Here is a 268036-nt window from a genome sequence, read left to right as displayed (position 1 = left end):
GCAGACTCCTATGGATGAATCACCTCCTGATTCATGGACTTGGGGCAAAATCCTATTGAGCACAGTATCCTGGACCGGAATTAGTGGTCTGTAGCGTAAGAACAATGTTCAGGAAGTGTGTAAGGGGTGTGCCACATACATCAGGCACTGGCATAGGTTAGCTCAAGAAAGGCATTAATCGTCTCTGCTGAAGGGCAGCGCCTCTTAAACGTAGCCTGAGCCTCCGAGAAAAGGTGTGGCCCTTTTAGAAGATGTGGTGGCTGCATTAATATTTCGTTGCATATACCAAATAATAATAATAATTCACTAGCAGGTATGTTAACTGAAGTTTGTTAAGCTCCGTAGACTAAATCTTTCCCTTATTAATCTAAATTAACTGCTCTGTGTGTACTAATCTCGATTAGGGGAGGGTAGGATTTTGGATTTCCCTCAGACTGCATTCAGTTGTAGCACAAGACCTGATGCATTCAGACACAGTATTTTCATGTCCTGTGGGCTGATGCTCAAAACTCTGGCACTAAAGCGAACTGCGCCCACTCCATACTTCAGGAACAGTGCAAAAACAGAGCCCTCCAATGTTCAGAGCTAACGGCATTTCAAATTATATGTATGCTGTGTGTCTCAGGGACGTCACCAGAGTTGATGGTCACTCTGGGGTGAAACTCCAAAGGAGCTGCGCTATTGTTATGCTATAATTCCCACCACTGACACAAGTCTTGAGTTGGAAGTGCCAAAATTGCTCCTTGAAGGTGCGATGACTACTCCGAAGAAGTTGGAGAGCTATAAATTTACAGGTGGCAAATCTAATATGGGAGCCCAGGAAGTGAGGCCAAAATGGCGATGGTAGCGGGACCTAGTCCAAGTGAGGCACCGAATGGTGCATGTACTAGTGGTGTGAGCCCTGAATGGTCAGCGGTGCTATCGGCTGAACTGTTGGCTGTACTAGAGGGTCTGCAGGAGGAAGTTTGCTCTGTCCGAGCTGATATTTGGAGTACTGTTGCCGAGATTAAAAAAAGACCTCACTTACCATAGTAAAAGGCAAAATGAAGTGGAATCCTGCATGGAGGTAGTAGAAGGAGTGGTGGACAATACTCAGCAAAAGCTAAGCACAATGGAGAAAACGGAGCTTGAACTGTGGGAGAAACTCAAAGACCTTGAGAACTGTTCTCATGGATGCAATTTAAGGATCCACAGAATCCAGGAGGAAGATGCTTTTAAGGATGCTAAATGCATAGGGCAGGAAATGTGCCTGGATTTGCTGCGAAGGCCTACAGGCAGGAGAAGCAGACACCCCTCTCCCCCCCCCCCCCCCCGATTCTCACTGAGTGACCACATGGAAGATCGGGTCATTCCCTTGAAAATAAGCCCCGGGACATTGTACTATGCCTTAATAGCTTTGCCGTCGAAGAAGAAATTTATCAATTTGCAGGGAAGCAGAAGGATTATCACTGGAACAGTGTATCTGTTGAGCTCTTTCAAGATTTATCTCTAGTGACGCTTCAGAGAAGAAGGGAACTGTAAGGGATAACCCGCTAGCTGTGTGTCTCAGGACATCATTATAGGTGGCTTTATCCATTTGCCCTGGCTTTTACAGTTGGAGGGACTACTACGCGAGTTAAGGAATCAGCAAAAGCTTGGGCGGCTTTGGTAGCTTTACAGGCTGAATATCTCCCTGAAGAAGCAAGAGCTTTGACCTTAGCTACAAGTTCCACTCAGTCTATTTCCAGATGGCAACGGGTTTGACCAGACAGGCCCCTGCTCCACACCACAAGAACCAGTGATGCAAGACAAGTGAAGTGATGACCTAATTTGGACATTCATGCCCAGATGATCAGTTCCCCATGCTGTTCTGAACAGCGCCATAAAAATACTGCCAGAACAGCGTGGGAAATGAACTCCGTAATGATCAACGCTAATAACATGCAAATGTAGGTGCGTTATTAGTATTGATCATAGGGGGAAAGTGCAGGAGGATTGTGTGTGGGCATGCACTCAAGGCACAATCCTCCTGCAGAAGAGGTTTGACAGGCCCGGGATAAAGCCCAGACCTCTCACATCTAAAGCAGTGGTGGTCTCCAGACCCCTCCCCCCTCAAACACAAGGGCCTGGAGGTCAAGTGGATCCCCAGGCCCCTCACCCCAAACACATAACCCCCCTCCCATGAACATACTTAAAAACCTGGTGGTTCAGTGGGACCCTTACCAGGATCCCCAACCCACGGGTTAGCCTGGTGGGCTAAATGTGGGCTAGGCTAGTGGTGTAGTGGAGACCCCACCCCCAAACCCCCTTCATACCTTAAAGCAGGAGAAGGGAATAGCACTCCCTCCCTCCTCCTGTGGGTACCTCAAAATGGCGGCACCCTGCCCTGCCTGGCACCCTCCTCTCCAGTGCCCTGCAACTTCCAGGATGCACCGGGAAGGGTGGGGTGCTACCATTTTGAGGAGGCACCTGCAGGAGGAGGAAGGGAGTGGTATGGGGGGGTGGGATCTTGGCTAGACCACCAGGCTAGCCCATGGGTGGGGGGTCTGGTAAGGGTCCCACTGGACCTTCTGGTTTTTATGTATGTTCGATGGGTGAGGTATTCTTTTTGGGGGGTGAGGGGTCTGGGGGTGTACAAAACCTCCAGGGCCTTGTGTTTGGGGGGTAGGGGGCCTTGGATGTCCTACAAATACAGGCTAAAAAGGGTCTTCCTACTCCTCTCCAGTGCCTTAGCAAACCCCAACGCCAGCTCCGAGCTGGTGTAGGGTTTGCCGTAGGAGCAGCAACCTTGTTTGGTGTGCTGCCTGCTAAGCATTGGGGAGGAATACTGATGACCCTGTTTAGCATGCATTTACATGCTCATTGTGTTCAGAGCCAGCGAGATCATTATTTCATGTGCTCACCAGCTTCAGCAATAGCAAATACTGGCACTAGTGCAGCATTAATGGCCTCTAGAGCCCACATTTTCTTCTGAGCATTGGGGCCTCAGTGTTTTTCTCTTTCCTCTGGGGACTGGAGGCATTGGGTGGCTCTTCAAGTTGAAGAGACGTTCTGGGATGTTCCTAAATTTTATGCTCATATGTATAGAATTGCGCCTAACCATAGGTGACTACAACTAGGCTGCTCATAGTTAGGCGCAGTTATATGCTAAGCACAATTCTATAAAGGACACATACCCCTTATAGAATTGCACTAAGTGCGTTAAATTTTCAGCACTGATTTTTAGGCACTAATTAATTGGCCCTAAGTAAATAACTCTTTTATGACAATCGGGGTTCTGTCTGCAATACAGTACCGAAACAGTACTGGTTACCCTTCTGTCAAATTTCAAAAGAGAAATATCCACTGGGAACAATTTGACATGTCCAGCGCATTCGACAAGGTGGATCATGAGCTTTTAATCTACCTGCTAGACACATTTGGTATAAGTGGGAATGTGCTAAACTGGATCCAGGGTTTCCTATCCTCCCGTACCTACCAAGACGAAGCTAATTCTGTCATTTCTGCACCTTGGAAAGCCTTTCGTGGGGTACTTCAAGGCTTACCCCTTTCTCCAACCCTTTTCAATGTTATGCTGATTCCACTAGCAAAAGTATTATCTAGGCACGGCCTTAACCCATTCATTTATGTGGATGATGTGACCATCTATATCCCTTTCAAGTCAACACTAGCTGAAATCTCCGATAAAATAGATGCCAGTTTTTCCATCATGGACTCCTGGGCAAAGGCGTTTCTGTTTAAACTTAATCGAGACAAAATACAATGTCTAATCCTTTCGTCCCAGTACAATAAAGTAGTTCAAAGTTCACTCACCATTAAGGACTACAAACTTCTGATCTCAAAAAGCCTGAGAATCCTTGGCGTTGTGTTGGATAACCACTTACACCTGGACACACAAGTGCAAATCATCACAAAAAGAATGTTCCATGCAATGTGCAGGCTAAAGCGTATCAGGCATTTCATACCTAGGGAACTTTTCCGTACCCTTGTGCACTGGTTGGTCCTTTAGCGGCATCTATGCTGGTTGCTGGGGCTATATTCTGAAACAGCTTCAGACAGCTCAAATCACGGCTGCAAGGCTAGTACTGGGGAAATCACGCTTTGTTCCTGCTCATCCACTGCGCTTTCAACTGCACTGGCTCCCAGTAAAAGACCGTATTACATTTAAAATCTGCTCCCTTACACACAAGATACTATATGGAGAAGCCCCTGAATACGTGCTCAGTCTCATCGATCTGCCACCTAGAAATGCCCTCAGATCTGCAAGGACCTACCTCAATCTACATTACCCCACCTGCAGGAATGTCAAATACAAGACCCTTTATGCTTCGTCCTTCCCTTACATCAGTCCAAAATCCTGGAATGGTCTGCCAAAACAACTTAAAGAGATCATCAACCACCAACTGTTCAAGAAGACCTTAAAAACATTCTTATTCTTATTCTGTTTAACCTCACTCATTTGTAGACGCTTCACCCCTGACATTTTCCCCATGTCATCCCATGTTCCTTCCCCTCCTGTCACATTCCAAATTTGTGCCATCTATGTATTGTATTGTATCCTTTTGATTTAATGTAAGCCACATTGCGCCTGCTCCTGTGGGAAAATAGGTACAAATGCACCAAAAAATAAATAAAAATAGACACTCTTTTCAATAACATGAACACTGGAAAGAATTATCTTTATATTTAAATAGGAGACAATGAGTAAAGACAGTACAAAACGCAGCTGTGAACACTGTGTAAAGTAGAGACTTGCATGGGAATGGGGTTTACGGGAATCCCGCGGGATGGAAGCAGTTCTGTGGGGCTCCCATGGGGATGGAAGCCATTCCTGCAGGGTTCCCATGTAAGTGTACGCTGCACTTGTGCCAGCCTCTTACGGAGTACCAACATAGGCGCCCGGTATAAGAGGCTTGGGGAGGCTAAGCCTCCCCAACCAAAGCAGACGCGACAAGCCTCACCAACGATAGCTGGGGTACTGGAGCATCATGCATGCAGCACAGGAAAGAAGAAGCTGCTGCAGCCCACAGGACCTGTTACCACCATCTTCGGGTTTCTGCAGCTGACCCTGGGACTCCCGTCCTGTTGTTCTCTTTAGCGCCACGGACGTCTTCTTCACTCTAGCAATTATAGCAGGCCTGCCTCGGGGACTCAGCCTTCCTCCTGCTCTGATGCATCGCGCGTCAGCTGACGCAACTTCCGGCTTCTGCGAGGGTTGGATGCGTCATCACAGAAAGAAGGTCGAGTCAGTTCTCTTCCCAAGGCAGACCTGCTATGATCATTGCAGATCACAGTAGAAATACATCAAGGCAAGTATCAAACTGCTTTTTTGGGGAGCGGAGGGGAGGGAAAGAGTGAAACTAAGAGGAAGAGACTGGAAAGGGCAGAAGAAAAGGAGCGAGACTAATACAGGGAGAAACTGAAAGGGGGAGGAGGGAAGGAGCAGGACTAAAGAGCGCTCGCTGACAACCTTTGGGAGAGATCCCGCCCAGAGCTGATTAAGGTGCTGCTCTGATTGTCCTGGGTAGGGAAGGAGGACAGACAGGAGGAGGAAAATATGAAGGTGCTGCTTTGATGAGTGGGGAAGGAATAGGCAAAGAGGCTGAACTGGGAGAGGAGGAGAAGAAACAGGGAAAGATGTTGGATGGAATGGAAGAGAGAGGAACAGCTACTAGCCCTAGAGTAGGGGAGAGGTAGAGACAGGAAGAGGTGCTGAATTCAGGAGGAGAAGGGGAGGGGAGAGAGAAAGATATAGAGAGTGAGAATAGAGAGACAACTGGGGGGAAGGGAAACAATGCTGGATGAAAAAGATGGGGGGGGGGGGAAATACTGGATTATGAAGGGATGGTGGGAATTGAGAGGGAGCGATACTGGCCCCAGAGTAGGGCATGCAGGAGATTAGGGTCACAGAGACAGAGGGACAATTGTAGTCATGGGGGGCGGGGAGGGGGAATAGGGACACGGGGCAAATTTCTGATTATAGGGAGAAGGATAGAGGCATGGGGGACTCTTTCTAGGTCTTCCTTACTGTTTTGTTATATTAGTTTTTTGAAATGTGTATTCTGATCTTTTGGGTTTGTTTCTGTATTTATAGTATTGCTGTATGCAGAGTCTGACTTCATGAGGTTTCCAGTTCAGGTTTTGTTGCCTTCATATCGCTATTACTGATCTGTGGTCCCTTGTTTCATATTGTTGACTGTGTTTTGCATATGCTATTCTGCTAGCATGTATTATCAATGTAGAGATCTTGTTGCAGTCCTGTTTGTTCTGTTTTCTTATTGGGTAGTGTATTGGTGTATTAGGGTCTGCCCAGTGTAATATTTACAGTGCTGACTTATCATGCATGACATTGCTGCTCTGAGTCCTCGGAATTAGTGCTGCTATGGTACAGTAAGGTTCTGAGTGTGTTTTTGCACACGTGAGGGATTGTGTGTTGGCCTTACTGAGATTACATCAACACTTTAATTTAATTTTAGTTTGTCATAACATCAGACATAGTTTTAGAATATTCTGGAGGATCTGATGTTGAATTGCTCCATAGATGTGTACATGGTTTACTGTTGGTAAGTACTTGAAATGTTACAAACCTTTTGAAACTGGCACTTACCCTTCACAGCTACCTATGCAAGATCCTTTTCTACCATGCGACGGACATGTATGAAAACTGGTTGAGATCCACAATGGTTTGGTAAGGTTATGAGTGTGTTTTTGCACAAGTTTGTGTATAGTGTTTTGCAGTGGAGAGATTGTGTGTTGGCCTTACTGAGGTGCTACCAAAACATCAGAAAGGGTGTAGAGCCTAAATCATGACACACTACCTCTTGAAGGATCTACATATAGTCATTAATAAAAAGAGCGCATTGTGAACACTATCTACCCTAAAAGGGTGTTTTGTGGCTCTACATGAGAATTGTGAAATTATGATCCCTTGTTTCATATTGTTGACGGTCTGCATTTTTCATATGGGTGGTATATTGGTGTATTAGGTTCTGCCCAGTGTAATATTTATGGTACAGTAAGGTTCTGAGTGTTTTTGCACAAAGTTGTGCATAATGTTTTGCAGTTGAGCGATCGTGGTTAGTATATGCTTTGAGCAACCACTTTATTCTTTGACATATCTAATATCTAAATTTAATAAAAGGTATTGTGACTATTTTATTTTTACTTATTTTTGTTCTGTGTGTTGTCAGACAATCATGGATGTAAGCTCCGCCCCTGGCCCCACTCCACCCCATAACCACACCCCCTTTAGCCTCCCCAAACAGTTGGGCCACCGACCGCCTATGAGTACCAAGTTTTTTGAGTGCTGTCTCCTCCTCCTCCTCCTCCTCCTCCTCCTTGCTTTAACAGCACAGATGTGGAAAGTCTCCATTAAGGAGGTGGTAGAGACACAAATGGTGACGGAATTCAAAAAGGCATGGGATGAACACAGAGGATCTCTAATTAGAAAATGGAAGTTATACAAATCCTAAACTTAAATGGCTGCATGCACGTGGATGTGTCGAGTGACGCTTAGATGGTGACTCTGGCTGTGATGAACTAGGACCGATACCGGGCAGCATAGGCGTAGACTGGGGGGGGGCGAGGGGGGGCAGTGCCCCCCCAAATGACGCGAGGCGCTGCCGCGCCATTAGTTAAAAAAAAAAAAAAAAAACACATGCAGGCACGCGCTCCTCTCCGTCCGATTGGCTTCCCTGCCCTCTCTATCTGCGTCCCGCCTTCCTCTGACGTCATTTCCTTTCGGGCGGGACGCAGACAGAGAGGGCAGGGAAGCCAAGCGGACGGAGAGGAGCGTGTCCATCTACCCCTCTCTCTTCCTCCCTCCCTCCGGCGCAGGCAGCAGTCTTCCAGCGTTCCTGGCAGCGGTAGCGTTGTACACGCTGCCTTTGGCTCTGCCCCGAAGCCTTCTCTTCAAGTTCCTGTTCCCGCATAGGTGGGAACAGGAACTTGAAGAGAAGGCTTCCGGGGCAGACCGAAGGCAGCGTGTATACGGTGTATATCGCTACAGCTGCCAGGAACCCTGGAAAAGACTGCTGCCTGCGCCGGAGGGAGGGAGGGAGGAAGAGAGGGGGTAAACGGAGTCACCATCTTGGACCTCGCGTGGGGGGGGGGAGGGGTGGGGAGCAGAGGGAAGATGGATAATACTGGGAGGGGTGGGGAGCAGAGGGAAGGAGCAAGAGATGGATGGGACTGGGAGGGTGGGAAGCAGTGGGAAGGAGCAGGAGATGGATGGGACTGGGAGGGTGGGAAGCAGTGGGAAGGAGCAGGAGATGGATGGGACTGGGAGGGTGGGAAGGAGCAGGAGATGGATGGGACTGGGAGGGTGGGAAGCAGTGGGAAGGAGCAGGAGATGGATGGGACTGGGAGGGGTGGGAAGGAGCAAGAGATGGATGGGACTGGGAGGGGTGGGTGGGGAGCAGAGGGAAGGACCAGGAATTGGATTGGACTGGGAAAGGAGGTGAGCAGAGGGAAGGAGCAGGAGATGGATGGGACTGGGAGGGGTGGGGAGCAGCGGGAAGGAGCAAGAGATGGTTGGGACTGGGAGGGGTGGGGAGCAGAGGGAAGGAGCAAGAGATGGATGGGACTGCGAGGGGTGGGGAGCAGAGGGATGGACCAGGAGATGGATGGGATTTGGAGAGGTCAGGCATAGCAGAGGGAAGGAGCAAGAGATGGATGGGGCGGAGGGATGGTGAGCAGAGGGAAGGAACAGAAGATGGATGGGACTGGGAGGGGTGGGGAGCAGAGGGAAGGAGCAAGAGATGGATGGGACTGGGAGGGTGGGGAGCAGAGGGAAGCCTACTGGAAAGAAGACACTGCATAAAACAGAAGACACTGGGATCAAAGCGAATAGAAAAACTACATGATCAGACAACAAAGGTAAATAAAAGTTTATTTTATTCATAATTTATTAATTGAAATGTCAGCTTTTTGAAATGTGCATCTGTGATATTTTGCCTGTAAATTTCATTTCCTTCCTCCATATTAGCATATTCATTTGCATATGTATATATGCAAATGATATGCTAATATGCTCCGCCCATTTTTGCCCCCCCAAATGAAACAGTCAAACTACGCCTATGCCGGGCAGACTTGTATGGTCTGGTTTAGGATGGGCTGGAAAGGGCTTAGACAGCAACTTTAGTGGTTGGAACATGAGGACAGTGCTGGACAGACTTTTACAGTCTGTTTCCCACAAATGAGAAGACAAATAGGCTGGACTGGGCTTCAATGACAACTCCAGCAGTTGGAACATAAGGATAGGGCCAGGCAAACTTCTATGGTCTATGTCCCAGAAATGCCAAAGAAAGACCATAACCAAGTACATAATATCACATTCATTGTTGATTTAATTATGAATTGATAATGACTGTGACTATTGGGCAGACTGGACCATTCAGGTTTTTATCTGCTGTCACTTACTATGTTAATATTAATCCTCTCTGCTCCCAGGCTGATGAGGCACAAGCATCAGATGTCACCTGACTTACTGGTGCATGCATGTAGTGACCTCCCAGTACACAGTGCCAGTGAATCAGAGACAAGTCTTACAAGTGCGCATCAGAGTGTTCCAAGTTACAATTTATTTATTTATTTGTTTGTTTGTTTGTTGCATTTGTATCCCACATTTTCCCACCTATTTGTAGGCTCAATGTGGCTTACATAGTACCGGAGAGGTGTTTGCAGACTCCGGTGTAAACAAATACAAAGTGATATTGTGGCTAGATAAAGTTCATGTGGCATAGCCACATTATGGAATCGTACAACGGAAGAGTTTTGTTATGTCCATTGCGTACTTTAGTTTTGTTGTGTTGCAGAGATCAGGCATTTACTGTATGTTGGATTGGTAGGGTATGCCTGTTTAAACAGTTTAGTTTTTTCTGGGAGTTTAGGTGGTCGTACATAGTTTTCACGGCTTTTGGTAATGCGTTCCACATTTGTGTGCTTATGTAGGAGAAACTGGATGCATAAGTTGATTTGTATTTGAGTCCTTTGCAGCTTGGGTAGTGCAGATTTAGGTACGTTTGTGTTGATTTGGATATGTTTCTAGTTGGTAGGTCGATCAAGTCTGTCAAAGGGTGTATCTCGGGGCTTCACCATAGATAATTTTGTGAACCAGAGTGCAGATTTTTAAAGCTATGCGTTCCTTGATTGGGAGCCAGTGTAGTTTTTCGCTGAGGGGTTTTGCACTTTCAAATCGCGTTTTTCCGAAGATAAGCCTAGCTGTCGTGTTTTGAGCAGTCTGAAGTTTCTTTAATGTTTGTTCTTTGCATCCCGCATAAATTCCATTGCAGTAGTCTACCTAGCTTAGTACCATTGATTGTATCAGGTTGCGAAATGTTTCTCTTGGGAAGAATTGTTTCACGCATTTGAGTTTCCACATTGATTGGAACATTTTCTTTGTTGTGGAGGTCACTTGGCTCTCAAGTGTTAGGTTGCGGTCCAATGTAACGCCGAGGATTTTCAGGCTGTCTGAGATAGGGAGTGTGTAATCTGGGGTGTTGATAATTGTGGGGTTGTCCGCGCTGTGTTGGGATGAGAGGATAAGACAGTGAGTTTTTTCTTTGTTGAGTTTTAGTTGAAATGCATTTGCCCAAGAGTCCATGATGTTCAAGCTGATCTTGATTTTGTTGGTGATTTCTGTCAGTTTAGATTTGTACGGAATGTATATTGTGACATTGTCTACATAGATGAAGGAGTTCAGGCCTTGATTGGATAAGGACTTGTCTAGTGGGGTCATCATTAGGTTGAAGAAGATCGGTGATAGCGGTGATCCTTGTGGTACTCCGCAGTCTGATTTCCACAGTGATGATATGTTTGAGTTTGATTTTACTTGATATGTTCTTCTGGTTAGGAAACCCTTGAGCCAGCTTAGTATGTTTCCACCAATCCCGAACTTATCTAGTAATCTTATAAATATATTGTGGTTTACCATGTCGAATGCACTGGACATGTCGAATTGGAGGAGGAGGATGTTTTTGCCTGCTGCTATTTCCTGCTTGAATTTGGCTAGGAGAGTGAGTAGTGCTGTTTCTGTGCTGTGGAGGGGGTGAAAACCTGACTGTGATTCGTGTAATATTAATATTATATAAACAAATTCGAATTTGTTTATATAATCTGTAAGTTGTTTGGCTACCATATTTTCCATCAGTTTGGCTGACAACGGGATGGATGCTACTGGACGGTAGTTAGTGATTTCGTTTGTTTTTTTCTTGGTGTCTTTTGGTATTGGGGTGAGTAGGATATTGCCATTTTCCGTAGGGAAGAGACCTTGCTGTAGCATGTAATTTAGGTGGGATGTGAGGTCTACTATGTAGCGGTCAGGGGCGGATTTCATTAGGTAGTTGGGGCAGGTATCTAGTTTACAGTGAATGTTGGAAAACCTGCTGATCGCCTGTGCAACTGTATTGATAGTGAGGAGGGCAAAATTTAGCAAAGTTCGGTCAGCTGAGTATTCTCCAGTGGTTGGGTCCAACTTATTTAAGAAGTTTTCAATGTCAGTGTTGTCCTGAGGTAGCGTGTTGCGTAGGTTTACAATTTTTTAATTGAAATATTTGGCAAGTTTATCTGCAGATGGGATGTCTGTATTCGATGTAGTAACCAGGTTGGTGTCTAGGAGTTTGTTCACGAGTTGGTATAATTTTTTCCTGTACTTGTAATCTGTCCCTATTTTAGTTTTATAGTATGATCTTTTGGTCTGTCTTATAGTGTATTTGTACTTTCTTTGTGATTGTTTCCATGTGTTGAGTGTGTGTTCATCTTTTGTTTTTTTTCCATGCTCGTTTGAGTTTTCTGGATTGTGTTTTTAGCTTTTTCAGTTCATCGTTGAACCATGGTATCAAGTTATGCTTACGTGAATATCTTGTTCTTAAGGGTGCTATTTCATCTAGTATGCATTTGCATCTTTTATCCCATTCCATGAGGTAGTATATGGAGTCTGTTTGTGCTGTCCATTCATTGTTATATATCTGTTGCCAGAATGTTTTTGTGTCTACTTGACCTCTTGTTCTGTAGGATGTGTGTTCTTGTATTTGGTGTAATCCCTTCTTACGCCAGTGTAGGGATAAGTTTAGTATGTGCTGATCAGTCCAGGGTGTTTCTGTCCATTTAATATCTATTATTATAAGTTTTGGTCTGTTGAAAGTTTGTGTGAGATGAGATCAAGTGTGTGCCCTTTGACATGGGTTGCTTGCATTTGTGGCCATTTTAGATCCCATGATTTGAATAATTCCTTACATTCTCGTGCCTTGATTGAGTTTGGGTCTTCTAAGTGAAGGTTGATGTCTCCTATTACTAGTACATTGGAGTAGGTTACACTTGTGTTTGAAAAGAAGTCCATGAAGTTAGTCTGGCCTTCGTTCCAATTACCAGGAGGTCTGTAGAACAGGACACAATTCAAATGATCGCGAAGGGTTTTGTTGTAGATTCTGATTGAGGCCATTTCAAGTTGAGGTGTCATGGACTCAGCAGTGGTTTCGGTGGTAAAGTGGGATCGATAGATTAATGCTATTCCTCCGCCTCTCTTTTCCTTTCTGGTCCAGTGTGTGATTTTGTATCCTGGGGGACACAGGTCTAGGATTATGGTGTCCTTTTGGTCATGGATCCAGGTTTCATTGAAGAAGAGTAGGTCAAGGTCTTCTGCCATGATCCAGTCTGTTAGTATTGCTGTTTTGTTTACTGTGGATCTGGCGTTGATGTAGCCTACTTGGATTGTTTGGAATGGGTCTTCTACGTTTGGTGTTGTGTGGACTTTTATTAGTTGTCATTTCTTTGTTAAGGTGAGTTTGTTTGGACCCTTCTTTGCATTCTGTGGTGGTTGTCCACATGTTGGCGGTCTTCCTTTGTTTAAGTTGTTGTCAGTTTGTTGAGGTGTGGTGTATCTGATCAATCGTTGATGATTGTATAGTATGCGTATGGTGTTACTTTGTGCAATAGGGGTGGTTAGTGTTAGGTGGATCAGTGTTAAGGAGTAGATTATTAGGAGTAGTTTGAAGGTATTCATTTTGGTTTCTATTCACTGTGGGCTACTAATAAAATCGTGTCCTGATGACTGGATACTTGATGATACTTTGTTCTTTGGAGTGGGGTCTGGTGTTCTGGTCTTGTGTGCTATTTCAGCTTGCCTTTCAAGCTGTGGAGGTCAGTGCTGCATCAGGTTTCAGTGATAGGTTAATTAACAGAAGAGATGGGGGAGATGGGGGTGAAGAGTGGTTCTGATTTCGGGTCCTCCTTTAATTGGTCTCTTAGCAACTAATTGCTTCCCTCCCTCCTTGCCCAGAGAATCTTCAGGGCTCCTATTTCTGGTTTGGCTGGATGCAGAGTGGAGGGGGGAACTTCAGAGCACGTTCAAGGTAATTAGCAGGGGGGTGTCACACATGCAACACAGAGAGCTCAAGTGGAAGAGTTCTACTTCAGAGCACCTTCAGGTAATTAGCAGGGAGGTGTCATACATGCAACACAAGGAACTGTTGGAAGATTCCTTCTCACTCTGATATCCTGCTTCAGTTTCTGATCAATTCTGCGACAGTCACTTTAAGCTATTTTAATTTCTTAATCTTTCTTATGCTTGCTTAAAAGGTTAAACTGTTCACAGATTTGCCAATATAAAGACAGTTTCTCCTTCTGAACTACTCTGGCTGTCTTTGGTTACTAACAAGTTGACCCAGGGAGTGGGGTCGCTCTTGATCAGGGAAAGGTATTTGAAAGACAATAGGAAGGTACTTGACTCAATTGCTTTTTGGAATGTGGTATTCCAGGAGTGCTAGCATTTGAACACTGGTTTTAAACTTCCACAAAATCCTCTGCTTTTTCACAAACCGCTCTTCTAATAAATGTATTTAATCAGTTCCAAACATTGCTTTTCTTAGCTAAAAACCTTGACTGTGTGCAGACCAGTTAGCATCCCGACTGATATAAGCAGAGTTAATTGATTCACTTTTCCTTTCTGGTTTGATTAACCCAACACAAATCAGCCTCTTCACAGCTTAACTTTTCTGGTTTAATCAAATGTAGTGAGAAGGCTCTTTTAAAGGCACGCTTCTCCTGCTGAAAATGTCTTCATCTCCTTCAGTAACTATTTAGTTTTTACTTTGGTTTTTTTACTGTCAGGCCTCTTGAGACTTTTTAACTGTGGAGTCTCAATAACATGAAGTATTAACTTGGTACACCAGCAGACACCTGAAGTCTCTTCATTCTCTGAAGTTTCCTTTATTGAATAAACACAGATAATTTACTCACAGTTCCGTTTCTGCTAGTAGACGTGGGCTGCTCCCAGCGCGGCAACTGGCATGTGTGGTGTGGTACAGCGCTGACTGGCCACGGGTTGCTCAGGTCCTCCATGTCGCACCTCGAAGTTGCTGCCAAAAGTTGCTCCTCTCGCCTGCCCTCCCCCAGCTCCACAGCTGTGTGCGTCGCTCTCTGCTTTCCTCTTCTCTTTGCAGCCTTGGGCGGGTGGCTGGCTGGCCAGTGCTCCTCTTGGTGTGCAGTGGAGGCCGGGGGCGTCACTGCCTGGCCAATAATGTCAGAGGTGCAGGCGGGTGCTGGCCGGAGCTCCTTTCAGTGTGCAGCTGAGGTTGGAGGTGTTGCTGCCTGGCCGGCGATGCCAGAAGTGCGGACGGGCACTGAGGCTCGGGCTGGGGCAGTGCTGCAGCCCCAAGGCAGGGGGAAGCCGCGGTCGGCTCTCAGCGACGGCCTAACCCAGACAGGTCTGTTCCTTCCTTGCCTGCAGCACTGCAGAGAGAGACTGAGAGAACCGACCGGAATTTTTTTTTATGTACCATTAAGTTCTTGCAGGGATGGGTGGGGACAGGTTAAATTCTTGTGGGGACAGGTGGGAACGGGTATAATTCTTGCAGGGATGGGACGAGTGGCGATGGGTGTGGGGACGGGTAAGATATCTGTCCCTGTGCAACTCTCTAGTGTAAAGCTGCTTAACACATGCCTCTGTGCTACTAAATTAGGGGCTGATACTCAAAACTATTGCCAATGTTAACGTTCGGTTAACGCTAGGTAGTGGCATTCATAGTCTGTTTGCCACCTGGGGTGGGTTGCCGCAGCACCCTCTGGCTCGTCACGTGAAGCGTATCACCCCACCCCCAGCGCATCACCCCCTCCCCCCTGAAGTGCATCACCCCACACAAAGCGCATCAACAGACCTTTCCTCCCAGCAAGGGGGTATGCAGAGCAGGTGCACTGCTGTCTGCTCCTCCTGACCCCTGCCCTGGAACAGGAAGTAACATTAGAGGGGGCAGGGGACCAGCAGAGCCGACAGCTGCATGCCTGCTCCATACATCCACATGGTGCCTGCACCCGGGGCGAACCGCCCCCACCACCCCACCCTTGGTACGCTACTGACGCTGGGTTTGTGCACACATTATACAGCGCCGAATGCTCACCAGTGTTAATGTGCACAAGAAAGATGGCCAAAATTGTATTGTATTGGATGTTAATGAGGTCAGTATGTATTATATCTTTTCCCAATGTTCAGAAGGAAATGATAGCTCTAACACTGAAAATCTTTAATGCCATGTCAGGGGCAACATAAAACATTTTCAGGAGAAAATTGCTTGTCAGTTTCTCACATTAAACTGGGAGATTTGTCTTCTTTTTCAAGTGGAAGGAAGCCCATGCAACTGTAAGCACTGATAGTGAGAAACAAAGATATGTACGAGTCCGAGCAAAACCTAATGTGAAAGCACACATCGGCACCTGGTTTTCTGCACTTAAATATGAGCCTTTCAAAACATTAAAGTGCAATCAATTTTTTAAAGGCTCATATTTAAAATCACAGAAGAACAGTGTTTGATGTGTGCTTGCACTTCCGGATTTTGTCTGGACATACGCACAAGCGCAACACTTGCCGCAAAACCCTTGTGCGCATTACCAGGCATGTTCCTCTCCTTGCTTTCGGTTTGTTAGCGCAAATTACTGCTCATATTATTTGCATATAATTTCCTTTGAGCATCATGTAGCATACACTGTTGTTATGCTATGGGGTTTTGCATTGTGGGCTTTAGTGCCTGGCTTTGAGCATCGGCCGCTAAGAAGTCTACAATAGGCTTTGATCGATATCATTAGTCTGCCATTTAAAGCTGTATTGGTGTCCCACATAAATATGAAAGTACACAATCCTTGTCCATTCAATAGATTTCCAATTGCTTAAAAAATTTAATTGCTGACACTTATCTGTAACAAAACTTGAAGCAACTCAATGCTGGCACCAGTCCAATGTTCTTTTGGCACTGAAACCCTCTAATAGGAAAGTTGGGCAGGAAAAGGCCTGATGCAGCAAGCGTACAGCAGTTTGGCCTGAAACCAGTTTGATCATTCGTACACTTCCTTTTCGTAGCTTTGCAGTTTCTTCCTGCTGTTTTCTGTTTCCATCTCATTAAGAGCCTGCCTCTATAGGACTTCATTCACAATCAGCCATGGAGTTTCCCCTATTTTAACATCTCAGCTCAGCCATGACAGCAACAACACCCAGTCAGGGAACACAAACAATGGCTCCCTCAAGGACCCAGCTAATGCAAACCCCAAGTCTAAGGAGAGATCAGCCACAAAAATGTGAAGGAACGCTCTATCCCTACAACCGTAGTGCACACAAATGGAAGAGTAAGGTGGTTAGGCTCTTCCAAAGGACACAAGGGAAACATAGTGGTACTTTTACTTGATGATTTATTAGAAATACACCAAAAGAGTCGACACAGCGCCTGCCTGAGGAATCTGAATATATGGTATACACTGTGTATTGTTCATCTGATCCTTTACACTGTGAAATAGGGAATGTTGCTAGGCAATAATCTACCAAATGAAACAGCGTCTTTGGTTCTAAATAAAATTGTGAAAAATAACATCGGACTATGCCTTAAGGAAGAGCCTGTCCACCCTACTCTTCGATTTGTGTGAACCCCAAGTCTAGCCATAAAGGGGCTAATTTTACAAAATATATTTCTCACATGTAAAGCATAGAAGTATGCTTGCCAAGATCATACATTTATTTAATCATTTCTCTTTATTAGCAACAATCAACTATCCTGCAATAATGATACAAATTCAAATATAACCAATAACAGTATTGTCTAATCCATAGCAAACTCTGCTGTTCAATCCATATTGTCTAAATAAGCATAAAATATTTTTGATGTAGTTTCCTCCCAAATCTTCTCACCCCTTCATCCTATCACCCCTTGCCTCCCACAATGTACCATACAATAATCCTGAGAGCAGTGGGGTTCCTTACATGATACCCGGGGTTAATATAATTAACTTACTAGTCCTCTACCCTTGGACCACATGGCTATATCGAACTATTGTCTCAGTAATTCAGTATCCAACTGTGTGCTTTGTATAGGTTCCCATATTTTCACTTCCTTCATCACAGTTGATTTCACCCCACTTCATATTGCTCCAGCACCATTGTAGCCTATAAGAGATTGTGTCACTATGTTGTATTTGGGGATTCTCACATTTCTCAGTCTTTAAGAGAATTACTGTCAGGCTTATTTTCGAAAGAGAAGGGCGTCCATCTTTCGCCACAAATCGCAAGATGGGCGTCCTTCTCACAGGGTCGCCCAAATCGGCATAATCGAAAGCCGATTTTGGGCATCCTCAACTGCTTTCCGTCGCGGGGACGACCAAAGTTCACAGGGGCGTGTCGGAGGCGTAGCGAAGGAGGGTTGGGGCGTGCCTAACACATGGGCGTCCTTGACTGATAATGGAAAAAAGAAGGGCGTCCCTGACGAACACTTGGACAACTTTACCTGGTCCTTTTTTTCCTAAGACAAAGCCACAAAAATATGCCCTAAATGACCAAATGACCACCGGAGGGAATCGGGGATGACCTCCCCTTACTCCCCCAGTGGTCACTAACCCTCTCCCATCCTCAAAAAAAACTTTTTAAAAATATTTTTTCCAGCCTCAAATATCATACCCAGCTCCATGACAGCAGTGTGCTGGTCCCTGGAGCAGTTTTAGTGGGTGCAGTGCACTTCAGGCAGGTGGACCCAGGCCCATCCCCCCCCCCCCCACCTGTTACACTTGTGGTGGTAAATGTGAGCCCTTCAAAACCCACCAGAAACCCACTGTACCCACATCTAGGTGCCCCCCTTCACCCATAAGGGCTATGGTAGTGGTGTATAGTTGTGGGGAGGGTTTTGGGGGGCTCAGCACACAAGGTAAGGGAGCTATGCACCTGGGAGCAAATTCTGACGTGCACTGCAGTGCCCCCTAGGGTGCCCGGTTGGTGTCTTAGCATGTGAGGGGGACCAGTGCACTATGAATGCTAGCTCCTCCCACAACCAAATGGCGTGGATTTGGTCATTTCTGAGATGGGCGTCCTCGGTTTCTTTATTGCCGAAAATCGGGGACGACCATCTCTAAGGTTGACCTAAATTTCGCGATTTGGGCGTCCCTGACCATATTATCGAAATGAAAGATGGACGCCCATCTTGTTTCGATAATACAGGTTTCCCCGCCCCTTTGCCGGGACATCCTGCAAAGACGTCCTCAGGAAAACTTAGGCACCCCTTTCGATTATGACCCTCTGTGCGTGTCAGTAGAAACACATAATAAAGCCATTTAACAAGGTTGTGCCAAAACTGAGGAATCAGCAATTTAAAAAATTGGAGAAGAAAAGGCATAACTTAAATGTAAAATTCTATAAACAAACTGCGACACTCCTTTCCTCCTACAAGGCTAAAAAAGATGACCCAATATGGCCATGTCCTCTCTACACTTTAAACAGTAACTATCTGTGACAATGCTCATTTTATGTGCCCTACTAAGAGATATATTTGCTCTAAATATAAACTGACATTACTCCTGAAGTTCTGCATTAGTGAATTTTACTGGTGGAGCAATCGGCATCTCATGCAGCAATTCCATTTTTATTTTCATTCCTAATTCTGTTGACCATCCATCGGTCTATTTACGCAAAAACAGTGATGGTAACTGTGAACATAAAATCTAATGGAACACAGATATTTTTGATCCCCGCTGTCCTGCCACTAAGAAGATCTCAACTTGTTCTACTTTCTCCAGATTCTATAAATGGTGCTAAACATTGGGTGCCGATAAAATTCAGTGCTCCATACTATTCTATAAAGGTTTCTTTGCGATGATCACTCTTTGAGTGCCAAATTCAGCAGTCAGCTTTGGGTACAAGGAGTTATGCCAGCTGAAATCTGGTGTAAATCCTGGTGTGCGAATTGGGAGGAGATTCCCATTATTCTGTAGCACTGCACACATCTTTTGTGAACGCCCCTGACCCATCCATGCCCCTCCATTGAGCGCACCCCCTTTTGAGTTAGGCTTGATCCAATTTAGGCGGCCATTGTTACAGAAACACACAGCACTCTGTTAGTCACAGCCATATGATGATCGTACATCTTTTGTGAACGCCCCTGACCCATCCATGCCTCTCCATTGACCACACCCAAAACCGGCTTCGGGCAAGAAGGAGCAGAAATTACACTATTGTTCTTCCAGTTCCAGTTAAAAGATGGGGTTTTTTTAAGAAAAGACACTTTTTTTTTTTTTTTTTTTTTTGCAAGTGGGAAAAGAAAGCTGTCATTAAGTCAGCTGTTGTACAGCTCCGGAGCCCGGAGGAATCTACTGGCTTCTGTCTCTCAGATTGCAAAGCTAGGCACTGTGCTTGCAGCTGTCTCGCATCTCTGCGTTAACTTTGGAGCACATTTGGCCCCCCCCAAAAAAAGTAAAAATAAAAGAAGATTGTGATCACTCGTTCCCCGCCTAAACCGCCGAGCAACAGCGATCCGGCAGCAGGGGAGGGTCAGCGCCAGCAGCGGGCAGGCAGGACCGGGGATCTTTCCTGCCTGCCCCGAAGAATTTGCTACACAACCTATTTCCTTACTTCCCTCTTAGTTCCGGGTTCTTAGCCTCCCCCCCCCCTCCAGTTCCAGGTTCTTAGCCTCCCTCCCTCCTGATACGTTCTTCAAGCTCAGCTGAGAGTGACGTCAGCCTGGCTACGGAGCCTAGCTCAGCAGCACCGAAGGAGCCACGGACACAGGCAGCTACTTTAGAACGTTGGTGGTGAGAATTATTATATAGGATGATCTGCCAAAGTCTGTCTCCTGATCCTCTTCTTTTTTATGTCTCTATACCTGCTGTGCATTCTTTTCAGTATCTAGAGGTTATCATTGACTCTGAGCTCTCCTTCTCTGATCAAATTTCTCAGGTTCTCAAACAGGGTTCTCTTTCACTATGTCATCGCTTCTCTGTCCGTAATTTTCTTGACTTCCAATCTCTACACACTTTTAATTAATGCCTTTCTTATCTCACAGATGGACTCAGGGATGACACACGGCAATCTGCTGCCTGAGGCAGCAATGAGATGGAGCCCCTGGCACCCCTCCTGAGTCCAACATCCTTCCCTTCACACACACACACACACTCTCTCTCTCTCTCTCTCTCTCCCAACTCCCTCCCCCACCTTGATCACAGTCTGGCATCTTCCCCCTTCCTTCCTCATCCCCCTTCCCTGAGTTTTCCATTTTTTGATTTTCATAAGGCAGTGGCAATAATTCCCATATGCTGCCCTGCCGCCGGCACCGGCTTCTTCTCTATACTGCAGCCCGCCTCTGAGGAAACAGTTACATCAGACAGGCCGCAGTAGAGAGAAAAAGCCTGTGCTTGCAGCAGGGCAGCATATGGGAATCACTGCCAATGAAGATGACTTTTGGAAATAAAAAAAATAAGGTAAACTGAAGGAAGGGGGTTGAGGAAAGAAGGGGGGAGAAGCCAGACTGCGGCCAGTGTGGGGGTGGAAAGAAGCGATGCAGCTCCATAAAGAGTGCCGCCTGTGGCCCCTGCCTCGGCCTAATGGTAGAACCGCCACTGGATGGACTACTGTAATTCTATTTATTCCGACATTTCTCAATCTCAGGTTTGTGAACTCCAAATCTTACAGTATTCTTGAGCTCATTTTCTGTGTAGAGCTAAAAAGTTTGATCATGTGTCTCCTTTGTTGATCCGTCTTCACATTTCAAGATTTTCTGTCTCGCTCACAAGGCTCTTCACTTCGGGTCTCCTCCTTACCTCTCTTCTTCATTCCCCACACCTACTCTCGTGCTCTTCGCTCCCTTGATTCCAACCATCTTGTTTTGCCCTCTCCCTGGAATGCTTGTCATGAATCCACTAGGAATGCTGCCTTTTATTTCTACAGTGCTGCGTACGCCTAGTAGCGCTATAGAAATGATAAGTAGTAATATTAAGTAGTTTATTTTGTTGCCCGAAAACTCTAGAAGAGTCCCCCCCCCCCCATTTGTTCCAAAATTGCCTTTATTAAGGGTCCCTTTTACCAAACCACACTAGGAATTCCAACAAAGGCCATTCAAAGTGAATAAGGGAAGGGAAATGGGACTTGATATACCGCCTTTCTGAGGTTTTTACAACTACATTCAAAGCGGTTTACATATATTCAGGTACTTATTTTGTACCAGGGGCAATGGAGGGTTAAGTGACTTGCCCAGAGTCACAAGGAGCTGCAGTGGGAATTGAATTCAGTTCCCCTGGATCAAAGTCCACTGCATTAACCACTAGGCTACTCCTCCACTCGCTTTGTCAGCATTGCTGTGTCAGGAATCGCTAGCACGGTTTAATAAAAGGGGCCCTAAATTTAAAATTTTGCTGAAAACCCTTTTTTTCAACTTGCTTTTGACATATTATTAGAGCGTTAAGGCTCTGGAGTCTGAGAAAAATCCCTTTCTTATTATTATGGTTGTTTTATTAACCTTTTTTATTATATTTTCTATCCTATTTTATGATGGCATTCCTTTCCTTTATTTGTTTGATTGTTTATTTTATGTATTTGTAAACCGCTTTGATCCTCTTTCTGGAAATCATGGTATATTAAGAGTTTTAATAAACATAAAAATGCACAAATGTAAATTTACGGAACACATGTAAATTTATATGTTTCCCATCCCACCCCCAATACTTATAAAATAGAGAAACCCCCCACAACCCCTGGTATGTAATCAGGGTATCCCTGGTGGTTAGTGGGGGCAGAAATGATCTCCAGTTAATCCCACTCCAGTGGTACCTGTTTGCAAAATGGTGACCACTGTGAGAGAGAAGGGCGACAACAATGATAAAGGGGATGGGACGACTTCCCTATGCGGAAAGGCTAAAGCAGCTAGGGCTGTTCAGCTTGGAGAAAAGACAACTGAGGGGAGATATGATAGAGGTCTATAAAATAATGAGTGGAGTGGAAAGGGTAGACGTGAAGTGTCTGTTTACTCTTTCCAAAAATACTAGGACTAGGGGGCATTCGATGAAGTTACAAAATAGTAAATTTAAAACGAATCGGAAAAACTGTTTCTTCACTCAATGTGTAGTTAAACTCTGGAATTTGTTGCCAGAGAATATGGTAAAGGCGATTAGCTTAGCGGGGTTTTAAAAAGGTTTGGACGGCTTCCTAAAGGAAAAGTCCATAGACCATTATTAACATGGACTTGGGGAAACTCCACTGCTTATTTCTGGGATAAGCAGCATAACATTTTTTGTACTTTTTGGGACCTTGCCAGGTATTTGTGACCTGGATTGGCCACTGTTGGAAACAGGATGCTGGGCTTGATGGACCTTTGATCTGTCCCAGTATGGCAATACTTATGTACTTATGTAATGTGGTACTACTAATCGGGATTAGGCTGCCAACTGTGTGTGTGTGTGAGGGGGGGAGGTTTATTTAGCATCCTGATCCCTAGTAGGACTACCATAATACTGCCATAGAGAGCTTGCAACCACATTTTGCAGGTGGGCATTGAGGCATAAGTGAATGTGAATCACTCCTGCCCTCCAATACCCAACAGGGATACCCCAGTAGGTACCTAGGATGTCTGGGATCATCTGTTTTATGAGCAAACAGAAATTGAGTGTTTGGCTAGGCCCATTGGTGCACAATTTTACTTTATAAAAGGATTGGGGGTGGAGATGGTCTGGGGCGCTATTTGGGGGGGGGGGGGGCTATTTATTTTTCTGTATCACCAGCATCTTTAAAACCACCCCTGGGAGCATTGGCTCATACATTAGCAGGTCAATGCTCCCAGAGGAAAGGTAACGCTTCCTGACATAGTGCTAATTTTCAATAATTTACACGACATATAAAGTTTACCAGAATCTGCATTATTCATTTAGCATAATATTGAACTGCTTTGCATATATTTGCATGAGTCAGAGCTTATTGTTATTTACAATGCATTAGGGTCAGCATTCTTGGTGGAAATGGTCATGCATAAAGTTAGGCATGGTTCCTGGGCGTAAACACTATTCTAAAGGCCGCGCCTAACTTTAAGCACGGCTTTTAGCATAGCACTTTTTTTGGCATCATATATGGAATTCACCACCAACTGGCTACGTGTTGTTGTGATAACACAATAAACAGACTCCTTAGATTATAAAACCTCTGAGTGGGGACAAAGTCACTGTACCTCATTTGCAACTCATTGGAATTTTCTTTTAAAGAATGGAGTTCCTTTCATTTTTTAGCTTATATTTTATATTATACTTTTATGTACACTGCCCAGAAATTCATCTCATTGGGCATTAGATCAAAGACTAAATACACTTGGAAACTTGGAAAAGTGATTCAATTAAATCCAGATTTCTCATCAGCTCAGGGAATGGAAAACCTGAACCACAAAAGTCAAACTCAGGTCTTCCACATTCAGACCGTCCCAGAAAGGGTTTCTTCAGTGATGAGAGAAAAAGACAAATTGTCCAATAATTTAGCTGTAGTTTGTAACAGCAGAGTCATTCAATAACTAAGAGGGTTATCCGTCTTTTCCTGATTTTAACAGAGTGATGATCTTACCCCTGCTTCTACCACTTCCATTCTGAGAGACAGTTTTGAAGAATTTGCTGAGTTAATTATATCTTATCATCCAAATGTTTTTGAACAAATTCAGGGTTCTTTGATCCAGCAGCTGTTTTAGTTCTTGTGATAGCAAGTGCCTTGTTTATCCTCCACAGTTTATGGGGGGGAAAAAGTCTGCTTCCAGAGGGCTCTTTTGCAGATTATGATAAATTTCCCTGGCGACTCCATTCGCTTCTTTTCTTTTGATATATTGAATATAATTGCAAGTTTGTGATGACTCCGTGGCAGTCATTTTTTATTTTTACTGTTAAGAATCCCCCCCTATACCAAAGAAACAACCAGGATTTGCAAGTTGGTTGGATAACATCTTACTTCATACTTCCTACTGTCTTATTTCAGCACTTGAAATGGTCAGAGTCCAGGGATTCAAACAATGTTTCTCCTCTATTCAGGTCACTACTTTTGAAGTATTTCTATCGCATATTTTCAGATTTGAATGTCCAGGAAGGGATATGTACTTTTTAAACAACCTTTGAAAATAATATTGTACTGAATTGTGGTATGTGTCAAGACCGCTCCCAGTCACCAGAGTATGGTGACTCGTGCCGCATAGAACTCGCTTCTGGGTGATGACGCAGCACCTGGGAGCAGGAGATAGCTGCGGTAGGCAGTAAGGGAGGCCTGGGAACCAGCCACTTACCAAAGCATGGCGACTCGCATTGCAGGATTCATGTCCGGGTGGTGACAGTGCCCGGAAATAGGAGATAGTGATGGCAGGTGGCATGGGAAGCACAGCAACAACAGCAGGGGGTTGATGTCAGCTGGGCGGAGCAAAAATGTCAGATGCATGTGCCATTTATCTGCAGGCCTCTTCCTCTCCTCGGGGCTTCAGCTAGGAGTCTCACTGCCTGAGTGCTGTGGTGTCTCTGCTCTGATCTTCCTTGCTGCATGTTGTGACCTGGACTGGACCTTGACCTTCTTCTACTTGCTGCCTGCCTTGACCCGGACTGGACCTTGACCTTCATCTGCTTGCTGCCTGCCTTGACCCAGACCAGACCTTGACCTTTGCCTGTTTGCTACCTGCCTTGACCCTGACAGGACCTTGACCTTTGCTTGCTTGCTGCCTGCTTTGACCCAGACCAGACCGTGTCCTTTGCCTACAGGCCACTCACCTCGACCTGGACTGAGCCTCTCCACTTCTTGCCTCAGTCTGCTGCGAAGTCCTACTCCTTGCCTTAACCCTTATTTTCTTCTGCCTTCCCTTAAGTCCTGCCCAAACCCTACCGCTGAACCCTCAGTGAACCGTGACTGGTACAGGTGAAGCCTTCAGTAGGTTGGACGGCCATTGCTCCCCAGTGGAGCAGCACAAGGGCTCACACCTTGCATGTTGAGGAGAAGTGACACTGTGTTTGTTGATGTAACTTTGAGATGCAGGATTTGGTGTTTGATATCAACATAACTGGCCAGTTTGTTCACTGGAAGTTCCAACGAGGAACTGGTCTAATTAACTCTGCACTCTGAGTTAAAGAAGCCAGGTCAGTGTTTTTCAGCCAGTGTCCTGTGACACATTGGTGTGCCGCAGCTGCTTCCCAGATGTGCTGCAGGAGTTCGGGCAGCTTAATTTGTGCCAGAATGGAGTAAGTTTTCTTTTCTCTAGTAGTCGGTGGCAGGGAGCCGCAATTCATACAGCCTGCTTGCGCCAACCCCGGAGCCTTCTCTCTGATGTAACTTCCTGCTTCCACCTAGGCGGGAAGCACCAGAGAGAAGATGCTGGGGTTGGCGCAAGCAGGCTGTATGCATTGCTGCCGCTGACCACTAGAGACAAGAAAACTTGTTAAGATATGTCTGGGGGGGGGGGAGGGAAGTCAAGAGAGACAAGGGGAGATGCCTGGTCACCAACTGGAGAGAAGACAGGAAGGAGAGATGCTGGATGTGGGCATGGGGGAAAGAGAAGGTAAATGCTGGACTCTTTGTGAGGGTGGGAGGAAGGGGAAGAGAAGGTAATGCTGGATTATTTGTGAGGGTGGAGGGGGATGAGAAGGTAAATGCTGGACTCTTTGTGAGGGGGGAGAGAAGGTAAAATGCTGGACTCTTTGTGAAGGGGAGAAGAGAAGGTAAAATGCTGAACTATGTGTGGGGGTGTGTGTGGGGTGGGAAGAAGGTCAAATGTTGGACCATATGTGGGTGTGTTGGGGGGGGGGGGGTTAGAAGGAAAATTGCTGGACTATGTGTGGGGGTGTGCCTTGACAATTTTAGCACTGTGTAATTGTGCCATGAGATGAAAAAGGTTCAAAATCTTTGAGCTAGGTGTTGTTCGTTGTTAAGGAAATGGTTTCCAACAATCTGCTTTCTTGGGTTTCCTGCTTAGTGGTGAGTGAGAAAACATAAGCCTGGTTTTGATATGTTCCCCACCTACCAAACATAAATGATCCTTGCTGTTGAGAGTCATGAAACAGGGGAATATCAGAGACTGATATTATTCCAGGAATTGCTCGGCCAACTTAGTGCAGGAATGTAACCCCAGTTGTATAAAGACAGTTAAATTCCCCTACATAGACAGCTGGGTGGGGAAATTTATTTTTATTTATTTGGATTTAGCTCACAACTTTTTCAGTAGTAGCTCAAGGTACATTCAGGTTCATGAGGTATTTCCCTGACCCTGGAGGGCTTACAATCTAAAGGGGTCTGTGATACTATGAGAGAGGGTTGAGGGTGGGCCTTCACAATAACTTCGGGACGAGGTTGTAAACATGAAAATAAGTGCTTTATTAATGTAAAACTGAGGCCTGTTACTTCATAGGCCTAGGAACAAAAGTAAAATCTCTTATCTTCAGAGGGGTAAAAAGTCCTAACATGGGTCTGTGACTAACAGGGCCCAAAACAGTCTGTGGCCTGTTTCTGCCACACCCCAAACACAGTAACATAGTAACATACATAGTAACATAGTAGATGACGGCAGAAAAAGACCTGCACGGTCCATCCAGTCTGCCCAACAAGACAACTCATGTGTGCTACTTTTGTGTATATAAGTCTGCCCAGCACTAGCCCTGCCTCCCAACCACCGGCTCTGGCACTTACCGTATAAGTCTGCCCAGCGCTATCCCTGCCTCCCAACCTCCAGTCCCGCCTCCCACCACTGGCTCTGGCACAGACCGTATAAGTCTGCCCCGCACTATCCCCGCCTCCCAACCTCCAGCCCCGCCTCCCACTACCGGCTCTGCTATCCAATCTCGGTTAAGCTCCTGAGGATCCTTTCCTTCTGAACAGGATTCCTTTATGTTTATCCCACGCATGTTTGAATTCCGTTACCGTTTTCCTCTCCACCACCTCCCGCGGGAGGGCATTCCAAGCATCCACCACTCTCTCCGTGAAGAAATACTTCCTGACATTTTTCTTGAGTCTGCCCCCCTTCAATCTAATTTCATGTCCTCTCATTCTACCGCCTTCATATCTCCGGAAAAGGTTCGTTTGCGGATTAATACCTTTCAAATATTTGAACGTCTGTATCATATCACCCCTGTTTCTCCTTTCCTCCAGGGTATACATGTTCAGGTCAGCAAGTCTCTCCTCATACGTCTTGTTACGCAAATCCCATACCATTCTCGTAGCTTTTCTTTGCACCGCTTCGATTCTTTTTACATCCTTAGCAAGATACGGCCTCCAAAACTGAACACAATACTCTAGATGGGGCCTCACCAACGACTTATACAGAGGCATCAACACCCCCTTTCTTCTGCTGGTCACACCTCTCTCTATACAGCCCAACAACCTTCTAGATACAGCCACCGCCTTGTCACACTGTTTCGTCACCTTCAAATCCTCAGATACTATCACCCCAAGGTCCCTCTCCCCGTCTGAACCTATCAGACTCTCGCCACCTAACACAGTTGTTTCTCTCCTTCTGTCTTGGATTTCCATGTCTGGCTCCAGCCAGACCTCAGAACAAGGCCCACAAGTCATCAAATAAAAGATCGACTTACCACAGCCAGGTCATATTCAGTAACAGCGTAGGCTGGGACTTCAGTTCTTCCTTTTCTGGACCTCCTTAACCCCACTCTGGCCTTGTCTTTTATAGTTCCTGATTTTAACTCCACCCCTCTCCTCTCATCTCATCTCTTTTCCTCCTTGGGTGGGGCTAAGGGTTTTAAGGTGGCTCACAGTAACTGAGGGATCCTTCTTAAATGTGAGGGACAGTGTTCTGTATACCCCCTCACATACCCTCTCCCTCAGCTCAACCCTATCCAGTTGAGCACCTGCCATATCAGGGTCTACCTACCTAGACAAAAAGTCAGTGTTAGTATGTTCTCGACCCACCCAAAATGCCACCCGATAGCTAAAGGGCTGGAGGCTGAGGAACCAACTCATGAAACATGCATTTGAATCTTTATGTCAAGCCATCACTGAAGGGGTTGATGGTCAGTTCAGTGACCAGCAGGAAGTGTCGCCCCCAATAAATAATGTTGAAATGTTTCCAGGGTCCACTTGACAGATAGAGCTTCCTTCTCAATTACTGTATTATTTTTCTCTCTCGAAAACAGCTTCTGGCTAATGAATGCCACTGGGTAGTCTTCCGCATCCACTTCCTGGGCCATAACAGCCCCAAGTCTAACCTCTGATGCATCAGTCTCCACATTGAAAAGCCAGTTAAAGTTTGGGCTGACCAGCACTTGTACTGTAGATAAACATGGTTTAATGGGATGGGATAGAATCAGCATAGATTCAGCCAAGGGAAGTCTCACCAATTTGCTTAATTTCTTTGAAGGCATAAATAAATATTCAATAAAGGTGAGCCAGTTGATGTAGTGTATCTAGATTTTCAGAAAGCTTTTGACAAAGATCCTCATGAGAGACTCCTGAGACAATTAAAAAGTCATGGAATAGGAGGCAATGTTCTGTTGTGGATTTGGATAGGGTTAAATGACCATTTTTCTCAATAGTGGAGGATAAACAGTGGAGTGCCACAGGGATCTGTTCTGGGACCAGTTTTATTTAACATATTTATAAATGATCTGGAAATCGGAATGGCAAGTGAGGCGATTAAATTTGTAGATGACACAAAACTATTCAAAATTGTTAAAACACATACAGACTGTGAAAAATTGCTGGATGACCTTAGAAAACTGGAACACTGGGCATCCAAATGGCAGATGAAATTTAATGTGGACAAATACAAAGTGATGCACATTGGGAAGAATAATCCGAATCATAGTTTCCTGATGCTAGGTCCACCTTGAGAGTTGGCACCCAACAAAAGATCTAGGTGTCATTATAGACAATATACTGAAATCTGCCCCGGGGAGGACTGACCATTCGGGCAACTGGGCAGTGCCTGAGGGCCCAGAGGCTCTGCCGGGATGCCTGGCATGCAACTGGTGATCTAGTGTCCTCAGGAGAGGGGACGACACACATGTTCTTTCCTGCCCAGCCCACTGGGCTTCCACTATTTCCCCCGCCCAGCACCACTGTATTTTAAAAATGGCGGTTGAGACTCCCTGTGAAAGTCTCGCGAGACTGTCGAGACCCACGAGACTACTGCGGGAAGTATTGGCTGCCATTTTAAAAACATGGCGATGTCGATAGGTGAGGGAATAATGGCAGCACAGCAGGCATGAAAGAACATGCCCCCCGCAGAGGGCACCAGACTACCAGATCCCTCAGGTAGGACTGGGACAGTAGGGGTGTTGGCTGCAGTGGCAGGGGCAGAAGGGGGGTGTTGGGCAGTGGCTGGGTGGGGGGCCCAGAGTGCCCTCAGTCCACCCCTGTTCTGCCCAGTGTGCAGTGGCAGCCAAAAAAGCAAACAGGATACTAGGAATTATTAGGAAAGGGATTGTAAATAAGACCAATATTATTATAATGCCTCTTGAGTATTATGTTCAATTCAGGTCACTGTGTCTCTAAAAAGATATACCAGAATTAGAAAAGGTTAAAAGAAGCAGGGCTGCCGAGGGGGTGCGGGCAGGACCGGTCTTAGCAAGTGCAGGGCCCTGTGCAGACCAATTTGGTGGGGCCCCATCCTAGCCCCGCCCCACCTAGCTCCACCCCTCCCTAGCTCCACCCCATTGACAATTAATACCTTTAATTAAATTTAGATATTAGATATGTATCATATGTCAAAGAATGAAGTGGTTGCTCAAAGCATATACTAACCACAATCGCTCAACTGCAAAACACTATGCACAAATTTGTGCAAAAACACACTCAGAACCTTACTGTACCATAAATATTACACTGGGCAGACCCTAATACACCAATATACCGCCCATATGGAAAATGCAGACCGTCAACAATATGAAACAAGGGATCATATCACAATTCTCATATAGAGCCACAAAACACCTTTTTAGGGTGGATAGTGTTCACAATGAGCTCCTTTTATTAACGACCATATATAGATCCTTCAAGAGGTAGTGTGTCATGATTTAGGCTCTACACCCTTTCTGATGTTTTGGTGCCACCTCAGTAAGGCCAACACACAATCTCTCCACTGCAAAACACTATACACAAACTTGTGCAAAAACACACTCATAACCTTACCAAATCATAACAGCATTAATTCCAAGGACAGGACGAGCTACAACCTTATGCGTGGAAAGGCAGCACTATAATTACACCGGGGTCTAAAACACCAGTACACAACTTAGTGAAAAAAAAAAAAAAAAAAAAAAAGGCTGCAAATACTACACGCTAGCAGAATACTGCACCTTGATCACACATGAAAAACACATGACACAACAGATATGAAGGCAAATTTCTGAACTGGAAAGTTACCTCAAGAAGTCAGACTCAGCATGCAGCAATACTAGAAAAATTGAAACTTACATGCAAAATATCACACATGCACATTTCCAAAAGCTGACATATTCCAATTAATAAATTCTGAATTAAAAAATGTTTTCTACCTTTGTTGTCTGATCATTTAGTTTTTCTATTCGCTTTGGTCCCAGTGTCTTCTGTTTTATGCAGTGTCTTCTTTCTATTTGATATTTTTTCACTCACCATGTCCACCATCCTCCTGTGTCCTTATGTTCTCTCCCACTGCCCTTCCCTCTCCTCATCCATGTCCAGCAATTTCCTCTCTCCCCTCCATCCATCCATCCATGTCCTGATGTCCAGCAATTTCCTCTCTCCCCTCCCCTCAAGCGATCTGTTCTCTCCCCCCGCCCTCCTCTCCATGTCCAGCGATCTGTTCCCTCCCTCTCCCTCCCCCTGCCCTCCCATCCCATCCATGGCCAGCGATTCTCCATGCCCTCCCTCAGCTCCCCTCTCCCTCCCCCTGCCATCCCATCCATGGCCAGCGATTCTCCCTGCCTTCCCTCAGCTCCCCTCTCCCTCCCCCTGCCCTCCCATCCCATCCATGGCCAGCAATTCTCCCTGCCCTCCCTCAGCTCCTCAACAGCCCTCCGAGTCCGCTCCGTCCCCCCCCCCCCCGCGCACACGAGTGTGTTGAACCTGTCCTTTTTCTTTCAGTAGCAGCGAGTGACGTGAAGGCACTGCAAGCTCGCCAGCTTCAAGTTCTCCCTTCCCTGTCTCACACAGTGTCCGTCCCGACTTCGCAGAAACAGGAAATACGTCATCGTAAAGGCAGGACGGACACTGTGTGAAGAGGAAAGGGAGAACTTGAAGCAGTGTCTTCACGTCGCTCGCAGCTACTGAAAGAAAAAGGACAGGTTCAACACTCTTGCGTGGGGGGGGGACGGAACGGAGGGGGGAACGGAATGAAGGAGGAGGGAGGAATGAAGTGGAGGAGAGCTGCTGGTCGGGCCGAGGGCGGGAAGGAGGCGTGCCGCACGGGGCCCCTTAGAGCGCGAGGCCCTGGGCGGTCGCACCGCCCGCACCGTTCTAAGACCGGCCCTGGGGGGGGGGGGCAAAATTCCCCGGGCCCGGTGTCTCTCTCTCCTGCTCCTGCTGGGACCTGAGTGATCGCGTCCCAACAGAAGCAGGAGAGAGAAAGCTCTGGTGCCATTGCTTAAAGGCTGGTGAGGACCTGCAGGATGAACTACAGTGGTGCTGTTCTGCCCAGCTGAGCTGCTGCTTTTCCTCTAGGACACGCATGCTCGGTTTTGAAACCGAGCATGCCCTAAGAGCAAAAGCAGCCGCAGGGGCAGGCAAGCGGCAGAAGAGCAGTGCTGGAGGAAGATGTCTTCTGCTGGCGGAGCCTCGGGATCTCCACCAGCCAACAAGGTATTTCAATTGCAGCAGAGATCTTGGGGGAGTGGCAGCGATCGGGGGGGGGCAGTGGAGATGATTGTGTAGGGGGGGTTGCGATCCGGGGGGGCGGCAGCTGCAATCCGGGGGGGGGGGGGGGGTAGCGGCAGTGGCCCTGCCCTGGGCCCGGTTCAGTCTCTCGGCAACCCTGCAAAGAAGAATGACCAAAATGATAAAGGGGATGGAACTCTTCTCATACGAGGAAAGGCTAAAGAGGTTAGGGCTCTTCAGCTTGGAAAAGAGACAGCTGAGGGGAGATATGATTGAGGTCTACAAAATCCTGAGTGGTGTAGAACAAATAGAAGTGAATCAATTATTTTACTCTTTCAAAAAGTACAAAGACTAGGGGACACTCAATGAAGTTACATGCAAATATGTTTTCACTCAATAAATAGTTACACTCTTTTGCCAGAAGATGTAGTAACAGTGTTTAATGTATCCAGGTTTAAAAAAGGTTTGGACACGTTCCTGGGGAAAAATCCATAGTCTGCTAGTGAAACAGACATGGGGAAGCCACTGCTTGCCCTGGGATTGGTAGCATGGGTTGTTGCTACTATTTGGGGTTCTGCCAGGTTCTTGTGATTTCTGGATTGGCCACGATTGGAAATGGTACTGGGCTAGATGGACCATTGGTGTGTCCCAGTATTTTATTTATTTATTATTATGACATTTGCATCCCAAATTATTCCAAACAGAGTTCAGGTTCAATGTGTCTTACAATCCAGTTATAAGCAGGTACTATCTCTGTCCCTAGAGGTCTTACAATCCTTTTTTTTTTTTTTTTTACCTGAGACTATGGAGGGTTAAGTGAGTTGCCTAGGATCACAAGGGGCTACAGTGTGAATTGAACCCAGGAGGCTGAGATCAAAGTCCACTACACTATTAGGCCACTCCTCCATTTAGTATGGCTATTCTTGTGTTCTTATGAACCAGTCTTGTGGCTTCTGTTCTGCAGAATAACTGTGCCATGTAAACAGATGCCCTGCTAGGCCAATCCAGTCCAGACGATATTTTTTTTCTCATGCTGCAGGTTATTTCAGGAGATTTCAACTCATGGACATCATTTTTCCATATCATAGCATTTAGAAGATTAAAACTACATCTGTTTCATTCATATGCTTTAAAAGCTCCACTAGCAATACTTCCATGTAAATTAAGAACCAAATAGGTATGTTCTATGTGCATTAGTATTTTCACTGAATTCTAAGAATCCTGGAACCACTTAAATGTTAACGTGTTCCATCAGCTAGCCAAGTTTTTGTTTTCTCAGGCAAACAAAAGGCTGTTTATATGTCTGTAAAAATATAATTAGTTTAGTTTGGTTCTTCATACGTAGCCTATATATGTTTTTTTTAGTTCAAATTTCCTTACTGGTTTTTCCAAATAATACAAGCTATAAAACAATAAAAAAATAATGTTGAAATTAAACATTCATGTGGGTAAACATTGATGTTTGCCCACACTAGCTACCAGTACCTTACGGGGCTAAATTTAAAACTGATTTTCAAGGTCTTCAGACAAAATGGGCCAGAGTACTTAAAGGATAAGTTAGCCCTTTACACACCTTTGAGACCTCTAAGGTCCTCTCAAGGATCATCACTATCTGTACCCTCATCAAAAATAAAATTATACAATGTGATATCCACCAGCAAGTCTTCTCAGGAGTAGCCCCCATGCTCTGGAAATTACTCCCAGAGGGGCTACATCAAACTCAAAACTACCTGTGCTTCAGGAAGCAGGTGAAAGCCTGGCTCTTCTCCCAAGCCTTTAATACATAGGATGACTGACTATACACTCATTCTGCTCCTGGACTAGCTTGCTACATATACTGTTACTTAGACCAATTCCTTATATCTTGTTTAATTGTACAAAGAATTTACCTTGAGTTTAGCCACTGATCTATTTATCCCAACTGACTCTGTACCACCCATCTTGTCAACAAACCAAGAAGTGGGAAATGAGGGAGGGCTAGGCAAACCACAGGTTAAACAAGTCTTTTTGTGTTCAGTTACCACTTGGTTCCACCCATCTTGTCCCCAGCTATATATCTGCACTTGGCCCCTCGGCAACATGATAAGCTGTATTGTAGAAAAGAATTAGCATCATATCTCTGTTAGTTGAATACTCTCATGTTTATTAGGTGTATTATGTTAACATTGTATTATATCTCTGGTATTTATATTTTAGTGCTATTAAATTTATACGTTTTTGATACTGGTTCATGGTAATCCTAAAAGGCTTCAATTTGCTGTTTTCTAGTTTACCTCTTTAGTCATTTTACTATTGCTATGCTGTTAACAACATTGTAAGTTTTATGTTAAACTGTACCGCTGTACACTGCCTTGGGTGAAACTCTTTATAAAGGTGGTTAATAAATCCCAATCAATAAATACATGTACTGTATGGACCAAATTCTATAAATAGTGCTGAAAAAACATGTGCTAAGTGCTATTCTATAAACAGCTCTGAAAGTTAGGCGCCGTTTACAGAATACGCTTAATGCCAGGATCGGCACCTAACTTTAGATGCAAGGATTTATACCAAGTAAACCCTGGTGTAAATCCTCGCATCTAAATTAGGTCCAGATCCCCCTTGTTCTATAAGAGTGTACATAAATTCTAGGAATGGCTGTGCCCCCTTTTTGTGGGACTAAAAATGCACACATAAATTTCAATTAAGGCTAATTAGTGCTGATAAGTAATTAGCACCCAATTATTGGCGCTAATTGGCTCATTCAATTAAATTGCACACACACAGTTGGGTGCATGCCCAAATTTGTGCACACATTTTAAGCACCGTTTATAGAGTTTGGGGGTATATGCATAGATTGGTCATTTGAAAACTGTCCTCTCTCTCTGTAATTAAGAATCTGCATGGTACTTTAGCCACATTCAGCTCAATTTAGAAGAGGAATTCCCGGCAGCATGATTAGGTCAGCAGAACAAAATAGCTTAGGTAGATTCCATTTTCAGATCTGCACACAAGAGTGGCTATGCATAAAGTACCCATACAAAAAGCAAGGGGCAAAGTTCAAAGCAAAGGAATTTGGTGTCCTGCATGGGCTCAGGTGGTTCTCACAGTCTGCAAGAGAGGTGATTCAGTGGAGAAAAAGCTGCAACAGCTGAGCCATAAGTCCTTCAAAGAGGGTAGAGGGCATGTGAGGCAGTTTCTTGGCACCCAAAGTCAGATGCCCCTCTCCAGATTTTTGTCACTCTATGACCACTCCTGCATGGCATGGGTAGAATGGATGACATAGAAGGGGGGGGGGGATAGGTTTGGGGGATGGGACATACAGTAGCCTGAACGTACTCTGTTGGTCTATGTATGGTAATAGCTGTTGCTGTGGCCACTGAATCCAAAGATACCTGCAAGCATTCTGGGGCGTCAGCGGGAATAGCTGTGTGCAAGTTGCTGCCCCAGCACTGCAGGGTGCTCGTAAGTAGGGGGATGGTCAGATCAGATGTGGATGTCCTTGTGACTCAAGTCTGGCTGCTTTCTCTCTCCCTGATGTCACTGGGATGGACTTGTTGATGTTGGCAGGGATTTGGACTTTATTACTCATCTTTTCAAATATGAGCTCAAAGCAAGTTACAAAATCAAACACAGCTCATAGGTCCCTGCCCCAGAGGACTTACATTCTAAGTCTATGCCAAAGGAGCCTGAAGTGACTTGCCCAACGTCACAAGAAGCACCAGTGGAAGAAACTTAGGGGATATTTAGCCCACGGTGGCCAGAATTTTATTAAATAACTGGCTACTGTGGTGGGGGTGGGGTTATACTTGTATTTTCACTGGCTGGTGCTGAAATATCCAGGTATAGGTTGGCTAGTGCTCCTTATCTAGATTCAAGTGATATTCAGACTAATACCCAGACAGGTAACCAAATAAAGGCAGGGCAGCCTTTTTTCTGTCCTAACTTTATCTGGGCTGTTACTTGGTTAGTGGACTGAGTATCACCACTAACCCGATAACTCCAAGCTCTGCCCCCAGACTACCCTGGCAGAGTGGTCTGATCAGATGGTATTTGACATACTGCCCATTGCTGAAACATCTGAGCAGTTTACAAGATTAATACAATATAAAGATAAAAGAACATTATGTTTGGCTTGCTTTTAGCCTGCCTTTTCATTATTAGATATGTGCACTTATTTCATAAAAGTACAAACAACTATTGTGTTCAACCGCCACTTGAAACTGAACATGGCCAAGACTGAGCTTATTGTCTTCCCTCCCAAACCCACTTCTCCTCGCCCTCCCTCTGTTGATAACACCCTCATCGTCCCCGTCTCATCTGCCCGCAACCTCGGGGTCATCTTTGACTCCTCCCTCTTCTCTGCGCATATCCAGCAGATAGCCAAGACCTGTCGCTTCTTCCTCTATAACATCAGCAAAATTCACCCCTTCCTGTCTGAGCACACCACCCAAACTCTCATCCATTCTTTCATTACCTCTCGCCTTGACTACTGCAACCTACTCCTCACTGGTCTCCCACTTTGCCATCTATCCCCCCTTCAGTCCGTTCAAAACTCTGCTGCACGACTTATCTTCCGCCTGAACCGGTACACTCATATCACCCCTCTCCTCAAGTCACTTCACTGGCTTCCGATCAGGTACTGCATACAGTTTAAGCTTCTCCTTTTAACCTACAAATGCACTCGATCTACAGCCCCTCCCTTCCTCTCTACCCTCATCTCCCCTTACATTCCTACCCGTAACCTCCGTTGTCAAGACAAATCCCTCCTGTCAGTACCCTTCTCCACCACTGCCAACTCCAGACTCCGCCCTTTCTGCCTCGCCTCACCCCATGCCTGGAATAAACTCCCTGAGCCCATACGCCAGGCCCCCTCCCTGCCCATCTTCAAAGCCTTGCTCAAAGCCCACCTCTTCAATGTCGCCTTCGGCACCTAACCACCATTCTATTCAGGAAATCTGGACTTGGCATTTCGCCCATTAGATTGTAAGCTCCTTGGAGCAGGGACTGTCCTTTTTTGTTAATCTGTACAGCACTGCGTAACCCTAGTAGCGCTCTAGAAATGTTAAGTAGTAGTAGTAGTAGTAGTGTTCATGAGAGACACATGACTATAATGCCCCAATACTGGACCACTTCACCACCCCACGTCAGTCTATGTGCACAATGGAGCAGATTATGTACATGGTGCCTAAATTTAGGCCCCCCCCCCCAAAAAAAAAAAAATGAGTGCTGAATGCTACTCTGTAAACAGTGCTCCGAGTTGAGGGGCCATTTCTAGAATAGTGCATAGTGCAAGATCTGCATCCAATGTTTGGCACAAGGATTTACATCAACTGAAACCTGGTGTAAATTAGGCGCAGATCCCTCAAATTCTATAATACTGTGTTAGTCTTTAGTGAATTCCCCTGACCCGCCCATACCCTCTTATGTTTCAACAGTTTTTATTGATGATTCAACATATTAAACATAGCCATTAAATTGGACGTTTAACAGATTAAGTAACACATCATATTTATATGTATACATCCATAACTACTGTCATCAATGTTTTTCTCATTTTCTCTCTCCCTCCCCTCCCACCATTTCCACTGTAACCAAAATGTTGACGTTTTTATTGTTAAATGAGGAGTAAAATAAAATGTTAAATTCAACTGATACCTCGTGTTGTGTAGTAATTCTGGTTGCTCTATCTAACTTTCCGTTCCTCACCTCCTCTCTCACTGACTGTTTTAACGTCCAACACTTTTATGTTTAAACTGTTTTATTGACGATATGCATAATACAATTCAGCTTGGAGTATTCATACAACATGGATCAGTATACAAATCGACATTCCAATAAAAAAAACATGTTCAACCTCGTCAATCACTTTTTTCCATTTTCTCCCCCCCCCCGCCCCCCTCCCCTTCTTACAACTGTTTATATTTCAGCGATGTATTATAATTATGTTTCAACGGTTTTATTGATGATGAAATAACATGGTGTAACAAATACCATAAAATATAAAACTGCAACGGTATGATAGATCTTCACATATAAGTAGTAAACAGACCATCATCAACTTTTTATGTACTTCCCCCCCCCCCTCCCCACTCTTCCATCCTCCCTCCCCCCTTGTTTCTGTGTAAGCCAATCAATACTGGGGATAGTGGGTTTAAACGTACATACCTTGTATACTGCCAAGGCATTTCACAATAGACTGAGTAGCAAACTTCGCCCCCGTGGAACGTCCAACACTTTTATTACTGACAGTTCATAGCATATACAGTTGTTGTCATAGTACATTAGCATATATTCGCGTGAGGTACTTTCACCAAACATACAATAAAACAGCTATCATCATTCTTTCAGCTTTTACCCCCTTCCCCCCTCATTCCGTATCCCTTTCTCCCCTCCCCTCCCCTTCCTATCTGCCCATACCCTCTTTTAGTTGTGCATGACAAGATTTACATATGCAGCTTTATAGACTAGCGTTTAGTAAGATGTGTGCATAAATCTAAATTGTTGTCAATTAATGCCAGTAATAGATTGTTAGCACCCAATTATTGGGGCTAATTGGCTTATTATTCAATTAAATTGCATGCCCAAATTTGTGTGCACAATTTTGAGTGCCATATATGGAATCTGGGGGAATATCTCTCCCCTGCCATATGACATCTCTGTATTCAGCAATATCATAAGAACATAAGAGTAGCCGTAGTGGGTCAGACCAATGATCCATCTAGCCCAGTATCCTGTTTTCCAAACAGTGGCCAAGCCAGGTCACAAGTACCTGGCAGAAACCCAAATCGTGGCAACACTCCATACTACAAATCCCAGGATAAGCAGTTGCTTCCCATGTCTGTCTCAATAGCAGACTATGGACTTTTCCTCCAGGAATTTGTCCAAACCGATACGCTAACCGCTGTTACCACATCTCCTGGCAAAGAGTTCCAGAGCTCAACTATTCGTTGAGTGAACAAAATATTGCCTCCTATTTGTTTTACAAGTATTTCCATGTAACTTCCTCAAGTGTCCCCCTAGTCTTCGCACTTTTGGAACGAATAAAAAATCGATTTACTTCTACTCATTCTACACTACTCAGTATTTTGTAGACCTCAATCACATCTCCCCTCATCCATTTCTTTTCCAAGCTGAAGAACCCTAACCTCTTTAGCCTTTCCTCAAACGAGAGGAGTTCCATCCCCTTTATCATTTTAGTCGCTCTTCTCTGAACCTTTTCTAATTCCGCTATATCTTTTTTGCGATATGGCGACCAGAACTGAATGCAATATTCAAGGTGCAGACGCACCATGGAGCGATACAAAGGCATTATAGTGTTTTCAGTCTTATTCACCATCCCCTTCCTAATATCATCTGGATAGTGCCACTGAAAATACAGATAGACCTGGTCAGCAGAGCGTATATAAGTAGGCGCCATTCTTTTCCAGCTAAGTCCCACTGAATATCAACACCTTAGACTGGGGACAGAGAAACTATGTAACTTGCCTTGAACTACCACTGCAAAGGCCTGAAGTACTGCAAAGTGGAGATTGAATTCTGGCTCTCCTGGCTCACAGCTAACCACTAGGCTACTTATCCATGCAAGGCTGCTTCTAATTCCATGCAGACATCAGAGGGGTGTCTGGATTTCTTTGAAAATGTCTTTGAAAATTCATACAAAGTCCATAGGTGATAAGTGCCTGCATGTTGTATACCTGCATGGGTTGCTATGAAATTTGTCCTTTGCTTTGCTGTTCTAGATGTCGTCACACTAATGCTTTTATGGCCCCTAAAAATGTGCTATTGTTCATCAACTGGAACCTACTAAACCAGCATTTCTTCTCAAGGCGGGGCAGTAAACCAGGTCATTATTATGGGAAAATCCAGTTCCAGCACAAGTGCTTTATTGTATTCTGGAGAGCAGAGGAAAGGATTAGGGAAGAGAGCAGGATCAATGCAAGCGTGGCCTGCTGAGATTTGTGTTGGAGCCAGACTGAAAGAATGAGAAAACACCTTTATCGCTAATTTTAATTTAAACAAATAATTCCCCTTTGGGCAATTAGAGACTCCACTGCCAGCATTCCAGGCATATTTATACTTCACCTTTGAAAACTGTCAATGGTACCAAAATACTTACAGACTTTACACCTGCTTCTAATGCATGTCAAATCTTTTAAAGCTGTAATTGTTTTATTAATATTGTGCAGCTTGTAAAAACTTCTTTGAAAAAGCGACATAGAAAAAGGTTAAAGTGCTTGGTGATGCAGAAATGGTGTCTTGTTGCTTTGGGTGGGGCAGATTAAATGTAGCCAACTTGAGTTGAAGAGCTAAAGTGTCTGGGAGCAGGTGAGCTGGGGGGGTGGGATCAGAGGAGAGGAGGGGAGGGGAGGGGAGGGAGCAAGAGAGAGAGAGAGCGAGCATGGTGGGATGGTGGGGAAGGTCAATTTAGAGCCTATGACTTCAGTATCTGTTTGCAGAACAGATTTCTGCTCTGGAAAGGACACAGCCAATCCTGAATCTTAAATCTAACTTAACTTGTCAACTGTGTTGACTTTCCCTATAATTGTTACTTCTGCTGCCAGCCCCTGGTCAGTAGCTTCATGGCTGCCTTTCTCCCCTTCCTCCAGCACTGTAGATTGCAGAAGCTTGTGCAGGTTGGTGACATGGCAGAAAACTAGCACTGTCCTGTGCTTTAAAATCCCTTGCAATGCCTGGCAAGGGATTTTAAATGGCACAGAAATGTACAGACCAGTGCTGAATGCCGAAAGGGTAGGGGACGGCCTGGTGTGTGGAGATGTTGCTTTAGTTTACTCTCCTCCATACCTTACTTGCCCTTTTGCCACTCTGCCACAGTGTAGCTTAAAATCACTTAGGGGCACTTTTACTAAGGTGCACCTAAAAGCGGCCTGCGCTGATGTAAGTGCGTGTTTTGGACACGAGCTGGTCCATTTCCTCAGCGTGCCTGGAAAAAAGGTGCTTTTTTATGTGCCAGAAAATGGACGTGTGGCAAAATTAAAACCAGCGCGTGTCCATTTTTGACCTGAGACCTTGCTGCCACCCTTTGACTTAGCAGTAAGGTCTCACACGCTAACCAGGCAGTAAGCGTTCAATGTGTATCAACTGCCGATTACCGCCGGATAGGTGCCAGGTGGTAGAAAATGTAAAATATTTTCTACCATGTGTTTTGAGCGCATGCCAAAAATGGAATTATCGCCTGGGACATGCGGTAGCCAGGTGGTAGTGCCAATTTGACATGCGTTGGACGCATGTAGGCGCCTATGCGCCTTTGTGAAAAGGCCCCTATGTAATTTTTTACTTTTTAAAAATACTTATGTATGTATGCATGTATCATGTTTGAATTCCATTACCATTTTCATCTCCACCACCTCCCGCAGGAGGACATTCCACATATCCACTACCCTCTCCGTTAAAAAACACTTCCTGACATTAGTCCTGAGTCTTCCCTCCTTCAATCTCAATTCATTTCCTCTAATTCTACCGCTTTCCCGTCTCCGAAAAAGCTTCATTTGCGGATTAATACCTTTCAAATATTTCCTGTGGGAGGTGGTGGAGATGAAAACAGTAATTTATTTAATTACATTTGTACCCTGTGCTTTCCCACTCATAGCAGGTTCAATGTGGCTTACATACAGGTACTTATTTGTACCTGGGGCAATGGAGGGTTAAGTGACTTGCCCAGAGTCACAAGGAGCTGCCTATGCCTGCAGTGGGAATTGAACCCAATTCCCCAGGACCAAAGTCCACCACTCTAACCACTAGGTGGGATAAACACAAAGGAAGCCAGTTTAGAAGGAATGGTTCCATGGAACCTTAGCAGAGATTGGGTGGTGACACCGGTAATTGGGGAAACAAAACGGAAGCTGGGCAGACTTCTACGGTCTATGCCCTGATCGTGACTGAATAGATAGGGATGGGCTGGAGTGTAAATTTTAAGGGGCTTCGATGTTAGCTTCAGAACTTAGTACAAGAACAGTACTGGGCAGACTTCTACGGTCTGTGACTTGAGAAAGGCAAGGACAAATCAAACTTGGCTATACATATAAAGTAACACATACCATGTAAATTGAGTTTATCTTGTTGGGCAGACTGGATGGACCGTACAGGTCTTTATCTGCCGTCATTTACTATGTTACTATGTTAATTATTACCTGACTTGGTTATTACTCTATTTACCATTAACTTTCTCTTTACTTCATGTTCAATTTCTCATTCATAATAGATTTTCTAAATGTTAAACATTCATAGCTATCCCAGTATGTTTATGATATGGTATTGTAAAATTGGATTCTTACAACAAATTACTTTCTTATGTATTATTCTTTGTTATGTATCCTATACAGTGTATTGTAAGCCACATTGAACTCCAACTTGCTTGGGATAATATGGGATATAAATTTCACAAATAAATAAATAAATTTATTGGGATTTATTATACATGTTGGGTGACCACATGGTGCCACATTGAAGTAAACAAGCTGAGCTAGGCTTGGTTTTACATTGCTGCATGCATGAAGAATGATTTATCTGACCACAGATCAGCAGCAGAGGAGGGTGCTGGTCAAGTTGCCATTGGCGTTTCAAGTGATGGGGAGTAGAGGTGTTGGAGCAGGTCAATGAACAAACGTGTGCCCAGGATGGATCTTTGGCTCAGCTGAGTAAGTCCGTGTTGCCAGCAAAGCCTGTGGTGTTTACTTTGGAGTCAATATGCAGGGTCTACCTAAAGTTGAAAGGGGCAATCTGCAAGCAAGCTTTGGGGCTCCCTCCCTAGCATCTGCCCAAGCCCCCCCCCCCCCCTTGTCTAGCACTGTCCCTGTCAATATGGGACGCCTTGGTGGGTTTAGTGGAATTTGTTTTCTAACAACATTTCAACCCTAGTGACTCAGAATCAACTTCTTCCTGGAAAACTTGCTGATATTGAATGCAAACTTTGGAATAATCTGAACTTTCAAACAAGACACATTGAACTCAAACTTGAAGTCTGAGATTATGAAGTTTAAGGAAAGGCACTGTGTTCTAATTAAAGAAAATTTGATGTTACAAAGGAAAACTGAGAATTTAGAAAATCAGCAGAGATTGAGAACTTGAAGTTTTATTAATTTTCCTAAATTGCCAGCTATTGTTCCCCTTATTACTTTTAAAAGATATCGTGCTGTGATTATGAAAATACCACAGAGTGTTCCCTGATATTTATAGACAAACCCAAAGGAGGTGCCAATCCTTCTTGAAATTATGTTCACATGTTTTGTAGCTAGGGGGTGAATTTTAGCTTAATGTTCCTTGTCAATGTGTGGTAAAGCTACAGTCTATAAAATATATATTTTCTTTGAAGCTTCACATTTAACGACATTTGTGGACTCTAAGCTGGTTTCTATTCCCCCTCCTCCACCACTTGTGTTAACAACATCTACTCCATGAAGAATGAATTGGCTTTTGTTTTTCCTTTTTGGCTTTATCTCTTTGATGGGCCGATGATCAGAAGCAAATGCGGGCGCTAGAGACCAATAGTGCTGTACTAGCACCCGTGTTTGTTTCTGCCAGATGATCAGAGCTAACGATTGCATGCAACAACATGCTCGTCAGCTCTGAATGCAATGAGCATGCAAATGCATGCTGAACAGGGCATTACCTATTCCTCCCCAATGCTCAGCAGGCAGCATGCCAAACATTGGCGCTACTCCCACAGCAAACCCTACGCCAACTCAGAGCTGGCATTAGGGTTTGCAAAGCATTGGGGAGGAATAGGGAGCCCTGTCCAGCATGCATTTTTATGCTAGCAGTCTCCCCTTCCCACCCAATAGGACCAGAACTTGAGCCCCCCCTGCAGGAGCCCCGATCCCCCACCCCAAGCCAGCAACATGGGGGCTGGAGGTCAAGTGGGTCTCCAGTCCCCCCCCCCCCCCCATCCCTTCCATTGAAGAATACTGCGTGGATCCAGCGTCTCTCCCCAGTTGCCTCCTCTCTCTCGCTTTCCAACCCTCCCCCCTTGCAGGTCTGGCAGTTCTCCCTACTTCTCTCTCCTTCCTCACCTCCTGACCTGTGGTCCTACAAACTTGCTGTCTTCACCAACAGTAATAAAGCAAGGCTTCCTTCAGGCCAACCCTAGGGGCCTTCCATCTGTTGCAATCTCCAGTTGCTGCATGGCCAGGATGTAGCAGAAAGAAAGTTCCAGGACTGGTCAGAGGTAGACTAGTTTTATTGCTGCTGGTAAAGACAAGTTTGTAGGACCATGTAAGTGTGCAGATTGAGGGAGGGAGGTTGGGACAGCTGCCAGACCAGCAGGATGGGAGGGTGGAGAGAGAGAGAGAGAGAGAGAGAGAGAGAGAGAGAGAGAGAGAGAGAGAGAGAGAGTCTGACCAAAACAAGCTCCAAAATGAGGCTTTCAAGAATAAATGTAGATGTATTATTTATTAAAGCACTAACTGTAGAAGACTCAGTGTCTGTTGCAGTACCCAAGGGCTTATTACAGTACCCAAGGACTCGATATGGAGCCATGTTTTGATGTAAACACGTCTGCTTTAGGAGGTGATATGATCTTCTAAAGTGTAACAGAGCAACTCCAGTGTCTCGTTTATCCTTGAGTGCCTCATTTTGGATCTTATTGAAAGGCAGTTTGTCCATCCCCACTGCTCAGTGATGCCAGTGAGTGGTCACACTTTGGGTTTAGGCTAGCCAGATTCTGGAAGAAACTGCACTTGGCCAGAGACTGTTGCTACAAAGACTGGGCTGAGTTGGGAAGGGGATGGGGAAAGAGAGGACTTCTGGATAGTTTGAAAATTAAAGTTCATGGCTCCAGAGGTGCATGAGAAGTGCTGAGCCAGAAAAAAATGATGACACGAATAATAACAACATTTAGAACACAGGAAGATTAGCTGAAATATTGACATTAAACGATAAGATGGCAATGTCTGATAAGCCAACCTAAGCTGAAAGTCACAGAAAAGCCACACACAAGTAACTCCTCCATATAGTCTATTTGCAAGTGATTCATCATTAAGGAGACACTTTAACAGGATCCTGGCCAAATTCCAAAGCTGTTCTTACAACTTGGCCTATTTAAGCCATTTATGTGAAAATGCTCTCAAGCTAACTATGGGCAGAAGCGCTACCTTCCCTTCTTGGGTGCATATCTCCTTCGTTAAAAACAATGCTGGGCCACTTGGAAGACAGTTGGTGTGAGCAGACTGCTGGTCATCGTTAAGCCTAACCAATGCATATGTCCCTATGAAAGCAAAAGCAGCGTTGTCTCTTATTAACTTCCTGCAAGCGTGCATACTTGGCTACATGTAGATTAGTAAGTTGTGCAATAATTAAAGTTTTATCCACAGATATGGATTCTTTGATTACTGCCCCCTACCCCCGGGTAAAAACGTGCACGTTGTTTGAGCTCTGTGGTAACTTTTGCTTTCATGATTGCCAGAAAACCACAAGTGAAAACAACCCACAGGATTTGCAAGACCTTTGTGTCATTTATTTATCCAAGATTGTATAATATGCAATACTAGCATTTAAGAAGAGCTTCATTACTTTCTAGTTCTTCTTAAATGAACTAGAGGAATTATGGCCCTCATTTTACAAGCCCTATTCACATTTAATACGTGCAACAACCAACACTTAAATGTTTATCTTGCATAAATGTCTAAGTCCCCATTTTACAAAGCCTGGGATATGCACATATTAAACCCAAGTGTGTGGAAATGGCAAGGGGGCGTGGTGGGCCAGGCCGTGCCCTTGTCCCATCCTTCAGGCAGGACAAGGACCAGATTCTATTTATGGCACCTGAAAAATCAGCACCAAAAAAATTACCACTTAGGCGTAATCTATAAACCATGCCTAGATTTAGGTGTGGTTTATAGAATATGCCTAAGCGGATTTATAGAATACACCTAGCGGTCATGCCAGCACCTAACTGTAGGTGCATCTATTTATGCCAAGGAAATTCTATAAACTTGCATATTCAAATGACTGACCAGAGTGCAAGTTTGCACGTGCAATCTATAGAATAAGGTCAGTTGCAAACGTAATTTAATTAAATAATAAAAGCCAATTATTGGCTATAATTGGACATAATCGGTTCTAATTGGCAACAATTAGCAATTACACATGTAACTGCCTTTAGTCACTATTCAATAAGTTGCATGCTCAAATCCCAAAGCATGTAACTTCAAGTGGGTGTGGACCTGGGAGGGCATTGATGGGTCAGAGTGTATCAGGCAATTATGTGCACATACTATATAATTTGAGCGCCTACCTACAGATAGGTGAAAGCGTTGATGCTGCCATTGAGCTGGCGTAAGTGCTCATACCTAAACTTAGACTTATGCTAGTATTCTATAACGGCAGTTGCACGCAAAACTGACATTATAGAAATCACGCTTAGCTCACATCATCCCGGTGCTTACATTTTGGTGATCTATTGAGAAGTTTCAAGTTTATTATGACTTTCTATCCCACCTCCCGGGTACTCCATCAAGGTGGCTTAAATTCTAATGAAAGAGGGGAGGAATCTTATGTAACATGAGACAGATAGCAAAGGGACAGGAATAGAGGTACAATATAGATAGGAAAGAGGGGATGGGTAAACACAAAAGGGGAGCACTAGTGTTTTCCAGAGTCCATGTAATTGTCAACATGAGTGTGAATGTCTGTCAGCAGAAGGCATCAGAGAAAAGGATAAGAATATCTTCAGATCAGTTTTGAATTGGACAAGAGACGTTTGCATACGGAGGTGTTGAGGTAGTAAATTCCATAACTGGGGACCTCGTACAGAGAACATTGAGTCTCTAGTGTGTATATCTTTATAGGTGGGCACTGTCAAACAGTTCTGATGGAGACATCTAAGGGTTTGGGACAGATGATAAGGTATTATATAATGAGAAAGATGTGCTGGTTCCCCTGTGGTTAATATTTTGAAAACTAAGAGAAGTTTGTAGGTTAATCTGTGAGTGAGAGGCAACCAGTGGGCTCCTTTTAAATGTGGTGTAATGTGTTTGAATTTGCCGACCTTGTTAATAAGACAAGAGGGCTCTATTCTGGACCAGCTGTAGTCGTCAAAGGTGTTTAACTTTGATGTAAAGAATTTACATTTAGAAGTTGCCTATGCAGAACCACGTCAAAAGCCTTGCTGAAATCTAAGTACATGACATTATCTCTTTTCCCCGATCAAACTCTCTAGTCAGCCAATTCCAGAAATTGATCACATTTGTCCAAACAGACCTATTTCTAGTAAAACCTTGTTGTCTCAGATCCTGTAATACACTGGGTTCCAGAAACCATACTATGCTCTCTCTTAACAGTGATTCCATTAATTCATTCACCACAGAGTATATCTTTAAAATGTTTTTGATTATTTAAGTTACATGTGACCTTGATGCCAAAAAAATGTTTTATCCATTCAAGAAAGGCCCATTTGTCAATGAAATTAGTGTGAACGGATAAAGGAAAAGTTGATTGCATGGACATCTAACAGGTAAAATATCTATTATATTTCAGGAAGTGAATTCCTTGAAAAGGCTTATTCATTAAGGAGTTATTACTGTAATGAGAGTTCATGGCATTTCTTCCGTACAATTAGTCTGAAATAATGTTTACTTTTTGACCCGCTTTTATATTACAGAGGCTGACTGTTGTGTGCTAACCATATAGAATTCTTTGGCATGGTTCATTGGACCCTGCCTTATACCACTGGACTGAGTATCAGCAGCAGATGTTTACTTGAGGCGGGGGTAGTGGAATCTGATTTTGTAGTTACCTGAATGTTACTGAAGCAAAGAGGGTGAAACCAATTGATGCACCAACCACCAATGAAAGAAGATAATTTTCATTCAGGATTTCTCAAGGGTACAGTTTGAAGCAGCGTCCTCCATGACACTTCTCACAACAAATGTCAGCTCTTGGGAAAATTGCCAGCTAGCATTCATTTTGCATAAACACCACACCTTTATATCAAACAAGACAGAAGCCTGCTGGACAATTATGGCACACCATATTCAAGGTGGTGTCCATTTTTTAATTTGGCAGCTTTCTAGAACAGCAGTGACTGTTTATAAGTCCATTTTAATGTAATTGAAATAGAAAAGAATCACAATCCTGTAAATATGGCAAACTGCCAAACTAGACAAGCCCAGCACATGCTTAAACAGGCTTCTAGAATTATTTTCTTATTTCACCTCTCCCCAGGTCTTGAATACCAGTCATATAAAAGTCACCTCTTAATCTAGCTCACAGATTTCCTGAGGGAAAGACCTCTGATTTGAGGGAAGTAATGGTTTGAAAATGTCGAATTATCATGAAGTCTTTTTGGAAGAGTCCAAAGGTTGAGCAAATTCCATCATTCTCTGACACCCCCTCTCTCTCCCATCCCTGGAATTTGTATTGTTGGAACATCTGAGGGAGAATAACTGCTCCAGACAGTAACATGAGTTCATACAAGCTGTTAGAGGGCACTCTAGGTGGACATTACCACCACCAACTGCTTAAGGCCTGGATGCAACTGTGAAAAATTCCCATCAATATGCTATATGATTGCTATGCTATATGATTCCGCTAAAGTTCAAAACAGATTCTAAGCGGATTACGAACAATAAGTCCTTCGGGAGAATTTATAATTGCATATCTAGTACATTGAAACTAAAAAACAAAAACAGGGTATTTATCTTTCAAACATTTCAGATTGCTTTAAAATGTGAGTGTATTTTTTTTTGACTCTGGAAAGATGCCAGTTTGGAAGCAGGGTAATAGTTATGATGCTCTCATGGTTAAATCATGCTCATTAATGCCAGCTCTTCAAGTTAAGTGGGTGTGTGAAGGGTTGGGTAAAAGGAGATGTGATAAAGATAATGTTTGCAAACTTAGATAGGTGGAATGTTTCAATCTACAAAAATTTAAACTGATGTACCAATGAAGTCCAAGACCTGTGAGACATTGATTGCTATAAAGTTCTCATCTCCACAATGGAAACATGATGCACACAACAGGGCTTAAAGGAAAAGGTTAGAAGTTGAGTAGTGCTGGTTTATTACACCTGTGGTCCAGGCTAGCAAAAAAATATTATGCTTGTTCTCCACAAGATATACAATAATATATCATTTCAAGAAGATTTTCAATATTAGATTGTAAGCTCTTTGAGCAGGGACTGTCTTTCTTCTATGTTTGTGCAGCGCTGCGTATGCCTTGTAGCGCTATAGAAATGCTAAATAGTAGTAGTAGCAATAAAAGGAATTGAAATATATGGCTTATATTTATACCAACTTATTTTCCTTCTTTGTGTTGTCTAGAGCTGATAGGAGTAATGCATTTGTCCCATAACTGCTGCACAATAAGCATTTGCAGAGGAAAGGGAAAGAGGCAAAAATAGAAAGAACCCCCCCCCCCCCCCCTCAATAAATCCATTTAACCTGTATAATACTATTGGGACATCTTTAAAGGGTAAATGATCATGATAGATATTATAACCCACCTTTGTGTGGGTTACATTTATAGGAGAAATGGAACCTGCACTCTGAGTCTGTCAGTGTCCCCCAGAACAAATGAGGTGAGCTGAGTGATTTTTGGGAAAGAAGAAGTGAACGCTCAAAGGGAAATGAGGTAAGAAGGGTATGAATATTAAAGGGAGAGTTGAGGAAGGAGATAAACATTTGAATGTGGGAGTGGAAGGCCTGAATGCAGGTGGCAGGGCCTGGCTGGCCTTAGCAATTGTGGTGCCCTGTGTGGACCAGTTTGGTGCCTCTCCTCAGCCCAGGACTTAAGGTAATCAAATGGTGCTACCCCTCTGAGAGGCATGAAACCAAAGAGCTAGGGGGAGTGAGAGGGAGATGTATGGGCTGGCCATTGGTACAGTGGGAGGATTATAGAGAGTTGCACATGTACAGAAATCCAACCTGTCCCTATGGGAAATGTAACCCGTCCCTGCCTGTCCCCACAGGAGGTAATCTCCTCTATCCCAGACCCGGCCTACCCAGCCCCTGCCACACCACAGCCACATTGCTCCCCCCCTAGAAAACGGCATACAAAAGAGATGTGGAGAAGATGTGATTCTATGTGCCCCAATGAAAGGAGAGTTTAATTTTACTTCCAATCTTTATAACACCAGGCTTCCCAAGGCAGATTACAGCAGTTAAGATGAACCCATCAGGAAATAGGATATCCTGACTGAAATTTGGTCATGCATTACTGTATTGTATAGAACAGTGCACAAAAATGAACACAAAACACAGCCTTTATCAGTGCTGTTTGTATCACCAATAATTTTTGAAGCTGTTTTAGTGATATTCAGTTTTTATTTCATGATATTTATATCTACATATGGGAAGCTTTCAAATAAATTAAAAAGCTGTCAAATAAACAAATAATAATAATTTGTCCGCCACTTTTTTAAGGCACTGACTACCAACTGGAACAGCTTGACATTTTACAGATGGACCATGCCTAGGCAGTCCCTTAATTCTAAAAATCTTTTGCTATTATTTTTGGTGAACCAGTGTGGCGGCAATTTCTGCCTACTGGCTTCAACCCATTGGGCTAGATAGCTTCGTACCATCTCCTGTTCTCAATCTAACTTCCTTGCCCCATTTTTTCTTCTCCTCCCTGCACTCACGCTCTGCATCCACCTCCCCTCCAGCCCTGGGTGCCCTCCCCACACATACCTGAAGTCACCCTAGGGGTTTAGTGGCTTGCTTCAGTGCAGGAAAGATCTCCACTCTTTCCTGCCCACTGCCGCTGATACGTCTCGCTGCCACCACTTGTTTAAAATTACTGCTGAGACTCCAAGCGGTGGCCTTGCAAGACTTCGCAAGAATCCCACGGGACCCAGATCCATCTCCATAGGATCCCCATGGACCCCGGTCCATCCCCGTGGGATCCCCATGGACCTGAAAGGGATCCCTGTTCCCGCTCCCATGCAGCTCTCTAGAATAGAGTATCAGTGCTGAGGAGCACAATTATCAAGGGGGACAGGGAGGGAGAAAGGAGGAGATGGAGATGGAAGGGAAAAGAAGCTTTAACTTTTGCAAAGCTGACTCAGTTAAGTGTGGGGCGCCTAGGAGCACAGGACCAGTTGTGACTGCCCCCCCCCCCCCCCCCCCCCGGTGGTCTCTGCTTAAGGCTGACCCTGGCTAGAAGAGAAGAAAGGCAGAGATAAATGCAGACTTATTGCCTTGACAGCCCCATCCCCCCTCTCATCTTTTATAAGTCTTCTGGAGAAGCACATAAATAAGGTAATTTTATAACAAGTCACCTAGATTGGGAGGCCAAGTAGGTGCCCATTTTGAAGCTATTTTAATAAAGGTACATATGCCTTTATGTGTCTTTATAAAATAGCCTCAGAAGTCCAGCACATCTGTGGGTAAAGTGAAGCTCCACACTTTTATACCACGACTCAGGTACACAGTACATATTTTGTAACCTACATACGTAATTAGTGATGTCACTCATGCTCTGCCAAAACTACACTCCTGAAGATGCCTGTATACAGGTCATACACAAGTATGAATTTCTTATTGTCATGCATAGTTGGACACGTAACTCGTGGGGTTATGTGCAAAAAATTATAAAATTACTCCTAACATGTCTGGGGATCATCAGTATACTGTAAGCATTTAGGAAGGAATTCTATAAACAACTCTGAAGAAATTCAGAGCTAAGCACTATTCTGTAAAGGACATGTGCCTTATACAGAATAGCATTTAGCCCAAATCCTGCACCTAACATTTGGGTACCAGACATAAACCTGCTAAAACCTGGTGTAAATGCTGGCACCCAAGTTAGGTGAGGTAAAAATCCTAATCAATGTCAATTGCTAGCACCCAATTATTAGTAGTTAAGAGCTTGTTACTTTGTGCATGCCCAAATTTCAGTGTACAACTTTGGACACCATAGATAGAATCCAGAGGTTAATCTTTTAGGTGACCTTTTACTAAACTGTGCTAGAATCTGGGTTTAACACGCAGTAACTTGTGATTTTACCACAGGCTAAGCCCAGATTTAATACAAACTTAATTTTTGGTTGTTGCAGTTTATGTGCTAATGTTATTAGCGTACAGTATCTGTCTATAGTTAACAGGAGAAAATAATAACATAAGAATAACCATACTGGGTCAGATCAGTCATCCATCTAGTCCAGTATTCTGCTTCCAGCCGCGACTAATGCAGGTCACAAATACCTGGCAGAAACCCAAATAGCAGCAAGATTCCATACTACCAATCCCAGGGACAAGCAGTGGATTCCTCATGTCTGTCTCAATAGCTAAGAGTTGAAGTGGGGTGAATCTGGGTCCAGGGCTGCCAAGAGGGAATGCAAAATATCCCCAGGCCTGGCCTCCAAGGAGGGCCTGGCTCCAGCATCTGTCTCTCTCCCACTCCTGACAGGACCTGGGTGATCACATCCTGACAGGGGCAGGAGAGAGAAAACTGTGGCACCAGGCCCCCTAAGAGGCTGGGGAGGAGCAGACACAGGGCTTCAGGAACTCTGGTTCGGCTGGCAGGGGTCCCTAAGCCCTGCCAGCAGACGCTTCCCTTCCTCCAGCACTGTTCTCTGCCGCATTGCCTGCCCTGGTGCTGCTTTTTCCTTCACGTCGCACACGACATGAAGGGAAAAGTAGCCACAGGACAGGCAATGCAGCGGAGAGCATCACTGGAGGAAGGCTTCTACTCGTGGGGCTTGGGGACCTCCGCCAGCCAAGGTATTTGGAGTTGCAGCAGGGGGCAGGAAGGTGGGGTAAAATGTGCCCCCCCCCCCCCAAAGTTATGTGGTCTGGCTACACGGCAGTCCTGGGGAGGGGAGGCCCTGCAGCAGCGGCCTGGCTCAGTCTCTCGGCAGCCCTGCTTGGGTCCCTTGGTTCACAGTCTACTGCACTAACCACAAGGCTACTCCTCTGACCTTTTGGCGTCTTATTTAGAAGCCACTAAGAGCTCCCAGATTAACTTTACTTTATCCAGTTAGTGCACGCTAATCATAATGAGTTAGCTGGATAGATGGGAATGCTCACTCTCCGCCCATGACATGCCCCCACTGAAAAATATTTATTAAAATTGGTAACATGCGAGTTAGCAAGTTCGAACAGGCAAAAAACACAAGACACTTTAAGGAATTTCTACAGTAGCCTCCACTTTAGTGCATGTCCTACTATTGTTCATCAGACCAATGCAGCAAGATGCCACGACATTATTTCCATAGTTTTCTGCTAAGCAGGATGACATACTGTGTCCAAGTAATGGAACCAAACACTTAGGAAGGAATAGCTCACAGGCCAGATGAAATGGGGTCTTCCTGACAACAGTGGCACAGCCCCAATGGTCCAGTAGCAGGATTACTAGCTGGTCAATCTGCGACAGTTTTCAGGATTGTGAGTAGAATGCTGGTGTGATTGCAGGTCAGATGGGGCATGAAGGCCTGGAAAGGGAGTTATAGGTTACACAGCCCTGCTCTAGTAGTAGAGCTTACACTTCCATTCAGGGCCAATAGAAAATTATTAGACACCCTAGCCTTGTTTTCTTCATCCCAAGCCAGTATAGCCCCCCCCTGTCACTATATTACCAGTCCCAGCATTCCCCTTTTGTGTTCCTGCCCTAGCTGTCCTTTTCCCACCCCTGAGCTAGCATATCTCATCACCCTACTCCCCCTGTTGTGCCTGCTCTTATACCACTCTACCTCTTTTCTTTCTCCCTCCCTCAATCCAGCAGCACCTCCTTTTTGTGCTCCATCCCAGTCCAGCATTTTCATTCCCTCCCTTCCTTCCTTGTGTTGTTTTTTTTTTTTTTGCTGCTTCAAGTCCCAGAAGGCAGTAGGGGTGGCAGCAGTAGTGGTGGTGGGGTGTGTATATGTAGTAGTGGTAGTGGTGGTGGTGGTGGTGGGGGGGGGGGGGGGGGGGGGGGGTTGATGTAGAATCTGGGGACTAGGCCCTTTTTGCCCCAACTGCCTCACATTTGGGAATAAGAGCTAAGCCTTCCTAAGCCCCTTAGATAGAACACAGATGACGTTGAGGAAAGTCACTAAAGAGGTTTCTGGCTGACACTTACAAAATAGTTGAATGTTCAACAATTTAAAGATTGCTCCACAAACATGATCTGTATGAGTTTGCAAGAAGGAAGACACTGCTGAAGAAAAGCCATTATGATGTGCTGTATAGTGGAGGAGTAGTCTAGGGACTAGGGAAATTACCTGCATTTAATGTGTGCAGTTCTGCATATCTAACAGTGCTACAGAAATTATAAACAGTAGTACTGGTATACCATTTTCAAACTTTTAGTGGACAGTGCATGCATGTGTAAGAAGATTTGCAGTCAATCTAACCCAGCATGCAGAGTCTTTGAGTCCATGTGCCCCTTGGACAATAAAAGGGGACATAAAGAAGATTGAACATCTACAAAAGATGTGGTCAAGTAGAACAGAAGCACTCTATGAATATCCAGCTTATGGGGTCTGTGACTATCCCAACCCTAAGGATCTCTAAAAGGCAAGGAAAGAAACTATACAGTTCAAATGAAAAGGAGAAATCACTTTTGGCAGAAAGGGGAGAACAGTATGCAGCAAAACAGCATCAGAAGAGAAGGACAAAAAAGGTCCCTGCAAGAGAGTGCCTGTGGCTCAAAAATTTCTTCTAGTGGAAGGGACAGACACAAAGAAAACTGCTTTGAGAGAGAGAGAGAGAGAGAGAGAGAGAGAGAGAGAGAGAAGGGTTCAAAGAGGGGCCCAGTAAGAGCCATCAACACCAAACTGAGATCCCAATGGGGTACCACCACCCAAAGTGAGGGTTGAATCAACATAACTACCCATAAAAAATGTATAACATCTGGATGGGTCGTAATAGAGACCCCCACCAACTTTGCCTCTGAGAAAGATAGGTGCTGCCCATCTTGACTTTGAGTGAATTAAGCACTAGGCTTTGATCTAGACAATGTTGTAAGAATTTGAGTGGAAATCTTCCTGCCAGGGGCACTCCACAGCCAGAGCATCAGATCTTAAACACACTCCAGAGCTTGACTAAGGCCAGAGATGTGGAGGATTTCCTCACCTTCAGGAGTGGAGCAACGACTGAGGGGGAAAAAATCCTTTTTTTTCTCAGAGGCCAGCTTTCAAGGTCCAACCCACAAGGGACAGCTCTTCCATGAGAGCTCGCTCTTGGAAAAGAAGATCTGAACTTCTTGGCAAGAGAACTGGAGAGCTGACAAACTGAACAAGTTGGCATATCAAAAGTGGCGAGGACAATCTGGCACAATCAGAATGACCAGAAACAGGTGCCTCACAATTCTGGGTATCACCCAATCTATCAGCAATCACAAGGGAAAGATGTACAGGAGCTGGTGCTCAGGCTACAGCTGTACCAGAGCGTCCAGTTCCACTGTCCCAGAATCTTTCCTCCAGCTGAAGAACTGAGGGCATTTGGAATTCTCGCCAGTCACCATTAGGTGAAAAACCAGGACTCCCTAGCTCTCAACACTAGACCAAAGGCCACCAGATTGAGCTCCCACTCCAGCTGGTCCAGCATCTGGCACATAGGAAAGTCTGACTGGACATTGTCCACCTCCACTAAATGGGCTACCAAGAATGCTAGCAAGTGCAACTCTACCCAGGGAAACAGCTTGCCTAACTCCAGGGAGACTGCTTCACTCCTAGTAGCTCTCTGTTTGTTGACCTGTGGCACAGCCATGGTAGTGTCAGACAACACACACACATACTGCTTGACTCTAAAACACAGGGAGGAAGTAAAGCAAGGCAAGAAAATAATTCTCACCTCCAGACAACTTATAGACCATTTGGCCTCCTGGATCAACTAGTGCCCTGGAGCCACCTTATCCAAATAGTGGGATACCCAGGCTCTAAGTCTCACATCTGTGATCACCACAATTAAATCCAGCAGATTCAAAGGAATTCTCCTTAAGTGGTGGTGTGGGACCAACCACCACTCTAGCTTATTGTGGATTGACATTGGCCAGGGGAGCTGAACCTCAAACTGGTGAGACTATGAGGACCAAAGGGAAAGCAGAGTATGCTGAAGAGGCCACATGTGGGACCTTGCAACAGCAATGTGGAAGTACATTTTTGAAAGACTGAGAGAGGCCAGAAACTCCCCAGGACATACCACCAAATTCACTGATTGTAGATTCTCTGTATATAAATGCGGGGTCCTCAAGAAGTGACGACTTCCTTTTGAGATCCAGAATTGACTGAAAATTCCCCCCTTTACTGGGGATGACAAAACTAATTGAATAACAGACCCATCTGCACTGCTGTTGCAGCACTGGTTTGACAGCTTCCAGAGCAGGTAGATGATAAAAGGTCTCCTTACTGTCAGTTACTTGTGCCCTGCCCCTCAAGAGAAAACCAGAAAAATGTCTTAAACGGACTCCACAAGTGCATAGCCCAGCTGAACCACCTCCAGGAGCTATTGATTGCAGGTATTGAGCATTTACTACCAGTGAAATGGGCAGTGCAGATCTACTGTGGAGGGGACCTACTGAATCTCATTGAGGGCCCTTGGCTCCATTGCCAGGGTTGATGGAGGGGAAGGAGTCTAAAATACCTGGCCTTCTTGCACCCTGAAAAGGCTGGCCTTTCTGCAAACTCAATGAGGCATGAAAGGAACTCTTCTTACTGGAATGGGGATGACCCCAATCTGTAGGCCAAATCTCCCCATGGACACCCTAGAGGACCTTGCCCTATCCTCTGGGATCACCAAGGCCTGGCTTCCTCCAGGTCCTTGATCCAGATCCTTGCCAAACAGCAGACACCCATGGATTTGGAGTTTGCTAAGGCATGACATAGCAGCAGTAACTGAGCAATTTGTAAGCCACAACCATCTACAAACTACCATGCTCACGGCCAGAAAGCGTGAACAGATGTGAATGAGGTCATACAATATGGCTGCCACAAATGCTATCCCCCTGACTGTAAAAGGGCCCCATCCGGCAACAGGGTAAACTGTTGGACCCAACATAGAACCGCCTAGACCAAAGGTTCTCAACCCACCACCTCACCAGGTGATCCCAAGCAAAGGGATAAAGCTTGTTCATCAATTTTGCTTACTAGAGAACCAGGTCCAGGGTCTCCTACTCAACCAGCACCAACCTCAATAGAGCCTTGTAGAGGGGAAAGGCTTTTGGAGGGAACCCTGGATGGGCCAGCAGCTCTTGCTGTCTCCAGGTACTGTGTTCATTCTGTCTGAAGATTAAAGGTCTCAGAGATGGTTCCCCACTGGCCTTGCCCCTGGAGCTCTGAGAGTTCCTGCTAAGACACGCAGAAAGGCTGAAAACTGGACCCCTAAAGGAACCAACAAGCCCTTTTGGTGGTCTTTCTGTGACTACAAGTCAAGCAGAGGTGGACACCCCTCAACCAATACCCCCTTCCCCATGCTGGGGGGGGGGGGGGGACCCATTCACCTCAGACTGTATGTGTGCAAAATACTCAAAGCTGAGAACAAAATGGCCATTGTTTCACCATTCAGCTGCAGTGGGAACAGACACTTCCTCAAATGTGTGCTCTTTCCCCCAAGGAGAGTCCACGGCACTCCCTATAGTTTCATTGTGCAACACACTGCCATCTCCATCACACGTGAAGCAAAAGGAACCAGTCACCATGATTGAGTGCTGGACCCACAAACTCCATACTACCAACTGATTGGCATGACACAAGCTTCAATCAGAGCCACAGCAGCAGATATGCAGACCTCCCCTAGCTTCCAAAATGGCAGAATCAGCTATCCTTGGGCTAAAAGCAGGCCTATAACCTGTCTAAGGAGCCAATACAGAAAGCTTCCTGCATGGTTACAACAGGTTTAGCTCAGTTTTACCATGGGACAACAATGCAGAAAGGGTTTCAGTGATGGATTAACTTGCACAAAAACCCTTACTGCAATTGCACTTAAATGCAATGCTTTTTGCTATCCTGCGGCATGCAAAACAAGTAGTGCTGGAAAATCTACACCAGGGTCTGGGGCAGCATAGAAGGGTTGGTTAAGAGGAGTGGGTATCTACCAGCACCCTCTCTCCTCCCCCAACCTGACCACCCTGCCCTAGATGCCTGAATCAGCCCCCCTGGTGGTCTAATGGCCACCCCCCTGACATGACCAGACTTCCCTTGCGGCCTCTGCTGAACAATCTTAGGTAGTCTAGTGACCCAACCCCTCCCTACCCCCTTGACCCAAACCCCTTTGCTTAAAAAAAAAATCCCTGATTTCTAGTGGTACCCTCCCACCCCACTGTACTTTAGAGAAGAGACAAGAATGATGCCCACTCACTCCTGCTTCCAGTGCCACCATCTTGAAAATGGTGGTAGTATGCACCATGCAGAGCCAGCTGCCATATAAGGAAAAGTTATGTGGGAGGGAGGTGGGCCACTAGACTACAAGTATGTTCAGGTGTGAGAGATGGGGATGAGCGTATTTTTTTTAAATGTCACCCTTCCTGTCAGTGCCTGCACCAATCACTGCTCAGGCACTTGCAGGGAAAGGTAACATTTATCAATGAGCTGTGCATTTCTGCTGGAATTTTAACACAGCAGTAATTTGCTTATTAATTATAGCATGCCACACTGTTTTGTGTTATTTTGTGGTACAGTTGTGACTCTACCACGAGGCTTACTGAAACTTGCTCAAAGTCTGACCCAATGCGGAGAAAAAACCCCCAAAAGAGAATCTGCTGCACCAGTTCACCTGCTGGAGGCCGAGAAATACAGAAATGTTACTGGCTGCACCACCTATTATAGTGATGCTGTCATCAAAGTCTTCCCATCTCTGCCTCCAACTGCTAGTCAGGGAACATCATGCATAGGTCTGGACTGTTCTAGCAGGTTGATAAAAACATGGAACTTTTTTGCTCTCTAGGCTAAGCTATCATATTCATATTATATCTATATCTGTCTCTATATAAAGAAGCATTATGTTGGGGCAATGCTTTGCATCAACAGGTACATTGAAGCTTGTGAAAATTAAAGGAAAGTTGGATGGTGCTAGTACAGGCAGATTCCGGAAGAAATCCTGTTCTACTCTGTGATGGACCTTAGACCGGGTAGATTCTCTTCACATAGCTAAAGCAATGGAAGAGTGCTTTAGCAAGAAGAAAATGAATGATCTTGAGTGGCCCTGTCAAAGCCCAGATCTGAATCTAACAGAAGATCTGTGGCAAGGCTTGAAGACTACAGTCTAGATGGTCCCCAGCAAACTCGAAAGCTTGAGCTATTCTCCCACGAAGAAAAGATTAAAAAAACAAAACAAAACCCTGCATCATCCCATTACAAAAGTTTGGTAAATAACTCATAGCTGTTGTTACTGCAGAGGGGTTTCCACCAAGTTATGAGTGAAGGGGTATGAAGACCTATGCAACCAAGTTTCTGATTTTGAATATTTCTAAAATTGTTAATGTTCAAACTGCATTGTGAAACAAACTCCTTCTTTAATGCATTTCAACTGTATTTTTTTTACACAGCAGAATGTGAAAAATTTATAAGGATAGGAAGAATTTTTACAATGCGCTGTATGTCAGCACATCCCTATTTACCCAGGTAAAAATTTTTTTTTTAATTTTTAAACATTTGCCAACTACTTTGAATTTCAACAAGAAATGTTTGGTAATTATTTAGTTGTCATACTTACATATTACTAATAAACAACATTTAATTATCTTAAACTACATTGATGTTACTGACATTTTTGCATTACTATCTAGCAATATTTGTACATTAAAAATGCTTGAGCTAAAATACCAATGTGTCCAAATTTCGGTCACTGTGAATGCTCAGTGTCCACCCCCAGCTTTAACACAGACCTTTAGTCATTTAGGGAAGTTCTTAACAGCCTTGTCGATCAGTCCCTGTGGCAAAGTGTCCCAGTCAGATCACCTGCAGCACTTTCTTGAGTTCAGTGATTGCTTGAGGCTTTGGGTGGAGCTTGTGACAGGCCTCCAACACTGCTCCCCAAACAAAAGTCTACATCACTGTGGTGTCATTAACAATAGGCAACTACCCCATTTTTTGTTCAAATAAGTTTTATAGTGCAAACATTTTTGAATACACAAAAACTGATGGGTGGTCACGCCAAAATGTATGCAACTTCACTGGGTTTACTCAGCACATACTGTAAATAATAGCAACAAAGTTATAAAATTTCAAGTTGAAATTCTGAGCGGTTGCTGAGAAAACAGCAAAAAAACCTCTAGGTGGTTTATGTCTATATATCTGTTTCTCTATATACATATCTAAAAATAAAAATATTTCAGAAATCATGTCAGTGTCCAATGAATGTGAATAAATAATATATGCAGACAAACCAATCTCTCTTTTTGTTTTTTTTTCGAGATTCATGGCACTGGCCAATAGATTCACCTTACAGAATCCTGTTTGCTCACACACAGTTAAGCTCCTTGCAGCTATCTCCAAAGTTGCTAAGTTCTAGGTGATCATATAATTCTATTTTTTTATTTTTGTTACATTTGTACCCCGCGCTTTTTCCCCACTGATGGCAGGCTCAATGCGGCAGGCAATGGAGGGTTAAGTGACTTGCCCAGAGTCACAAGGAGCTGCCTGTGCCGGGAATCAAACTCAGTTCCTCAGTTCCCCAGGACCAAAGTCCACCACCCTAACCACTAGGCCACTCCTCACTCCTCCTCATATAATTCTACCTAATGGAAGAGCCAGTCCTTTCTGTCATTTATCACATGGTGGTTGTGGTGTATGCATATTGAATTCTGAATTCCCAAAGTACTTGAGCAGTCTGGATTTTTAGCAGAGAGATTAATAACCAGTACTGCACAGGTTCTTCCACTGGGGCTGGTGCACAGGTTAAAACCGCTAGGATATTTGTTACACTTTCATCTTGTTTTGACACGGGGGGGGGGGGGGGGGGGGGGGGCGGGATTGGGAGGGTCTATGGGTCTAAATCCAAAATCTTTTCAGCATAAGTGCTCAGGAAAGTTTCAGAAAAGGCCTTGCTAAATACAACTGTGATAACTAAGATATCCCATAAATGTTCAGTATAGACTCTACATAATAAGAATGTATTGCCAGGCATAAGACACAGGAAGAAAAGTTTTCTGAATAACAGAAGTTTAGCATCAGCAAATGATCAAATGGTGATCTATCAAAGAGTACATATACCAGGACTTCTCTTGCCTGCCAGATTTCAATATTTGCTTTCTGCAGCTCAATCACTGAATCAGCCAGAAATGTACACAGAATTTGTATACACATTTACAGCACAAGAACAGAGAACCAGTAAAGGGGATGAAGTCAATTTTTAAGATCAGATTCCATGGTGCAGTAGTAGGATTTGTACAACTGGGTCTTGTTATCTCCGCCCTTGGCTTTCAGGAACATGACTCATAAGTAAAATATTTCTACAGTGTGAACTGAAAAACAGACATGAAATTCTGAAAATCAGAGAATCGACAGTAGGATTATGAGGATGAAAAACTGATTGAAAATTGCTCCCAAAATATTTTTTGTTTTTTTGTAGCTAAATGGATATTTACCTGCATGAAAATAAAATGTTTCAAAATTACTTTGAACATGCACAGCATGCAGGGTAAAAGATTTCTGAGGTATTGGTGGCATGCACATTTTAAAGGTAGTGCATGGGCTCAAGATTACCAGCATATTGGGATGGCAATTTTCTAAAGGTCATTTGTACACATAAAAGTTTTGCCTGCTTTTGTTCTTGTCCTGTCATTGGCATTGCATATAAGGTCTAATGCAGCCTCTACTCACCCAGGAAGCCAGCTGAATCAGTGTTCTATTACTTTGTCCGCTCACCCCAGACTAGAGCAAAATGAAGAAAGAGGCCACACACCAGAGGTACTGGAACCAGTGGGATTGGCGCGCTGAAGGAACACCACAAAGCATGCTTCTCCTTCAGGCATGTCTGAACTGTACAGGGTTTTATGATTTTTTACTATTCATTCCAACTGGGATTTCTGTTATGGCCTCTGAACAGTGGTTAAGAGTTTTGGGTTTCATGGTCATGTATTGAAGTTTTGCTTAGATGGGATACAGATTTGCATTTTTTAAATTATGACGCTGTGATTTCATGTGTGTTTCTCTTTCAGTATCAAAGATACTATTCTTGCAATTAGGGGTATACAGAAATATCAGCCTGCAGCTAAATATGTGACCATTAGAATGGAGCACTGTAGAATATATGTACCAGTACGGGAGCAGGGAATAGTTCTGATGCTCGCCTGGTGAAAGCGAATGCTACATACCTGTAGAAGGTATTCTCCGAGGACAGCAGGCTGATTGTTCTCACTGATGGGTTGACGTCCTCGGCAGCCCCCTCCATCGGAAAGTTACTAGCAAAGGCCTTGCTAGTCCTCGCGCGCCCATGCGCACTGCGCATGCGCGGCCGTCTTCCCGCCCGAAACCGGCTCGAGCCGGCCAGTCCAGTATGTAGCAAGACAATACACTTCAAGGGAAGACTCAACTCCAAAGGGGAGGCGGGCGGGTTTGTGAGAACAATCAGCCTGCTGTCCTCGGAGAATACCTTCTACAGGTATGTAGCATTCGCTTTCTCCGAGGACAAGCAGGCTGCTTGTTCTCACTGATGGGGTATCCCTAGCCCCCAGGCTCACTCAAAACAACAACCATGGTCAATTGGGCCTCGCAACGGCGAGGACATTAATGAGATTGACCTAAAAAATGTACCAACTAACTGAGAGTGCAGCCTGGAACAGAACAAACAGGGCCCTCGGGGGGTGGAGTTGGATCCTAAAGCCCAAACAGGTTCTGAAGAACTGACTGCCCGAACCGACTGTTGCGTCGGGTATCCTGCTGCAGGCAGTAATGAGATGTGAATGTGTGGACAGATGACCACGTCGCAGCTTTGCAAATTTCTTCAATGGAGGCTGACTTCAAGTGGGCTACCGACGCAGCCATGGCTCTGACATTATGAGCCGTGACATGACCCTCAAGAGCCAGCCCCGCCTGGGCGTAAGTGAAGGAAATGCAATCTGCTAGCCAATTGGATATGGTGCGTTTCCCTACAGCCACTCCCCTCCTATTGGGGTCAAAAGAAATAAACAATTGGGCGGACTGTCTGGTGGGCTGTGTCCGCTCCAGGTAGAAGGCCAATGCTCTCTTGCAGTCCAATGTGTGCAGCTGACGTTCAGCAGGGCAGGAATGAGGACGGGGAAAAAAATGTTGGCAAGACAATTGACTGGTTCAGATGGAACTCCGACACAACCTTTGGCAGGAACTTAGGGTGAGTGCGGAGGACTACTCTGTTATGATGAAATTTGGTGTACGGGGCCTGGGCTACCAGGGCCTGAAGCTCACTGACTCTACGAGCTGAAGTAACTGCCACCAAGAAAATGACCTTCCAGGTCAAGTACTTCAGATGGCAGGAATTCAGTGGCTCAAAAGGAGGTTTCATCAGCTGGGTGAGAACGACATTGAGATCCCATGACACTGTAGGAGGCTTGACAGGGGGCTTTGACAAAAGCAAACCTCTCATGAAGCGAACAACTAAAGGCTGTCCTGAGATCGGCTTACCTTCCACACGGTAATGGTATGCACTGATTGCACTAAGGTGAACCCTTACAGAGTTGGTCTTGAGACCAGACTCAGACAAGTGCAGAAGGTATTCAAGCAGGGTCTGTGTAGGACAAGAGCGAGGATCTAGGGCCTTGCTGTCACACCAGACGGCAAACCTCCTCCAATGGAAGAAGTAACTCCTCTTAGTGGAGTCTTTCCTGGAAGCAAGCAAGATGCGGGAGACACCCTCTGACAGACCCAAAGAGGCAAAGTCTACGCCCTCAACATCCAGGCCGTAAGAGCCAGAGACTGGAGGTTGGGATGCAGAAGCGCCCCCTCGTCCTGTGTGATGAGGGTCGGAAAACACTCCAATCTCCACGGTTCTTCGGAGGATAACTCCAGAAGAAGGGGGAACCAGATCTGACGCGGCCAAAAAGGAGCAATCAGAATCATGGTGCCTCGGTCTTGCTTGAGTTTCAACAAAGTCCTCCCCACCAGAGGGATGGGAGGATAAGCATACAGCAGGCCCTCCCCCCAATCCAGGAGGAAGGCATCCGATGCCAGTCTGCCGGGGGCCTGAAGCCTGGAACAGAACTGAGGGACTTTGTGGTTCACTCGAGATGCGAAGAGCTCCACCAAGGGGGTGCCCCACGCTTGGAAGATCTGGCGCACCACTCTGGAGTTGAGCGACCACTCGTGAGGTTGCATAATCCGGCTCAGTCTGTCGGCCAGACTGTTGTTTACGCCTGCCAGATATGTGGCTAGGAGCACCATGCCGAGACGGCGAGCCCAGAGCCACATGCTGACGGCTTCCTGACACAGGGGGCGAGATCCGGTGCCCCCCTGCTTGTTGACATAGTACATGGCAACCTGGTTGTCTGTCTGAATTTGGATAATTTGGTGGGACAGCCGATCTCTGAAAGCCTTCAGAGCGTTCCAGATCGCTCGCAACTCCAGAAGATTGATCTGTAGATCGCGTTCTTGGAGGGACCAACTTCCTTGGGTGTGAAGCCCATCGACATGAGCTCCCCATCCCAGGAGAGACGCATCCATGGTCAGCACTTTTTGTGGCTGAGGAATTTGGAAGGGACGTCCCAGAGTCAAATTGGAGCAAATCGTCCACCAATACAGGGATTTGAGAAAACTCGTGGACAGGTGGATCACGTCCTCTAGACCCCCAGCGGCCTGATACCACTGGGAGGCTAGGGTCCATTGAGCAGATCTCATGTGAAGGCGGGCCATGGGAGTCACATGAACTGTGGAGGCCATGTGGCCCAGCAATCTCAACATCTGCTGAGCTGTGATCTGCTGGGACGCACGCACCCACGAGACGAGGGACAACAAGTTGTTGGCTCTCGCCTCTGGGAGATAGGCGCGAGCCGTCCGAGAATCCAGCAGGGCTCCTATGAATTTGAGTTTCTGCACTGGGAGAAGATGGGACTTTGGGTAATTTATCACAAACCCCAGTAGCTCCAGGAGGCGAATAGTCATCTGCATGGACTGCAGGGCTCCTGCCTCGGATGTGTTCTTCCCCAGCAATCGTCGAGATATGGGAACACGTGCACCCCCAGCCTGCGAAGTGCCGCTGCTACCACAGCTAGGCACTTTGTGAACACCCTGGGCGCAGAGGGCGAGCCCAAAGGGTAGCACACAGTACTGGAAGTGGCGTGTGCCCAACTGAAATCGCAGATACTGTCTGTGAGCTGGCAGTATCGGGATGTGTGTGTAGGCATCCTTCAAGTCCAGAGAGCATAGCCAATCGTTTTGCTGAATCATGGAGAGAAGGGTGCCCATGGAAAGCATCCTGAACTTTTCTTTTACGAGATATTTGTTCAGGGCCCTTAGGTCTAGGATGGGACGCATCCCCCCTGTTTTCTTTTCCACAAGGAAGTACCTGGAATAGAATCCCAGCCCTTCTTGCCCGGATGGCACGGGCTCGACCGCATTGGCGCTGAGAAGGGCGGAGAGTTCCTCTGCAAGTACCTGCTTGTGCTGGAAGCTGTAAGACTGAGCTCCCGGTGGACAATTTGGAGGTTTTGAGGCCAAATTGAGGGTGTATCCTTGCCGGACTATTTGGAGAACCCACTGATCGGAGGTTATTAGAGGCCACCTTTGGTGAAAAGCTTTCAACCTCCCCCCGACTGGTAGGTCGCCCGGCACTGACACTTGGATGTCGGCTATGTTCTGCTGGAGCCAGTCAAAAGCTCGCCCCTTGCTTTTGCTGGGCAGCCGCGGGGCCTTGCTGAGGCGCACGCTGCTGACGAGAGCGAGCGCGCTGGGGCTTAGCCTGGGCCGCAGGCTGTCGGGAAGGAGGATTGTACCTACGCTTACCAGAAGCATAGGGACCAGTCTTCCTTCCCCCGAAAAATCTTCTACCTGTAGAGGTAGAGGCTGAAGGCTGCCGGCGGGAGAACTTGTCGAATGCGGTGTCCCGCTGGTGGAGAGACTCTACCACCTGCTCGACTTTTTCTCCAAAAATGTTGTCCGCACGGCAAGGCGAGTCCGCAATCCGCTGCTGGAGTCTATTCTCCAGGTCGGCAGCACGCAGCCATGAGAGCCTGCGCATCACCACACCTTGAGCAGCGGCCCTGGACGCAACATCAAAAGTGTCAAACTCCTCTGGCCAGGAATTTTCTGCACGCCTTCAGCTGCCTGACCACCTCCTGAAAAGGCTTGGCTTGCTCAGGGGAAGAGCATCAACCAGCCCGCCAACTGCCGCAACATTGTTCCGCATGGTATGCTCGTGTAGAGCTGGTAAGACTGGATCTTGGCCACGAGCATAGAAGAATGGTAGGCCTTCCTCCCAAAGGAGTCTAAGGTTCTAGGTCTTTGCCGGGGGCGCCGAAGCATGCTCCCTAGAACTCTTAGCCTTCTTTAGGGCCAGATCCACAACTCCAGAGTCGTGAGGCAACTGAGTGCGCATCAGCTCTGGGTCCCCATGGATCCGGTACTGGGACTCAATCTTCTTGGGAATGTGGGGATTACTTAGTGGCTTGGTCCAGTTCGCAAGCAATGTCTTTTTCAGGACATGGTGCAAGGGAACAGTGGATGCTTCCTTAGGTGGAGAAGGATAGTCCAGGAGCTCAAACATTTCAGCCCTGGGCTCGTCCTCCACAACCACCGGGAAGGGGATGGCCGTAGACATCTCCCGGACAAAGGAAGCAAAAGACAGACTCTCGGGAGGAGAAAGCTGTCTCTCAGGAGAGGGAGTGGGATCAGAAGGAAGACCCTCAGACTCCTCGTCAGAGAAATATCTGGGGTCCTCCTCTTCCTCCCACGAGGCCTCACCCTCGGTGTCAGACACAAGTTCACGAACCTGTGTCTGCAACCTCGCCCTGCTCGACTCGGTGGAACCCCGTCCACGGTGGGGGCGTCGAGAGGTAGACTCCCTCGCCCGCATCGGCGAAGCTCCCTCCGCCGACGCAGTCGGGGAGCCTTCCTGGGAGGTGGCCGCGGTCGGCACCGCAAGCGGTACCGACGTCGGGGACCTCAACCTGGGCGATGGGCCAGCCGGCGCCACTCTCGACGGTACCGGAGGCGCAAGCACCGCCGGTACCGGAGGGGTAGGGCGCAACAGCTCTCCCAGAATCTCTGGGAGAACGGCCCGGAGGCTCTCATTTAGAGCGGCTGCAGAGAAAGGCTGAGAGGCCGATGCAGGCGTCGACGTCAGAACCTGTTCCGGGCTGTCCAGAGTGGAGCGCATCGACACCTCCTGAACAGAGGGTGAGCGGTCCTCTCGGTGCCGATGCCTGCTGGGTGCCGAATCCCTCGGCGACCCAGAGCTCTCGGTGCCGACATGGGGAGGAGACCGGTGTCGATGCTTCTTCGATTTCTTCCGAAGCATGTCACCGGAGCTCCCCGGCACCGACGAGGAGGACGTAGAATCCATCCGTCGCTTCCTCGGGGCCGAGACCGAAGAGGGTCGATCCCGGGGGGGCTGTACCGCAGGAGCCCTCAGGGTACGAGGAGACCCACCCGAAGGCTCACCGCCACCAGCAGGGGAATGGACAGCCCTCACCTGCACTCTTGACGATGCACCTCCGTCCGACGACATCAGCAGACGAAGTCTCGGTACCACCGACGTCGATGCAGTCGCCCGATGCCTCGGCGCCGATGCAGAGGTCCGATGCCTCGATGCAGTCGATGGAGCGGCAGCCAAGGAAGATGGTCCGGACGCTGACGACGTCGATGCACTCGATGCCTCCGGTTGCCGATGCCGACGAAGAGCCCGAGAACAAACGTTCCACTGGGCTAATCTCGCTACCTGAGTCCGCCTTTGTAACAGGGAACACAGACTGCAGTTCTGAGGGCGGTGCTGGGCCCCTAGACACTGAAGACACGCAGAGTGCCTATCAGTGAGCGAGATTACCCGGGCGCACTGGGTGCACTTCTTGAAGCCGCTGGAAGGCTTCGATGTCATGGGCGGAAAAATCACGCCGGCGAAATCAAAAGCCGAAATGGCGAAAATTGAAGCACCAAAATTTAGAGGGAGAAAAATCTCGACCGAGGCCAAAAGAGGCCTACCCCGACAACGAAAGAAAACTTATGGGGCAAAACTGAGAAATACGGGAAGGGCAGAAAACCCGAAAGGGTCTTCCGGAACACTACCGGAGCTCTTCCCGAACTTTTTCCAAGGAAAAACAGCAAAAAAACACGTCGAAAAGGACGCGCGAGGTCGACTCTCTGGGGCACAACGGCGTAACACGACCGTACCGAGCGCGGACGAAAGAAGACTGGCCGGCTCGAGCCGGTTTCGGGCGGGAAGACGGCCGCGCATGCGCAGTGCGCATGGGCGCGCGAGGACTAGCAAAGGCCTTTGCTAGTAAACTTTCCGATGGAGGGGGCTGCCGAGGACGTCAACCCATCAGTGAGAACAAGCAGCCTGCTTGTCCTCGGAGAAATGATGCTAGATAATGCTAGCTCTAAGATGAGTGGGTTTGTGGAAGTTTGGGTAAGTGAGGGTATGATAGTGTGTGGGGGCAACTAGGATTCTGGGCTTGTAATAAAGCCCCTCAAGAGAACAAATCACCTGAGATTAGTCAAATTAAAAGTGAGTGTGTGTGTGTGTGTGGGGGGGGGGGGGGGGGGGGGGACAAACCAAAGCAATGCCTGGCTTATCTTTGAAAGTTTTAAAACAGCCCAACAATGGGGGCAAAGCCCCTTCACTATCAGGGAAGTTATTTTGGTGATTTTAACAGCCCATGCTCCAGTTTTTGCTGTGGTTTGTGGTCTGCTGGGAATCAAAGCCCAGACACATCTGCTCAGCAGAAAACCTGTTCAGGCAGTGGATAGAGAGTAATCTATGGGCTGCAAGAAGAGCACAAAAGTATAGCAGAGGCTTGATATCTTCCCCCACCTTGGGGCCAAAGTTTCTGCAGAAGACTGTCTTAAGGCAAACACAGGACATCTAAAGCCTTCTGAAAGCAGGAGGTACACTTAGGATCTGGGAGGGCAGCAGGTCAACAGAAAAGGCTCTGTATTGCTCTCCCAGTGAGGGTTAGAGGCTCTAAGTGCCCTAGGCTAGGCACGATGACATTGCTACTGACCTGATTTCATTTTCATCCCTAGAGGACATTTGGGAGACTGATGAAAAAAAAATGAAGCGGCAAGTCCCCTTTGCAGCTTTTTCCCAGAGGAGGGCAATAAGTCTTCAATTCTTTAGTGCTCTATGAAAAGAAGTTGTCTTCTTTCATTACACAAATAACAGTGTCTCTGTGGATGGAGGAGCCTACACCTGAAGAGTTGTCAGAGGGTGACCCTATCTTGGACAGTTTCTGCAAGCCATCTAAATATTTTCTGCTCCACAAAACCCTCAGGAAGTTGATCCTCAGAATGAGGGACTCCAGAAATAGTTATGAAAGGATCTTAATTATGGGGAAGCTTTATTCCCCACCTCAGCAGGATTTGGACATTTTGTTCAGATTTTCTCAAGTTGATGCACTAGCTATGGCAGTCACTAGGTAATTAGTGCACTATAGGCCTCTCAGGCCTGGAAAGTTGAGGTTCTTCTCAAGCAGGTCTTCTGTTCTTCAGCACTGGGAATGCAGGTGGTAGTATGTAGTGACTATGTCACTCGTGCCATGCTGAAGTGGATTCAGTAGTTGCCCAAAAATCCAGAATGAGTGAGGCTGGTGTCTGAAGCTGCTTTGATTGTGGACATGCTCTGTAATCTGGTTTGCATTAGTTTGTACTCTGTAGTCTCAGCAGCAAGGGTGTGCAGTTTATTTGCAACTGGTCTTTGCATCTAAGGCATTTGAGTAAACTCCCTTTTAGGGGCAAACTGCTCTTTGGGTTGGACCTGGACAAGCTAGTCAAGGATCTGGGTGATGCTAGACCTCAGTGGCTGACTGAGAATTATCCCTGTTCCTCCTCCAAAGGCTCCTTGGGTACAGCCTGTTTAAAGGATTGGGGAAAGTTTCAGCAGGCAAGAGGACTCTTATGGTACCTTCCTAACAAAAAGGAGGTGGACACAAGAGTCAGCCCTTCCTCCTCTTTGAAAGTCAAGAGAACCCAACGAGTTGCAGCAGCCCTGAGTGTCCCAATTGGGAGGTTGCCTCTGTCTGTTTTAACCAGAGTGGTTATGCCTTAGATTTAAAGGAATCCATTTCTGATGCCTTTAAGGTGTCCCCCCTGTGGGGCAACAGAAAGGAGGGTGCCAGTTGGCAAGACCTTGTGCAGGCCGATACAAATGTGGGTCACTGAACCAATACCATCAGGGAAGCATGACTGATCAAGGTTGCTACTATATTATTATTATTTGTTACATTTGTATCCCACATTTTCCATTTGCAGACTCAATGTGGCTTACATAGTACCTTAAAGGCATTCGCCAAGTCTGGTAGGGGACAAGTACAAAAGATGCTATGGTGGATCAGGTACGTGGGGTTAAAGGTAAGGAGGGTTTGATAATGTCCAATACAATCTTTGGTTGTGAAGTGTTGCAGAGTTGAGGCATTTAAGTTGGGTCAGTCGGGTATGCCTTTCCGAATAGATGAGTCTAATGATTTTCTGAATTTTAGGTGATCGTAGATTGTTTTCACAGCTTGTGGCAGTGCGTTCCACAGTCATGTGCTTATGTAAGAGTTGGACACATGGGTTGTCTTGTATTTAAGTCCTTTGCAATTTGGGTACTGGAGATTCAGGTAAGTCCGTGACAAACTGGTACTATTTCTGGTTGGGAGATTAATCAGGTCAATCATGTAACCTGGGACTTCACCGTAGATAATCTTATGGACCAGTGTGCAGGTTTTGAAAGTGATGCGTTCTCTGATTGGAAGCCAGTGCAGTTTTTCACAGAGTGGTGTGGCGCTTTGGAATCATGTTTTACCAAATATCAACCTGGCTGCTGTGTTTTGGGCTGTCTGGAGTTTCTTTGTGAGTTCTTTACATCCCGCATAGATTCCATTGCAGTAATCAACGTGGCTTATTACCATTGATTGAATTAAATTATGGAAAATTTCCCTCAGGAAGAAAGGTTTTACACGCTTGAGTTTCCACATTGAATGAAACATTTTCTTTACTTTGTGGCTCCCAAGAAAGGATGTAAATGTTTCTCTTCATATCTCTTGCCTTCATATGGAGACTCTGTAGTCTGTTATAGTGGCAGTCAGACCAAGGGAGTTTCCAATGTCCCTGAATTTGTCTGAAGTGTTACTTTCACGTTCCTATTTAGGATTCTCACAGGAGGTTCCTTTGATTCAACATTCTCCGTCAAAAGTTTTTAAGCTCAGAGTGCTTCCATTTGGATTCACAGTGGTCCCCAGGACCTTTTCCAAAGTAATGGCTGCAGTTCCTTTGGAAGGAAGGCATCTGGGTCCATCTGTATTTGGCTGACTAGCTGATTCAGAAAGCTCCAAAGGAAGAGAAAAGCAAACACATCTTGGTGAGCAGGGTGCTAAGAGAATTATGGTTATTTGATTCCACTTGAGGTTCAAGAGTCTTCAGATCATACAAATACAGAAGAAGACCCTACCTCTAATATAGGAAGAAAGCATCCAAGACTAGTTTGCCATGTGTCCCTATCCTGAAGCAATTCTGAAGAATGAGAAAGAGATCCATCATAGTATGCCCTATACTTAAAAGATCATTTGAGTCACTCTTACGTCCAGGGGCCAATCATATGGTTGTAGTACATTTGACTGCTTTTGTCTGCCAGGGCATTTTCCTTGCTTGCCAAATAATTGGCCCAGTCATCCTATGAGAGACAGCTCAGTTTCACATTTTGACAATTTCCCAACACAGGAGGTAGGATCCGATTCCTTTCTCCTTGATGTAATACACCATAACCCGATTGTTTATTTGGACTAGAATTGTGTTGACCAACTGATCTCTAAAGCCTTTCGAGTGTTCCAAACTGTCCTCAACTCCAAGCAATATACGATGGAATTTTTTCCTGGGGAAACCATAACCCATAGATGTTAAGTCCATCTACATGGGATCCTCATCCCAGTTTGTATGCGAAAGTGAAAGCCGCTTCCATGCGGACGAAAGGGCTCATAAAGCTGCATTCTCGCTAGTGCAACTAACGGCGATTTTTTTCTACTACACACACTGGGGCACTGAACCCTCTGATGACTGGGCCAGATAACTATTTGGGGAGGGAGGGGGGGGGTAAATCTTGAGTCTCCCCTTGGGTCTGGGAGTGGGTGGAAAATCACAAGGAGGCTGCCATGTGTCGGGCTCCTGCCTGCACATTGGGACCTTCACCACCTGGGTGGGGGTGAAGGGGCAGAGGGAGGGGGTCAGGCTGTGTGCGAGGGGGGGGGGGGGTCAGGCTTTGAGTGGTGAGGGGGTCTGATTGGTGGGGTGATGTATACCACAGATGTGCAGTATTTGGCACTGCCACATTTGTAGTGTAAAATCATCACTTAGATGTGGCAGTGCTAAACCTAACACATCTAGGTGCCTATGTAGTTGGCATCTGTATCTTCACTGTTTGCTTCTGTGAAGTGGGTGTTCCTGCTAGATACGCCACTGCATAGATATCCATGTAGGCATTTTATAAAAGGATCTCCTTCAGCAGATCACTTTCTAAAATACTTGCCTGACTGTTGATGTCTTGGTGACCTGGATGTCTCTAAGCAGGCTTGAACTTACTTTCTAGAATACTGTTCCATGTGTACTGATGAGGCCAGGTGGATGTCAGCTGAATAATGTCTATTTCTCACACTAGAGATACCAGTGTGGTGATCCTTTCCTGTGGTAGAAAGGCCTTTGCTTGAGTTGTGGCCAACAGAGTTATTATGAATTCCAGTTGAGGTGATGGGCTCAATCCAGTGTTAAAAAAAGTAACTATATGTTAAACATTCAGGTCTTGTGCACACTTCTCTGCATTGAAGGTTAATAGCTAATATCTTAATTAACTCAGGATTTAAACAGCAGTGTGGTACCATGAGAACACATATGCACACCTTAACTATATGTAGAAGTTTGGTTGTTAAGCGGTATACAGAATAATGTGTGCACAATCTAGCCTTAATCAGTGTGTACAGATAAGACCCTCTCATTATTATTGATCTATTTGGAAGGAGAAATGATGATGTGACAGAAGTTAATTGCCTAAGGTTCTAAATAAGCCACATCCTCCATGTTATAAATACCAACATAAAAAATTAGCATACAAAATTTAAACTGTAGTTGTTCTGCATCCAAGTTCACATATGGTTGGGAGGAGGGAATAGTACTGGACAGACTTGTACGGTCTGTGCCAGAGCCGGTGGTTGGGAGGAGGGGCTGGTGGTTGGGAGGCGGGGATAGTGCTGGGCAGACTTATATGGTCTGTGCCCTGAAGAGCACAGGTACTAATCAAAGTAGGGTATACACAAAAAGCAGCAAATATGAGTTATCTTGTTGGGCAGACTGGATGGACCGTGCAGGTCTTTTTCTGCCGTCATCTACTATGTATGTTACTATGTTTCTATATTAATGTCTACTATAGGACAATCTCTCTTAAGCATATGTTATGATTTGGCTTACTGTGTCTTGTAAGATATATATCTTATTTGCCAAAGTTTATTCTGCTCACCGTTCATGCACTTACAAAATGTTAGTCAATAAAAAAAACAAAAGAAAACAAAATCTTGTGTCGCGCCTAAGGGATTAGGTGAAGTTTACTGTACTTCCAAGTTGTCTGAAGATTTAGCTTACCTTACGCCCAGTTATTTATTAACCAACCAGATCTTACTTAGAATATATTTTATTCTGATTCAAATGTAAAAGAATACTTCTGTACAATTCACAAATGACATGTATAAAATAATATAAAACCCCAAACTGCAAACATTTAATAAAGACACCTTCTATAAATCAAAATTTTTAGAATTATATGTATAATTTGAAGTTATCTATTCTTATACATAAAGGCATAAAAAAGGAACAGTAAAGTCCTCTGAAATGCCCCAAAGAACAAGAATTATCACTGTAATATTTTGCCCTGTGCTCTGCAATCTCTTACTTGATGATATTACATGGACATAATTTACAGTATGTAAACAGGGGTAATTTTATAAAACATTTTCCACATGCTTTACATAACAAATGGCTGTTATAAAATTGTGTGGATGTATACATACGTAGAAGCGTGTGTGTCCTTTTATGTGGACTATGCATACATGTTCCTGGGAGCATAATATTGGCAGACTTGTGAGCTGCATGTATACTTGCAAAGAGTACACACAGAAAGCTGTACCTGCCTCAGAGCAGAGCAGGTACAACTGTGTAAAAACATTTGTGCTCTGTTGCAGGTTATTCTAGAAGCCTATTGTATATAGGCACAAATATACCTAAATTGCTTTTCCAAAATAAATGCACTTTAAAAAAGCGAAGATACTTACCTGTAGCAGGTATTCTCCAAGGACAGCAGGCTGATTGTTCTCACATGTGGGTCGACATCCGCATCGGCCCAGGAATCGGATTTTGCCAACAAAATAAAACAAAGTTTTGCTAGAGTCATCTAGTGCGTGAATCGCACACACCACGCATGCACAGACGACTTCCAGTCCATCACGTGAGCATGCTTCCTTAGTTTAATCAAAAAGCATAGAAGCAACAAACAACAAGAACAACCCCTAAAGGGAGGAGGGCAGGTTTGTGAGAACAATCAGCCTGCTGTCCTCGGAGAATACCTGCTACAGGTAAGTATCTTCGCTTTCTCCGAAGACAAGCAGGCTGCTTGTTCTCACATGTGGGGTATCCCTAGTACCCAGGCTCACTCAAAACAATGAACACTGATCAACTGGGCCTCGATTGACTTGAAACCATAAATAACAGAGTGCAGCCTGGAACAGAACAAAAATGGGTCTAGGGGGGTGGAGTTGGATTGTAAACCCTGAACAGATTCTGCAGCACTGACTGCCCAAACTGACTGTCACATCAGGTATCCTGCTGAAGGCAGTAGTGAGATGTGAATGTGTGGACTGTTGAATACATTGCAGCCTTGCAAATCTCCTCAATGGAGACTAAGTGAGCCAGACGCAGCCATGGCTCTAACATTATGAGCCGTGACATGGCCCTCTAAAGACAGCCCAGCTTGGGCATAAGTGAAGGAAATGCAATCTGATGGCCAATTGGAGATTGTGCGTTTTCCGATGGCGACTCCCCTCCTGTTGGGATCGAAATAAACAAATAACTGGGCGGACTGTCTGAAGGGCTTCATCTGCTCCACATAAAAGGCCAATGCTCTCTTGCAGTCCAAGGTATGCAACCTGCTTTCGCCAGGGCAGGTATGCGGACGGGGAAAGAATGTTGGCAAGACAAATGACTGGTTCAGATGGAACTCCGACACCACCTTCGGCAGGAACTTGGAGTGTGTGCGGAGGACTACTCTGTTGTGATGAAACCTGATATAAGGTGCATGCACTACCAAGGGCTGAAACTCACTGACCCTACGAGCTGAAGTAACAGCCACCAAGAACATGACCTTCCAGGTCAAGTACTTCAGATGGCAAGAATTCAGTGGCTTAAAAGGAGCTTTCATCAGCTGGGTGAGAATGACGTTGACATCCCATGACACTGGTGGAGGTTTGACCGGGGGCTTTGACAAAAGCAAACCTCTCATGAAGCGAACTAAAGGCTGTCCAGAGAGATAGGCTTACCCTCTACAAGGCGATAAGCAACAATCGCACTAAGGTGAACACTTAAGGATTTGGTCTTGAGATCAGACTCTGACAAGTGTAGAAGGTATTCAAGCAGGGTCTGTGTAGGACAAGAAAGAGGATCTAGGGCCTTGCTGTCACACCAGAGCAAACCTCCTCCATTTGAACGAGTAACACCTCTTCCATTTGAAAGAGTAACAACTCTTCATGGAATCTTTCCTGGAAGCAAACAAAACACGGGAGACACCCTCTGAAAGACCCAAGGAGGCAAATTCTAAGCTCTCAACATCCAGGCCGTGAGAGCCAGAGACTGGAGGTTGGGATGCAGAAGCGACCCCTCGTTCTGGGTGATGAGGGTTGGAAAACACTCCTGTCTCCACGGTTTCTCGGAAGACAACTCCAGACGAAGAGGGAACCAAATCTGACACGGCCAGAAGGGCACAATCAGAATCATGGTTCCGCAGTCCTGCTCGAGTTTCAGCAAAGTCTTCCCTACTAGAGGTATGGGAGGATACGCATACAGAAGGCCTGTTCCTCAATGTAGGAGAAAGGCATCTGACACTTGTCTGTCGTGGGCCTGAAGCCTGGAACAGAACTGAGGGACCTTGTGATTGATCTGAGTGGGAAAAAGATTCACCGAGGGGGTGCCCTGTGCTCAGAAAATCTTGGGAATTACTCCCATGTTCAGTGACCACTCGTGAGGTTGCATTATGCTGCTCAGCCTGTCAGCCAGACTGTTGTTTATGCCTGCTAGGTAAGTGGCTTGCAGAAACATTCTGTGATGGCGCACCCAAAGCCATACCTGGACGGCCTCCTGACACAGAGGGTGATATCTGGTGCCCCCCTGCTTGTTGGTGTAATACATGGCAACTTGATTGTCTGTCTGAATCAATATGATCTGGTTGGACAGCTGGTCTCTGAAAGCCTTTAGAGCGTTCCAGATCACTCGCAATTCCAGGAGATTGATCTGAAGACCTGTTTCCTGAAAGGACCAGGCTCCTTGAGTGTGAAGCTCATCTACATGAGCTCCAAACCCCAGGAGGGATGCATCCGTCGTCAGCACTTTTTGTGGCTGAGGAATTTGGAATGGACACCCCAAGGTCAGATTGGATCGAATCGCCCACCACTGCGGAGAATTCAGGAAGTCGGTGGACAGGATTACATCCTCTAGACTCCCCGCAGCTTGATACCACTGGGAAGCTAGGGTCCACTGAGCCGATCTCATGTGTCGACGTGCCATGGGAATCACACAAACTGTGGAGGCCATGTGCCCCAGAAGACTCTGCCGAGCCGTGATCTGTTCAGACGCTCGAACTGTGGACACCAGGGACAGGAGGTTGTCTGCCCTTGTCTCGGGAAGATAAGCTCGAACTGTCTTCGTGTTCAACAGGGCTCCAATGAATTCCAACTTTTGCACTGGAGTGAGATGGGACCTGGGGTACGAACCCCAGTAGTTGTAGCACCTGAATAGTCATTCGTATGGACTGCTGAGCGCCTGCCTTCGAGGTGCTCTTCACCAGCCAATCGTTGAGATAAGGGAACACATGCACTTCCAATCTGCGTAGCGACGCTGCGACTACCGCCAAGCACTTTGTGAATACTCTGGGTGCAGACACCAGACCAAAGGGCAGCACACAGTACTGAAAGTGCTGAGCTACCAGCCGAAATCGAAGATACTTCCTGTGAGCTGGAAGGATCACGATATGTGTGTAAGCATCCAGTCCAGAGAGCATAGCCAATCTTTCTCTTGAATCATGGGAAGAAGGGTGCCCAGGGAAACCATCCTGAACGTTTCTCGAACTAGAAATTTGTTCAGGCCCCTTAGGTCTAGGATGGGACGCATCCCCCCTGTTTTCTTCTGCACAAGGAAGTACCTGGAATAGAATCCCAGCCCTTCTTCCCCTGGTGGAACGGCTTCAACCGCACCTGCCTTTAGAAGGGTGGGGAGTTCTCTGCAAGTACCTGCTTGTGCTGGGAACTGCAAGACTGAACTCCCGGTGGACAATTTGGAGGTTTGGATTCCAGATTGAGAGTGTATCCTAACCAGACTATTTGAAGAACCCACCTGTCGGAGGTTTTACGATGACACCGCTGGTGAAAAAATATCAACCTCCCTCCAACCGGTAAGTCGTCCGGTACGGACACTTTTATTGAGGCTATACTTAACTGGAGCCATTCAAAAGCCCGTCCCTTGCTTTTGCTGGGGAGCAGTATGGGCCTTAGTCGCACACTGTTGACGAGAACGAGTGCGCTGGGGTTGAGCCTGGGCAGGCTGCCGAGAAACAAGAGTGTACCTACGCCTAGAATAGGAATAGGGAGCACTTCTCCTCCCGCCAAAAAACCTCCTAAATGAGGAGGCAGCAGCAGAAGACGTCCGGTGGGAGAGAGAATCCATAGCATCATTATGATTCTTGATCTGATCAACTAGATCTTCTACTTTTTCACCAAAAAGGTTATCCCCCAGGCAAGGAACATCCGCCATCCGCTGTTGGACAGAATGATCCATGTCAGAGACAAGCAGCCATGAGAATCTGCGCATCACTATACCTTGAGCAGCAACTCTGGATGCCACGTCAAAAGTGTCAAATGTACCCCTGGCCAGGAACTTTCGACACACCTTCTGCTGCCTGACCACCTGGCGAAAAGGCTCAGCCAGCTCCATAGGGAGTGTAACAACCAAGCTTGACAGTTGCCGTATCGAGTCCCGCAAGTTCACGCTCGTGAAGAGCCGGTAAGACTGCATCTTGGTGGCGAGAATAGCGGCCTGGTACGTATTCCTCCCAAAAGAGTCAAGAGTTCTAGCCTCTCTGCCTGGGGGCGCCGAAGCATAGTCTCTAGTACTCCTGGCTCTCTTGAGGGTGGAGTCCACCACCATGAAATTGTGGGGTAACTGAGACCTCATCAACCCAGGTTCACTGTGGATCCGATACTGGGATTCAGCTTTTTTCGGGACCACGGGGCCAGACAAAGGGGCTGACCTGTTTCGCATAAGGACTTCCTTCAGTACCTTATGCAAAGGAACTATCACAGCCTCTTTAGGTGGAGAAGAATAATCCAGGACCTCGAGCATCTCAGTCCTGGGCTCATCCTCAACTTCCACAGGGAAGGGAATAGCCGTAGCCATTTCCCGGATAAAAGAGGAAAAGGACAGACTCTCCGGTTGAGATAGTCTCCTTTCTGACGGAGGGGAAGGATCAGAGGGAATTCCAAAGGACTCATCAGAAGAGAAGTACCTGGGATCCTCTTCTGACTCCCATGAACGCTCCTGCTCAGTATCGGATAGAACCTGAGTTAAGGTGCTTCGACACTGAACCTGCCTCGATGCCGAGGAACGATGTTCTCTATGGTGATGTTGAGAGGCCGATGCTCGGTCCGACTGCGACGAAGCTCCCTCCACTAACATCGAAGGGGAGTCGACTTGGGTGGCAGCCGACGTGGATGCCGCAAGTGGCATCGCGGTCGGGGACCTCACCGCAGGCGAAGGGCCAGACACCGCTGCAGCAGCAGGTACAGAAAACACAAGCACCCCTGACACCGAAGCTGACTGTCGTAGCAGTCCCTCCAGAAGTTCTGGAAACGAGGCCCGAATGCGCTCGTTGAGAGCCGCCATCGGAGAAGGCTGCGGGGTCTGTGGAATAGGCGGTGTCAGAATCTGTGGAGGCTCGGGAGCAGGCACTGGGCTGCTAGGAGACCGGCGCATCAGCACCTCCTGTATCGAGGGGGAGCGATCCTCTCGGCGTTGACACTTCTCGGGTGCCGACTCTCTTGACGCCCCGGAGCTCCCGGTACCATGTGTCAAAGGAGAACGATGGCGGTGCTTCTTCGCCTTCATCAACGCCCGTCATCGAGACTCCTCGGTACCGATGAGGGCGTGGAATCCTCACGTCTCCTCGGGGCCGGGTCCGATGAAGGTCGGTCCCAGGGGGGCCTGCATAACAGGAGGCCTCGAGGCAGGTGGAGAACCACTCGACGTCTCACTGCTCCCTAGTGCAAGTTGGTCTCTCAGCAGCCATTATCTTTCTTCCCGACGTCGATGCTCCTGTCTATGTCAACGATCTCGGTACCAATGTCGATGTCGAAGGACTGAACTGAGCCCCCAAAAGTTTTTCTCATTGGGCTTCTCAAGACGCTTGAGTCCGTTTCTTCATACGAAGACACAGAGTACAAGCGGCTGGGCTATGGTCGGGACCAAGGCATTGGATACACCAGGCGTGAGTATCGGTACCTGAAATAGTCCGGTTGCACCACGTACAACGCTTGAAGCTGCTGGGTGTCTTCGATGACGTTGAAGGGAAAACGGCTTTGGCGAAATCAAATGACTTGATTGTGCCTTGAAAAGAAAAAAGGGCACAAAAGAAAGGAAAGAACCCGGCCGTGCAGCTTGAAAGTCGTAAGCATCGAAACAGAAAGAAAACTTATAAAAAAGGTGCTAAAAACTAGAAAAATACGGGAGAAGTTTAAAAAAATTTTTTTTTTTTTAAGAATGAGGTGAAAAATAAAAATAAAAGTAAACGAACTCGTCGTCAAGACTCTTTCTCACGGGCCAAAAGCGAAGAGAAGTGTAAAAACGCTGTCTCTCCGCCGTGGACAAGAAAAAACTGAGGAAGCACGCTCATGCGACGGGCGGGAAGTCGTCTGCGCACGCGCAGTGCGTGCAATCTGCACACTAGAAAACTAGCAAAACTTTGTTTTATTTTGCTGGCAAAATGCTGATTCCTGGGCCGACGCAGATGTCGACCCACGTGAGAACAAGCAGCCTGCTTGTCCTCTGAGAACTTTTAATAGGTACCTCTTATAACATTACTCCTCCTCGTTGTCTGTCCTATAATTTAAACAGTTAAAATATATACTCCACATTGTAATATATATGACTAAATTGCTCTAAATATTAGCTATTCTTTTTCTTGGCTCTGCTACTTCATTTTTTGCCTTCTCCTTTGCCCTAATGTATCTCCTTTCATTTATGACACCTCCTTTCAGAATAAAAGATCAGCACCTTTTATTATGGCCATACCCTCTGGTTAAATAATGCTCCTCCTTTGAGTCACCTCTTCAGTTGTTCAAGGAACATGCATAGGATTCTCAAAGGGTTGAAAATGCCAGCTATGTGTGTATTTTCCCTCCCCAACTCCAGGGTTCTACTGTGGGTAATATTACCCTGAGTATATAGTGGTGTCATACATAAAACTCCATAGGCAGAAACCTGTGGGGGTTCTGGCCTCCATTGGTATCTACCAATCGCTGTCCAGTGGGGATAGTTATCGGTGACGTCAAGGAACCCATACAAGTTTCTCCTCATAGAGTTTATGAATGACACTGTCCATATTGATTTCGGTTTCTCTGAGGCCCCGATGCTCAGAAGCAAATGCGGGCGCTAGAGGCCATTAGCGCTGGCAGAATGCTCAGAGGCTCTAGTGTGGGAAACAATGAACGTGCTAAAGATTAGCATAAATAGAATGCTAATGTAGTCAAATGGATGTTAATGAAGTAATTTCCTATTCCCTCCCAATGCTCAGACAACAGTGCACAAAACAAAACTGCCCTTACCACTGAAAAAATGATGCCAGCTCTGAGCAGGGTATTTGAAAAGAGGATTTCTCATGATTCTTTCTTTAAAATCTGCTGTTTTTTTTCTTTAATTCTGAAGCAAAAGGAAGCCCGTGCAAGCCCCTAAGCACCAGTAGTGAGAAACAAATGAGCACGAGTCTGAAAGTGAAAGCACACATTAGCACCTGTTTCCTGTGTTTAAATATAAGCCTTCCAAGAAAAAAGAAATTAAAAACTAAAAAGCTTATATTTAAAGGCACAGAAAACAGACGTCAATTTGTACCTCACATTTGGGTTTGCCTGACACATGAAAACAGGAGCTGGGTTTATCGCGAAACTCTTCTGTACATGCGCCAAGCACATCCCCCCTGTTTGCTTTTGCTTTAACAGCATGCATATAATTTGCATACCAATTCCTTTGTGCATTGGTGAACTAATTTAATTTTCTGTGCTGGGCCGGTGGTGTATTTTCTATGCTGTTGGCTTACTGTGGGAGTTCTACGCATCGGGCCACGAGAGTCAGACTACTTCACAGTAGCTTTTCAACAGTTTTAAAACCTTTCCCCCGACACTGTGTACTGGTGAAACATGACGAGCATGGGTTTTAGATATACTTTACGTTTTTAGAAATTTATTGTTTGCAGTTAAATTACCATTTCCCTGGGTTTTACTATGTATTTTTTTTTTAAATACTAGCCCAAATCTTGCAAAAATTGCATCTAGGTTAAAGGTAAGAACATTACTCTTGCTCAGGATTAAGTGTAACTATACATGCGCACAACATACAGGTAAACTGTAAATCTGCTCAAGTCCTACCCAAATTCTGCCCTGAGCATGCCTAATGTATACATATGTGCTGACTTGCATCGCACGTAGCTTTAGGTATGATGTGATAACTGCTTATTTAAGCAGGTAAAACAGCATTTTACATGTGAAAATTGGTAATTTTAAAAGGTCAAGTAGAAGCCTACTTAGATGCTATTTTATGACATACAAGCGCCTACGTGCCTTTATAAAATAGTACTATAAATGGTAGAAATCATGTCTATCTTGCAGGTGCAGACATTTACACCTGCTCGAGAGCAGGTGCAAATATCTATGCCTGGGTAATTCAAGCATGCAGGTGCAAATATCTATGCCTGGGTAATTCAAGCATGCATGTAAATTAGCCTATTTATGAGTGTATTTGTGAATGCTGTCCATGCCCTATCCAAAATCTGCCCTGTAAACACCTAATGGCAATATATGTAGCATCATTTCAACGCATGTACTTCTAAGCCAGTTGGAATTTTATAAGAGGTCACATATGTGTGTAAACAACTTTATAAAAGTACCTCCATATGCTTCAAATTGATCATGGTAGTGATGCTTATCTTAAATATTCAAATTTTCCTAGGCTTCAAATCTAGAAAAGTAGATTATCATAGCCAAGACCCTAGAAATGCAAAAGAGCTCATTACTATCAAGACTAGTGCATTCAGATAAGGTCCCATTAACTTGAAATTCCAGCAGCTTGTCTTATTAATAAAAATAATGGCGTGGATTTCTACTACATTTTTCAACCAAGCTGCTTAAAAATGTACCACTTCAGAAACATCTAGGAGTACACAGTATGCCAGCAAATTGCAGGAACCCAGTCTGCACAAATGTAATGACCAATATACACATTTTTCTATTGGACAAACATTATGACACTGGTTACTAGCTTTGCACTCACCTGATAAACAGAATAAACTCTCTTTCAAAATAGTCCAATAAAAAGGTATCACCTACAACTTGCCTGCTGACCTTTAATATTATGCAATTAAGTGGTCTATACCCACATTACTTTATTATAAAAGGGAAAGAAAACTAGAACTATGTTCGTTTTTATTAGTACCCAGGTGTATTTGCATAAAATAAAATACCAAGATATAAAATAATTAACAAACGGAACATAGACTACCAAAAGCAGAGGGATATGGAATTACATATTTTCCTGACTTCCAACCAAACCACCCCCCCTTATACTGCTCCACCAGTTAGTACCCCTATAGCTACTGCCATTTCGAAAGCTAACCTCCTATCAGAACAAAAAGTATTCCTATAAGAAGGCAGCTAAGCAGCAGTTTCAATGTCTCTGGAATTCACATCTGGTTCAGACCAAAATGTGACTGAGGGGTTAACGGTTAAGCTCCAGTCTTGGCAGTTTATAACACATTCCTGAGTATGGCTGTTTCACTCACTTCCTCTGCCAGTGCCCTCTAACATTCACAGATGCACAAACCAAAGGTTCCGTTTCTTTTATGTCCTTCCATGTTTTACTTATTTCTGTACCACCTGGGCTTGCCTTTGCTGTATTTTTATGTCCCATTTTTGCCATCTTTTAGCCCTTTTGCCTTTATTTTGCTTCTTTTTCTTGGTGACCACACCTTCAGTTGCAACAGGCTGAGTTGGCAGAGCACTGCTTGTTGTTTCCCTGGATACAGACTTGCTGTGACTGGGCCCACGTCTCTGAGTTCCAGTCACGCCCACCTAAAAAAAAAAAAAAAAAAAGCATTTGGAGAAAGAGAGAAAAAAAGGAAGCAAACAACTTAAAAACATTTTGAGGCTGTTTAAAGAAATAATTATATATATGGGAGACAATTCTATAACAACGCATGTGGTAGGAGCCTATTTTATAAAAGAAAGTAGCTGCCTATGTTCCTTTATAGACTACTAGTGTAAATGAGTATTAACGCGCACTACTGCTTATGCCAGCCACGGATCTGGTGCGCATCAGTACCTAAGTGCCACAGGGATGCGGGTAGCTTACAGTATTCTGTACGTTATAAGTATCCTAAGTGGAAGGCCTGTCTATGTTCCTCCTATGCTCGGTCCTAGTAAAGCAGGTACTTGCAGAATAGTGCTTAGGTGTCATGGTGGAATGTGTGTGAATGTGCGAACATATGCTAGTATTCTGAACATTCATGAAGATAGGACCAGATTCTTCTATAGGTGCCGTAAAAAAAATACACCTAGGCATTTTCTATAAACTATGACCAGAAGGCGCAGTTTATAGGATATGCCTAGTGTCCATCCATGCGACTAAATTTAGTCACAGGTGTATTTACGCCAAGTAAAACTTTGTGTAAATGTGGGCAACTAACTTAAGCGTGGAGTGGGTGTATTGTATATCAGCACGCGTAGATTTTAGAAATGCCCATGACCCACCTATTCCATGCAACTATATAGTCCCCTTCAAAAAATCACGACTTTATTACAGCTTCTAATAGACTGCATGCATCCAGCTCTTAACTGGCTTAAAGTAAAATTGGAGAACGGGGAGGAAAAAGCCTCAAAAAGGAAGCTCCTACTTGATGTGGCTATAAGCCTTATATATCAAGGAGCATACAATCTCATCTTAGGCAAAAAACCTCCTTCCGCCCTTAACTGTTCATTTTAACTCAATGTTTTCCTAATGTTTTTCAATTTTTATTGGTATATAGCTTTTAATGGCTAAAGTTATCTGTACTCGTTGCTCAACTGCTCAGTGTTATCAATGCGCCACGGCCTGTGCGCCCATGGCCACACCCCTTTTCAGTTCTGCATCTTAATTTGCATGCAGAACTTTACAGAATACGCTTAGCAAATTCTGCACATAAATTCTAATTAATGCCAATTAGTGTCAATAATTGCCTATGAAGTGGCAATTATCAATGCTGACTGGCTTGTTAAGATAATTAAGTTGTGTGCGCAACTCCGGTCACACTATATACAATCTGAGGGATAATACATGAGTAAATATTAGAAACCCAGTATATAGATTTGCTGTTAAAGTAAAAGAAAGCAAATTGCTAGTAACAAAACAAATCCTGCTAGGTAACAGAGTCAAACTTTTATTTATTTATTTTTAAGAGAGCCACTTGGATAAATCCCTACATGGCTACAGAAAACGTCTGAATCAAGCTGTATAGATTTATAACACAGGAACAAATGAGAGGGAAAAAAACCCTTGATTTATGTCATGGCTACTTTTAACATAATGAGAAACAAACAGCATTAAAGAGAAAAAAGCATGGGACAGCAGGAGGACCAAAAAATCACAAGCAAGAAAAGTGTTGCACACTCCCATCTCCAGTGTACCACAGGACATGAACACAATTAAAGTGCACAATGAGTGGGCATGCCAGGAAGCTTCCCCTCCTACTACCTCTGCAGTTTCTGTCAGGCTGGCTCCCTGTATTAAGATTAACAGAATGCTTTAAAGCAGCAGTACTATCACAAATGCACACTTTTTCAAATCATTATTCAGTCAGCAGTCTGAAGGAGAAGTAACTAACTTTACATCTAAGCAATTCTGGAAGCAGCTGCTAACATCAGAAACTTGTGCTCTAATGAGGAATAAATACAGTACAAAACAATCAAAGGGCAGAATTTATCTGGCGAGACTGCCCTGGTGAAAAACTGTCGTTTCCCCCCCCCCCCCCCTCGAGTGTTTAGATATATGTACAGGCTTCCACAATATAGATTTAAAAGGCAAGGCTAGATTAGGGCAGGGTTTGCGAACCCAGTCCTTGGGACGAGCCCCAGCCAGCCAGGTTTTTAGCATATTCACAGTACATATGCATAAGATTGCATGTACAACGTTTATCATACACAAACGTAATTTATCTCAAGCATATTCATTATGGATATCCTGAAAGCCTGACTATCTAAGTGTGCCCCAAGGACTGAGTTGAGAACCAACAGATTAGGGGAAGGAAACAATGTATACAGATTTGATTTTCTAAACTACACATGTTTTAGCCCCAATCAGATATCAGCACAAATAACAGAGAAAAGGATATGTAGCAATTTTGTATGCATGTTCCTGCAGCTTTAAAAATTAACTACAAAGTACAGTGGTACTAAAGTGTAACACATCAGGCTCCTGAAAATTGCCTGTAAATACATGGAGGACTGTAGGTGGTACTGCTCCGGCTTTAAGGAGCATTTGCATTGGTCTGCACAAATGTAGTAATCTATGTTACAAACTTAAACTCTCAGCTTTAGGTCTGGAAATTTTTTTTCTGGTTTCCAGACTGAAACATCACTTACTTGGTGCCACTCATATGATCATGGGGGGGTTTTCTGACAAATACGTCTGCAATTATCCCGGTTTTTCCACTACCAATCTAGCTCTAGTCTACTGTGTGGCAACTTCTGCAGCCTACTTAGTCATGGAGCTCGTTTTTTTTTTTTTTTTGTCAGCAAAGCAAAATGGATTCCCTCTCAGTAAGCATAAATTAAAATGCATAAAAACTGAACATATTCTAAAGGAGAAAGCTATAGTTCTACAAATCAGAGGAAGCCAGATACACACTCATCTTTCAGAGTGAACCACTGAAAGGAATACACGAGACACCCACACATTCATGAGTGACTCATCTAACCATATTTTTTGTACTGCATGGCACACTGAAATGTACCGTATTTTCTACAGCAAACCAAAGTCTGCACTGCAGTGAAAGTCTTCTTTCAGTATTAATATAGTGTACTAGGAAATGGCAGTGGAACAGTCTCCCTCTGTCTAACACACTCTAGATTACAAAGAGTCACTATCAGAGACATACAATGCCACAGGCTCTCTCTGAATCTGAAATACCCAATCACAAACATTCTTTTTCTGTATGGAACATACAATCAGTCACACACACATTCTCCCTCTCTCTGGGGCTGATACAGTAAGCCTCACTATCTGTTAGCGAAGTGGTTTATGCTTAATTTGCCTGCACTAATGTTACTCCTGATGCACGAAGAAAAACTAGTGCTATAAAATCATCTTCAAACCACTAATGGGTAGTGCAGTAGAAATCGTTTATTCGCCCGAGTTGAGGCAGTAACATACAATAAAAAAAAATCAATCAATTAAAAACATGAAGAGGAATGCAATAAGTTACAGGAAAGGGATCTACACATGCACCTCAAAGTAAAGATAGAACCATACATACAGAATACAGACAAGCCTCAGAAATCGTCGCCAACTGCCTCAAACTCAAACATCTCAAATACAGAATCAGCAACTGTCAAATGCCAGCTGAAATAAATTTTCAATGCAGACCAAAATGAAGTGAAGGAGGTGTCAAGTCTGAGATTCTGAGGTAAGTATTCCAACGTGCCTGGGCTAAAAAACGGATCTTGTAGATTCCCATTTTGCCTTAGAAGGGTGGGGGAATAACTAATTATTATAAGTCAAAGAACACAGTGTACGTTGTGGAGTATAAGGAATGATCAGATTTGCTAGATAGTCAGGCTTTTTGTTGTAAAGAATTTTGTGTGTTAAAATCAGAATTTTACATTTAATTCTAGAATCTATTGGAATCCATATCTTTTATATTGTTTGTTTTAAGTTGTAGGTGTTTTGATTAATTACTTTATCTAATGGCCTTTTATGTATTTATTTATTTACAGTTATTTGTTTAGCCCCCGATGAAGCCCTTGTAGGGGGAAACATGGCCATGTTGGGTGATTAAAGGAAAGCGTTTGCTTTTTTAATGACTTGGAAATAAATATCATTTAACTTTTTATGTGGTCTGCTCTTTTTTTTCTGTTGTTCTGGATCTAGCAGATTGTTTGCCTGTTTGTTGGGACCTTCTATACTATCTGGCTACAGTTTTCTTATCATTAACGTTAATAACTTAGGGTGTAAACCACTTTGATATGATTCACTAAAGGTGGTATATAATACATGCCTAATAAACAAATTTGGCCCATCAGGAAAGCTTCTGGAGCTGGGAGGGGATTCAAAGGGTAAACTTGGCCCAACAGGGAGGTTTATAGTTATAGGAGTTTGGTGTTAATCACTGTGGTTGTTGGAAGTATATAGGGGGGGGAGAAAGGAAGTAGAGTTTGCGCTACCTGTCAAATGCAGGTCTTGCACAAGACCTTACACATTGACACTACATGCAGACTTGTGTGCGTATGTGTCCGGTGTATTTTCCCATGTTAGTGCACCTTTTTTTGGTCACTGCATTGGGGAGCAAAGCTTTGGCATTAGGAAGTTGTGCTTTAAGTGCACAGTTCTAACACAAGTTTATTGCATTGACCCATCTGATAGATAAATCTATCTATCTTTACTTCACACACACATACATTCTTCTTCCCATACAGTCTCTATTTCCATTTTAGTTCATACTACAATATTTTAGCTTGTAAGAAATGGGGTGGGGTGAATGGTCTAGCGGTTTCAGCAGCAGGCTAAAAACCAGGAAATTCAAGGTTGAAATCCCACTTCTCCCACCAACTACCTTGTGTCCTTTCGCAAGTCACTTAAACCTCTATAATTTCAGGTTATCAGCTTAGATTGTAAGCACTCAAGAGAAAGAACTCACCCACTGCTTTTGAATTGTAACTCAATTTAAGCATGGATATGGAAAGGTGAATAATTAAATCCAAAATCCAAGGTTTCCAAGTGTACTACTAAAGAATAAAACATGGTTAATTCATGTACAGAAGTAGACTTACCTTTTTTCTTCCTATGAAGTCGTGAGGCTTAGGTGGAAAGGTACAAGGGATCCTACCATGGTTAATGTGATAAGGTAACAGAAGGTTGGGATCCAAGGGCACCCATGGAACTGAGAGGGTGGAAGGCACTTGAGGCAGATTGCAGTGAGCTTGATGCAAGTTATATACAGCTCTGGTTACTTTTCCAAGACAGCTCTTGTAGATAGAAACAGAAGAGTCTCCTGCTACATGATTCAACAAGTAAGAGCCCTCCTGCAAACTAGGAGAAAGAAACTATCAATTAAAACTAAACACTGACAGCCAGAATCAAGCAATCCCCAAGGCATTATTTCCTAAATTAAAAGACACATGACCTAGGTATTTAACAAATATAAGTCTATAGTGGTGTTCACTGGTACAGAACAAATAGAATAAAAGAGGTTTAAAAATAAAAGACAAAGTGCTGGACAGATAAAATGTAATCTGATGAAACTGATTATCAAATGGGACAATATTCAAAAGAACATGTTCACTGACAAGGGACAATAAAGGTAACATGTTTTATAAATATATGGGCCCTATTTTTGAATACTCTCACCATGCGTATGCAAAGTCTACTTCTCAATGGCCTACAGATTTAAGCCTTCTTGAAAAGATATGCTTCTCTCAATTTTCTTTTTACTTTTCCTACAATAGAGAGGGATATTTGGTTTGCAATACTGCACACTCCGAGACATTAATGCAGTTATGCATGGGACAAGGGATGGCTATTGGTAAAATGAGTGTTGCAATTCCTTATAAAGGGGGGGGGGGGGGGGGGGGGATGGATCTTTTTGAAAAGGGACAAAAATGTTTGAACTGAGTGTTTATTGCTTTTCATTCCTTATTATAATCACATTATTCTGCAATTTCTATATCTGTAAGGTCTATTTCCAGAATATCTGCCTCAAGCTACCTGCCAAGTTCTTCATTTACGTGTATGAAGTGCAGCTACTCATACTTATTAAACCAGACCTACCTACAAAGGAATATCCCTAACCCCATCCTCATGCGATTCAACACCCAACTATGGAATACATTACCAGAAAGGCTTCACTTAATGCAAGACTATCTCTACTACAGGAAGCAGGAAAAATCCTGGCTAGTCTCTCAAGCCTTAAATAGCAGAAGCAACTTACTAGCTAGTTACACACACAGGGGGAGATTCTATATATGGTGCCTAAATAATAGGCCCAGACTACAAAGGCATGAAGAAACTATACCAACTCGTAAACAAACTACTAGATACCACCTTAGTCACCACAACCTACACAGACATCCCATCAGCAGACAAACTTGCTAAATATTTAAATGAAAAAATTGTAAACCTACGCAACACACTTCCTCTTGACAATACCGATATCGAAAACGTCATCAACGGTCTGGACCCAACCCCTGGTGAATACCCAGCAGACCGAATGTGATCAAACTTCGTTCCCTCACCACCGAAACAGTGACCCATGCGATTCATAAGCTCTCCGACACTCACTGCAAACTGGACACTTGCCCCCGACCGCTTCATAGCAGACCTCACATCCCACCTAAACTACTTACTCCAACAAGGTCTCTTCCCTAAGGAAAATGGCAACATCCTATTCACCCTAATTCCCAAAGACACCAAGAAAAAGACAAGCGAACTCACCAACTACCGCCCAGTAGCATCTATCCCACTAGCAGTCAAACTAATGGAAAGTATAGTAACCAAACAACTCAGTGATTATATAAACAAATTCTCAATCTTACACAAATCACAATCAGGATTTCGCCCCCTCCATAGTACGGAAACAGTACTCATCACACTCCTGGCCAAATTCAAGCAGGAAATAGCAACAGGCATACTTCTCCTTCAATTCGACATGTCTAGTGCATTCGACATGGTAAACCATAATATACTATTAAGACTCCTAGATTACTTCAGTATTGGTGGAAACATACATAAGTAACATAACACAGTAGATGACGGCAGAAAAAGACCTGCACATTTCATCCAGTCTGCCCAACAAGATAAACTCATATGTGCTACTTTTTGTGTATACCCTACTTTGATTTGTACCTGTCCTCTTCAGGGCACAGACCGTATAAGTCTGCCCAGCACTATCCCCACCTCCCAACCACCAGCCCCGCCTCCCACCACCATAAGCATAAGTACATACTGGGAAAAGACCAAGGGTCCATCAAGCCCAGCATCCTGTCTCCGACAGTGGCCAATCCAGGCTTCAAGAACCGGGCACCCCCCCCCCCCCCAAAAAAAAAAAAAAAAAAAGAATAATGTTCAATGGACCTTTTCCTCAGGAATCTGTCCAAACCCCCTTTAAATTCCGTAAGGCCAGCTGCTGTCACTACATTCTCCGGCAATGAGATCCAGAGTCTAACTACACGCTGAGTAAAGAAAAGCTTTCTCCTATTTGTTTTAAATCTACCATATTCTAGCTTCATCTTGTGTCCCCTGGTTTTGTTGTTGTTTGAAAGTGTAAACAAACGCTTCACATCTGTCCGCTCTACTCCGCTGGATCAAAGGTTTCCTAACCACTAGAACATACCAAGTGAAATCAAACTCAAACATATCTTCACCATGGAAAGCCGACTGCGGAGTACCTCAAGGATCATCACTATCACCAATCCTCTTCAACCTAATGATGACACCACTAGCCAAGTCCTTATACAACCAAGGCCTCAACCCATTCATCTATGCAGACGACGTCACAATATACATAACTTATAAACATGACCTAACAGAAATCACTAATGAAATCAAGCTTAGCCTAAACACCATGAACTCATGGGCAAATGTATTTCAACTAAAACTCAACACAGAAAAAACACACTGTCTCATCCTCTCATCCCAATACAACACGTACAAACCCACAAACATAAGCACCCCAGACTACACCCTCCCTATCTCAGACAGCCTGAAAATCCTCGGCGTTACTATCAACCGTAAACTTACACTTGAGATCCAAGTTAACTCTACAACTAAGAAAATGTTCCACTCAATGTGGAAACTCAAACGCGTGAAACCATTCTTCCAGAGGGAAACATTTCGCAGCTTGATACAATCAATGGTACTAAGCCATACAGACTACTGCAATGGAATTTACACAGGATGCAAAGAACAACTCATAAATAAACTTCAGACCGCACAAAACACAGCAGCTAGGCTCATATTTGTAAAAACACGATTCGAAAGCGCCAAACCCCTCTGAGAGAAACTACACTGGCTGCCAATCAAAGAACGCATTGCTTTCAAAATCTGCACCCTGGTCCATAAAATCATCTACGGTATCGCCCCGGGATACATGACAGACCTCATAGACCTACCAACAAGAAACACAATCGGATCAACACGAACATACCTAAATCTCCATTACCCAAGCTGCAAAGGACTCAAATACAAATCAACAGATGCATCCAGCTTCTCCTACATAAGCACACAACTGTGGAACGCACTACCAAAAGCCATGAAAACAATGCACGACCACCTAAACTTCCGGAAATCACTAAAAACCAATCTGTTCAAGAAGGCATACCCTATCGACCCAACATAAGTGCCTAAACCTTGCAACACAACGAAAACAAAGCTTGTAACAGACTCTGCATAACTCTTCCTCTTCACAATTCCCCATTATGTTTATAACACATGAACCTTATTTGACCACAACTCCTCTTTGTATTTGTTTCTCTACCGGAGTTGACGAATGCCTCTATGGTACAATGTAAGCCACATTGAGCCTGCAAATAGGTGGGAAAATGTGGGATACAAATGTAACAAATAAATAAATCTAAGTGTATTCTATAATAGGCGCCTAGATTTAGTCACTGATTATAGAATAAGCTTGGGTTTACTTATTTATTTATTAGGATTTATCTACCGCCTTTTTGAAGGAATTCACTCAAGGTGGTGTACAGTAAGAATAGATCAAACATGAGCAAAAGGCAATTACAGCAGTAAAAATATTCAGATAACAATACAAAGTACGGCATAGTATACTACTTACAATGTCAACACAATACATAATAGAACATTTTAATTGATAGTGAAGGGTAAAGCAAAGATGGAATGTATAGATACATAAGACAGTAAGATGAGTTAGAAAGTAAGGTGACTGATTTAAAGAAAGTTGTACATGAGGTCAGAGAGATGGTTAAATATTATCTCAGCTAGGGTAGGTGTGGATAAACATGTTCTAATACAGTATGTGCAGCCTGAGTCACTCCTTGTGTGTGTGAGTGAGTCTAACAAGTTAGTTACTTCTTCCATTAAAGGCCTGGTTGAAGAGCCAAGCTTTCACCTGCTTCTTGAAGTAGAGATAGTCCAGTGGTAAGCGGAGCCTTTTAGGCAGTGCATTCCAGAGTGCCACTGCTCCTCCTCTTTTACCTCCTCCAGATAAGGACAGAATTTTATAACCCAAAGGGCATAAATTGTTGATTATGGGATCAGAAGTAGACCATTTTAGAGTAATGTACTGAAACAACCACGATGTTAATATGATAATGTAATGTGCAACTTTAACTTAAGTAGTGGAAATATTGTACTACTACAGAAAAAGTAAATAGAAGAAAATAAGAACAGGAAGAAAACAGTGACTGAACAAAAGCCGTTTTTAAACATTCACATACAATTTCTTTTCCTATCCCTTATTTAAAAGAAAATAAGAGAGAATATAACCAGGTGTTTTCCAATAACGCTTAAGTAATGCCGAGGGTATGAATTATTAAAGTGCCCCCAAAAACCTAGCAGAAGAGCATTTGACTAGATAATAATATATATATATGAAGTAGGACAAAGGGCTTCAATTTATGCGAAGCTCACAGCAGCTGCTGTTTCTATGAAGCAAGAGTATAAATGTCTGTAAGGCAAAATTAAACCTAACCTATTCACCTTTGGCGAAGGTGATCCCAGGCATACTCGTTCCAACATTCAGGCTGACACTCACTTTAACCCTGCTGTTTGTATTATGCTTTTATCTACTCTCTACCTTGAAGTTTTATACATTTTTACATTTACATTAGAGAAGCAAAACATGAACACACACCAATGATCTAATTCATCCTCTCGTCTTATAGATCAATTTCTACCGCTTATGAAATCTCCAGTCATTTACTAAATATTTAATCAAAAGAGCCATAGACAAAATGTAGTCTTACCTGGTAAATATTCTTTCCTTGAGTTCTACCAGAACTGTCCAGATGCATGGGTCTTACCCGTGTACCAGCAGATGGAGGCAGAGACCCACTAGTTCACTTACATTGTCCTATAAAGGCCCTGTAAAGCCTCAGCTGTCCTTTAGCCAAGCCTACAGCCAACAATCTACTCCTTCCTTAAGCAGAGGGCTTGAAAATTGAAGCTTACTGCCTACAGCTTACCTGAACCAAAGGTTATATCACTTAAGAGAAGTTATGAGAGAAGAGGACATATTTCCCTGGTAAATGACATTATTTTGCTCTGTGCTTGGTAACTTAAATACTGGGTTTAAAAAAAGGCACTGTAGGATATTGATCAACACAGAATTAAAAAAAAAAAAAAAAGCAGCAGCAAACTTTGGGGTCCTTTTACTAAGACGCAGTAGGCTCTATGCGCGTGCAGCATGCACCCAAATGAGACTACCACAAGGCCAGCGCGCCCTCCTGGTGGTAATTTCAGATTTGGTGTGTGCTCATAACGCATGGATGATTTATTTCCTCCTATGTGCCGGTTCCTGAGGTAATCGTCACTTAGGGCGCGCCGACCAGAAACCGCACATATAGCACGTGAGCCTTTACCGCTACATCAATGGGTGCAGTTAAAGGCTCAAACCGGTTTTGGGCGCATGCTGGTTTAATTTTTACCGCAGGCTCTTTTCCAGTCTCATTAAAAAAAGCCATTTTTTGTAGATGCGGTAAAAACTGGCACATCGTGCGCCCAATACACATGCCTACACTACCGCAGTCCACTTTTTAACGTGGCTTAGTAAAAGGGCTGCTTTATTAGCTAGTCTCCATACCATTTCCCCCATAGTTTTAAAACTTGAATTTTCTGCCACATCATTAACAGACAGACTCTAGAAGGAACAGCAGGGCCTAATTCAGTCTTAGAAAAAATTAAAATAAAAGAGAGAAGCAAGCATTATTAACTAGTTTCCATAGTGTAAAACCTTTCCCCCTATAGTTTTAAACTCTTGAGGTAGAAACTTAACAGCCAAGAATATTAGAAAGGATAGTAGCAACACTCAAACTGTCCTAAAAGAAAGTTATTTTCTGTTCTTTGCCTGCTGGAGAGGTAGCACTGCTACTGACCTGAATAAGTGTAAATTAAGGTATGACGAAGTAGAACATTTACAAAGGTTACTATGGACAATCTGATTACTGGGCTAGCTTCAAAGGGTTTGTTTGGAGCAGTCTCCTTAGAACTCAAACTATATAGAAAGGAAAAGTCCCACTGAACTTTATGAGAAGTTCTGAGAGAAGAAGACATTTCTCTGGTAAGTGACATTATTTAGATCTGTTCTTGGTAACTTAAAGATCGAGTTTAAAAGAGGAATTGCAGGATACTGATAAACACAGTTAGAATTTTAATAAAAATAAATAAATAAATAGCAGCAGCAAACTTTAATAGCAAGTCCCCATACCCTTTCCCCATAGTTTAAAAACTTGAATTTTCTGCTGCAGCATTAAAAGATAGACTCTAGAAGGAACAGCAGGGCTTAGTTCAGTCCTTACTCCCACCTACCTTCCCCAGTTCCCACCCACCCCTAGCTCAACTTCATTTATAGTCAATTATTCTAATCAAGACAACAAGAGGAGAGTTTTTATTAGAGTTTTAATTATATTTAATTAGTTTCTGAGAAGCAAATACTAAATAAATTACATATTACACCATATAACCTTAAGGCTCTTTACATTCATCTGCTATCCCTAGTACCTTAAGAAGTTTTAATTAACCAACTCTATAATACTAAGATGCAGACAGAAGTCCAGCAGCAAGAGGGGTGCTATTCAGTCTTTTGCACTGAGTGTCATATGCATGATTACCTCCCAGTTGGTGAGAAGTTGTGTGCTCGAGGCAAAGAGCTCTTAGCTCTCAGAGAACATGTCCATTCTCTTCAGACTAGAGTAGCAGACTTGGTGGAGCTGAGTGAGATAGAGAGGTACATGGAAAAGGCCTACAGGGACGATGTAGAGAAGTCCCAGCTCCAATCTGGCAGCCCCTGTGCTGCCTTGGAGGAGGGAGGTCTTCTAAAAGGACAGCATCACCCTAGTGCAGCTGGAAGTAATCTTGTAGCCAGGACCAGGCCACCAAGGGATGCAATATCCTCTCGCACCAAGGATGTGTCTCTAGGAGTTTCTGGCCAGGAGGGAAGGGTTTGGACTGCTGTTGTAGTTCGTGATACAATTATTAGGCATGTAGATAGCTGGGTGGCTGATGGACGTGAGGATCGCCTGGTCATCTGCATGCCTGATGCGAAGGTGGCAGACCTCACACGTCACCTAAATAGGATTTTAGATAGAGCTGGGGAGGAGCCGGCTATCTTGGTACATGTGGGTACCAATGACTTAGGAAAACATTGGGGGGGGGGGGGGGGGGGTTCTGGAAGACAAATTTAGACTCCTAGGTAGAAAGCTCAAATCCAGAACCTTTAGGGTAGCATTTTCTGAAGTGCTCCCTGTTCCTTGAACAGGGCCCAAGAGACAGGCAGAGCTCCAGAGGTTCAATGTGTGGATGAAGCAATGGTGCAGGAAGGAGGGTTTTAGATTTGTAAGGAACTGGGCAACATTCTGGGGAAGGGGGAACCTATTCCGGAATGATGGGCTCCACCTTAACCAGGCCAGGCTGCTGGCATCAGCATTTAAAAAGGAGATAGAGCCGCTTTTAAACTAGAACCTGGGGGAAAGCCGGAACAAGTTATCTTTCAAAGATATCACCAAAACAGGGAAGATAGGGTATCCCAACAGCGAGGTTGCAATAGAGACCATAGTAGACCTGGTGTCTTTAAATAAAAAGCAGACAAAAGATTGAAAATTAACACTGTCAACTGCTGAGCAAGATTTAATAGGAACAAACATAGTTTGAAATGTCTATATGTGAATGCCAGAAGGCTAAGAAATAAGATGGCAGAATTAGGATGTATTGCACTAAATGAAAAATTAGATATAACAGGCATTTCTGAGACCCGATGGAAGGAGGATAACCAGTGGGACACTGTCATACCAGGATACAAATTATATCTTAGTGATAGGATGGATCGAATTGGTGGAGGGGTAGCATTTTATGTTAAGGAGGGCCTTGAATCAAATAGACTGAAAATTCTGCAGAAAACTAAACACATTTGGAACCCCTATAAAATGAAATTCCATGTGTAAAGGGGAAAAGAATAGTGATAGGAGTGTACTACCGTCCACCTGGCATGGATGAACAGACAGATGTAGAAATGTTATCAGAAATTAGGGATACTAACAAACTGAAGAACACAATAATAATGGGTGATTTCAATTAAATGATATTGACTTGGTAAATATAACATCAGGGTGTGCAAGGGAAGTAAAATTCCTTGACGAAATCAAGGACTGCTTTATAGAGCAGCTGGTACAGGAGCCAACAAGAGGAGGAAAACTTCTAGACCTAGTTCTTAGTGGAGTGCATGATCTGGTGCAGGAGGTAATGGTGATGGGGCAGCTTGATAACAGTGATCATAATATGGTCAGATTTGATTTCAGCTTTGGAATAAATACACAAAGGAAATCCAATACATTGGCATTTAACTTTCAAACAGGAGACTATGAAGGGGATAATCGAACGGGGGCACCCATCTCTAAGGACGACCCCGTAAAGGGGTGGGGCAACCTGTATTATTGAAACAAGATGGACGACCATCTTTCATTTCGATAATACGGTCAGGGACGCCCAAATCACGTAATTTACGTTGACCTTAGAGATGGTCGTCCCCAGTTTTTGGAGATAATGGAAACCGAGGACGCCCATCTCAGAAACGACCAAATCCAAGCCATTTGGTCTTGGGAGGAGCATTCGTAGTGCACTGGTCCCACTAACTGAATGGAAAAAGCCCTTCCCTTACCGATCTGGAAAGGAACGGGCATGCATGAATGAAATTGCATGAAAATGAGCTGCTTGCCGTTAGCTCATTTGCACACCATTTCCTTCCTAAGGAGGGGAAGCGATGGCAGTTGAGGATGTCCAAAATGCCTCCAACACCCTCTTTATTTATTTATTTGGATTTTGGATCACAAGTAGCAGCAGTGGGATTTGAACCGGCCACCTCTAGATTGCAAGACCAGTGCTCTAACCACTAGGCCACTCCTCCACTCCCTTGAAATTTGGCCATCCCTGGGGGGGGGGCAGTTGAGGACGTCCAAAATGTTTGAAAGGACGACGTCCACACCTTCATTATGCCTCCACTGACACACACATACCTTCCCCCCCCCCAGGGACCTGCATACTGCCCCCCCACCACAGGGATGGCCAAATTTCAAGGGAGTGGAGTGGCATGGAGGAGTGGCCTAGTGGTTAGAGCACTGGTCTTGCAATCCAGAGGTGGCCGGTTCAAATCCCACTGCTGCTACTCGTGATCCAAAATCCAAATAAATAAATAAATAAATAAATAAAGAGGGTGTCAGAGGCATAGCAAAGGCATGGATTTCCTTCTCACAAGAACATCCACATTTTGGATGTTCTCAACTGCCATCACAGGGAAGGACATCCTCAACTGCCATCGCAGGGACGGAGGCATAGCGAAGGCCATACTCTTTAGACAAAATTTTTTGAAGTTGTTTTTTTTTCGGGGTGGGAGGTGGTTAGTGACCACTGGGGAAGTCAGGGGAGGTCACCCCCGATTCCCTCCGGTGGTCATCTGGTCAGTTCGGGCACCTTTTTGATGCTTGGTCGTGAAAAAAAATGGACCAAGTAAAGTCGGCCAAATGCTCGTGAGGGACGCCCTTCTTTTTCCATTATCGGCCAAGGATGCCCATCTGTTAACCACACCCCTGGTCCTGCCTTCGGTACACTGCCGACACACCCCCTTGAACTTTGGTCATCCCCGCGACGGAAAGCAGTTGAGGACGCCCAAAATCGGCTTTCGATTATGCTGATTTGGGCAACCTTAGGAGAAGGACGCCCAACTCCCAAATTTGTATCGGAAGATGGGCACCCTTCTCCTTCAAAAATAAGCAGGTATGATAACATGAGAAGAACGGTGAAAGAAAAAACTTAGAGTAGCTGCAAAGGTAAATAATTTACATCAAGCGTGGATGCTGTTCAAAAATACCATCCTGGAAGTCCGGGCCAAATATATTCCGTGTATTAAAAAAGGAGGAATGAAGACCAAATGACAGCTGGCATGGTTAAAAAAATGAGGTGAAGGAAGCTATTAGAACTAAAAGAAAATCCTTCAAAAAATGAAGAAGGATCTGACTGAAAATAAGAAGAAACATCATAACGAATGGCAAGTAAAATGCAAAGCACTGATAAAGAGATGGGAGTAACTAGTGGAGGCGTAGCCTAGTGGTTAGTGCAGCAGATTTTGATCCTGGGGAACTAGGTATGAATTGCCCCAGGTACAAATCAGTACCTATATACATTATGTAAACCGCTTTGAATGTAGTTGCAAAAACCTCAGAAAGGTGGTTTATCAAGTCCCATTCCGTTTCTCAAAGAGGGGCTTTGAAAAAAGGATTGCGTTAGAGGCAAAAACACACAGTAAACAATTTTTTAGGCATATTAAAAGCAAGAAGCAGGCAAAAGAATTAGTTGGACCGCTAGATGACCAAGGGGTAAAAAGGGGCACTCAGTGAAGACAAAGCCATAGCAGAAAAATTAAACTAATTCTTTGCTTCAGTCTTCACTGAGGAAGATTTAGGAGAGATACCGGTGCCAGAAAACATACTCAAAGCTGACGAGTCAGAGAAACTGAATGAAACTGTACCTACCATACATGTACCTCATTCTACCACAATATCACTTTGTATTCATTCATACCATGCATTTGTTCAGACCGTAATTGGCTAATGCCATTAACGGTTATAAGTAAGCCACATTGAGCCTACAAAAGGTGGGAAAATGTGGGATATAAATGTAACAAATAAATAAATAAATCTCTATAAACCTGGAAGATGTAATGGCGCAATTTAAGAAACTGAAGAGTAGCAAATCATCTGGACCAGATGGTATTCATCCCAGAGTACTGATAGAATTTAAAAAAATGAACTTGCAGAACTATTATTAGTAATATGTAATTTATCTTTAAAATCAAGCATGGTATCAAAAGATTGGAGGGTGGCTAATGTAACGCCTATTTTAAAAAAGGTTCCTGAGGTGATCCGGGAAATTATAGACTGGTGAGCCAGACGTTGGTGCTGGGCAAAATGGTAGTGACTATTATAAAGAACAAAATTACAGAGCTTATTCAAAAGCATGGATTAATGAGACATGGAGGGGCATAATCGAAAGGGGCGCCCAAGTTTTTCTGAGGACATCCTCGCAGGACGTCCCGGCGAAGGGGCGGGGAACCTGTATTATCGAAACAAGATGGGCGTCCATCTTTCGCTTCGATAATACGGTCAGGGACGACCAAATCTTGATATCTGCCCAGTTCGTACCACAAGACTGGTCCCAAAACGGGGGTGCTAAAGCAAAAGATGGCTCAGGGTGCCACAAACCACTGAGTGAACCCTGTGCTTCCCCTTCAAAAATGTTGCTAAGCTAGCCAAATTAATGCTGCTGTGCAAGACTCTGTAGACAGCGCAACGTCTGCCACACTTAGCCAATGTAGTCATTCCCATGATGGAGTACTGTCAGGAGCTGAAGCTGCACCCTAGTGTGCATATTCTCCTGCATCTGCGATGCTTGGCAAATAGAATTTCTTTACCCAGAGGCCTGGTAGACTTCTTTCAATCTGCAGCTGATTCTTTTCTGGAAGAAGGAGGAGACATAAGGGAGGGAGAAAGGGAAGCAGACTCAGTGGAAGTCATTCCCAGGCCACTGGACTGCTGCACACTAGTCCACAAGTCCCCTAACTCAACTGGAGCCAAAATGGCTACAAAAAGCTACACACACTGTCCCAGGAGCCTTAAAATTTCCAGCAGCACAGCTCATGCCCTGAATCTGCTGGAAACAGAGAATAATGAAGAGCTGAGACTGCATGGGGTTCTATAAAGAGTAATGTCAGCAAACTAGCTGTTCTCTCTCTGCATCTGCTGGTAGAGGACAAAACCCACATCTTCAGGACTGGTCTGATAAGAGGGAAAGGAAATTATAATTAAAGATTCGTGAGCAGTAATAACTGAGCAATAAAACAGAGGTAGCAGATTTAAAAGTAACAGAAACCAATGGTGAGAATCCACTTAAACTTTAATCACTATAATCTATTTTGGTTTCTACTAGCCAGATTCAATAAATAAGAATTGATATAAAGTAGTAAAATAAATACATCATGATTCCAATTATCTGGACTATCCTCAGCAAGGGGGTGGTCCAAATAATCATAAATCTGGATGATAGGACACATATAGAGCACACAATAGAGCATTATATATTGTGTGCTGGGGAAATGGAGAAAGGGAGGTGATGCGCTACAACTGTTCTCACTCTGGCCCACCCATATGTGCAGTATTCCACTGAGTGCTGGTCTAGATATTTGGAGATCTGGTTAATCGGCGTTGTACTGTAAATGCATAATACTCACCCCATCACTTTCTTTAGGATATGCCGAAGGATATTCAATGCACTGACAGGCCTGTTTTGAAAATTAAGAATATGAAAGCACATTGCAGCTGTGATCTATATTTAAGAAAATTCTAAAGAAAATTTATATTTTCTAGTAGTCCATGTTATGACTGGAATGACAGAGTGCAGGTAACATAACTTGGAGGTGGAAGGGTAACCAATACCAGAAAAGGACATTACCAATGATCATGCTAATAACCAGTGCAATAGGTTTAAACAAATTAGCATGGTCTCTATGGTCTGACTGGGGCTGTACTTAATGACAATGTTCATATGAAAATCTTAAACAAAATAATTTCAATAATCTTAAACATAAAATAATTTCAATGCCACCACAGTTGCTACAAAGCAAATTAGAAACTATGTGGAGTGGCATTTTAGAAAGGATATCCAACTCAGAATATGGGTTCAAGTCTTTATGTCACATATGGAGATCCATTTCTCATGTATTCTAGAACATACTGCCTGTTCTAAAAATACATGAGAAATGGACATCCATGTGCTGGAGATATCAAGCATGGACATCAATTTTACAAAGTGAAATGTCCAAATTGTGAACAGGGTAAAACAAGGGACATAGATGTCTTTGTGGCAGTATAGGCCATGTTATAAAATGGCCACACAGACCTCCATGCAGAGCAGAAGGGTAGCTGAATGGTTACAGTAGTGGACTGAGAACCAGGGAACACAGGTTCAAATCCTACTTCAGCTCTTTGTGATTTTATTTATTTAAATTGTGAGCCCTCCAGGGACAGAAAAATACCTACTGTACCTGAAGAACAATTTGAAAATACACACACACAAACTGAAGTGGGATTTGAACCTGGTTCCTCCATTTCTGAGTCCATTGTGCTAGTCACTAGGCTACTCTTCAGTTCTGCATGAAGATCTATTAAGAATGTCCATTGCTCCTGAAGCTGTCAGAGCATGGTATCCCTTGCCAGTTTCACATCTGAAGGAGGGAAGGGGACAGCAACCACTGGGGGATTAGGGAAGTGACCTCCCTTAATCCCTCTAGTGGACAGCTGCTCAATCAGAGCACCTTTCTGTAATCTGGATATACTAGATCTAAATAACATATGTCCATCTTCTTAAATACAGACATCCCTTCCCCTTCTGAGATCAGAGCTCGACACCCATTTTTTGGCCTCTCCCTAGTCCCACCCAAAACATGCCCAGCCCATGCACCCTTCCCATATAGGCATACTGCAGTTTTAGATATCCATAGCCCAGCTTTATAAAATTGGAACTTGGACGTTCATGCAATACAGACATCTAAAATTCTGTTTTCAGACATCTAAAACTATAACAGAGCTTCTAAAACAACCACCATAGTGGCTGCAATATTCTATTAAACATTTCATAAAGTAACCACTTCTTTTGCCTTGACCTGCTCCATTTTGTTTTGGCCCAAAATCTAATAAAAAAAATGTATTACGTTAGTTCCATAAAAATGGGTATCAAGTTACATTTTTGGGTGTTTGTCGACCTTCATTTCTAATCAATCCATGAGTCTGTGGTGTTGTATACAGCAAGCCAGATAAGAAGGATACAGTCAGGCATGACCAAAGGAAAAAGGAACAAGGAGACCTGGTTCCAAGTAGAAATCCTTAATCTATATCCAAAAACTCAGTTTCAAGGTCTCTTCAAATAGATTATGCTTGTATACGGCATGAGCAAGATATAACACAATGTTAGCATAAAGCTATGGTACTTACCTGTAGCAGGTGACAGCAGGCTTTATATTCTCACAAGTTGGTGACGCCGACCCATATGCCTGGTCTGGGACTTATAGCAATTATAAATAGAGCTTTGTGAAGTGCGAGACACGCTCCAATGTGCATGCATGCCTTTCCACCCGCCACATGAACACAGTCTCATCAGTTTAATACTATAGCAAAAATAAAATAAAAACAACAAAGGAGATGAGGGATTGTGAGACTATAAAGCCTGCTGTCCTCTGAGAACACCTGCTAGAGGAAGCACCTTAGCTTTCTCTGAGGACAAGCAGACTTATCTATTCTCACAAGTGGGGAATCCCTTGCATCCAGGCTCACCAAAACCAACAAACATTTGTTAACTGGGCCTCGCAATGGCGAGGACAGAATAAAACAGGCCTAGGAGGGTGGAGTTGGATTCTAGACCCCAGAATCTGCAACAATGTCTGCCTGACTGAACTGACTGTCGTGTCAGGTATCCTGCTCAAGGCAGTAGTGTGATGTGAATGTGCAGACTGAAGACCATGTCGCAGCCTTGCAAATTTCTTCAATGGAGGCTGACCTCAAGTGGGTTACCGATGCAGCCATTGCTCTGACATTATGAGTCATGACCTCCAAGACCAGCCCAGCCTGGGCATATGTGAAGGAAATGCAATCTGCTAGCCAACTAGAAATGGTGCATTTCTCGATGGCAACCCCCATCCTGTTGGGATCAAAAGAAACAAAAAGTTGGGCGGACTGTCTATTGGGGCTGGTTCACACCATGTAGTAGGCCAATGCTCTCTTGCAATCCAAGGTGTGCAAGTTGCTTTCTCCAGGATGGGCATGAGGCCGGGGAAAGAATGTTGGCAAGACAGTCAACTGGTTCTGATGGAATTCTGACACCACCTTCAGCAGAAACTTAGGGTAAGTGCAAAGGACTACTCTGTTGTGATGCAACTTAGTATAAGGTGCATCCACCACTAAGGCCTGAAACTCACTGACTCTATGAGCTGAAGTAATAGCCACCAAGAAAACGACCTTCCAGGTCAAGTACTTTAGATGGCAGGAATTCGGGGGCTCAAAAGGAGCTTTCATCAGCTGGGTGAGAACGAGATCCCATGACACGGGTGGATGTTTGTCAGGGGGCTTTGACAAAAGCAAACCTCTCATGAAGCAAACAACTAGAGGCTGTTCAGAGACAGGCTTACCTTCTACATGCTGATGATAAGCACTAATTGCACTAAGGTGAACCCTTACGGAGTTGGTCTTGAGACCAGACTCTGATAGGTGTAGAAAGTATTCAAGCAGGGTTTGTGTAGGGCAGGCAAGGGGATCTAGGGACTTGCTCTCACACCAGACGGCAAATCTCCTCAATTTGAAAGAAAGCGAATGCTACATACCTGTAGAAGGTATTCTCCGAGGACAGCAGGCTGATTGTTCTCACTGATGGGTGACGTCCTCGGCAGCCCCCTCCATCAGAAAGTTTACTAGCAAAGGCCTTTGCTAGTCCTCGCGCGCCCATGCGCACCGCGCATGCGCGGCCGTCTTCCCGCCCGAAACCGGCTCGAGCCGGCCAGTCCAGTATGTAGCAAGACAATACACTTCAAGGGAAGACTCAACTCCAAAGGGGAGGCGGGCGGGTTTGTGAGAACAATCAGCCTGCTGTCCTCGGAGAATACCTTCTACAGGTATGTAGCATTCGCTTTCTCCGAGGACAAGCAGGCTGCTTGTTCTCACTGATGGGGTATCCCTAGCCCCCAGGCTCACTCAAAACAACAACCATGGTCAATTGGGCCTCGCAACGGCGAGGACATAACTGAGATTGACCTAAAAAATTTACCAACTAACTGAGAGTGTAGCCTGGAACAGAACAAACAAGGCCCTCGGGGGGTGGAGTTGGATCCTAAAGCCCAAACAGGTTCTGAAGAACTGACTGCCCGAACCGACTGTCGCGTCGGGTATCCTGCTGCAGGCAGTAATGAGATGTGAATGTGTGGACAGATGACCACGTCGCAGCTTTGCAAATTTCTTCAATGGAGGCTGACTTCAAGTGGGCTACCGACGCAGCCATGGCTCTAACATTATGAGCCGTGACATGACCCTCAAGAGCCAGCCCCGCCTGGGCGTAAGTGAAGGAAATGCAATCTGCTAGCCAATTGGATATGGTGCGTTTCCCTACAGCCACTCCCCTTCTATTGGGATCAAAAGAAACAAACAATTGGGCGGACTGTCTGTGGGGCTGTGTCCGCTCCAGGTAGAAGGCCAATGCTCTCTTGCAGTCCAATGTGTGCAGCTGACGTTCAGCAGGGCAGGAATGAGGACGGGGAAAGAATGTTGGCAAGACAATTGACTGGTTCAGATGGAACTCCGACACAACCTTTGGCAAGAACTTAGGGTGAGTGCGGAGGACTACTCTGTTATGATGAAATTTGGTGTAAGGGGCCTGGGCTACCAGGGCCTGAAGCTCACTGACTCTACGAGCTGAAGTAACTGCCACCAAGAAAATGACCTTCCAGGTCAAGTACTTCAGATGGCAGGAGTTCAGTGGCTCAAAAGGAGGTTTCATCAGCTGGGTGAGAACGACATTGAGATCCCATGACACTGTAGGAGGCTTGACAGGGGGCTTTGACAAAAGCAAGCCTCTCATGAAGCGAACAACTAAAGGCTGTCCTGAGATCGGCTTACCTTCCACATGGTAATGGTAAGCACTGATTGCACTAAGGTGAACCCTTACAGAGTTGGTCTTGAGACCAGACTCAGACAAGTGCAGAAGGTATTCAAGCAGGGTCTGTGTAGGACAAGAGCGAGGATCTAGGGCCTTGCTGTCACACCAGACGGCAAACCTCCTCCAATGGAAGAAGTAACTTCTCTTAGTGGAATCTTTCCTGGAAGCAAGCAAGATGCGGGAGACACCCTCGGACAGACCCAAAGAGGCAAAGTCTACGCCCTCAACATCCAGGCCGTAAGAGCCAGAGACTGGAGGCTGGGATGCAGAAGTGCCCCTTCGTCCTGTGTGATGAGGGTCGGAAAACACTCCAATCTCCACGGTTCTTCGGAGGACAACTCCAGAAGAAGAGGGAACCAGATCTGACGCGGCCAAAAAGGAGCAATCAGAATCATGGTGCCTCGGTCTTGCTTGAGTTTCAACAAAGTCTTCCCCACCAGAGGTATGGGAGGATAAGCATACAGCAGGCCCTCCCCCCAATCCAGGAGGAAGGCATCCGATGCCAGTCTGCCGTGGGCCTGAAGCCTGGAACAGAACTGAGGGACTTTGTGGTTCACTCGAGATGCGAAGAGATCTACCAAGGGGGTGCCCCACACCTGGAAGATCTGTCGTACCACACGGGAATTGAGCGACCACTCGTGAGGTTGCATAATCCTGCTCAACCTGTCGGCCAGACTGTTGTTTACGCCTGCCAGATATGTGGCTTGGAGCCCCATGCCGTGACGGCGAGCCCAGAGCCACATGCTGACGGCTTCCTGACACAGGGGGCGAGATCCGGTGCCCCCCTGCTTGTTGACATAGTACATGGCAACCTGGTTGTCTGTCTGAATTTGGATAATTTGGTGGGACAGCCGATCTCTGAAAGCCTTCAGAGCGTTCCAGATCGCTCGTAACTCCAGGAGATTGATCTGCAGATTGCGTTCCTGGAGGGACCAGCTTCCTTGGGTGTGAAGCCCATCGACATGAGCTCCCCATCCCAGGAGGGACGCATCCGTGGTCAGCACCTTTTGTGGCTGAGGAATTTGGAAGGGACGTCCCAGAGTCAAATTGGAGCAAATCGTCCACCAATATAGGGATTTGAGAAAACTCGTGGACAGGTGGATCACGTCCTCTAGACCCCCAGCGGCCTGATACCACTGGGAGGCTAGGGTCCATTGAGCAGATCTCATGTGAAGACGGGCCATGGGCGTCACATGAACTGTGGAGGCCATGTGGCCCAGCAATCTCAACATCTGCCGAGCTGTGATCTGCTGGGACGCTCGCACCCGCGAGACGAGGGACAACAAGTTGGTGGCTCTCGTCTCTGGGAGATAGGCGCGAGCCGTCTGAGAATCCAGCAGAGCTCCTATGAATTCGAGTCTCTGCACTGGGAGAAGATGGGACTTTGGATAATTTATCACAAACCCCAGTAGCTCCAGGAGGCGAATAGTCATCTGCATGGACTGCAGGGCTCCTGCCTCGGATGTGTTCTTCACCAGCCAATCGTCAAGATATGGGAACACGTGCACCCCCAGCCTGCGAAGTGCCGCTGCTACTACAGCCAAGCACTTTGTGAACACCCTGGGCGCAGAGGCGAGCCCAAAGGGTAGCACACAGTACTGGAAGTGGCGTGTGCCCAGCTGAAATCGCAGATACTGTCTGTGAGCTGGCAGTATCGGGATGTGAGTGTAGGCATCCTTCAAGTCCAGAGAGCATAGCCAATCGTTTTGCTGAATCATGGGGAGGAGGGTGCCCAGGGAAAGCATCCTGAACTTTTCTTTTACGAGATATTTGTTCAGGGCCCTTAGGTCTAGGATGGGACGCATCCCCCCTGTTTTCTTTTCCACAAGGAAGTACCTGGAATAGAATCCCAGCCCGGATGGAACAGGCTCGACCGCATTGGCGCTGAGAAGGGCGGAGAGTTCCTCTGCAAGTACCTGCTTGTGCTGGAAGCTGTAAGACTGAGCTCCCGGGGGACAATTTGGAGGTTTTGAGGCCAAATTGAGGGTGTATCCTTGCCGGACTATTTGCAGAACCCACTGATCGGAGGTTATGAGAGGCCACCTTTGGTGAAAAGCTATCAACCTCCCCCCGACCGGCAGGTCGCCCGGCACTGACACTTGGATGTCGGCTATGCCCTGCTGGAGCCAGTCAAAAGCTCGCCCCTTGCTTTTGCTGGGGAGCCGCGGGGCCTTGCTGAGGCGCACGCTGCTGAGAGCGCGCGCGCTGGGGCTTAGCCTGGGCCGCAGGCTGTCGGGAAGGAGGATTGTACCTACGCTTACCAGAAGCATAGGGACCAGTCTTCCTTCCCCCGAAAAATCTTCTACCTGTAGAGGTAGATGCTGAAGGCTGCCGGCGGGAGAACTTGTCGAATGCGGTGTCCCGCTGGTGGAGAGACTCTACCACCTGCTCGACTTTTTCCCCAAAAATGTTGTCCGCACGGCAAGGCGAGTCCGCAATCCGCTGCTGGATTCTATTCTCCAGGTCGGCGGCACGCAGCCATGAGAGCCTGCGCATCACCACACCTTGAGCAGCGGCCCTGGACGCAACATCAAAAGTGTCATAAACTCCTCTGGCCAGGAATTTTCTGCACGCCTTCAGCTGCCTGACCACCTCCTGAAAAGGCTTGGCTTGCTCAGGGGGAAGAGCATCAACCAAGCCCGCCAACTGCCGCACATTGTTCCGCATGTGTATGCTCGTGTAGAGCTGGTAGGACTGGATCTTGGCCACGAGCATAGAAGAATGGTAGGCCTTCCTCCCAAAGGAGTCTAAGGTTCTAGGGTCTTTGCCCGGGGGCGCCGAAGCATGCTCCCTAGAACTCTTAGCCTTCTTTAGGGCCAAATCCACAACTCCAGAGTCATGAGGCAACTGAGTGCGCATCAGCTCTGGGTCCCCATGGATCCGGTACTGGGACTCGATCTTCTTGGGAATGTGGGGATTACTTAATGGCTTGGTCCAGTTCGCAAGCAATGTCTTTTTCAGGACATGGTGCAAGGGAACAGTGGACGCTTCCTTAGGTGGAGAAGGATAGTCCAGGAGCTCAAACATTTCAGCCCTGGGCTCGTCCTCCACAACCACCGGGAAGGCGATGGCCGTAGACATCTCCCGGACAAAGGAAGCGAAAGACAGACTCTCAGGAGGAGAAAGCTGCCTTTCAGGAGAGGGAGTGGGATCAGAAGGAAGACCCCCAGACTCCTCGTCAGAGAAATATCTGGGGTCTTCTTCGTCCTCCCACGAGGCCTCACCCTCGGTGTCAGACACAAGTTCACGGACCTGTGTCTGCAACCTCGCCCGGCTCGACTCCGTGGAGCCACGTCCACGATGGGGGCGTCGAGAGGTAGACTCCCTCGCCCGTATCGGCGAAGCTCCCTCCGCCGACGTAGTCGGGGAGCCTTCCTGGGAGGTGGCCGCGGTCGGCACTGCACGCGGTACCGACGTCGGGGACCTCAACCTGGGCGATGGACCAGCCGGCGCCACGCTCGACGGTACCGGAGGCGCAAGCACCGCCGGTACCGGAGGGGTAGGGCGCAACAGCTCTCACAGAATCTCTGGGAGAACGGCCCGGAGGCTCTCGTTCAGAGTGGCTGCAGAAAAAAGCTGAGAGGTCGATGCAGGCGTCGACGTCAGAACCTGTTCCGGGCGAGGAGGCTGTTCCGGGCTGTCCAGAGTGGAGCGCATCGACACCTCCTGAACAGAGGGTGAGCGGTCCTCTCGGTGCCGATGCCTGCTGGGTGCCGACTCCCTCGGCGACCCAGAGCTCTCGGTGCCGACACGGGGAGGAGACCGGTGTCGATGCTTCTTCGACTTCTTCCGAAGCATGTCACCGGAGCTCCCCGGCACCGACGAGGAGGACGTAGAATCCATCCGTCGCTTCCTCGGGGCCGAGACCGAAGAGGGTCGATCCCGGGGGGGCTGTACCGCAGGAGCCCTCAGGGTAGGAGGAGACCCACCCGAAGGCTCACCACCACCAGCAGGGGAATGGACAGCCCTCACCTGCACTCCTGACGATGCACCTCCGTCCGACGACATCAGCAGACGAAGTCTCGGTACCACCGACGTCGATGCAGTCGCCCGATGCCTCGGCGCCGATGCAGAGGTCCTATGCCTCGATGCAGTCGATGGAGCGGCAGCCAAGGAAGATGGTCCGGACGCTGACGACGTCGATGCACTCGATGCCTCCGGTGCCGATGCCGACGAAGAGCCCGAGAACAAAACGTTCCACTGGGCTAATCTCGCTACCTGAGTCCGCCTTTGTAACAGGGAACACAGACTGCAGTTCTGAGGGCGGTGCTGGGCCCCTAGACACTGAAGACACGCAGAGTGCCTATCAGTGAGCGAGATTACCCAGGCGCACTGGGTGCACTTCTTGAAGCCGCTGGAAGGCTTCGATGTCATGGGCGGAAAAATCACGCCGGCGAAATCAAAGGCCGAAATGGCGAAAATTGAAGCACCAAAATTTAAAGGGAGAAAAATCTCGACCGAGGCCAAACTAGGCCTACCCCGACAACGAAAGAAAACTTACGGGGCAAAAGCTGTGAAAATTACGGGAAGGGCAGAAAACCCGAAAGGGTCTTCCGGAACACTTCCGGAGCGCTTCCCGAACTTTTTCAACGAAAAACAAGGAAAAAACACGTCGAAAAGGACGCGCGAGGTCGACTCTCTGGGGCACGAACGGCGTAACACGACCGTACCGAGCTCGGACGAAAGAAGACTGGCCGGCTCGAGCCGGTTTCGGGCGGGAAGACGGCCGCGCATGCGCGGTGCGCATGGGCGCGCGAGGACTAGCAAAGGCCTTTGCTAGTAAACTTTCCGATGGAGGGGGCTGCCGAGGACGTCACCCATCAGTGAGAACAAGCAGCCTGCTTGTCCTCGGAGAATAACACCTCTTAGTGGAGTCTTTCCTGGAAGCCAGCAAGACCTGGGAGACACCCTCCGAAAGACCCAAGGAAGCGAATTCTAGGTTCTCGATATCCAAGCTGTGAGAGCCAGAGACTGGAGGTTGGGATGTAGAAGTGACCCCTCGTTTTGCATGATGAGGGTCTGAAAACACGCCAATCTCCACGGCTCTTCAGAGGATAACTCCAGAAGAAGAGGGAAACAAATCTGCCATGGTCAGTATAGCACGATCAGAATCATGGTTCTGCGGTCAACAAAGTTTTCCCTACTAGAGGTATGGGAGGATACACATACAGAAGACCTGTCTTCCAATTGAGAAAGGCATCCAATGCTAATCTGTCATGGGCCTGAAGCCTGGAACAGAACTGAGGGACCTTGTGGTTGATATGTGTGGCAAAAAGACCCAACGAGGGGGTGCCCCATGCTCGGAAGATCTTGCAGAATATGCCCATATTGAGAGACCACTCGTGTAGTTACATCATCCTGCTCAGTCTATCAGCAAGATAAGTGGCTCGAAGGAACATGCCATGTTGGCCAGCCCAGTGCCACATCCGGACGGCCTCCTGACACAAAGGACGTGATCTGGTGCCCTCCGCTTGTTGGTGTAATACATTGCAACCTGATTGTCTGTTTGAATGAGTACAATTTGATGATACAGCCGATCTCTGAAAGTATTTAGAGCGTTCCAGATCTTCCGGAGCTCCAGGAGATTGATCTGAAGATTCGTTCCTGGGGGGACCAAACACCTTGGGTGTGAAGCCCATCTACATGAGCCCCCCATTCCAGGAGAGATGCATATGTCAGCACTTTTTGTGGCTGCAGAATTTGGAATCGAAGTCCCACAGTCAAACTGGATCAAATTGTCTACCCTGAAGAGAGCATATAAGCTCTGGAGACACTTTAATGACATCATCCAGGCTCCCCGTGGCTTGATATCACTGAGAAGCCAGGATCCATTGAGCTGATCTCATGTGAAGACGTGTCATGGGTGTAATGTACACTGTGGAAGCCATGTGGTCCAACAATCTCAACATCTGCCGAGCTGTGACTTGCTGAGAGGCTTGAATCTTGGAAGCAAGTGTGACAAGTGTCTGCTCTTGTTCCAGAAGGTAGATTTGAACCTTCTGTGTATCAAGCAGGACTCCTATGCATTCCAATCACTGGGCAGGGTGAAGAATTGGGATAGTTTAAAACGAACCCTAGTAGCTCGAGCACCCGAATAGTCCTTCGCATGGACTCCTGAACTCCATCTGAAGAGGTGATCTTCATCAGCCAATCGTCGAGATACGGGAACACATGGACTCCAAGTCTGTGTAGCGATGCTGCAACTACCACCAGACATTTGGTGATGACCCTGGGGAGCTGACACAAGGTCAAAAGGAAACACGCGGTACTGAAAGTCATGTGTTCCCAGCCAAAACCGAAGATACTTCCAGTGGGCTGGAAGTATTGGGATGTGAGCAGGGCCAGTGCTAAGGTCTCTGGCGCTCCACTGCCAACTATAAGTCAGCACCCTCCTCCCGGCAAACTAAAATGGCGCCCACGCCCACCAATCCAGCATCTCCTTTCTTTCTTCTCCCTCCTCCCAACCCCCCCCCTCCCCTTGCTGCATCAGCCAATCGTTCAACTGTCTTGCAGCTCTGACAATTTTGCTGCAAGTTGTGAAGCCCCAGCTCCCAGCCAAGCGAACTGCATTTCTTTTTCATGAGCTAGTTTACAGAAGTGATCTGGTACTTACAGGCTTAGGGAAAAAGGAAGAGCTGAGCGCTAAGAGATGCAAATCCAGCTGCCACTTCATTGGCACCACAAATGTTTCTCTTGGTGTCCGACCAGTGGTTGTGGGCGAGTCATTGCTCTGTTGCTGGCGGACTAGTAGCACTCACTGTTGTGAAGCAGGTTGTTAATGAGGTGCTCTTGCGATATTCACCTCACGTGCTCCTACGATAGCAGCAGCTGCGGACTGGAGCACCCATGGACTGTCTCTCACCTCTCCTCCTCTTGAGACTGCGCCGGGTTTACTTTCTGACTGGCTCAGCGGTACGCGCCTCAACTTCTCGAGTCTGGCTCACCTCTTCTTGGGCCGCCACCAATACAGCTGCTGCAAAAGTGATGAGTAGCATGTCTGCAGCCGCTGGACACTCTCCAGCACTTCTCTACCTTCTCCCATTTACTTTCACTCCCAAAAAGAATCCAGGGTTCTAGCTTTTCTACCTGCGGGCGCCAAGGCATAGTCCCTGGAACTCCTGGCTCTTTTGAGAGTGGATTCCACCAACACAGAATTGAGGGGCAACTGAGGCTTATCAAAACCAGGTGCGCTGTGGATCCGAAACTGGATATCGATCTTCTTGGACATGACCGAGACCAACAGAAGAAACTCCCAGTTCCTAATGAGGACTTCCTGGAGTACCTGGTGGAGAGGGACAGTCACAGCCTCCCTAAGCGGAGACATGTAGTCCAGGACCTCGAGCATTTTGGTCCTGGGCTTGTCCTCCACTTCCAAAGGAAAGGGAATAGCATCAGCCATTTCCTTAACAAAAGATGGGAATGAAAGGAGAAAGTCTCCTCCAGAGAGCCTTTCAGATGAAGGTGAGGGTTCAGAGGGAATTCCATAGGATTCAGAGGAAATGTACCTTGGACCCTCCTCTGAATCCCATGAACACTCCTCTTCGGTGTCAGACAACACCTCCTTATGGGAGTGTCGAGACCGAATCTGCCTCGATGTGGAGGAGCCATATCCTTGAGAACGGCGTCAAGAAATCAATTCCCCCCTTAGAGCAGATTTAAGTAGATGGAAAAATGGGCTGCTTTCATGGTGGGGCAGAATAGCAGTTATTAAGATGAACCTACTTCCTAGGTTGCTATTCCTCTTCCAGACGCTGCCATTGGAAATTCCCTCGGGTACCCTGAACAGATTACAATCTGATATGTCAAATTTTGCTTGGGGAGAGAAAAGGGCGAGGCTATCTAAGCGAATTATGTGGAGCGGAGTGGAGGAAGGGGGGAGGGGGATGCCCAACATTACATGGTACTATCAAGCAGCACAATTAAAACAAGTGGCGGAATGGAGCAAGGGGGACGGGGCACCAATAGTGAGGTTAGAGCAACAATTGGAGCCTAGGTGTAATTTAGAACGGGGACTGTGGGGATCGGGAAAGATGTGCGCCTCCCGGGGGGGAACGGACAACCCATTTATAGGGCACCTGTTACATACATGGGATGTGCTGAAACGCAAATTTAAAAAAGGAGTTAAAACCTCAACACTGGCTCACATTATTCATGAGGTCGAGTTCCCAGCTGGAGAAGCGGGGGGTACGTTTCATGAATGGTATAGAAAAGGCCTGCGGAGATTCCGAGACTTAATGTCAGATGGTACACTAAGGTCATTTGAGACATTAAGAAGGAAGTTTGACCTGCGGGAGTCTGATAACTATGCATATTTGCAAGTCAAACATTATATGAGCAAACAGGGGTGGTTGCGTGCAGACCCGAGGGAACGGGAACCCCTAGAAAACATCTGGGTTACACTGGAGGAGGGGAGGAGAGGCATTTCAAGGTTATATAATTATATGAGAGGTAGCACACTGACTAAATTACCTTATATGAAGGCTTGGGAGGGCGATTTGCATTGTGAACTGAATGTGAAGGAATGGGAAAGGATATGCATGGAGGTAAAAAAGGCATCTGTGTGTGTATTGATAAAGGAAAATGCCTTCAAAGTTTTAAGCAGATGGTACTATACGCCAGATAGGCTAAAACGAATGTATGCTGGTGCTTCAGACAGGTGCTGGCGAAGTGATAATGACATCGGGAGTTTTATACATGTGTGGTGGTCTTGCCCTCCAGTACGTTCCTTTTGGGAAGAAATAACTTTGTACCTGACCTCTATTTTGGACACACAATTTCCTGCAGAACCTAAGTGGTGCTTACTGGGGTGGGGAAATAAAAGGGGCAAGAAATGGCAGAAGCGGCTAAAAAGACTAAGCTTATCAGCTGCGAAACTGGAAATAGCAGCCCATTGGAAGCAGAGAGTGGGCCCTACGGTTCTAGAGTGGAAAACGAGGCTCCGAACTATAATGGGGCTTGAGCAGCTGACGGACAGACGGAGGGGTAGATTTGACCCTGCAGCGGAAGAGTGGGCACACTTGGAACGTTTATGGACTACTGCAACCACAGTACAGAGTATTCAGCCATGAAGGGAGGGGGGGGGGGGGGGAGAAAAGTCATTATGTTTTCAATTGGTTGTATTGCAGTTCTCTTTATTATTATTTGTGGCACAGCGGTTAGCTGATTATGTGTATGTATTTAGGAACAATGTGACTAAATAAAACTACTTTTCAAATTAAAAAAAAAGAAAAAAAGAAATCAATTCCCGCCTCAACTCTGGTGAAGCTTCCTCCACCGATGTCGAGAGAGTGCTGGCTTGGGTGGCAATCAGCACCAGAGCCACATGCAGGATTGGTGTTGGAGGCCTCACCACAGGCTGAGGGCCAAGCGGGGCCGCAAATGTAGGCAGGGTAGGTGCAAGCACCCCCAATACTGATGCACATCATTGCCTTAGGCCATCCAGGAGCTCAGGGAGCAAGGTCCGGATGTGCTCATTAAGGGCCGACAGGGAAATGCTGGGGTGCTGGCTCGGGTGCAGGTTGTAGAACCGCTGGGTTTGATGCGGGAGCAGTCATAAGTACATAAGTAATGCCATACTAGGAAAAGACCAAAGGTCCATTGAGTCCAGCATCCTGTCCCCGACAGCGGCCAATCCAGGTAAAGCTGGCAAGCTACCCAAACGTACAAACATTTCATACAAGTTATTCCTGAAATTGTGGATTTTTCCCAACTCCATTTAGTAGCGGTCTATGGACTTGTCCTTTAGGAACCGTCCAACCCCCTTTTAAACTCTGCCAAGCTAACCGCCTTCACCACGTTCTCCGGCAACGAATTCCAGAGTTTAATTATGCGTTGGGTGAAGCTCCCAGCACCATGTGTCGAGAGCGACCAATGATGTTGCTTGGACTTCGCCCGAAGCGTGTCACAGAGGCTCCTCAGTGCTGACGAGGATGTTGTCAAATCCACATGTTGCCTCGGGATCGGGTCCGACAATGGACAGTCCCGGGTGCCCTGCACAGCAGACGGCCTTGAGGCAGGTGGAGACCCACTCGATGCTTCACTGCTCCCAGTTTCTAAAGGGTCTAGCAGCAGCCATGCTTACTAACACTCCCAAGTGACACTTGACATCAAGGAACTGGACTTGGCTCTCTCATTGACCCTTTCTGGAAATCTGGGTCCTCTTCTTCATGCGAAGACAGAGAACACATTTAGTGGGGCTATGCTCGGGCCCAAGAAACAAAGAATAGCTGTCCTTTCCACAGATTGTTCGATTTCACTGGGTACAGCGCTTAAAGCCACTGGGAACTTTTGTGGACATGGAAGGAAAAACTTCCTCGACTAAATTAAACGAAGTGATGGTGCCTGAACAAGGGCCATTGCAAAAAATGAAGGGAAAATTCCCGGCTGAAGTCAAAGCTTAAAAAACGGCCAAATCTTAAAACCAGGCAAAATAAACTAAAAATATAATGGAACAAAGAAATGGGAACACAAATTTGGATGAAAAGAAAATTGCCGAAAGGCAAGAAAAAAAAAGCTCTTTTGGGCCAATCGATGTGAGGAGACAGTAAAAAAAGGCCCTCTCCTCACCGCAGTAGAAAAAAAGAACTGAGGAGACTGTGTTCTCGTGGCAGGCATTCCACAAGGCTCTACTTATACTTACTGTAAGTCCCGGATGAGGTGACGAAGGTCAGCGTCACCCACTTGTGAGAATAGATAAGCCTGCTGTTCTCAGAGAATACTAATGATACACCTAATAAGTAGATAAGGCAAATTTAATAATCTAAAGCTAGATCTTCAATCACCATATAATCTATATTTCTGAGATCCAGTAAAAGAATTTTACATATAAAGATTCAACAATCTTCCAAAATCATGTGTGAATTCTGTCTTATATCTTATTCAAAACTAATTCTCCCAAAACCTCAGTGATGTTAATCACTGCAACTTCAACTGCAGTGATATAGTTAACATCAAAATCTTCATTGGTTCTTACACATTAAACATTCTATATATTTTATATTTTTTTGAAAACTTTTTTTCACTTATCTCATCTTATTTTATTGTTTTGTCGGACCCAGGGGAAAGTTGTCCGACATGCACGTTTCGCCCACACCTGGGCTGTCTCAAGGACCTTCCCCTGCAAGCACACAAGACCATATGTTAATTCCCCAGACTTCGATTCAAAATCGCCATCAGGAAGGGAAAACTTTAAAAAGAAATCTTTTAAACTTTAGAGAAAAAATATCATCTAAACTCACCCGGTCTTTTCATTAGCGTCAGCTCAGCAAAAGAAATTTAGTAGCCAAGATGGCGCCAGCGTTTTTTCATTCACATTAAATAACAGCCGATTGATGACTCATCAAACCCCGCCCCCAGGGCGTTCCACCAGCAGCAAGGGATCTCCTAAAAATGCTGCCGGTGGTAAGGTGGAACAGCTTAAACTAGATTAGAGTAGTCCATTCAATCTCTAAATTTAAACCTTTCGGTGCCACTGTTTGCAAAGAGAAAATATGGTATTGCTCTCTGAAGTTCAATGAAAAAACGTTGGCGCCATCTTGGCTACTAAATTTCTTTTGCTGAGCTGACGCTAATGAAAAGACCGGGTGAGTTTAGATGATATTTTTTCTCTAAAGTTTAAAAGATTTCTTTTTACAGTTTTCCCTTCCTGATGGCGATTTTGAATCGAAGTCTGTGGAATTAACATATGGTCTTGTGTGCTTGCAGGGGAAGGTCCTTGAGATAGCCCAGGTGTGGGCGAAACGTGCATGTCGGACAACTTTCCCCTGGGTCCGACAAAACAATAAAATAAGATGAGATAAGTGAAAAAAAGTTTTCAAAAAAATATAAAATATATAGAATGTTTAATGTGTAAGAACCAATGAAGATTTTGATGTTAACTATATCACTGCAGTTGAAGTTGCAGTGATTAACATCACTGAGGTTTTGGGAGAATTAGTTTTGAATAAGATATAAGATATAAGACAGAATTCACACATGATTTTGGAAGATTGTTGAATCTTTACACCTAATAAGTATGCATTAGAACATTCAACTAACAGATATAATGCTAAAGAGTTTCCACAATACGGCTTATCATATAGTTTAGAGAACAAGATGCGTGGTACAGGGTCAGTTGGGATAATTTGGTGGTTAGCTAAACTCAAGCCAAGTTTGTTGTATAGTTAAGCAAGAGATAAAGAACTGTCATTCCAGGCTGGTTAAAATAGTGCTGAATATCAGGTAGAGGATTTCTACTCGGAGTAAGGTGTCCTTGTTCCTTTTTTTTTTTTTTTGGACATCCCTGCTCTATACTCCTTACCTACTATTCCGTAGGAACTTGTTCTTCCTTTTTTGTTTGTATACAGTAAGCCTACATACAGTATCAATTCAAATCATCTTTAGGTACTAGTTACCTCTCTGTGCAAGTTTCTACCTAGGATTGTATAAATAGGAAGTGGAGTTCTTGAGGGTGCCTGACTCATTTCTCCACAACTGTGCTCCCGCCCAATCAGAACCTGTCTCAGTCCTACTCACTAGGAAATGATCTGAGGCTGAGGTGCAATGGACCTTCACTTGAAGTCATCAAGGATGAAGACCTCACTTTCTACAAATCCTCCATAGCAACAACAGTTTCCATTAAAGGGGCAGAGACCATTTTACTCCAAAATCCCATATGCATATACCCTGAATTAAGCCAACTGATTTCGCTGCTGTAGGATAAATGACATTTCCACTTCCAATCCCTGCCAGTTTGTCAAACAAAAGTCAGGTTCAGGACACAAACTTGTCTATTGCAAAGCAGTGCTGCCACTGAGCTAACCAAGTAAAAGAGTTAATATAAATAATACAAAAAGAAGCCTGAATTACTACAAGAGTATCAGGATAATTCTATAAACGAGCACCACTTAGGTGCCTATTCTATAAAGGAATGCAGGCGTCTACCTACCTTTATAGAATTCTAGCATAACCAGGTATATATATGCCTAACAGGTGCAAGCACTTATGCCAGCCATAAAACTGGTTTGTTAGCACAGATACACGTGTAACAGAGTATTCTATAAGTTATGTGCATAAGTTTGAGTCCCACCCTCCTTGCAAATATACACTATATAAATAAAGAGGGTTATTTGCAGAATAGCGTTTGTGCAGAATTTTGGCATTTACTCATGAATGTGCACATATGTCATTATTTTAAACATTTTGTGCATTATAGGCACCTAAACACTAGTGCCTAAGTTATAGAATTGCCCTCCATATGTGAAAAAGCATCCTTAGTGTCATCAGCAGATGAATCCAGATATTTGTGGGACGTAGCAAATCAGTCCTTCAGAAAGATGGTAACTGGAACTCCTGCTGCAGTGTCAAAACTGCCACAGAGGCATCCGACCAAGTGGCTCTAGCCCAACACCGAAAAGGAAAGAAGGCAAGGAAATCATGTCGCCACCGCTCTAAGTGCTCCAGGCAGAACAGATGGGCTTCCACTCCAGATGGGCTTCCACTCAGGAAGATGCAGTAGCCTGTGGAGAATGCGCCCAGAATCTGAGCAAAAGAGGACTAGCTGCCAAAACATAAGAGGATGCGGCAGCCTCCGTTGGCTGATAAAGTGTGGCCCTAGGAGAACGAAGCACCGTACCGAGGCCCCGAGAAAAACAGGAGCAAAAGAACAGATGGACAGAACCAAGTAGCACCTCCAAAGAGTGCATAGCACCCAACAGGCAAGTGGCAAGAACCACGGTCGAAGGAGAAGAAAGGCTAAAACTACGCCAAGAAGAAAGACAGTACCCATACACTGTCACCACCCAAGGATGAACCAAAGGAACAAGGCCAGACCAGGTGCCAGATACGGAAAACCTACTTACAAGGACACCTGTATTCTCGAGAAAACTAGATCACCTGGGAGAGAGAGAGACCTAGGCACCCGGTGACGAGTGTGAGCTGGACTCGACAGAATCTTTTTTTTTTTTAAATCTGTTGTCCGGGAAATGTGGAGGCTAGAGTTACCCAAAGCCACTAACAATGCCTCTAAGGGCCCAGCTCACAACAGTCTGCTCTCAAAAGGGAGCTCAACCAGCTGTGCTGGAAGCTGCATCAGCCACCTAGCAGTATAACCACAGTAAAGGATGAGCTGTGACTACCAAAGACATTTGCCTCGCTGTCTCTCAAATACAGCCCTACAAGCAATCCATTAACTATGTCGTTCCCGGCTGCCCACTGGCAAGACCTAAGAAGGCTGACAGTCAGACCTCTGGAAGGAATCCAGAATTGTGAGTCCCATGAAAGGCCTGCCCAGCCACACATGAACTGCAGAGAACTGGCTGGAGAGAGAGACCTACGAACACCAGAGGAAGGCCGAGCCGAGTCCACCAGAAGAAAGGTTGTAAGGGACTAAGAGACATGGAGACGAAGTGTGGAAAAGCCACCTAAGAGAGATGGAGACAAAGTGGGGACAAGCCACCTTCAAAGAGGTCTGAAATAGAATCAGACCTTCGGAAAAACGTTGGAGAGAACTCACTGTATCCAGCCAAACCCATTCTCAGCCCCCGGGTCATGGAGAAAAACCAAGCACCCCAGGAAAGGGTGAGAATTCCTGTGAATAGCAAAGGAAGGAATGGCTGGCTCAAGCTGCAACCGGAAATCACTCTCTGCTACTCCAAAATCAGGGTAGGAAACAACTGTCATCTATTGAAGCTGAAGAGTAATCAAACAACTGAAGAAGAGAAGCCATTGTGGCTGAAGTGTTCCAACACCCGAGGTAGAAAGTCACAAATCAGCGAAGCGACACAGAATAGGAGAACCAGACTCTATCCCTGCCAAGCAAAGTGCTGATAGCCTGAAAATCACGGCCATCCCACTCCAAAAAAGGCCAACCCCAGGAAGGGAGTCCCTTGCCTGAATCACAGGGGAAAGGAAACAGACTCCAGACCCCAACCATAGCTGGGAAGTGGGGTTACTGTGTGTAAACACAGAAGCATGGTCAGGAAGCCTACACTGCTGTAAAGCAGAACCTAAGTCTGCATGAGATGCCCATAAAACAACAGCAAAGGAATAGGAGAAGAGCAGAATAGAGTAATAGCAAAGCACTGTCTACTCTTTGGAGACTGAGGTGTTTCACTGACATAAGCCCAAGGAGTGACACAAAGTGGAGGAAACTTGTCAAGTGGTAGGAAAAAAATGCAAAGGGAGACCCGCATGGACTGTGCCACCTGAAACAAAGACGGATAGAAAAAACGGAACCCAATCTGAAAGCATGGTCTCTGGCAAGATCTGATACCTGAAGTCCCCTAGTTCTGGAAGCAAGGACTCTAGAACTACCCTATACCTGGTTACCTCTAAAAAGCTACACTGTATGATGTTCTGGTGCAGACCGGCTAGAATATAATGTAACTACTACACAAATCTGCTGGGACAGGGACACCCCAAGTGCAGAGACCTTAGGAGGGGTGAAAACAGACCTCGAAAATTGAGGGGACCCCACAAGACACAGTAGAGCTAGGATGAACCACCATAGGAGTAGCGGGAACCAAGCCACACTGGTTAAACATGGCCTCCAGAGACACAGCTGCTTGAGGAACATGGTGCTAACTGTTCTTCAGAATAAGCCCACCACTTCTGACAAGGCCAGACATCACACCACCCCAGGCAAAGCCCAACGTTGCTCTCCGCAGCCAGCAGCAAGTGCAGTGCGACGGCACATTTTTAAAAATGAAAGCCAAACCGTGAGGACCGAGATTGCTATAGAAATTAAAGCTACACTCACTCAGAACTGAACTCTGGAAATGAGTGATCCGCTCTGCTGCTCACCATGGTGTTCAAAGAAGGACTTACATCCCCTCCAAGCATAGCCCACAAGAACTGGGGAAGTGCACTATCCCGTGAAGCAAAAGTTTTTTATTTTATCTTTTTTGGTTAGGAGGAAGGAGAAAGGAGGAAGGGCTTGGGAGGGGAAGGGTGGGTGAGGGACCTGGGTGACCAGGAGGGGCATAATCGAACGGGGACGATCATCTCTTAAGGACGCCCATCTCTGAGGACGTCCCCGCGAATGGGGCGAGGCATCCCGTATTATCAAAACAAGATGGGTGCCCAACTTTCGTTTTGATAATACGGTCGGGGACGCCCAAATCTCAACATTTAGGTCGACCTTAGAGATGGTCGACTTTGGAGATGGGCGACCTTGGTTTTCGCCGATAATGGAAACCGAGGACGCCCATCTCAAAAACGACCAAATCCAAGGCATTTCGTCGTGGGAGGAGCCAGAATTCGTAGTGCACTGGTCCCCCTCACATGCCAGGACACCAACCGGGCACCCTAGGAGGCACTGCAGTGGACTTCACAAATTGCTCCCAGGTGCATAGCTCCCTTACCTTCGGTGCTGAGCCCCCCCCCCCCCCACAACTGTACACCACTACCATAGCCCTTAGGGATGAAGGGGGGCACCTACATGTGGGTACAGTGGGTTTCGGGTGGGTTTTGAAGGGCTCACATTTACCACCACAAGTGTAACAGGTAGGGGGGATGGGCCTGGGTCCACCTGCCTGAAGTGCACTGCACCCACTAAAACTGCTCCAGGGAACTGTGATGGAGCTGGGTATGACATTTGAGGCTGGCATACAGGCTGGCAAAAAATGTATTTTAATTCATTTTTTTTGGGTGGGAGGGGGTTGGTGACCACTGAGGGAGTAAGGGAAGGTCATCCCCGATTCCCTCCGGTGGCCATCTGGTCAGTTCGGGCACCTTTTCAAGGCTTGGTCGTGAAAAAAAAGGGACCAAGTAAAGTCAGCCAAATGCTTGTCAGGGACACCCTTCTTTTTTCCATTATCGGCCGAGGACGCCCATCTCTTAACCACGCTCCCGTCCCGCCTTCGCTATGCTGCTGACACGCCCCCGTGAACTTTGGTCATCCCCGCGACAAAAAGCAGTTGAGGACGCCCAAAATCGGCTTTCGATTATGTCGATTTGGGCGACCCTGAGAGGATGCCCATTTCCTGATTTGTGTCGAAAGATGGGCGTCCTTCTCTTTCAATTATGCCCCTGCAGGTGTACCCCCCTAAAGCCGGCACCGCTCAGCCAGGATACCCCAAGCTACTCCAAAACTAGGAAACCCAGAACAGGAGCTGCCTGCAGATGCTCGAGAAATCCTTTCATCCGCCTGCTGGAGATAGAGAACACTGACTAACCAAGGAGCATTCCATCCTATAAGGCACTTCAGTTCAGTGCTCTCTCTCTCCATCTGCTGGTAGATGGACACAACCCACAAGCATCTGGATTCATCTGCTGTTGACGCTAAGGAAAGACTTTCTTCAGCACACCACTTTAATTAATAAGGATGTCAAGAGTTACAGTAGTAGCGAAAAAAGCAATCCTGCAGGAGTGGCTGGGGAACAAACCACCATCACTGCAATATTGGCGAACTCAAATGCTTATACTTTTACGTACAGAACATCTGGCAATGCGGAACCAGCCACGGATAAGAAGACAACAATTTGAATGCAGATGGGCACCCTTTTGGGAAACCTTGACCCCAATGGTCCGGAGCCAGATATTGAACCTATAATCCCCGTTGCTGCTGCTGCTGCTGCTCCTGTAACCTCTGCTTGTTATTGGATATATAAGGGAAAAAGGGGGGGGGGGCTTTGGGGAGGGAAGGGGGGGTAGGGAACAGGGAGGGGAGGGGGAGTAGTTTAGGGGGGGAAATACTAATATCAATAAAAATACAAAATGTGAAGATATGCCAATTGCTGTTATGGAACTTGCTTATGTAATGTGAAATGTTACAGCTGATTATGTTCACTTAATAAAAATGATTGAAACATAAGGATGTCAATTTAGCCTTTTATAAAATGAGGGTAGTTTAGCGTTTGGGACTATTGTTGTCAGAGACTGACTTTAGACAACATTCCAGGCTATTGTCAGTCCCTGCTTGAACTACTGTAATATCATCTACAAAGGGCTTCCTGCATCCTCACTAAAGCTTTTACAGTTCATGTAGAATGCAGAAGTCACAGTGTTGTTCAGGAAGTCAAGGGCTGAGCCTGGAAACAGTTTCCATGGCTACCAACAGAATATAGAAGACTGTATACGTGTAATTCTTGGTTTTTGAGAATGTGCATACTTCTTTCTCTGAGTATTTGGGCACTATGCTATAACCATACGCATACGATTGTTCAAGTTTGACTGTGTTTACAAACTGCTGTGCTGTCAATGGTGATGGGAAGAAATCAAGCTGCAAGGACTAGGGCTTTTTCCCTCTATGCCCGTGTCATGGAATGCATTGACATATGAAATTATCTGCATGGACAGATTTCGGGAATTTCAGAAACATTTGACAATGTATCTGCTTACTAAAGCATTTTCTAGTTAGGACCAATAGGCATGCAATTTTCTTCTGGGGTTATTTTTTGATGTAGTGTGATATAGGCCTGTATATGATTGTTTTTGCTTCTTAACTTGAACCTTGGTGAGTAGGTGGGTAATACAGTTATGTATATTATAAAGTTATAAATACATACATAATATGGAAAGTTTACTTACTTAAAATTTCCAAACTTCTCTTTTAGCCCTTCAGCTGATACCTCTTCTAACATAAAAAGCTGTGAAGTAAAGGCATCGATATGACCTGGAAAATATGACAAACTGCGCTTACTAGCCAAAGAGATGCAAAAATTGGTGGGAAAGGAGTTTAAGGCAACACATCCAGAAATAATTTGCAGGCAATTCAATCAAGGTTAAAACAATTATTATTATTAGCATTTGTTTAGTGCTACCAGACGCACGCAGTGCTGAACACCTGATACAAAGATACAGTCCCTGCTCAAAAGAGCTTACAATCTAAATAATACAGACAAAACAGTTACGGGTGAGGGTCATCTTTGACTCTTCTCTCTCCTTCTCTGATCATATCCAGCAGATCGCCAAGACCTGTCGTTTCTTTCTTTACAACATCCGTAAAATCCGCTCCTTTCTTTCCGAGCTCTCTACCAAAACCCTCATCCACACCCTTGTCGCCTCTCGTTTTGACTACTGCAATCTGCTTCTTGCTGGCCTCCCACTTAGTCACCTCTCCCCTCTCCAATCGGTTCAAAACTCTGCTGCCCGTCTCATCTTCCACCAGGGTCGCTTTACTCATACTACCCTTCTCCTCAAGTCACTTCACTGGCTCCCTATCCGTTTTCGTATCCTGTTCAAACTTCTTCTACTAACCTATAAATGTACTCACTCTGCTGCTCCCCAGTATCTCTCCACACTCGTCCTTCCCTACACCCCTTCCCGTGCACTCCGCTCCATGGATAAATCCTCCTTATCTGTTCCCTTCTCCACTACTGCCAACTCCAGACTTCGCGCCTTCTGTCTCGCTGCACCCTACGCCTAGAATAAACTTCCTGAGCCCCTACGTCTTGTCCCATCCTTGGCCACCTTTAAATCTAGACTGAAAGCCCACCTCTTTAACATTGCTTTTGACTTGTAACCACTCACCTCCACCTACCCTCCTCTCCTCCTTCCTGTACACATTAATTGATTTGATTACTTTATTTTTTTGTCTATTAGATTGTAAGCTCTCTGAGCAGGGACTGCCTTTCTTCTATGTTTGTGCAGCGCTGCGTACGCCTTGTAGCGCTATAGAAATGCTAAATAGTAGTAGTAGTAGAAGTAATGGGTGAGAAAGGAGGAAGGGACAAGAGGAAGGCAATTGTGGCTAGGAGCTAAAAGCAGCAGTGAAAAGGTGGGTTTTCAGCATAGATTTAAAAACATGTAGAGATGCAGCTAGACGTATAGGTCCAGGAAGTCTATTCCAGGCATAAGGTGTCGCAAGAGAAAAGGAGCGAATCATTTTTTGTTTAGCTTTTCAGTATGTTAATGGTAGTAAAATATGAAACTTTTACATGCTCCTACTTGTCATTCTCACCAAAACTAATATATGTGAATTATAGCACTACTGCACTAACCCTTATTGGACCTTCATGTGGGTATCATGTTAAGATATAAAGAGCCTTAGAAAAGGCAAATTTGAGGCCAAAATAAAAGAATCATTAACTAAAAATATTGGGAAAGAAAAAAAATACATTTTAGACAAAAGTGTTTTGGATGTCAGATTAAAACAAAAATTAACACAATCAAGAATCAAGCAAGGTGGTATGTTGAGGTACTGAAGATGCTGCTTTTTCCAGATTTAAATAAAACAAATACAGATTCAACTAATTTGCAATTGCACCAGAGAAACCTTTGAGGAGGAAGAATCGGAATAAAAAAGGTACCCAGAAACTCAATAAAGGTGAAAAGATCTTGGAAGCAGTGTGTCAGGAGGTTGTTCAACACTTCTGAACTGGTTTAAAAGTAACCTCATCTTAACACAGGGCTTAAAATATCCAAGTCTCCAAATTGACATGTGACTGAAAAATCAGACCAGGCGCCAAGGGCTCAGAGCACATGGGCAGCAGTGTAACAGCACTGGGGTCACACAAAGGCATCAGAATGAGGGAGGGGGGTACTACACTAAATTGTTGCTGCCAGCTGCCACTAGTATCAGCCTCCGTCTCCTACCTGACCAGCACCTCTAATTCCATTGCAGAATGGTGGGAACATTTTCATTATTTAACTCTCTTGGAATGGATTAAGAAATACTTGAGGGGTAATAAAGTAATGGAGGAGTGGCCTAGTGGTTAGGGTGGTGGACTCTGGTCATGGGGAACTGAGTTCGATTCCCACTTCAGGCACAGGCAGCTAGCTCCTTGTGACTCTGGGCAAGTCACTTAACCCTCCATTGCCCCTGGTACAAATAAGTACCTGTATATGTAAGCCGCATTGAGCCTGCCATGAGTGAGAAAGCACGGGGTACAAATGTAACAAAAAAAAAAAAAAAACCCTCAAGTGGAATCATCACATGTACTAATTACTTTTTACTTGCCAAGAGGAATGAGAGTGGGTACAGATGAGGATCAACTAGTGTATCCAGATAATTTTTCTCAATTCCTAGAACTGTCACAGGATACGACTGTGAACTGTGCTATGTTACAGTCTGAGGTTCAAAAGTGATCTATATTGAAATGATTCTTTGCTAAGAAAAAAGGGTTATGGCCACGCATGCTTCATTCTTAAAAAAATAATTCCCTGTAAGTGTCTGGTCATGGGTCAAAATACCTGCTATTTTACTGGATCCTTCTCAATTAGATATTTTTATTTCTGAGAAGTCTTTGTCAAACGATAAAATGCCTTGAATTTGTGTTTTCTTTTTTTGTATATGGGAATTCAATATTGCATAATAAATGACGGCAGAGAAAGATCCGCATGGTCCAATCCTTCCTGCTTATCAAAGTTCACTTGCAATGCTAATGCCTGCTGATACATATAGTTACGTTCCTCCCCATTGCAAACTATATACCATGGAAGTAATTACTGATTGTTGATATTCTCTACTGGGATTCAGTCTTGGAAAACAACTTATGATGTAAAATAGCCTAATCTTATCCACACGTACTCAAGACAGTCAAACTGAGTATTAAGATTTATAAATAAGTGCTCAAGAAGGGGATGTGAAACTGATACTGCCTTCACAAACCTTGTGACTGTTCTAGAGGAGTAAGAGGAGCTAACAAAAGGGGAAAGATGTGCTATATGTGACTGCTTGCATGCTTTTCCAATAAGATTTGCTGAAGATTCCCCTGGGGGTTGTACTGTAGACACGGTTCCAATTAAACAGTTAGTGGTTTTATCACAGAATACACCTCTTCAAGTTCTTTCTTTTGATCCGACTCAATATCATGATACCTTTGATATTCGAGTACATTTACACAGATTTTTCCGTAAACTACGTTTACGGGTACATTTTGATGATCAGGATTCTGAGCAGGTAAAAACTCATTTAGATGGTCAAAAATCTTTTTTTAGAGCATTATTGGCTTCCTTCAACTTGGTTACCTCAGGGTCCTATCGACCCGGCGATAGCCACTTACCAGCAGTGGGTCCTTAGGGACCTACAGCAGGTTGAAAAAGATTTAGGCAGACAGTATAGTAATCTTACAGGTGTACAATGGGCGGCGTTGACCGATCTTAGGAATGATGATTCTATCATCATCCTAAGAGCGGATAAAGGTGGTGGGGTAGTAGTTCAGGATGTTCATAAATATAATGCCGAAGCATATCGTCAGCTGATGGACAAGAATTTTTACCAGCAAATAGTAGGTGATCCTACTCAGGAGTTTCAACAACAGGTTTATAAGATGCTAAAACAAGCTTCTGATGAGGGGGTCATCACCATTCAAGAGTTCCGGTATTTGTTTAAGGAACACCCCAAAATTCCGATCATATACTTTACCCCGAAAATTCACAAAAATCTACAGAACCCTCCAGGACGTCCCATAGTCTCCAGTATTGATTCTCTGTTTGAACCTCTATCCCAGTTCCTAGACTTTCATCTACGCCCGTGTCTCTATAATATTAAGTCTTATGTTAGAGACTCTTTTTCCAGTCGCAGTTTTTCCATCAGATCAAGGGGGTGGCGATGGGGGCTACGGTAGTTCCTACCATTGCATGTCTTTATATGGATCACTTTGAAAAACAATTTGTATATACATCAGAATATTCTCATGGAGTCATACGATGGTATAGATACATCGATGACATTTTGTTAATTTGGGATGACAACAACAAATCTCTGTATAATTTCATGCAATATTTGAATTCTGTGAGTGAACATATAGAGTTTGAGTATCATATTGGACATCAGGAAATAAATTTTTTAGACGTCAATATTTCTTGGTCAGGCAATAAATTCAATACTAAATTATATCGTAAAAATACTGATCGTAACACCATTCTTCACTACCGTAGCCACCATCCCACCCCGTTGAGAAATAGTATACTTAGTAGTCAATTGCTTAGAGCACGAAGACTTTGTAGTTCTAGAGATGACTATTGCAAACAAGCAGAAAACATGATTGATAGATTTCAATCTAGATGTTATCCTAGAAAGATATTAAAAAAAGCGGCAAAGCGTGCCTTTAATTTTCATACTGAATGGCAGAAAAGTGAAAATGTTCAAAGTTCAGATCAGGTTTTAACCTGTGTTTTACCTTATACTAAGATGGCTCATAAGATAATTCAGATTCTTCAACGCCATTGGACAATTTTGTCTATTCATGAAGTATTTAAATTTACCCCCAGGTTTGCATTTACTTGTGGGAGGAATTTGGGAGAATATTTAAATAAAAATAATAAAAAAATTGATCATGAAGCAATAGAAACAGGACATTTTAAATGTAATCATTGTATTTACTGCCAATATGCTTTGGAAGTTCAGGAGGTCACTATTCCCATACTGGGAAGAAATATAGGTTAAGATCTCGCACTGATTGTAATTCGACTGGTTGTATATATGGGATTGTATGCCCTTGTAAGCTGTGGTGCATAGGTACGACTACTCAGAAGATTAAATGCAGAATCGCTCAACACTTAAGTTGTATTAGAACAGAGCGCAAGGAAGCTCCGCTTGTGCCTCATTGGATGACTGCTCAACATTCGCTTAAAGATTTAAAGTTTGTTGTCCTAAATCATGTTAAATTAGAAAGAGGAGGTAATCTCTCTTCTAGTTTATTGAAAAAAGAGCAGCGCCTGATTCATCAGTGGAATACGGTAATTCCTGGTGGACTTAACCGTGAAATTGATTGGCTAAACATTTGATATAACCACTGGGAATCTTGACTGCTGGTACGCATGTGCGGGTGTTTTTTCGCTTTCCATGCTGCTAGCGGAGGTGTGTTCCTAGCTACTATCAGAAGCCGGTAAGAGCGATTGATAAATTTAAAGTTTTGAAGTTTTAATAATGTGTGTAAAAAGTAGGTAGGATTGAATATTATGCACATTATATTTGTAGGATGAATGAACAACCCTTGAAGACGCCATAGCTGGCGAAACACAATTGTGTCGGGTTCTATGTTTCATTCTACAGTCTGGAAAAGTTTCATGCTAAAGAAAATTTAATGGACATTTCTACTGGACCTATAACAAGTTTTGACAAAGTGAGAAGTGCCTTGGTGTCCCAGTATAAAGAAAAATAATTCTTATGATAACTGGTGGAAAATCAGTATTGATGGACAAGATTTATACTATTCAAGACTAATATGGTACAATCGATAAAATATGAGACAGAGCACGTCAAGATAATGATAAAAGAAGGTCCAGTTTATGTACGATGATCCAATATATGTAATAATATAAGATGTTTTAAAGATTTATTGTATTGTATTAAATTGATATGAATGAATGAAAGATTGAGTGTGCATATGATCCATTTTATTGGACTTGTTATAAAAAAGTTTTTTGACATAATAAAGTTTGTATTAGATTTGATAAAAAAACGGTTGTCTTGAATACTAATATATATGCACAATACAACCAATTAAAGATTTAAACCTATAATATAATTTTGTTATATATATATATATATATATATATATATATATATATATATAGAATGAGAGGATTAATTACAGTTCTGTGTTGAATAAAATCTCACTGCATTCATTTTTATGCTTAATATATAAAATGCATTTTATTATTAATGCAATACAAACAGAAACAAGGAGTATCAACTCGTGATTACAGGCTCTTAAAAGTTTCAAATGTATTCAAGTTATATATAGCATATGGTAACACTAACACAGAGGAAAAGGGTAGCTACACAGCGACACACATAAACCAACAGCTGCAAGAGTCACACAAGCAGGAGAAGAAACATAGCCTAACTAGGGTGTGGTATGTGGTAAACCTTGTCCTCAATACTGGGAAAAGAAAGCAGGCAAGATGTTTTACCTCACCATACTTATTGGTATCTGTATTATTTATTAGGATTTACCTCCTTTTTTGAAGAAACTCACTCAAGGTGGTGTACAGTAAGAATAAATCAAACATGAGCAATAGACTAATCTGTAAAGATGAGAATGAGCATGAGGTCTCATCCCTTCCCTAAGCTCCAGTGGGGGAGGGATAGCCAGGGTTGAAGGGTGAAACAGAGACCCGGGGATGAAATAAGCAAGATGCTTAAGGGTTCTGTTCCAGAATGGTAGTGCCTTTCTTAACCTCTGGGCCATTTCCTTTAAGGGCTTTGACGGTTAAACATTGAAATTTTAATTTGGCCCTATATTATACTGGTAGCCAGTGAAGCCTTTGCAAAAAATAGTGTGATGTGGTCATGTTGCTTACAAACGTTTATTAGTCTTGCTGCAGCATTATGAATCAATTGGAGCTGGTGCTGACTCTTTGTAGTCAGACTAGTATAGAGTGCATCACAGTAATCCAGTCTTGATGTTATCATGGTATGCACAACTGAGATAAGGCTTGCCTTCTCAATGTAAGGAGACAGGCAGTGTAGTTGTCGCATGTGATAGAAGCTGCTCTAGAAGGTTGCTTGGATTTGGGGATCAGAGTAAGTGCTGAATCAAGCTGTATTCTAAGGTTCCTGACTTGAGATTTGAGGGGAACTTCATATTTCCCAAAAGAGATTTTGATGTCAGGTATGTGCCCCACTTGTGTTAGGGACCTAGAGAAACTTGATTTTACTTGGGTTCAGACAAAGTTTGTTATTTTTAGCCCATTCTTGAATTGATGTTAGACAGGTAGTCAGTTTATTCAGGGCTGTGGGTAAGTCAGGTTCAGTGGGTATGGGTAGTTGCATGTCATCTGAATAGATGTAGAATTGCATGTCCACTGACCAAATTAGCTTGGCTAGTGGTTTGAGGTAGATATTGAACAGAATAGGTGGCAATATCAGATCAGTGCCCATGGTAGTGATGACGTCCTGCCGAACACTATGGATTGTTGCCTGTCTGATAGATAGGATCTGAACCAGGCAAGTACTGTTCCACTGATATCTGTTTCTGCCTGTCATGTAGCATAATATCGTGGTCCACAGTGTTAAAAGCTGCTGAGAAATTTAGCAATACTAACACCGAGGCAAATCCCGTTTTGGTTTCTGTGAAGATCATCTAGTAGGGATACAAGGACTGTTTCTGTTCCATAAGCTGATCTGAATCCAGACTGACATGGATCTAGCCAGTTTCTCTCTTCCAGCCAAATCACTGAGTTGATCACACACTGTTTTTGGTGTAAGTTTTCCCAAAAATGGGATGTTGGATACTGGCTGGTAACTTTCAAGTTTGTCCTGGCCAAGGTTGTTGTTCTTTAGCAAAGGACACACCACTGCCCTTTTTAATACTGTTGGTAGTTGCTCATTAAAAAGAGAAGCGTTCACAATTTTTCTGGTGCCTTCTATGAGGCTCCTGCTTGCCTGCTGAACTATCTTTGGTGAGTAGGTGTCAAGGGAACCGGTAGCTGGTCAAAGGTCTCTTAGGATTTTGTCAAGGCCCTCCTCGGTTATTGGGTTAAAAGAGCCCCATATGTCTGTGTCAGGAGGGGGCAAGTTTGTGTGCTCTTGGTTAGCTGATAGAAGACTCAGTGGGACTGCCTGTAAATCCTGGCAGAGACTTTTAATTTTGTTGGAAAGGTACGCAACAAAATCACTGCAGGTATTAGCAGGGCCAGAACGGGAACAGCCTGCAAAGATGTTGGTGCCGAATTTGAAGTGGGGTCCTGGCTTTGGGGAGGTTGGTGCATCTGCACCATTACAAAAGAGAGAGAGAGAGAGATCCCTTCCAGAGCAACCCTTCTTGGGTACCGGCAACGCCGATCCCCCGGAGGTCCTACTTCTTCACCTTCACTCAATGCTCAGCATCTGAGTCCTTCAGTGCTGATGAGGACGAAGCAGAATCCACGTGCACCCTTGGTGCCGAGTCTGAGGAAGCTCAGTTTGAGCGGCCGCTACCTGTACTCAAAGTTGAGGCAGGGGGAGATCTCCTCGGTGCCAATGCATCACCAGTGTCCAGTGCAGCTCTGGAAGCCATAGGAACTGATCTCTCGATGCTGATGCATCAGACTTCCATGTGATGAAAAGTTTCTCACACACACAGCCTCTCTACTTTTCTGGGTTCTCTTCTGCATACGAGCACAGAAAACAGGAGGAGTCATGGTCATGCCCTAGACATTGTAGGCTCATGTCATGTGGGTCAGTCACAGACATGGTCCTCTCTTACAGTCTGTGCATCACTGAAACCTACTGGCACGCTTCTGGGACATAACAGAAAAAATAGCCACAGCAAAATCAAACTGCTCAATGATGGAAAGACTGAAAAAACAACAACCCTCTCCTCTTTTTTTTTTTTCTTGTAAAGATCTTGGTTGATAGCTCAGGCTAAAAATGGCCGCAAGCTGAGGAAAAGGGAAAGGAAAAAAAAAAACAGCCAAAAACCTAAGAGAAAAATGGAAGAGGAACAAAATTAAAAGAACCCCTGTGTTACTCAACAATGGGGCAGGAAGGCAAAAAACTGAAAATGAAGTTTTACTCAATGCTGTGATGAAAGACGCATCATCTCAGCTCCACAGAGAAAGTGAAACTGCGGGTCCTGCGCAACTAGGCAGCGGGAAGGCATTTGAGCATGCGTGGTGCAAGCCAATCAAACACTTCTTGAATGCTAGGAACGCTGGGTAGCGTCCGCATCAGGGCACCGTTGGGGGATGTTACCCACTTGTGAGATCCTATGACCTGCTTGTCCTCGGAGAAAACATGATTTACATGGAAAAAATTGCTTTATAAAATTACATGTAGGCATTGCCAGGTGTGTAGTTTAGGTGCAGGGAGGTAGAGCTGTGATGTACACATATCTCTCTATATAAAACGCACCTCCAACGTTCAAATGAAGCCTCACTTACCCAACGTTCCAAAAGTGAAGGGGGTGAGATCGCTTTGTGTCTGCCCCGCCCACGCGTCAAACTTGACGTCGAGGGCGGAGCACTGACACTGAATGAATGGCATCTCCAAGGGAGATGGCGGAACGGTTGCCACGTGACGAAACGCATCACAAAACCAACCAACCAACCAAAACCAAATGCATCGGAATAAGGGAGGAGACTGACCGCAAACAAACACATTCAGAGCTGCAGGGTGATGTCAGAAGAAGGCGGAACACAGCGAAGGGAAGGCTAGACGTCGGGAGCGCCGCCTCCTTCCCTGACGCTGCGCTGCCGGAACCGCCACGGAGGTAAACTTAAAAAGAAAAAAAAAACAAAAACAGATGTTGGGGGGAGAGAAGAGGGTGGGCAGTAAAGTTGAACAATGGGAGCGGGAGGGCAGGGGAGAAACGACAGCATGGATGCGAAGGGGGGGGCATGGATGCGAAGGGGGGGGGGGGGAAGAGGCCGGGCCAGGCTGGGACATGGGAGAGAGAGGAGCATGGATGCGAGGGGGGGGACATGGAAGGGAGAGAGGGGAATTGCTGGAAAGGGATGAATGGAGGGGGCAGGGGACATAGGAGCATGGATGGGCATGGATTGGGAGGGCAGGGCTCAGGGAGAGAGGGGAATTGCTGGAAAGGGATGGAGGGGGCAGGGGACAGAGGAGCATGGATGGGCATGGATTGGGAGGGCAGAGCTCAGGGAGAGAGGGGAATTGCTGGATAGGGATGAATGGAGGGGACAGATGGGCATGGATGGATATGGATTGCAGGGCAGGGCTCAGGGAGAGAGGGGAATTGCTGGATAGGGATGAATGGAGGGGGCAGGTGACAGAGTAGCATGGATGGGCATGGATTGGGAGGGCAGGGCTCAGGGAGAGAGGGGAATTGCTGGAAAAGGATGAATGGAGGGGGCAGGGGACAGATGGGCATGGATTGGGAGGGCAGGGCTCACACTCTCTCTCTCATATACAATGTCTTTCTGACTCACACTGTCTCACACTGTATCACATTCACTCTCTATGTGCCACACAGTCACTCACACACTCGCTTGGTCTCATACACTCACTCTCACAGAGAATCTGTGTCTCACACACACTCTCTCTCTTGCACACACACACACTCTCTCTCACACTGTGTCTCACATACACACACTCTCATTCTCACACACACACACTCTCTCACAAACACACTCACACCCAGACTCACTCTCTCTCTCACACTCACACTTTCACTCTGTCTCTCACACAGTCACTCTCACATACACTCTCCCAAACATACACACTCCGAGGAAAACCTTGCTAGCGCCCGTTTCATTTGTGTCAGAAACGGGCCTTTTTTTACTAGTATTTTATAAAATATGAAAAGAGTACACATACACACACATTTATATTTTCTTCTGACAGGATATTGCTTTATGTACGAAATTAGGACAAAGACCACTGAACACTAATAGTTCTGTACTATCTAAAGCAGAGAAGGTTATGTTTTCTTCAGGAACTGGGTGTATCATTTCCATATTACTGATTACTCCAGTTTTCCTAAGATTGGAATGTGTAAACTTCATCTGACCCTAAACTAAAATATTAATTTTTATTTGTGCCATCTTTCCCACCCTCCCTACCCTTTGTCCCACTGCTATTCAAGAACACCCCCACTGCTCTTCCATCTCATGGAATGAAAGAGGGTACTGATACTTGTCTTGGTCAACAGTTGTTTGTAATAATTAAACCTGTGGCGACCACTGTCTTGTAAAGGAAATGATCTGGATCATACATGGGTAGGCCAAATACATGTAGCTAGTGGGAAAATATTTTCCATCAAGTTGAGTATGTAGGCTGCTTAAAGTAGAAAAACGTGCTTGTTTTACAGTCTAAGTTTGAATACAAGTAGAAAAAATATATATATATATAAAAAATTAAACAGAATTTCTAACTATGATTACCTAACTACACTTTCAAAAAAACAACAAAAAAACAACCCAACAACAAAATTATGCAAAGCATATTTTCTGCATAACTCTGACAAAACTTGACCAATTTCAATAAAGTTTGGGATATATCATCCTGAATAAACTTGCAATAAGCCTACACTCACTCAGACCACCTCATCTAAACGATGTCACTTCACTACCGGGTTCTTCAACTGTTGCAATGTTTTCTTCAATGCGAACTGATCGGGCTCTGCTGCTTCCTTACTGGCGATCAATCAAGCCCGTTTCTCACAATTTCTTCAAAACATATTCTACACGCTTAACCTCTTCCACCTCTTTCTGGAAACTCTTGCAACAGTCTATGAGAACCATTATTTAGGATAATATATCCCAAATGCGAATTTTGACAGTTATATGCAGAAAACAAGTATTGTATAGTTTTTTTTTTTTTTAACACAGTCCCCCCTGATATTCTAAGTTATTTAACCAGCCACACACGGCCGCCAACCGTTTAAGTAGTATACCTGCATCTAACCATGGATACTCAGCACTTAACCGGCTATGGTTAGTGGTTAAAATAGGCCACATAAATAGCAGCCCTATCTCTAACTGCTAAAAAATTAACCGGTTAGCACTGAACATTGGCTTAATTAGCTAACGTTTAAGCAGTTTAACCCCCCCCCCCCCCGGATATTCAATACTAGTTGCCAGAAATGGCCTGGCATTGAATATCCGGGTTTAACCCATTAGTGCCCAATTTGTTCCCATATGGCTTATTATGGGAACATTGGGCACTAATGGGTTAATGCTGGTGGCAGACAGCAAAAGCGCGGCCCACTACCAGCTGAATATTGGGCCCAGTGTATATTTGAATTCTTTACTGATTAGGAATTTTATGCTATGGGTAATAGACTGAGATCTAAATTTCAAATGCCACCAAGTCAGAATTTCAAAGTCTAGCTTTCACTTGCTATACTGCTTATCTTCATACAAAACTCAGCGGCTTACAATACAAAAATCGGTAATAAAATAGTAAAAGAGTTCCATAAAATCAACAAGAAAGGACATTCACACAAACAAAAGATCCCAATAAAGCAAAACTGGTACCCCAGACCAGTCAATTACCATCCCCTAGAAGAGGGCAATCCCAAAGGCATCCACAAAAAAGTGGGCCTTTAACATTCTCTTAAACCACTTTAATGACCCCTCTTCCTGCAACGGTTTCTGAAACGCGTTCCATAGAGAAGGTGCTTGATAAAAAAGAGTCTGCCCTTGTACTTGCCCAACATGCCCTACAGATCTTAATGATCTTCCTGGTATATAAGGGACTATAAAGGTTAGTTAAAGCAGAGAGGTTCTTTTCATAGAATGCTTGTGTGTCAAAATCATCAATTTAAAGAGTATCCTATAATGGAATGGTAAAGTATGTAAAAAGGGGGGGGGGGGGGTTATATCAAACCTATGTACCCTCCCTAATAACCAACTCACCACATAGAAGACACTTCCTGGTAGCCATTATTTCCACTCGATGCATTAGTGAATTTCAAACATTAATGTACTATCTCCCATGCACATGTGTTCATCACAGCTAAGTTTTCTATACACAAATCCTAAATTTGTACTGAAGGTTGTAGAATTGCAAGATATGCAAGTATGTTAAAAAGTACATGCATATCTGCATAAACATAGATGCTTTTTGGAACTATCTTGGAGCCAGTACCTACTTTTTGGTGGGATAATTTCATAAAGGCACATAGATGTATATGTTGCCTTTTTAAAATAGCAACATAAAATATTTCCACAGTTAACCAGAAGTGGAATGGATGACCTTAACCTAGCCAGGAGGGGAGGGAGGAGATTCTCAAATCTGTGATATTATGAAGAGGGTGGATTTATAAGGATTTATAAACACCAGTAAAAAAACTCTGTCGCCATCTTAACTGGGTTAACAGATGCTTCTCCAGATAGCTTGCGGTTAAATTAATGGTATGTTTTAGGTTTTGAAGGGGGCGAAGTAGGATTTCTAGTTTATAGGGTTATAACTGCTCACCTATTTTTTCCCTGTTTGTAAGTGAAACATGAGTCATGTTGGATTTATAGTCATGAACCGACATTGAATCTCACACTCACTTAAGATGAGTATTACTATCAAACTAAAATAATTGAGTATTTGAGAGATGAACCTATCTATATATGAAACTTTACTAATGTATTAAATAGTGTATTAAAAAGAAAATAAAAAAAAAATCTCTTCCACTGATTGAGGTGGGTGTTGTAAATCTTGCACTGTAAAACGTTTCACACGAGCAAGTTACACCACTGAGATCAGTAGATTTATTATTGTATGAAACTGTGGAATAGTAAGGACTATCAATTTTTGTATGCCTTTATAAAACAGGCACAAAACAAGAGCTTATGTGCCTTCCCTGCTTAGCAGCTTCCTTACAAAATTATATTCACTATTGGTTTGCCTAAGTATTTCAAAAATATGCTCTGCAAAATGTTTTGTAAATGTAAAGGAGATAGAGTAGCTTTTAAACTAGAAACTGGGGGAAGGCCAACAGTCGCTCAAAAATGCATGGTTCAGAATAAGGTATCTTTCAAAGATGTCACCAAAACAGGGAAGATAGGGTATCCCGATAGTGAGGTTGCAAAATAGACCATAGTAGATCAGGTGTCCTTAAATAAAAAGAAAAAAATCAGACAAAAAAGATTGCAAATTAATACTGTCAAGTACTGAGCATGATGTAAATAGGAACAACAAACAGTTTGAAATGTCTATATGCGAATTCCAGAAGCCTAAGAAATAAGATGGACGAGTTAGAATATATTGACTAAATGAAAAATTAGGTACAATAGGCATCTGTGAGACCTAGTGGAAAGAGGATAACCAGTGGGACACTGTCATACCAGGGTACAAATTATATCGCAGCGATAGGGTGGATCGAATTGGTGGAGGGGTAGCAATGTATGTTAAGGAGGGCCTTGAATCAAATAGATTGAAAATTCAGCAGGAAAACACATCTTGGAATCCCTATGAATTGAAATTCCATGTGTAAAGGGTAAAAGGATGGTGATAGGAGTGTACTACCGTCCGCCTGGCCAGGATGAACAGACAGATGTAGAAATGCTATCAGAAATTAGGGAGGCTAACAAACCCTCCCCATGGCACACACACCTTGCTGTGCTCCCCCTTCCCCATGACACACTAAACTTCCTTTGCCCCTCTTCCCACCCTTCCCATGGCAAACTAACCTTGCTGTTGCCCTCTTCCAACCCTCCTCATGGCACATTCACCTTCTTGTGCACCTCCTTCCATCCTCCCCATGGCACATTCAGCTGGCATCAGGTCACTCTCCCCCTCCCCACAGAGATTACACAGGAGGAGGAGGAACTGGAAGTGAACCTCTGCACATCAAGTCACTTTCTCCTCCTCTGCTGGCTTAGACCGGATTGTGTATATGAACTGCATGGTTCATATACATAGTCAGGTCTAAGCCAGCAGAGGAAGAGGAAGTGAACTGATGTGCAGGGGGTTCACTACCACTTCTTCCTGCCATATAATCTCTGTGGAGGATGGGAGAGACCCCTGATGCTGGCACTTCGCAGAATTCTGCACAAGAAGTGAAGACATGTTATATGGGATGGGGAATTCACCCACAAATTCTGTGCAGTTGCGTAGAATTCTCCCAGGAGTAAATATAACATAAGAATATAAGGTAAATAGAGGAGGCCTACAGGGATGCTGCAGAGAAGTTCGACCTCCAGTCTGGCAGCCCCTGTGCTGCCTTGGAGGAGGGAGATCTTCTAAAGGGAGATCATCACCCCGGTGAAACTGGAAGTAATCCTGTAGCCAGGACCAGCCCACCAGGGGATAAAATATCCTCTCGCACCGAGGATGTATCTCCAGAAACTTCTGCCCATGAGAGAACAGTTAGGATGGCTGTTGTAGTTGGTGATTCAATTATTAGGCATGTAGATAGCTGGGTGGCTGGTGGACGTGAGGATCACCTGGTGCAAAGGTGGCAGACCTCACGCGTCACTTAGATAGGATTTTAGATAGTGCTAGGGAAAAGCTGGCCATCTTAGTACATGTGGTCATCAATGTCATAGGAAAATGTGGGCGAGAGGTTCTGAAAGCCAAATTTAGGCTCTTAGGTAGAAAGCTCAAATCCAGAACCTTGAGGGTAGCATTTTCTGAAGTGCTTCCCCATTTCACGTGCAGGGCCCAAGAGCAAGGCAGAGCTCCGGAGTCTCAATGTGTGGATGAGGCGATGGTGCAGAGAGGAGGGTTTTAGATTTGTTAGGAACTGGGCAACATTCTGGGGAAGGGGGAGCCTATTCTGGAATGATGGGCTCCACCCTAGACAGGGTGGGATCAGGCTGCTGGAATCAGCATTTAAATAGGAGATAGAGCAGCTTTTAACCTAGAGACTGGTGGAAGGCCAACAGTCATTCAAAAGCACATGGTTCGGAACAAGGTATCTTTCAAAAATATCACCAAAACAGGGAAGATAGGGTATCCCAATAGTTGAGACCTGGTGGAAGGAGGATAACCAGTGGGACAATGTCATACCAGGATACAAATTATATCGTACTGATATGGTGGAAGAGTAGCATTATATGTTAAAGAGGGCCTTGAATTAAATAGATTGAAAATTCTGCAGAATACAAAACACAGTGGAGTGCCTCAGGGATCGGTGCTGGGGCCGATTCTGTTCAATATATTTGTGAGTGACATTGCCGAAGGGTTAGAAGGTAAAGTTTGCCTTTCTGCGGACGATACTAAGATTTGTAACAGAGTGGACACCCGGGAGGGAGTGAAAAACATGAAAAAGGAACTGCGGAAGCTAGAAGAATGGTCTAAGGTTTAGCAATTAAAATTCAATGCAAATAAATGCAAAGTGATGCACTTAGGGAATAGAAATCCACGGGAGACGTACATGTTAGGCAGTGAGAGTCTGATATGTATGGATGGGGAGAGGGATCTTGGGGTGATAGTATCTGAGGATCTGAAGGCGACGAAACAGTGCGACAAGGCGATGGCCGTAGCTAGAAGGTTGCTAGGCTGTGAGGCTCTGCCTGGAGTATTGTGTTCAGTTTTGGAGGAAGTATCTTGCTAAGGATGTAAAAAGAATTGAAGCGGTGCAAAGAAAAGCTACAAGAATGGTATGGGATTTGCATTACAAGACGTATGAGGAGAGACTTGCTGATCTGAACATGTATACACTGGAGGAAAGGAGAAACAGGGGTGATGTAATACAGACGTTCAAATATTTGAAAGGCATTAATCCGCAAATGAACCTTTTCCGGAGATGGGAAGGCGGTAGAACTAGAGGACATGAAATGAGATTGAAGGGGGGCAGACTCAAGAAAAATGTCAAGAAGCATTTTTTCACGGAGAGAGTGGTGGATACTTGTAATGACCTCCCGCGGGAGGTGGTGGAGATGAAAACGGTAACGGAGTACGGAATTCAAAAATGCGTGGGATAAACATAAAGGAATCCTGTTCAGAAGGAATGGATCCTCAGAAACTTAGCGGAGATTGGGTGGCAGAGCCGGTGGGGGGAGGTAGGGCTGGTGGTTGGAAGGCAGGGCTAGTGCTGGGCAGACTTCTACGGTCTGTGCCCTGAAAATAGCAGGCACAAATCAAGGTCAGGTAACAAAAAAAAGTAACATATATGAGTTTATCTTGTTGGGAAGACTGGATGGACTGTGCAGGTCTTTCTCTGCCGTCATCTACTATGTTACTATCTTGGAATCCCTATGGATTGAAATTCCATGTGTAAAGAGGAAAAGGATAGTGATAGGAATTTACTACTGTCCGCCTGGTCAGGATGAAGAGACACACGTAAAAATGTTATCAGAAATTAAGGAGGCTAACAAACTGGGGAACACAATAAAACGGGTGATTTCAATTACCCCAATACTGACTGGGTAAACGTAACATCATGGCATGATAGGGAGGTAAAATTCCTTGATGAAATCAAGGACTGCTTTATGGAGCCAAGGGGAGAAGAAAAAATTCTAGACTTAGTCCTTAGTGAGCACATGATCTGGTGCAAGAGGTAATGGTGCTGGGGCCGCTTGATAACAGTGATCAAAATATGATCAGATTTGATATCGGCTCTGGAGTATGTACACACATGTTAGAATTTAACTTTCAAAAAGGAGATTATGATAAAATGAGAAGAACGGTGATAAAAAAAAGCTTAGAGGAGCAGCTATGAAGGTCAAAAAATTTACATCAGGTGTGGATGCTGTTCAAAAATACCATCCTGGAAGTCCAGGCCAGTTATATTTCATGTTTTAAAAAAAAGGAGGAAAGAGAGGCCAAACGACAGCCGGCATGGTTAAAAAGTGAGGTGAAGAAAGCTATTAGAGCTAAAAGAAAATCCTTCAGAAAATGGAAGAAGGACCCGACTGAAGATAATAAGAAACAGCATAAGGAATGGCAAGTCAAATGCAAAGCTCTGATAATGAAGGCAAAGAGGGACATTGAAAAAAAAAAAAAAAAAGACTGTGTTGGAGGCAAAAACAAATAGTAAAAACATTTTTAGGTACATTAAAATCAAGAAGCTGGCAAAAGAATAAGTTGGACCGCTAGATGACCGAGGGGAAAAAAGGGGAGATCAGGGAAAACAAAGTCATAGCGGAGAGATTAAATGAATTCTTTGCTTCAGGCTTCACCAAGGAAGATTTGGGAGAGACACTGGTGCCAGAAATGATATTCGAAGCTCTTGAGTCAGAGAAACTGAATGAAATCTCTATAAACCTGGAAGATGTAATGGTGCAATTTAACAAACTGAAGAGTAGCAAATCGCTTGAACTGGATGCTATTCATCCCAGAGTACTGATAGAATTGAAAAATGAACTTGCAGAACTATTGTTAGTAATATATAATTTATCTTTAAAATCAAGTATGGTACCGGAAGATTGGAGGGTGGTCAATGTAACGCCGATTTTTTAAAAAGGTTCCTGAGGTGATCCGGGAAATTATAGAACAGTGAGCCCGAAGACGGTGCCAGGCAAAATGGTACATAAATACAAAAGTAATGCCACACTGGGAAAAGACCAAGGGTCCATCGAGCCCAGCATCCTGTCCACGACAGCGGCCAATCCAGGCCAAGGGCACCTGGTAAGCTTCCCAAACGTACAAACATTCTATACATGTTATTTCTGGAATTGTGGATTTTTCCCAAGTCCATTTAGTAGTGGTTTATGGACTTGTCCTTTAGGAAACCGTGTAAACTCCTTTTTAAACTCTGCTAAGCTAACCGCCTTCACCACGTTCTCCGGCAATGAATTCCAGAGTTTAATTATGCGTTGGGTGAAGAAATATTTTCTCCGATTTGTTTTAAATTTACTACACTGTAGTTTCATCGCATGCCCCCTAGTCCTAGTATTTTTGGAAAGCGTGGACACTTCACATCCACATCCACTCATTATTTTATATACCTCTATCATGTCTCCCCCCTCAGCTGTCTCTTCTCCAAGCTGAAAAGCCCTAGCCTCCTTAGTCTTTCTTCACAGGGAAGTCGTCCCATCCCCGCTATCATTTTAGTCGCCCTTCGCTGCACCTTTTCCAATTCTACTATATCTATTATAAGGAACAAAATTACAGAGCACATTCAAAAGCATGGATTAATGAGACAAAGCCAATATGGATTTAGTGAAGGGAAATCTTGCTTCACCAATCAACTACATTTCTTTGAAGGGGCGAACAAACGTGGATAAAAGGTGAGCCGGTCGATATTGTGCATCTGGATTTTCAAAAGGCATTTGACAAAGTACCTCATCAAAAACTCCAGAGGAAATTGGAGAGTCATTGGATAGGAGGTAGTGTTCTATTGTGGATTAAAAACTGGTTAAAAGATAAAACTTGCCAATCTGAATCTTATTGACAATAGTCATATACTGACCATGTTCCCCATTATCCTTCTTGCTACCCCATATCCATCCCTTTCCATCTTTTTACGCTTACTTCCTAATGCTCTTTTCCTTCTGAACCCAATTCCTCTTATGTTTTACTTACTTTCCGCTAACCCCATTAGTTATGTGTTTACCACAAACTGTATATTCTTATTACGACTTTGTATTACTTATATTGTTGCTATGTAAGCCGCTTTGAGCCCACCACGTGTGGGAAAGCGCGGGGTACAAATGTAATAAATAGAAAACAGAGAGTAGGGTTAAATGGTCAGTATTCTCAATGGAGAAGGATAAATAGTGGGGTTCCCCAGTAATATATGCTACGACCACTACTTTTTAAACATATTTATAAATGATCTAGAGATGGGAGTAACTAGTGAGGTAATTACATTTGCTGACGACACAAAGTTATTCAAAGTTGTCAAATTGCAAGAGGATTGTAAAAAATTACAAGTGGACCTTATGAGACTGGGAATCCAAATGGCAGATGACATTTAACGTAAGCAAGTGCAAAGTGATGCATGTGATAAAGAGGAACCCGAACTATAGTTACGTAACGCAAGGTTTCATATTAGAACTCACTGACCAGGAAAGGGATCTAGTAGTCATCATTGATGATACGTTGAAACCCTCTGCTCAGTGAGCGTTGGTGGCTAAGAAAGCAATCAGAATAATAAGTATTATTAAGAAAGGCATGGAAAACAAAAATGAGGATGTTATAATGCCTTTGTAGTGCTCAAAGGTGCAATCGCATCTCAAATAGTGTGTGCAATTTTGGTCAATGCATCTCAAAAAAGATATAGTGGAATTAGAAAAAGGTACAGAGAAGGGCTACGAAAATGATAAAGGGAATGGGATGACTTCCCTATGAGGAAAGGCTAAAGCGGCTAGGGCTCTTCAGCTTGGAAAAAAGACAGCTGAGGGGAGATATGATAGAGGTCTATAAAATAATGAGTGGAGTGGAACAGGTAGACCTGAATCACTTGTTTACTCTTTCCAAAAACACTAAGACTAGGGGGCACACAATGAAGCTATGAAGTAGTAAATTTAAAAGAAATCAGAGAAAATATTTCTTCACTCAACGTTTGATTAAACTCTGGAATTCTTTGTCAGAGGATGAAGCAAAAGCAGTTAGCTTAGCGGGGTTTAAAAAAAAGGTTTGCATAGCTTCCTAAAAGAAAAGTCCATAAGCCATTATTAAGGTGGACTTGGAAATTATCCACTGCTTATTTGTAGGATGAGCAGCATAAAATGTATTGCACTGTTTTGGGATCTTTCCAAGTACTTGTAACCTGAATTGGCCACTGTTGGAAACAGGATTCTGGGCTTGATAGACCTTTGGTCTGTCCTAGTATGGCAACACTTCTGTTCTTACAAGAATAGCCATACAGGGTCAGACCAATGGTTCATCTAGACCAGTATCCTCCTTCCAACAGTGGCCAATTCAGGTCACAAGGACCTGACAGAATCCCAAATTGCATCAAGATTCATGCTACTGATCCCAGGGACAAGCAGTGGCTTTTCTCATATCTATCTCAATAGCAGACTATGGATTCTTCCTCCACGAACGTGTTAAAAACTTTTTAAAACCCAGATACACTAACCACTGATACCACATCCTCTGGCAACAAGTTCCAGAGATTAACTATTCATTCAGTGAAAAAGTATTTCCTCCTGTTCATTTTAAAAGTAGTACCATATGACTTCCGGTTATGCAGTGAGCGAAGCGGCAGCAGCTGTTTGAAGCTCCGGGAACCCCCGCTCTAAATCTGACAATAAAAAGTCACATCGCGTTCAGAAACGCCCTCCTTCGCGAACTTAAGTTCTTGGCTGCATGGACAAGTTCGTCCATAAATCCCCCACCGAAATGGCGCAGAAAACCGGTACGAAATCCAGGGGGAAGGTCGGAAGCGGAGAAAACAAAATGGCGGACGGCCCCGCGGTCGCGGCGCCGGCATTCACAGAGATGCAGTTGGAACAACTAACATCAGCAGTGGTTCGCGCGATGGACCCGCGCTGGGATGCACTGTCAAAGCGCCTGGAATCCATCCAAACTGGGCTTGACGGACTGGAGACCAGAACGGGAGACCTGGAGGTGAGAGTCGCGGCTTTGGAGGATGATACACGTGCGCAGGGCCCCGATATCGCCCAACTACAGCAGCAGCTAGAGGAACAAGCCGCTAAGCTGGAGGACCTAGAAAACAGGTCCAGAAGAAACAATATAAGAATGGTGGGGATTCCAGAGCGGATACAAGATAGAAACTTGTCGGACTGGCTGGAGAATTGGCTTTCAAAAGAATTAGCTTTGACTGATTCTACAGGACATTTGGTTGTCGAGAGGGCACATAGAGTAGGGCGCCGAATGGAAAATGCTCAGCGTCCCAGAGTAGTAGTGGCAAAGCTCATGAACTTCAGACATAAAATCGAAATACTGCAGGGATACCGCCAGAAAAGAGAGTCTTTAAGCTTTGAGGGGCAGAAGATAATGATTTTTCAAGACTTCTCACAGAAAGTACAAGAACAGAGGCGGGCATTCCATCCACTATGTGCGGAATTGGCACAAAAGAATGTAAAATTTGCGTTGATGTATCCCGCACACTTGAAAATACGATACCAGGACACATGGAAACACTTTCAAAGCGTGGCAGAGGCTAAGACCTTTACAATTGACCACAAACTAGGCAAACAGCCATGAGCGTCAGAAATGGAGGGCGGAGGAATAAGACACAGTGCCTTTTATTGACAAAAGTGACTGGTAAAACTTGGTTTGTTTGAGTGAAAGCGGGGACTCCCTCTGCAAAATCCGGAACTCTAGACCCGTGAGTAGATTGCGGAATAGGGGTAAAAGAAAGGAGACCGTAGGAAGGGGTAGGGATGGGGGAAAAGGGGGGGAACTCGTCCAAGCATTGGTATTATAAAGAGGGGACCTGGTTGTGGGCTATAAGGAATAATTGTAAAAAAGGGGCAATAACAAGCGAAAGACTGAGGGGGCAGGGTGCGAGTAAGAAAAAAGTAAAGATCATGATATTACCAAGTCTATCCAGAAAGATAAAAACACTGGGCAGGGTAAGGAGCAAAATAAAAAGAAACTGCAGAGTGGGTGACAACCCATTGTTAGTCATACACACGGCATTATGATGGTCAGATTGGTGTCTTGGAACGTTGGGGGTATTAGTTCCCCCATAAAAAGATCTAAAATATTGACTGAATTAAAACGACACAAAGCAGACATAGTGTGTTTACAGGAAACCCGTCTCACAGAGATAGAACATGCTAAGCTAAAGAGATCCTGGGTGGGGGAGAGTTTTGCAGCGACCCCACAGGGTAGGAGAGGAGGAGTGGCAGTATTGTTCCGGAAGGGGCTAATTTATAAAGCTCAACTATTGGCTAAAGGAGTGCAAGGAAATTACATAATATTGCAAGTATGGTTGCAAGGAGTGGAATTTATCTTGGTGGGAATTTATGGGCCAACGACACATGACCCACAGTTTTATAACACAATCATAGGTCATTGTATGGGAAGCCACCAGAAGAAAACAGTTATAATGGGCGACCTTAATATGGTGGCGGACCCTGAGATAGACTGCACAAACCCCACATCTCAGCATTATGCGGGGAATAGAACACAGGAGTTTCGGACCCTCTCACAGGCTCTCAGCTTGATAGATGTCTGGAGAACATTACATCCTGGGGAAAAAGATTTTACACATAGGTCTAGAGCACATGGCACACTGGCCCGACTAGATTACATATTAGTAGAACGTACAATGTTCCCACAGGTAAAAGCCGCAACTATTGGCCCTGAGGTGATTTCTGATCATGCGTTAATATGGATAGATTTGGAGGTATTGAACAACGAGAGGGGAGGGAGGGGATGGCGTTTCCCAACACACCTGGCCATGGACCCTCATTTTCAAGAGCATTTAAAAGAAAAATGGGAGAATTATGCAGAGAATAATAAAGAGCATGCACGTGACCAGCCCGCGTTGTTTTGGTCCGCCTCGAAGGCGGTACTAAGGGGGGAGATTATTGCCTATTGTAGTCGTAAGCGGAAGATAAGGGCACAAGCCATATTGAATTTGGAAGAGCAAATGAAAAAAGCTAAACAAAAGCATATCCAACACCCAACCAGAGTAACACTAGAGAATTTGAAAGCTGCGCAAGTGGCACTTAATTCACTACTACATGAGAGAGAGAACAGATCAATGTTGTATTACAAATACAAACTACAGAGATATGGGAACCGGTCAAGGAAACTTTTAGCGCGGCTAATTAAAAACTGGGGGGGGCCTAGGTCAGTTGCAGCACTTAAGGACCCGCAAGGGAAAATAATTTCAGATCAGAAAGGCATCGGGAAAATGTTCACCGATTACTTTGCTAATCTATACTCGGTAGAGCAGGGGCCGGTAAATAGGCACCTCTCTGAGTACCTTAAGAAAGCAGGTCTGGCTCAGATATCCCAGGAAGGGCAAGAAGGGCTAAACAGTCCAATAACATTGTTAGAGGTACAGAAGGTGGTTAAATCCTTAAAACGGTACTCAGCGCCAGGACCAGACGGATATTCTGGGGAATACTATAAAATATTGCCCCCAGATGCATTAGCATCCCTGCTGGAATATCTTGAGGAGATAGTGGGAGCTGGGGAATTTCCTTTGCATACAAATGCGGCGCTTATTACAATGATCCCCAAACCTGGAAAGCCGGCAGATGAGGTGGGCTCTTATAGGCCAATTTCACTGCTAAATTTAGACGTGAAGTTGTTAGCTAAGATTCTGGCAGAGAGACTGGCCCAGTGGTTACCTACACTTATAGGCCCAGAACAGGTGGGGTTCGTACGGAGGCGACAGACAACACATAATGTTAGGAAGCTATTACTCGCAATAGCCTCATGTCATAACAAGGGAGAGCCTGCAATGGTGATAAGTTTGGACGCGGAGAAGGCATTTGACCTTGTAAGGTGGGACTTCCTATTTGCAACATTAGAGAATATGGGCATACAGGGCTGGTTTGTGCAGGCAGTTAAGGCACTATATCGCAACCCAAAGGCTAAGGTGATAGTGAATGGGATCAGTGAAGAGGAGTTTGTAATTGAGAGGGGGACAAGGCAGGGTTGCCCGTTGTCGCCCTTGCTCTTTATACTGGCGCTGGAACCATTGTTGAGAGTGGTGAAAGCTACAAAGCAAATTGAGGGTGTAAAGATGGCAACACATGAGGTGAAGATATTAGCATACGCAGATGATCTGATGGTAACTTTAACAAATCCAGATCAATCGTTAGAAGTACTGCTGGAGAGTATAGATCAATATGGTCAGATATCAGGGTTCAAACTAAACAAAACCAAGTCCTACGTTCTTACATTGGGCCCAGAGACGCCATCAGTCGCGGGTGGGACTATGTCACTGCAGAGAGCGACAGAAACAATTAAATACTTAGGAGTACATATTCCCTCAGACCTCACAAAACTATATGAACAAAACATACGTCGAATAGTCAAAGATACTGAGTTAAGTTTAGCAACATGGGCCTCTTTGCCGCTTTCCCTGAGGGGAAGAATAGCACTATACAACATGGTGATCGTTCCTAGATGGCTGTATGTGCTGCAGACAATACCAGTATATTTAAAAAGATCAGATGAGAAAAAATTAAATACACTGACACAGCGATTCCTATGGCGGGGAAAGAGGGCGCGCTTACCAATAGAAACGTTGCAGATCCCGGTGGAATATGGGGGGTTGGGACTGCTTAGCATAAGATATTTCAACGTGGCTTGCGGGTTAAGACACATAAATGATTGGTTCAGATCCACCCAAGAATACTCTAATACAGACCTAGAGTTACAATTAACACCAGGGGTGCATTTTAGTAATTATTTACACGGGACCGGAGTCAGTATTCCAGCTGTATTGGGGGAAACTGGTATCATGCAGACGGCCAGAGCAGCGTGGAAATGGGTCTGTCGTATGCACCGGTTCGACCCAAAAGTAACACCATTCCTCCCTATATGTGATAATGTGGCGTTTGTCCCAGGGCAGTTGTACTCAGTCTTTCGCAGGTGGGAGAAAAGGGGAATAAAGTATGTATTACAAGTGGTTACAGAGGAGGGACGCATTAAACCCTTCTCAGTTTTGAAAGAGGAATTTACATTGTCAGATACAGAGTTTTTTCATTATGCTCAACTAAAACATTATGTGGCATCATTGCGTTGGGAGCACCTGGCAGAAGATGTTCAGGAGGAGCTCTCAGCAGCCCTTTCACTGGGATCACAACAGAAAGTGCCTTTGTCCTTTTACCATAGACACATCAGAGACACAATGCCAGAACCAAACTATAAAAAATTGGAGACGGATTGGCAACAGGACTTAAAAGTTAATATAACATCAGAAATAATTAAGACATTTGTTTTGTCCATTTCCAGGCGCTCGGTCTGGGTGGGACATTGGGAACAACAATATAAGTTTGCTTTTCGTCTTTATATACCACCTCGACGAGCTTTTTACATGGGACTCTCGCCATGGGGAGAATGCCCTAAGTGCAGATCAGAAGGTGCAACACTGGGCCACATGTTTTGGTCCTGCCAAGGAATAAAAAAATTTTGGAAAGTATTGACACAGAACATATCCACTTTATGGCAGCAACAGTGGGAGTGTGAGCCATTGTTATTATTTGGTCAATTTAAAATCAGACACCCGATTCCAAAAGGATATAAAAGCTTCATCAATAAAGCGGTGGTGGTCGCCAGACAAGTCATACTGAAAGAATGGCTGACGCACAAAATTCCCACAGTGCAGCAGTGGCGCATGCAGATGATACATCTGATGCGTATGGAAAAAATAGGAGTAAAAGACATGAATTCGACTGCGGGCGAAGAATTACAACAGATATGGTCCCCCTTCTGGAATACTTTGACAGCACCAGCCAGGAGCTACCTCCTGAACATATAGACTCTAAAGCTACGGACGAGAGGGAGGGAGGGAGGGTTAGGGAGGTAGGTAGGAGATGGGGAGGGTTGGTACTAGGGGGGATGAGGAGTAAAGGGGTAGGTAACAAGGAAGGGGGGAGGGGGGGGGAAAGAAAAGTGTATTGGTAAAGGAATAGATAAGTTAAGATATGGGATAAAGTTGTATTATCGTTATAAGAATAAAATGCAGAATGGTGGCAAAGGGAGGGGGGGATGGGGAGAAAAAGATAAAAGACGAGAATATCTATAATTGGTTTACTTAGTGAGATAATTGTTAGACTGATGTTTTATTGATTATCTGTAAAATACTGACAATTGTCAAATTGAAGTTGATATGTTCTAATAAAAACAGAATTAAACATCAAAAAAAAAAAAAAAAAAAAAAAAAAGTAGTACCATATAACTTCCTCGAGTGTCCCTTAATCTTTGTACTTTATAAAAGAGTAAAAAAAAAAAAAAAAAATCAATTTACCTGTCCTACACCACTAGGTATTTTGTAGACCTTTATCATATCCCCCTCAGCCATCTCTTCCAAGCTGAGGAGTCCTAACCTCTTTAGCCTTTCCTCATATGAGAGGGGTTCCATCCACAATTTTTTGTCACCCTTCATTGTATCTTTTCTAATTCTGCTATATTTTTTAAGCTATACCAACCAGAATTGCATACAGTATTCAAGGTGTGGTTGCACCATGGAGCAATACAGAGGCATTATAATATTCTTTGTCTTATTTTCTGCACCTTTCCTAATAATTCCTAGCATGCTGTTTGCTTTTTTGGCCACCTCCGTACACTAGGCAGAAGATTTCAGCAAATTGTCCACGACACCTAGATCTTTTTCTTGGGTGCTAACTCCTAGGGTGGAACTTGGCATCAAATAACTATGATTTGGATTATTCTTCCCAAAGTGTAGCACTTGTCCATATTAAATCTCATCTACCATTTGGATACCCAGTCTTTCAACTTCCTGCAATTTTTCACAATCTGCATGCGTTTTCAACTTTGAATAGTTATGTTTCGTCTGTAAATATAATCACCTATACAAAACCACACTATTTCCTCCAAAGCATCTACTCTTGACTTACATTTTTCACTTTCTGTTGATCTCTCTTCTCAAACTGATTAAAAACAGTGGACCAGTGCTATTTGTTACCCCACAAAACAGTGCTTCCCAAAACAGTCCTGGGCATCCCACAAACAGTCACATTGTCAAGATATTTGCAATGAATACCTATGAGAATAGTCTGCATTGTACAGGACGCTCAGCATATGCAAACTCGTCTCATGCATACTCATTGTGGATAGCCTGGAAACCTGATTGGCTATGGGGTCCCCAGGACAGGTTTGGGAAGAACTGCAATAAGAACTAGGTGGAATGAAGTCAAGGGAAATTTACCTAAGCTGTTTGATTCAATATACAAAATCAGCAAGAACTGTGAAAAAAAAAACAATAATATTGTTCTGGATAAAAAGAAGCAGTTACAGCAGACCCTTCTTTTTTTTTTTTTAGACCTTTACATTGCACTTTCTTTAGAAATATCCTTGTTCTTGTGGAACAAACAAACCGAGTGTGATAGGTGGAAGCAAAAGGAAACCAAAAGAAGAAAAATTGTCAATGAAATAAAGGTGATACATAATAACAAAGAAAGGGCTACTAGTATTATCCACTAACCCCATCAACCAACATATAAACTCACCAATATAAAACCAGCTGTTAGAATGCAACAAGCTCTCTGTCCAGAGGCGACATATTTCACTTTCAGTAAGAGCCTCTACTCCATAACAAGCCTGATACTCCACCTTTGGTAACACATAGATAGGATAGTGCTGTTAAAAGAGGAGAAAAAAAGGGTTTTGAGCAGGCTTTGAAAGGGGTAATTTTATGAAAACATTTTACTGCATATAAAGCCAGTTTTACATGCTGAATATTGTGCAGGTGTATACACATAAGTTTAAGTACTTCAGTCACAAGACTGTGTGTGTAACATAGTAACGTGTCAATTGATAGCAGATAAACACCAGCATTGACCATCTAATCCAGGGTTGTCCAACTTCAGTCCTCGAGGACAGCAATCCAGTTGGATTTTCAGGATTTCCCAAATGAATATCCTTGAGATTTATTTGCATGCACTGCCTCCAGTGTATGCAAAATAGATCTCATGCATATTCATTGGGGGAAACCCTGAAAACCTGACCTGGTGAAGGCCGAAGATTGGACACCCCTGATCTAATCTGTTCAGTGAAGTGGTTGTACATAACTGCTACTCCATGCAGACTAACCTCTCCTTCCACTAACTTTTCTTACTCTCTTACCTATCTATATATTCCATCTTTGCTTTACCCTTCACTATCAATTAAAATATTCTATTACGTATTGTGTTGACATTGTAAGTAGTATATTATGCCATATTTTGTATTATTTGAATATTTTTACTGCTGTAATTGCCTATTGCTCATGTTTGATCTATTCTTACTGTACACTGCCTTGAGTGAATTCCTTCAAAAAGGTGGTAAATAAATCCAAATAAATACCTTTGTTTATGGTTATAACTAATGGTCTGTGCCGGTTACCGCCCCCCCCCCCCCCTCTCCATGTTTTTGTTTAGAAGTTTAAGTCTCACACTGTGCAGGTTGCCCCTCTTTGAAGGAAAGTCTATAATCTAGGTGCTAACAATTAAGTGCATGTATATGTTTAGAATACCAGCCCTTATATGTGTAAATGCTAATGTGCTGCCTAAGTTCTATTCTGTAAATATCCACTAAACTTACATAAAGTATATTTGCAAGGGCGGCATACGCAGGGAAATAGCATAGGTGGGACATACATGTGTTAAGTGGGAGCCAAGCCATGACTAATTTATAGAATACTGGCTTTACGGCTGGCATAAGAGACTGTGCCTAAATGTCAGGCACACTGATACCTAGGTACACTAGTATTCTATAAAAGGGGCATTGAGGCCCCTGTTATATAATTTCCCCCTTCATGCCTTTTTTTAAAATGTGAAAGTCATTTAAGTTTTGATTCCATCTTCTTCCTATATAGGGATCCTCTATTCTATGCCTTTTTTGAATCCCATCACTGTTTTTGTTCCTAGTATCTCTACAGGGAAAGCATTTCAGTGCTTTCCCTTTCTATGATGCTGCTTTTAAACTTACCTCGATGCATTTCATTACAAGTCCTCTAGTTCCATAGCTTCCCTATATTGGAAAAGATTTGTTTTCTCAATGGTATATTTTAGAAATTTAAACTTCTGTATCTTATCTCCCTAGAGCATACTATGGGCAGAGTTGCAAAGTACTTACATATATAAAATATGCGAGTACATGCATAGAATATATACACAGATTTTCATCTTCTTTGAAGCAGCTGTAAATCTGCATGTTACTGGAGCTGCTTTTTGGATAGCTATTTTATAAAGGCACATATAAGAGCACATAGGCGCCAAAAATAGATAATGTTTTGGACTTTCAACATAGGTGCCCTGCTATAAAATTATCTCAAACTTTTATACATTAAGCAGGAAGAGTATCAGACCTGAATATTTCCTTCTCAATAGCTCTTTTTAGCACTCGTCCTTCCCTACACCCCTTCCCATGCACTCCTCTCCATGGATAAATCCTTCTTAGCTGTTCTCTTCTCCACTACTACCAACTCCAGACTTCGCGCCTTCTGTCTCGCTGCACCCTACGCCTGGAATAAACTTCCTGAGCCCGTACGTCTTGCCCCATCCTTGGCCACCTTTAAATCTAGACTGAAAGCCCACCTCTTTAACATTGCTTTTGACTCGTAACCACTTGTCACCACTCGCCTCCACCTACCCTCCTCTCTTCCTTCCCGTTCACATTAATTGATTTGATTTGCTTACTTTATTTATTTTTTGTCTATTAGATTGTAAGCTCTTTGAGCAGGGACTGTCTTTCTTCTATGTTTGTGCAGCGCTGCGTACGCCTTGTAGCGCTATAGAAATGCTAAATAGTAGTAGTAAGTTTAAAAAAAAATAAAATAAAAAACTAAACTAAAGGGCCTCATGTAAAAAGACTGGAAGCAGTGCAAAGAAAAGCTACAAAAATGGTATGGGATTTGCATTGCAAACCATACAAGGAGAGACTTGCTGACCCGAACATGTATACCTTAGAGGAAAGGAGAAACAGGGGTGACATGATACAGACGTTCAAATATTTGAAAGGTATTAATCTGCAAACGAACCTTTTCCAGAGACGGGAAGGTGGTAGAACTAGAGGACATGAATTGAGGTTGAAGGGGGGGCAGACTCAGGACTAATGTCAGGAAGTATTTTTTCAAGGAGAGGGTGGTGGATATGTGGAATGCTCTTCCACGGGAGATGGTGGAGATGAAAACGGTAATGGAATTCAAACATGCGTGGGATAAACACAAAGGAATCCTGTTTAGAAGGAATGGTTCCGTGGAATCTTAGCGGAAATTGGGTGGCGATGCTGGTAATTGGGAAACAAAATGTGAGCTGGGCAGACTTCTACGGTCTATGCCCTGATTGTGACTGTATAAACAGGGATGGGTTGGCGTGTAAATTTTAAGGGGTTTCGACGTTAGCTTCAGAACTTAGTAAAAGAACAGTGCTGGGCAGACTTCTACAGTCTGTGCCCTGAGAAAGGCAAAGACAAATCAAACTCGGGCATACATATAATGTATCACATACCATGTAAATGAGTTTACCTTGTTGGGCAGACTGGATGGACCGTACAGGTATTTATCTGCCGTTGTTTACTATGTTCTTTTCTAACAAACCTACAGGGAGGGTCATTTTCAAAGCGTTTTCAATGGGTAAGGTGAAAATTTGTTCTTACTTGATAATTTCCTTTCCTTGAGTCCTGCTAGACTAGTCCAAACTAGTGGCTTGTGCCCCCCCCCCCCCCCCCCCCCAACCAGCAGATGCAACCACAGAACAGAGTTTGTGACATCACTAAAACTGTAAGGATTGTACAGTCCTGAAACTCTCCAGTGTGCGGTTACCAAAGCTGATGAGACTATCTTGGGTAACCACAAACGCAATAACCATAATATACACAAAAATAATCCCCCTAGGATCAGGAATATACTCCAAGTACTGACCAAAAGGGGACTAACAAACTTGCAAGAGTTCTGTTCCCCAGCTAGGAAAATTAGGAATAAAGTGGTATCCTGTTCCAAACAACTGTAGCTTTGCTTGCAAACAACTGGTAATGGGAGAGACTTGTACTGGTCCAGACATTATTTTACACTAGTCTAAAAATGTTCTTCCAGTTATTCACAGTTAATTGGCTATGTATTACTAGTATATGTCAAATTCTAACTCGTTCTCCCTCCATCGCTTTAGAAACCTACTTTAATATTCGAGTCATTATTTATAACAGGTTTAAAGTTAAAGCAGGAACCCAAAACACACAATATGACAAATTCAATTATTGTAATCAACTAAATCATACACACATCAATCAAATAACATCTGACTCAAAGACACCCTACTCAAAAACAAAACATAACTCTTTCTCAACAAGAAAACATCTCATAAATGTTAAATGCAACACTCATATTTCACTCTTATTTACACCAGTCCCAACTGGATATGTTAATACCAGATCTATAATAAACAAAACACAGATAATCAGAGAATGGCTAGAAGAAAAATAATTAGACCTCCTATTGATTACTGAAACCTGGTTACAAGTGCAAGACGATCCAATATTGAATGACCTATGTCCCCCAAGTTACAAAATTCTTCACCAAGCTAGAAAAGGGAAAAAAAGGAGGAGGCATTGCCATAATATATAAATCCTTTTTCAAAGTAGAACTGATATCTCATATTAACTCCCCTACTCTCGAAACAATTGCTTGCAAAATCATCAGTGACACTCTATCTGATCCTATCTGCATCATCCTTTTTTACCGCCCACCAGGGAGGTGGCAATCAACAGAAAACATCTTCACTGAATTTGTATATAACATATGCACTAAATTTGATAATGTCCTACTACACAGTAACATAGTAGATGACGGCAGAAAAAGACCTGCACGGTCCATCCAGTCTGCCCAACAAGATAACTCATATTTGCTGCTTTTTGTGTATACCCTACTTTGATTTGTACCTGTGCTCTTCAGGGCACAGACCGTATAAGTCTGCCCAGCACTATCCCCGCCTCCCAACCACCTGCCCCTCCTCCCAACCACCGGCTCTGGCACAGACCGTATAAGTCTGCCCAGCACTATCCTCACCTCCCAACCATCAGCCCTGCCTCCCAACCACCGGCTCTGGTACAGATCGTATAAGTCTGTCCAGCACTATCCCCGCCTCCCAACCACCAGTCCCGCTGCCCACCACCGGCTCTGGCACAGACCGTACAAGTCTGTCCAGCACTATCCCTACCTCCCAACCACCAGCCCCGCCTCCCGATCCTGACTAAGCTCCTGAGGATCCATTCCTTCGGCACAGGATTCCTTTATGCTTATCCTACGCATGTTTGAATTCCGTTACCGTTTTCATTTCCACCACCTCCCACGGGAGGGCATTCCAAGCATCCACTAATCTCTCCGTGAAAAAATACTTCCTGATATTTTTCTTGAGTCTGCCCCCCTTCAATCTCATTTCATGTCCTCTCGTTCTACCACCTTCCCATCTCCGGAAAAGGTTCGTTTGTGGATTAATACCTTTCAAATATTTGAACGTCTGTATCATATCACCCCTGTTTCTCCTTTCCTCCAGAGTATACATGTTTAGTTCAGCAAGTCTCTCCTCATACGTCTTGTAACGCAAATCCCATACCATTCTCGTAGCTTTTCTTTGCACCGCTTCAATTCTTTTTACATCCTTAACAAGATACGGCCTCCAAAACTGAACACAATACTCCAGGTGGGGCCTCACCAACAACTTATACAGGGGCATCAACACCCCCTTTCTTCTGCTGGTCACACCTCTCTCTATACAGCCTAACAACCTTCTAGCTATGGCCACCGCCTTGTCACACTGTTTCGTCGCCTTCAAATCCTCAGATACTATCACCCCAAGATCCCTTTCTCCGCCCGTACCTATCAGACTCTCCCCGCCTAACACATACGTCTCCCGTGGATTTCTATTCCCTAAGTGCATCACTTTGCATTTCTTCGCATTGAATTTTAATTGCCAAACCTTAGACCATTCTTCTAGCTTCCTCAGATCTTTTTTCATGTTTTCCACTCCCTCCGTGGTGTCCACTCTGTTACAGGGGACATCAATTTACACCTAGATAATCAGAATGACAATAATACAAAAAATGTACTTGAGTTTTTAAACTACTGGCAACTCACAAAACCATTCAGCCATACCTCTCACAATAAAGGTCACTTACTTGACATACTAGCCTATAAATTTGCAAACAACAACAACTTTCATCTAAGTAACCATACTTGGACTCAAACTCCCTGGTCAGATCACAGTAAACTTGAGTTTTCCCTCTATTGGAGGGTAAATGCAAAAATCAATGAAAAATAAAAGTACTATGATTCCTCACAAAACTAGAGGCAAAATAAATACCACAACATTCTGGTCAAACACCTTGAATAATCCTGCTCTTCCTCCAGCAAACAATAACAACTTCATGATTAAATGGGATGACCTATGCAAAAATGTATTAAATAACATAGCTCCCGTCAAATCTACATCCAAAACAACCCAGAAAATGTCACCTTGGCTTAACCAATCTATCCTTCTTTTGAAAAGAAAATGTAGAAAACCGGAAAGAAAATGAGCTAAAGACAAAAACAAATTAACTAGGAAAATTGCCATCAAAACATATAAAAATGAGATAAAAATTGCAAAAGCTCAATACTATAGCAAAATAATCGTTGGTAATTTCCTTAATACTAGTAAACTTTTCAATCTGATAAAAAGCCTATTATCCACAAAAGAAATAACCACAACCACAGAGTCTCCACCAACAGCACAGCAACTGGTTACATTTTTTCGAACAAAAAATAGTTAAAATCATAGAAGGAGTCCTCAAATTAAAAGTCAACCATCAAGATATTTACGAAAAACAGTCAGACACACATACAGGAATTGCCACCAACAGAATCTGGTCTTCCTTCCAACTACCAACCCCTGACACAGTAAAACATTACCTCCTAAAATATTCAAACTCACAATGCATACTAGATCCTTGTCCTAGTTACCTTATGAAGGAAGCTCCAAATATATTCATCAATCTGCTTCAGCAGCATATCTCCTTCCTACTATTCCATAACACTTTCCCTGATACGTTCTATTATCCTAACATCAACAGCAAAAAAACAATTCAATCACCATAACTGATGTAACAAACTACAGACCAGTAGCCTCCATTCCTTTGATGATAAAGGTGATGGAAGGAATAGTAGCAGAACAAACTATGGATAGCCTTTCACATTTCTCCCTACTACACAAATCACAATCAGGTTTCAGACCGAGACTGTCCTTACTTACCCTAGTATCAAATCTCAGAAAAGAAATTAGCATAGGGTCAAAGATCTTAATAATGCAGTTCGATATGTCTAGCACATTCGATGTGGTAGATCATATTATCTTACTAAACATACTAGACAACTTTGGTATATGTGGCACAGTCCACAAATGGTTTCAAGGATTCCTGAAATCAAGATCTTACAAAAGTGAAAATGAAAGGAATCTTATTCTCTCCTTGTCACCGGACTGTGGCATCCCTCAGGGTTCTCCATTATCGCCTATTCTGTTTACTGAAATGATGTCACCAATAGGCAACAGACTAGAAACAGCAGGATTCAAAACATTCATATATGCTGACGATGTTACCATACACACAGGGCTTTTTTTGAGGGGGTATTTGGGGGTACTGAGTACCGGCACCTTTTCCATTGTCTGCTAAAATTGACCCATGGAATCCAAGTTTTAATGATAGAGCTCAGGTTCTACACACCAATTCTGTCTGGTCATTGATTGTGTGACTGGTTGCAGGGGGCCTGGCTATTATGGGGTGGGTCCTTCAGTGATCACCCCACTCTTGAAGGGTGGCCTAGCATTTGAGTACCAGCACCTTTTTTGCTAGAAAAAATTCACTGCATATACATAACCTTCAAAAAGAACATTAAAGACATCTTACAAAAGGCAAAACTTGGCTTAAAGTTGATGGACACCTGGGCCTCAGAATCCAAAATAATGCTAAATAAAGAAAAAACTAAACTCATGGTCATTACCAACCTATTTGACTAAAACGACTACAACAATTTCACAATTGACAACACCTCATTCCCCACTGACAATAATCTGAAAATTCTAGGTATAATTATAGACAAACATTTAACATTTGATAATCAAGTTTCCTCAGTAATCACAAAATCTTGCAGGCCTCTTTGGAAACTAAAAAGGATCAGACCCTATTTCTCATCCCATTTTGATTATTGTATTGCCATAAATGCTGGCTGTAAGGAGTACAAGTTGAAAAAACTCCAAACAGCTCAAAACACTGCAGCCAGGTTCATATATAAAATCTCTCATTTTGAAAGTGCCCATCCCCTTTATTAATCAAATTACACTGGCTTCCCATCAAAGTGAGAATCACCTTCAAATTATGTACCTTTATCTTTCAAATACTAAATGGCAGAGCTCCAGACTATATGGTATCATTAATAAATTTACCTCAAAGAAACAGTAAATATGAGGCAAGAAACTCTCTCAGACTACACCTCCCAAATTGCAAAAAAGTGATCTGCAAAACAGTCCACTCTGCAGACTTCACTTACCTAGGAACCAAATGGTGGCACTCCTTACCACCCAAAATAAGAAATATACAGGAATATAATAGATTCCGCAAAATCCTCAAATCATTCCTATTCAAACAACCACCATATCTGAAACAATTAATTATTTACTTGAATTGGTTATTACTCTATTTACCATTAGCTTTCTCTTTGCTTCATATACAATTTCTCATTCATAATAGAATATTAAACATCCATAGCTATCCCAGTATGTTTATGATATTGTATTGTAAAATTGGATTCTTACAACAAATTACTTTCTTATGCATTATTCTCTCTTATGTATGCTATACTGTTTATTGTAAACCACACTGAACTCAAAATGAAAATCTTTGCTTCAGTTCTTCAAAAGTGAGTAGAGATCCATCTTCTTTGAGGAAATGTTCCAAGGTGCTTAAACCTAGATCTTTCCAACGTCTAAATGCTACATTGTCAAAACCCAGCAAGAATTGTACATTTCCCATCTGTGAGAGTAATAAACTATTATTAGGGTCTTGTCCCCATAGCAGGAGCAACTCTCGCCACACCTTCCACAAAGGTTTGAGCAACAGACTGGATCGAGCCCTCGAGGGAAGCAACACAATCTTAGCATGCAATAAGACTATAGGGCACAAAGGTTGAAAATATTCCCATTCCATATGAATATCCATATATTTACTCGGAGTGGCCAGTCATGCAAGTGTCTCATCAAACATGCTTGATTGTATAATTTTATATTGGGATCCCCAAACCCCCTTGCCTCCATTCACCCAACAAGAAATTCCAACGGAGCTTGGTATTTTTACCAGTCCAAAAAAATGTAGGAACCAGTTTCTATAAGAGTTTTATGTCCTGCCGAAGAAGCTTTATAGTCTGCATCACGTAAAGCCAGTGGGGAAATATGACCATACGATATAATTGGATTCTTCCTGTTAGCGAGAGTGGCAAGTGTTGCCATAAAGCTAATTTTGTTTAGTCTCCTGTATCAGTTTATCCATATTCAATTGGTATATTTGAGCTGTGCCCATTTAAGTGGAAATTTCCCTCCCCAAGGATTCCTCAATTTATCCGAACTCGCCAGGACTTCTGACTTATCCAGATTAAGTTTAAAGCCTGCAAAACCTCCGCACTCTTGAAAACTAAGAGAATGGAAAGGGATCGATGGGGCTCCTGGAGATAGACAATAAGTCATCCGCAAATGCTGCAATCTTAAAGTGGCTCTCTCCCATTTGCAATCCTAGTATTTTTGGATCGTCTTGTATTTCTCGAATCAGCGGATCCAAAGTGAGTACAAATAAAAGTGGTGATAATGGGCATCCCTGTCTCGTACCTCTCTCAACCTCAAATGACTCAGAGATAATATTATTAGCCCTGCCTCGAGCTTGTGGATGGTTGTAAAAAAAAAAAAAAAAAAAGAAAGCCTGAACTGCCTGTGCAAACCTACCCTCTATCCCATATCTTCTTAAGACCCGATATGGAGGAATCCCCACACCACCCTGTCAAATGACTTTTCTGCGTCAAAACTAATGAGAAGTGAGGGGGTTCCACCTACTTTTGCTCTTCTATCGCCATCAAGATTCTTCATAAATTTTTCAAATTACTCCGACCTCTAATGAATCCCACCTGAGACTCTGCGAGCAAATTTGGTAGCACTGAAGCCAGACATGCAGCCAGCACTTAAGCAAACAACTTCGCTTCAAAATTGAGAAGGGAATTGGGCCTGTAAGATCCCAGCTGGTCTGGACTCCACCCAGGTTTCAACAAAACTATTATCTATGGCAGTGTACCATGATCTATGTGGGCATTAAAGGCCTTTGCTAAAACTGGCGCTATGTGCTCCCGGAGCAGTTTGTAAAATTCTCCTCTAAACCTATCAGGGCCTGGTACTTTATTTAATGAACTCTGGGTTATTGCCCAATCCACCTCCTCCACCTGGATTTTTTTCATTGCGTCTAAGTGGGAAGTAGAGATTTGTGGTAGGTCCAAACTGGATAAATAAATATCACTATTCATATGAGATGTCCCGTCATCTGAGTATAATTCGGTGAAAAAGATTACTAATACCCTCATCTGATGTACACATCTCTCCCTTAGAGACTCTAAGGGCTAAAATCTTTGTGGGTCCCCTAGAACGCCTCACCAGTCGTGCTAGCATCTTCCCTCTTTTATTTGCATGCTTATATAAACAATATTTATAGTATTCCAGAGACTTTTTTTGTGGCTTGGTGGATAAAGAAGTTTAAGGCCTGTTTGGCTTCTATCAGTAATTCCTTATTTTGGGTGATGGGATATTTTGCATATATTTCATGAAAATGAGTGACGTTGGTCTCTAGCTTTAACAACTCCCTATTATGAACTTTTTTTTGAAAGCTAGAATAGCTAGAATATGTTTGTGCAGCGCTGCGTATGCCTTGTAGCGCTATAGAAATGCTAAATAGTAGTAGTTGCTAAATAGTAGTAGTAGTAGGATAATATCTCACCACGTAAAAACGCTTACCTCAGCTTAATAGAAAGACTCCATGCTGTCTCTGACTCATGCTGTAATGCTGTGCAAGAGACACTATCCCCCCGTTTACTAAGCGACATGGCAATGCCCACATATCCCATTCAAAGCGAATGGGCTGTGTCAGCATTACCGCACCGACAGCTGCTAGCGCGGCTTAGTAAACAGGAGGTAATGAGAGCTGTTTGATATTGCTGTTTTATTCTGTTACTGAAATAACCTCATGTTTGACACTGGGATTTGCTGAATCTTTGTTCTCCTGATGCATCCTGAGGGTGAAATGTGGCGACATCTTACAAGGACTCTTATCTGTGGTAATACTGTCTCAGAGACACACATAAAACAATGCAACAGTTACATGAAAATATGTTTGCCTATACTCAATGTTTATTAAAATTATTCAGTAAAAGCATGAAGCCATCAGTTTCCCACAACTCTAAAGTAGTACCAGGAAATAAAATCTTACTTTTCGAAAACCTTTTTTGCAACTTCGTGGCTTTGTTTCTGCTTTGTGCACAGAACTGCGGATCAGCAACAGCATATCATCTAAGCTGAATAACTTGTACACAAGATTTCCCTCTTCAGGTGCTGTGTACTCTGATTCATCCTCATTAAGAAACTGAAGTTCACTTGAAAGAAAACCTGAAAATAAAAGATAATGAAAAATTGTTTTGTTTAAGAAATCTGTAGTGAGAGCTCCCCTCCCTCACACCAGGAGGGGAGAAGAACTGGAACTCAGTTAAGTTATAGAAAAAAATAAATTAAAAACTGAGTTTAGCATGTAACATGTAGGGGGGGGAGGGGGAGAAAATGAAAAAACATTGATGTTTATGGGAACGTTGGTGGACTGTTGTTCTTGCTTTATGACACTTTGTATGTCTATTCATAATGGATTGTACTGTCATTATTGTCAATAAAATAGATTTAAACATAAAAAAATAAAACATCTCTCTTTAACAGTTAAAAAAAAACAAAAAAAAACCCCTGAGTTTAGCAATCCCCTTAAACTACTCGGGATGAAATCAATTGCTAAAGTTGCCTCTGCCTAGTATTGGCCCTGTGTAGTAAAAGCATCATTGTCAAAAGTCATCCTTTAGGGTATAAAGAATAATTTCTAGAACTACAATACATAATTGCTTTTATTTATTTATTCATTTCTTCAACTTAACACCTTATGAGACTGGAAGACTGGGCATCCAAATGGCAGATGAAATTTAATAAGAGCAAGTACAAAGGAAGGGAAGATGAACCCAAACTATAACTACATGATGGAAGGCTCCATATTGAGTCACCATGTAGGAAAATAATTTAGGTGTTCTCACTTATACATTGAAATCCTTTGTTCAGTGTGCAGTGGTAGCCAACAAAGCAAACTGTATGCCAAAAATAATTAGGAATGGAATGGAGAATAAAATAGACAATATTATGACTTTGTATTGGCCCATGGTGTGACTCCACCTCGAATACTGTCTGTAGTTCTGGTCACATCTCAAAAAAGATATAGGGGAATTGGAAAAAGTAAAGAGAAGGGTGACCAAAATGATAAAAAGGATGGAATGACTCCTCTATGAGGAAAGCCAAAGAGGCTAGGGTTCTTCACTTTGAAGAAGAGACAAGTAAGAGGAGATATGATAGAAATCTATTTAAAAAAAAAAAAAAGAGAGTGGAATGGAACAGGTAGACATTAACTGCTTGTTGACACTTTCCGAAAGAACAATGATTAGGGGACATGCAATGAAGTTATTAAAAGTACATTTAGAAAAATCAGAGAAAATATGTCCTTATGCAACACGTAATTAAGCTCTGGAAGTCACTGCAGGGAATGTGGTACAATCAGTTACTATAGCAGGTTTCAAAAAAGATTTGGACAAATTCCTAAAAGAAAAGCACATAAGCCATTATTAAAATGCTTATTCCTCGGAATATTAGCAAACAATCTATTTTACTCTTTTCAGGATTGCCAGGTACTTGTGACATGGATTGGTCAGTGTTGGAAACAGGATACTGGGAGAGGGGTCGAAATATATGGCCAGAAAAAGGGGGTGGGGAAGGTGTTCACGGCTGTGCAGTCAGGCAGGCGAACCAGGTCTCCTGCTACAGTCTACTACTACTATTACTATTTAACATTTCTAAAGCGCTACCAGGGTTGCGCAGCGCTGTACAATTAACAAAGAAGGACAGTCCCTGCTCAAAGGAGCTTACAATCTAAAGGACAAAAAGTGCAGTCAATCAAGATTGAGGCAGTCTAGATTTCCTGGATAGAGGTACAATGGTTAGCTGCCGAAAGAGACATTGAAGAGGTGGGCTTTGAGCAAGGATTTGAAGATGGGTAGGGAGGGGGCTTGGCATATGGGCTCAGGGAGTTTATTCCAAGCATAGGGTGAGGCGAGGCAGAAAGAGCGGAGTCTGGAGTTGGCAGTGGTGACGGGTACTGAGAGGAGGGATTTGTCCTGTGAGCGGAGATTACGGGTAGGAGCGTAAGGGGAGATGAGGGTAGAGAGGTAGTGAGAGGCTACAGATTGAGTGCATTTGTAGGTTAGTAGGAGAAGCTTGAACTGTATGCAGTACCCGATCGGAAGTCAGTGAAGTGACTTGAGGAGAGGGGTGATATGAGCATATCGGTCTAGGTGGAAGATAAGACGTGCAGCAGAGTTCTGAACGGAATGAAGGGGAGATAGATGGTTAAGTGGGAGGCCAGTGAGTAGGTTGCAGTAGTCAAGGCGAGAGGTAATGAGAGAGTGGATGAGAGTTCGGGTGCTGTGCTCAGAGAGGAAACGCCGAATTTTGCTGATGTTATAGAGAAAGATGCGACAGGTCTTGGCTGTCTGCTGGATATGGGCAGAGAAGGAGAGGGAGGAGTCGAAGATGACTCCGAGGTTGCAGGCAGATGAGACGGGGAGGATGAGGGTGTTATCGACTGAAATAGAGACAGTGGAGGGAGAGAAGTGGGTTTGGGTGGAAAGACAATGAGCTTGGTCTTGGCCATGTTCAGTTTCAGGTGGCGGTTGGACATCCAGGCAGCAATGTCGGATAAGCAGGCCAATACTTTGGCCTGGTTTTCTGCAGTGATGTCTGGTGTGCAGAGATAAAGCTGGGAGTCGTCAGCATAAAGATGATATTGGAAACATGAGATGAGATCAGCGAGCCCAGGGAAGAGGTGTAGATTGAAAAAAGAAGGGGTCCAAGGACAGATCCCTGAAGAACTCCAACAGAGAGTGGGATGGGGGTGGAGGAAGATCCATGAGAATGTACTCTGAAGGTACGGTGGGAGAGATAAGAGGAGAACCAGGAGAGGACAGAGCCCTGGAACCCAAATGAGGATAGTGTAGCAAGAAGTAAATTATGATTGACAGGGTCAAAAGTGGCGGATAGGTCGAGGAGGATGAGGATGGAGTAGTGACCTTTGGATTTGGCAAGGAACAGGTCACTACAGACTTTAGTGAGTGCCGTTTCTGTCGAGTGTAGAGGGCGAAAACCGGATTGAAGCGGATCGAGGATGGCATGAGAGGAGAGAAAATCAAGGCAGCGGTTGTGAACGGCGCATTCAAGTATCTTGGAGAGGAAGGGTAGGAGGGAGATGAGGCGGTAGTTGGAAGGGCAGGTAGGGTCTAGTGATGGTTTTTTGAGGAGTGGTGTGACTACAGCATGCTTGAAGGAGTCAGGGACAGTTGCAGTGGAGAGAGAGAGAGGTTGAGGATATGACAGATGGGGGGGGGGGGGGTGACAGTAGGAGAGATGGTGTTTAGTAAGTTAGTGGGGATAGGATCAGAGGAACAGGTGGTGCATTTCGAGGAGGAAAGAAGGTGGGCGGTTTCCTCCTCGGTGACATCAGGAAAAGAGGAGGAGGAGGCCTGGGTTGGTTGGTTGAGGGAGTGGGTTAAAGGGTGAAGAGGAAGAGGTGGCTTGGTAGTGAATTTGAGGTTGATCTTCTGCACCTTGTCGCGGAAGTAGTCAGCCAGTGATTGAGGAGAGAGGGGGGGGGGGGGGGGGGGAGCAGAGGGCACTTTCAGGAAGGAGTTAAGGGTGGCGAAGAGACGAGGGTTGGAGCCGAGAGAATTAGTCAATTGGGTGTAATAGTCCTGTTTGGCAAGGAAAAGGGAGGACTGGAAGGAGGATAGCATGAATTTGTAATGAATGAAGTCGCTATGGGTGCGAGATTTCCTCCAGAGGTGTTCAGCAGATCGGGCGCAGGAGCAAAGGTATAGGTGATAGGTTGATTCCCTTAAGTCTAAAATACAGACTATGGAAAGTTTAGACGTAGCCTCAATTAAGGAAAAAATGTTTTTGCAAGACGTTTAGAATATTTGGAGATTCAATCTAAAAGACATAATTTGAGACTCTAATATCCCAGTCTCCATTATTACATGCGATGGCATGTTTAAGAAATATATGGTGGAAGTTTTAAAAATGTCCTCTGATGTTTTACCACCTATCACCAGGGCTCAGTATATTCCAAACTCTGGGATTCCCAAAGGTTTGGCCACTCAACCCAGAGGTGAAGGGGATTTGAACTTAAACTCCAAAGAAGATTTGAGAAAAGCTGTTATTACTCAAAAGGACTACACTGGTGGTGACTTTTGCCTTTGAACCTGACCGTAATTCTGTATTCAAGCTTTACTTTCGATATATGTTTATGGTTTCAAAAATAAGGGTGTTTCCTGATTTGGCAAGAGGAACACAGGCAAGGTGTAAAGCCTTTTTGGCCCTGCAACCCAGGGTATAGGCCCTTGGTGACAGTTATGCATTACGTTTTCTTTGTAATTGTATAATATTGATTGAGGGTAAACAGTTTCAATTTTTTGAGCCCAGACAACTAGAAGAATTCTTGAATGCCAGAGAAGAAGTGTATGTTAAAATGTAGTTCTTGTGTTCACTGTCATTAGGTGGCTGATGTAAACAGGTGAAAGGGACGTATCTGCTATAAGTAATTATTATTTTTTTTAAATTTCTTTTATTTTGGATACTTCTTATTGTGGACAAAAAAAATAGAATTTATCCTTGAATTATTATTACGTTCCTGTATTTTTCTGTTTCTATTATATCTCGATATTGTGATACTATTTGGATATTGTATATTATTTTGAAAAACTATAAATAAAAATAATAATTAAAAAAGGAGTAGGAATCAATTCTTCAATTTCCTGTTACTTATTCCTTTCAGCAGAAATACTTGTGAGAAAATATCTTAAAGAAGTTTTAGTATTCCCTAAGGCTGATGAGACCAATTGCTGTCAAGTTAAAGCCGACTGTGACCATATGGATGAACTTTCTCCACAATGTCCTATCTTCTATTTGTGTGCAGAAGCTTTTTAATGGAGCATTCACTGTTGTTGCTATTGTGTAAATCCATCTTATTGCTGTCTTCCATGCCCTTTTTTTTTCTTCAACCTTTCTTAGCACAAATTTTGGCCAACATATAAAATGGGCAAAATATAACAGTTTCAGTCTAGTTATATGAACTTCTAGTGAAACTTTGGGTTTTATTTGGTCAAGGACCCATCTGTTTGATTTCTTGGCTCTTCATGGTATTCGTAACCGTCGTCTCAAACACCACAATTCAAATGCCTTAATGCTCTCTTTCCTGCTTTTTCATGGTCCAGTTTTTGTTTTCTGTGTAATAAAAAAACCTTGTCTGTATAATTTGAATATTTCTTGGTAATGAAACATCACATGACTCGAAATTCTTCTCCAAACTCTTCATTACAGTTCTACTAAGTGCTATCCGGTGGCATACCTCTTGACTAATAGAGCCTTTGTTGTTGACAGTTTCTTGGGGGGGGGGGGGGGGGGGGGGGGGTTATCAATTGTCTACAACTTCAGTGTGTTCACCATCAATTCTGAAGTTTTATTTGCTCCTGCTTTCATCACTTTTGTCTTCTTTAAATTCAGTTTTAGTCCCATTTTTTTTGGGACAAACTGAACATGTAAACTGCTTTGACTGTACCACAGAAAGGCAGTGTATCTGATATATTATCCTTACTTTGGGGCTCATTTTCAAAGTACTTGGACTCACAAAGTTCCATAGGTTACTGTGCAACTTTGTAAGTCTAAGTACTTTGAAAATATGCCTCCAAGTGTCTTATCTTTATGAATAAGGACCTCTAAATCTATCAATGTTGTGTCATCAGCACATTGTAGGTTGTTGATATTCCTTCCTCCAGTTCTGAAACCTATTTTATTATCATCCTGCTTCTCTCATTGTACGTTCTACATATAAGTTGAACAAATAGGGAGAGAGAATGCAGTCTTGTCAAACTCCTTTGCCAATTGTGAACCAGCTTGTTTCATCATGTTCTGTCTTGATTGTAGCTTCTTGTCCCATGTACAAATTCCGCATTAAAGCAATCAGACGTTCAGGTATACCCATTGTCCTTAGGACTCTCCACATGGTCAACACAATCAAAGGCATTACAAGTCAATAAAAACACAAACGTCCTTATGATACTTCCTGTTTGGATGGGGTAGCGAGTAGCAGTGAGCTACTCTTTCTTTGTATTAGGGTTAACCTAGTGGAGGGTTGCAGTTGCAGTAGTGGCAACAGCAAAGGAACTCAATGGTACGAACTGGAGATACCGCATATAGTGGTGGTGGGTCAGGTGGCAAAGGGAAGGAGCAACGCAGGACATGGGTGGGATAGGAAAGGGGAGAAGATGGACAACAGAAGGGTAGGGAAGAGGAGATGCTAGAGTCTTGAATGGGGGAGTAGGGAAAGGAAGAGAGAATGCTGAATATAGAGGGACAGGGAAGGAGCAAAGCTGGAACCCTTGCGGGGCAGGAGAAAGAGAAAAGGAGATGCTGGACATATGGGGGTAGAGAAGGAAAGATGCTGACCTATGGAGAGGTAGGGCCTTCAGCTACCCCTGAGGAAGGTGCACACAGCTAAATGTTTGTCTAAGACATCCCATGCAGTGTCCCAATTTAGAGCAGGACATTGCCTTCTATGCCATGACTTTTCTTTGTCCTCAGGAGTATCCCATGTGCTACATAGTAAAGTCTCACTGATGAGCAACAGAATCCAACTGGTAATCACTGATTAGATCAGAAAACATTTAAAATTTTCCATTTATTGATCAGTGAATCAGTGTGTCTATTAAAACAGCATCTCCCATGTGTCCAAGACCACATCAAGAACACCTCAGACTGGTCAGAATAGCTTCCTCTTAAGTATGTAGCTAACACGGAAGACAAGGAAGAAGTAAAATATCAAAAACAAAGAGACAAGTAAGAAAACTTAAAACTGAATTAAAATAATGTATGCCACATGCTATACGAGTTCTACAAGCAGAGGAAGAGGTAACAGAGTTCTTCCCATAGCATGTTTTGGAAATTGTGTGAGCTGGAGTCTGGTTGTCCTAAAATGGACAAACAAATGTGAGGATTGTGATCTAAAAGCAGAAATTTTTTTTTACACAATTTAACTTACACTTTTGTGCTCCTGATATCTGTGAAGCCCAGTCTGTTCCGGGAAAACTTGAAGTGCTTCCTGCAACAGTATGACCAGGATCTGAAGGTAAGGTTACAGACGGCTTCATCAAGAGCTGTGCAGCTGGGCTGTGAGCAAGATTAGTACTTTTATCAATACTTGCTACTGACTGTTCCTGAACTTTCTTGATACTTGGCTTTAAGAGTTGCGCTTGCATTTTTAAAATGTCCCCGACAGGATCAAATTCTTTACTTAATCTTTTTGAAGGATTTTTAACTCTACCTTTTCTCTGTTCTGGACTCAGGCAAGTAGGAGCCTGTATTCTATGTGGAATCTGTATTGGGGAAAGTGATCTAGGAGTGTACCTCACAGAACTAGAAGGAGAACATAATTTATCTGTCTCAAAAGAATCATGTTTTTTAGATGTAGTATCGATCACTAATCTTTCATCATCTGTATCACTGCTGAAAGAAGGCATCTTCTGATGAGGCTTCTGGCTGTGTGTTGCTTGCTTAGAGCTATCAGTCTTCATGGAATCATCTGTCTCACTTTCAACACGGTCACCTTCTGTAATGTCAGCTGATTCCAAGCCTTTGAACAATAAGGTAGCCTTTGAATCAGACAATGCAGTAGTACCACTAGAGAGAGGAGTAGCTCTGCTCTGCTCCAGAATTTCATAACATGTTTGAAGTTCTTTCTTTTTAGTGTCCTCTGCTTCAGTGCCTACAACAGATGACAGCTGCTTCTCCATTCTTAACTTTTCTGAAAGAATGTTATTCAGATTTTGCCGTATCTCAGCAGTAGCTTCAATATTCAACCTCCTTGAGGAATCAGATATTGTTCCAAAAGTTTCCAGTTCAGTGACATCATCTTCAAAATCCATATCATTGTTCACTGCATTCTCACTCTCTCTGAACTTTCTGCTGTCATCAAAGAACTTAAAGAAACAAACAGAAAGATAAAGTGAAAATAAGTGGTGGTAAATCAAAGTTTAAAATATACACAATATTAGATAGTGCCCTAGTTTGCTTATAGTGCTGCAGATTCATTCATTTTTTCAGAGCATTTGATATAGTGCCATTAACTAAGCTTCATGGGGTTTACAAGACCCAAAACTGAAACAGAACAAAGACTACAGTGAATAGTATGAAAGACTAATACAGGACAAACAAGAACACAGTAGGACAAAGTGGGTGATGGCTGAGTAGAAAGACAAAGAAGGGCAGGGAAATGGAGTAGCACAATGAAATATGTCCAAAAGATTAAATTAAATACCATCAGGAAAGGAGACACAGGGAAAGAATGGAAGGGCAGAAAGAAGAGAAAAAATAAAAAGAAGAAAGGAAACCAAAAAGGACCCCAGAAAGAAAAAGAACACGTTTCACTGGAATAAAGGAAGTCTAAGAGAAAACTCTGGAAAAAAATATTTTTAATAAGACCTTGAATTTCCTGACTGAAAGTTCAGAACAAAGGTCAGAAGGCATTCAGTTTCACAGGGTTGGAGCCAGACATCAAGACGAATCATAGTGGCAGAGGGCACAGACAAAAGATTGTCCAAGGAACGCAAAGCATAACTGGGAGTGTAAGGTATAGCGTAGATAAGATCAGTGTGAAGAGCCTTATGAGCCAATGGAAGAATTTTATACTGTATCTGAGCAGTAACCAGAAGCCAATGTTGACATGAAAGAAGCGGTGTAACGATCAAATTTCTTTGCCCTGTAAATCATCTTAACTGCAGTGCTCTGAACAAGTTGAAGGCTGTGGGTCAAGTACAGAGGGCACCCTGCCAGAAATGAGCTACATCAGAGGATACCCACAATAAATATTCATGAAAGAGATCTGCATGAACTGCCTACACGACATGCAAAACGCTCTCATGAATATTCATTATGGGTATCCTGAAAACCTGACTGGGAACCACTGTCTTAAGGGCTCTGTAATCAAGGAGGGATTTCAAAGATCTGATTTTCCAAAGATTGCAGAATGATTTTTTCACAACTTGTGAAATGTGAGAAAAAAAAGATAAGGATGTATCAAAGAGAACCCCCCAAAGACTTGACCATTTTCCTAAATAGTAGGAAGAGTAGAAGGGATGGCTAACTGAGAAAAAGAAGATGAATTATTCCACGGAAACCAAATTGCTTCAGATTTTAACAAATTCAATACCAGCTTGTGTTGCATAATCCAAAAAGTAATTAAGATTAATAGAGAGAGGGTACTCTGAAAAGGAGTATCCCAGGAGTTATGGATAATTAGAATCTGAATGTCATCAGCGTAAACAAACTAATCCTGCAATCCTGGATTAGTGCAGCGAGGGGAGCTATAAACATACATTACATAATCATTGGGGCAAGAACAGATCCTCAAGGGATGTTTCAGGAAAGTGGAGTAAATGAAGAAACATTGTCACAAACCACTTGAAAAGAACAAGAAGAGAGATGAGAACAAAACCAACTGAGTACTACCCTATGCTTGTCAATTTTCTTAAAATGAAGAAGCAAAAGATGATGATTAACCACGTCAAAGGCTGAACATAGGTCTAAATATATCAAGACAGACAACTTTCTTAAAATATAAACGACAAGCTACATTCATTAAACATGTCCAAAAGGGCAGACGCTATACTGTGGCCCATGCCAAAGCCCTATTGTCAGGAATGGAATTGATTTGAATCCAAAATTCAGTTATCTGCTGAAATACCACTTTTTCTGACAGCTTTCCAAACAGGCCAAATTGGAAATAGATTGAAAATTCCCAGGAATTAGAAATATCAAAGCCAATTTTTTTTCTTTTAAACAAGGGTTTAAAACGTGAAATAAGGTCTTATTTGCTAATTTTCTTTCCTTTAGGCCTTCCAGACCAATTCACATACTGTTGTTAAGGTTATGTACTCCTACCAGCGGATGGAGACTGAGAACACTTGAGTTTTTAACTGTATAAAATCCCTCTGCAGTTGCCAAGCAGCCAGTATTGTTATTAAAAAGCAGAAAAAACAAAGGATTGAAAATCCTTCAAAAACACGCCAGACTCAAGCATGCAAGCGAAGTGGACATCTTCTGCGATTGCAACATAGTCCCCTTCACAGCAGATGCAGAAGTCTCCTCTGTAGCCGCACTCTCTCAAGAGCAAGGCTGTAAGAGAGAATGGAGACAGGTCCAGCATTCGGACTGGTCCCTGAACCAACAGCTCTCCTAGCCCGTGCAAGAGCAATGGATCACACACACTGTCAGACTGACCAGGTCTCCACACCAATCTGGGGCCAATCTGGATCATGTGTTTTTGACACCTAGCCTTTTCTTTTAGAATCGGCTTCTCCCTCTGGTGCTGGCACACAGTCAGTGCATCTTGTGTTTTTGACACCTAGCCTTCTCTTTTAGTGTCGGCTTCTCCCTCTGGTGCTGGCACACTGTCAGTGCATCTTGTGTTCTTGACAACTGTTTGTTTTCCCCCACGGTGGCTCTGAGGTTCTCCCGTCTCTGCACTAGCATTTTTCTTTCCTTCAAAGCCGCTTTCTCCTGATGCTGGGAAACTGTTTGTCCATCATGGGTTCTTGTCATCGGGTTTCTCGCCCACTTTGTTTTTCTTTTCAGCATTCTCCTGCCTGTGCTTTTCTAGCACCTCCACGTTTTTTGGCATTGTGCTGAAGGTTTATGCTTCCCAGTATGTCATCTCTCAGTTTTCATTTATTTCATACTAGCATCTATACGTTGGTGCCGGTGCTTAAAATCGCTTATACATTTTTCTGGATGTACCTTTTAGTCTATGGCATTGCACCTACTTTACATTATCATTACAAATTTATATCATCATTACAATATCATGTAATAGAGCTTAATATGTGAGTAGAGGTGCTTTATCTCTCCACTCTCATCTCTCCCTACATTCCTCCCCGGGAACTCTGTTCACTGGGTAAATCTCTCTTATCTGCACCCTCCTCCTCCACTGCTAACTCCAGACTCTGTTCCTTTTATCTTGCTGCACCATATGCTTGGAATAGAATTCCTGAGCCGGTACGTCAAGTTCCATCTCTGGCAGTCTTCAAATCTAAGCTAAAAGCCTACCTTTTTGATGCAGCTTTTAACTCCTAAGCCTTATTCACTTATTCAGAACCCTTATTTTATCATCTTTGATATTCCCTTATCTCTTGTTTGTCGTTTGCCCTAATTAGATTGTAAGCTCTGTCAAGCAGGGACTAAGCTCTGTCGAGCAGGGACTGTCTCTTCATGTTCAAGTGTACAGTGCTGCGTACGTCTAGTAGCGCTTTAGAAATGATAAGTAGTAGTACTTTACTGATCATGCTGTTTTATTTTGATCATGTTATTACTATATTTTAAAGTGGTTACTACTGCCCTATGGTGCCTGCATGCATATAATTTTGATATCTTTATTGAGATTCCTCTAATTTGCAATTATAATTATGTGTATCATCATTATTACTATTATATATATATATTTTTTGTTACATTTGTACCCTGCGCTTTCCCACTCATGGCAGGCTCAATGCGGCTTACATATACATTTGTACCTGGGGCAATGGAGGGTTAAGTGACTTGCCCAGAGTCACAAGGAGCTGCCTGTGCCTGAAGTGGGAATCAAACTCAGTTCCCCAGGACCAGAGTCCACCACCCTAATCACTAGGCCACTCCTCCACATCTATACAACTGTTTTTATGTTATAATTTTATGAATTAATGTTTGTGTTCTTACATTAAATTTTATATTCTTAGACCCCTGAGGAAGGCTTGTTGTCGAAACACAGACTGTGTTGGGTCCTAATAAACTTGTTTTGAAGCTCTTACTATCCTGTTTGGGCTGGTCATTTGGATTTGGTTTTAGTTCCGCCCTTTGACTGCTTTGCTTGCGTTTCTGAGGAAGACGTGGACCCCCCCCCCTTCTTCCTGCATCTGAGAGATCCAACAGATAAGCCTCCAGCCAAGTCAGTAGTGCAGCGGCCTCTCTTGCCACCTGTGTGCTCTTAGTGCTGCCCTGTTTATGTAGGAGACTACTGCTGCAGTGTCAAGTACTCGCACCAACTTTCTTCTGATTACTGGAAGGAAAGACTCCAGGGCAAGACGAATCACTCGAGTGAACCATATCCCTAAGATCCTGATTCTTGGGGAAGGTCTTAGGCAGTCTACAGATCCCTTTGACCAAAGGGTCCACCTTCTTCCCCTCAGAAGAACTAGCCTGAGAGGTCTCCTCCTCCTCTAAGTTTAGCAAGATGAATCATCCGAGTGATTCATATCCCTAAGATCCTGACTCTTGAGGAAGGTCTAACCAAAGGGTCCACCTTTTTCCCCTCAGAAGAACTAGCCTGGGGGGGTCTCTTCCTCCTCAAAGTTTAGAACAGAGCTATCAATTCATCCAGTTCATCACAATGAAAAATCCTGACTATAAAGGGGTCCTCCCCCAGAGGAAAAGGATCCTCCCCAGTCCCCTGTATGGGAAACTCATCCTCCTCTGCACCATTGAGGTCCTCCCCTTAGATACCAACAAGGCCAAGTCCTTCAGTTCCTCGACCCAGTCCACCCTGGCCCTCTTTGCAGCCAAAAGCAATTGGTTAGGCAGAGGCCATTCATACCCTAAACATAGCCCAGACAAACTCTGGAGGGAAGCCATACTCCCCTACAGCAGCAGAGGAAATCCCAGGGACAGTTTCATTAACTAAATGTGATGGGTGATCAGCAGCACACGATGCATCAGCAATGGCGGCAGTTCTTGCCAAATTCGCTCCTGCAAAAGAAAAGAACCTCAGCTGCTCTGGATGGAAAACTCTACCCGTGCCATCAGAAGGAGACATAACTGAAGGATCAGGATCACCACATAATGTTCAAGTCGCTCCAGACCCCTCAACTCCCTTGTGCCCACAAGCCGTACACCAACTGAGCTTCTCTGAGCTCATGTCCGCGCTAAGTCGAGAACCTGAGGGACCTCAAGAGAAGCTGTTCCCTCACAGACAGAGCTCAAACTGTGGAGGAATGAACAGTCAGCTGGCTCATTGCACTTCAGCTCCAAGTTGGGGATTAGAAACACAGGAAGCTACTCAGCACTGACTTAATTTTTTTTCTTGTATTACCGGTGTCAGCAGCTGACAAGAAAAAGGCACTCAAGATTCCAGAGGACAGTACTGGAGCTGAAGCACATGGTCCTCTTAAATGGAGCAAGATAGGGTGAGGGGCCTGGCTACCCTGGGGTAACTGTGGCCCAGAAGGACCAACACCCCGCAGCTAGCAGACCGAAATAAGAAGGTACAGCCCGGTAAGGTATTTTCAGACTCACCGCCATTGATATATTTCCTACTTTTTCTTTTAAAACAAACCAGAAATAAAATCATCAAGAAAGCCCCAAAGTACCAACTAAACCCTACAGGGCCTACCAGACTCAGACTGCACATCCACCATCTGCAGGAGACTGAGAACTATACTGGTTGCTTGGCAACTGCACAGGGATTTTACACAGTTCAAAACTCAAGTTTTCAAAGTCTCCAACTGTTGACAGGTGTGCATAACCCTAACATCAGTATCTGGACCTGTCTGGATATGCCAAAAGTGTAACAAGGGTTTAAATCATGGAATGCTTCCACTACTGAGGAATCAGCCCTTGAATCAGGATGGAATTTATTAGCTCCAGGAATATAGGGGATAGGGAAGACACAGTCGTATAATAGCCACACTGGGGCTCCACCTAAAAGAAGGCCAGAGGGCCTGAAAGACTTAACCAACTGTCATCTACTAGAAGCAGAATCTGCTGAAATGGGTGGAGGAGTAAGAGGCATGGGGAATAATGAGTGGTCTCTCTCACAACAGGAACCTGAAGACTAGTTTATCTAAGAGGAAATGAGCATACGAATCAGGGTCAAATTTTGGGATGGACCCCACTCAATCTTTGTGGGAACACAGGTCTTCCACAATGGAAGGGGCTGGGGCACATGGGAAAATAGCTGTTGTCATTGCAGTGACCCCTGCTGGCACTCAAAAGTAACATTACGAGTTAGTCTTGAGGGAGACTTCCCTTTAGCACTCAGCCAATGAAGAAACTTGTGTTAACCAAGAATATTCTGTGAAAATGGAATTTAAAAAGCAGGAAGAGATATATACATAAACATACTGTATTTTTGTACTTGTAACACACACACATATATATATATATATATATATATATATATATATATATATATATATATATATATTTGTTACATTTGTACCCCGCGCTTTCCCACTCATGGCAGGCTCAATGCTACTTACATGGGGCAGTGGAGAGTTAAGTGACTTGCCCAGAGTCACAAGGAGCTGCCTGTGCCTGAAGTGGGAATCGAACTCAGTTCCTCAGGACCAAAGTCCATCACCCTAACCACTAGGCCACATACTGTTACTGTTAAATACTGATTGAAAAAGAAAGCAATTTTATCCTGTATCAAGCACAGTGGGGCCAATATTCAGCATGCAGGAGGAAGGTCAGCTAGGTCCTGCAGTTAGTGCTGAGCCTGGATATTGAATGCCAGGCCATTTCTGGTGACCAGGTTTTTTTTTTTTGGCTCCTATAAACTTATTAACAACTGTTTAGCTTCAAGAGTGCAATTACTATATTTAATGTGATATGTTGAAAATAGTGAGTGTGGAGTAGCTTAAATCCTATAAACTTAACCAGCTATGTTAATATTCAGCAGTGGCCAGTTAAGTTTATAGCGGTCAAAGATAGGCATGTTATTTCAGCGGCACAATTTGGCCACTTAACTTGGCTGATGAAGCACTGAATATTCGCAGATAGCCAGTTATATTGTGTGATATAACTGGTTAGCTGCTATGCGCTGACTGCAAATACTCAGCGGGAGACAACTGGCTGTCTCCCGCTGAATATTCAAGGATAGCCAGTAAGTGATATACAACTGGCTAGGAGTCAGCATGTCTTTTACTGAAGTAACTTGCATGTGGGAATGAGTGGCCTAGTGGTCAGGGTGGTGGACTCTGGTTCTGAGGAACTGAGTTCGATTCCCACTTCAGGCACAGGCAACTCCTTGGGACTCTGGGCAAGTCACTTAACCCTCCATTGCCCCAGGTACAAATAAGTTCCTGTATATGTAAGCCGCATTGAGCCTGCCATGAGTGGGAAAGCGCAGGGTACAAATGTAACAAAAAAAAAAAAAAAAAAAACTGCAATACTCGGACTATATGCTCTCTATGTAAAGCAGGCTTAACACTCAGCTAAAGGTACAGATGCCAAACTGGCAATAAATAGCAATCATTACCCACAAGACTCATGAGTGTACAAATCTGCTTGTTCATGCAAGAATGACATTTTAGGTAGAAATAACTGAGCACAAACAGAATGCCAGATTCCCTGTGCACGTATGTGTAAGATAAGGTCTACTGCTGTAACAGTAGCTATTATCAGCTAACCAGTGGCTGTAAGGGTATGATTCAAAAAGGAGGTGCTCTGACCGCCCTGAGACCAGCAGGAGATGTCTGGTCATCCAGACTGACTTAGGAAGGGACAGGGGTAGCAGCGACACCCGAGAACACTACGGGGCAAAATTAAAAGACTGTGGAAAAGTTTCATAATTCTCACACAGTTTGGGTCAAAGTATGAAGGGTAAGGAAATACATACATTTTCTTCAGCCTTATACTCGCTGACCAATTTATCTAGTACCATCGCAGAGAGAGGAACACATGACTTTTTAGACATCTGCAGGTCCAAAGGAACTTCATGAAAAATTTGGCTCTTCTCTCTCACAGTCATCTCTTTTTTTGGAAGAGGAGTGTCGATATAAACCACCTTCATAGGCTTTGAACCTGATTGGAAAGTTCCAAGTAAAAAGATAGAGGACTTGTAAATTTAATAAGGTATTTAAAACAATATTTTTAGAAAAGCAAAATTTTCACAGTAGCTTTAATAGCAGTTTCTTTGTTGTTGTTTTTTTTTTTTTTAAGTGAAGGAACTCTCTGCATCTCAAAAGGTTTAAATAAATATAACTTTCTGTTGTATGTAACATTTTAAACAGTGAATAAAGAACCTTCTTTAAACAGTAGTAAACTCACATGCTAGTACTGAAGTACTAGTACACTAAAAACATCCAATACCATTAAGTCCTGGAGAGCTCCTTAGGAAGTGAATTAGAAGAAGCTGGGGTTTGTCCTGTTGTGTGCAATATATTTAGTACTAGTAAAAAAGGCCCGTTTCTGACACAAATGAAACGGGCGCTAGCAAGGTTTTCCTCGGCTCCCCTGCAGCCACTCATGTCCAGCGACCCTCCTCTCCCCCTGCAGCCACCCATGTCCAGCGAACCTTCTCTCTCCCCTGCCCCCCTCCTGCCACCCATGTCCAGGGACCCTCCTCTCTCCCCTGCTCCCCTGCAGCCACCCATGTCCAGCAACCCTCTGCCCCCCCTGCAGCCACCCATGTCCAGCGACCCTCCTCTCTCCCCTGCCCCCCCTGCAGCCACCCATGTCCAGCGACCCTCCTCTTTCCCCTGCCCCCCCTGCAGCCACCCATGTCCAGCGACCCACCTCTGGACATGGATCAGCTGTGAGGCCTGGTTTTTGTTTTCCTCCCCGGGTTCTGAAGTTGACATCATATTGGCTTCGGTGATGTCAGCCTGATCTACGGAGCCTAGCAGACCAACTCGGAACGAGCCACGGTCCCAGGCAAGTCAGAACGTTGGAGGTGAGAATTATTATGTAGGATGGATAAACATAATGGAAATTGGAGGGCTAAAGTATTTTTTGATAATTATATTAACCTCCAATCAGTCTGTGGTATTTGGCAGCTTTTTTAATACCTACTGTCATGCATACAACAAAAATCCAGTATTTGGCAGCAGTAAACGGATATTAGCTGATGCTGAATATCCAGACACAGCAGTGAATACCTGGCACTGTTTGGATACACTTAGGACAGCGTTATCTGGAAATGCGCCACCCCCGAATAGCTCCTCTCCAGATAGTGCTATTGCAGTCTGTAAAGAAATTCAGCAGTGCTATCCAGATAGTTCCCTTTAAATTTGTTTCTCAGAGACATTTATCTGCATTGCAGGCATTGCTACCTGGATAAATGCTTCAGAATATCAACCCTATTATATTTTAGGTATTATAATGCTGCCCTAAACCTTTTGTGAAAGAACTAAGGGGGTAGGAGAGAAGAGTACGATACTGAAATTTGGTATGGATTTGTAGACTAATGTAGTTTTATATGCAATTAGTGATTACATACTTAATTGAGCTAATTTTTTAAAATTATCATCACTGAGATTTGATCATCCACTTACTGTCCCAAAGGAACCTGAAGCAAACAAGCATAAAACTCCCACTCCTCAGCTATGGCCTATGGAGGGGCATTTTCAAAATGACGTCCAAGTCAGAACACCCTAAATGGGCGTCCACCTCACAAATATTAACATGATACAGCTTATTCAAAAAGATGCGAGATGGACGTCCACATGCGTGAAATGTTCAGCATGAACATCCGTTTTACAAACAAATGTCGACATTTTGAAAAAAAAAGGGGGGGGGGGGAAGGGACGTAGATGTCTGTATTGCAGCATTCTTAGAAAACGGTCACAGACATCCATGCAAAGCAGGTGGTCAGCTCAGTGGTTAGTGCAGTGGACCGTAAACCAAGATTTAAATCCCAATTTAACTCTTTTTCTGTAATTGTGAGCCCTCCAGAAACAGAAAAATACCTACTGTACCTGAATGTACACCACTTCAATAGCCTTCAGGTTTGCAGGTATCTCATATATTTAGGTACCGTATTTTTCTGTTTCTGGAGGGCTCACAATTTAAAAAAAAAGAGAGATGGGTCCCTTGGTTTACAGTCCACTGCACTAACCACTGGGCTATTCCTTAGAACTGCTTCTTGCTCCGTTAAGAATGCCCATAATACCTGAAACTGTCATTGACCCTGGCATCCTGTTCCAGTTTCCCTTTCAGGGAATTTGATGAGCAGCTGCCAAGGTCAAAAATTTACATCAGGCGTGGATGCTGTTCAAAAATAGAAGCCCAGGTCAAATACATTCCATGTATTAAAAAAGGAGGTCACCGCATCTGGTCACCGCATCTCAAAAAAGATATAGTGGAATTAGAAAAGGTACAGAGAAGGGCGATGAAAATGATAAAGGGGATGGGATGAATTCCCTATGATGAAACATCGAAACGGCTAGGGCTCTTCAGTTTGGCGAAAAGATAGCTGAGGGGAGATATGATAGAGGTCTACAAAATAATGAGTGAAGTGGAATGGGTAGATGTGAATTGCTTGTTTACTGTTTCCAAAAATACTAGGACTAGGGGGTATGCAATGAAACTACAAAGTAGTAAATTTAAAACGAATAGAAAATATTTCTTCACTCATTGTGCAATTAAACTCTGGAATTTGTTGCCAGAGAATGTGATAAAAGCAGTTAGCTTAGTGAGGTTTAAAAAAGGTTTGGATATCTTCTTAAAAGTCCATAAGCCATTATTAAAATGGACTTGGAAAAATCCACTGCTTATTTCTAGAATAAGTAGCATAAAATGTATTGTACTGTTCTGGGATCTTACCAGGTACTTGTGACCTGGATTGGCAACTGTTGGAAACAGGATACTGGGTTTGATGGACCTTCAGTTTGTCCCAGTATGGCAACACTTAAGTACTTATGTACTATGTGACCTGGGAGCTATCACAAGGCCAAATGGCAGCATGTAATACTTGTAACCGTGTTTCCCTATTCGAAATTTGAGACACTTCCTGTGACTGGGAAGTATCAAAATGTGGGCACAGGCATCCTTTAAATCCAGAGAGCATAGCCAATCATTATCCTGAATCATGGGGAGAAGGGTGCTCAGGAAAATCATCCTGAATTTTTTTTTTTTTTTTTTTTACTAGGAATTTGTTTAGGGCCCTTAGGGTCTAGGATAAGAAAAATCCTCTTGTTTTCTTGGGCACAAGGACGTACTTTGAATAAAATCTCTTCCCTTCTTCCCCTGTTGGTATGGGTTTGACTGCACTGGCCTGTAGAAAAGTGGAGATTTCCTTTACAAGTACCTGCTTGTGCTGAGAGCTGAGTGATGATGCACTCGGTGGGAAATCTGGTGATCTCCGACACCGATGCAAGGTGTAACCAAGACGGACTATTTGAAGAACTCATTGATTGGAAGTTACAAAGGGCCACCTGTGATGGAAAAAATTCAGTATCCCCCCTACCAGTAGGCCATCCGAGACGGTTACTTTGAGTGCAGTTATGCTCTCTTGGAGACAGTCAAAAGCTTATCCCTTGCTTTGGACTGGGGTGTTGGCTGGGGTTGATGAGCAGAACAGGAAGGCAGTGGGAACCTACGTCTTTCAGAGTAGTAGGTTCTTCGTCTAGGCCCACTCAAAAACCTCCGTGAGTAAGAGGATGCCGAGACAGAGTTTGGAGTATGTTTCTTCATTAGGTTGGTGACCTCCTCTACCTTATCTCCAAACAAGTTGTCACCTTGGCAAGGAACGTCCGCCAACCTCTCCTGAACCACAGGTTCTAGGTCGGAGACACACAGTCATGAGAGACTGCGCATCCCCACACCCATATTGGAGAGTCTGGATGCTATATCAAAAGAGTCTTAAGTGTCCCTGGCCAGATATTTCCTACACTCTAGCTGCTTGGTGGTCAACTGGCGAAGATCTGCGGCCTGCTCCTGTGGGACAGCATCTGCAAGACTTAGTTTACTGCAGACCAAAGACTGCAAAGAAAAGGCTTCTTTAGAGCTGGTAGCACTGGATGTGGGCAACGAGCATCAAGGCCTGAAAAGCTTTCCTTCCAAATGAGTCTAATGGCCTGGCCTCTCTACCTAGGGGCACAGAGGCATGAATCCTGGAGCTCCTAGCTCATTTGTGAGTGGATTCGACCACTAGAGAATGGTGTAGCAGTTCAGTCCTCTTGAATCTGGGAGGACTTTTGGACATAGTAGTGTGTATCCACCTTCTTAGGTACAATCTGAACTGAGATGGGAGATTCCCAGTTTTTCTTCAGTGCATCATTAAGGATAAGGTGCAATGGTACAGTGACCCTTCCTTAGGAGGAGACCCACAGTCCAAAAGACAGTCAACATCTGCACCCTGGGCTCTTCCTCTGTTTCTAACTTAAATGGGGTGGCAGAAGCCATCTCCCTGATAAAACTGGTGAAAAAGACCTCTCTCCTGGCCGGCTAACTAGCACTAAATTTTGGCTGGTCAGTGTTTCTCTGCCAGACCTAACCCATTCGTCTGGACTGGACTAGTAGGATGAAAAGGAAACACCTTTAAAGGTGTCTTTATAAAATACTAGCCTAAGTAGCAGATGGAAATGTTTACACCAGTCCTTGAGCTATAGTAAATGTTTGCATTGGTATTTTCAGGTATACATGCAAATTATAGTATTCTATAATCTCCGTGTGTACTTGTGTACTCTGCCCAACTCCAACCCTGTGCAGACACACCCTGGAAAGTACACACACTTTTGTGCCAGTCACTATTTCATAAAAGGTTTAATGTGCTTACAGGGCTACAACAGTACCAAAGTGGGTGAACACTTTACTGCTTAAAGCACACACTCCCTTAAAAAAGCCCAATCCCCACATACAATAAAACAGATAATAGGCATAATACAAACTAGAACCCCTTTCCAAAATAAAGGGGACTATGACTATTCTGTTGCCAATTTCTCAGAACAAGGTTTTTAATTTCTTCCTTTATAAAAGATAACAATTCAATTTAAGCTCCAGTGGAAGCTGATTCTAGCATGGTTCAGGCACTAGGTTCACAGTACAATTTATGACAAAGAAAATGAAACACACACCTAAAAATCGCTCAGATCCAACCTTAGGAGGTGGCAGAACAAGGGGCTTAATGGTGGAGAAAGCATATAAAGCATGTTTAATTGAATTATTTCCAACCCCTCTCCATGTGTCCAAGACCTGGAGAGAAAAGGTGAGGCCATTTGAAAAGAAAAATTCCTTAACTGCTAGTAAGGACTAGGCTAGTGATTACAGCAACAGACTGAGGACTAGGAAAGCCTGGGCGCAAATCCTACTTCTCCCACTAAATCTCCTTCTGACCTTGGGCAAGTCACTTCTCCTTCCATTACCTCAGGTATAATTTAAATTTCAATTCCACTCGGACAGGGAAATAACTTGGCAACTGAACTTGTAACTCACCTTGAGCTTACATTAGGAAAACTGAATTATTAAATTTTTAAATTTCGAATCCAAATATATCAAATGCTCCTAAGCTGCAGAAACTACAGCTGCTTCTTCTATAGAAATGCATTGGTCCATTTTCTGAGAGACTTCATTTCTGGAATCCCCAGTTTGATGTGCATGTCTTTCCAGTAATTTTCCCTATATCACCTCATTCAGTTAATTTTCAGAGAGTTATTTTGCTCTCATGACAGGCCAGTGGTTCTCAACCTTTCTTCCATTGTGACACATCTGACAGACAATATTTATATCCATGACACACTGAGCACTACAGTTCATAGCTGAACAAAAAAAGAAATTCCTTATATTATTCATTATTGCTGAAAATGATGCAAAGAAAAGTGATGACTACAATGGAGAGTTAAAAATGCAAAACTAAAATAAATGTATCACAATCACAGTACTGAAAAAATATTGTATGAACGGTTAAATAAACAGATCTCTATTTCTTAAATCCATTTACCTTTCACAGGAAGCATTTTAACACAAACTGGTATTTCCCACTGTTCTTTGTAGTTCAGTGCATGGTTATTCAACAACTTAAACAAGGATTCAGCAGTTAACACTATCTGGGGACAGTACTTCACCACAAGTTTTTCAATATTTGGATCCGATCCAATATCCTATTAAAAATAACAGATGAAAAAAAATTAATCCCATAGGCATCTAAATACCCAGTTAAAATAAAAAAAAAAAAGTCACAGTAGAAAAGGTGCTAAATAAATAAAAATTAAATAAATCTTACACAGGTCATTTAGAAATCTTGCATGGTGTCCAGATGGCATTCACATGGATTCAAAGATGGCACGTTCTGGGAAGTGCAAAACAATTCAGAATGTATGCCCGATTTTGTATGGGAATACATGTGTATTAAAAAAAAAAAAACATTTTCACATTGGCTTTTGCACCTCCCCCTTACCCCAAAGAACACATAAGTGACAGCAAAATGTTCATTTCAGCCAGGGCTTTAGAAGAAATTGAGGAGGCAATTTATATATTTTAAATGGCATTTATAATGTAAAAAATATGCCTTTAGGACCTTGGTTCCTTAAGTGGCTGCTCTTTCGTGTGCAATTTTCTGAGATATGGCTCTTATACATCTAAGTGCTGATGCTAACATAAATAACAAAAGGCAGTGCTTGCATGTATAAGCTGCTGAGTGATGCCATTATTTAAGGCTGTACCAAATATTCACACATTATTCAGTCAAATACTGATTTAAATTTTAATAAGAATAATCCGGGGCACTACTATGCTAAATCCTATTGAAATAAACACTTGATCACTGATTTCATGTTGCTCCTTTTATTATTTTATATGTTAAAGCTCAATGCCCATTATTCGTATTAAGCTAAATAGTAAAATATCGTTTTGGTACAGCTCTACCACTATTTTTTATAAACGTTGCACATTTGGGGAATTACACATGCATTTCCTATGGCTATATACATATTTTAAAGGCTCCGAATTCAAATGGTCTTTTAAAAAATATGCTGGAAATTGAGAACACCTAACTTGACAGTGCTTGTGTTCATTTCCATTTACTGAAAGACACTCTTTTGGCTTTTACTACCTCTTCCACCTCAGCATTAACTTCTTTGACTTTTTTGCTGCATGGAATATACATTTTATCAGGCTTCCAAAATGGTCTTCTAAATAAAGTCCATAACTGATGCAAATTGCTGAATGGCCATTACTCTTTTTAGTTTTTTTTTTAACAAATTTCTTCATTTTGTCATAATTCACCATTTTAAAATTAAATGCTACATCACTACTGCCTAGTAGTCTCATTATATCATGGACCAAGTTCTGTGCACCAGTAAGGACTAGGACTTAAGTACAACCCTAAAGACAAAGGGGTAGGGGGGGGGGGGGGGTAAACCACACTGAGTCAAAGGTCGTCTTTCTGGGTAGACTAGATGGGTCATGCCGGTTTTTACCTGCCATCATGTATTTATTATGTTGTTATATGCATAAAAAGTTTTTAAAATTATTTTCACCATATTTAAAAATGAAAGCAGCCACATAACTTGTGACAAAATATTTGGGATCTTATTTTGAAGAATCATATTTTCTATTGTGTGCCTACAGCAAAAGCTCTTTGAATGCAAGGTCCCTTCAGACTAGGACACCTGAGAAAATCAAACCGCATAAGCAAAAAGAGTAATACGAACTTGGAAAACAGGAAAAAAAATCTGTGGGCTTTCCAATAAAATACAAGTGCCAAAGCATTCTGTCTCAGACCCCTATTTACTAAGCTGTGTTAGCTGTCAACAGAGCAATTAACATGCACTAGCAGTTAATGTGGCATCTTAGCAATCAGCAAGTGGTATTTCTACACTATCCACCTAATGTGGAAGGGGGTGTAGAGTGGATGGGAAATGGCCTTTTCAGTTAACTGAACACTTTATCTATTGCAATAAACACTACTTCAAGAGGTGTAGCTAACTCAGGGGCCTTTTTACAGAGTGGTGGCAAGCCCAACACGGGCTTACCACTCACACTTTCGGGACTACCGCCAGCCCAACACGGCTGCTGGCGGTAGTCCTGCCCCAAGCATGCACCATTTCCAGGGGAAAAAGACCCCCCCCCCCCCGAAATGGCTTGCAAGGCGATAACCTGGCGGTAATCGGGCATCGCCGCTCCCTGCCCGGTTACCGCCAGGTTAGTGCGGGAGTCCTTATCATCACCTCAGTGGGTGGCGGTAAGGGCTCCCCATTGCATGGCCATGCGGTGTTCTCTTACAGAATGGTCATATGTGCCTGGGGTCTTTTTACCCACTACCATAAAAAGGACTCTGGCACACAGGAAAAAAACGTCCCCCGCTGCCAGCGCAGGGCCTTTTTCCCCGCAGCTTGGTAAAAGGACCCCTTAATGTAGTTAACGTATGCTTAAAAAAAATGTTTTTATTAACTGAGTAGGAAAATGATAGAACACGGAAATTTTGCAGTTACTGCACTGTAATTTCAGGTTAGTGAATAGAGGCTATAGTGTTGTAACACGAGTTATTGGGGGTGGAGGAGGACTGGCTAGAATGCAAGAGAAAGGGAAACAAAAAAGTCGAAGTAAACATCACAAATAAGGAGGTTCCCAAGGGAAGTTCCTCCTTCTTCCAAGCTTATTCTCCACCTACTGCACAGCAAGACTAATCAGTACTACACTCCAGCTCTGGAGACTACAGAATTTATCATGAACAACAAACATGCTACTTGCCTTGTGCTGCTCTGCAGCTCTCTTCTCAGGAAATGAAAAAGTTGACACAGTTGCATAGTCTGTAGACAGAACTAATTGAGTTGGTCTAACTGGAAAGGAAACCTTAACAAACCTTGCAGTCCCCTGAAAAAAAGAACAAAAGAAAGAGAAACTATGTTTTACATCCTTTAAAAAATTCCTTATTTGTATTAATTTTCATAAACATACATCATATAATTTTCATATGAAACGCATGCATTTTATGTTTCCAAAATTTTAGCTTGAACACATTTTGAATTATTTAATTAGCCCTTATAAAATCTAATTTTCCTATTCTTTCCACTTCTTATTTCTTGAACACATCACAAATTGAAAATAAGATAGCTGCAGCTCTCCCTTGTACTTGAACTGCCAGCTTCCACTATGTTTTCTGCACTGGCATTGAGTCACGTCATATACACCTCATGTGCACTGAGAAAGCATAGTAAGCTAAACAAACTGAAGCCCCAACTGAAGCTGTAGTAAAAAGGGCTCTGCGGTAGTGGCGTGGGCTCTTTTTACCGCAGCGGGTAAAAAGTCCCTTAAACAAAAACCCAAACATGGCCATGCAGTAAGATGTGGCCATGTGTGTGTGTGTGTGTGTGTGTGGGGGGGGGGGGGGGGGGGGGGGGGGGACACTTATGCCACCCACTGAGGTGGCGGTAAGGGTTCCCATGATAACAGGACACTGCCCGATTACTGCCAGGTTAGCGTCACCCTAGAAATTATGGAATTATTTTCTGTAGCGCTGGAAATGGTGTGTGCTTGATGCAAAACTATCATCAGCGGCCGCGTTGAGTTGGTGGTAGTTCTGGGTTACCACTTGGCAACCCTTTAGTAAACGGGCCCCTAATTAGATATAACAAGTTGTATTAAATGCAGAAAGTAATAGGAATCTTCTTAAATGCTTAGAGGATTATGATATAACTGAAACTGTAACACATCACCACTCCACCTTATATTCTGTATGCTCTCTTACTATATCTGCTTGCTTAACTCAATTATGTCATCCATGCTCTCTAAAGAAATTTAGGTCGTTCTTAGAGATGGTCGTCCCCAATTTTCGGCAATAATGGAAACCGAGGACGCTCATATCAGAAATGACCAAATGCAAGCCATTTGGTCGTGGGAGGAGCCAGCAGTCGTAGTACACTGGTCCCCCTAACATGCCAAGACACCAACTGGGCACCCTAGGGGGCACTACAGTGGACTTCATAAATTGCTCCCAGGTGCATAGCTCCCTTACCTTGTGTGCTGAGCCCCCAACCCCCCCCCCCCCCCAAACCCACAACTGTACACCATTACCACAGCCCTTACGGGTGAAGGGGGGCACCTACAATGGGTGTAGGGTGGGTTTTGAAGGACTCACATGTACCACCACAAGTCTAACAGGTAGTGGGGGTATGGGTCTAGGTCCGCCTGCCTGAAGTGCACTGCACCCACTAAAACTGCTTCAGGGACCTGCATACTGCTGTCATGGAGCTGGGTATGACATTTGAGGCTAGCATAGAGGATGGCAAAAAATATTTTTAAAAGGTTTTTTTTGAGGGTGGGAGGGGGTTAGTGACCACAGGGGGAGTAAGGGGAGGTAATCCCCGATAACAAAAAAAGGACCAAGTAAAGTCACCAAAGTGCTTGTCAGGGACACCCTTCTTTTTTCCATTATCGGTCTAGGATGCCCATGTGTTAGGCATGCCCCAGTCCCACCTTCGCTACGCTTCCGACACGCCCCCGTGAACTTTGATCGTCCCCGCGACAGAAAGCAGTTGAGAACGCCCAAAATCGGCTTTCGATTATGCCGATTTGGGCGACCCTGGGAGAAGGATGCCCATCTCCCGATTTGTGTAGAATGATGTTGTAGTGAGGAAGGGCAACTCAGGCACGCTGAAGATCCAGGGGGTATAGAACTATCCTACCCACAATGCCAGGCGGGAGAGGGGAGGAAAGGCAACCCAGAAACCCCGACATGGAGTCCTTCTCTAGGAAAGAAAGGAAGGGCACCGAGGGAAAGAAGTGATACCGGAGAGTGGCCAGTAGAGGGAGCAGCAATGTTAAAACCTCGTTTCCATGGATAAGAAATCAATATAGGATTCCACCCACCTAGGAAGAAGGGGAGGAAAGGTACAGGCCAGCTGATGGGAGTGAGGAATTAAGAGAGAAGGGTGGAGAAGCACCTGATTGGATGGAAGGCACAGAAGAAGGACTTGACTCCCCTGCAGGAGAGAACAGTTTGGAGGGAGCAAGTACCCATGGACTATGAGGATACAAATGACCAAAGTTTACAAGTATAAAGGGGCAGTGTGGGCGGACACAGAGTGAAGTAGCTGTGAAGAGGGAGGTGAACTGCCGAGGAGTGGCCTAGTGGTTAGGGTGGTGGACTTTGGTCCTGGGGAACTGAGGAACTGAGTTCAATTCCCACTTAAGGCACAGGTAGCTCCTTGCGACTCTGGACAAGTCATTTAACCCTCCATTGCCCCATGTAAGCCGCATTGAGCCTGCCATGAGTGGGAAAGCGCGGGGTACAAATGTAACAAAAAACAAAACAAAACCTGCAGTTCTCTGAGAGAGAAGGTATTCAGAGAGCAGGTGATTTTTCTTGTTTGATTTCTTTTGTTATGGACTATGCCTAAATAGACTTGAATTGTGTTGATAAAGAAAAAGGTCTGAAAGCCTTTTAAAGGGAACTCTAAAATGAACTGTAAGCCTTATTTTGGAATGCTGAGAGGCTAGTAAGAGGTATCTGAGTTAAAAGCTGTGGATCCTGAAGGGAGTTTTGTGTCTTACTTTTGGACTGTGTGAAAGAGAGCAGCTCAAGTCAGGGAGGGCGGAGCCCAGAAGTTGTCGGCCCCGCACAGAGGAATAATAGGATTGCAATATGCGCCCTTCTCTTTCAAAAATAAGCCTGATGGTCTACAATATGCAAATGACATTTTCACAATGCATTACCAATCTGAGAAGACATTTTTCCAGTTTTAAGGACAGATCCGTACTAAATTTGCCACCCATGATACTAGTTATCTCACTGAGAGTGTAGAACTCAGGGTAGTTCTTCACATATCGCAGGCCAGCGTTTAGTAACTCCTAAAAAAACAAAGAAACAAGCAAAGAATATTAGGAAAACAGTCTGGCAATTCTCATATTACCCACAGCAAATTTCAAAGCAGAAATAGTTCAAATTCAAAAATCAATTCTTGTATACTGCTAATATCCCCTTTCCAGGGTTCAGTGTGGTTTACATTTCAAATGAGACAAAAGCAAATAGTGTTAGTGTGAGGTCTGAGAAACATTAGAGACCATTGGATTAATGTATGAGACTAAAAACATTAAGGATGGGATAATGGATGATACTAGGAGGTAGAAGTCATGAAGTAGCTCAAGAGAAGGGTTGTATTTTGGAAGGGAATAAGTGTTCAAGACTGCTCTGCTTAACCCTGGATTCTATAAAGGTTGCTCAAATTTGGACACTTATCCACATACACACTACTTAACAAATTGTTATCAATTATTGACATTAATTGGCACTAATTAGGACTTACATACAGATCTGCTTATTCTATAACACTGGGTGCCTAAATTGCCTCACATGGAACTCAAAATGGGGCAGGACTGGGGGGGTGGGGGGTTAATTCCAAAAATGTAGGTGCAGTATTACAGAATAGGGCCACTGGATGCGTGCCAGAATTTACACCAGGTTTCAGCAAGCATAAGTCCTCGCGGCCAAAGTTGGGTGGGGGAATCCATACTAAGCACTATTCTACAAAAGGTTGCTTAGCACTAAGGGCCTTATTCTATAAAGGTTATGCTTCTAAATTTATGGTCCTAAAATGTATGACCCTAATTTATGAGCATAATTTATGTTCCTAAATTTATGATCTTAAATTACGAGCATAATCTCTTTTGAAACATAGAATACGCTCGTAATTTAGGAGCATAAATTGTGCTCATAAATTTAGGAGCACAACCTTTATAGAATAAGGTCCTAAGTGCTTCCCGGCACCTAACTTTGGATACCATTTATAGAATTTCTCCTTCTACTGAAAAGACCCTGCAAATCTAGCATGGTATCCCATACTGGATTCTCTACCAGTGCAATACCTCAAAGCACAAGGGACGAGGAAGGGCTAAATACACCCAAAATAGTTTAGCCATTCAATATTAAGGAGTAGAAAATCAGAAAATAAGGAAGCTATTTCAAAGTATGTGAAGGGTCAGATGGATCTATCAAAACTTTGTTCCTTAAATAAATGACAATTTAAAAACTGTGTTATGTGTTTAGTCTATTATTACACTTTGTTGTTTAAAGATAGGAAACCATTCAATGTGATATATATGCAATAATAGGGGAAATTGGGGGTAAGGGATACTTTTTCACATCACTGTAGGTGACAGAACTGCTTAAACTGTCCTATTGGATGGTAGAGGAACAGGGAATCCTCATCACACATGATACTGAGGAGAACCAGAGACTGGTCTATCTGTGTATCTTTCCAGCAAGGCAATCTGGATTTCATCCCATCTGCTGGTAGTCCAGAACATCACAGGGCTGAAGAAAATAGAAACACAAGAACACAGAAAAATGTAGGCAGATAAAGACCATATGGCCCATCCATGCCATCTACTTTCCCTATCACTCCTTTAGAGATCCTATGTACTCCCAAGCTCTCTTGAATTTAGATACTGTTTTTATCTCCACCAGTTCCACCGGGAGGCTGTTTCATGAACTCACCACCCTTTCCGTGAAGAAATATTTCCTCAGGTTACTTCCGAGTCTCTCTCCTTTCACTTTCATCCTATGTGCCCTTTCCATTGACCCAGGTACAAATAAGTACCTGTATATAATATGTAAACCACACTGAATGTAGTTGCAAAAACCACAGAAAGGCGGTATATCAAGTCCCATTCCCTTTCCCTTATTCCAGAGCTTCTTTTCAATTGAAAGAGATTTGCCTCCTGTGCATTTATGCCGTGTAGGTATTTAAATATCTCTATCATATCTCCCCTCTCCCATCTTTCTTACAAAGTATATATATTGAGATCTTTTAAGTCTGTCCCCGTACGCTTTATGATGAAGACCACTGATCGTTTTAGTAGCCACCATATGGACCTATGCCATGCTGTTTATATCTTTTTGAAGGTGTGGTCTCCAGAATTGTACATAATACACTAAAGTAGTGGAACCAAGCCTGTTTCGTTAACAGTGAAATAGACCCCAGGAATGCTCCCGTGCAAGCGTTTTTTTCTCTCCCCCCCCCTGCCCTCCCCTCGATGTCCTGCGATTCTCTCCTCCCCTCCATGCCCAGCGATTTGTACCTGAACGTTCTCTGGCTGGCTTCCGTTCCATTTGTAACATCCTGACGTCAGCTCACCTCCAGCGTTCCCTTCCCTCTCTCTGTTCCGCCCTCATCTGACGTCATTACGTGTTTATGCGAGGGCGGGACAGTGAGAGGGAAGGGAACACTGGAGGCTTGCTGACGTCAGGAGATGTTCCGAACCCAGACAGCCAGCAACAGAACGTTGGAGGTACAAATTATTATATAGGACAAGGTCTCACCAGAATCTTAAACAGGGGCATCATCACCTCCTTTTTCCTACTGGCCATTCCTCTCCCTATGCACCCAAGCATCCTTCTAGCTTTTGTCATTGCGTTTTCTATCTATTTGGCCACCTTAAGATCATCACATACACTGACACTCAAGTCCTGTTCCTCTTTTGGGCACAAAAGTTTTTCACCCTTAAACTGTACCGTTCCCTTGGGTTTTTGCAGCCCAAATGCATGACCCTGCATTTTTTTGCATTAAATCTTAGCTGCCAAATTCAAGACCATTCCTCTAGCTTTTCTAAGTCCTTCCTCAAGTTACCCACACCATAAGAGGTGTATACCCTATTGCAGATTTTGGTATCATCTGCAAAGACACAAACCCTACCAGACAGCCCTTCAGCAATATCGCTTACAAAAATCTTAAAAAGAACTAGTCCAAGAACCAAACCTTGTGGCACACCACTCCTTTTCCTCAGAATGAGCTCCATTTACCACTATCCCTGTCACCTTCCACTTACCACTATCCCCTGTCACCTTCCACGCAACCGGTTCCTAACCCATTCAGTTACTTTAGGGCCTATCCCATCAACATGGTGCCTGAAGATCTAAGAATGTCTCAGTGGATCTCAACTACAGAAGGACCTGCACCTGAGTCTCAGAGTCCCTGGGCCTCATGGCAGCTAACATCTGAACTGCAAGTGGAACTTACAGTGAACTGTACCGCACTGCTGCCCACAGAGTAGGCATTAAAGGAACTGTGGTTACCCCGGCTATCCTTAGTAGCAGGAACAAGGAGATAAGCAGAGGGGGGCTTTCTCTCAGAGCAGTGTTGGGAGCACAATGCGCATAGCCTCAGAGATATTGTATATATATTGATTGCTACTTGTTACCTTTGCCATTGTGTTTACTGCCTCTATCACATTATACTACGACTGCAAAATTAAGTGATTTTCATAAACAGTTGGTTCAGAACAATCATTCAGAAACTGTACAGAGTGGAATGAGAATGGAGCTGCTTATTTGGCCTCCCAGAGGATTCTGGTCCCAGCCCCTGGTCTGAAACTACAAATACCGTTTATGTAAAAGGGTTACTCTGTGTCTAGAAACATACTAGGTGACACCCTTGGTGAAACACTGACCATGCCCTTACAGTTGCAAGGTTTTAATTTTTTTTTTTTGTATTTTTATTGACAACACACACAACAGTGTAATTACAATCTGACATGCCCTTTTGAACGAAACATTCTCCACATGATCCCTTTTAAAACAGAGGTAAAAAGTCAGTTTTCCATTTAAATCCTCTCCCCCTGATCTTTCGCTCCCTCATATCACTGAACTTGTCTATCTCATATCCCAGCCTTCCTGAGACCAAAAAGCAGCTAATGTGTACCGACATTCTTTATACGTCTACTGCTGTAAAGTGGATAAAATCCTGCTGTTTCCGGTGGGCCAACTTTACAACATGCTGCTGCGATACACATCGCAATAAATTTAGCTGACCCCCCCCCCCCCCCAATTAGGCAGTACTGCCATCAAAATATCTGGGGGTCCAAATGCAGTGTTACACAGCTCTATTATTACTTGTTGTATTTCTTTCCTGTATTGTTTGACCTTAGGACACAACCACCACACAAACATAAATAGATGATCGGTCCTCCAGATACTCCCGCTCCTCTCTAGCAGGACCACGAGGTATTTGAAAATTCCAAATAATAGTTTCATGAGTACCGGGTATTGATACAGGTAAAATCTGAGAAATCTGATGGATCGCCCTCCAAAAAGCCCTGGCCGTCACACAGGAACACCAGATATGACCCATTGTGCCAAGCTCCCTACAGCCCCTCCAACACAAAGAGGAAGTAGCAGTGAAAATATGGTGAAGGCGGGCAAAAGTAAGATACCATCTATACAGAACTTTGAATACATTTTCCTTAAAAGACAAAGCAGTAGAAACCTTCAGCACCGCCTTCTCCAGGGACTTCCACTCATCATCCTCAAGAGATGAGCCCAATTCACACTGCTAATTCTGGCAATGTACAGTATAAGGCCAAATAAGGGAATGCACATGATAAGGAATGGTGATCAAACCACGAGTACCCCGGGAATCTTCACACAAATCTTCCAAATACGAATCATCCTGGAGCACCTGAGAACAAATTGATGCCAACAAAAGAAAATGATACAATTGAGTATAGGCAAACTGTTCAGTAGGTAAAATTGGGAATGCCTCTCGCAGCGAAGCAAAATAAAGGAGCTCATCATCAAACAACTGCCCCCCATCGGGTAAAGGGACCTGGAGAAAACATGGGATTAAAAGCAATGGGAGCGAGACAGGATACTACCCGATCAAGATGAAAAACCAAGGTATCCCAATAATAAAAAAGTAGTGAAAACAGTGGGACAAAGATCACCAGGAAGACAGTGATGCTTGTGGGGCAACCACATAAGGAGGTGCAGAAGACAGAGCCCACAAATGCTTGCTCCAACTTAACCTACAACTTGTACCTGATACCACTTCAGTGCTGCATGCACTTGAGCAGCCCTATAATACCAAAAAAACATTGGGAACCCCCAAACCACCCTTCCTCTTATCTCTATAAAGAAAGGAGCAGAAAAGATGTGGATGTTTGTTATGCCAAATGAAATGCAACTGATCCTGCAAGCATGAGAGAAATCCCCTACAAATGCGAAGAAGGAGGACCTGGAACAGGTACATAAAGAGAGACAATATATTCAACTTCACTGTGGCTATACACCCGAACCACGACAAGTCAAACCCATCACACTTCTCCAAATCACAATATAAAGCCTTAACTAGAGGGAGGTAATTAGCAATAAACAAGTCCGAATAAGAAGGCGTAAGAAGAACCCTCAGGTACTGAAGCCCCTCCTGAACCCAGAAGGAAGGAAAAGAGGACTGAAGAGAGTCCAGAACCAGGCGAGGCAAGTTCATATTTAAGGCTTCCGTTTTATGCATATTAATCTTAAACCCTGAAACCACCAAATATTGCACAACAACCCACACAAGGTTAAGGAAAGAAGTCAGAAGCCTAGACAAAAACAAAAGAACATCATCAGCAAAAAGGGCCAGCTTGTGTTCTCTACCCTCTATACATACACCTGAAATATCAGGATCGAAGTGAACCGCCGAAACAAAAGGCTCCATCACCATAGCAAAAAGTAGAGGGAATAGGGGACAACCCTGATGGGTACCCATGAACAAGGAAAAGAAAGAAGAATTCCCCCCATTAATTCGGACACAAGCCTTAAGAGAAGAATAAAAGGCATTAATCCAGCAACACAAAAATAAGCACCAAACCCAAAATGCTCCTTAACCTGATGCAAGAAAGGCCAATGAACACAATCAAAAGTCTTCTCAGCATCCAAGCCAAAGACACATCAGAAAGGTCTCATGTTTGGCGAAATACAGCAAATCCACTATTCGCTGAACAGTATCCATTGGCTTGCCAGTTAGCTACAAATCCTACCTGATCAGGGTGAATAAAGGACAGGAGAACAGCAGTCAAATGGTTGGCTAAAACCTTGGCCAGGAGTTTGACATCTGAATTAAGCACAGAGAAGGGTCGATATGAAGCACATTCCATTTTATCTTTGTCGGGATTTGGAATAACAGCAATCCAGGCCTCCATTATGAACGGCAGTAAATCGTCACCCTCATGAACCGCATTAAAAATGTCAGCTAAAAGAGGAGCCAGCTCAACTGCAAAATGCTAATAGAAGTCATTCAGCAAGTCATCAAGACCTGGAGATTTACCTGTAGGAAGCTCTTTGATAACCTTCTGAATTTCTAGAGGAGTCACTGGACGATAAAGGTCCTTATGTTGGTCCTCAGATAACCAAGGAAGAGCAGAAGAAACAAGATAAGTCTCAATATCCACAGAGTGAATAGAAGCAACCTGGGTATAGAAGGCTTGATAGTATTCTTGGAAGTGTTTGCATATCAATGAGGACTTAGTCAGATACCCCCCACCCCATCATTCACAAGAAGGATAGTGTGATCAACCCAAAGTTGACGTAATTTAAAGGATAAAGAATGCCCCACCTTGTTAGAATGTTTGTAATGAAATAGCCTTTTTCGGGACTGGACAAAGGTCAACTGTTCAGAATAGATATCATCCAACTGCAATTTAGTGGCCTGCAGCTCACGAAACACTGCAACCAAACAAGTGACCTTATGACTTTCTTCCAACTGAATAATGGTAGTGAAACAGCGGGCCAACTGGGTGCAATGAAGCCAGACACGCTTACTAGCCTTTTGAAGAAAATAGATAGCCCCATGACATCATCTTCAATCCCAAACAATGCCCAGAGGGGGACCACAGTAAAGATCTAGGTAATCTTTTAATAGGAAGCAATAACCAGTGAACATCTCCTCTTCTTGCAAGAGAAAGGTGTTTAACATCCATTGTTTATCTTTAACTTCCTCCAAAAGAGAAAAGTGACAAGAGTCCAGACTGGACCGTAATCAGAAAAAGTGATATTCCCAATACTAGCATATGTAATCTATATGAGAGTAGGAAGCATGCGTGTGAGAGTAAAAGAAATAGACCAGAACCAGAGGGTGAAAGACGCCAAATACTCGGGAAAAGAACGTCAAAGCACAGGAAAGTTTAAAGTCAAGAGTGGTCTAGAGAAGAGTAAAAAGTAGCATTAAAGTCGCCCCCTAGGAGCAACTTACCATGCAGAAAAGATGACAAAAAGTTCCTAAGGTCAATTTTATTTGTAAGCTTTCAAGGGTCCACCAGCTCCCATTCTGTGTAAGAAGGACATGTAAGCAACAGCTTGGCTGAGTGGAACTCTGTGTACGAGCTAACAGTAATGCCCAAAATCTCAGCCCAGCAACAGTGCAATACGGCAGGAACTAAACTCCAAAACAGACAAATATAAAAGCTACACATCTATTAAAATCTCACACTTAGAGGCATATTTTCAAAGCACTTTGGGAGGCTAAGTTCCATAGGTTTCTATGGAACTTTGGGAGGCTAAGTGCTTTGAAAATATGCCTCTTAGAGGCTCATTTTCAAAGCACTTAGCCTCCCAAAGTTCCATAGAAACCTATGGAACTTAGCCTCCCAAAGTGCTTTGAAAATATGCCTCTTAGTGTGTTACCCACAAGGAAGATAATGGTTTTCCATTTTATTATTAAACACATGGAAGATAACTTTTTTTTCCATTTTATTATTAAACGGTTTTCCCCAATGTAAACAATTTCTGCAAACTCATCAGCAGCTTAACTAGACTATTTTTCAAGACATTTCCTCTGGGAACCTTTGCCATTAACAGTCTCCAGGACATCACACTCCTACTGACTAAACGACAACAAATTCACAACAGGATCATAAAATTTGACCAAAAATGTCATTATTCCTTCTAATTTACTCCTTGAAATTCACTTTCCTATTAAATGGCAAAAAGGGACACAAAGAAGTTATATTACTATAAAGCTGATGCAAGATTCAGCATGTTACCTCTGTGTAGCGACATGCATCTGCAGGAATCATATTATAATCTTCAGCACAACTCCTTGCAGCATTCTGTGCATACTTGAGAAATTCTTCAATTTCACTGCTTATTGCTGCTTTCAAATTCTTCAAAAAAAAAGAAAAACAAATTAAAATGGAGAATAAAAAAGTATCACTGTATAAGCATCCAACTTGCATCTCTCTTTCCACAAGCCAACCACATGTTCTTTTAAGGTAGACTTAAATCTCTCCCAGGACTGGCTGTATTTATCACCTTTTTGAAGGAATTCACTCAAGGCAGTGTACAGTAAGAATAAATCAAACATGAGCGATAGACAATTACAGCAATATAAATATTCAAATAACAATACAAAGTATGGCAGAGCATACCAATGTCAACACAATACTCCGGAGAAGGCTCGCTTGTGGGTATCACATCGTGTAATGTCTTTTGGAGAGGGTGTGGTTAGTGATTGTCCTTGAGAGGACCTTCGTGTCCTTGGAGGTGTGTAGAAGATCATCCTATTCTTCAGGTACTCAGGGACATTTCCTTTAAGGGCCTTGACGATCAGATATAGAGTTTTAAATTTAGCCCTGTATTGTACTGTTAGCCAATGAAGTTTTTTTTTTTTTTTTTTAAATGGTGGGATGTGGTCACGTTGTTTGCAACCTTCTATGAGTCTTGCTGCAGCATTCTGAATCAATTGGGAGCTGGTGCAGGCCCTTTGTAGTCAGACCGTTGTATAGTGCACTGCTGTAAGTCAGTCTTGATGTTATCATGGCATGCACAACTGGGATAAGATTTACTTTCTCGATGTAAGGAGAGAGAGACAGAGTAGCTACTGCAAATAGCAGAAGCAGCTTTTGAAGGCTGCTTGGATTTGGGGAATTAGAGTAAGTGCTGAATCTAGCTGTATTCCAAGGTTCCTGACTTGTGATTTGAGGGGGAGTACGTACTTCCCAAAAGAGATTTTGATGTCAGATATGTATTCACTTGTGTTAGGGACTCAGACAAGCTCGGTTTTACTTGGGTTCAGGCAAAATTTGTTATGTTTAGCCCATTCTTGAATTGATGTTAACAGGTAATCAATTTATTCAAGGCTGTAGGTAAGTCAGGTTCAGTGGGTATGAGTAGCTGCACATCATCCGCACAGATGTAAACTGACTGTCCACTGACCGAATCAGCTCAGCTAGTGGCTTGAGGTAGATATTGACTAAATGATAGTAGCGATTCTTTTGGTACCCTGCAGGTCAGTGCCCATGGTGGTGATAAGTTGATACCAAACATTATGGATTCTTGCCTATCTGATAGATAGGACCTGAACCAGGCAAGTACTGTTCTACTGATACCCATTTCTGTCAGTCGTGGGTAATTGCCAATTAGTGGCACCTACTGTATTACCCACATGTGTTAGTATTCAGTAACATACACGGATATTTTGCACCTAACTGTAGGCACTAATTTATAAAGTTGCCTTTCACAGGTTATTGAATACAACTCCTTGGGGAGATGGGCAGATATGCGAGGTATCCAGATGTCCACAGAGAACACCAGCTACAGGAAAGTAATTTTTCCCCGAGGACAAGCAGGATCATAAATCCTCACAGCATGGGATTGCCTAGCTACAGGCTGTCTTCTACAGAAAAAGGGAAAAACAAAAACCAAGGTGTTGAAACAGGCAGACACCAACATACTAGTGGTGGCAACTAGCCAGTTTCATAATTTTCTTTTCTTTTTTTTTTTGAAGGCTGCCTAGAACAGAACAGAAAAGAAAATGGCCTAGAGAAATTTTGAGAAATGTCCCGGTTCCACATCCTGATAGCTTCCCAACACAGGATGTACAATCCCGTTCCCCTCTGCTTGTTGATTTAACACATCACCATTTGCATCAATATAATAGTGTTGGCCAATCACATAAGCACTGACATGCTGGGAAAAGACCAAAGGTCCATCAAGCCCAGCACTCTGTCTCCAACAGCGGCCAATCCAGGCCCCAAGAACCTGGCAAAAAACCCAAAATTTAATAACGATCAATGGACTTTTCCTTCAGAAATCTGTCCAGACCCCCTTTAAACTCAGCAAGGCCTGCTGCCGTCACTACCTTCTCCGGCAATGAGTTCCAGAATCTAACTACGTGCTGAGTAAAGAAAAACTTTCTCCGATTTGTTTTAAACCTACCACATTCTAATTTCATCGTGTCCCCTGGTTCTATTATTGTTAGAAAGAGTAAACAAACGCTTCACATCTGTCCACTCTATCCCGCTCATTATTTTGTAAACCTCTATCATATCACCTCATATCTATGAATGCCTTTAGAATGTTCCATACTTCTCTCAATTCCATGAAAATTATTTGGTGAAATTTTTCTTGGTGGGGACCATAAACCCTATGTTTGGAACCCAGTACACGAGCTCCCCAAACAAGCATCTGTCAAGAGTATTTTTAGAGACTGTAGAATTTGCAAGGAACACCTTTTGCCGGATTGAACTGTTCACTAAGACAGAAACTCCTTAAAGGACTTTGTGACAGATATGATGTCCCACAGCCTGTAAGTGGCCAAGTCCACTATGTACTTAAAGTCCATTGAGCATGTCTCATTTTGAGACGTGCCGGGGCATTACATGCACTACCAAAGCCATGTGGCCCAACGTGTTCCATACTGAGGCTATTTCTATCACTATAGACACTAGATTGGTGATCCTTTGCTGTAGTGGAGACTCGCCTGAGTTGTGTGAGGCAGAACTCCACTGAATTCCAACTGTGGTGATGGGCTTAGTTGATACAGTGAATGATACATACCTGTAGCAGGTGTTCTCCGAGGACAGCAGGCTGATTGTTCTCACGACTGGGTGACGTCCGCGGCAGCCCCCACCAACCGGAAGAAGCTTCCCGGGCGGTCCGCACGCAGGGCACGCCCACCGCACATGCGCGGCCGTCTTCCCGCCCGTGCGCGACCGTTCCCGCCAGTTGAATGACAAGCAAAAAGATGAAAACGCAACTCCAAAGGGGAGGAGGGAGGGTAGGTGAGAACAATCAGCCTGCTGTCCTCGGAGAACACCTGCTACAGGTATGTATCATTCACTTTCTCCGAGGACAAGCAGGCTGCTTGTTCTCACGACTGGGGTATCCCTAGCTCTCAGGCTCACTCAAAACAAGAACCCAGGTCAATGGAACCTCGCAACGGCGAGGGTATAACAGAAATTGACCTACGAAGAACAACTAACTGAGAGTGCAGCCTGACCAGAATAAATGCGGGTCCTGGAGGGTGGAGTTGGATTTACACCCCAAACAGATTCTGCAGCACCGACTGCCCGAACCGACTGTCGCGTCGGGTATCCTGCTGGAGGCAGTAATGTGATGTGAATGTGTGGACAGATGACCACGTCGCAGCCTTGCAAATCTCTTCAATAGTGGCTGACTTCAAGTGGGCCACTGACGCTGCCATGGCTCTAACACTATGAGCCGTGACATGACCCTCAAGAGCCAGCCCAGCCTGGGCGTAAGTGAAGGAAATGCAATCTGCTAGCCAATTGGAGATGGTGCGTTTCCCGACAGCGACCCCTAGCCTGTTAGGGTCGAAAGAAATAAACAACTGGGCGGACTGTCTGTGGGGCTGTGTCCGCTCCAAGTAGAAGGCCAATGCTCTCTTGCAGTCCAATGTGTGCAACTGACGTTCAGCAGGGCGGGTATGCGGCCTGGGGAAGAATGTTGGCAAGACAGTTGACTGGTTAAGATGGAACTCCGACACCACCTTCTGCAGGAACTTTGGGTGGGTGGGGAGCACTACTCTGTTGTGATGAAATTTGGTATATGGAGCATGAGCTACTAGGGCTTGAAGCTCACCGACCCTACAAGCTGAAGTAACTGCCACCAAGAAAATGACCTTCCAGGTCAAGTACTTCAGATGGCAGGTATTCAGTGGCTCAAAAGGAGGTTTCATCAGCTGGGTGAGGACGACGTTGAGATCCCATTGCGGGAGGCTTGATAGGGGGCTTAGACAAAAGCAAGCCTCTCATGAATCGAACGACTAAAGGCTCTCCAGAGATGGCTTTACCTTCCACACGATAATGGTAAGCACTAATCGCACTAAGGTGATTCCTTACTGAGTTGGTCTTGAGGCCAGACTCTGATAAGTGCAGAAGGTATTCAAGCAGGTTCTGTGCAGGGCAAGAACGAGGTTCTAGGGCCTTGCTCTCACACCAAACGACAAACCTCCTCCACTTGAAAAAGTAACTCTTTTTAGTGGAATCCTTCTTAGAGGCAAGCAAGACACGGGAGACACCCTCAGACAGACCCAACGCAGTGAAGTCTATGCCCTCAACATCCAGGCCGTGAGAGCCAGGGACTGAAGGTTGGGGTGCAGCAACGCTCCGTCGTTCTGCGAAATGAGAGTCGGAAAACACTCCAATCTCCACGGTTCTTCTGAGGACAACTCCAGAAGAAGAGGGAACCAGATCTGACGGGGCCAAAAGGGCGCTATCAGAATCATGGTGCCGTGGTCTTGCTTGAGCTTCAGTAAGGTCTTCCCCACCAAAGGTATGGGAGGATAAGCATACAGGAGGCCGGTCCCCCAATGGAGGAGAAAGGCATCCGACGCTAGCCTGCCATGTGCCTGTAGTCTGGAACAGAACAGAGGCAGCTTGTGGTTGGTCTGAGAGGCGAAAAGGTCCACCGAGGGGGTGCCCCACTCTCGGAAGATCTTGCGTACCACTCTGGAATGAAGCGACCACTCGTGCGGTTGCATGACTCTGCTCAGTCTGTCGGCCAGACTGTTGTTTACACCTGCCAGGTATGTGGCTTGGAGGAGCATGCCGAACTGGCAAGCCCAACGCCACATCCCGACGGCTTCCTGACACAAGGGGCGAGATCCGGTGCCCCCCTGCTTGTTGGTGTAATACATTGCAACCTGATTGTCTGTCCGAATTTGGATAATTTGGTAGGACAGCCGATCTCTGAAAGCCTTCAGTGCGTTCCAGATCGCTCGGAGCTCCAGGAGGTTGATCTGCAGATCCTTTTCCTGGAGGGACCACAGACCCTGGGTGTGAAGCCCATCGACATGAGCTCCCCACCCCAGGCGAGATGCATCCGTCGTCAGCACTTTCGTGGGCTGCGGAATTTGGAATGGACGTCCCAGGGTCAAATTGGTCCGGATGGTCCACCAGAGCAGTGAAGTGCGGCAACTGGTGGAGAGGCGGATGACATCTTCTAGATTCCCGGTGGCTTGAAACCACTGGGAAGCTAGGGTCCATTGAGCAGATCTCATGTGAAGACGAGCCATGGGAGTCACATGAACTGTGGAGGCCATATGACCCAGAAGTCTCAACATCTGCCGAGCTGTGACCTGCTGAGACGCTCTGGTCTGCGAAGCGAGGGACAGGAGGTTGTGGGCCCTCGCTTCGGGAAGGAAGGCCTGAGCCGTCTGGGTATTCAGCAGAGCTCCTATGAATTCCAGAAACTGTGTTGGCTGGAGAGGGGACTTTGGGTAATTTATCACAAACCCCAGCAGCTCCAGAAGTTGAATAGTGCACTGCATAGACCGGAGCGCTCCCGCCTCCGAGGTGTTCTTGACCAGCCAATCGTCGAGATATGGGAACACGTGCACTCCCAGCTTGCGTAGGTACGCCGCTACCACCACGAGACACTTTGTAAACACTCGTGGGGCAGAGGCGATCCCAAAGGGCAGCACACAATACTGAAAGTGCCGTGCGCCCAGGCGGAATCTGAGATACTGTCTGTGAGCTGGCAGTATCGGGATGTGAGTGTATGCGTCCTTTAAATCCAGGGAACATAGCCAATCGTTTTTCTGAATCATTGGCAGAAGGGTGCCCAAGGAAAGCATCCTGAACTTTTCTTTGACCAGGAATTTGTTCAGGCCTCTCAGGTCTAGGATGGGACGCATCCCCCCTGTTTTCTTTTCCACAAGGAAGTACCTGGAATAGAATCCCTGCCCTTCCTGCCCGGGTGGTACGGGCTCGACCGCATTGGCGCTGAGAAGGGCGGAGAGTTCCTCTGCAAGTACCTGCTTGTGATGGGAGCTGAAGGATTGAGCTCCCGGAGGACAATTTGGTGGAAGGGAGGCCAAATTTAGGGTGTATCCGCACCGCACTATTTGGAGAACCCACTGGTCGGAGGTTATGAGAGGCCACCTTTGGTGAAAAAATTTTAACCTCCCTCCGACCGGCAGATCGTCCGGTACGGACACTTTGAGGGCGGCTATGCTCCCGTGGATCCAGTCAAAAGCCCGTCCCCGGCTTTTGCTGTGGAGGAGCAGGGGGCTGCTTAGGCGCACGCTGTTGACGAGAACGAGCGCGCTGGGGCTGTCCCTGTGCCTGACGAGGCCTTCGGGCCGGCTGGGTGTACCTACGCTTTGCAAAAGAATAGGGCACAGCCTGCCGGGCCCGGGAAAAACGTCCACCTGCTGAGGTGGGTGCTGAAGGCGCCCGGTGGGAGAGCTTGTCGAGGGCGGTTTCCCGCTGATGCAGTTGGTCCACCAGCTGCTCAACCTTCTCACCAAAAATATTATCCCCCCGGCAAGGGACGTCGGCCAGTCTCTGCTGGGTGCGGTTGTCCAGGTCAGAGGCACACAGCCATGAGAGCCTGCGCATCACTATACCTTGGGCCGCAGCACGAGATGCCACGTCACAGGTGTCATAGATACCCCTGGACAGGAACTTTCTGCACGCCTTCAGCTGCCTGACCACCTCCTGATAAGGCCTGGACTGCTCCGGCGGGAGCTTATCGACCAGGTCCGCCAGTTGCTTCACATTGTCCCGCATGTGGATGCTCGTATAGAGCTGGTACGACTGGATGCGGGTCACGAGCATGGAGGATTGGTAGGCCTTCTTCCCAAACGAGTCCAGAGTGCGAGACTCCCGCCCCGGGGGCGCCGAGGCGGTATCCCTCGAACTCCGTGCCCTCTTGAGAGCAGAATCCACGACCGCCGAGTCATGGGGCAATTGGGGCCGCATTAACTCTGGGTCCGAGTGGATTCTGTACTGGGACTCTGCTTTCTTGGGAATGATGGGATTAGATAAGGGTCTCATCCAGTTCCGAAGCAGTGTCTCTTTGAGGACATTGTGCAACGGCACCGTGGAGGACTCTCTAGGTGGTGATGGATAGTCGAGGACCTCGAGCATCTCAGCCCTCGGCTCATCCACAGAGACCACGGGGAAGGGAATGCAGATAGACATGTCCCTTACAAAGGAGGCAAAGGAGAGGCTCTCGGGAGGCGAGAGCTTCTTCTCTGGGGAAGGCGTGGGGTCCGAGGGAAGACCCGCAGACTCCTCTGAGGAGAAATATCTGGGGTCCTCCTCTTCCCCCCACGAGGCCTCTTCCTCGGTATCGGACATAAGCTCATGTAGCTGAGTCCGTAACCGGGCCCGGCTCGACGTCGAGGCACCGAGGCCTCGGTGTCGTCGAGCGATGGACTCCCGCGCCGGCGGGGACGAAGCTCCCTCCATCGACGTCGACTCCACCTGCATGGCGGTCGCAAGCGGCGGCGGTGTCGACGGCCTCAGCACCGGGCTAGAGCTCGCCGGCGCCACAGTCAACGGCGCCGAGGGCGCAAGCACCCCCGGCGCCAGCACAGCCTGGCGCATCAGCCCTTCCAGGATCCCCGGAAGGATGGCTCGGAGGCACTCGTCCAGGCCCGCTGCCGGGAAAGACGGAGGGGCCGGTAGAGGTGTCGGTGCCGGAAGCTGCTCGGGTCCAGGAGATGGCACCAAAGTGCTGGGACCCTGACGCGCCGGTACCTCCACTACCGAAGGGGATCTCTCCTCTCGACGCGGACGCTTCGGCGTCGACTCCTCGCCGGCACCGAGAGCCGGACGCATCGAAGGCGACCGATGACGGTGCTTCTTTGATCTTTTGCGGTGCCCGTCATCGGTGCCAGGTGGAATAGAGGAGGAGGAGGTCGATCCCCCTCGGTCCCGAGGAACCGGGTCAGACAGGGTTCGGTCCCGAGGGCCATGGGCCGAGGGAGTGACCGGGGCCGATTGCCCACGCGGCTTCTCACCCCTACCCTCACCGGAGGACCGGCGGGCCGACGGGACCTGTGCTCCTGGGGTCGATGCCGATTTCGCGGGCATCGATACCGGTACCGAAGAACCGGCCGTCGATACCGATGCCGTCGAGGTCGACGTCAAGGGGCCGGCGCAAGTTCCAAAAAGACGGTCCCGTAGAACTTGCCTCGCAACCTGAGTCCGTTTCCGGAGACCAAGACACAAGGAACACGACTTGATATTGTGCTCCGGCCCGAGGCACTGGAGGCACCAAGCGTGGGTGTCGGTCTGCGAGATAGGCCGGCCGCACCGACCACACTTCTTAAATCCACTCGGGACCTTCGAGGACATCGACGGAAAAATCGCGTCGGCGAAATTAAAGTCGTCGATGGTGGCGGTAAATCACACCTCGAAAAATGAATCGACCGCGCGGCCACAAGGCCGCAACGCGACGCCCCCGCTAGAAAACGAGGGAAAAACCAAGCGCGTTCACTTTTTTTTTTTTTTTGAATAAAAAAGAAAAGGTCCGGAACGCGCGGGGACCAGAAACAAAGAAAAATTAAGAAAAATCGCGAAAACGCGACGTTTTTCCGGGGCTGACCAGAGAGAGCGGCGACGCACGACTCTCTCCAGGCGCGGAAAAAACAAGACTGGCGGGAACGGTCGCGCACGGGCGGGAAGACGGCCGCGAAGCTTCTTCCGGTTGGTGGGGGCTGCCGCGGACGTCACCCAGTCATGAGAACAAGCAGCCTGCTTGTCCTCTGAGAAAGGTAGATTATGAAATCCCACCCCCACCCCAGTAACTCCAGCGCCCAGATGGTTGTGCACACTTATCCTTGTCTCTTCTTGAGATGTGCTCTTTACCTGCCAATCGTATTAACATGTACTCCCAGTCTGCACAGATATGTATTCTGTGCAAGGCATCTTGTGAATACTCAAGGAGCTGACAAAACGTCAGATGGCAGTACACTATACCAGTAGTAGCGTTTCCCTATGAGGAATTCGAGATAACTCCTGTGACTAGGATGTATCTCTATGTATCCTTTAAGTCCAGAGAACACAACTAGTCTCCCTGTTGGGAGAACGAGAATAAAGGTGTCTAGGAAAACCATCCTGAACTTATCTTTTAGTATAAACTTGTTCAGGACTCTTAGGTATAAGTTGGGACAGAATCCTCCCATCTCTGTCATGACCGGCAAATACTTGGGGAGTAAAATTGCCTCCCTTTTTTCACTGGTGGAATGGATTCAACTGCTTTTGCATCTAAGAGGAAGACAGATACTTTGTAAGTATTTTCGGATGCTGACAGACCATCTGGTATCCTGGAAGAAAAACAGCAAATATAACACCATGCCAATTTATGCTTCCCCCCACAGCCCCTGTGCTAATACCATTAGTATAGCTCCCATTGCTTATTTATATTACTGTAACAGTATTAATCCATTACTTGTCCTCCTTATTTGGCTTACCCAGTCCCCCAAGATGGCCTAAGTCATCTTTCAACTGACGTTCCAGTAAATCAGATAGCTGCACAAAACACAGTGTAAATTCCAGATCTGCTCTTTACTGTGGTTTAAATTAATCAAAGCTGCCTGCTCTGTCACCAGACCAGTTCTGCATATTCTATTGCAGGCTGAGACCTCAAAACATCCTCAACTGCAGATCCTGTCAACTGTTTCTTGAGCCTTTTTCCAACCACAGACACTCGATTTGATCAGCTGCGTCACCTCATCTGGCAACACCCTCATCATCTGCTGCTTGATCAGGCCAAGCTCGTTCACAGCTTTCAAAGTATCCTTCAGATACCTACTAATGTAAGATAATCCATTTGCTTTGAAAGAGTATACCCACTGGTACCTCAATATCCTTGAACTGGCACCATTTTTGCAGCATGACTGGAGACAAGTCACCTCAGTACGAGCTCTCTCTAAGTCCACTAAATGCAAGTGATGCAAGTCCCACTTGCATTTTGGTGCATGTAAGAATGTGTCGGGGACATTTTAAGTCGCTGTTGCTAAGCACGTCTAGAGCTGAGTCCACCAGTCACTCTAGGGCCTGGTCCATCTCACCACATGCACTGGCTGCACCTTTCTGGTCACTTAGCTAGTGTTTGCTCAAGAACACTCGCTCTACCACTCTTTCTTTATAAAGCAGGAACTACAGCTTTTCTTTGGGGATGAAAGGACATTGCCATGATACAATAAATCTTAATGCAACACCAAACACCTTCTCCGATATGTTCTGATGAGACATCTACCCAATCAGTACTGGGCTAAATGACATCTCTCATTACTATGGAATTTCTATCCAAAAAGATTTCACATTGCATTGCGCTTCCTGCACAATTTTTATCCTGTTTGACTCCATGTTATCCTTAATATATCCCACAGGAGACTGAACAAACAATACTTCTATTTTTCTCATAACACAATGCAATAACTTAAATGAAGTGTGCTCTTAAAAAATGGAACCACCACAGAGCCTTAAATGTATCTTTTTCTTGTCTCCACATTGAACTTATAATCATAATCATTGCACACTAACTTTATAAATGTTAATTGAAAGGCAAATACCAATCATAGCAATGCAATAAACTTTCAAACAAGTGTTCAAAAAAACAAAAACAAAAATAGACTTATCTTCATGGAGTCCCAACACGGACTGCATTTCACAATAGCTGCTTCAGAAAACCCCAAGCATGCGATTCAAAACCCTGTGCCAGTTCCTCATGTTAGTTGAGTTTGCAGGCTAAGGACTCTTAGGAGCAATGTCAGGAAATACTTTTTCACAGAAAGGGTGGTGGGTACCTGGAATGCCCTCCCACGGGAGGTTGTGATAAAAATGGTGATGGAATTCAAGAATGCGTGGGATAAACACAGAGGAACATTATGGCGCTCATTTTCAAAGCACTTAGACTTATAAAGTGCCATAGGTTACTATGAAGCGTATTTTCAAAGCACTTCGACTTACAACGTTCCATAACAACCTTTTATAAAGGCACGTAAGGGCCTATGCACGTCCAGCATACGCCAAATCAGTATTACCGCCTAGCAACTGCGAGCCCCTGGCGGTAATTCTGAATTTTGCAGGGGCGCCTACCCGGTGGTAAACGGCACTTGGCATGCACTTCATGTGTACCGCATAGGTAGCATGCGAGACCTTACCGCTAGGTCAATCGGTGGTGGTAAGGTCTCAGGCTGAAAATGGACGCACATTGGTTTCAATTGTAGCACACATCCATTTTCTGGCCCATTAAAAAAAAAAAAAAAAAAAAAGGGTTTTTTTTCCTAGACGCAGTAAAAAATGTCCCAGAACATGCCCAAAAGACGTGCTTGCACTACCACAGGTCACCTTGTTACCACAGCTTAGTAAAAGGGCCCCTAACTGCTTTGAAAATACCTCTCCAAATAGAAAAAGAATCCAATTAAAGCAAAACTTAAAAGACCTCATAACTGGAGCAAGATTTGATGGCGGCTTCAAAGGTTGGACAGGCTTCTATGGTCAGGATCAAGGCTGGAGTGGGCTTTGACAACAACTAGTAGTTGGCAAGAAGGACTGATCCAGGCAGACTTCTATGGTCTGTGTCCCAAAATTGTCATGGAGAGACAGAGATTAATGAAGAAGTGGAACCTGTGCAGAGTGTCAGATTCAACTCTGGCCACCTTGTTGGTCAGCCTGAATAGACCGTGCAGGTCTTTATCTGCCAACATTTACTATGTTGCTATGTAACTGCACAGCAGCCTTCCCAAAAATGCTGGGAATGCCCCAACAGTTAACACAGTTGATTGTCACCTTTTTGGAGCAGGGACACAGAATGTTCTTCTGGTAGTTGCATAGAAAAGTATGTTTGGCAGTCTACTACACATGCAGAATAAAAACTGGGTTCTAGTTCTCCCTCCCCCTTGCACCCCAAAACAAATTAAGTGGATTTGCATTTTTTTTATATAAAGATATAATTCTTCTGTTTGGCTACATGAGTGTGCACAAATAGTAGAAAGTTACTGCTGCATGCAGGTTAGTTTGGAAAATGGAAGCATAAATAAGTTAAAAGGGCATACTTAGGGGACCTTTTACTAAGCTGAGGTAAAAAGGGCCCTGTGCTAGCGGCGGGGGTTGTTTTTGCTGCTCGTTGAGGTCCTTTTTACAACAGCGGGTAAAAAAGGCTGAAGAAAAGGCATGGCCATGCAGTAAGATTGCTCTTACCGTGAGGCTATGGAGGTGGCAGTAAGAGCACTTGTATTAACCCAGCAGTAACTGTGTAGTGCGGCGCTGCCCAATTACCGCCAGGTAACCCTCTGCAGAATTATTTTTTCAATATTTCCGCTAGCGCCAGAAATGCCACATGTTGAGGGTACAACTACCTCTGGTGGTAGCTCCAGATTGGTGTGTGTTAAGCACACGGTGGGATTACCGTCACTTAGTAAAAGGGCCCCTTAGGCTCCTATTTACTAAGATTATGGTTTTGCAGTTACATGGCAATAGCAAAAATTAAACACACATATTATTGCCCTTGCCGGCTCCAATCTCAAAATAGCTGTCTTGCAGAACTACCACAAGAGAACGCAGCAGCCATTTTGAATGCAGAGCCAGCATGGGCAGAAACAACTGATGACTGCTTCCGCCCCGACTAGGCCACTAGACGACTAGTGCTTCTAAGGAAGACCCGGAGAGGGCCTACTTTTGGTCAGCAGGCCATGTCGCCCTGGTTTTGGCTGAAACAGTGTGGCAAATTTCAGCCACCAATTCAGTTTCAGTCGCCTTCTACATTGTGCCCAAAATCCATAAGAACGTGTTACATCCATCTGGCAATCCAATAGTCTTGGCGAGATTCATTGTTCAAACATGTATACAAATTGTGAGACATCCATTCCTATGCTAAGGGTATTACCATTTTTTTAGGGTTATTGGATGGTCTGGGAGATCATGATGCTTCTTTTTTTTTTTTTTTAATTCTTTATTTATTGTTTTAAAAATAATTGACAAGGATATCCTTGTAATAGAAATACAGGCAAATAGTAGTTCAATAATATTCTCAACAATCCTTCAAAAGGAAAAACAATTAACAAAACAAGAAAATTGAGAATTTTAACTATTCAATAGGAAAACAAATATAGCCTTTCTTAGACCCCAAATGGAGATGGGGAGTGATGAATTAGAGAAGTAATCAAATAAATATTACTAAACTGAAAGCAAAGGCTAACTTCCAAGTTATCTTTATACATTATTTCAATTGTTTCAACTCTAGAAACGTTTTCAGATGTTCCGGTGAAAAAAAAGTATATTTCGTTTGACGTCTTTTGAAGTGTAGTATTAATCCGGTTTAACATCCCCCATAACGTTTCCAGAGTCACCTCCGAGCTCTTCACTGAAGAAAACACAGTTCCTTCAGCTTTCAGCGCTGATTGCCGCGTGCCTAGGTCCTCACTGGTCGCCCCTCCTGACACACTTCCGGAGTCAGTGGGGTTTCCCTCTAGGGCCGCTTTCGACGCTGGGCAGGAAGTAATCATTGAAAGAGATGGTGGAGATAGGGAAGTTTCCTCTCCCGGCGGGGAGCCTGCTTCTCCAGAAGTCCCCGCAATGGGATCCTCTCCCCGTTGAATACTGGAGGTACCGGGGAAGTAATGCTCTAAAGACGGCTGGGTTGGCGAAGAAGTTGAGGTAGGCTGAGAAAGTAACCTCAACGTTCCTTTTCGTTTGGAGTGTGGCATTGTCTTGCTCCGCCAAAGGACGAGCAGCTTGCTGGTGTGAGCCCTTGGATCCGGCTGGAGACGGTGGAGTGAACCCCTCCTTCTCCAGAGGACAGCCGACCCACCCCCACCCTTCGCCTGGGAAGGCCGCCGTTCCCTGGAAGTTGAGCCTCCAGGTGCGGGCAGCCTACAGGGCTTCTAGAACAGGGGCGGACAGGCCCCGCGGACAGCGCGGCTCTGGATCCCCGGAGGACAGCTGGGCCGAGGTCCCGGGGGATTGGCACGCCGGCGTGGAGACCACGGCGGCAGAGGTAGAGGCAGGCAGCGGTCAAGAAGAGTCAGTAGCAGGCAATTGTCAAGGCAGGCAGCGGTCAAGAAGAGTCGGTAGCAAGCAATGGTCAAGGCAGGCAATATCCGATAGCAAGGTACAGAGATCCATCCAACGATGCGGAGCTCTCAGGAACGAGAAGCCGAAGCACTGGCTAGGGGAAGTGGTGCTCCTTAAGTAGCCCTCCTCATTAGCGCGGGGCCCCAGCTGGTGCTTCCTGCAGTTGCGTCTCTGGCACCCAATCCGAGGTGACGCTAGTCATCGCTTCCCCTGCTTGCTCCCGCAACCGGAAGAGACGCCGGCTATCCACCGCTGGCGCCATGTTGCAGGGGTTCCATCCCGGAAGTGGGAAGCCGGCCATCGGCGGAACCAAGGTGAGAACAACCGGCGATCCTTTGTCACCAGACTGAAGACAATGGCCGCCTCTCCCCACGGGCCGGCGATAGCCGGCCACCGGAGGATCTGCGGCAAAGGCCGGCCATCCATGGCAGCCCCAGATCCCACGGCCCAGTGGCACTGGTGACTAGCAGGTGAGTGTTAGTCCCGGCGGAAGACGGGACAGGCATTTTGAGGAAAATTGATTATTGCAGCCCAAACCAATTAGAGCGTTTCACCAGCCTACCGGTCAGGCAGCCATCTTGACACGGCCCCTCTGTATTGTCTGATGCTTCTTCTATATTGCTTGATGTCTGTTCTTTATATACTAACATACCTGAGAATGATGCATTGCTGGTGGTAAGGAAGCTTTTACAGCAAGCACCACATCCCCATTTGATGCCTCCAGAGTTTTTGGTGAAGTTGCTATGAGTAAAAATTATTTTTTGTTTTATCACAAATGTTATCAACATGTTTCAGGAGTGGCTTTTGTCCCTGTGGTAACCAATTTATGTATGTCATCTTTTTTTCTAGCAAGTTTTGTGCTGGTGTAGAGTTAGATTTTTTTTATTTGGTGTGGTTCCTCCCACTCTTTAGAATGTTTTGTGACTTTTTGTGAATTCTTGTCATTTCACTATTAAATATGAAGCTCAATGGCATGTTTCTCACTTAACGTTGTTGGTTGTTCAGTTGGTTTGTGGTGGCAGAAAATTTTAGATTACCATTCATATCAAACTACATTATTGAATTTTTCTAGTATGCATCCTTTTCATTTACGTGACAATATACCTTTCTCACAGTTTCTACCATATTAATGTATATTCAGTACTACAGAGGAACATAGACAGACTGTCCCAACACTGAGTGTTAAGTTGCAAGCCCGGGGATATCCACAGAGGATAGCTAAGCAAGGTGTTAAGGGGCATTACATAATCCATGAGAAGATGACCTGGATTGGCCACTGTCGGTGACAGGATGCTGGGCTAGATGGACCTTTGGTCTTTCCCAGTATGGCACTACTTATGTACTTATGTACTTATGTACTTATGAGAGTTAGAACTAAGTATATAGACAGATGAAGAAACATCTCGAGTTATCTGTGTATCTTTGTTTATGGGATTCTTAGATTGTGGGGGGGTTCATACAAGAAACTATAATCTATTTGACAGATTGTGTGTGGCTGAAGTTTAGAAGCATGAAATCAAAGATGAGCTACAGCTGAGAGCTCATCAAAAATATGGACATTGCTCCGTCTGCAATTTGATGTTGGAAATAAGAAATAACTATATTTAAAGATCTCCACTGAGACAAAACTTATCCTTTACATTTGAAGACTACTTGTCAATCTGAGAATATTATTTATCTTTTACAGCATCCATGTGGATTATACTATGTAGGGTAAACCACAAGAAAATTAAAAAACTAGATTAATTGAACACCGTCACTGTATATGTGCCCAAGAGCTGTTGGGACCTTTAGCATCCTACAGTTTGGATCAAAATCATACCCTTGAATCCTTTTGCTCTGTGATATTGGAACAACTGCAGGTGCCAGACCGTCATAGGAACGTTTGTCGCCAGTTGAGACAACAGGAACTAGAGTGCATATTTCTATTAAATACTGTGGAACTTGCCGGATTGAATGTAGCTATAGAATGGAAAGCATTTTTTTAAATACATTTCCTAGTTTTCTTTGAATAAGCTGTAGTGTTGGTTTGATCTTAGAAAGTGGGAGGGCTTTAATGTCATCATTGAGAGCTTTCAAATGTTGTCGTTTCTCTTCCCTGTAGCCATCTTGGGAGTTGAATTTGGAATTTAAGCAGACTTTAAACAAATTAGGGTACCCCCTGTTGGGAATATGTGGATATTATTTTTCTGCTTCAGTGTGTTTAAGACTGTTATATGAACTTAATTAGCCTGAATACATACGAGAGGGAGGACAGTATAGTCATAATAATGCAACATTCTCATACTGAAGTTTTGAAATGTTCATTATAAAGGATCTGGGTTTGTTTGTTTTTGAAATAATAGTACTGAAGGCAGAGTTCTTTCTGACCGATGATTATATTGAGCCAATATAAGACAGCAGTGTGTGAGAGGGTTCATTTCTGACTAAGGTCTTTTTCTCCACTTTTTTTTTTTTTTTTTTTTTTACAAGAAATATCTAAATCCAGACCTCATAATATGGACGGGTAAGCTTTTATAATAAATGTTTCTGAATTCTTAGTCTACCATCTCTCTCTGTTGAGACCGGCTCAAGGGATTTATGCATCCTGAGCCAGTTTGCATCAAGCCAGCTTCCCCTCCCCCCTAATCCGATATCTCTTCCCCCTCTGCACTCCTCTCCCTGTGGGTCCTGCATCACTCCTCCTCTCTCCTTCTTCTCCCCTTGGTTCTGTGAATCTTGTGAAAGTTACTGGCAGTAGCCTGAACACGAGCTGCATTCGGCCAGGTCCTGAGTGTTCCCTCTGCCACATCCCACCCACAGGAATTGCATCAGAGGAGGAAGGGTGGAAGAGGAAAAACCCAGGACCTAGCCGAACACAGCCTGTGTTTAGGCTGCTGCCAGCAACTTAGATGAAGTTTACGGGACCAGGGGAGAGAGAGAGATGAAGGATTGATGCCAAACATATAAGTGTGGGGGGAAGGGGGGGAGAGAGGCCAGGCTAGGAGTGTGAGAGAAGGGGAGAGACATTGGACCCACAAGGAGGAGGAAGTAAAGAAGGCTTTAAACATTAGGTCATGTGAGATCAAAGACTAGAGATTTTGGTCCAATAGTTAAGCTGGCCCTGCTCTCTGTTGTTTTTGGTTGGAAAACAAAATACCCTATGTAGTTACAAATGAAGGTTCATAGCACCACATTCTAGCCCTGGTTCAACTGAGCTGAAAGTACAATGGAAAAGGAGGACACTAACTGGTAAAAAAAAAAAAAAAAGTTGAAACTGCAAATTCCATGAATGCTACCTTTACATTACTTAAAGTGATTTGATATGCCAAATCTACTTTTAACATTGGAAATAAAACTTGTTTTCATGTACCATCTTTGCTTAAAATTATTATTTCTTAAAAAGGATAAAAAAATATATTAAACATACCAGAAAATACAAATATTCATCTCTGTCTTTTCCCATAGGAACATATTTTCTGTTGCTGGCATACTTTGCCATGAGATGCACATACATCTTCTGTTCTTTCTCTGTGAGACTGGAGAAGTAAGAATATGGAATCCTGGGTTCTGGAAAAGGTTCAGTCACTGTACTTGATTTAACATCTGCTTCATCTGGAATTGCAGGCTGAGAACCGCGACCCATTTCCTCCTCCTCTGCATGTTTAGTTGGTGCATCTGTTCGTTCTTCTGTAGGCCTATGTGAGAAGAGAAAATGAGACTTTTTTCAACCTAAATCCCACTATCAGTAAAATCAAGTTTATTAACAAATAAAAATAACACTATAAAATGGCAACCCATTAGTGTGGCTAGAATTTACCTTCAATAACTGCTAATGAGCACCATAAACCTACTAGTAAAGGTAGCACTAGAAATATCTAGGAAAGCTAGCACATTTGGCAACAGTATAATAATGGGTGATTTCAATTATCAAAACATTGAAATCCGGCTCAAACCATAAACAGGATAGGCTTGCCACTACTGCTTCTTTTCCAAAAATAACCCACTACATAGAATTTTTTAAGTGGAGGAAAAAAAAAGACCAGCGGAGTGGTAAACGTCCATAGAGCAGAGTTGTCAAGTCACGTCATCCCCTGACGCAGCTTTATAGTGAAACAGGGCTGCTGTCAGGTTTATGGTAACTGGTTGTGGAAATGAATCATCTACAGTATGACTGGATGTGAAAGAAATCCATTGGAGAGATGAGCATTATATACATCATGCTGCTTTGTTATGACTGTACTGTTATGCCTCGAATGTTATTGGCACTGTATTCAGAATCTAGCCTTTGGCTTGTTATACTACATTTTCCTTACTGATATTGAGAGAATTACAAGTTATATTCTGCTTTAGACTATATACGGTGCAGATTTTTGACTTATGATTGAATGTGCCCTCACCTGTGAAGTTAAAATAATCTGTGGTGAGGGGAGCAAAGGATTCCAATGTCTTTTTTCTCCACTTAAAAAATTCTGTAGAGAGGGTTATTTTTTTGTAAAAGATGCAGTAGTGGCAAGCCTAGCCCGTTTATGGTTTGAACCTGATTTGTTTGATTTTCATGATTGGATTCAGACCCTCCCTTTTTCCATGGTTGTATGATTTCAAGTACCTCAATATTAACTCTTTCACCTCACCTTTTTATATGCTGGATATCATTTGGCCTGTCTTCCATTTAATACATGGAATGCATCTGGTCTGGGCTTCCAAAATGGTGTTGTAGACAACATCCATGACTATGTCAAACTCAATCTTTGCAGCTGCTCCTTTTAGGGTTTTTTGTTTTGTTTTATACCAGTTTTCTCGTTTTATCATAGTTTAGTTGCCATTTTGAAAGATAAATGCTAACGGAATCAAGTTCTTTAGAGTCTTTACTCTATTTAATTCAGATTTGATCACATTATAATCATTATAGGTAGGTGGCCCCAGCACAATTATGACCTGCACCAAGTCCTGCATTCCAATAAGAACTGGATCTAAAAAAATTCCCCCTCTTGTCTGTTCCTGAACTAGCTGCTCCATGAAACATTTATTTCATCTAGGAAATTTAATTACCTCCCTCTGTTAGAAGATATGGGAAAGAGTCAACATGGATTTAACAAAGGGAAGTCCTGCCTTAACAATCTGCTACAATTTTTGAAAAAGTGTGAACAAGCATTTGGATAAAGGCAAATCAGTTGATACAGTATAAGAATGCTTTTGACAAAAGTCCCTCTGGAGAAACTCCTGAGGAAACTGAAAAGTCAAGGGATAGGAGTCCTTCCACACCCTAGATACACTCATTTTGAGTCTACTACACACTCGGCATTTTTTGGCCCCAAAATTATGGTATGGCCTCCCCCACAATTTGAAGAAGATGGCCCTCCTGTTGAATAACTAATGTTAGAAATCCTTGAAGCCATGTGGTAGAAGAACTGTCAACAAGAAATAATTGTTCCAAGCTGAAAGTTTCTGTTCATTCCATTTAGGATGCTGGTCAAAGAAGTCAGTAAATACAGTATATGCATACAGAATGGCACTGCAATACTGCCTTCAAGATCACAACAGGTGATATGAATATTTATATGAAATTACAAAGGACTATCTGTGATTTTTAAATTAAACAGAAATGTTACTATCTTAGCAATGTGTGATTTTTCACATACACCATTTCTTTCTCATGCATTCAGTGATTTATTTATTTATAGCATTTATATCCCACATTTTCCCACCCAAGGGCAGGCCCAATGTGGCTTACAGAAATTTACACAAATCATACATCAATTCTACAACAAACAGTCAATGGCACTGTAGTGAAAGAGGCTAGTGAGTAATAGCAGAGGTGGGGAAATGTGGAAAGAGAAATTGAATTCAATAGGCAGCGGTGCGGGGCAGGTCAGGAGCATAAGCTTTTCAGAATAAGAACGATGCAAACGATTCCGTACCTTCAGAGTACATTCTCATGGATCTTCCTCCACCCCATCCCATTCTCTGTTGGGAGTTCCTCAGGGATATGTCCTTGGACCCTTTCTTTTTTCAATCTACACCTCTTCCCTGGGCTCGCTGATCTCATCTCATGGTTTCCAATACCATCTTTATGCTGACGACACCCAGCTTTACCTCTCCACACCAGAAATCACTGCGGAAACCCAGGCCAAAGTATCAGCCTGCTTATCCGACATTGCTGCCTGGATGTCCAACCACCACCTGAAACTGAACAAGGCCAAGACTGAGCTCATTGTCTTTCCACCCAAACCCACTTCTCCTCTCCCTCCACTCTCTATTTCAGTCGACAACACCCTCATCCTCCCCGTCCCATCTGCCCGCAACCTCGGAGTCATCTTTGACTCCTCCCTCTCCTCTGCCCATATCCAGCAGACAGCCAAGACCTGTCGCTTCTTTCTCTATAACATCAGCAAAATTCGCCCCCTCCTCTCCGAGCACACCACCCGAACTCTCATCCACTCTCTCATCACCTCTCGCCTTGACTACTGCAACCTACTCCTCACTGGCCTCCCACTTAACCATCTATTCCCCCTTCAATCCGTTCAGAACTCTGCTGCCCGTCTTATCTTCCGCCTAAACGGATATGCTCATATAACCCCTCCTCAAGTCACTTCACTGGCTTCCGATCAGGTACCGCATACAGTTCAAGCTTCTCCTAACCTGCACTCAATCTGCAGCCCCTCATTACCTCTCTACCCTCACCTCCCCTTACGCTCCTACCAGTAACCTCCGCTCACAGGACAAATCCCTCCTCTCAGTACCCTTCTCCACCACCGCCAACTCCAGGCTCCGCCCTTTCTGCCTCGCTTCACCCTATGCTTGGAATAAACTCCCTGAGCCCATACGCCAAGCCCCCTCCCTGCCCATCTTCAAATCCTTGCTCAAAGCCCACCTCTTCAATGTCGCTTTCGGCACCTAACCATTGTACCTCTATCCAGGAAATCTAGACTGCCCCCAATTTGATTGACTGCACTTTTTTGTCCTTTAGATTGTAAGCTCCTTTGAGCAGGGACTGTCCTTCTCTGTTAGATTGTACAGCGCTGTATAACCCTGGTAGTGCTTTAGAAATGTTAAATAGTAGTAGTAGTAAGAAGGTCTTAAGGTATTTTTTGATGGTCGGATGATCAGGGGTAATTTTCACAAATTTAGGTATACCATTCCACAATTGTGTGCTAATATAGGAAAAAGTGGAGGCGTAGGTGGTTCTATACTTGAGGCCTCTATAGATTGGGTAATGCAGACTTAAATAAAAGCAAGCTGATCTGTGAGAGTTTCGAGGTGGTAAGCTGACAAGGGTGATCTTGAGAGAGGCCAACTTACTTTAGAGTAGAGGCTATTTTTCTAATACTTCTGGTTCACATATTAACCCTTGCTTTACCCATGGACACTGGGCCTTAATTCACATTTATACACTTTAGGAAACCAGTCCTGTTGAGGTTTGTATGGAGATATAACAATTTCTAGTAACACAAAGGCGGGATGTAATTACCCTAAGGAGCAATTAGCACACAAGGAATCTCTATGGGTATGATTCTCACTTCGGATGCAAGAGGTCCCAGGTTCATACCCAGGACAAACCGGGGTGTAATTACCTAAAGAGCAATTAGCATACAAGGAATGCCTAGGGGTGTGTTACTAAGGTAAGAGTTCTTTGCAGGGGTTTAGATAATAACTAATGCAGCTGTGGCATAGACAGAAATTAAATCTGTTTATTGGAGATAATTAATGATCAGAATAAAATAAAAAGCTAGCTTAAAAATATATTTCTCTTTGGTAACAATCCGAAAACATAGATATGAACTATTACAGTGCACTATAGTAACTCCTAAAAGTAAATTATTCACACAAAATACCAGCAAAACTAATGTGTAACCCACACCAGTTAGACAGCTTCCCTTTGCCTGACAAAGACAGATATCTCCTTCTGAAATCATACGAGTGATCCTGTCTCACCTTGTGGGTTACCGAGTATAATGATTATCCCTTTTCCCTGGTCAGATGGATGTGTCTTCCCTTGGCTCCAGCAAGCCAAAACTGCAAATCAGAATGGTCAGGAACATGATGAATATGTTCTCCACTCAGCCAGTAATGTCAGACTTCTGTGGTGTACAAAAGTCAGAGGCGCAACCATACATTTCCTCTTCTTGTGTCTTAAGTACGTATAATCCCTTCTGCAGTGTCTTCTCTGTTACTGCACAGAGAGGCAGGGAGTTTAGCTATCCTGATATTGCACAGAATTCAGTATTTCAGACAGCTGCAAATCCACTAATTCCTTCTTGCATCTCCTCCACGTACCTGTCTGATGACAAACAGGTCAGAACAGCTTATCTGACTAGCTGCGACTCTGGTTCTTCACTGCACTGATCAGTGGTATGAAAAAACAATTCATGATGGTCGGTGACCCAGATTCTTCCCCTTGTCCAGTGTAGAACTGGTTCTAACCGGTGCAGATACAAAGTTATCTCCCAATGTTGTTCATGCTATCCATAGCTGGGAACCTCACTCACCAACCTGACCACATAGAGAACAATGAACAACGATGGTATTCAGCCTTCAGTCAAGCAGCATGTCCTTGACAGCTCAGCACAACGTCAAAAAAAAAAAAAAAAAGCCGCTAAGTCAAGGAATCTTGCAGAAACCATGATAATATGGCTCAGAGCATGGTTTAGGGCATAAGTTAGGTCTCAGGCTAACAAAGGAGACCCAGAAAACACCCCTACAAATCATGGTACTTTATTTATTTTTAGAGTTGATATACCAACTCTCTGAAAATAATTCAAGGTGGTTAGCTGCTGTTCCAATTTGTACAGAATTTTTGCTATGAAAGGAATGTCAGGTTATGCATACAGAAGAGACCATGTCGCTAATACGTCTGAGGATAAGCAATCTGGGGATGGGAAGATGGAGAAAAGAGGAAGCATTGGGCTCTTTATTTTGGCAATGATAATGACCTGAGGAGTCCCCTATTCTTCAAAGATGGTCTGCAAGGTGATCATCAAGGGACCACTTGTAAGGCTGTGCCTTTTGCTATATGGTTGAGAGTTCCAGGGATATAAGCAACCTGTATTTGGGAGCAATTGGTTATTACAAAAGTCACAAATCTTTTTGCTTCCCATCAAACATATAGGGATTCCATTCCTCCTTCTTTGTTAAGATAAAAACACTGCCACTTGGTTGTCTATCTGGATTAAAACAGATGTGCCCTGGAGGAAAGGGGGGAAAGATTTGAAGAGCATGGTTAAGATACATGGAGTTTCTAGCAGCTGATGTGGAGAAGCTTTTTGAAGTTTAACCATATTCCTTGCATATAGTGAGCATCAATATGATTTCCCCTATGTATGATACATCTGTAGTTAATACCTGCTGGAGTGGAGGAGCGGCCTAGTGGTTAGGGTGGTGGACTTTGGTCCTGAGGAACTGAGTTCGATTCCCACTTCAGGCACAGGCAGCTCCTTGTGACTCTGGGCAAGTCACTTAACCCTCCATTGCCCCAGGTACAAATAAGTACCTGTATACAACATGTAAGCCGCATTGAGCCTGCCATGAGTGGGAAAGCGCGGGGTACAAATGTAAAAAAAAAAAAATACTATAATGGAGCAAAGGGGACACCCTTTGTGAGATTGTTTTTGACTATCCATCAGTGTAACTTAGTACAGAGTTGCATCAAAGAACAAATAATGGCAGAAAGAGAAAAGGTGGCATTAATTTTACTGGAACTTTAGGTGTCATTAAGGTTGCCTTATTTTTAGGACAGCCAAAGACTCTACATGGCCGGCTATGGCCATATGACCCAATATCAGCAAGCAAACTCTGGTCATAATAACCAGGATTAATCGTAAGTTGTACACATGTGAAATAAGGGCCTGCATTCTGTCTTAAGGCAAAGGCTTTTGCTTGTTTCACAATGGTGTGAGAGGACCTTCAAAACAATGTAAAAATCCTAATGAGTGAGATCTGGCATCTTTTGATCATTCTATTACTGATGCTTACAACTAACATCTATGACTGGAGAAGTATGTTGGCACATGGAATGTAAATGGATTGAATTCTCCAGGCAAATGAAGCTTGGTTCATAGGGAGTTGAAACGTCTTCAGTGGGATGTGATCCTGCTCCAGGAGACACATATATGGAGACAAGAAACACAGTTGCTTAATCATAAGGCATATAGTGAATATGTGGTTCATTCTGATTCAAGGGGGGGAAAGATTGGAGGGCTGGTAATATATATTCGCAGGGGGGTTCCCTTTGCAGTATTCAGGGATGGCCAGGGACAGTGTCTGGCAGTGAGGGGCCTCCTTTCTGGTAAAGAGGTTACAATAATAAATCTGTATGCACCCAATACAGGACATGGGGATTTTTTTTTTTTTTGAGGGGGGGGGGGGTTATAATTGAGGATTTGCTACAGTTTCGGAAGGGAATGGTGATTTTTTTTGGGAGGGGAAGACTTCAACTTGGCTCTTACAAACTTGGACCACTCTAAAGGGGTTAGTGGTCTTAATCTACTCAATTGTAAGCAGTTGAAGTCTTTGACCTCAAGTTTAGACTTGATAGATGTCTGGCGTTTGCAACATCCTGGACAGAGATCTTACTCATTCTATTCTTATGCTCAATCCACTTATACTAGAATAGACATGTTATGGTGCAGCTGTCAATTATGGGGGCACATATTAGATTCTACGACAGAGAGCATCACGGTTTCTAACCATGCACCGGTTGGTGTAATTTTGGGTGGTTTGGAAAATGAGAAACGCCAGCTATCCTGGAGGCTGAATGAGGGCCTTCTGGGGGACAAGAAGGTATGTCAAGAGCTCCGGGATGTTATTCGTGATTATCTGGCAGTCAATGATATGGGAGAAGTTACTGAGGCCATATTAAGGGATGCCTTAAAGGCGGTGCTTCGGGGTCATTTAATTAAATGGGGAGCTGGGAAGAAAAGAGTAGATCTTAGAGCACAGCTGGCTCACCTGGAATGTCTCCACCGTGAGGGGGGAACAAATGAGGTGTTGACACGCTTGAGAAATTGTCACCAGGAACTTCATAAATTTCAGGTCGAAAAAATAAGTACATAAGTAATGCCATACTGGGAAAAGACCAAGGGTCCATCGAGCCCAGCATCTTGTCCACGACAGCGGCCAATCCAGGCCAAGGGCACCTGGCAAGTTTCCCAAAAGTACAAACATTCTATACATGTTATTCCTGGGATTTTGGATTTTTCCAAGTCCATTTAGTAGCGGTTTATGGACTTCTCCTTTAGGAAACCGTCCAACCCTTTTTTAAACTCTGCTAAGCTAACCGCCTTCACCACATTTTCCGACAATGAATTCCAGAGTTTAATTACACGTTGGGTGAAGAAAAATTTTCTCCGATTTGTTTTAAATTTACTACACTGTAGTTTAATCGCATGCCCCCTAGTCCTAGTATTTTTGGAAAGCGTGAACAGACGCTTCACATCCACCTGTTCCACTCCACTCATTATTTTATATACCTCTATCATGTCTCCCCTCAGCCGTCTCTTCTCCAAGCTGAATAGCCCTAGCCTCCTTAGTCTTTCTTCATAGGGAAGTCGTCCCATCCCCGCTATCATTTTAGTCGCCCTTCGCTGCACCTTTTCCAATTCTACTATATCTTTCTTGAGATGCGGCGACCAGAATTGAACACAATACTCAAGGTGCGGTCGCACCATGGAGCGATACAACGGCATTATAACATCTTCACACCTGTTTTCCATACCTTTCCTAATAATACCCAACATTCTATTCGCTTTCCTAGCCGCAGCAGCACACTGAGCAGAAGGTTTCAGCGTGTTATCGACGACGACACCCAGATCCCTTTCTTGGTCCATAACTCCTAACGTGGAACCTTGCATGACGTAGCTATAATTCGGGTTCTTTTTTCCCACATGCATCACCTTGCACTTGCTCACATTAAACGTCATCTGCCATTTAGCCGCCCAGTCTCCCAGTCTCGTAAGGTCCTCTTGTAATTTTTCACAATCCTGTCGCGAGTTAACGACTTCGAATAACTTTGTGTCATCAGCAAATTTAATTACCTCGCTAGTTACTCCCATCTCTAAATCATTTATAAATATATTAAAAAGCAGCGGTCCTAGCACAGACCCCTGAGGAACCCCACTAACTACCCTTCTCCATTGTGAATACTGCCCATTTAACCCCACTCTCTGTTTCTTATCCTTCAACCAGTTTTTAATCCACAATAGGACATTTCCTCCTATCCCATGATCCTCCAATTTCCTCTGTAGCCTTTCATGAGGTACCTTGTCAAACGCCTTTTGAAAATCCAGATACACAATATCAACCGGCTCCCCTTTGTCCACATGTTTGTTTACTCCTTCAAAGAATTGAAGTAAATTGGTCAGGCAAGATTTCCCCACACAAAAGCAGTGCTGACTCGGTCTCAGTAATCCATGTCCTCGGATGTGCTCTGTAATTTTGTTTTTAATAATAGCCTCTACCATTTTCCCCGGCACCGACGTCAGACTCACCAGTCTATAATTTCCCGGATCTCCCCTGGAGCCTTTTTAAAAAATGGGCGTTACATTGGCCACCCTCCAATCTTCCGGTACCACGCTCGATTTTAAGGATAAGTTGCATATCACTAGCAGTAGCTCCGCAAGCTCATTTTTCAGTTCTATCAGTACTCTAGGATGAATACCATCCGGTCCAGGAGATTTGCTACTCTTCAGTTTGCCGAACTGCCCCATTACGTCCTCCAGGTTTACCGTGAAGTCAGTAAGTTTCTCCGACTCGTCTGCTTGAAATACCATTTCCGACACTGGTATCCCACCCAAATCTTCCTCGGTGAAGACCGAAGCAAAGAATTCATTCAGTCTCTCCGCTACGTCTTTGTCTTCCTTGATCGCCCCTTTTACCCCTCGGTCATCCAGCGGTCCAACCGATTCTTTTGCCGGCTTCCTGCTTTTAATATACCGAAAAAATTTTTTACTATGTTTTTTTGCCTCTAATGCTATCTTTTTTTCATACTCCCTCTTGGCCTTCTTAATCTGCGCCTTGCATTTGCTTTGACACTCCTTATGCTGTTTCTTGTTATTTTCAGACGGTTCCTTCTTCCATTTTCTGAAGGCGTTTCTTTTAGCCCTAATAGCTTCCTTCACCTCACTTTTCAACCAGGCCAGCTGTCTTTTGGAGTTCTGTCTTTCTTTTCTAATTCGCGGAATATGTATGGCCTGGGCCTCCAGGATGGTATTTTTGAACAGCGTCCACGCCTGTTGTACAGTTTTTACTCTCTCAGTTGCCCCCCTAAGTTTTTTTTTTTACCGTTCTTCTCATTTTATCATAGTCTCCTTTTTTAAAGTTAAACGCTAACGTATTTGACTTTCTGTGTACAGTTACTTCAAGGTCAATATCAAAACTGATCATATTATGGTCACTGTTATCAAGCGGCCCCAGTACCATAACGTCCCTCATCAGATCATGCGCTCCACTAAGGACAAAGTCTAGAATTTTTCCTTCTCTCGTCGGCTCCTGCACCAGTTGCTCCATAAAGCTGTCCTTGATTTCATCAAGGAATTGTATCTCTGTAGCGTGTCCCGATGTTACATTTACCCAGTCTATATTTGGATAATTGAAGTCACCCATTATTATCACATTGCCCATTTTGTTCGCGTCTCTGATTTCTTTTATCATTTCTGTGTCTACCTGCTCATCCTGGCGAGGCGGACGGTAGTACACTCCTATCACCGTTTTTTTCCCTTTTATACATGGAATTTCAACCCACAATGATTCAAAGGTGTGATTTGTGTCCTGCTGAATTTGTAATCTATCTGAGTCAAGGCTCTCGTTAATATATGATGCTACCCCTCCACCAGAGTACATGAGAAAGTTAGCCCAAGAAAAATTTTTTGAATTTGGACATAAATCAGGCAAGATGCTGGCCAATCTCCTTCAAAAACGTCAGCAAATAAACACTATTTCTAAAATTAAGGGTTAAGGGGATATTTTATACTACCAGGATAAGGATATTCGCACACAGTTTACCCAATTTTATCAAACATTGTATAGTGCAGGGAAACAAGTAGATCCTACTAGGATCCATGAATATCTCCAAAGTCTTAGTTTACCAACATTGTCTAGTGAGGAGAGTGCACAACTAGAGGCACCTTTTCAATTAGATGAGATCCTTCGAGCTGTAAAGGGCCTTAAGGGGGGAAAGGCCCCAGGCCTGGATGGTTTCTCAGCAAAATTTTACAAAATATTTGTAGGGGAAGTGAGTCCTCTATTATAAAGAGTTGGTAATGCCTGTTTCAATGGCAAGCAACTTCCCTTGAGTATGCATGAAGCGGGAATATCTTTGCTTCTGAAACCGGGGCGAGACCCAGCCTTATGTGGCTCCTACCGTCCAATCTTGCTACTGAATTTAGATACAAAAATTTTGTCTAAGATCTTAGCTGATAGGTTAGGGCAGGTGCTCCCACATTTGATGCATACGGATCAATCGGGGTTTGTGGTAGGAAGGCAAGTCGCGGATATCATCAGACGCACTTTACATATTATGTGGGAGGCCCAGAGGGGTGAGACCCCGATGGAATTTTTGAATGCTGATGCTGAAAAGGCCTTCGACAGGGTAGAGTGGCCATATCTATATATGGGGCTAGGCCGGGGATTCTTGGGATGGCTGGAACGTTTGTATCATGACCTGGTGGCAAGACTAAGATTAATGGAGGTTACGCCTCTACTATCAAGATAGGGAGAGGTACACGACAGGGATGCCCATTGTCGCCCCTTCTTTTTGCTCTGTACATTGAATCTCTGGCTCAGAGGGTAAGGACACTGGACGATATTAAGGGCATTCAAGTTGGATAGAGTGAGCATAAGATGGCTCTTTTTGCAGACGATATTCTATTCTTTATGAGACTGGTAAAGTAAGATCTGGCAGTTTTGGTGCGAGAACTAGATAATTTTGGTAGACTATCTGGGTTCAAGATTAACTATGATAAATCAGAATTCATGGACATAACGAGCATGCAGGGTGAGCTGGGTACTGGGATCAGGGATTTTCCCTTCCGATATGTTCGGGAACGCTTTCAGTATCTTGGGATTCAGCTAGCTTGTGATATCTTCCAATTATATAATTACAATTACGTTCCCCTGTTCAAGCAACTCCGTAAAGATCTGGCAGATTGGCAGGGTAAATGGTTGTCCTGGTGGGGCCGCACTGCGGCAATAGGAATAAACATTCTACCAATCTTACTATTTTTATTTCAAACCCTGCCGGTCTCAATTCCCAGGTCTGAGCTGGAGCACTTACAGCAAAATATATTGAGGTTTATACTGGGGGGGGGGGGGTGGAGAAACCAAGACTACATAGAACAGCGCTATGGAGATCGGTAGAAGTGGGAGGCCGGGGAGTTCCAAATTTACTTTGGTACTATTGGGCAGCTCATTTCGGCCTGGAGCCAGGAGATGATCACGGATGTAGCAAACATGGACCAGGTATACGTAAGGGAATATGTTCTGGGGGTGGCTTTGTGGGCTTCCTTGTCCTCCAGGGCCTATAGTCAACTCACACACAATCCATTTGTGCGGCATCTTCTGGGATTGTGGTGCTCTCTTCAGACTAGATTTGGGAAGTTAGGACAACCTTCTTCATATGCATGTTACTTCAGAGCCCAGGTTCACTGTAGGATATGGGCTTCCTGTATTTAAAAGATGGGCAACCCTAGGTCTTACATGTTTCAGGGACTTTTTGGATGTAGGTGAGTTGAGATGTTTTGAGGAAGTACGAGAAAAATATGCTATTCCTGAATTGGAGGCCTTTTTCTACTTACAGGTTAAGCACTATATATCCCAAAGGGGTTGGCTGAGGGAGGACCCAGATGACTATGAACATTTTGAAAATATCTGGGCTTCTAAGGGGTACTATCTTTGTCCTGTATAAGTTTATTAGGGGGCTAAATTCCAGAAACTTATACATATGAAACAATGGGAACAAGACTTGGGGGGGGGGGGGGGGGGAGCTCACTGAGCATGAGTGGAAAGCTATATGTAGAGAAGTTAAAAAGGCTTCAATATGTGTACTTGTGAAAGAAAATGCATATAAAGTATTAACACAATGGTATTATACCCCTGTAAAGTTACATACAATGTTTCCTGCATCCTCCAGCACCTGCTGGCGATGTGGCATAGAAAGGGGAACTTTTCTACACATTTGGTGGTCTTGCGATCGGCTCCAATTTGTTTGGAAGACTGTGGCTGATGGTAAAATTATGTATCATACCTGATAATTTTCTTTCCATTAATCATAGCTGATCAATCCATAGACTGGTGGGTTGTGTCCATCTACCAGCAGGTGGAGATAGAGAGCAATCCTTTTGCCTCCCTATATGTGGTCATGTGCTGCCGGAAACTCCTCAGTATGTCGATATCCAAGCTCCATCCGCAGGACTCAGCACCTAGAGAATTACACCCACAAAGGGACACTCTGCCCAGCTCACCACCGCCGAAACGGGGGAGGGGAATTAACCCAGCTCATCCCCACACAAGTGGGGGAGGGGAATCCGTCCAGCTCATCCCCGCGGAGCGGGGGAGGGACACCACACCCGCCGATGCGGGGGGATCTAGCTTATCCTGCAACCGCAACCGCGGGAGGAGCTGACTGACCCTAACACCGCCGAAGCGGGAGGGGTACAAAGCTGCCCTACTGCCGCACGAAGCGGGAGGGAGCGCCGGCAGAATTTAAGTCTCAATCCAGCCCCGTAAAACGGAGGGGAGAGGAATGCAGCAGCTCACTGTAACACAAACTCGTCTCAACTCTTGAAGAATCCATTGAAAAAACTTGAACACGAAGTCCTCCTGAACAGGAACTGAAGACTAAACTTGAACCTGAAATGCAACCAGAATATAACCAATACAGATATCTGGGAGGGACTATGGATTGATCAGCTATGATTAATGGAAAGAAAATTATCAGGTATGATACATAATTTTACCTTCCATATCATCATGCTGATCAATCCATAGACTGGTGGGATGTACAGAAGCAGTACTCACCCAGGGCGGGACATTGAAATCCCTGACCGCAACACTGAAGCTCCAAACCGGGCCTCCGCCCGAGCAGCCACAGTCAAGCGGTAATGCCTGGAGAAGGTATGGGCCGATGCCCAAGTTGCCGCCTTGCAAATCTCTTCCAAGGAGACAGACCCGGCCTCTGCCATCGAGGCCGCCTGAGCTCTAGTGGAGTGAGCCTTCAGCTGGATAGGCGGCACCTTCCCCGCGGCCACATAAGCCGCTGCACTGGCTTCCTTGACCCATCTTGCCACTGTAGGCTTAGCAGCCTGCAGACCCTTACGAGGACCTGCAAACAGGACAAACAGATGATCCGATTTCCGGAAATCATTGGTCACTTCCAAGTATCTGATGATGACACGTCTCACATCCAGATATTTGAGAGCAGAGTATTCCTCTGGGTAGTCCTCCCTACGAAAGGAAGGGAGACAGAGCTGCTGATTCACATGGAAGCGAGAAACAATCTTGGGCAGGAAGGAAGGCACTGTGCGAATAGTCACTCCTGCCTCAGTTAACTGCAGAAAAGGCTCTCTACATGAGAGCGCCTGGAGCTCGGAAACTCTTCTGGCTGAAGTGATAGCCACCAAAAAGACTGCTTTCAACGTCAGGTCTTTCAGAGATGCCCTCGACAAGGGTTCAAAAGGCGACTTCTGCAAGGCTCTTAGCACCAGGTTGAGATTCCACGCAGGCACCACTGAGTGCAGAGGAGGGCGCAGGTGATTAACTCCCTTGAGAAAGCGCACCACATCTGGCTGCGAAGCCAGGGAAGCACCCTTCAGGCGGCCCCTGAAGCAAGCCAGAGCCGCTACCTGGACTTTAAGGGAACTGAGCGACAGGCCTTTCTCCAGACCTTCTTGCAGGAACGCCAACACTGAAGAAATTGGAGCAGTGAAGGGAGAAAGTGATCCTGCTTCACACCACGCTGCAAAGATACGCCAAACCCTGGCATAAGCAGTAGAAGTAGAGCGCTTCCTCGCTCTCAGCATAGTGGCGATGACCTTGTCTGAGAAGCCCTTCTTTCTCAGACGCTGCCGCTCAATAGCCAGGCCGTAAGACCAAAGGGGGAGGGATCCTCCATCACCACGGGACCCTGATGTAACAGGCCCTGCTCCACTGGCAGCCGCAGAGGATCTTCGACTGAGAGCCTGATCAAGTCCGCATACCAGGGACGTCTGGGCCAGTCCGGACCCACCAGGATTATCCGGCCCGGATGCTTTGCCACCCGGTCTAGCACCCTGCCCAACATGGGCCAGGGCGGGAACACATAGAGAAGCTCTTGTGTCGGCCACTGTTGGAGAAGAGCATCTACTCCCAGGGATCGAGGGTCCCGTCCTCTGCTGAAAAAGCGCGGCACTTGGCAATTGGCCGATGACGCCATCAGATCTAGGCTCGGCTGGCCCCAGCGCTTCGTGATGTCCAAGAACGCCTGAGCAGATAGCTGCCACTCTCCGGGCTCCAAGGTATGGCGACTGAGAAAGTCCGCCTTGACATTCATGACTCCGGCAATGTGGGCCGCTGACAGCTGTTCCAGGTTCGCTTCCGCCCACTGGCATAGATTCATGGCCTCCTTGGCTAGAGGGGCGCTCTTGGTACCTCCCTGGCGGTTGACATAGGCCACAGCCGTGGCATTGTCCGACAGGACCCGTACTGGCTTCAACGCCAGTACCGGGATGAACTCCAAAAGCGCCAACCGAATGGCTCTGAGTTCCAGGAGGTTGATAGACCACTTTGCCTCTGCAGGAGACCAGAGCCCCTTCGCTGTCCTTCCCAAGCAGTGGGCTCCCCAGCCCGACAAAGAGGCGTCCGTCGTGACGACAATCCACTCCGGGGTCACCAGAGGCATTCCTGCAGACAACTTGTCTGTCTGCATCCACCAGCTCAGCGCCTTGCGCACTGCTGGGTCCAAGGGAAGGCGCACAGCATAATCCTCCGACATCGGAGTCCAGCGCTGCAGCAGAGAGTGTTGTAGTGGTCTCATATGAGCCCTGGCCCAGGGCACTACTTCCATCGTGGCCATCATAGAGCCCAACAGCTGCACATAGTCCCAAGCCCGAAGAGGAGAGGCTACTAGGAACTGGTCCACCTGAGCCTGAAGTTTGTCTGGCAGGAACACTCTGCCCACTTGGGTGTCGAATCGAACTCCCAGATACTCCAGGGACTGAGTCGGGCGCAGCTGGCTCTTCTCCCAGTTGATGATCCACCCCAGGGAGCTCAAAAGAGAAACTACCCGGTCCACAGCTTTGCCGCACTCTGCATAAGAGGGGGCTCGGATCAACCAGTCGTCCAGATAAGGATGGACTTGTACTCCTTCCTTTCGCAGGAAGGCCGCGATGACCACCATTACTTTGGAGAAGGTCCGGGGAGCAGTAGCCAACCCGAAAGGGAGGGCTCTGAACTGGAAGTGTCGTCCCAGGACTGCAAATCGCAGAAAGCGTTGATGAGGAGGCCAGATGGGAATATGCAGGTATGCTTCCTTGATGTCCAAGGAAGCCAAGAACTCTCCTGCCTTCACTGCCGCTATAACAGAGCGGAGAGTCTCCATGCGAAAGTGCCGCACTTTCAAGGCCCGATTGACCCCTTTGAGGTCGAGGATAGGCCGGACAGAACCTCCTTTCTTTGGTACCACAAAGTAAATGGAGTAACGTCCCTTGCCAATCTGATTTTCTGGCACCGGAACGACCGCACCCAGGCGTATCAGGTTGTCCAAGGTCTGCTGCACTGCCATAGCTTTGACCGGAGACTTGCAGGGAGAGAGTACAAACCCGTCTCTTAAGGGTCGGCAGAACTCTAACTTGTAGCCGTCTCTGATGACTTCCAGCACCCAAGTGTCTGAAGTTACTCTGGTCCACTCGCCCAGAAACGAGGACAGGCGTCCTCCAATCTGCACTGGGCCATGGACCAGGACCCCGTCATTGGGTACGAGACCCTGGGGGGGACCGGAGGGCATACCTCCGGGACGGCGGTCTCTGCGAAAGGAATGCTGCTTGGGGGAGAAGTTCCTTTTGAAGGAAGAGGGGGCAGAGGAGCCCGACTTGCCCGGGCGGTACCGACGGGCTTCCTGAAACCGTCCTCTGGAGATACCGGGGCGAGCACTGGCCCGAGCCCTGACCTCTGGTAACCTCTTGCCCTTAGACGTGCCGAGATCGGTCACGATTTTGTCCAGCTTGACCCCAAAGAGCAGCTTGCCTTTCAAAGGCAACTTAGCCAGGCGGGACTTAGAGGCGTGGTCTGCAGACCAATGTTTCAGCCAAAGCCAGCGCCGCGCAGAGACTGTCTGAGCCATGCCTTTAGCCGAGGCTCTCAAGACATCATACAGTAAGTCTGCCAAATAAGCCAAGCCCGATTCCAGGGCCGGCCAGTCAGCCCTCAAGGAAGGATCCGAGGGGGAAGCCCGCTGCACCAACGTCAGGCACGCCCTGGCCACATAGGAGCCGCAAACTGAGGCCTGCAAACTTAAGGCAGCCGCCTCGAAGGACGACCTTAAAGCCGCTTCCAATCTTCTGTCTTGGGCGTCCTTTAGTGCCGTGCCACCTTCCACCGGCAACGCCGTTTTCTTAGTCACCGCAGTGATTAAAGAATCCACGGTAGGCCAAACAAAGGCCTCACGCTCACTTTCAGGCAAAGGATAGAGGCGGGACATAGCCCTAGCCACTTTGAGGCTCGCTTCCGGGACATCCCATTGAGCCGAAATTAAGGTGTGCATGGCATCATGCACGTGGAAGGTTCTAGGCGGGCGCTTCGTCCCCAGCATAATGGCGGAGCCAACAGGGGCTGAGGGAGAGACGTCCTCCGGAGAGGAAATCTTCAAAACGCTCATGGCCTGCATTAACAGGTTGGGCAAATCCTCTGAGCGAAAGATCCGTGCTGCAGAGGGGTCATCCGCTCCATCCGAGCGGGAATCCGTCTCCTCCAAGGAATCCCCAAAGGACCGTTGGGAGAACTCAGATACGCTGCCCTCATCTACATCAGAGGAAACAGCGTCCTCTAAGGCCTGGGCATCCACCCGAGGGCGTTTACTTCCGGGGGCCTCAACCCCTTTATCTGACAAGGGAGAAGGGGCAGCGTTCTGCATAAGGAAGGCCTGATGCAGCAGCAGCAAAATAAACTCGGGGGAGAAACCCCCCAAACTGTGCAATTCAGCAGCCTGGGCCACAGCCCTAGACGCACCCTCGACCGGCGCTCGCAAGAGCGGGGGAGAACCATGCTGCGCATCCAAGATGGCGTCCGGCGCGACACTCCACGAAGGAGCCGCGCGGGAAGAACGGCGCTTAACTTTAGCCGCTTTTTTGCCGTCGCCCAAATCAAGGGCGGCCATGGCATGAACGTCTCCCAGCTCAAGGGCGGCCCAAGAAGAAGCCGTCCGAGCAGAGTGGCCGGCCAAGATGGCGGAGGCGAGCAGCGGGGGATGGGCGTTTATGGCGGGAAAAACCGCCGCGCCGGAGGAAGACCCGGGACACTGACCGGCCTCCAAACTGACACCCAACAAGGGTGAATCAGACTTTAAAACCCCCGCATCCCCGCTAGAAGCGCACACGCGGTCCGGGGAGCGATTCTTCGCGCCCTCGCCCTCCGACGCCATAGGCCACGTGGAGATCAATCGGGGAACCCCCTGCCCGCTATAAAAAGGTAAAAATTACCTGCTTCTCGCTCCGAGCTGTAACGACCTGGTGTCCCAGTGAGTAGCTGCAATAAACGTCGAAATAAACGCCCTTAAGGACGTTCAAATTTTTTTTTTTTTTTTTTTAACAGAGCCAGCGGGAGGGGGGAGAAAAGGAGGGACCTGGCGCCACCAGGTTTGCACTTGCTCAAGAAGAGCCCTCAACCCCAGGCACTCAACAAAACCTAAAAATTAGGCTTGGAGGCCTAGCCAGAGCTGCTGCTGTGTGTGACCACCACCTGCTGAGATAGAGAACATACTGGGGAGTTTCCGGCAGCACATGACCACATATAGGGAGGCAAAAGGATTGCTCTCTATCTCCACCTGCTGGTAGATGGACACAACCCACCAGTCTATGGATTGATCAGCATGATGATATGGAAAGGATTGTTACACATATGGGCAAACCTTTCTCTAGAGACCCAAAATGGTGTTTACTGGGTCTGGTTAACAGAAGGGGCCTGAAGTGGCAGAGACGTTATAAAAGAATATGCTTGGTGGCGGCCAAAATTGTCATTGCTATCCATTGGAAGCGGTCAGAGGGTCGACCGAAGTTGATTGGCTCTTGAAATTATCTGTGATTGGAGAGCTGGAGAGCCTTACAGATAAGAGATTGGGACTTTACAATCCGACTTCTGACCTATGGACAAGTTTTGTAGCTCTAACAACATTCCTAAGGAGAAATCTAATGAGGATGGATGGGAGTAGTAGTAGTAGGGGGGAGAGATAATTGTTAAGGGAGAGGTAGTTTATTCTTTACTTAGGGCATCTAAGTGGTTGGATTAACAATGCTAAACTGTAATGAGCATATACTGTTTGTAACTTTTTCATACTTTCAATAAAAAATCATAAAAAAAGGACACCATTTCAAAATCAAGGATTCCAATGTTAAACCCTTCCCCCTCAGCCCACGTACACAAAAAAGAATCATGGAAAATAATTAGTGTTGTTTATTTTTAATGGCTCATAAATAGACCCTTTAAGGCTGCAATACCTATCTGATGTCTTATTATAAAATGCATGACGATTTGAGACTACACTTGCCTCTTTACAGATGTGACTTCAAGGTTGAAGGGAGAAAGCCCTGGAGTTCCCATAGTACAGATCATTAGGAGGTGTCAGATTCTTGGAGCTCAGATTAGCATCAGTTAGCATGTTATCTTCATTTGACCCATTAACATCTCACTATGGGCCTCTTTTACAAAGCCATGGTAGGGCTAACTGCAGCAATGGCGTGTGGCAAACTGGCCCTACCGTCAGGCTACTGCAGGAGCCCAGCAATAGTTCTGGCGTATCATTTCTATCGCTCGGAAAATTTTTAGCACCGTTACCACCAGGTTAGCGCTGGAGCTCTTACTACTACTACTACTCTTACCACCTCCTAAATAGGAGGCAGCAAGGGCTCCCCCAGGAAATGGCCACATGGCAAGTGTTTAACTTACAACATGGCCATTTCCTTTTTTAAAAGCCTTTTACCGGTGGTGGTAAAAGGGGGTCTTGGCATGCAGAAATCCTCCACACTGATGCCACCGAAGGGCCCTTTTACTGCTGCTTAGTAAAAAGGCACCTATGTGTACTCCAGTTCCACAACATTCTCTACTCTAGATATAAAGGCTTCCTTCCCTCAGCCTTCCAGGAAAATCTGAAGAACAGAACAGTGTGGTCTCAAAAACTCATGTACTAAAGCATCTTTTGTATTAGCCCAAACAATATAAGTACATAAGTATTGCCACAGTGGGATAGACCAAAGGTTCATCAAGCCCAGCATCCTGTTTCCAACAGTGGCTAATCCAGGTCACAAATACCTGGCAAGATCCCGAAAAAGTTAAATGTATTTTATGCTGCTTATCCCAGAAATAAGCACCTGGCAAGATCCCGAAAAAGTTAAATTTATTTTATGCTGCTTATCCCAGAAATAAGCAGTGGATTTTCCCCAAGTCAATTTAACAATGGTCTATGGACTTTTCCTTTAGGAAGCCATCCAGACCTTTTTTAAACCCCGCTAAGATAACCGCCTTTACCACATTCTCTGGCAACGAATTCCACAGTTTAATTACATGTTGAGTGAAGAACATTTTTCTCCGATTTGTATTAAATTTACTATTTTGTAGCTTCATCACATGCCCCCTAGTCCTAGTATTTTTGGAAAAAGTAAACAAATGATTCACATAGGTAGCTATAGTTCGGGTTCCTCTTTCCCACATTTTACAAAAATTTCAGTCTTCTCTGGGACACCTATAGCCACTAGATCTGTGCTTAAAAGGCACCCAAACATTTTATGTGCAAAATCAAAAAGGCATATACAGATATTTAACTGTGCATTAAGATTCTAAATAAAAAATATGCAAAGCTCATAAGAATGACAACACTAGAAAATGTGCTAGCTGACAATCCCAAAACAGAGGCTAAGTTTACTGCAGCTTTTGTATTCTTCTGAAACAACTTAATCATATGCACTATAGAATTTCCAAAACCCTTTTTTAAAAGATAGTAGGGAGTATGTCAACACTGAAGTCAGAAGCATAGCAAGACTCAACTTAACAATTAAGTACACTTTTACATAATCTCATGTGTCTATTTGTAAGCTATACCACCTCAGAAAAATCAGCAAAATACAGGGACCAATGAACTTTAAAAAGGCACTGCCAATTTTAGCATGCTTTTAACCATGCACATGCATAAACTTTAGCAACCAGTACACAATGCTGATATGCAGTGTGTCCATATACCTTAAGGGTCTTAGAAAAATATATGTGGTTCATACAGCGCATGCACAGCACACATTCATATAGTCCTCCAAGAGGCCAACCTAATGCTCCCCAAATGTAAAGGGTCACTTAGCTCAGGAGAACCCCCCTCCCCAAGAGCAACATCATTCCACCAGAGTCCTAAAACATCTCTTCCTCCAGGCAACATCCTGAGTGGCAATTTTTTTTGTGTGAAACTGAAAATAGAATTTGGTTTAATAAATTCTGGCTGTTTTAAAAGAATTGGTACTATCTAGCAGCACAAGTCGTAAGACCTCTCCTTTTGGAGTTCTGTATATTTGCTCTCCATTTCTGACATATAACATAGATAAGACATGGAAGACTTGGGTCTGATATGAGCTTAAGTGAGTTTTCATTTGAGTTTGCATTTATGGAAGAGCATGGACACTAATGGCTTTATCCTTGAAAGGAACCCTTGCAATAAAACTATGGACAGAAACTGCTAACATGGCAGTAGGAACTTTTATGCAATTTTAATAGGCCAAAGACACAGAGGGGCTCATTTTCAAAGCACTTAGCCTTACAAAGTTCCATAGTAACCTATGGAACTTTGTAAGGCTAAGTGCTTTGAAAATACGCCTCTATGTAACTTAGTAAGTCTAAGTGCTTTGAAAATACGCCTCTATGTAACTTAGTAAGTCTAAGTGCTTTGAAAATACGCCTCTATGTAACTTAGTAAGTCTAAGTGCTTTGAAAATACGCCTCTATGTAACTTAGTAAGTCTAAGTGCTTTGAAAATACATCTCATACTAACATAGTAGATGAAGGCAGATAAAGATCTAAATGGTCCATCCAGTCTGCCCAACAGTCACATTCATTATCAATTCTTGATTAAACCAACAATTATTGTGATATAAAAATACTTGATCCTGGTCTTTCTTTGCCATTTTCTAGACGCAGATCATCAGATGTCCTAATCTGTCTTGCCATATATAGGCCACAGAAGTCTGTCCTGGAACTGGCCTTAGTACCTCACAGCCAGAGTTGCTAAGCACCACTCAACACAACACACACGCAGTCATTTAAGTTTTGTTTAAGTTTAGGTTCTGTATCCTGGTGAAATGAGAAAGGGCTTCCACTGACAACCACTGCACAAATAAAACTTATGAATTTTCTGATGTAGAGGTACTGTGCCAAGTAGGAGGTGAAAGCACAGCATCTTGTACATTCCTAAGAAAGAAAAAAAAATGTTTTGACAAATTCTGTTCCCAAAGAACCTCTGTGTTTAACAATCTGCAATACAACGATTTGTGACCGTGAGCCGAAAAGGGCCTGAGCAGGATGGTGTGAGAATTTTGTCAACACCAGAATGTTGAGAGAAGCTTCTTATGCAGACAGTGGTGCTGGAATATTTACAACTCCCTTGCATTTCAGAATCTTTTGTTCTTAAATGAAGATGCTTTGTAACTCCTTTAGAGCCATATGGTTTGAAATCCTCTTCAGACTGTTGTGCCAATACTAAGATGTGTCTGCTTTCAGCTGAGAAGTGTCTCAGTTGAGACTGAAGCCCTTGTCACAGAGGTATAGAGATCTTTAATTTTCTTTTTCTTTTTTTTTTTTTTAAGACAGGACTTTTAAAGCCACTGTGTGAAGGGTAGAAGCAACATTATGGAAGAAGAACCTGCTTGACTGAACAGAGTCAATGAATTTCTGCACTGAGGATTTTCTCTTCATTTTCAGGAGCCACTCCTTCACAACACAATGCCCAAGAAGCTGGTAGCTATGATTCTTCTGGGGGATGTCTCTCCAAACTGAACCCAAGCAAATGACACATCCTGTTGTCATGAATCTCGGCAGATATATAGGCAGCCACTGGGATGGGATCACCTGAGGAGATTAACATACGAGTGCAAACCAGTGTAGTTCACAAGTTTTAATTGCTTGAAAGAGGCAAATTTAAACCACACATCCTTTAGTGCCACAGGTAAATTGAAGCAGCATTCTCCATTGCAATCATCCATAAACAGGAATTCAACACAAGAGAATAAAAGCAAGGCATACAGGAATACAACGAAGCAAGGCCATATTGGATATTCAAAAAGCAGTAGGATGCAAATCAAGATGCAAGAAGCAAGGCAGTACAATGTAATGTAACAAAAATAAAATAATCCCATGCAATGATCCAACAAGAAACTAGCCCAAAGGCAGAAAAGATATACTACATGCCCCCGGGTGAAACCCCTGTGAGCCAAATTAGGAAACCCAAGGCATGTTTCTAGATTTGACAGAGCCTGAAGCTTGGTTTTGCCTCTGTCATCATCCTGCAGAGTCAAAGCAGGAAGTGACAAAACTGTAATTTATCTATTATTTTTACAGTACAAAAATATAAACCCGAAATTGATCCAAACCATCAAAACACAGGAATAGGAGTTCAAGAAAAACACTGGGGGAGTTTTGTTTCCCTGCCCATTCGGCAGAACAGAACAAACAAAACTGGGAAGACTTTAGGGGATTGCTGTGCACAAAAGGCCACGTATGCTCAGATCTTTACACTAGTTCTGAGCTCTGAGAAAGTTGTTCTGTCCTGGTGCCACTAGTTCTGAGCTCTGAGAAAGTTGTTCTGTCCTGGTGCCACTATGTCATAGCCCACTTCTGTACTCGATTTACTCCAGCTTGTTGACAGAGAAAGCACTGTGCATGATTCAGTACACAAAACTTACAATTAGCAAAAGAGAAGAAAAAAATGTACAATATTACCTATTAGCCAACTGCCACAATTCCAATAGGTTTGGAGACATAGAATATTTCTCATAAATACTTCGAGAGAAAAACACTTCAGAACCATTTTGGGGGGGCACATCCCTGCACAAAAGAAACAAACACTGTGAGGAACAGAATCAATGTTTTAAAATGGAACAGAAAGGTGACTTACAAGCTATACATCAACACCAGTTGCAAAAAAAGTTCCAAATGGCCTGTGTCTCAGTTGTATGCAAACATTTTACACACCCCTGATTAAATTGTATATTTCACTGAATCCCTAAGTAAACCAAAGCTTACACAATCCCTGCACAGTACACAGCCAAACATCTTTCTGCACATTTTTAATATTTAAACTACACTATTTGCTGATTTTAGAAGATTGAAACTAATACAAACTGAAATCTGGCAGGAGCAAAAAAGTAAGTACCCTTCTAACTAAATCATTACACCTTAAAAAAAATTGTTAACGAGGCCCAAAAAGGTTATTGGCTTTCAAGCTTTGAATTAATTTGGTGAAGACGATTCCATGGTTGTGAAAAACTACTCTGACCCTAATAATATTTCAGCTTGAGATTGTGGTTCTGTCAACCTTCAATCACTATGGATTCTTCTAAGCACCTGTCCGAGTATTTGAAAATGAAGACATTTTACTCTTGCAAAGCAGGTGAAGGCAATAAAAATTTCTATATGCTCTAGCTAACAATTTCATTTGTCAGAAAACATTTTTAAGTAATGAAAGTGGCAAGACTGGAGAAACGCTGCGATAGAGCTACCACATTGTTAGCATGCGCCAATCCGGCACTACCGCCGGCCTACTGCAGGAGTTAGCGGTAGTGCCACCCTCACCGAGTGCAATTTCTGGAGCAACAGGAAATTGTTTTTATTTTTAGTACCGGGGGCTTACTCGGCAGTAAATCAGGCAATGGCCGCACGACTACACAGCCATGTCCATGTTTCTTCCTTTTACTCGCAGCAGTAAAAGGGGCCTCAGCGCGGGGCAAATCCACATGCCGATGTCATTGCTGGGCCCCTTTTACAGCAGATTGTGGAGAAAGGACATCAGCTGTCACTCCAAATGTGGGGCAAAGTCAGCCATCGTAAAAGCACTGTGGCTTTTCATTTCATTTTTCATGTGTGCAGAGGCTATTTTGCTTGGAGGTAAAAGTTGGTCCTTCATTATTTAAAATGATACATATTTCTGGCTAGGATATTATTTAGGTAATTTTAAAGAATTTCCAGGCTCTGTTGGATATGATGAAGTTGCAGCATTTTAATCAAAACTTGTGGCGTGCAGAAGCTAGATTCTATGAGAGAGGAACCTGCAGTGATTGTTTTCAAGCACAAATATTAGTCAGCATGTAGTTAAATGACATTACAATGAAATTAAATTTATATATTAGAAAATAATTTGAGAAATGTATTACTCTTGATTGTAATTTTTCAGAACAATACATTCCTCACATTCAGTAACATTAATGGGCTTTTTTTTTTAATATATTCTCGATTGTCCATCAGGCTGGTATAATGTCTGCAGTGTAGACCAGTGTCTGGACTCCTTTATTTTAGGAAGAATCTATATTATCACGCTTGTTCTTAATCAGTTTTATAACTAAACACAAACCCCCAGATTCTATATATGGCACAAAGAGTACAGCGCTTTAAATTGTGGGAACGGCCAATTTACGCGCACTACTCAATTAATTAACAAGCCTATTTAGTGTTGGTCACTGGACAATAACGACCAATTATCAACACTAGCTGGCAATAGCTGGAATTCATATGCACATCTTTTTAGGCATACTCTAAAAAGAGGTGCACATAAATTCCAGCACACGTAGCCAAAAAAGGGGTATGACCATGGGTGGAGTGTGGGCGTGTCTGGTTACAGAATTCGGGGGAGTTCGCCTAGATTTAGGCACAGATACTACACCAGCTTTTCACTGGTGTAAATGCCTGCTCCTAAATCTAGGCGCATCCACCCGGCCTATTCGCTAGGTCTTGTTGGATCATAGAGCAGGCTGAATGTAGACGTAGCTTATAGAATATTGCTAGGAGCATATATTCTCTTGTTACTTGTGCAGTTTAGGTAAGCATAAAAAGTTGATTTTTTTCTCTTTACATGTTCTCACAAAGTTCCTGTCTCAGAGGATATTTAACTACACATGCATCAACTTGGGAACCTAAACGTAGCAGTCTTGTTGAGAAATCCTTGTTAAAATGGCTCTCCCAGTTGACAACCTGTGCATTTCCTGAGACTGGAGGGTAATCTACTGTGAGTTTAGCAGAGTGCTGTCGACTGCAAACTCTAACAATTCCCAGTGGGCCTCCTTGGTTCACATTCAGAAAACCAAACTTTAGTTTTCGGTTTTGGCCGAAACCAGGTGATAAGTTTCAACTGAAACAGAAAAAAAAAAAAAGCAGTTTCAATCAGCCTCTAGCTGCAATGGGTTTGGCTAGTTATTAGGGAGGGTGGAGAGACCAGGGAACAGTTTGCCTTTTTGGCTTGTGAGATTATAAGAGTCAAAGACCTCTTGCCTATAGTCATAATTTCTTTTTCTCAATTATATTGATGAATGGGGTGGAGATTCTTAAATCTTTTAAACTATATATATATATATATATATATATATATATATATATATACAACTTATCTTGAGCAGAGCATTTGATCATGTTTCACCCCCCACGGCTATTTCAAGGCCCAGCCCCTTAAAGAATCAATAGCGTGAGCTTAGCTCCTGCATATCAAGTCCTTGTGACAGCCTGGGGTGCGAAACACGATCATGTCGGACGACATATCCCCCCGCCTGACAAGTGCTCTGATCAAGATAAGTTGAATTAATATATATAGTTTAAAAGATTTAAGAATCTTCAGACAAGTTTGCGGGTTACCCATAGTTAAGTGAAGAGAAATTTGCAATCAATTTGGAATTGAACTACTTGAGAACCGATGTGGTAGGTGCAGGAAATCCTTGCATTAATGTAATCACTGGCAAGGTGCACCGCTGCGGTTTTCAGTGTTCTGTTAAATTCTGAGTGGGAAAATAGAGTCATCATGTGCTAATGTTGCATGGCCATTAAAAAAGTTACGTGATAAGGATTCACACTAATCCTGCGCATTAATGCAGCTGTGCTGATTAGTGTAGGAATGCCCATTCTTCACTCCCAGACATACACCCTCCAAAAAAGTTATTAAATTTTTTTTTAGCATAGTTAGCGCACACACATTTGGCATTTACTGTAGGAGCCATTTTCAGCTGCATTAGGTGCACGTTAGCGCTTAACACAGCTTAGTAAAAAAGCTTTTTAGTCACTAAATGGGGAAAGGGTGTCTTTTACTATTAGCGCAGGTTATCTGCCATTTTATTCCAATGGGCCTTGAAGAAAATAACTACTACTACTACTACTTATCATTTCTATAGCGCTACAAGGCATACGCAGCGCTGTACACCATACACTACTACTACTACTACATAAAAGACAGTCCCAGCTCAAAGAGCTTACAATCTAAATAAGACAGGCTACAGACAGAACTAAGAGGTAAGGGAATTAAAGAGGAGGGGATAAAAGGTATAGGTACCCTGCCTAATCATTAGTAAAATACCCCTTTAATGTGACTCAGTGGCTGTACTGTCTTGATGTCATATCATTTTAAAATAAAATTCTCGCAGTATCGATTTGCACCCCCCCCCCCCCCCCAAGATCATTTACCTACCTTTTTATGTTGTTATTACTTTTTTAATATTCAAAGTATACATATTTGGTGAGGAGTATGACTACTTTGATTTTTGGCTTTCACGTTGTCTAGCCCTCTGAGGATAGGGAAATACCTACCGTACCTAAAAGTACCGTGAATAAAAAAAAAAAAAAAAAACCATCTTAAACTACAAGGACGCCCCTGACCGGCAGACCATCAGAACCCTCCCACTTAACTTCCAACTCCGGCTTGGCACGGCAGCAGAGGCACCACCACCACCACCAAAGAAAGCAGGGGCACGCGCCACAGAGACAGCGGAGAGCAAGCACGTGAGGAGAGGGCAAAACCAGCAGCACCGCCAAATTACCGAAGCAAAATAACTGCTGCACAGTTAGATGAAGATGGACACTAAAGGACCGCCGCCCTGGTATCAAACCACCCAAAAACACATGCAGTAAAACCTCACCAATTGAGTTCACACGATGTCATGCTGCAGTCGCTAACACCAGTCTCCGGACACAGCTGCCCTCAGCGTCAATCGCCCCACATAAACACAAGAGAGACAGAAAGCGGCGACGGCCTTACAAGAAAGTAACACGACCCCACGCTTCCGACACACGTTCCCTTCCCAACCTCTAGTCCTCCTCGTCCTCCTGTCCCAGGCACGCGTGCGCATACCACACTCTCAGTCTCCAGCAAGCAAGTGTCACATGAATACAGTTAGCCAACCAGAGCTCTTTACTTGGGACGAAGTCATCACCGTTACCACTCCAGGCTGCTGCTGCGCTGCTTAAACCCAAGAAGGTTTAATGACAGGAGCCGGCATGATCTTATCTGGTGTTCAGGCTGTATCTTGGCTGAAGGCAGTAGGCGGTCTTGAAAACAACAGCAAACTTGTGAGGTTTTATTAAACCTCCTTGTTTTTTGCATTCTCTCTTTTTAGGAAGGAATCGGGGGTTGGAGATGTAAAGGGAGATTTCGAGGGGGTCTGTGAAGGGTTATACTCATAATGTGTTTGCCAGTGCTCCAGCGCTAGCTTTCTTATTTACAATACTGATTGTGGATTTCAGTGCTGCGCTATATGCCTTTATTTTTTCTTTTTTATATAGGAAAGCTAGCGCTGGAGCACTGACAAACACATTATGAGTATAACCCTCCCCTCCCTCCCCCGGTCACAGACCCCTCGAAAACTCACACCCCCAACTCCTCAGCCTCCAATCCCCTAATAACAGAGAAAATGCAAAACCTAGGACGGTTAATAAAACCTCACAAGTTTACCAGTGTTTTCAGTAGTAATTTCAATTGTTGTGTTCTGGCCAATATGGCAGGGGGGGGGGGGGGGGGGGTTGACGGTTTCAACATTTTGACGTCATGTAGACTTAAATCATTAAACCTCCAAAGGAGGCCGAAGAAAACAGGAGATGGCCTGACATCAAAAAGTTGAATACCAAAAAACAACCGAAAGGTAAAAACCCCCAGTGTAATCCAAAAGGCAGTCCAGGAAAGTAGGGGTGGACCAGGAAATCTGAACAGCTGAAGGTCAGTAGAAGCAACTTTTTTCAGCACCACACATGTATATGACCCGTGTTTCAACTGCTTCAGGGGACAAACACTACATATAAAAATAATACAAGCTTTAAAATCAAAAATACATCAATAAATATACATACTCAAAAAACATTAAAAAAGTAATCAAAAGGATGTGGATGGCATACTAATAAACTGAAATATGCTTAAAACAAAAAATTATCAAAAAACAATATATAAATCATTAAGCCATGTAGAGAATTATGAAAGAACTGACCTTACAGATGAAAAGCACAGAAAATGGGTGCAGAGTAATATACCTTGTAAAGATAAACCTGAGCAAAGCGAAAAAAATAAATTGATATATGACCAAAACTGATGATAAAGACGAGGAGAACATTGAAAATGCAATAGGACCATATAGCCAAGTTCATATAAAGCTAAATATATTCAATGGAAAATAAATCTGTTGGCTCAGGCTGCTTGCTGTGTGAATATTCCATCACTGATTCATTATTGCTACCAACTATTACCTATTGAGGGTATTTGCTTTAAACTTTGTTTCAATTTGTTTATCCAGTCCTTACATGCACATGGTTTTGCTTTTTAAACCCAAACGTGAATCCTAAAGGGTGGTTGAACAGTTAGGTATAAACTATATTGTTTCTGACATTATTTGTTCTGGACTGCTTTGGGTCCTGCTGATCTGTACATCTGCTGTCTGGATTCTGGAAGATGGAACTGAGAAAATAATGTTTGCATGTACTCTGCAGAAGTTGTTGTTTACTTTATGTGTGTATGGATGCCTGTTCTGGTATATGCATGTGATAATAATTTGAATAACTGTCTATACTTATGACTATGATTGCTGAAAATGCGGCATCATTAAAGGACAGAATTTTAAATGCCCAGTTGGCTATATATGCTAATCTCAACTTAAATGTTAAATGTTTCAGACAAATCCATCTATTTGCTTTGATGATATAACTGAACTCTATTATTCTGTCTCGCTGTATTTTCAAATGTAAGCCACATTGAACTCAACTTGACATGCCCCAACTTGACATTTCGTCCTTTAGATTGTAAGCTCCTTTGAGCAAGGACTGTCCTTCTTTGTTAAACTGTAGATATGTATTCTTTGATCCTGAACAATTGAGGTCATTCCTTGATAAGAGGAGGGAACAATGTTAATTCCATATTCCATATCATCATGCTGATCAATCCATAGACTGGTGGGTTGTGTCCATCTACCAGCAGGTGGAGATAGAGAGCAAACTTTTGCCTCCCTATATGTGGTCATGTGCTGCCGGAAACTCCTCAGTATGTTCTCTATCTCAGCAGGTGGTGGTCACACACAGCAGCAGCTCTGGCTAGGCCTCCAAGCCTAATTTTTAGGTTTTGTTGAGTGCCTGGGGTTGAGGGCTCTTCTTGAGCAAGTGCAAACCTGGTGGCGCCAGGTCCCTCCTTTTCTCCCCCCTCCCGCTGGCTCTGTTTAAAAAAAAAAAAAAAAAAAATTTTGAACGTCCTTAAAGGCGTTTATTTCGACGTTTATTTAAACGTTTATTGCAGCTACTCACTGGGACACCAGGTCGTTACAGCTCGGAGCGGAAAGCAGGTAATTTTTACCTTTTTATAGCGGGCAGGGGGTTCCCCGATTGATCTCCACGTGGCCTATGGCGTCGGAGGGCGAGGGCGCAAAGAGTCGCTCCCCGGATCGCTTGGGCGCTTCTAGAGGGGATGCGGGGGTCTTGAAGTCTGATTCGCCCTTGTTGGGTGACAGTTTCGTGACCGATGAGTGTCCCGGTCCTTCCTCCGGTGTGGCGGTTTTTCCCGCCATAAACGCCCATCCCCCGCTGCTCGCCTCCGCCATCTTAGCCGGCCACGCGGCTCGGACGGCTTCTTCTTGGGCCGCCCTTGAGGTAGGAGACATTAATGCCATGAACGCCCTTAATTTGGGCGATGGCACAAAAGCGGCTAAAGTTAAGCGCCGTTCTTCCCGCACGGCTCCTTCGCGGAGTGTCGCGCCGGACGCCATCTTGGATGCGCAGCATGTATCTCCCCCGCTCTTGCGAGCGCCGGTTGAGGGTGCGTCTAGGGCTGTAGCCCAGGCTGCGGAAGTGCACAGTCTGGGGGGTTTCTCCCCCGAGTTTGTTTTGCTGCTGCATCAGGCCTTCCTTATGCAAAACGCTGCCCCTGCTCCCTCGTCTGGTAAAGAGGTTGAGGCCCCCGGAGATAAACGCTCTCGGGTTGATTCCCAGGCCTTGGAGGACTTTGTCTCCTCCGATGTAGATGAGGGCAGCGTATCTGAGTTCTCCCAACGGTCCTTTGCGGATTCCTTGGAGGAGACGGATACCCGCTCGGATGGAGCGGATGACCCCTCTGCAGCGCGGCTCTTTAGCTCAGAGGATTTGCCCAACCTGTTAGTGCAGGCCATGGGCATTTTGAAGATTTCCTCTCCGGAGGACGTCTCTCCCTCAGCCCCTGTTGGCTCTGCCATTATGCTGGGGACGAAGCACCCGCCTAGAACCTTCCACGTGCATGATGCCATGCACACCTTAATTTCGGCTCAATGGGATGTCCCGGAAGCGAGCCTTAAAGTGGCTAGGGCTATGTCCCGCCTCTATCCTTTGCCTGAAAGTGAACGTGAGGCCTATCTGTGGCCTACAGTGGATTCTTTAATCACTGCGGTGACTAAGAAAAAGGCATTGCCGGTGGAAGGTGGCACGGCCCTAAAGGACGCCCAAGACAGAAGATTGGAGGCGGCCTTAAGGTCGTCCTTTGAGGCGGCTGCTTTAAGTTTGCAGGCCTCAGTTTGCGGCTCCTATGTGGCCAGGGCGTGCCTGACTATGGTGCAGAGGGCTTCCCCCTCGGATCATTCCTTGAGGGCTGATTGGCCGGCCCTGGAATCGGGCTTAGCCTATTTGGCAGACTTGCTGTATGATGTCTTGAGGGCCTCAGCTAAGGGCATGGCTCAGACAATCTCTGCGCGGCGGTGGCTTTGGCTGAAGCATTGGTCTGCTGACCACGCCTCTAAATCCCGCCTGGCTAGATTGCCTTTTAAAGGCAAGCTGCTCTTTGGGGTCGAGCTGGACAAAATCGTGACCGATCTCGGCACGTCTAAGGGCAAGAAGTTACCAGAGGTCAGGGCTCGGGCTAGTACTCGCCCCGGTACCTCCAGAGGACGGTTTCAGGAAGCCCGTCGGTACCGCCCGGGCAGGTCGGGCTCCTCTGCCCCCTCTTCCTTCAAGAGGAACTTCTCCCCCAAGCAGCATTCCTTTCGCAGAGACCGCCGTCCCGGAGGTGCTCCCTCCGGTCCTCCCCCAGGGTCTCGGACCCAATGACGGGGCCTTGGTCCACGCCCCAGTGCAGATTGGAGGACGGCTGTCCTCGTTTCTGGGCGAGTGGACCACAATAACTTCAGACGCTTGGGTGCTGGAAGTCATCAGAGACGACTACAAGCTAGAGTTCTGCCGACCCTTAAGAGACGGGTTTGTACTCTCTCCCTGCAAGTCTCCGGTCAAAGCTGTGGCAGTGCAGCAGACCTTGGACAACCTGATCCGCCTGGGTGCGGTCGTTCCGGTGCCAGAAAATCAGCTTGGCAAGGGACGTTACTCCATTTACTTTGTGGTCCCAAAGAAAGGAGGTTCTGTACGGCCTATCCTCGACCTCAAAGGGGTCAATCGGGCCTTGAAAGTTCGGCACTTTTGCATGGAGACTCTCCGCTCTGTTATAGCGGCAGTGAAGGCAGGGGAGTACCTGGCATCCTTGGACATCAAGGAAGCGTACTTGCATATTCCCATCTGGCCTCCTCATCAACGCTCTCTGCGTTTTGCAGTCCTGGGCCGACACTTCCAGTTCAGAGCCCTCCCGTTCGGGTTGGCTACTGCTCCACGGACCTTCTCCAAAGTAATGGTGGTCATCGCGGCCTTCCTGAGGAGGCCTTCCATCCTTATCTGGACGACTGGTTGATCCGAGCCCCCTCTTATGCAGAGTGCGGCAAATCTGTGAACCGGGTGGTTGCTCTTTTGAGCTCCCTGGGGTGGATCATCAACTGGGAGAAAAGCCAGCTGCGCCCAACTCAGTCCCTGGAGTATCTGGGAGTTCGATTCGACACCCAAGTGGGCAGAGTGTTCCTGCCAGACAATCGGATTGTCAAGCTTCAGGCTCAGGTGGACCAGTTCCTAGTAGTCTCTCCTCTTCGGGCTTGGGACTATGTGCAGCTGTTGGGCTCTATGACGGCCACGATGGAAGTAGTGCCCTGGGCCAGGGCTCATATGAGACCACTACAACACTCTCTGCTGCAGCGCTGGACTCCGATGTCGGAGGATTATGCTGTGCGCCTTCCCTTGGACCCAGCAGTGCGCAAGGCGCTGAGCTGGTGGACGCAGACAGACAAGTTGTCTGCAGGAATGCCTCTGGTGACCCCGGAGTGGATTGTTGTCACGACGGACGCCTCTTTGTCGGGCTGGGGAGCCCACTGCTTGGGAAGGACAGCGCAGGGGCTCTGGTCTCCTGCAGAGGCAAAGTGGTCTATCAACCTCCTGGAACTCAGAGCCATTCGGTTGGCGCTTTTGGAGTTCATCCCGGTACTGGCGATGAAGCCTGTACGGGTCCTGTCGGACAATGCCACGGCTGTGGCCTATGTCAACCGCCAGGGAGGTACCAAGAGCACCCCTCTAGCCAAGGAGGCCATGAATCTATGCCAGTGGGCGGAAGCGAACCTGGAACAGCTGTCAGCGGCCCACATTGCCGGAGTCATGAATGTCAAGGCGGACTTTCTCAGTCGCCATACCTTGGAGCCCGGAGAGTGGCAGCTATCTGCTCAGGCGTTCTTGGACATCACGAAGCGCTGGGGCCAGCCGAGCCTAGATCTGATGGCATCATCGGCCAATTGCCAAGTGCCGCGCTTTTTCAGCAGAGGACGGGACCCTCGATCCCTGGGAGTAGATGCTCTTCTCCAACAGTGGCCGACACAAGAGCTTCTCTATGTGTTCCCGCCCTGGCCCATGTTGGGCAGGGTGCTAGACCGGGTGGCAAAGCATCCGGGCCGGATAATCCTGGTGGGTCCGGATTGGCCCAGACGTCCCTGGTATGCGGACTTGATCAGGCTCTCAGTCGACGATCCTCTGCGGCTGCCAGTGGAGCAGGGTCTGTTACATCAGGGTCCCGTGGTGATGGAGGATCCCTCCCCCTTTGGTCTTACGGCCTGGCTATTGAGCGGCAGCGTCTGAGGAAGAAGGGCTTCTCAGACAAGGTCATCGCCACTATGCTGAGAGCGAGGAAACGCTCTACTTCTACTGCTTACGCCAGGGTTTGGCGTACCTTTGCAGCGTGGTGTGAAGCAGGCTCATTTTCTCCATTCACTGCTCCAATTTCTTCAGTGTTGGCATTCCTGCAAGAAGGTCTGGAGAAAGGCCTGTCGCTCAGTTCCCTTAAAGTCCAGGTAGCGGCCCTGGCTTGCTTCAGGGGCCGCCTGAAGGGTGCTTCCCTGGCTTCGCAGCCAGATGTGGTGCGTTTTCTCAAGGGAGTTAATCACCTGCGCCCTCCTCTGCACTCGGTGGTGCCTGCGTGGAATCTCAACCTGGTGCTAAGAGCATTACAGAAGCCGCCTTTTGAACCCTTGTCGAGGGCATCTCTGAAAGACCTGACGTTGAAAGCAGTCTTTTTGGTGGCTATCACTTCAGCCAGAAGAGTTTCCGAGCTCCAGGCACTCTCATGTCGAGAGCCTTTTCTGCAGTTCACTGAGGCAGGAGTGACTATTTGCACAGTGCCTTCCTTCCTGCCCAAGATTGTTTCTCGCTTCCATGTGAATCAGCAGCTCTGTCTCCCTTCCTTTCGTAGGGAGGACTACCCAGAGGAATACTCTGCTCTTAAATATCTGGATGTGAGACGAGTCATCATCAGATACTTGGAAGTGACCAATGATTTCCGGAAATCGGATCATCTGTTTGTCCTGTTTGCAGGTCCTCGTAAGGGTCTGCAGGCTGCTAAGCCTACAGTGGCAAGATGGGTCAAGGAAGCCATTGCAGCGGCTTATGTGGCCGCAGGGAAGGTGCCGCCTATCCAGCTGAAGGCTCACTCCACTAGAGCTCAGGCAGCCTCGATGGCAGAGGCCGGGTCCGTCTCCTTGGAAGAGATATGCAAGGCGGCAACTTGGGCATCGGCACATACATTCTCCAAGCATTACCGCTTGACTGTGGCGGCACGGGCGGAGGCCCGGTTTGGAGCTTCAGTGTTGAGGTCAGGGATTTCAATGTCCCGCCCTGGGTGAGTACTGCTTCGGTACATCCCACCAGTCTATGGATTGATCAGCATGATGATATGGAAGGTAAAATTATGTATCATACCTGATAATTTTCTTTCCATTAATCATAGCTGATCAATCCATAGCCCCTCCCAGATATCTGTACTGTTTATATTCTGGTTGAATTTCAGGTTCAAGTTTAGTCTTCAGTTACTTCAGGAGGACTTCGTGTTCAAGTTTTTTCACTTGGATTCTTCAAGAGTTGAGACGAGTTTGTTTTACAGTGAGCTGCTGCATTCCTCTCCCCTCCGTTTTACGGGGCTGGATTGAGACTTAAATTCTGCCGGCACTCCCTCCCGCTTCGTGCGGCTGTAGGGCAGCTTTGTACCCCTCCCGCTTCGGCGGTGTTAGGGTCAGTCAGCTCCTCCCGCGGTTGCAGTTGCAGGATAAGCCAGATCCCCCCGCATCGGCGGGGTGGTGTCTCTCCCCCGCTCCGCGGGGATGAGCTGGACGGATTCCCCTCCCCCACTTGTGTGGGGATGAGCTGGGTTAATTCCCCTCCCCCGTTTCGGCGGTGGTGAGCTGGGCAGAGTGTCCCTTTGTGGGTGTAATTCTCTAAGTGCTGAGTCCTGCGGATGGAGCTTTGATATCGACATACTGAGGAGTTTCCGGCAGCACATGACCACATATAGGGAGGCAAAAGTTTGCTCTCTATCTCCACCTGCTGGTAGATGGACACAACCCACCAGTCTATGGATTGATCAGCTATGATTAATGGAAAGAAAATTATCAGGTATGATACATAATTTTACCTTGGTTTTGGGTTTCGTAATTTAGGAGTGCCACTGCTTGATATTCCTTTGTTTCTAATTAGTAATACCAGCTTCCGATGGTTTTATTTAATCTTGAATCTAATTTTTGAGGACTGTAGTAACCAAATTAAGAGTATATTTGATTATTTACTATATCCCTAAGAGTGAATTGTTTGTATTTGGTGTATCTTTTCAAAGAAGTTTATTCTTTGTATAACTATTAAAATCATAAATAAAAATTAAAAAAAAACTGTACAGCACTGCGGATCCCTAGTAGCGCTCTAGAAATGTTAAGTAGTAGTAGTAACTTTGCTTGGGATAATATGTGATATAATTTTTTTTTAATTCCTTTATCCTCCACCTTTTAAGACACTGCCTATCCATCTGGAGGATGGTGGTGACACAAGGAAAGCAAGTTTGGTCTAGTGAAGACCAGGGGCGTAGCCAGCCTTCCGTGGGAGAGGGGTCCGAGCCCGGGGGGAGGGAGCACATTTTAGCCCTCCCCCTGGCGCTGCCCCCCCACCGCCGACATTGCCGCCCCCCCTCCCGCCGCGAACCCGCCGCCGCTGCAGCCTACCTTTACTTTTGCTGGCGGGGGATCCCACTCCCCGCCAGCCAACGTCTTCTTCTTAGTCGCTTCCCGCTCTTCAATTTGTTTGCTGACGTCCTGACTCCTGCACGTTGTACGTGCAGGACGTCAGACTCAGAGAACAGAACTGTTCTCTGAGTCTGACGTCCTGCACGTATAATTACGTGCAGGACGTCAGCAAACAAATTGAAGTGCAGGAAGGACTGAGAAGACGTCGGCTGGCGGGGAGTGGGATCCCCCGCCAGCAAAAGTAAAGGTAGGCGGCGGCGGGGGCGGGTTCGCCGGGAGGGGGGTCCTGGGGTGAATCTGCGGGGGCCCCGGCCCCCTCAGGCCCCACGTAGCTACGCCACTGGTGAAGACTAACTCAAAATAACCTGTTCCTTAGCTGGGCTCTAGTATTACAATATTGAAAATGTGACCATACCATGCCTCTGTGGTTATGTTCCACTAATAAGTTAAACTCTAAAACATAATAAAGAGCAAACAAGGATATGAAAAAATTAATTAAGAAAAATCAGCTATATTCAATATCCGGTGTATGTATTCCTGAATTAGAGGAAAAGCCTCAAAATCTAGAGGAACACTCTATCGTTGATTATATCAACATAGGAGGTCCCCTAAATCATCATGGGCAAAAACCTCTTTCAATATGGCTAAATATGCTCAAAAATCTTTTTAAATATGAACTCTCATGCTCAAGAAATTACCATATATCGAGTGAAAATTCACTAATCGATACTTAGCTTTAAACAGTCAGTGAACACCAACCACGGCCCAACTCCGGCCAAAGTTTCGAAGTACTGCCTCAGGGTGCCGCGGTGTTTGACTGTAAAAAATCTGTGAAGAAAAAAGAAAGAAAACATACGTCAGTGCAGTCCTCTCGAACTTACAGAGCCAAAAGAGCTTCATAAATTCTTACAAGATCCTTATCCAGGACTCTCGTGTCAAACTGATCACAAAATGGCTAACGTTCTTTTATGCCTTGACGTCAGACGCCTTCATTTAAGCTCCACCCTTAAGGGTGTTCTCGATCCAAAATACCAGATGGAAATAAAAACAAAACCAAAAAATCAAAAAAGATTTTCAAAGAAAAAAGTTTTCAAAAAAATTGGTTCCATTCCATTTTTGGCTTAGGTTTATCGACGACATTTTTTGTCTCTGGTGTGGTAATAAAGAAGAGCTTGAAGCTTTTGTGGTCTTTTTGAATAGCTGCCATGCATCTTTAAAATTTACCATGCAATGTAGTACACATGCTATTTCTTTTTTGGATGTCTCTATCATTAAAAAAGATAGAGCGTTTCATACTACAGTCCATCGAAAAGAAACAGACAGAAATACTCTTCTATACTATGACAGCTGTCACCCTAAAAATTTGAAAAACAGTTTGCCATTCTCTCAATTTTTAAGGTTTAGACGCATTTGTTCTGATCTGTCTGAGTTTAAGAATAAAGCAAAAGATTTAAGCTTACGTTTAAAAGATAGAGGTTATCCTAAGGAAATTATACAGCAGGCTTATAAACGTGCTAAGTATAATAATAGAGATTATCTCTTTCTTCCCAAACAAATCAATGTTAATGATAATGAAGACAATTTAACCTGTGTGTTACGATATTCTAACACAGCTCAAAAATTTGCCAATATTATTAGATCGAATTGGCATGTTATACAGACATTACCTGGTTTTGAAAATAGTAAATTGAGACTGGCATTCAGCAGAGGACGTAATTTAAAAGAAATTTTGGCGCCTTCTGTTTTACGACATTCTACTTCCTTGGATAGCAATGCTATGGGTCATATAAAATGTGGACAGTGTGCAATGTGTTCCATTATGCTGGAAGCCACAGAATTTTGTGATCCTCAAACGACACGAAAGTACGTTTTACATCACAATACCTCCTGTGCATCTGATTGGGTGGTTTATTGCATCCAATGTAGTTGCAATAAACTATATGTTGGTCAGACTTCCCGCAAACTATCTATTAGATTGGGTGAACATAAAAGCAACATCATTACAAGAAAAACTACAGCTCCTCTTGCTGTTCATTGTAATAAAGAAGGTCATTCTTTTGAGAGTTTGAAATGTATTGTACTACAACAATTGAAATGGCATCCAGGAGGTGGAGATAAGAAGCTCCTTCTATTGAGAATGGAACAACGTTGGATTTTCCGTCTGCATACTTTGCACCCATTTAGTCTGAACTCAAAAATGGAATGGAACCAATTTTTTTGAAAACTTTTTTCTTTGAAAATCTTTTTTGATTTTTTGGTTTTGTTTTTATTTCCATCTGGTATTTTGGATCGAGAACACCCTTAAGGGTGGAGCTTAAATGAAGGCGTCTGACGTCAAGGCATAAAAGAACGTTAGCCATTTTGTGATCAGTTTGACACGAGAGTCCTGGATAAGGATCTTGTAAGAATTTATGAAGCTCTTTTGGCTCTGTAAGTTCGAGAGGACTGCACTGACGTATGTTTTCTTTCTTTTTTCTTTACAGATTTTTTACAGTCAAACACCGCGGCACCCTGCGGCAGTACTTCGAAACTTTGGCCGGAGTTGGGCCGTGGTTGGTGTTCACTGACTGTTTAAAGCTAAGTATCGATTAGTGAATTTTCACATGATATATGGTAATTTCTTGAGCATGAGAGTTCATATTTAAAAAGATTTTTGAGCATATTTAGCCATATTGAAAGAGGTTTTTGCCCATGATGATTTAGGGGACCTCCTATGTTGATATAATCAACGATAGAGTGTTCCTCTAAATTTTGAGGCTTTTCCTCTAATTCAGGAATACATACACCGGATATTGAATATAGCTGATTTTTCCACTAATAAGTTAAACAAATAACTGACTTTCTTGAAAGGGTTATATAAACTTTGGATGCATGGCTAGGGACAGAAACATACATGTATTTATTCAATATCACAGTTCCGCATATACAGCCACAAAACAACCTTTTAGGGTGGATAGTGTTCACAATGAGCTCCTTTTATTATATTGACCAGATAGAAAGAAGAGTTTTCAGTTTTGGCACATTATAAGTAATCAGAAGAACAAAATATAAGAAAACCAATGGACTGCATTAGGGGTTTATAGTCCATTTAGTTATGTTTAAACAAAAGAGATCTACATGAAACAAAATATTTTTATTTTTGATTTATAAAACCACTTGGCCCGCTCGTATGGGAGCCATATTTGGAGAACTTGAATCCTCATGGGCGCAGCCTCATCATCAATGATTTATAAACAATTTAAAAAAATTATTTTCTCCTCCGTTTCTTCTTTATTTCCTGTTAAGGTGCTGTGGATGGGGGGGGGGGGGGGTTGTGAGGGGTTTTGAACTTAAGGTAGTGATTCGTCTTGGTATGGAGTCTGTCATTACTAGTTAGGGGAGGGTAAGAGGGGGGTTAAGGTCGCATGGTTGTACTGTTTCATTAATAAAAAGGGGGGGTAAGGGAGAGGGAGGATGCTCTACGGGGGGGGGGGGGGAGGGTGTGAGTAGCTCGAATGTGTTTTTGATGTTGAATCTAAGGGGGTTAACCTTTATGTTGTTGGGAGGGTTAAATGTAATACAAGCTTGATGACAGATGGGTCTTTTTTGGCGACTGTTGTGTGTATTCAGTTTTCACACATGTGGGTGTGTTTTTTTTTTTTTTAACTTTTCTATTTGTGAACTATTACTATTGGTTGTCGTCAATAAAAAACGTTGAAACATAAAACCACTTGGCCCTGAAACATGTTCAAAACAGAATAATCAATTTGTGTATCTAAAATGTAAACTTCTACAAAACAGATGAAGATGTGATTCCATGTGCCCCAAAGAAAGAAGAGTTTAATTGTACTTCCATTTAATGTCAATATATTCCATCTTTATGACACCATGCTTCCCAAGGCAGAGTACAACAACAGTGAAGATGAACTCATCAGGAAACGAGATATCCTCACTGAAATTTCGCCATCAGTATTGTATAGAACAGTGTACAAAAATTAGAACAAAATACAGAGTTTATAAGTGCTGGTTCTACCAGCTACAAAATTTTTTAAAGCTGTTTTAGTAATATTCAATTTTTATTTCATGATATTTATATCTAGATATGGAAAGCTTTCAAGCAAATTAAAAAGCTGTCAAATAAGTTAAAAAAACATCTTTTGTCCTCCACCTTTTAAGGCACTGCCTATACAACTGGAACAGCTTTAGATTTTTTACAGAGGGACCAGGCAAAGGAAGTCTGTTATCTCTAATAATCTTTTCTTATTGTTTTCAATAGCATTTGCTATTGTTTTGGGTGTATTACTGGCTTCAGCTCATATCACGGAGTAGATAGGATCACCCCGTCTCCTATTTTCTTCAGCCTCCTTGTTAAACCTCCTTGTCTTAAACCCAAGAACGTTGGATGAACAGAGATGGCATGATGTCAAAAAGTTGAAGCCCTCTCCCTCATAAAGCAGCCCTATTGGTTTGTTCAAAATAAACTAGTTGAGCTGCTGTATGTGCCAAGGAGGTTTTGCATGTGGTATGGTCATTGTTCATTGTTATTTTGACTGTTACAGTAAAGAAAAATGGTCCTGAGTATCTGAAGAATAGGATGAACCTCCAAAACACACTGCCAAGGACAATAAGGTCCTCCTGAGGACTTTCACTAACCACACCCTAAAAGACATTACACAATGTGATACCCACAAGTGAGCCTTCTCCGGAGTAGCCCCCACACTCTGGAATGCATTGCCTGAAAGGCTCCGCTTAACACAAGACTATCTCTACTTCAGGAAGCAGGTGAAAGCTTTGCTCTTCAACCATATCTTTAATGGAAGAAGTAACTAACTTGTTAGTCTCACTCACTCACACAAGGAGTGATTCAGGCTGCACATACTGCAGCGGGACATGTTTATCCACTCCTACCCTAGCTGAGATAATATTTAACCATCTCTCTGACCTCATGTGCAACTTTCTTCAAATCAGTCACCTCACTTTCTAACTCTTCCTACTTTCTTACCCATCTATAACTTGGCCTTACCCTTCATTACCAATTATAATGTTCTATTACGTATTGTGTTGAAATTGCAAGTAGTATACCATGCCGTACTTTGTATTTATTTATTTAGATTTTGCTCACACCTTTTTCAGTAGTGGCTCAAGGTAAGTTACATTCAGGTACTCTGGATATTTCTCTGTCCTAGGAGGGCTCACAATCTAATTTTGAGGCCAAGATCACAAGGAACAGCAGTGGGATTTGAACCGGCCACCTCTGGATTGCAAGACTGGTGCTCTAACCACTAGGCTAGTCCTCCACTCCATTGTTAGTTGAATATTTTTACTGCTGTAATTGCCTATTGCTCATGTTTGATCTATTCTTACTGTACACCGCCTCGAGTTAATTCCTTCAAAAAGGCAGTAAATAAATCCTAATAATAATAAATAAACTTGTACAGCTTTTTGGATGTACATAGAAGAGCAATCACAACAGAATAACATTTCATCGGTTAGAGTACTATTTTGTTCTAAATCATAATCAGTGTCATGTGGAAGGGGCTGGTTATAGGGACACCTTCACAGTTATCGTATTCCTGCAGAGATATTTTTTCACCTAGTAAAAGGGCCACCAAAACAGACATCATGTTATGAGAATCAGGTGCTCAACATTCAGAGTTACATAAGTACATAAGTAATGCCACACTGGGAAAAGACCAAGGGTCCATCGAGCCCAGCATCCTGTCCAACACAGTGGCCATTCCAGGCCAAGGGCACCTGGCAAGCGTCCCAAATGTACAAACATTTTATACATGTTATTTCTGGAATTGTGAATTTTTCCCAAGTCCATTTAGTAGAGTTCTTATTTCTTAGGACAAAGGTTTTTGTTAAACAGGTTGAAACCTGGGAGCATTTTATTTTTTTTATTTATTTATTTATGTTACATTTGTACCCCGCGCTTTCCCACTCATGGCAGGCTCAATGCGGCAGGCAATGGAGGGTTAAGTGACTTGTCCAGAGTCACAAGGAGCTGCCTGTGCTGGGAATCGAACTCAGTTCCTCAGTTCCCCAGTTCTGATTTAGATTGTAAGCTCTTGAGCAGGGACTGTCTCTTCTTCATGTTCAATTGTAAAGCGCTGTGTACGACTGGTAGCGCTATAGAAATGATTTGTAGTAGTAGTAGCATTTAAAATTCTTTTTTCCTGTGCTAGTTATCACTGATTTATAACAAGGCTGTGTGAGACCTCAAGAGGTCAGCTAGCCCAAAAGTTCTCAAGCGGGCCCTCAAGTACACTAAAACTAGTGAGTGTTCAGAGTATGCACAATGAATATACATGAGATAAATATGCATCTGATAACAACATTTACTTACTAATTACCCAAATCAGAACATAAAGTAGAAGTTGCTGTTGACTTTGGCAATGTATAGGTATCTGTTCTGGTGTGTGCATGTGATAATGTTTGAGCAACTGTCTATATTTATGGCTATGATTTCTGAATATGCTACATCATTTTACATGCCTACTTGGGTGTATAGTGTTCACTATGAGCTCCTTTTATTATCAACCAGAAATCAGAGCTAAAAGTTTTTAGTTTTGGCACAGTAAAAGTCATCACAAGAAAAACATTCAAGACCACCAATGGACTGCAGTAGGGGCTTATAGCCCGTTTATTTATGTTTAAACAAATGAGAGATCTGCATGAAAGAAAATATTTATTTTTATTATTTTGACTTATAAAGCCACTTGTCCCTGAAACATGCCCAAAACAGAATAATCTATTTGTGTATCTTAAATGTCTTTATCTGCCATCATTTACTTTGTTACTATCAGACTCATTTTTGAAAAAGATGGACGTCCAAAAAGCGACATAAATCAGCACTTGGACGTCCATCTCACAGAGGCGTCCAAATCGTTATAATCGAAACCCGAATTTGGACGACTTTCTCGGAAGTCCGTCGCAAGGACGTCCAAATCTCAAGGGGGCATATTGGAGGCGTGTTCGAGGCAAGACTTGGGCGTTCCTAAGACTTGGACGTCTTTGAGCTATAATGGAACAAAGCAAAGACGTCCAGGACTAAAACTTGGACGTTTCACCCAGACCTGTTTTTATTATGAATAAGGCACAAAAAGGTGCCCGACATGACCAGATGACCACTGGAGGGAATTGAGGATGACCTCCTGTTACTCCCCCAGTGGTCACTAACCCCCTCCCACCCTCAAAAAACATGATTAAAAATATTACTTGCCAGCCTCAAATGTCATACTCAGGTCCATGACAGCACGTGCAGGTCCCTGGAGTAGTTTAGTAGTAGGTGCAGTGCACTTCAGACATGTGGACCCAGGCCCATACCCCCCACCTGTTACATTTGTGGAGGAAACAGCAAGCCTTCTAAAACCCACCAGAAACCCTCTGTAACCACATATAGGTGCCCCCCTTTCCCCTTTAAGGGCTATGGTAGTGCTGTACAGTTGGGGGTAGTGGGTTTTGGGGGGGGGTTGGGGGGCTGTGTACTGGTGAGCATTTTATGAAGTCCACTGCAGTGCCCCCTAGGGTGCCCGATTGCTGTCCTGGCATAAGTCTACTAAAAATGCTGGCTCCTCCCACGTCCAAATGGCTTGACTTTGGACATTTTAGACTTGGACATCTTTGCATTCGAAAATGGCTGAAAATCAAAGACATCCAAATCCAAGGACGTCCATGGTATTTTCGAACACAAAGATGGACATCCTTCTTTTTTTAAAAATGACCTTTTCCCCGCTTCCAAATTTGGACATTTTACAAAGATGTCCAAATTCCAACTTAGACATTTCTTTAAAAAATGCCCCTTTATGCATGTTATGTAAACTTTTAAAAGAGATGAAGATTTGAGTCCATGTACCCCAATGAAAAAGAGTTTAGTTTTACTTCCATTTAATTTCAATATAGTCCAGGCTTCCCAAGGCAGATTACAACAACAGTTAAGGTTAACCCATCAGGCTATCCTCACTGAGCTTTGGCCATTTATTACTGTATTCTATAGAACAGTATAGAAAAATGAGCACAAAATAGAGTTTATTACTGCTGTTTCTATCAGCTACATTCAGTTTTTATGCTGTTTTAGTGATTTTTAATGGTATTTCAGGATATATAGCTACATAAGGGAAGCTTACAAATAAACAAAAAAGCTGACAAATTAAAAAGAAATCTACACATAGGCAGTCATAAGCATTTGCTATCTTTATTGTCATCATAAGCAAAAATAAAGGCATATAGCGCTGCATTGAAATCCACAATACAATACTGCAAATAGCAGAGCAAGATCTGGAGCACCAAAACACATCTTGAACATAACCCTCTCCCCCCTTCACAGACCCCTAGAAAACTCCCCCAACCCCTCCTAACGAAAAGAATGCAAAACAAAACCTCCTTGTATAAACCGCACAAGTTAGTCACTTTTTTTCTATAGCGTTTGCAAATGTTTTGGACATACCAATATGATGGTAAGCTCCACCCACTGGCTTCAGGCTCAGCCCATATAACTGGCTAGATAGCCTCTTGTTGCGTGATGAGTAAAATATCTTCTTTCCTGTTAGTGCATGAGTAGGGATTGGCTCACACACTGACAGAAAAGGGAACATTTAAAAAAAAAAACCACCACCACCAACAAAAAAAACACAGTTGGTCTCCTCCCTTAAAAATATAACCTGATGGAGCCCCCCCTCCTCCCGTGACACTTCTGACACCTGTCCTCCCCACCCCAAAGAGTTCCCTGATGACCCAAGAGGACACTTCAATTTCCTTCCCTTCCTGTGTACCTTCAACATCAGGGTGGCTTGAGTGTTGCCCACTCACTCCTACCTCCATGACACCATCTTAGAAAATAGTGGCAACTGACCCTCCCTGGTGGTGCATCTGCCCAGGCCACCATTTTGCAAGACTATGGCAAGGAGGCAGGAGCAGGTGGACATCCCCTTTGCCTCCCCAAATTAGAAGTGCACAGTGGGGGATGGGGAGAATTTTGAGGATATCTGGGGGTCCAATTCAGCCTCCACTATAGTTTTTGTGGGAGGGTTTAAGGAGACAGGAATACACAGGGCTATGCTGCCCTGAAAAGCCAAAACCTAGTTGAGAATGTAAAGATGAAAAAAGTTTGTCTTCAGCTCTGCAGCGCTGAAGGCATGCTGCTTCCTTCAACCACCCGAACCCTCTGTAGCATCCTGCCTCCTGACAGAACTTCCTGTTCCCCAGCAGGATGCTACAGAGAGGCTTTGTGTATTGTGTGGCTAAAAGAAACGGCATTCCTTCAGTGCTGCAGCGCTGAAGGCAATGTCAGAGAGCAGAGAATAATCACAATTCACCACTTCTGGGCTCCAGCAATGCTGCTGCTTCGAGCCCCCCTTGCCCTGGACCCATACCTCTGCGGTTACTTTTGGGTCATGGGTGTGGCTCCATCTTCCACACATCGCTTGGGAACAGCACAGCAGCAGAGCTGACCCGGACCGGGACCCAGCAGCTGGTCTTTGCAGCCCAGGTATACCCGCAAAGGGAGCCAGACCTGGCATTAATGTGCATTACATTTTTTTTTAATTGTTTATTTATATTTTAAATCAAATTAAACAAATTGTTACATTTGAACAGGCAATGCAGACAAAAACAGTATTTTTATGAGAGACATTATTTCCTCCCATAAAAGGCAAAATTATCAAAGAAAAAACATATTACTCTTCTTTAGACCACAACATAAGGGGGGGGGGGGGAGGTCTACCAAATAAAGAAGACTAAAGTTTATAAGCAATTAAACAGTGGTAATATGCATAGCATGCAACCTATCTTATGTTAATTCCTAATTTTCTTCAAATGGGTCAACGGTTAGCCAATTTCTTCATATTTATAAATACTTTTAACTGCTCTGGTTGGTGGAAAATATATTTTAAGCCCAGATACTTTACAACCCATTTACAGGGGTAATTAAGGTAAAAGGAGGCCCCTATAGATGGAACTTCTGTTCTCAGTACTAAAAACAGCTTCCTCCTTTCTTGAGTTTGCTTAGTTATATCAGGGTATATCCATACTCTTTTACCCCTAGGGTATATCCATACTCTTTTACCCCTAAACAATGTCTGCATTTTTTTGAAGTATAACCGTAACACAGCATCTAAATCTTGCTGAAAAATAAAAGACGCAATTAGAGTTGATCTTTCAGAGTTTACACTTAAAGTTGTCTCTAATATCTCGGTAATATTCAAAGATTCATCTTGATTTTTCTTTGAAATAGCTGTCTAGATCTAGCCAAACAGGACAGCTCAAAAGCTATCTTTGCTTCTAGTCACTTGGCATCTCTAATAGAGGTCTCTTCTTTCTAAAGTTAAAGCTCTTCCTTTTAAGTTCCTTCCTGCCCTAACAGGAAGGTAGTGTTAATTAGCTCCAACTGGGACTTTGAGTCAGCTTCCCCAGCAACTCTCATCACAGCCCTCCTGGCTTTAGAGCACATGAGCTTATGGGACTTGTAGTCCCAACTCCTTTTAAAGGGACACCTAAGTTAAGCATAAAAAGAATATTACCTGCTTCTTCCATTTTTCCTCCTACCTGTGCAGCTGCCCCTGGGCTGCACACTACAATATAGTCTCACCATTTATAATTATCTTGCCCTCATACCACCAGCCTTAACTCTCTCACCTTTATATTGCTTTATCTAGTCTTCTCATCTTTGTTTCTTTCTTGACCTTCTTCAATTCTTTCCTAGTTTCTTCTTTTATTTATTAATTTCTCCTACCTTTTCCCTTGTATTTCTTTTTCCACATTTCCTTTCCCCTCTGATTTATGTATCTTTCTTCTGCTATCTCATTTGCCCCTCTGTTTACAAAGTTATGCTAGCAGCTACTGCACGGCATTGCCAACACAGCCCACTCTGTGTTGGCAGTACTGCACTGCCAGCTGCTAGTGCAACTTTATAAACAGGGGCCTTAGTCTCTCAGCGTTTCTTCTAGATTTTTTTCACTTTATTTTGCTTATTTCTAAGTTCCATTCATTATGTTTACTTTTTCTATGTTTTTTTTCATTATCCTACAATTACTCTTCCATTCTCCCCTCCCTCCTCACCCTTTGCTCCTCTCTTCCCCTATGCATTCCTTCCTCCATCTCCATACATCCCTCCTTTTCCTCCATACCATCTTTTCCCTCCTTCTTTCTCTCTCTACTTTTGCCCCTATTCATCTCTCAAACCTTGCTTTTCTTTCTCCCTTCTCACTACTCTCTGTAACCTTCTTCCTCTACTCTTGCCTTTTTTCATCTTTCTTCCCACTACATCCCTCCTTCTCCTTTCTTCTACCCCAGATCTCACCTCCCACTTTTCCTCCCCTTGTCTTTCTGGCACTCTCTCTCTCTCCTCCTATCCTTCCTTCCCCATTTTCCCCAGCACACACTCTGACCCCAGCCATTATCCCTCTCCTTCACCATTCCCCAACCCAGCATGCTTTTCCTTCCTCCCTCCATCCCCATCTCATCTCTCCCCCCTCGCTCAACTCTTGTGGGACTCCCAAACATATCAAACAGTGCCATCCTCAAGCTGCGCTTCTCCTCAGTCTACGATGGCTACCAACCACCATGGCTCTGGGGCTAGAAGGACGTGCATGTGTTCACACCCCATACTCCAATGACAGGCACTATTTTTGGGCCCTCGATGCATCACATTATAGACATTATATTTTCTCACAGCAATTTGGAAGCATTTAAGAGTGATCACAGCATTTAGAGGGGCATTGCCCACACCTACCCAAATTCCACCCGAGGGCCGCCAAGAGACACAACCGGGCCCAGGGCAGGACTAGACCACCATGTGCGTACCCCCTGGGCCACTGTCGCCCCCGCAACTTTCTGTCTCTGAGTCACTGCTGCACTGCTCCCTCGCTCTGTTTTCTCCTGCTCCAGTCCTCCTGTGTGCCAGGAGGAGACTCGGGACCCAGATGATTGCATTCATGTAATCATCCAGGTCCTGGGCAGCATGCAGGAGCAGGAGAGGACAGACCCAGAATCAGGCAGGAAGAAACTTTCCAGCGCCAGGTCCAGACCCCTCTTGGAGGCCAGGCCTGGGGAATTTTGTCCCCCCTGCTCCCCCCCCCCCCCCCAGCAGCCCTGTTCCACCCATGATAGGAGGCAACACACTGTTATGGACTGGAAAATGGTTAAGATAGGAAACAGAGAATAGGACTACCTATAAATGATATGGAAAAAAAAGAGCTATGAGATGATCAGAATTGCATATGACTCAAAATTGAAAGCTGTTATGGGATGAGTAAATTGTGAGGAACTGCAGGAGGATCTTGTGACACTGAGCATCTAAATAGCAGATGACATTTAATGTCAACAAGTGTAAAACTATTCATATAGGGGAAAAAATAGGAAAATCCTAAGTGCAGGTAAAGGATACTGTGTTGCACAGTAGAGTCACCACCCAGGCAAGGATCTTGGAACTCATTTTGGATCCTCATTTTGTTATGCATCAGTAGTTTAAAACAGAATATTAGGAATTCAGAAAGGAATGGAGATAATGCCTCTGTATCAATCCATGGTGTAGCCACACTTTGTGTACTGTATACAGTTCTGATTTTCCCAGTACAAAAAAGCTGAATAGACTAGGGTGCTTCACCTTGAAGAAGGAGTTCTCAGCCCAGTCCTTGGGACACATCTAGTCAGTCAGGTTACCCTCAATGAATATGCATGAGATAAATTTGCATACAAATCTGCCTGATGCATATTCATTGTGGATATCATGAAAACCTGACTGGCAAGGTGCGTCTCGAGAACTGGGTTAAGAATCCCTGCCTCGGAGGCACAGAAGCTCTGTGGGTGCTTTGACCACCCCTAACATTGAACAAATTCCTTGACTGTGTCCAGGGAGAGGTAATTTCTACTGGGTTTAGCACCCTCAATAGTTCTGAAAAGTTGGCTCCTGTGCTTGGAGAAGAGATGGCTGAGAGGAGATAAGTGACATGATCACATCCCACTATATCTTCAAAATCGTTACAGGTTACCAGTACAATACAGGGCTAAATTTAAAACTCTGTCTGATCTTCAAGACCCTTATAGGAAATGGGCCAGAGCAGCTGAGGAACAGGATCTCCCTCTATATACCTTCAAGGAGTATCCTTAACCACACCCTCTCCAAAGGCGATTATGATGTGACATCTGTCAACAAGCCTTCTCTGGAGTAGCTCCCACACTCTAGAATGCACTCCCTGAAAGGCTTCACTCAACACAAGACTATTTCTACTGCAGAAGGCAAGTAATGGAAGAAGCAACTAACTTGCTAGTCTCACACATAAACCCCTGGATACTATAGATGGCAACTACAATTTCACCCAAAAAGGGTGCATGGCCATGGGAAGGTTGTGGGTGTTCCTACAAATTACACGCACTGTTATAGAATATGCCCAATCTACGCCTAAGTTAGGCGCAGGCATTTACACCAGGATTTAGCTGGCATAAATGGTTGCACCTAAATTTTAGTCATGGGAGAGAGTGCTACGCATATTCTATACATCACACCTAACTTAAGGCAAGGTTTATTGTCAGCACTGATTTTTTAGGCACCATATATAGGATCTGGTCCAAAAGGACTAACACCAGCTACACATACTACAGCAAGATTTGCTTAACCTCTACCCTGCTGAGATATTCAAGCACCTTTCTGACTTCATGTGCAACTTTGTTTAACTTAGTCCCCTAATTCTCCATGTTACCTGTCCAATTATACTCTATGCTATTAAAATGTTTCATTATGTATTGTGACATCTTAATAATATGTACTTGTTTGAATATTTTTTTTCTCTGCTGAAATTGTCTATTGCCTATGTCCAGATTCTTCTTGTACACGGCCCTGGGCGAATTTCTTCAAAAGGGCAGTGGAGGAGTGGCCTAGTGGTTAGAGCACAGGTCTTGACATCCAGAGGTGGCCAGTTCAAATCCTGCTGCTGCTCCTTGTGATCTTGGGAATCACCAACCCTCCATTGTCTCAGGTACAAAATTAGATTGTGAGCCCTCCAGGAACAGGGAAATACCCAGTGTAACTGAATGTAACTCACCTTGCGCTACTACTGAAAAAGGTGTGAGCAAAATCCAAATTAAACAAAAATAAATCCTAATTAATGAATACAATAGTAAAAGACATTCCTTTAAACTAATATGTAGCACATTTCAAACAAATCAGAGAAAGTGTTTTTTTTCACTCAACAGATAATTAAGCTGCGTAATTATTTACTGGAAGATTTGGTCAAGATAACATAGCTGGCTTTAAAAGGGATTTAGACAAAACCCTTCAAGACATAAACCATTATTAGCCACAACTATGAGCAATAAAGAATGGACCTACTCTTTGGGATATTGCTGGGTATTTGTAACCTGGTTTGGATACTTTTAGAGACAGGGTGCTGGTCTTGATGTACCATACAGGTTCTGAGCAAAGGTTAATTTGAATGGTTTATCCCATTTTGCATAGGATGTCAAAGTCAGCTGTTCATAGTGTCCCAGATTTCTTCAAGGGCAGCCTTCAAGAGCAGCAAACAGGCCAGATTTTCAGGACATCCATAATGACTATTGTATGCATGAGAAACATTTGCATGCAAATCTTTCTCAACTATACATATTCATTATGGATATCCTGAAACTCTTGTTTGTTTGCAGCCTTTGAGGACTGACCTTGGACAAGCCAATATAATACATTGTAATGAGGCAATCACCAAAGATCTCCTTTAGTGAGCAGGTTTTTGGTAAAACATCCCCTAGCACTATCTAAGACTGGCACCTTTAGAGCATATGAGAAAAAGGACCGAGAGGGGAAGCTCAATTTCCATGGCTAACAAAGTAGTACATCATGCTTCCCAGGAGAGACTGGGGGGAGGGATCCTCGCATTGGCATAAGTATTGCCATACTGGGAAAGACCAAAGGTCCATCAAGCCCAACATCCTGTTTCCAACAGTGGCCAATCCAGGTCACAAATACCTGGCAAGATGCCAAAAAAGTACAAAACATTCTATACTGCTTATCCCAGAAATAGTGGATTTTCCTCAAGTCCATTTAATAACGGTCTATGGACTTTTTCTTTAGGAAGCCGTCCAAACCTTTTTTAAAGGTTTGCAAGGTTTCCAACAAACCCAGCTTCCAACAAACCCTGCTGAGCCATTGAAAGGAGAGCAGCAAGAGCAGGCCTGTGAGCTCCTCAGAGAACCCAAAGACATGGAGTATCTGGAGGAAAGAGCACCTAGACTAAAAGCAAAACTAAATGAACAATATAAAACTGTACTGGTAGCAGCCCTGTGGGATGCCCACAATGTCCAAGAAAACTGTGAAGTGGGAGGTGGGCAGACCCCACAGGAGTGGAAGCCATGTCAGTAGAACTGTCAGAGGCTGGAAGATTAGGTCTTACAATCCTTAAAGACTAGGTAGAGTATATGGACTAAAAGAATTACAAGTTTCTTGCTGTTGAAGTTTTTTTTCCTTTTGCTTTGGGTAAAAATAAAGGCAGAAAAATCTGGACTGTCTCAGTTTAGAGCCTAGGAGTGTATTTGGTAAGCAGTGAATGATAATATACCTAGAACAGTGCTGGAGTGCTGGTGGACAGGTGGACCTGGACACTACAACATATAAGG

The 268036-nt window shown here is 44.3% G+C and overlaps 1 protein-coding gene across 2 annotated transcripts; it reads right to left on the bottom strand.

Moving 5' to 3' along the window:
- Positions 1-82226: 82226 nt before the first annotated feature.
- ICE2 (interactor of little elongation complex ELL subunit 2) lies at positions 82227-243911 on the bottom strand. Of its 2 annotated transcripts, XM_030188449.1 has the most exons (15): positions 243740-243911; positions 239571-239675; positions 215854-216121; positions 198375-198494; positions 190293-190427; positions 187329-187451; positions 184579-184738; positions 178537-178721; positions 169933-170869; positions 162976-163151; positions 151965-152094; positions 124203-124287; positions 101230-101280; positions 88541-88799; positions 82227-83590 (listed from the first exon to the last, which is right to left on the bottom strand). In XM_030188449.1, exons 1-15 carry the CDS (start codon positions 243760-243762, stop codon positions 83381-83383), a joined length of 2967 nt encoding a protein of 988 aa, XP_030044309.1. In that variant the 5' UTR covers positions 243763-243911; the 3' UTR covers positions 82227-83380. The 2 variants fall into 2 exon arrangements, with proteins under 2 accessions (XP_030044309.1, XP_030044310.1); XM_030188450.1 differs by lacking the exons at positions 239571-239675; positions 243740-243911 and adding an exon at positions 219726-219767.
- Positions 243912-268036: the final 24125 nt, after the last annotated feature.

Source organism: Microcaecilia unicolor, chromosome 1 (genome assembly GCF_901765095.1).
Source record: "Microcaecilia unicolor chromosome 1, aMicUni1.1, whole genome shotgun sequence".
NCBI lineage: Eukaryota > Metazoa > Chordata > Amphibia > Gymnophiona > Siphonopidae > Microcaecilia > Microcaecilia unicolor.
Note: the sequence above shows the minus strand (reverse complement) of the source record. Positions and strands in the feature narration are given on the sequence as shown.

What these genes read in the sequence shown, in the direction of transcription:
- ICE2 (XM_030188449.1), bottom strand. Translation starts at nt 243,762, where the DNA reads ATGACATCGTGTGAACTCAATTG. An exon ending in ACATCGTGTGAACTCAATTG is followed by an intron (nt 239,676 to 243,739) that starts GTGAGGTTTTAC and finishes TCTTTTGTGCAG; the next exon opens with GGATGTGCCCCCCCAAAATG. An exon ending in ATCCTAAAGAAAGTGATGGG is followed by an intron (nt 88,800 to 101,229) that starts GTGAGTATTATG and finishes TCTTTCTCCTAG; the next exon opens with TTTGCAGGAGGGCTCTTACT.